At 57.2% G+C, this 280,349-nt stretch overlaps 3 protein-coding genes across 11 annotated transcripts; 2 read left to right on the plus strand and 1 right to left on the minus strand.

Moving 5' to 3' along the window:
• The first annotated feature begins 36,305 nt into the window (after window positions 1-36,305).
• On the plus strand, window positions 36,306-114,560 carry ZNF236 (zinc finger protein 236). 3 transcript variants are annotated; one of them, XM_040985140.1, is made up of 32 exons: window positions 36,306-36,360; window positions 45,357-45,499; window positions 46,388-46,552; window positions 54,166-54,344; window positions 58,522-58,646; window positions 60,860-61,032; window positions 63,277-63,420; window positions 64,621-64,824; window positions 65,729-65,957; window positions 73,223-73,495; window positions 74,343-74,546; window positions 77,202-77,343; window positions 77,815-78,075; window positions 79,380-79,618; window positions 80,467-80,568; window positions 80,920-81,071; window positions 83,535-83,638; window positions 86,989-87,140; window positions 88,831-89,048; window positions 89,656-89,670; window positions 92,223-92,485; window positions 94,778-94,881; window positions 96,433-96,798; window positions 97,605-97,750; window positions 97,836-98,076; window positions 98,304-98,483; window positions 102,921-103,108; window positions 105,218-105,349; window positions 106,594-106,791; window positions 107,191-107,320; window positions 109,779-109,955; window positions 110,474-114,560. In XM_040985140.1, exons 1-32 carry the CDS (start codon window positions 36,306-36,308, stop codon window positions 110,593-110,595), a joined length of 5,526 nt encoding a protein of 1,841 aa, XP_040841074.1. In that variant the 3' UTR covers window positions 110,596-114,560. The 3 variants fall into 3 exon arrangements, with proteins under 3 accessions (XP_040841074.1, XP_040841073.1, XP_040841075.1); XM_040985139.1 differs by lacking the exon at window positions 89,656-89,670 and having other exon boundaries at window positions 88,831-89,043; window positions 92,206-92,485; XM_040985141.1 differs by lacking the exon at window positions 63,277-63,420.
• Window positions 114,561-118,149: 3,589 nt separating this feature from the next.
• LOC121159739 (myelin basic protein) lies at window positions 118,150-172,134 on the minus strand. 7 transcript variants are annotated; one of them, XM_040985143.1, is made up of 10 exons: window positions 172,058-172,134; window positions 160,477-160,551; window positions 156,292-156,379; window positions 136,340-136,776; window positions 132,009-132,086; window positions 123,742-123,840; window positions 122,895-122,930; window positions 122,570-122,602; window positions 120,593-120,712; window positions 118,150-118,579 (listed from the first exon to the last, which is right to left on the minus strand). In XM_040985143.1, the coding sequence occupies exons 2-10, from the start codon at window positions 160,525-160,527 to the stop codon at window positions 118,535-118,537; spliced, it is 987 nt and encodes a 328-aa protein (XP_040841077.1). In that variant the 5' UTR covers window positions 160,528-160,551; window positions 172,058-172,134; the 3' UTR covers window positions 118,150-118,534. The 7 variants fall into 7 exon arrangements, 6 of the variants coding, with proteins under 6 accessions (XP_040841077.1, XP_040841081.1, XP_040841079.1 ...); XM_040985147.1 differs by lacking the exon at window positions 132,009-132,086; XM_040985145.1 differs by lacking the exon at window positions 122,570-122,602.
• A 27,383-nt stretch (window positions 172,135-199,517) lies between these two features.
• GALR1 (galanin receptor 1) lies at window positions 199,518-210,006 on the plus strand. The gene is made up of 3 exons (XM_040984773.1): window positions 199,518-200,188; window positions 203,001-203,066; window positions 209,666-210,006. The coding sequence occupies exons 1-3, from the start codon at window positions 199,523-199,525 to the stop codon at window positions 209,981-209,983; spliced, it is 1,050 nt and encodes a 349-aa protein (XP_040840707.1). The 5' UTR covers window positions 199,518-199,522; the 3' UTR covers window positions 209,984-210,006.
• The last annotated feature ends 70,343 nt before the right edge of the window (window positions 210,007-280,349 follow it).

Raw genomic sequence — 280,349 nt, forward strand, 5'->3', positions numbered from 1 at the left:
CAAAACAGCACATACCCAAAGGGATCAACCTCAGCACACGCCAGAGTCATCACTAGAAACCAAAAGCAAGGCAAGTCATCTTGAAAGTAGGAAGAGACAAATGACAGCTTACTCGGGGGAAGATAATCCAACAGCAGTGGACTTCTGATCAGAAACATGGGAATGGGCTGACCCTCTCACCGCCGTGGGATGGCACAGCTGGAGGGAGTATCTGGTAAGAGGGAGATGCAGAGCACCTCAGGACTTGGAAGAGGAACTATTCGTCCTCATGTGTGACCGCTGCGAGCCTCTCAACAGAGAGACCAGGGTGAGCCAAGGGCAGGGCACGAAGGAGTGACCACAGCGCTCTCCACTGCCTGGGCCTCCTGATGGTGGCAGATAGTGGACGCCATTGGACGCAGTGTCCAGCTAGACAGAAGGGCTGTTGCCATGGTTAAGAGAGCATCAACAGACCTGGAAGAGCTGGGATTCTGCATGCTGTTTCAGCTGGAGGACTTGCCATCATGGGGAGGCTGCAATGGGCAGGTGTCTGCAATGGCACAACAGAGCTGCGATGGGCAGGTGTCTGCCGATGGGACAACGGAGCTGAGACGGGCAGGTGCCTGAAATGGCACAACAGAGCTGAGACGGGCAGGTGCCTGCTATGGGACAACAGAGCTGAGACGGGCAGGTGCCTGCGATGGGACAACAGAGCTGAGACGGGCAGGTGCCTGCTATGGGACAACAGAGCTGAGACGGGCAGGTGCCTGCTATGGGACAACGGAGCTGCGATGGGCAGGTGCCTGCGATGGGACAACAGAGCTAATTCCTAGGCACCTGCACTTCGGAGGAAAAGGCTTTCATTTTTTCAGATTTTGTTCTATTCTATTCTATTCTATTCTATTCTATTCTATTCTATTCTATTCTATTCTATTCTATTCTATTCTATTCTATATTGCTTTGCTATTTTATTGAAAGATTTGCAGACAGGGGGAGAGACAGATCTTCCAGTTACTGGTTTGCTCCTCAAATGACCACAACAACCAGAGCTGAGCTGAGAACCAGGAGCTTCTTCCAGGTCTCCTACATGCATACAGGGTCCTGTGGCTTTGGGCCATCCTCCACTGCTTTCCCAGGCCACAGGCAGGGTCCTGGATCAGAGTGGAGCTGCCAGGACATGAACCAGTCTCTGTATGGGATGCCAGGACCTCCGGTAGAAGTTAGTCAGCTTTGTCTGTGCCAATACTCAAAGACTTTCTCAAAGGCACAAACCCCCGCAGGGGCAAACCCAGAACAGTCCGTTAAAACTCCTGGCTGCTCCACTTTGCGTCCAGCTCCCTGCTAGTGCGCCTGGGAAAGCAATGCAAGATGGTCCAGGAGCTTGGGCCCTGCCACCCACATGGGCGGCCTTGATGGATGTCCTGGCCTCTGACTTCAGCCTGGTCCAGCCCAGCTAGGGCAGCCATCGTGGAACGAGCTAGGAGTCAGAAGATCTCCTTGTCTTTGTCTCACCTTCTTTGACACTTCGCTTTTCAAACAATAAAAATAAATCTTTTTGCTTTGTTTTTTCCAAGAGCGCTATCAAGATTTCTGCCCTGCAAACACCTGCCATGTCCCAGCCAGGATCTGTTGAACACCTGGCAGACAGACCCGTGGCAGGTGTCCGCCTCCGCCATCTGCACTGTCATACTTGTGTTAGCATGCTGTGTACAGCTTCAATGCCTTGCCTCTAAAAATGCTCCTTGGTCAGTACAAGTTGGTGGTAGGAAATAATTAAGAAGGCAAGTAAGCAGGCTGAGTAAACTAAGGGACAACTCAGCAACCACCAGCTGATTGGGATGATGGACTGGTCTGGGCCCCGTACTCGCAAGTACACACAAGAATTTGGCCTCGGATCACCTCAAAGTTTCTTTTGGGATCTCCCCAATCGAACTGCCAGACTCAACCCCAACCATGAAGAGAAGTGCAGGTTCCATGGTCTGACCATCGAGTGCAAGTGCCAGAGCCGAGCCTCCTAAAAGGCTCAGACGGAGCAGTGGACAGCATACCCAGGTGCACGTGGAGGCTATGGCAGTCCATCGGAACCTGCAGAGCATACCTGGCACCACAGCAGAGGACAGAACAAATCAATCAACTACCCCAGCCACATGTTGGCAGTGAAAATCTGGGCAGAGACTCTAAGGTGGACTATGTCAATCAGTGGATTCTGTAGCGACCTCATTGTGCTTGGAATGGCAAGATTGGCAGCAATTCATAACTATTGAACTATCAAAACCACTTGAGCAAGACCCTCGGAGCATGCCCCACACTGGGGACCTGGGTTGGGTGGGAGGCTGGGTAGGGCTTCTCCCTCAATATCCCCTTTACTCCAGACACAGGAAAAAATGTGAAAATAATAGTCTTTCCCACTTTTCCGTATCCCCTGAATCTTTGTGCCCTATGTAAATTGTCAACATAAAGGAAAGAATGGCAAAGTAAGGAGTCATCGGCAGAGCAACGTGATTTGTGCGCTATGGGAGGGGATGAGAACGGGAGGGGATGAGAACGGGAGGGGATGAGAACGGGAGGGGATGAGAACGGGAGGGGATGAGAAGTTGGGGGAACAGCAAGCTCGTGAAGCAGGCTGTCGTCTGGATCAGGCCACGCGGGACTGCTTCTGAAAGCCCAAACCGCGCTCAGCTTGGAACAGAAGCTGCTCTCGGAAGGCGCCCAGGGACAGCATCCCAAGGACCACAAGCCCAGCCCCAACCACGGGGAGTATTCTCAGAGAGCGCAGAAATTACGGAGATATGACTGCACATGGAACTCTGCCCCAAAAGTTTACAATCCTAAGTTTATTTAAAATATTTTATTGGAAAGGAAGAGGTGCAGAGAAGGAGAGACACACACACACAGATTCTGTCGGCTCACTCCCCACATAATCACAACAATCAGAGCTGAACCAGTCCAAAGCCAGGAGACAGGAGCTTGCTCCCGATCTCCCACGTGGGTGCAGGGTCCCAAGGCCTCAGGTCGTCCTCCACTGCTTCCCAGGCCACAAGCAGGGAGCTGGATGGGAGATGGAGCAGCCAGGACACAAACTGGCACTATATGGGATGCCAGCACCATAGTCAGAGGCTTAGCTTACTATGCCACGGCACTTGCCCCTACAATTCCACGGTTAACAGAGAGAGGGAGAGGGAGAGAGACGTCTAGCTGCCGCTTCATGCCCTGAACGGCCACAGGCCAGCTGTGGACCACAGTGCCGCGAGGAGCCACACCCTCCATGAAGGGCTCCCATGTCACCTGCTGCCTTGTCAGCTGACCGGGTGGTCAGACAGATGTGAAATGCAGCAGCCAGCACTCCAACCGGAACCACCAATGACTGCAAGACCTGCTGTGCACGCCAGCGGCCACAGCCCCCCGTGCAGGCTCCCGCTGACAGTGGGCTGCCACTGTGGCCATGCAGGATGGGCAGGTCTTATGACATGAGTACTGGGCTTCCTCACCACTGCCCTCCCGCCATGTGAGCACACAGATGCTGTGGGACAGGGCGCTGCCCTCCTCACCCCTGCCCTCCCGCCACCAGAGGCCACCCTGCACCTCTGCAGGAGTGTCTGACGTCACAGGGTTTTCTGAGCCTTTAGAGAATCACTAGGCACGGGGTAAGACCAGAGCAGAGCGGGGCAGGAGAGGGGGTGGAGTGCAGACCTGGAAGACCTTGGAGGAACATGTGGTCATTCGCCTTGGCCCTGGGTGGAGCAGCAGGGCAGCTGTGCCTGACCGCCAGGGGAGCCGGCAGGAGGGCTGGCCGCAGTGGGATTGCAGGGAGTCTAGAACATCCTGGAAGAGGACTGGCTCCATCCAGCCGTCACTCGCTCCTTCCTCCCCCTCCATCCCGTCCCCAGGGAAGCCTGAGGCCGCTCTTCCCTCTGCCAGCCTCGTTTGTATGCTGGCTCCCATTTCTCAAAGGCCACAGGCAATGCATTTTGTACTGGCGAGCTGACACTCCCCCTAAGCATGTTTCACCAACAATGCTGTCGGCCACGGCAGCCAGGAACCCCCTCACTGCAGCAATGTGCCTGTGCCTGGAGAACACTGACCAGCACACACGTCTGGGCTCCCAGAGACTCCGGCACTGAAGTTCCCTCGCAGGGTTCACGCTGTACCCCACATTATGCGGGGTGCTGGTTCTGAGGTAGAGTGTTTGCAAAGGCCGTGTCAGGACCACTCTCCAATCTTCTCCAAGCACCAGCTGATGAGAAATTTCCGCTGATCATCACCCCATGTGAGGCCGTTATGGGGACCCCTTATGGGGACACCACCACCACCGGAGACAAACTCACTACAGCGCCACCTGCTGCGGCTGCGTGGCATGGCTCTGCTTTGCAGTTAGGGCAAAGGGGCTGAAGCCCACCAGGAGGAGAGCCTGCGGCCACCACAGCCCCACCTCCCCTAGGACGTCCCCCACTGTGCACAGCTCCCGCCATGCACTGGGATCCTGAGGCCATCTCCTTCGGCAGGAAGGCCCAGCGGGCCGAAGGGAAACCAGCCGGGGACGGCAGGAAAAATGCAGTGGCCCCGTCTTGCCCCTCCTTGCTGTCTTCAATCCATGGCTCCCCACACCCGAACATGGGCCCAGGCGATGGCTTCCCAGCTGGCCTGGCACCAGTCGCAGCCTCGCCCCTGCAGATTCCACCCCTCGCCAGTCACCTCCCAGCTGGAATCCGAGGGAGTGTCAGCGGATCCGCCCTCCACCAGCACCAGACACCAGGAGAGCGGGTCCATGCTGAGAACTGCCATGCTGACCCAGGGCCTCAAGTCTTCCTTGCCTCTGTGCCCTGGGAAGCGTCTGGGGGCAAGAGCCACGGCCACAGCCACTGCTGGACAAATGACAGAACCGCAGGGGAGGCCTCCTGGCCCCCTGACTGCTGGGCAGCCTTGCGGCGATGGCTTCTCAGCTGACCTTGGCCGACATGCCTGACACACAGGTGCGTCCCCTCCACCCCCTCGGCAGGTGCGTTGGGCAGCTGGCCCAGCCCTGGCAGGGGAATAAGGCCAGCAGTGATGGCCTCGCCACAATCCAGCACCTTCACAGGGCACCTTTCTTCGCAGCAGCACTCACCTCTCTTAATTTGATCACTTTTACACCAACTCTAGCACCAGCAGCTACAAGGAGATACCCCGGGGCTTGGCAGGACAGGGTGCCCCATCTGACAGCAGACGAGGCCCTGAGCGGCACAGTACCAGCTGCCCCCACGGCCCCGCGCTTTACACCCAGACACGCACACGCCTGCGTGTAGTGCCCGGGGTTCTGTGTAAGTCCAGCCAAAGCAGGAGGCCGAGCACCCAGCACAGGTGGCTTGCAGCCGGCAGTGCCTTCCTGAGGATGAGAACTGCCGTGCTGACCGCAGAGCCTCCCTCACCTGCCAGCGGCTGATGTGTTAACGGCAAAATCTTATTTAATCTCAAGACAAGAAATCACCAATTGTCTGTCGCATCTGCACAAGCACGAAATGGCCTGGAGTACAGGAGCAGACGGCCAGAGACCGACACGAGCCGAGCAATTTCATAAAAAAAGAAAAAGCTATCTTATTTTACCTCAGAAGCAGAACTAGAGGAGACGCAGGGCTCTCGGCAGCTGGTTCACTCCCCCAGGGTCTGCAGGAAGCGCCCGGGCCTCACCTCCTGCGCTGGGACACCGACCGGGTTTGGTTGGGTCTCTGTAATTTCCCATTTCTCTCGCTGAAGCGCCGCGGAGGGCGAGAGCTCACCCAGACCCAGGTGGAGGGTGTTAGCCTGGTGCGAGCTGGCGAAGCCGGGCCTTCCACGCTCTCACCGTCCCCGCAGGAGGCAGGAGGGCCCAGGTGCGCGGGGCCTGGGAGTCAGCTGTCAGCTGTTCCGGATGCGCGGAAGGGGGAGCGCGTGCAGTTTTTGCGCCTTCAATTCACTTGAATGGCGGGAGGGGACGCAGAGAGAGCCCAGCAGGCCCTGACCGCCGCGGCCACAAGCAAAGGCGAGTCTGGTGCCCACCCGCTGCGTGCCAGGGCCCCGGGGCAGGTCAGAGCTACCTCTGACAAGGACCTGGGACCAACCTGGGCGGCAGGGCGAGGAGGGGAGCACACGTGAGCGGTTACGTGAGTGCTATTTCCTGAACTGCGGAAAGTGCAGGCTCTCAGGACAGGTGGCCCCAGGCAGAGGAAGTGGAGGCCAGGAAGACCACGCAGGGTCTCCCACCCGTGGCCTGCAGGCCTGGGAGGGCGGGAACCCCAGCCAGGCAGTGGGTCTGCAGAGCAGCCAGCGGACAGGCAGGGGGAGCTGGGCTTCAGCTGGAGGGCATGGAGCCGCTCTGCGCTGGCCATCCCACAGGGGGCTGGGGACACCAGGCCGAGTGGAAAGCCTGTTGTTTAGTGGGAGACAGGAAGAGAAGTAGGCCGGTGGCTTGTTTCCATGGTGACAAGTGCTGGAGCAGGACAGACCGACACCCATCCTGCCTCCAGGCTTCTGGGTGCTCCTTACAAAGGGCTGCTTTCATCTGACTCCCTTCTTGGCTGAAGCAGGAAAAACCAGCTTTCCCAACAATTCTACTTTGCCATTCACAGATAAGATTTTTGTTAAGAAGTCAGAACATTCATTTATCATAAACTCACTCTGGATAGAATGTGTATTTTCCATATGGCAACTGTCCTGGGCGTTTGCCAGGAAAACGCAGCCACACTTGTTCCTGTTTTATCACAGACTGCAAGTAAGCTCGGACTGCCCCGGGAGTGGACGCTGAGCCTGCCCGGACACCTGGCTCTGCTCCCAGCCGCTAGCTGCTGATGGCGGCTTGCCGTCATGGACGCCCTCGGTCGGGGGCGGTCGGGGGATGTGCACAGGCGTCCTTGCATGGCAATGAGCAGGGAGCCACAAAGAAAAACACTAGTTCTGTGCTGAGAGGAAGAAAAGCCCAAGGAATGTTCTAGAAACCCCCAGGCACCTGCTGGAGTTCCCAGAAGAGTACAGCTGACCCCCACCCCATGACCTATTTCTTCTTGGACTGTCCACACAGTCGTCCCTTTGACTGGTCCAGTCATTCATTCCCCAAGCTCGCAGGAGTTCCCACAGGCTCTGGGGACGCCAAGGAAAGCGAGAGCGCGTGGCTCACACTCACCAGTGAGTCATCAACAGTGGGAAATCCTGGCTTCGGTGTGCAGGGTCCGGAGTTAGATGCAGATTGCAATTCTGGCCCCATCAGCAAGCTGGCCGCCCTCCTCGTCACAGCCCTGCCTTCCCGCTTGCCTGTAGCCTGCATGCTGCGCTCCGACCCCCGCTGGAGGCCTCAGCCAGCAGCCCACCTGAAGCAGACCAGCAGCCCGGCCGGGCCCCTCAGAGCACTGCAGTTCCAGCTCCGGACCCTACTCGGTGGGCTGCCCACACTGCCCAGGGCTGGCGGCTGCCGTGTTGGCTGTATGCAGGCGAGCAGACTCCAGGCTCTGCCCTCACCTGGCTCCCTGCACCTCTGCCTCGCCTGGGGTCACTGCTTGTTCGTAGACGCACAGTGCCAGTAACTGCAGGAGTCCCAGCCCGCAGATCCCCAGGACACGCTCCCCTCGGACGCTGAGACCCAGCGAACCCCCCTTCCCCCACCATTCCCTGCCTGGACCTGGCTGGGCTTGCTTCCCTCGGCACAGTGGCCTGCGCATGACCGGATGGGCAGCTGCAACGAGACCTCTGAGTACGGGTGTAGGGAGCGGTGTGCAGCCAAGGACGGCAAGTTCAGTCCTCTCGGCCACGGACACGAGTCGCTGTCCTGGCAGCACCTGCTGAGGGAATCAAGGTCAATTGTTAGGGAGTACGGAGGTCTGAGGCCACGTGTCCCCAAGACACCCAGGACTCCCCAGGCCCGTCTGTGTGAGTCCGTGCCTGGACTCAGCCCCTCCCTTTGGGGAACACAGCCCAAGAGGCCCTGGGTGCTGTGCGTGGGCCTGACTCGGGGCGAAGTGAATGAGAGGCTAGGCTGTGTGCCCAGTTGTGTGGGGGGGGGGCACGAGTGAGTGGCTCCTCAGCCAGGAGTGGATGCGTAGGAGTGTATGTGTGTGTGTGAGTGTGGCTGTGTGAGTGTGGCTGTGTGAGTGTGTCTGTGTGTGAGTGTGGCCGTGTGTGAGTGTGGCTGTGTGAGTGTGGCTGTGTGTGAGTGTGGCTGTGTGAGTGTGGCTGTGTGAGTGTGGCTGTGTGCGAGTGTGGCTGTGTGAGTGTGGCTGTGTGAGTGTGGCTGTGTGAGTGTGGCTGTGTGTGAGTGTGGCTGTGTGCGAGTGTGGCTGTGTGTGAGTGTGGCTGTGTGCGAGTGTGGCTGTGTGCGAGTGTGGCTGTGTGCGAGTGCGGCTGTGTGCGAGTGTGGCTGTGTGCGTGTGGCTGTGTGAGTGTGGCTGTGTGAGTGTGGCTGTGTGTGAGTGTGGCTGTGTGCGAGTGTGGCTGTGTGCGAGTGCGGCTGTGTGTGAGTGTGGCTGTGTGAGTGTGTCTGTGTGCGAGTGTGGCTGTGTGAGTGTGGCCGTGTGCTAGTGTGGCTGTGTGTGAGTGTGGCCGTGTGTGAGTGTGGCTGTGTGCGAGTGTGGCTGTGTGAGTGTGGCTGTGTTGAGTGTGGCTGTGTTGAGTGTGGCTGTGTGAGTGTGGCTGTGAGTGTGGCTGTGTTGAGTGTGGCCATGTGAGTGTGGCTGTGAGTGTGGCTGTGTATGGCTGAGTGTGGCCATGTGCGAGTGTGGCTGTGAGTGTGGCTGTGTGTGAGTGTGGCTGTGTGTGAGTGTGGCTGTGTGAGTGTGGCTGTGTTGAGTGTGGCTGTGTTGAGTGTGGCTGTGTGAGTGTGGCTGTGTGCGAGTGTGGCTGTGTGCGAGTGTGGCTGTGTGCGAGTGTGGCCGTGTTGAGTGTGGCCATGTGAGTGTGGCTGTGAGTGTGGCTGTGAGTGTGGCTGTGTGTGAGTGTGGCTGTGTTGAGTGTGGCCTCGAGCTGACCATGGGCGGCCAGCTGGACTCCCCACGGGCGGCCACGGGCGGCCAGCTGGACTCCCCACGGGCGGCCAGCTGGACTCCCCACGGGCGGTCAGCTGGACTCCCCACGGGCGGCCACGGCGGTCAGCTGGACTCCCCACGGGCGGTCAGCTGGACTCCCCACGGGCGGTCAGCTGGACTCCCCACGGCGGCCACGGCGGTCAGCTGGACTCCCCACGGGCGGCCAGCTGGACTCCCCACGGCGTCCACGGCGGTCAGCTGGACTCCCCACGGGCGGTCAGCTGGACTCCCCACGGCGGCCACGGCGGTCAGCTGGACTCCCCACGGGCGGCCAGCTGGACTCCTCACGGGCGGCCATGGACGGCCAGCTGGACTCCCCACGGGCTTCCCCGCCCGGGGCCGCAGCCGCTGGCTTAGGCACCACCGCCCCCTGGTGGCCGCCCGCGCCAACTGCGGCTCCGGCGCCGGAGTTGTGCGCTTTGCACTGGGCAGACGAAACGCCTCCTTACTAAAAGCTGGTGTTAGGAAGCGGCGGGATGCATGGCAGGGCGGGTGGAGGCTGGGAACTCATTCTGAAATGTTTTGAATCACGGGGAAGGCACCCCGATGTCTGCCACACAGAATTACACTTGTGTTGCTTGCCGGGTGGGGTGGTCTGCTCTGGTCCTCTGCCTGTTTGAGGTCAGCCACACCCTTGGTTCCTTGTGAACTGGAATACACGCAGGACCCCACTCCCACTCCTGAACTCCGCTCTGGCCTGGACCATTCCCAAGGCTGCCCGGTTCAGACCTGGACCCACCACGACGATGACACCCCCACCCCCTCTGGAAAATAACTCCCGATGCCAGCGTCAGACAGCCGGTGTGCCACCATCCCTGGTCGCTGCCCTGCAGCTGACTGGGCTCTGCAGGGTAGGTGCGAGCCCAGCGCCCTCCAGCCTGAGCACATGCTCATTGCTTACCGCGCAGGGTTACTCGAGAGCAGGGGTGCGGACCTGCAGGCGCCACCCCACAGGGCAGGGCTGCCTGAGGGACGTGCCCTCCGGCCAGTGCTCCATCCTGGTTGCCTCAGCCCAGCACTGGGCTTGTGTGGCCCATGGCCCTCTCACAGCCTCTCCCCATTGCCACCTGATCATTCCTGACACCACCCCAGGGACCTGACATGTGTGACCCTCGTGTCCCACGTTGACAGGTGGGCCCCGGGCAGTCCCAGGCAGCCCACGGAAACAGCTCTCCCAGGTCTGTGGAGGGATCCGGAGGGTATTGTCCGATTCGTCGCAGTGGTCACCAGGCTGCCCGGGCACCTGGCAGTCCCTGCTGCCAGTGCTCGTGAGTGGCTCAGTGCGTGCCCCTGTGCTGGAGTTGAGGCCCTGCCTTCCTGACTGCTGCCCGGGGTCTTCACGCAGAGGCCCTGGTTCTTTCAATGTGCCTGTTTTAACTACGTCGTGACTGTCCCAAGGTGTGGGGCGTTCCTCTGATGAGGCACCAGCTCGCCTGACGCTGGCATTGAGTTATTTTCCAGAGCGGGCGGGGGTATCATCGTCTTGGTGGGTCCAGGTCGAACCGGGCAGCCTTAGGAATTGTCCAGAGCCAGGGCCAGAGGTCAGGAGTGGGAGTGGGGTCCTGCCAGCGTCTTTGCATGCACTTTGCTTCCAATGGAACCAAAGGTGTGGCTGACATCAAATGGCAGAACAGAACACGTGTGAGGTGGCCGTGCGTGCTGGGTGCAGAGTGTGTGTGAGGTGGCCATGCGTGTGGGCGCAGAGCGCGCGTGAGGTGGCCATGCATGCTGGGCGTGGGACACGTTTGAGATGGTGGTGCAGGCAGAACCCACCTGTTGGGCTCATGGGGGTTTGGAGTGACCTGGACGAGGGCTTCCCTCTGCCACCATCTGCATGTGGTTCTGAATCTAGTAAGGCTTCCTCCTAACTGCCCTTTTGCCTGACTTCCCCTCTGCGGAGCAGAGATTAGGAGCTGGGATGCTGGGAACCTGGTCACAGCCTGGCTCCAGCATGGAGGAGCTGGGGGACCCTGGGGGACTGAATGACCCACCCTGCCTGGGCAGAATCCCCTTGTGTGAATGAGCAGTCAGCATCTCCAAGGGCCCGTGGTGGTACCACAAACAGGCGCCATGAGTCGGGTGCTGGGCGTGGGGCCAAAATGTGACCCAGGTGTGGCCCCTGGCTTGCCTCTCCCTTGTGGCCCCTGAGACAGCCTGCAGCTGCCCTGAGCCTAGGTTCTCTGGATCCTGTATGCCCCACGTTCTGTGCTAGCGCCTGGGAACATGTGGCACCATCCAGGGAGGGCAAGGGCTAGGGGAGAGAGGAGAATGGCAGCGAGCAGGCAGCTGGGAGGAGGTGAAGCCCCTGAAAACAGCCTGGGGGTCTCAGGAACCACTGTCCCGCACTAGAGGTGGGTCAGGCTTTTCAGGGGTGTGCAGGGAGGTGGGCACCCTGAAGGCCCGACCTGTGGCACATCAGGGACAGATAACCAGGCAATGAAGCTGGCCGCCACACTCGGATGGCACTGCGGCTCCTTCCGTCATTGCTTGATGACTTGCCTACCGATGAGGGCTGAGCAGCTGCGGGAATCTCCTATGGGGGCAGGGAGAGAGCAGGGAGCTGGGGGAGGGATGGCAGCGCTTCACTGCCCAGGATGCCGCCCACCGGCCTACGCCCACCTTCGTAATAGGCCGCTCGTACCATCTGAATTCTGTTCTGGTAGATTGAGCCCTGTGCCCATCCTAGCTGGGGAGGCTCAGACTGCTTACAACTGCAGCTGCCTTTCCTAAGGTCAGTTTCAGGAATCCACAAGCAGCTGTTACTCATCTACTCCAGTTTGTCACAGGTTGGTCGTTGGCTTTTATCCATTTAAAAAATTAAAAGGCAAGATGCTTTTGGTGCAGTTGTAAGACCACTCATTGGGGAAGTCTCTTCAACAGTGACCCTGTGCAGACTGGAGCTGCCCTGCGTGAAGGGACATCAATCCCCTGCTTTAAATATAAACGCTAACTGTGAAAGCTGGACTACCGGTTCTGAAAGGAAAACTAGAGATAAATCTGGGATTTTGCCAAAATCTCTGAGGAGGGTGAATGTCTGGGATATAAAAAGAACTCATAACCCAGCGTAACGTAAAAGAAGTCTCCTGTTGAAAAAGGAGGGCCTTGCACGATTGCTTCTCCAGAGTGGCAGCATGTGGCCAAGAAGCATACGGAAGAGCTCAGCATTGTCACCTGTTATGCAGGTCCCCAGGAGCTACTTGGCACCCGTGGGTGGCCGTGATGTTTTCAAAAGGAAAACCTGCCTGAGTTGGTGGGAATGTGGACAAAGTCACAGCTCGAAGTAGAAACGGGTCGAATGTTCAGATAGGAAAATGTGGTATGTACAGTGGAAGATACTCAGGGACAGCATGACGCCACGCATGAATCCTGTATGCACTGTGCTGAGAGAACAGTCCAGTCTCCACGAGACGCATGCTCGCTGGTTCTGTCGTGAGAACAGAGGCAGGCAGCAGGGGCGTGGAGAGAGCAGAACAGGAAGAATTGCTAAAGACTCATGGGAACAGGGCTCTTGAGATGGTTCGTAGGTTCTGGAGCTAGGAGGTGGTGGTGGCATGGCGACAGGGCTGTGCTCAATACAGCTGGGGCCAACTTGCTATTTTAACACAGTAAAATTGCAGCACAGGAAAAGGTTAACATAGGCTTATCACAGACACAACCATCCACTCCTGGGAATATGGCCAAAGTCATGAGAAACTCCAGCGTACGCGCACACATGTTTACAACAAGCAAAAGATAGAACCAAGTTCCGTCAGCTGCCGACTGGGTTAAGCAAACTGTGTTATTGTTACGGCTGCACAATGGGAAGGCCGAGGGCAAAGCAGGAATGAAGTAGACGTTCATGCTACCGCGTGGGGAGCCGTGGAAACGCTCTCTAAGTGCAACTAGTGGGACCATAAAGGGCATGTTTGAAATGCCCAGACAAAAAGCAGGTGAGGGGTCACAGGGCAAAGGTGAGAGGTCACTGAGGGCATCCCCTGGGGGTTGCCATGATGCAAACGTTTTGGAACAAGCCTTACCATTGAATTGTCCGATGTTAAGATTAACCTTGGGTCATGCTGCGTGTGCTTCAACAAATCAAGTGCATGTGAGTAGGTGCTTATCTGTCCAATGGCAAAAACTGCTTTTGTAAAAGTGTTTCAGGTGTCGCATAATGCCAGTCGTGTAGGTTCATCTGTCGAGCTGCCAGCAGCAGTGCTACAGTGTGGGTGATGGACCGAGGGGAAAGCCCCGGAGAGGACAGGGCCGAGCCAGGGCCCCTCTGCGCAGGCAGGCAGGACAGGGCTCTGAAACACCTTCCAGGGAGTGGGCACTCAGCCCTGCGGGGGAGGGGGCTGTGTCCCACCGAGAGGGCCGGCTGGCAACCCCAGCTTCCTGTCAGAGCAGATGCTACTGGCACCTCGCCTCATGCGACACGGTGACATCGCCGGGCACCCAGTCAGGGCCACGTTTATCCTTGCAGACAGCACAGGTGGACAGCAAGGCCTCGGGCGAGGCCTCACTTGGCCTCGCTGCCCGGCAGCCACCTTCTGTCCAGCTCGTCTTGGTGGTTCTGGCTGTCGGGACATGCACGTATCTGATATTTGCTCAATCTGAAAAAAAATTCCAGATGCTAGGATAATTCCTGAGCTAAGGACTTGGTTAGGAATGAGTGAGTGAAGAGACACAGATGAAGTGTGTCTCAGTGTGTCCCGGCGATGCCCACAGCAAGGGCAGGAGCAGCAGAGGCCCATGGCGACGTGGGAGGTCACTGCCGGGCTGCCGGACAGCAGCCTCACTGGCTCGTGTGGGCCTCAGGGCACGGTCAAGCAGGCGGGGATAGGCCACACCCACACTGCGGCACTGCTGCTCATTGTCCAGAAAAGAACTGGCACAAGCAGCAAGGCACTTCAGCTCTTGGCAAAAGGGAAAGTTCATATCCCCAAGTTGCACACGGAATACTTTTCCCTGCAACACATCGGCCTGCCTGCAATCTTCTGGGCGCTGTGCGCTCACAGCCTCCAGGCACAGCTGATCCACTTTCCGTGTGCACGGCGATCCACAGACAGAGCTGCAGTTCTGGCTGGCGGGGCTCCCAGGGATCTGAGTTGGAGTCACAGAGGGAGGCACATCGCTCCCTCCAGCGGAGTGGGGCATCCTTGCGTGGTGTTAGGACACGTGGCTAAGGCGGGTTTCTGCAGGGCAGGGAGGGAGACCAAGTCCCCCGTGCTAAGCAATGCCAGGAGCAGCTCGTTCTTACTGTAAAAATAAAAAAGACAGTTATCTGTGTTGTATTCAAATAAAATCGTTCTGTGATTGAACTCATATCACTTGTAAAATCCTGGGGAAATTGTGTGTGTGTGTGTGTGTGTGTGTGTGAGTGTATGTGTGAGTGTGTGTGTGTGTGAGTGTGTGTGAGTGAGAGTGTGAGTGTATGTGTGTGAGTGTGTGTGTGAGTGTGTGTATGAGTGTGAGTGTGTGTGTGAGTGTGTGAGTGTATGAGTGTGGGTGTGTGTGTGAGTGAGTGTGTGAGTGTGAGTGTGTGTGTTTGAGTGTGTGAGTGTGTGTGAGTGTGTGAGTGTGAGTGAGTGTGTGTGAGTGTGTGTGTGTGTGTGTGTGAGTGAGTGAGTGAGAAACACAGAGGGGGACTATCTTATGGGGAAACAATCCTAGATTTATGGGACGCTGAGCGGTTGCTGCTTCCCCAGCAGTTACGTGAGTATAGCACAATATGAAAACCAGTGAACCGATGTTGAGTGTGTGGGTGTGGGTGTGCGCGTGCGTAGTGCCAGCCTGTTTTATCACAGTGGGGTGTGTGGGGGGAGCTCATTTCAGCTCATTTTCTAACCATGGGACAATGTGTATGTAGTTTCTCTCTCTCTCTCTCTCTCTCTTTTACATTTATTTACATTCATTGCAAAGGCAGAGCTACAGAAAAGCAGAGACAGAGAGGAAGAACTTCTGTCCACTGATTCACTCTCCAAGTGGCTACAACAGCCAGAGCTGAGCCAAGCCGAAGCCAGGAGCCTGGAGTTTCCTCTGGGTCTCCCTGCAGTTTGCTGCTATTCCTTCACTGTTGTGGTTAGAATAGGGTCTAGGCATGACTCAGTTGTGCTCATTGCAACAAGACCCAGAAGAGAGGTGAAGCGATTTGTCACGCAGTGTTGACAAGAGCAAGCTTGATCTGAGCCCCATTGGAGTCCTGGGGCTCCTGTCGCTCGGCAGTGTCCCAGGCTTCTGGACAGGCGCATTGCACCCGGACGCACACGCCGGAGTGCTCAGTGTGGCAAGATCTCGGGCCCCTCAGCAGGTCAGGGTGGTGCAGGGAGAAAGGTCTTGCAAATTCCCACCCTAATCTACTGGTCGGGCAGTTCCCCACCTGGGACAAGTGCTTCCATCACGAGCCAAAGTCTCCAGAACAAGGATGGGAGACAAAGAAGGGCTGAGGACTCTCTGTGCAGACATTTCACGAGGCAGATGCCAGGGCCGATAGAACCCTGAGCCTCATCTGCCTTTGGGGGGGGGGGAGATAAAGTATGCTGGTCAGGGAACGGGCCGTGGGGCGTCACTGCCAGCAGATGGAGGACAGGTGACGAGTACCCGGCAGGCTGCGGGCGTGGGGTGCACCTGGGGTGCCCTGAAACTCAGCTTGTCTAGGATTGGACCCTGCTGTGCGTGTGCCTCACTGCTTCCCGGGGCCTCCAGAGCCTGCCTTCCCCAGGGAGCAGGGTCCAGCTGCACGGAGGGAGGGCTGTGACCTCCGACTCCTCCAGGAGCATGATGGGATTGCGCTGACCCGGGGGTCAGTGATGGCATCTCCAGCAGGACCTGGCGTCCCTTCCCGAGGGCCTGTGGCTGACGCCTTGGGACTGAGCCTCCGCAGGCAGCCCCACAGACCGGCAAAGGCCTGCATGTCTGATCCAGGGTCAGCTTTGATGTCTCCTCCCCCAGACCTTGTGTGGTTGGGGCAGATCCCAGAGCAGAGCTACGAGGAAGCAGTGAGCCTTGCTGCTGTGCTGGGACTTCCAGCCACTGGGTGAGCTCCTGCAAACCTGGGGACCCGTGAAGCACAGGCAAGTGTCCCTCGGCCTGTGGGAGCAGGCCCTGCGATGGGCACATCCGTCAGCTGGCGCTGGCTGTCTCACAGCTCTGGAAGCTAAAGTCCAAAGCCAACGGGCCTTCTGTGGGGACGGGGGAGGATGTGCCACCTGTGCCCATCTTCACAGGGTGCCAGTGTCCCTTGTTAGGGCCCCAGTGCCAGGAGTCAGTCACCCTGAGCGACTCCAGCCTCGTCTTGAGCAGACCATGTGCGCAGTCCCCATTTCCAGCTTATGCCCCCGTGGAGCCTACAGCTGGTTAAGAACAGCCCGGGCAGGACGCCGGCCTGGGAAACACCAGGACAGTGGACAGTGATGGACAAGGCTCCTGCTGTGAGCAGCGGAGGGGAGGAAGCTCACGCCGACAGCTCACAGTGCACAACTTGCTGCCTGGTTGGTCACTTCCTGGTCCTTCAGAGTCGTCTCTGTTCCGCGAAACCACCCAACTGTCTCCTGATAAAACCGGACGGAACTGGCTATTGCCAGAATTGCATGGGGCTATGGCATTGGCAGCTCAGACAGGAGAGTTCCCTCGGACGCACCTGCGATGGCCATCCTCTGGGAGCCTGAGCCATCGGGGCACACACACTGGGCATGTGTGTGTGCCCAGTGCCTCTGCCCAGGTGGCCAGAGCACAGGTCAGCTTCAGTGCCAGGCAGTGTGCCTGTCGTTGCTGGGGCCCTGAGGGAGGTGTGGCACGACCCTCGTTCTCTGGGCACACACCGTGTGCATGACCTGAAGCACCAAGTGCAGATGGCAGAGGGGCGCATCCTTCGCACTCACTGGCTTTCTGGTTAGAATTTCTAGAATTATCAACTCGTGATTGGCGATGTGAAATGGGAGGAAGGGGGAGCTGTGCATCTACCAGCTACTCAGCAGAGCCATTGCTGAGAACGGCCAGGATGCCCGTGACAGCCTCGGCTGCCAGCGACATGAATGCCCCAAGACCACCCGATGTAGGCAGGTGGCACCATACAAGTGCAGCGGGCACGTGCGTCTCCGCGGGGGAAGCCCAGCGCTGCGGACACTATTACAATCCAAGCATGGTAATGAGACACTTTGCTGAAATGAAGACAAGGAAAAATAAAGCTGTTGTAAATCATGAGTTTGTTAAACCACACGAAATCCCAGTCCCTGGGTAGAGGTGTTGGGGACAGGAAGGCCGATTCGGGGCCCGAGGACACGGCGGGGAGAGGGTCGGGACGGTGGCTGGTCTTGTCGCAGGAGCCAGGGCTGAGCAAGGAGCCGGTAGTGGCTGCGAAGCCAACAGTACGGTCTCTGTCTCTCCCTGCTTTTAAATTGAATTGTTTTCTGATTAAAACTAGACAGTGCTCATTTCAGAACACTTAGATACAGAAAAATTCTAAAACACATGACAATTGAGACAAGAGCGGAACGGTGGTTTTCCACTGAGCTGAACTACAGAGGCCGGAGCTCCTGGTGGCCCTGGGACCTTGAGCCCCTGCCCACAGCGTCTTCGATGCCCTTCTCTGGCCCTGGGCTGGGCACCTGCTGTTGCGTGCCTGGGGCACGGCAGGGTAAGGTTCTCCCTCCATCGCACGGAGGCTCATCCCTCCTGCCCTGCTGTGCGCAGCCCACTTCACGCACTCCTCCAAAGCCGTGATGGAAGTAGCCCAGACCTCACCCAACACCCGGGAGGTGTTCAGTGTGGAATGGGGATTTTGTGAGAGAGTGACGGGACAGAAGACTGACTGGGACTAATTGGCACACAAATACTGATAAGTGAATGTTCTAGAAAGACCACCCATGGAAGAGGCCATCATAAACAGTAGCAGCACCGCCCGCCACACGGCACGGCGTGCAGCTCCGGAGAGGCCTGCCACGTGTGGATGCGCCGGGCGTGCCCCCGGAGAGTTTGTGAGCAGGGGTCTCGGGGTTCGAGTGCGCCAGCAGGCCCTGAGGTCACCGAGGTTAAGGTGACGGTGCGCTTTGGTTAGGGAACCACCCGAGACAAGCTGGTGAGGAATGTCTGTTTATTCAGCACAAACTCCAGGCTTTTAAAGGTTAAGGAAAGGGAGGGCAAGAGGGCATTTTCAGGCACAGCCTTCACCCAGTAATGACACTGTGATTGGCCAAAAGGCACGCCCAATCCTCTTGATCTTCCAGGCATGTCAGAGGTCACAGTCCCTACACAGGGCTGCAAGTTGTGCCTTAGGCCAAGGCAGGTAAGCTCTAAGCCACGCCCACCAGGTGGCAGCCAGAGACGGGGTGACTGTCCACACAGGGGCCCAGACCCCCATGAAGACCCAACATGAGAACAAACCTTTCAGAAATCGGAGTGACGGACCTGGCACAGTGGCTAAAATCCTCACCTTGCATGCACCAGGATCCCATATGGGCACCAGTTCTAATACTTACAGCTCTGCTTCCCATCCAGCTCCCTGCTTGTGACCCTGGAAAAAGTCAAGAACAGCCCAAAGCCTTGGGACGCTGTACCTGCGTGGAAGACCTGGAAGAGGCTCCAGGCTCCTGGCTTTGGATCCGTGCAGCTCTGGTCGTTGTAGTCACATGGGGAATGAATCAGTAGGCCATCTGCAGGTGTGTGTTCCTCCAAGTGATGGGGCAGCCCCCACTGCAAGCTGTGTCTGTAGCCTGGTCTCTCTCCCAGGGGCAGGGCTGTGTGGCCTTGGCTGCCGCCGAAGCAGACCACCACCTCCAGGTCTTCCTGGTGGTGACCTTGCATCCTACTCCTGTGGATGGAAGCTCAGATTGCAATTCCTGCCATAGGTACCGCAGGCCATGAGCTTTAAGACGGCAGTCACTTAAACTTCCTGCAATGAAAGCAGGACTTCATGCTATCCCATGGAAGGGACCCAGGAACGGCAGAGCCGTCTCTGCCCTGGTGCCCGCCGCTCCCATTCCCCATGGCTGCTTTTTAGGTCAAGGTTCTGGTTGCACTCAGATGGCCCTCTCTGTCCCCAGTTCAAGAACTTGAAGAGCGACCTTGATGAGGCCCAGGCTGCAGCCTTCAAGGGCAGCTGGGTGCAGGAGCAGCCTGGCCCAGGCCTGGGTGTCACTGGGGTTTGGAGAATGAACCAGGGAGGGAAGAATCTCCTTCCTTCCCTTTCAAATGCAAATGAAAACTTAGTTCCTAAGCACTCTGAAGACGACGTGGACCCTGGGGCGTACCTGAAGTGTGCAAGGGCTGGCTGGCTGCTGTGGCTAGGGGCTCTGAAACTGCCCCCAGGGGGTCAGTGGCTGGTGGCCACTTCTCTGATGGGGTCACACAGACATCACTTGCTAGAGGTCATCTGGGTGGCGGGGGGACCCGGCCAGGCTTGACGCAACTAGAGGCGGTTGGTGTCAAGGCAGCTTTTGCTCCTGCAGTGCTGTGGGCCCGGGGACAGGACGCCAGAGGGCTGCAAACAGCGGGGTGGATGCCACTCCCGCTGGCTCCCCGACGCCGGGCTAAGCAGCTCCACAGCAGCCAGGCGCTTCTGGACTTTACTCATCCAAGATCTCACGCCCGTCGTCTCAGACAGATGCCCATAAAGCAGCACAGACTTGCTGGCACCGCCCGTCTGCCGCTCGGGTTGTGCGCGTTGCAGGAGGGCCATTTTATTCGCCTGCACAAGCTCATACACAAGAGGAGGGGGAGAAAGCAATGATGAAATGTGTTAAGTAAAGGCAGGAATAAGACGAGCGGGACCGGCTGAGAAGCCCGGTGCAAACCAGCACCCCTGTGGAACACAGCACCACAGCAGGCTACGCTTTTTTTTTTTTCAGATTTATTTTATTTATTCAGGCACACAACCACAGAATGAAGTCTTCTCTCTGTCAGGTCACCTTTCCAGATACCGCAGCTGTGACGCTGGGCCAAGCTGGTCAGGTGCCAGGAGCCCAGTACCAGTCTCCCATGTGAGAGGCACTGCCTGCCAGCAAGTGCTTTAGCCGGAAGCTGGGAGTGAGCGGACTGGGACTGGAACCCAGAGCCTCCGGTGTGAGACACAGGCACTTGAGGCCACGCTGCCCCTCAGACCCTTTTGTAACACTGTGCGGGGGGTGGGGGAGCTGGACCACGCTGTCCAGCCGCAGGGACCAGGCCGCTGCGCCGCGGGCTTCTGCTCTGTGCCACCCTGCACGCAGTGCCCCTCGGAGGCTCAGGTCTCATCCTGTGTGGGGAGCGCTGCGCCGTGCACGGGGCATGCCTGCAGGCGGAGCAGGGGTCACTGCCGGGCCTGCTGCACAGGCCGTTCTGTGCAGACGCGTGACTGAGGCATTGCCTGCAGGCTCTGAGGAAACCACTGGCAGCCCACAGACGGACATGAGAAGCAGGTTTGTCTCCAGGACCAGAGAGGCCCAGGATGGATTTGAATTTGTGCACAATAGAACCCTTTTACACTCCAGGGCAACTGAAATGTCAAATAATTCTTCAACTAGAATGCGTGGCTTGTTGATCCCTGCAGGAGCCTGACTGGCCTTGTGCCCGGAGGAGGGGCAGCTGGGGCAGAGGCAGGCGCCAGCAGGATTGGGGCACACAAGCACTCCCCCAGGGGACTTCAAGAAGCGAGGTGTGCAAAGCAGGCATGGACCCAAGGAGCTGAAGGGCAGAGAGCTTCCTGGCCAGTCCAGGACCAGAAGAGCTAGCCGCTGGACTGTGTTCCCGCGGAGTCCCTGCCACAGCGGTTCCAGTGGCTGAGGTGCCCCACTCCTCGCTGCTCCCGCCACCCGGTCCCTGCCTACAACACACACCCCGTGGTGGCCACAGCCGCAGCCAGGCATGCAGCGGCCAGCCTGCGAGCCGGCTCCTCCCTGTGCTGCAGTGCTCCCAAGAGGCTGCAGCCACAGTGGCCGACAAGGAGCCGGAGTCTGAGGCCCAAGGTCACCACATGCTAGCCTTGGCTCACGCACGTGCCCTCAGGGAGCCTCCTTGAGGACCAGCGGCCACGAGGCCCGTCCTGGCAGGGTAAGAACTCCCTACGGGAGTGCATGCTCTTACAGGTCCCGGCTTGCAGAGCAGGTGGGTGTTGGGGGGGCAGGTCCGAGGTGGCACTGTGTCCAGCTCAGACACAGTGAGAGGGCGCCACCGGCTGGCTGGCAGCAGATTGCCTGCCATTACTGGTGGGAGGCGAGAGAAGTCCAGGTGAGGATGGACCACCAGTGGCGTGCATCCTGGAGCCGGGGGCCGGCAGGGGCCCACGGCTAGCCTGGGTGCATGGAGCCTGGATCTCCCGCCATGGCAGCAATGGCAGCTGCCTGACTGCTGACGTGGGAGGACTGGCGGGCAGAGCTCCGTCTGTCCCACTGGAGTTCCGTTCGTGAGGGCCAGGGCTTTGCGGAATCGGCCCCCACGTCTGATGGCCCGCCTCAGATCTCGGTTGAGAGAAAGTGACAGCTCGAAGTCCCCTCCCCTCCGGCCAGATGCCGGGCGTATTTCTGCATTCTCTGTGGCAGCTTCCTGTCTCTCAGAGATCCTCAGGAACCCTGGAGTTGCCCAAGTGCCACCTCTAGCAGATCTGTGTCTCTCCAAGCAGGCCAAGGACGGGCGCGGCACACTGACCCACGGGCTGGCTGCCGCCCCACAGTCCCTCCTTCTGTGATGTCACCTGCCGTGTGGCTTCTGGGAAGATCTGGTGCGTGGCAGAGACGGACACTCCCCATGCTTCATCATCTGAAATGCAGCCTCGCTCCTCAGTGTGCCAGGGACGCACACACACACACGCTGTGGTTCCCGACGGTGCCGAGACCACAGTCCATCTCGCGTGAGGCAAGTCGGCCTGAGCGTTCCGGGGAGCAGAGAGCCGCACGGAAGGTATGCTGTGTGTCTCCAGCGCCGGCACCACGTGGCCTAACGGGCTGTGATGCTCCCCACTAACCCGGGACCAGGGCTGGGCCAGGCTGACGCCAGGAGCTGGGGTTGGATCCAAGCCGCCCCACTGGACCTGGCTCCCAGCCATGCTGAGGCCCCCATGGTGCCCAGCAGCAGGAAGCTGGGAACACGGCGCTTGAGCCGTCCTCCACTGCTTCCCCAGGCTCATCAGCAGGGAGCGGGATCAAACGCGGAGCAGCAGGCACTCTAGCCAGCACCCGCACAGGATGCCGGCAAAGCTGTCACCCTGCTTCCTTGGCCACTCTCGAGGATTCACTTACCTAATGCTCACCTGGCACCTAAGCCGTGCCCAGCTGCCCTGCTTGCGTCTCTCCCTGCCCACTCACCTGGTGCTGACCACACCCTTGCCGGGACTGACCAAGGTCACGATCAAGTCCACCTCACCCTGGGCAGCCCCTATGCCTGCCGTTCCCACGGTCATATTGTGTCCGCTCACATGTCAGAAGGCAACATGTCAGGCTGTGTCCACACACGGTTCCGTGTTCTCTCAGAGCACGCAGCTGAAGCATTTTTTTGAGGGAGTTGACAAGCTGACTTTAACATACTGAAAATGTCAAAACAACTTTGGGAAGGAGCAAAGTTGGAAAACGTAGTATGCTCATCTTCCTCATTACGCCACTCAGTGGTAGCGACTGGTACGGGGCACAAGCGTGTGGCACGGGGTGAGGGCTGGCTTGAGCCGCAGCATCCCACACTGGAGGGATGGTTTGGCTACCCTGTCCCCTGCTGCTGAGAGGGGGCAGCAACGCAAGCCGGCCACCCAGAGGGGAGACCCACATGGCCTCCTGGCTCGAGCTGGCCCAGACCTGCCCCTGTGGCCCCATGGGAACAGCGGGGAGAGGCTACCAGGGGATAGAAAAGCAATGTCTCCCTCCCTCCTGCTCTGTCCCCCTGTCTTCAGATGAATAAATCTCATTAAAAACAAGACCGTGGCACTGGTGAGAAGAGACGAGCACATTAGTAGGCTGGGCTGCGTCAGGACACTGACCCAGCCAGCAGCTAGGGGCCGGGCACCTGCCTGCCCTGTGCCCCACTGTCTGCGAACCTCCTCAGGGGCTTTGCTAGGGGCCTGGTGTGTGGGAGGCTGATGGGTACTCCATGTCCCAAGTTACGGGGCTGTGCAGGGCCGTCAGAGCAGAGGGCTCCGAGTCCAGGGCTGACCAAGTCTCAGGATAAGAGCCGCTGGAACAGGTGTCCAACCGCACTCACGGCCCCAAACCAGTGTGCACACCCTGACCCAACTGGAGCCCTGGGCACAGGCTGCGGGAGAGACCAGGGTGCGTGTGGTGAGACGTGGGGTGGGAGACCAGAGTGGGGTGACACAGGGTGCAGGAGCAGGGCCCTGGCCTTGGGAGCTGGCTTCAGGAGGCCCTGTTATTCGGGGCCCAGCCGGGCCTGAGGGAAGACTCGCGCTGTGGGCCATGTGTCCTGCGGGTCTGTGACATGTCGCTGTGTCCTCTTTGACCAGAGCCCAGCATCCACGAGGCATCGACCGTCAGTCTGTGCCAGCCAGGATTCCTGGGTCAGCCGCGAAAGGTCCTTCCTGAGGGGTGTCGGCTGGGCACCACCTCTGCCTGCTGAGCTGCAGCCCGAGGGTTGCTGGTTCAAGTCCCAGCTGGCTCCACTTTCAACTCAGCCCCCTGCTTGTGGCCTGGGAGAGTAACAAGCTAATCCAGGTGCTGGAGCGCTGCACCTGCGTGGGAAACCCACAGGAAGTTCCTTGCGGATGGACTATTCTTTCTCTCCCCCTCTCTCCTTCAGTACCTCTGCCTTTCAGATAGGAAATCAGAGACCTGGAGCCCGCTAATCATGAAACAGCCTCAGATTTCTTTGAAATGATCCCTTCTCTTGGACTGCCACAGGCCCCGGGAGGATTTGGGGGCGCCTTTCAATTGCTCACCTGGGCTTCACCTGGAAGTCCTCCCTCCAGCTCGCTGTATTTAAGCGCTCCCTAAGGCGTGTGGGCGTGGCCTAGGGCACGTGACCAGGCCCCGCTGTCGCGCGTGCGCAGTGCCTGTTCTGGCCGGTCCTCGGGAGAGGTGAGCATGCGCATTCTCTCCCGCGTGCTCTCCCGCTCCCAGTGTGAGAACCTCGGCGGGAACGTGAGGGGCTGAGGGAGGCTCATGGCGGGAGCGGAGGCCAGCGACAGGCCCCGCAGGGAAGTGGGGCTATGGGGAGGCCGAGGGGACGAGAAGAGGAGGAGGAGGAGGAAGAGGAGGAAGAGAAGAAGGATGGAGAGGAAGAGGAGGAGGAGGAAGAGGAGGAGGAGGAAGAGGAGGAAGAGGAGGAGGAAGAGGAGGAGGAGGGAGAGGAGGAAGAGGAGGAGGAGGAGGAGGAGGGAGAGGAGGAGGAGGAAGAGGAGGAGGAGGAGGACAAGGAGGAGTTGCTGGATGGGAAGTGGAGCTGCTGGGATTAGAACTGGCGCCCATATGGGATCTCAGCGTGCTCAAGGCGAGGACTTTAGCCACTAGGCCACCGCGCCAGGCCCGAAAACTTGTAAAGACGGAGGTGAGCATGTGGCATCTCCCCCGTGTCGGAGTGTGTGGGTTTGAGCTGTGGGCCCGTTCGGAGTCCCACACTCTGGGACGCAGCAGGTGCTGGCTCAGGACTTTGCTTCCTTTGCTTGTGGTTGCAGCCCTGCCCAGCCCTCGCCCCGGCACCGAGGAGTGAAGCAGGACATGGAACTTTCTCCCCTTGTACCTTCTCGAATGAAGAGTTTGTGAAAAGGGGGCAGGCGGGCTGAAAGGAAAGATGAGAAAGTACTGAACATATTGCGAGCTGCAGAAATCAGAAGTGAGCCAGCTGGTGAGTGGGCGCTTCGTGGCTGGGCAGGTGCGTCCTGGGCCGGAGCAGGGCTGCCCTGGGCGCGGGCTCCCGGTGCCGTGGCAGGCAGCTACTGAGCAGCAGGGCTCCCGGTGCCGCGGCGGGCAGCTACTGAGCAGCAAGCTGGTCGTTTGCGTTTCCAGCGACCCGGGAAGGGCCGTCCTGGATCCGTGGCTCGGGCCGCGTCGTGGTGAACCCCTTGTCCTGCTGGGCTCGCGTCCAGGGCCACAGCAGAGCCGAGAGTGCTGCAGGACGCTGTTGCAGAGCCAGACGCAGGGCTGGAGGGCTGCGGGTGACGCAGACTCAAGTGGCTGCCCACTGGAAAAGGAGGTGGCATTTGCAAGTGACGCAGTGTTAGGCAGGCCCTTGGTAACCCTGGCATTCCTATATTTTGAAAACCTAACCGCTTTCTTTGTAAAATAAGACTACATCCCATTACCTTGATGTCTTTGAAAGAAGTCATTGCAACAGAATTTCACGGAAGCAATTGCACAGGAAGCAGAAGCCAGTTTCTTGTGCCTTTCCAGGACAAGGGCTGGTTTCTGGGGCTGCAATGGGCGGCCTGGCCACTGGAGGGCGCTCCTCCTCCGTCCCCGCCTAACTCCGCCCAGGCTGTGGGCTCAGGGTGGGAACTCCCAGCTTCCTTCTGTCCTTCCCCCCTCTGGCTTTTAAAATAAAATGATTGATTTTATACATCTACTTATATCTGCTTTTCTGGACTTTTAAAAAAAGGTTTATTTTATTACTATTATTGTGAAGTCGTGTATACAGAGAGGAGTGACAGAGGAAGATACTCCGTCCGATGATTCACTGCCCAAGTAGAGTAGCTGCTTTGGCCCGAGTTGCAGCGATCAGGAGCCAGGAGCTTCTTCTGGGTCTCCCATGCAGGTGCAGGGTCCCAAGGCTTTGAGCTGTCCTCGCCTGCTTTCCCAGGCTGCAGCAGGGAGCTGGAGGGGAAGCAGGGAGCTGGCGGGGAAGCAGGGAGCTGGAGGGGAAGCAGGGAGCTGGCGGGGAAGCAGGGAGCTGGCGGGGAAGCAGGGAGCTGGAGGGGAAGCGGGGAGCTGGCGGGGAAGCGGGGAGCTGGAGGGGAAGCAGGGAGCTGGCGGGGAAGCAGGGAGCTGGAGGGGAAGCAGGGAGCTGGCGGGGAAGCAGGGAGCTGGAGGGGAAGCGGGGAGCTGGAGGGGAAGCGGGGCCACTAGAACAGTAACTGGCGCCTGTATGGGATCCCGGCACTTGTAGGGTGAGGATTTAGCCACTGAGCCATCGTGCCAGACCCAGCCTCTTTCAGACTGACTGACTTGAAAGGAAGAGTTAGGGGGAGGAAGGGAAGAGGTTGGCCTTCTCTCCACTGTTTCACTGCCCAGTGGCTGCAGTGGCTGCAGTGGCTGCAGTGGCTGCAGTGGCCAGGGCTTGGGTTAGGCCAAAACCAGGGCTCCTAAGTGGCTGTTGGGGTGCACGTGCACGCTAACAGCTGGATTGGAAGTGGAGCATGGGACTCCACCCGGTGCTCAGCTGGAATATTAGCCACAGGGAGCGGCTTAACCCACTGTGCCACCATGCCTGCAACACTGATTTGGTGTGTCACAGTATTTGTTGTCCACGGTTGCCACAAAGACTGAATCTCTTGTGTCCGGGCTGATGTCTCGCCCCCCTCTACCCCAGCTACATGGCACATATTTGTGGCTGCCAACTGGAATGTTACTCTAGGGCCCTGTTTGAGAGGGCAGCATTTAATGTTCAGGCAGGTTCTTTGGTAATGACTGAGCTAAGGAGGCAGGACGGCCCTCTGCCTCAGGTCCATCCCAAGGCTGCCTGGCAGCCAGAGCGGCACATAGAGCAGCCGTGTGACCCGCGGTGCCTCGGGCCAGACTCCACTCGGCTTCCTCTGTCGGCCAGCTCTGGACTTTTGGACTGAGTTGTTCACTTTTTGTTTTGTTTGAATCGCAGATAAACAGAGAAGAGGGGAGAGACAGAGGAAGATCCGTCCCATGGTTCACTCCCCCAGCGGCCACAACGGCCGGAGCTTAGCCATTCCGAAACTAGGAGTTCCTTCCGGGTCTCCCACGTGGGTGCAGGATCCCAAGGTTTTGGGCCATCCTCAACTGCTTTCCCAGGCCACAGGCAGGGAGCTGTATGGGAAGTGGGGCCGCTGGGATTAGAACCGGCGCCCATATGGGATCCTGGTGTGTTCAAGGCGAGGACTTTAGCTGCTACGCCATCATGCTGTGCCCAAGCCGTTGGCTTTTAGCCAGCATCCCGCTTGGGTTAGCCTGAGTCCCACCCTGATATCTGATCAGGCTCCTCCCGTCTGCGCACCCGTCGGCCTGTAGACCTGGTTCGCCAGGCTGCCCAGTCCTGAGGCTCCTGGAGTGGCACTCTGCCCCTAGGCTGTGGATTCCTAGTTCCCGTGGTCTGCTCGGAGTTGAGCCTCATCTCTGCCTCCTGAGAACTGCTGGCGTGATCCTGAGGCATTGAGGCCCAGGGCCAGCCGTTGAGCGGCCTTGCCGTCTTTAACAAGGACATCACTGCTCTGGGCATCGAACCCGGCCTGGCCAGGCTGCCCAGGGCAGTGCTCACTAGCGCAGCGTGGGAGGGAGCTACGGGGTCCAGAATGGGTGCCAGCTCGTATCCGGCTGCCTGTCCAGCTCCCTGCTTGTGGCCTGGGGAACGGTCAGGGACCGTCTCCCTGCACCCGCAAGGGAGACCCAGAATAAGCTCCCTGGCTTCAGATCCGCTCAGCTCCGGCCTTGTGGCTACTGGGGAGTGAACCAGCAGACGGAAGATCTGTCTCCTTCTCTCTATGTATCTGCCTTTCCAATGAAAATAAATAAATCTTAATGAAAAAAGCAGTGGGCAACAGCTGAGACTTGACCTGGTGCCCGGACGGGGCAGCGCGTTGCCCCTGTGGTTGCAGTGGCTTCCTGTCCTGTCGTACGCTGCCTCGGTGTCCTAGGGAGCCGACTTCATGAACTTTCAAGGTAGGTCCCTAAAAAAGTGAATCTCCTAAGTAAAGCTGGACATGCTTTCATCGAGGCCATCGCCCTGTCTCCGATTTCAGAAAGACTTGAAGTACTGGCAGCAGTCTTGAAGTTAGCCGGAAGAGTTCCTCGCTGCTGCGTGAGGCTGTTTCTTTAACTTGGTGGCTTGCTTGCTTTCACTGGTAAAAAGCCACTCTGAGTGGGCAGTCTCCAAGCTGCCCACAGGGCCATCAGCGGCAGCTGGCACGGCTTCCGCTCTGCGGGCTTTCCTGCTCGCAGAAAGGCCAAGGATGGGCTTTTTTAAAAAAAATATCTTCCAGGAAGATTTACTTATTTTTATTGGAAAGTCAGATCAAATTTATGGAGAGAAGGAGAGATAAAGATCGTCTCTGCTGGTTCACTCCAGAAATGGCCGCAACGGCCAGAGCTGAGCGGGTCAGGAGCCAGGAGCCTCTTCCAGGTCTCCAAGGACTTGAGCCATTCTCCACTGCTTTCCGAGGCCACAGGTGAGGAAGCGGGGCAGCGGGGACACAGAGCAGCATTCCTATGAATCCAGGCGCTTGCAAGGCGAGGGTTTAGCCACTGAGCCGTTGTAAGGGCCGGCTGCCGTTCCCTTGCTGTAGCAAGGAGCCAGGCTGTCAGGTGCAGTTGGCAGACTGATGCACAGGAAGAGGGGACCAGCCTCAGAGCAGCAAGAGGGATGTCTCCAGGGCGACCTGGCCACAGGACACACGCCACCATGGGAGGGGACAGAAACTGCCAGTAAATCATGAGGTCCTGGCCACTTGTTCCGATGGTTCCAGAAGCTGTGGGAGCTCCTGGGTGGCCATCAGAGAGGGCGCTGGCTTCCTGCCACCCGCCCGTCCCAGGTGTTCAGGACTGCCTTCCACGGGGAAGCGGCTCTCAGGACAGGTGGCTGCGGGCTGAGTCGGAGTTCTGAGAGCTGTTCCGGCTTGAATGTTGACAAAAATGAAGCATTTCCCTGAGGAAAACGCGTCAGAAGCTGAGTGACTAGAGGCCAATTATCCTGTTATTGACAAGAAGTTCATACTTTGCACTGTTGTTTTGATTGCGTCTGGTTTTAGACAAGCAGTTACCAGGAATTCAGCTTAAGTGTTGCTTGAGAGAAAGAAATGGATGGCAATGAACGGGGCGGGGGTGGGGGGTCAGGCGGAGAGAAAGCGCCTCCGCCCTCTGGCTTTCCTCCCCAGATGTGCGCAAAAGCTAGGACGAGGTCAGGCCCACGCGAGGACCCAGGCGGCAGTCCCCTGGGTAGTCGGGCCCCAGCAGAACCGTTGCTGCCGCCTCCCGGAGTGCCCGTTGGCAGGAAGCTGGGGTCAGCTCGAACTCAATTCCCTGTATGGAACAGAGATGCAGACACCCAGCCCAGGACACGGCTTTTTCATCCGCCAGATAAGACTTCTGCAGGAGGTCAAAGCTCCAGTCTTTTCTAACCCAATTCTTTCACTTTACTAATGAAGGAAAAAAGCACTTTGGATTTTTCTCCTCATTAGAAATTTTGGCATTTTATTTCTTGATATTTTTAAAAGGCTTAGTATTTATTTTCTTTTGAAAGGCAGGTTTTAGGGAGGAGACAATGGTCCTCCATCAGTCCCAAGTGGCCGGAGCTGCGCCGACCAGGAGCCAGGAACCAGAGCCTCCTCTGGCTCTCGCGCACACGCAGGTGCAGGGTTGCATGGCCTTGGGCCATCCTCTGCTGCTTCCCAGGAGACAAGCAGCTGGCTGGGAAGTGGAGCCGCCCTGACACGGACGGAGCCCGCAGGGGATCCTGGCGCGTGCAGGGGGGCATTAAACGACTGACACGTTGCACTGGGTTCTGTCACCTTTTGGTAAAGTTTTGTTTATGACAAAGGAAAGTTCCATCGACAGGTTGACCCTTCAAAAGGCCGCACCGCCCGGGCCCGGGCCAGGCCGAAGCCAGGAGCGAGGAGTTCCGTGTGGGTCTTTTAGCTGGGTGCAAGGCCCCAAACTCCTGGGCCATTGTCTGCTGACTTTCCAGGAGCAGGAGCGTTAGCAGAGCAGCTGTGACGTGAACTGGAACTCGGATCTGGTATGTCAGTTGTCACGTGCACAGCTGTGATAGTAATAGTTGCAGAAAGGAGGTTTGTCTAAGGAAATTCACAGGATGAAGAGGTGTGAGAATGGGCTGAGCTCTTCATCCTCTTCACGTCAACTCCAGGGACGGGCCCTGCGGTACACCGTCCTGATGTCCTCGTCTGGCAGAGCCTCCAAGACGTAGTTAATTTCAACATCTGCTTTGAATTGTCAGTCTCTTGGTAACTTCTCTGTTGGAAGAAAGTAAAATGCGGGCCTGGTTTGATAGCGTAGCAGCTAAAGTCCTTGCCCTGAACACGTCGGGATCCCATATGGGCGCTGGTTCTAATCCCGGCGACTCCACTTCCTATCCAGCTCCCTGCTTGTGGCCCGGGAAAGCAGTGGAGGACGGCCCAAAGCCTCGGGACCCTGCACCACCTGGAGGACCCAGAGGAGGCTCTTGGCTTCGGAATGGCTAAGCTCTAGCTGTTGCGGTTGCTGGTGGAGTGAACCATGGGACGGAAGACCTTCCTCTCTGTCTCTCCTCCTCTCTGTATATCTGCCTTTCCAATTAAAAAATGAATCTTAAAAAAAAAAATTAAGATGTGTGAAGTTTCTGGCCGTGCAGGCAATTGCTAGCCCGCATCCTTGAGGAGCACCGTGTCCCAGCTACTCACTTCCAACCTAGCTTCCTCCTCACGTGCCTGGGAGAAGCAACACCAGGTGCCCAAGTGTCTGAGCCTCTGCCAGCCACGTGGGAGACCTGGGTGAAGCTCCTGGCTTCTGGCTGTGGCCTGGCCCAGCCCTGGCCACTGTGGCCATTTGTGGAGTGAACCAGTGGAAGGAAGATTTCTGTGTCACCCTGATTTTCAGATAAACACATCCTAAAAAAGTGAAGAGGAATTTTATAAACCAGGCGTGAAGTTCTCGTCTGCTTTGTAGGAACAATGACCCCAAACGGTGTGTGTTTTTGAAGTGGCAAAATGTACACAACCTAAACTTGAACTCTTGGCAGCCAACTTTGGCCTTGCAGACGGCAGCCTGTGCCAGCGGGCTCCCGCGGCTCCGGCGTGGCTCCCCGTTGCCTGGGGATTGAACCAGTGAACACGAGTTGCTTTCTGCCTCTGAAGTTAATTTTAAAAGTCACCATCGCCGTCTCCCACGTGTGCAGCGCTGTGGCATCCTGCACTCTGACTGCAGACATCCTCAACATCCTTCTCCAGAACTCTGCACCTGCCCTGCCCACCCACTGCCCAGAAACCTTTCAGCTGAACCACTTGGTTTGTTCTTCTGCGACTGACTCCACTTAACTTGTCTTCATTTGTCAGTTAAGCTGACTTCAGAATGTTCTGTTCTCTAGGAGTGATAATGATGGGATTTTCTTTCCTGTTTGGGAAGGGCAGGGGTGTGCCCGTCACCTTCATGGGTGAAGCAGTTACCTAGGTACGCCACGTGGGGGCGGAATCCCCAATTGGCTCAGTGCTAGGGTGTCCTGGGAGGCAAGATCTAGCCTGTTGATGAAGATCAAGTGTTGGAATGCAGACTGGTGCAGGGCCAAAGGGTAGAACATGGCACTGCATCAGATGCCATTTGGTATACAAATCCATTCCCACTGAAGGCTTGAGAGGCCCCGATACGCCTTAAGGGCCTACAAGTGGTCTCTGAAAAGACCCCGACTGTCCTGCCTGCCTGAGAGGCAGCCCCGTCTTCCCACGTCCACTTGTGGTCATGGCTCCCCTGAAGTGCCCCCCAGATTCTCAGCATGCCTGGAGCCCCTCTCCTTCTGCCAGCCTCTGCTGAGCTCTCCTCGCTGTGAGCGGATGACGGAGGGTGCTCTCAACACTGGCAGTGTCCAGGTAGAGGCGATGGTGGCCCGAGGACTGCTGTTGGAGGCGTTTTGGAGATGTGGCCTGTGGCCCTTGCTGGCACATGGGAGAGCCGGTTGTAATGGAGAGGCGACTCCTAAATAACCACAAAGCTTTCAGCCTGAAAACTGGAAGGCCAAGTTACAGCCCTGCCTTATCTTTGTTTGTCTCATTGGTGTTGTGGAGGGAGACTAACCTTTTCTGTTTGGGACACTACGTCAGTCTCTTGGAAGCCTCGGGCAAGGTGTATGAAGCAGCTGTGACCTGAGCCGGGCTTGGTTCAGCCAGAGGCCCTTCAGGGAGTGGGTGATCCTCCCTGAGGATGACCAGAGAAGCCAGGGCCTGAATGGGCCCCTTCGTGGTGCTGAGGACGGCTGGGATGTTGGAGCAGGACCAGCCCAGTGTGCCCAGGAGGTCGGCTGGAGGACCAGGCTGGCTGCCTTGGGTAGCACGGAGGAGCCAGTGGCCTTGATGGCGTGCAGCATGCCTGACCCCGGTGAGAGGGAAAGATGTTTCTCGCGAGGAAGGCGGAGTCAGCCGGAGCCCAAGGGCTACCTGCCGGGAAAGGCGGTGTGGCCATTCCTGCACAGGGGGCAGCGTGGCTGTGGGCAGGCACCCTGCCCCCAGAGCTGCAGAGTGAAGCCACTTGACCCAGCCAGGCCTTCGTGCAGTTAGTGCAGTGCCCACCTGTGCAGGGAAGCAAGGTGCTCACAGGGCAAGGGACAGACGGGCACAGCAAACACGAACAAGAGGCTGCCTAACACACAGACCTTTGGGACATCAAGAGCCGCAGTGCTCCCAGAACAGACGGTCAGGGTCAGCGCACTACCCACGGGCAGCTGATCAGCAAGGAACATGGACAGTTTTAAAATGACTTTGCTGGTTTGAAAAAGAAACATTTTTTTAAAACATCCTCAAGAACTGAAAAATACAAAACAAATTAGAAACTAAAGGGCGTGTTTCTTGGCAATTTGAGAGTAGCGGATCAACGGACAGGGCGGATCGGCGAGCATGACGGGTCGTGAAGGAATAAACGATGGATTAAACAGGATGGATTAAGTGTCCAAGATGACAGCGTGCACAGTCGCAGCCAGCAGAGCAGCATTTAGACAGCTTCAGATTTTACAAAGCTGACACACCTGGAGATTGAATCCAAAAGTCCCAAACAAGATAAGCAGACTACAGAAGGAATGTAGGAAATTGAAGATATGGAGAACAACCTTAAAAAGCGGTCAGAGGCACACACACAGCACGCTGCTTGCACCCTCCCTGGGGTCCGAGTTGTAGCAGCTCAGCTTCACCTCCGACAGCTTGCACCTACAGGGCTAGTCCCACACTTGGTCCCTCCCAGCTTCACCCCGCGTGGGCCTGGATGAGGCTGTGGGCTCCCAGCTTCACCCCGTGTGGGCCTGTGTTTGGGGAATGAACCAGAAGATCTGTTTGCCTTCCCAAGATGCAGTTCAACCTTTTTTTTTTTGTTTTTTAATTAAGCCAGCATAATCTTGATGCCAAAACAAAGACATGAAAAAGGAAAAAAAAAAAAAGGCTTCATTGATGAGCAAATGTAAAACTAAACAAAACAGTGGCAAGGAAAACAGCAACACATAAGGACACTGTATTTTGAATAAGTTGGATTTATTCTAGGCACCCAAGGTTTATGTTTTGCTCATTCACCTTATTGACAGCATATGTGACAAGACATGCAAAAGCGTTCATTAAGGTTGGAAGACAGCTAGCTTCCTCCAGGCAGGCTGCAGGCAACGTGGCTGGGAGGGCAGCCAGGCACGGAGGGCAGGCTGGCTGAGGAGCGGCTGGATTCGGCTCAGACCTTGGCAGCAGACAGAACTGAGACAGGAACAACTGAGGGCTAAGCCAGGATGCCTGCTGTCACTAAAGGGAAGAAGTTCTAACCAGTACCCTCAAGGAAAGGGGCCCAGAACGCAAGGTCCAAAATAGTCCACAGGAGGTGTGCTGCAGGAGGGGGGAGCTGCCTGCAGGAGGGGGGAGGCGTGCTGCAGGAGGGGGGAGCTGCCTGCGGGGGGGGGGGGAGCTGCCTGCAGGAGGGGGGAGGCGTGCTGCGGCTCACACCAAGCAGGTGGAGCCAGGCTTACCACACACGGCCTGCTATGGAGCAGCGAGCAGCGCCATCCCCCTCACAATAGGATTTACTGAAGAGCTCGTGCGGCTGGGCGGCCAAGGTTCCTGCTTAGGTTGGTTAAATGTGAGGTAACTTCCTGCAGGATCTCAAGTAGGAGGCTTGAGAATGCCAAACAAACAAACAAACAAAGCTTAACGGGGCTGGCACACTGGCTCTACAAGGCAATCTTCCACTTACATGCCAGTGTCCCACACGGGGAGTGGTTAGTCCTGGCTGCTCCACTTCAGTCCAGCTCCCTGCTAAGGGCCTGGGAAAGCAGATGGACCAAGCCCTTGGGCCCTGCACCCACATGGGAGAGCCAAAGCAGCTCCTGCCACTGCAGCCATTGCGGAGTGAACCAGTGGACAAAGGTCTAACACCCTGTCTGTAAATTGGCTGTTCAAGTTAAAATAATAAAAAATGCTAGCTTAGGGAAGACATCTTGGGTAACAGCACAGAGAAACTTCCATTTAGGGTTCCTTGCTCGGACCAAGCAGGTGATTTCATCTGGAATTTAGGGCTCCGATGATGCAGGGACCAAGTCCAGGGCCTAGCACAGGGGACAGGAAGCAGCCCCAAGAAAATCTGGGCCCAGCGGCTAAATCCTCACCTTGCACGTGCTCAGGTCCCATATGGACTCTGGTTCGCATCCCAGCTGCTCCACTTCCCAGCTCCCTGCCTGTAGCCTGGGGAAAATAGTGGAGGACGGCCCAAAGCCCTGGGAAGCTGTACCCGCATGGGAGACCCAGAAGTTGCTAGCTGCTGGCTTTGGATTGGCTCAGCTCTGGCCATTGCGGCCATGTGCAGAGAGAACCAGCAGATGAAGATCTTTCTCTTGGTCTCTCCATAAATCTGACCAGGCCTTATGGTTAAAAAAATAAGTTAAATCTTAAAGACCACCTGGGGACATTCCCCACCCGGGAATGGAGGCGGGGGGGGGGGGGACGCCCTGCCAGGGTTTCTGGATACTGATCCGAGCGAGATTCCTGAGGTGTGGGGGACACTTACACAGCTTTAGTTTTGGGGCTGAAGTGCTCTCTGCATTACAGTAACTCCACTACAGACAGGCAGGGGTGAGGGCGAGTGCTCCCAGGCTGCAGCTCTGCCATCAGCAACCCGGGACGCTGGGCCGCCAGCCTGTGGCTCAGTGCGTTAGTTCTATTGGTCCTCCGTCCCGACTCGTCATCTACGTACCCCACTCATGTATTTTATAAGTGGCTTCAATCGCAGTGGGTACTCACAGGCCACGCTCCCTCAGATGCCTGGGTGCTCCGAGTCCAAGGGCCTCTAGGAACGGCACACGGAGGTGCCTTCAGGGAGGTGCTGCGGCCGGCAGGTGCAGGTGCTTCGTGGGTTCGTGGGTTTGCGGGTTCGCTCACCGTGGCAGTTCATCTTTCTTTTAAAGTAGAGGCATTTACCAGCCCACATCCCAGAAGTGGATGAGCGTGTGAGCACATGGCCCACCAAGGAACCGCTGCTTATTCTGTCCCCTGGTCACGACCTGGCCTCTGGTCCGGCTCAGCAGGCCCTAGCCCGCCGGGTTCCCCCTCACGTGCGTGCATCTCTGAACTCCTGCCCATCGGGGACTGGTCCGCCACGTGTCAAGGTTGTGGCAGGTGAAGCCCTTGAGCACCTGAGTCCCACTGCAGTTCCCTGGGCGCTGCTGCACACGCTGCTGCCCACGGGGCTCCTGGCCCGGGCCGTCGGGGGCACGATCGCAGAGGCCCCAGCACCCCCCCGGACCCCGACCCCCGAATCCCTGCCCCTCAACCCCGGGAATCACAGGTCCCTCGCCTGCCCGCCCCCAGGACCTCCCAGACCCCAGACCCCTCGGACCCCGGGTCCTCCAGGTCCCCCAGCCTCCCAGACCCCTGACCCCTTGGACATCCTGCCCTCCCGACCTCTCGGACCCTGGATCCCCTGACATCCCAGACCCCCGACCCCCCAGACCCCGGGTCCCCCCCAACCTCCCAGATCCCCGACTCCTCGGACTTCCGCCACCTCCCTGACCCCGGGTCCCCCCGACCTCCCAGACCCCCGACCCCTTGGACCTCCGCCCCCCCGACCTCCCAGACCCCCGACCCCTTGGACCCCCGACCCCTCGGACCTCCGCCCCCTAGGACCTCCTGCCCTCCCGACCCCTCGGACCCCGGGTCCCCCGGACCTCCCAGACCCCCGACCCCTCGGACCCCCGACCCCGGCCCGCCCGGCCAGGTGACGCCGCCGCCCGCTCGCCGGCCGGGCCCGCGCATGCGCCCCGCGCCGCCCCCGCCCCCACCGGCCCGCGCCCAACGCCCCGCCGCGGCCCGCGGGCCATGGAAGCCGCCGAGGCCGGCGCGGCTGGAGCGGCGACCCCCGCGCGTGCGGGCGCCTGTCCCCCGTGAGCCCGGCGCGCCCCGCCGCGGCCCCGCCGCTCCGCCCGCCTCCCCGCCCCGGCCGGCCGGGCGCGCCCCCGCCGCAGCACCCGCGCGTGCGCGCGCCCGCCGCAGAGCCGCGCCGAGTGAGGGGTGGTCGGCCGACGATGCCGCGGGGCCGCCCCCCGAAGCCCAGGGACGGCGCGGCGCGCGGCGACTCCGGTAAGCCCGCGGCCCGGGCCTCCGCGCCGCCCAGTGCCCGGATGGCGGCCGGATGGCGCCCGGATGGCGCGGGGGGCGCCGGGAGCGGCGGCCGGGCGGAATGATACGGGCGGCGCCGCGGCCCCTCCGCGCGCTGGGCCTACTTTCCTGGGCCGCGGCTCGCTCGCGCCCGCCCCTGCGCCCGCCCCGCGCGGGGGTGGGGGCCGGGGCCGGGGTCGGGGGTCGGGCGGGGGCCGGGGCCGGGGCCGGGGGCCTGGCCGGGCGGGACCGGGCGGGCGGCGGGGCGCCCCAGCCCCCGCAGGCCCCCAGGCCCCCAGGCCGCGCCGGCGCGCACAGTGAGGCGGCCCTGCCCCGCGCCGCGCCGCCAGAGGGCGCCGTGCGGTGCACACAGTAGGTGCCGCGTGGCCTCGGCGGGTCGGGCTCCGCGCACGCCCGCGGTGCGTGGCCCCGGTGCCCGCAGTGTGCCGCTCCGGTACCGGGAGGCAGCAGGGGAGCCCGGGGCCCCGTCCCCGGCTCACCACGGGCTCTGGGAGGAGGCTGGCTCTGCTGCGCCCTAAGACGCAGCTGCTTCTGCCCAGGTGAGCGGGCCTCGCCCGGGCGTCCCTCACCTGGCCACCGTCCACCTGCAGGGCCGTTTCGTATGGGAAGGAGGCGGCCACGCCCGGTTACAGCCCTCGGGAGCGCCCCGGCCCCTCTGTGACAGGGCCAAGGCCCTTCGGAGGCGGTGCGGTGCAGTTAGCGTCTGCAAGGCTGACTTCCTGTGCGTGTGTTGGATTTAAGTCCCACCTGTGGCCGTCTTGGCAGGGCCAAGGCCAAGTGCAGCCCACGGGCTCCGTGTCCCCGCTCTGCTCTGGGGGACCCTCGTCGCTCCTGGGGCCAGCTGGGTCTCCTTGCACAGAGCGGCGCCACCTGCTCTTGGCTCGGGGCCTCAGCCAGGTCGTCTACAAGGCCTCCTGCTAGTCCCGTAGGGCTCTGTGCCTCCCTGGGCTTCTTGGAAGGCCTTCTTCAAACCAGAGCCCGTCCGCTCCTCGGGGCCACTTCTCAGCAGGTGGGCGGTGGCTCTGGCAGCTACTGCAGGTGCCTGGGAGCCTCAGCGACGGCTGGGAGGGCCCCCTCCGCCTCTTCCTGTGCAGGAGGTCTTGGGGGCCCAGCCGGTCTCCCTGTCTGCCAGCTGTAACAGTAGCAAGGATCTGTATACAGAAGCCCCTGGCAGTGTTTTTGTGTTAACATGTAGTAGAGTTTGCAAAGAGCATTACTTATTGGAAGATGGGGAGCAGATAGAGCTTCTATCTGCCGATTCACTCCCCAAGTGGTTGCAGAACACGCGGCCCGGGCCAGGCTGAAGCAAGGAATTGTACGGGTCTCCCACGAGGGTGCAGGGGCCCAGGCCCGTGGCCCACGCTCTGCTGCCTTCTCAGGAGCCTTGCCAGGGAGCTGGCGTGGGAGGTGGGCTCGTGGCACGGGCCGGCCGGCTCTGCCCTGTACTGGCCCCCATGCCCTCAGCTCTTAATGATGTCTCTCCTGGGAATTGATTTCACCTGGTGGCCCCACTGTGGCCTGCCCTGAAAACCCTGTGAGGCCTGCAGGCGTCTGCAGAGGAGAGGGGCGTGTGAGGTGGCCCGCTGTGGGTTGGGCTGCGGGTCCCTGTGCCCAGATGCGCGTTGCATTTGCCCTGGCGAGCAGGAAGGCAGCTGTGCCAGGCGCTGGGAGAGCAGGCCTTCACAGGGCAGCGCCCGTCCCGCGTGCATCCTGAGGTGCTCCCCAGGGCAAGCTCTTTCCTCACTCTGCCTCAGTAGGTGCAGGGGCTTCCGCTTTCTCTTTGCCCTGCTGCCGGTTTGCTGTGTCTAAGAATCGCCCAAGTCATTGGTGTGTCTTTCAGAATTGCAGAAGTTGCCTTCGGGGCCTCAGGGCTCCTGGGGAGAACCTCCCCTCTCCCCAAGAGGGGCAGTCACCCCTTTTCTCATCTGAGGCTTGGCAGGGCTGCTCAGTTTGACCAATCTTGCAAAGGGAACAGAACAAAGTTTGGGGTCTCCTTCCTTAGGTACTCATCGGGTTTGCACTGTTGGTTTTCCCCGTTTTATTTTCTGTTGTTCCTCCTGGCTTCTTGATGTGGCCTGCTCATTTTCAGCCTTATCTCTCCGACACGTGTGTCTGAGGCTACATGCACAGCACGGCTGCCGTGTGCACTGCGTGGCAGGCATCCTGCCCCCGGGCCGGTGGGGTTGGGGTGCTGCTTCACTCTGCCCCCCATGCATCTGGACAGGATTCCCTTTTATCTTCATTAGGCTTGAGGAATGAGGTTTTTTTGTTTGTGTTGTTGTTTGTTTGGTTTTTTTTAACAACGTATTTATTTATTTATTTGAAAAGCAGTTACAGAGAGGAGAGACAGAGCTCTTCCGTCCTTTGCTTTACCCCTCAGAAGTTTCCTCTGGATCCCCCAAATGGGAGAGAGGCCCCAAACACTTGGCCATTCAGGCTGTTTCCCAGGACATTAGCAGGGAGCTGGGTCAGAGCGGAGCAGCCGGGACCCCCACCAGGACCCGCGTGGGGTGCTGGCACTGCGCCCGTGCGGCTCAGGGCAGTCCTGGTCGTCCTTGTAATTCCCCGTTCTCAGCTGGGGCTCTTCCGGGACAGTCGGGTCGTTGCTACGGTGATTGGCCGGGTGGGCGTGTGCCTGAGGGGACTGGCCATCTGGGGCTCACCGGGGCTTGGCTCCCATCTGCTGAGGCTCTCGGATGGTGCTCTCTGGTACCTTCTGCAGGAGGATGACTGTCCCCTCCTCGTGGCCCGTCCTCCTGTTGGACCTTTGTCGTGAACTGGCATGTTTACCTTAGGCGGGGCCTTCGCCCTGTGCTCCACGGCTCTGCCACGACCTGGCCTGTGCCCGGGCCTTCTGCCCCTGTTGGAAGCTGTTTCTCTTGGAAGTGGCACATAGTTGGCTTCTTTCTTCTTCTGTAAGGGTTGTCTGGTAGCCTTTTAGTTGACGTGTTGAGTTTTGTGTTTGATTCTTCTGTTGCTCAGGCGAGTTTTTAAAACGTGGCTTCTGTCCCTCTCCGTGTGCGTTCTGTGGTGACGTGGTCACATGTGAGGGGAGTGGGCCTTGGCCTGTCGGCCATCCCACTCCTTATGTATTGTGGAGTGTGTCGTCATTGTACTTAAGACTTGGGGTTTTTCATTGTGAGCCCCCCGAGAAGCGTGTCCTGGCACTAGCATGTGCAGTGTTCTGCACTGACCCTCCCAAGATGGCTCCTTCTGGAAGCCCTGTGCCCCGGGCAGGCGCTCCCAGGCCCAGCTCTAGTCCCTGGCCCCCAGAACCCCCTTTTTGTATGTGGCTTCGTCCGGCCTGGCTACCTCCTCTCTGGAGCGTGCGGGGGCTGTCTGCATGGTGCCTGTCCCTGCGGCCTGTCCCTGCGGCCTGTCTGCATGGTGCCTGTCTCTGCGGCTTTCTGCATGGTGCCTGTCCCTGTGGCTTTCTGCATGGTGACTCGGTCAGTGCTTGGTTCCTCTCTGTAGTGGAATGCGCAACCGCCGAGGTGCTGTCTGTCTCTCTGCTTGAATGTTTCTTTGGAATGGACACGTAGACGGTGCCACGTTGGGAACATGGACGCGTCTGCTGGACCTCTCTGCAGCCCTGAGTGACTGTTTGAGCGGAGTCGTGGGTCGGATGGAGACTGGCTCTTAGAGCTGCCAACGAGGCCCAGGGGGCCATGCTGTTTGCCGTGCCCACCTGCCATGTGCTGCCGTCCCGAGAAGTGTGCTGCCTCACAGTCCTCATTGCTCTGTGTGGCTGAGGGCCTCCCACAGAGCCCCCTTGCTTTTAGGGGACAATTTCCATTGCTGGGCGTCTTGGCTGCCCGTCGGCAGCTTGCGGACCCTGTGTGCTGCCCGCCGGGACAGAAGCCGAGAGCTTCCCATCTGTCATTGCGATTGGGCCTGAGGGCTTCCACCAGCTTAGCAAGAGCAGCTTGTCTGCCAAGTTCACCTGTGTGAAGGTGCTGCAGCTCTTGGGAACAGAAGCCTCAGGCTGACCTTCCATGTGCTGATGTGGCAGGGACAGACCCTGGGCAGTCCCCGCCAGCTGCGCCTTCTTCCTGTCCACCCGGTGCTCACCGTGCACGGGCCAGCCTCGGTGGGGACATCCCCTTGGTCCGTGGCCTCTGGTCTGGCTGAGCAGCTGTTTGGCCCAGGGTCGGCCGGGCTGGCTAGTGGCAGGGGTCAGCTCGCCAGAGCACGGATGGCCTTGGTACCACAGCTGGACAAGACGGGGAGTTTCCTGGTCGGTGCCCGCGGTCCTGGCCTTCCGTCCAGTAGCTTTGTACCCTCTGGGCCTCTTGCTGCCCTTTGGCCTCTGGGGGCATCCGGGCGGCTGGGGAAGCTGTCACTGGTTTTGGTGGATGTTCCCTGGTGGTGAACGGCAGAGAGCATCTTTCCCTGCGTCCGCCATCTGCGCCTGTGGAGGAGTGTCCCTTCCGTCTGCCCGTGGTGTGGCTCAGCTGTGTCTGGAGTTGGAAGACAGTTGCTGTGTCAGGTGGTGGCTGTGCAGAGATGTGTACTCCCAGCTTAGCGTTTTTCCTTGACATACACGAGGGTTTAGTTCTGGTGGAGCCCAATCTCCATGTTCCTGCTTGGTTCCCTGCAGCACTGAGCCCACAGCCATGGGGCTGTTCCCGCAGGAGGGCTTTTATGTTCGGCTTCCCGGAGCGAAGTCTGCCCTCCCACGTTGGTGTGCGGTGGGCCGTGTGTCCCGGGACCCCTTGCGGAGGAGCGTGCCCTCTGCACCATGTGGTCTTGGATTCACATGTCAGTTGACAGTCAGGCATTGTGCCTTATCCTGGTCCCCTCAGGCCGTGCCACACTGTTGCCCAGACCACTGTACTGCACGTCGGGACACGCCCCCTGTGCGACTTAAAACCACCTTACAGACTGGTGGTGGCACTTTGGAAGTGCTGCCCACACATCACTGGGCGAGGCTGGCTCGTGAGCGTGGGCTTCCCTGCAGGAGTGCCTGGTGGGGCCTGCACATCACTGGGTGAGGCTCGTGGGCGCGGGCTGCCCTGCAGGAGTGCCTGGTGGGGTCTTTAGATGCTGCTGAGTGCTCGGTGGACGTGAGAGCGCTGTGTGAGGTGGACAGAGCTCGAGGTCTTTTCCCGTGGACTTGGCAGTGATGGGGGAGGAGGCGGGAGGTTAGACTTAGATGGTGTTCGGATCCCAGCTGCAGTGGACCACTCCCAGGGACTCAGGCTGCTGCTAGGGCAGGAGGTGCCTGCTGCTTCTGAAAAGGGCAGGTTCAGGTGCTTTGGGCTTGTCCTGTGGTGTTCCTAGAAGGAGATGCTCCAAGCTGTGCTCAAGGCCCACTCCGAGCACTGGGTTTTCCGAGTGACGTCAGAGAAAAGAGTGCAGTCCCACTGGCGCTCCAGGAGCCCCCTGGACAGGAGTGGGCACACCCAAGGAGGCTGCCTGTCGCCTTGGGCAGTGTGAGCTGCAGGCTGTGGGGGAGCTGTGTGGATGGGCTGTGGGGCCCTCAGATGGCAGGGCAGGGCGGTGTGGACAGGCAGGACGGTATGGACAGGCAGGGCCGTGTGGATGGGCCGCGGGGCCCTCGGATGGCAGGGCGGTGTGGACAGGCAGGGCCGTGTGGATGGGCCGCGGGGCCCTCGGATGGCAGGGCGGTGTGGACAGGCAGGGCGGTGTGGATGGGCCGCGGGGGCCCTCGGACGCTGGCTGTATGGCCTTGTGTGCCAGCCCTGTGAAGGCTTGGGAGACCAGTGTGTTGGGGGAAGGGCTCTGGCCGCTGTGGGAGGGGCAGCAGCAAACAGGTCAGCCGGAAGCAGAAGGAATTAAAAAGTAACAGGGAAAGAGTGCAGGGGGCAGGAAGAGAGCCTGGCGTGCCGGCGTGGGGCTGGCGCCAGGAGGAGCGCGGCGGCAGGACACTCAGCTGCGTTACAGAACATAGAGCCCAGGAGGCGTTTGGGGGCGAGCACGGTCGCTTGGAAACAGGCTGACATAGTCTCCTTTGGGTGTTGAAGGTCCTAGGTGGGGACTTAGGAATGGCCAATATGTCAGGCGTGTGCAGCTGCCGCCTGCAGCACTGTGGGCGTGGCTGGACGCGGGGAGGTGCTTGCGGAGGAGAAGGCCTGCCCACGGTCTGCACACGCCCAGAAGCAGGCCTGGGCCGCGCAGACCCGGCTGCCTAGCCAGTTGAGCTGGGCCTGCTCTGGGGAAGGGAGGCGTAGGGGCGCCTGGAGTCCCAGCCCTGACACGGGGAGGTCGGTCACGGGCGGGCGTTGAGCAGCAGCTGTGAGCGCTGGAGCTGGCCGCGCCCCACCAGCGTTGGTGGGCTCCTGTCCCTGGGCTGTCAGGCAGCTTTCCGTGTGCTTCATGACTCAGATGGGGTTCACTGTCTTGGGGTGATAGATGGCTGCTTGCTGTTTCAAATCCATTCTTCCGGAGGGTTCCATTGGCCCCGAATCTGTCTCTGAGGCAGGCAGAGCTGCTCGGATCCTGCACCATCCCTGCGCCGTTCTTGTCTGGTTCTGCCCGTGGGCTGCAATGCTGGCCGGCACATAGTGTGGGTCTTGGCTGCAAGTGGTGGTCGTGTGTGTGTGTAAATGCCTGTTCTGACTGTATGTGAGAGAGAGGATGCCTGTTCTGAGTGTGTGCTTGTGTGTGAGAATGCCTATGCTGGCCTGTGTGTGTGTACGTGAACTCCTGTGCTGGGGTGTGTGTATGTGTGTGCATGCCTGTGCTGGCCTCTGTGTGTGTGTGTGAACATGAATGCCTGACCTGGCCTCTGTGTGTGTGTGTGTGTGTGTGTGTGTGTGTGTGTGTACGTGAACTCCTGTGCTGGGGTGTGTGTGTGTGTGTGCACGCCTGGCCTTGATACCTCCTGGTCCTGAAGAAGAGGCTTGGGGCGGAAGGCCTCCTAGCTGTGCAAGAGGGAAAGTCAGAGTTGCTTTGGTTTTTATTTTTTAAATAATCTCCTCCTTTGTAAGAAGAAGGATTTGTTCACCTGAAAGGCAGTGTGATAGAGCCAAGTGTTCCATCCACCTTGGGGTCCCCCCGAGGCCTCGTCGGCGCTGAGCCCGAGCTGCCTCATCTGCTGCCGCATCACAAGGGCTGCTGGGGTCGCAGGCGGTCAGCCACGCGCTGTGTGATGTCAGCGCCCGGGCTCTAACGTCCGGCTCAGTGCAAAACCGCAGCATCTGCTCTAGTCACACGTGGGTTAGGATAACTGCTCAGCTGGCTTTGGAGCCAGGTTAATATTGAATCATTGCTGCTTGGTTGAGGGAGTTTTTGAGAAAGTACTTTATTATACTTGGAGAAGAACTCTGCTTAAGATGAGAGGCTTCTGGAAATGTCTTAAGTTGTAAGTACAACAACGCCATTTTCCAATTTTAAATGTATAGTTCCTTGTCTCCTGGCTTTTATCTGCTGCTTGCAGCTCATTAAATCCCTCCTCAGTCAGTCAGCACAGAGGCTCAGAGCCTTGCTTCACTCTGTCCTCCAAGATCTGTTGCAGAAACACTTGAACTGCGGCCTTGAGGCGCAGGTGCTGCTCCTTCTGGGAGCTGCCAGCAGCTCGGCCGCCTGCAGGCGCTGTGGCTTTGTGGGGGGGCTCCGCTGCTGCACTCGGCACCAGGCTGGGGAGGGGTGGTCGCGGCTCTGCCTGCTCTGCTCCCAAGCCGCCCCCATCCGGGTGTCTGACCCAGCTACCCGTGGTTTGAATGTGACCCTGCGATTTGTTATGTAACCATACAACGGGTGTGTTTGACCTCGACCTTGGGCCTGGTTGCCGACTTAGCCAGTTGTGGTGGAGCAGGACGCTTGCCCTGGTGAGATCTGAGCGTGTTAAGGCACGCTGGTGTTCCGTGTAGCTGGCCTTCTCTGGAAACACTTGGGGGCCGGGGGCAGTTTCTGGCCATGAGGTCTGACCAGAGTGTTGCATCTCCCCATCTTGACAAGCTGTGGGAGGCACCTCAGGAGCTGGTCAGGTGTGAGATAGATTGGATTATTGTACTGTCTTTGAAAGGCTTTTATATTTCTCCTAGGGTTCAAGGTTGCTGAATGGTTTATGAATTTGTGTGTTATGAATGGCTTTTCCAAGTGACTAGATGAAGGTTCTGTTTTGTAATGAACCAAGCCTGAGAAAGATCTGCACAGGTTGAAAACTCACCATGGCTTGTGTGTGCAGGCAAGCTGATGTGCCTGTGTGTGTGGAGGTGTGCCTGTATGCAGGAGTGCCTGCGTGTGTGCAGGTGTGCCTGTGTGTGTGTGCCAGTGTGCCTGTGTGTGCAGGTGTTCCTGTGTGTGTGCAGGAGTGCCTGCGTGTGTGCAGGTGTGCCTGTGTGTGCCAGTGTGCCTGTGTGTGCAGGTGTGCCTGTGTGTGTGCGCCAGTGTGCCTGTGTGTGCCGGTGTGCCTGTGTGCCTGTGTGTGCAGGTGTGCCTGTGTGTGTGCCAGTGTGCCTGTGTGTGCCGGTGTGCCTGTGTGTGCCAGTGTGCCTGTGTGTGCAGGTGTTCCTGTGTGTGTGTGCAGGTGTTCCTGCGTGTGTGCACAGGTGTGGCTGTGTGTGCAGGTGTATGAGCTAATGGAGGTGTGTGTGTGCATGTATATGTGTGAACACGTGTATGAGTGTGTGCATGTGTGTGCATGTGGTGTGGGGCTGTGGGCCTACACAGGCGTGGGTTTGATGTGTACCTGAGCTGTGTGTCTGCATGCAGGGCAGTGTGCTTGCTTGCGCAGGCGTGGATGGCTTCAAGCCTTAGGAAACCTGCTTCTGCTTTTTGAGCATCCCACCAGCAAGGACTTCAGCTCTCTTCTCCCAAGTCCCCATCCTCTGACCATCTCTCAGTTCTAACCTGAGAATATGTCCGTTTTTAAAAACCGGTGTATTATTAACTTCCTGTAACATTTGGCTTCTAAGTGTTAAGCAGATGCTTTGGTTTAGGGCTCGGAATAACGACTGGTGTTTGTTGTCTATACCTGTGCGGTTTTGTAGATGCCGTTTTCACCTTGAATGCAGAGAGCGCTAACTATGACGACCCAGTCCCAAACTTGCACACGTGTGAGATCTGTCTACAGACTTTCCCCAGAGAGTCCCAGTTCCAGCGCCACATGCGGGGGCACGAGCCGCATGACAAGGTACGTACCGTCGCAGGGGAGCCCGGCTGTGCCCTCGCGTCCGAGTCCTGCTCCCAGGCGGCCGTGGTGTGTGTCACGCTGGAGAAGGCACGGGGCACTTTCTGCCTGCTTGTGAGTGCATGTGCTAAGGGAATCTGCTTCCTTGCCAGAGTGTGGCATGGGTGTGCTGTGAGGTGGCTTTCTCCAGCGGGGAGCTTTGCCCTGAAGTGGTCTGGCCTGTGCGGTGGTGGCTGTGTGCAGATGTGGCCAGCAGGGTGCAGCAGGACTGTAAACAGATGTTTGAGCCCTTGCAGGGTCCTTGGGACCTCACTCCAGTGTCTTACCGGGATGGTTCGCCTGATGGACAGGAGGTGGCAGTTGAAATGGATGGCTGGCATTTGCCTGACTTGCCTGCATGTTCTAGCTCTAAGTGCGCAGTGCCAGGACCCAGCCATGGGCGGCGACCTCCCATCCTGGGAATCCCCAGATTTCCACGTGCCCACTGGCTGCTGGCAGGCTCACTCTGGGAAGATCCCTGCCAGTCCAAGATAAGCACTCTGCTTAAATCTAGGAAAGTGTCTCATGAGTTTTGTTGCTAGAGGTGGTTTGGTCTATACACGTGAGTGGGTCAGAAGTCGGACCAGGAGTGTCCTGAGTGAGCTGCTGTTGACCGCTGAGTTGGCCACCACCACAACAGCTAAGGTGCCAGCCAGTCTGCGCCTGGCACTCGGCCGGCCCCCGCTGGGCTCTGCTGTGGCCGCGGCCAGCGTGGCCTTGTAGCCCAGGGGGCAGCAGGTGTTTGGGGAGAGGTTCTGTGTGTGCCGCCGGGCTGTGCTTCGCCAGCGATTGTTGGACACACGTGTGTGGGACGGTTTACCTCAGGGCTTCTTCACTTTTCTCTCCAAATAGCCACATCGCTGTGACCAGTGTCCCCAAACATTCAATGTTGAATTCAACCTGACACTGCACAAATGCACCCACAGTGGGGACGACCCCGCCTGCCCTGTGTGTAACAAGAAGTTCTCCAGAGTGGCTAGTCTCAAGGCGCACATGCTGCTGCACGAGAAGGACGAGGTACCGTGACCGTTCCCTGTGCTCTGTCGTGGCGTGCCGCCTGGGCTCCGCGGGCTGGGAGCCGTCCGCCAGCATGGGATGCCTGGGCTCCGCGGGCTGGGAGCCATCCGCCAGCGTCGGGTGCCTCGCATACACGTTGCAGGGACCCCGTTACCACGTAGCTCGGTTTGCCCCCACTGATCTCTAGTTTTCCAGTACGTTTTACTTTGTGGCTCTGTCAGTAGCTCAGCGTGGAGGCATTTTCAGGATAGTGTGCTGGAAGGTCCGTGTGTGTCCTCAGGTGGCAGGCCTCCCGTGTCCCAGCATAGCCTCTGCTCCCCTGCTGCTGTGCCTGCGAGCTGACTCGAGTGCTCGGGCCCCTGCGGCCGTGGGGTGACCCTGGGGAGGCCTGTGCAGCCCTGGCTCTTGTGGCCATCTGGGGGCAAATGGAAGACCTCCTTATCTCTCATCCTCCCTGTCAGTCTGCCTTTCAGATAAATAATAAATACATACTTTAAAATAAAAAACATCCAGGTAGCAGAGGCTGCTCCTGTTTCTACCTCTCCTTTAAAACGCCTCTTCAAAATTTATTTTCTGTATTAGAAGGAAGTAGACAGAGAAAGATCTCACATCTGGTGGTTGACTCCTCAAAGGTTCATGACAGCCAGGACAGCCAGGACAGCCAGGACAGCCAGGACAGCCAGGACAGCCAGGAGGGAGCCACGCGCTCGGCCCAGGGCTCCATGTGGGTAACAGTGCTGCAGCTGCTGGAGGTGTAACCCACTGTCTTCCAAGATGTGTGTTAGCAGGAAGCTAGGATTGAGAGCAGAACCAGGCGTGGGACTGGGATAATGCACCCTGCAGGCGGCCTGTGTGGCGTCTTGATTGTTACCCCAGAGGCCACCCCTCCACACCCCCTGTTCACCCAGAAGGGAGCCTTTGCAGGATTCCACAGTGGCTCCCCCCATGGTGATGGGGGAACCCTCCCTCGGTTTGTGGGAAGTGGGGGCAGAGAAGGCATGGGAGGCCATAGCATGGTGCTGGGCAGCGTGGGAATGCAGGCACTGCTGTGGGGTGGGAGTGGCTGTTGGCTGCACCATGCCCAGCCTTCCTGCTTCCCATACCAGATGCTTCTTATAAAGAAGACAGGAGAAGGGGGAGGAGGAGTGAAAGCCACCTCTGGTTCCAAGGTGATCGCTGATCATGTTTGGCATGTTTTCTTGTGCAACAGAAAAGCATATACAGTCTTCCCATTGCACAGATAACACTAAAGCCCAGGGTCGGGTCGTGTTTTCTGGGTAGGTTGCATCCTCTTTTTTGAGTGCCTTTATTTTTGTTGTTAAGTCATGTCGTTTGTGTGTGTATACACATGTGTACTTTGGAAGGAGGTAGAGTCAAGACTCAGCAGGAGGTGCCTGCACTGGAGGCAAAGTGTAAGGGCCGTCACTGCCCAGGCTGCAGTGAGGCTGGCCGGTGAGACGGGGCTCCAGGCCTGGGATTCGGGTCGGCGGGAGGAGGGCAGCGGGAGCCCATCCGTGTGTAGGGACTTGTCACCACTGGCTGTGAAGCGCCACCCCAGACCCATGAACAAGACCTGTCCATGTGTTAGTCACGGAACTTTTTCTTTGAATGTGTACATAGCCAACAGCCTCTGTAATCACCCCGTTTGGAGAAAGTGCATGGATTCTTTCTGACCTTTTGTCGATCCTTGCCTTCCGTGTTCACTTTACAAACTTCCCATGATTGTTACTAATCTGCTTTTCCTCTCTTATTAAGTCTGAGTGCCTTCCTCTACCCAGAAGTTGTTGCTTTATGAAAGTGCTTAGTACTTTTCTTTCTTGTTCAACCTTGAAATTGTTCCTATATTGTCCATCTTAGACATGATAATTCAAGCACATTTGTACTTCTTGAACATTTCGTTAGGGTAGATTCTTGCAGTTGTGTTAGCAGGTGAGGCTTCCTCACGTGTTTGCAGGGTGCCACCTTGGGTCCCAGGAGATGCGTGTCGCTGCGCACCGGAGCTCTGGAGCCACGTGGCTCTTCAGACGTGACTGCACTTTTCGGGATAGTGCGCTTGCGGGAAGTGGCAGAGCTCGCCTGGTTCGCTGTGACTGCTGGTGTGCGGGCACCCGGTCCCCAGGGCAGCCTCTGCCAGCATGCCGAGCTGCCCAGGCTGCCAGCAGGGTTTTCAGTGTCCTCCACGGTGACCCCTCAGTGAAGCCAACCCGTGGTGCCTGCTGCCTTCTCTCTTCAGAACACTAGGGGTCGCCAGGCCAGCTCCTCTGATGAACAGGTGCTGTGGTGCTTAAGGGGGTGCCCTCCTAGAGCTGTGAGGAGCACTTTGCACCCCAAAGCGAAGGGACTGGCCCGGAAGTCAGGAGTGTTGAGGCTGGGGACACCTGTGCTATCACTGGGTCGTTCATCTCTGGAGATGGAATTGTTGGGACAGAATGTACGAATTTACAACTTTAATGTTTGTTATTGAATTGTTCTCCAGAGTTCATGTGCTTGTCCTGCAGTCAGTGGGTGGTGGCAGGGAGTGCCCAGGCCTCATTTGCAGTATGCTCTGTTGTAAAACTCGTCTTCCAATTTGAGTAGTCAGTTGATATGTTTTTGCTGTTTTACATTTGTTTGACTGAAACTCACATCTTTCTCTGTTTTTTTTTTTACTTATTAATGTTTTTCTGTCTTATTTTCTTTGTTCTTTCCTAAGACAGATTTATTTGTTTGAAAGGTATGGTTATTCTGGATTCAGGGAGGGTGGAAACAGAGAATTTTCTGTCTGCTGATTCACTCCCCAGATGACCAGAGCAGGCAAGCTTAGGCAAGGCCGGAGCTGCGGGCTGGGCAGTCCTGGAGCTGTCTTCCGCTGCTCCCAGGGTGTTAGCATGAAGCCGAGTCTGGAGCCCCGGCACTGACATCTGGACAGGAGGCCACCGCTCCCCCTCCGTCTGTGCGTGTAGAGGGGCGGAGGGGCAGGGCTCCCACGTCTGCTCTGCACGCGCCTGCAGTGGTCAGGACTGGGCCAAGAGGCTTTCCTGTGAGACTAAGCCTCTCAAATGCACGCAGATGTTCAGTCTGCTCATTCGTAACTTATGATTCTTGTGACTTGGTTAGAATTACTTCCTGCTTCTAAAATTAGGTAAGAAGTCTCCCGTACCTAGTGCGGAGCCCGATATCCAGCTTTAGAATCATAAGGTACTGTAGTGTCTGTGTGTCTCTGGTCCCTCCTGGAAGGGCCCTTCCCTGCAGGACCCGGATGCCCCTGTTACACCCAGCTTCCCAGGGTCGCTCCTGATGCAGGGCCTGGCCTCCCCTGGAGCACCCAGCTTCCCAGGGTCGCTCCTGATGCAGGGCCTGGCCTCCCCTGGAGCACCCAGCTTCCCAGGGTCGCTCCTGATGCAGGGCCTAGCTTCCCTTGGAGCACCCAGCTTCCCAGGTACTGCCCCCTTGCATACCTCCTCAGTGCCTCCATGCTTGAGTTCTTGGCTGCTCACCTCCAGTCACACAGCATTCAGGACTGGCCTGAAGAAGGTGTTCCTGCTTACCTGTCTTTCTCTTTGTCCAGGTTGCCTCTGCTCAGCCTTGGACTCCCTTTCTAGGCTTGAAAGCCCCTGCCCCTGTGCTGATCAGGTTACTGGGGCCCCAGGGGGAGTCTGGGTGCAGTAGGTTTGCAGGCTGGGTGTTCAATGTTTGTCAAGGTTTGGGGATGAACTGCAGAAGGTCCCCACAGTCCATCTGTGCTTTGATGCGTTGTCTTGGTCACAATTTGCAAAAGTCCATTCCTCTTCTCTGGCATTTTACCCATGAACTTCAGAATTCCGTGTAGCTTTTTAGGAAGTGTTTTGTTTGTTTTGATTGTGTTACATTTGATTGTCTTGGAGAGGAGTCTGGTGTGCGAGTCTTTGGGAGCTTTGTGCTCAAGCCTCACCTGGTAATATTTGTTACTGCATGTTTGCACACCAATTCAGTGTGCTTTCAAGTGGGTTGAGGTTGGTCCTGGCGTCACCAGGGGTCTCCCAGTGGCTGTCCCTTGTTAGCAGGAAGGAATGCTTTTGTATCTGAACTTTCCTGATGCCCTTCCTACCAGATCCTCTTGGGTGTTCCGGGTGCACAGCTCAGCCACAGACGGTAACTGGGGATCCGTGTGGTGTCCCATGTTCAGGCGGCCCCTTGACGTCAGCCTTCATTGTCCGCATCCATAGTGAGGGCGCACTCCTCAATTCTATCAGGAAACATTTCTAACTTCAGAATTTCAAAAATATTTGTACAGCTTATTTTAAAATGATTTATTTTTAACTTTATTTATCTGTAACTCTGTCAGAGTTACAGAGCAAGAGGGAGAGACAGAGAGAGATTGTCTGTATATTGGTTCATTCCTCAAATGGCTACAATAGCGGGGGCTGGGCCAGTCAAGCCAGAAGCCAGGCGCTCTCCTCGGAGTGCAGGGAGGGCCTGGGTGGTACTGACCTTTCCCATGGAACCTGGCCTCGGGCGGGACTGAGGTCCTCCTGCCTTGGTTTCCTCTATGACAGGAGTGCGTTGCTCTGTCTTCAGACACATGGGGTGACCTGGGAGCCAGAGCCAGACATGTGTGGGGGGCTCTTCTATAACTGGGGAGCAGAGCCACTTGGGGCAGCAAGCGGGGATTGGCCAGGGCATAGTTTCCTTGTGCTGGCCGTGGAGTGAAAGCTGGGGTTTCCTGCCCTGCTGGTGGGTTTTCAGCTTGGATTGTGGGTGACGTAGGCTGGGGAGGGGCCCATGAGTTAGAAGGAAGGATGGAACAGCCCTGCTATCAGGCCGGGAGGAGCTGGAGGGCCCCGAGACGGCTTGGGTCGTCTTCCTGCTCTGAATGATTGGGGTGCTCCCGGTGCTGTGTGCGGCCCAGCCCTCTGCAGGGGTGTCCATGCTGGCCTGCTTTCTGCTCTCAGGTGGCTGTGGGGCACCTCAGCTCCCAGGCTGGCTTGCCCGGATGTGCCTGGTAGTCATTTCCAGAAGCCTGCAGCTTCCTCATGGCATTTTCAGGATTTTCTCTTCATTATGTTTTCTCCTTCCCAGATTTTGTGTGAGTTCCCTTCTGGATCATTCTCTGAATGGAGCTCACAGTGCTGTTCACGTCCCTGCTTGGGGCCCTCTTTTTGCTGCCGTGTGCGGGGGACAGTGTGCCATGCCAGGCCCTCAGTCTCAGTGTGTGTGGGCTGTGGTTGAGTGTGTGTGCTCACATCTGTGCCATCTGTGAGTGACAGAATAGCTGTCAGTGGCTGTTCTTGGCTGCTCTGCTGAGATGAACAGCCTGAAGCCCACAGTGGCCGCCAGTCCGCTGGAGCCACTCTGGAGCCAGAGCGGTAAGTGGTTTGTAAACATGCGCCTAGGACTGGGTACCTTCCAGGGCTGTCAGGCAGCCCGCTCGTACTCCCAGACCCCCCCTGCCTCCCTCTTGCTCATGACAGATGGCCAGTGGTGTCCCCAGGCCTGTGGCTGTGAGGGCAGGGTGGGCTCTCTGGCACAGTGCCAGGCTCTTCCTGAACCAAGTCTTGTCTGAGGTCCACAGAGGCCAGCAGCTTCCAGAATCTTTGGGTAGGTCCTGGCATGGTGAAAGACTGCAGAGAAGGGGGAAGTGGCCTGGGGGCACTTTGCCCTCACACTCTGTTGGCATTGGAGAGGTGAGCTCGTCTCGGACGGGGTGGAGATGGAGGTGGAAGAAAACGCTGGGCCTTTCCCACGGTGCTTTCTCCTGGTGGGGCTGGACCTGAGGATTGCTTCTGCTGCCCAGGAAGAGGCCCTTCCTGCAATGTAACTTGCTCAAGGCCCCAGGATTGCCACGGTGTGCGTGAGCCTGGGTGTGCCCGCAGCCCAGGCAGGTGCATCCTGGCTCCCCGTGGGCAGAAAGAGCTTTCCCAGGGGTGACATCTTGGCTTGGCCTGAGGGCTGGGGGCGGACTGCATTCTGTTTCCAGGTTGCAAGGTGTCTGTGCTTTGTTAACCCGTGGTCACATGGCAATGAAGTAAGGACTCGGCAGTCGGGAAGGGCCGGAGCAGCGGGCACAGGGGCTGTGAGGGTTGGTCCTGGCCTGTCGTTTTCCGAGGAGAGCTGTGTCGGGAGTGGTTGGTGATCTTCCAAATCCACATTCAAAACACGTTCTGGACGGCGGGGGTCATAGGCTCACCTCTGTTGGTTGTTTATTTTGAAGAAGTGCTGCACATTTTGGTACCTCCATTTTTTCCTTTTGTGAGTTTCCTAGAAGAAAGTTCCTGTGTCAGCGGGCTGTACACAATCAAGGGGTTCATGGTTTCCTCAGATGATGACAAGGCAACAGCTCCCGTTCCCCATGCCTGAAGTTGCATACGGACTGCATGCACCATGTGCTGTGGCTGGGAGGCTGGCACACACACTGTGGTCAGCAAGTGTCGCTGGGAGAACGTCCAAGGGGCCAGGACTCTGTGGTGTGCAGACAGCAGGCCATGTCCGCTGTGGGCACTGCAGGGGACCCTGCTGGGTGAGCTGACCGCAGCCTGTGGGGGTCACTCACTGCATCTGACGGACGTAGCTATGGAGCACTGGGTGTGTGTTGTTTGCTCTTGACTTGGGCCTCGGGATTCAGCTTTGTGGCATCGGGAAGACAGAGGCTGCTGGTCCCCGTGTTGCAGGGCAGGTGATGGGGCAGGACAGGTGTGTACCAGCGTCAGTTACTGCCATGGAATTTGAGTGACGTTAACCTTCCAGGAGCCATGTGAAGAACAGCAAAACACAGGAGGAGAACCAAACAAGGAGAGGCGTTTTAGCAATATAAGTTGATTATTAAAAAATATCCAAAGTGTTACGGCGGCATGTATGGAAGGTTCTCTGGGATTCTGTGTTGTCTCTTTTGGCCCTGTGCTCGTGGCTGCCAGTGGCCACCACACTCAGCCTGACTTGTCCTCACACCTGGGCAGAGGTGTAACCCACTCCATTGCAAAACTGAGATGAAAGAATTCCACCTACTTCAGAGTGGGAGCTGACTTTTTGTTTAAAAGGGGTCTGCTGGGCCTGGTGTGGGTCCATTGCTATGGGCGCCGGTTCTAATCCCATCTGACCCTCTTCCCATCCAGCTCCCTGCTTGTGGCCTGGGAAAGCAGTGGAGGACGGCCCAAAGCCTTGGGACGCTGCACCTACATGGGAGACCTGGAGGAGGCTCCAGGCTCCTGTCTTCGGACCGGCTCAGCTCCGGCTATTGCGGCCACTTGGGGAGTGAATCAATGGATTAAAGATCTTCCTGTCCATCTCTTCTCCTCTCTGTATGTCTGACTTTCCAACAAAAAATAAAATGAATCTTTAAAAATAAATGAAAGGGGCCTGTTAGACTGTAACCCTTTAAAAATAAATGAAAGGGGCCTGTTAGAGTGTAACCTGGCATCAGAGGCGGCATCCTTGTGGAGCAGGTGGACTGAGTGCCAGTTACCCAGCAGCCCGTCAGAACCTGCCTTGCTCACACCATGTTGCCCTCTTCCCGACGTTTCTGTCTGCTCTCCCAATGAGGAACTCCCACGTGCATGTGGTGACTGGTTGGGGTCTGGGCCGTGAGCAGTGCCAGGTCTCCTGAGAAGTGCTGCTTGGGAGATGCCCGCCCTGCTCACCTGTGGCGTTTTCCTTTGCAGAACCTGCTGTGTCCCGAGTGTGGGGACGAGTTCGCGCTGCAGAGCCAGCTGGCCGTGCACATGGAGGCGCACCGGCAGGAACTGGCCGGGGCCCGGCCGCACACGTGCAAGGCCTGCAAGAAGGAGTTCGGGGCCTTGTCAGAGCTCAAGGAGCACATGAAGACTCACTGTAAGATCAGGTACGCGTCGTCGTGGAGCTCGGGGGCTCCTGGATCGTGGAGGAGCCGGGGCCTGCCCGCAGCCAGCCATGTGAAGGGCTTCTCTGCTGTAGCAGCAGGGAGCCACACGGCCGATGCGAGCCAGCATGGCTCTGCCCGTGTGGTTCCTGGGTTCAGGAAGAAGAGATGGAGGTGCTGGGCCGAGTGGGCAGTGTGGGCCGCTGGCATGGCCACGGGAGCCGCACACACGGCGTTGGCTGTTCGTTCTGGGAGCTGGCCAGGTGTGTGAAGGGGCCTTTGATGACACTCGCTCGAGAACGTGTGTGTGCCAGGCACATGTATCCGCCTCCCTGAGCCCTCACACAGTCCTGTGAGGCTAGCGTGTTTTTGTGCCCATGTGCAGGAGAGAGAACCGAGCAGAGCCTGTGTTCATCCCTGACGCTGCACACCTGGTCATTCAGCAGGCTGAGCAGAGCGTGCCTTCTCAAGGCCGCACTGCCCGGGAGTCCCAGGGCGTGTGTGCTCCCAGGCAGAGTATGTGTCTCGCCTCCTCCTGGTCCCTCTGTGCAGGTCAGTGAATGGTGACCACCATTCATCACACCTTCGGAAGCATTTTGACCAGCACTCTCGGACTGCCTGTGTCAGCTGTCCTGTGGCTGTCCTGCATGGGCACTGAAGGCAAGGTCCCGCGCCAGGGAATAGGTGCAGCTGGGACGCGCTGGCAGGTGCAGTGGGCCAACCCCGCCCGACTGAGCAGCTGGCTCTTGGCTGCCTGTGGCTGACCCCTTGTCACTGTGGAACCTTTGGGTTGGTAGTACTCCGTGCACGCAGAGTTTTGCTACAGCCTTGCCTTTACGTCCAGTGAGACCCCGGGTACCCAAGTCAGCTGGCTTGGGCTTAGTTTACATAGGAATTTACTGGTCATCTGGTTTAAGATTGTAACAAACACAAATGTAATGCCTATATGGCTTTTTAAATTTTTCTTATTCTGTTTTTAAGAAATGTTTAATTAGCATGTAGCACTTGGATATGCCGAATGAGGCAGCCATGCTAGGCAGCCAGCCCTCCCCCTGTGTGGCGTTGCGGGGCCGGCAGCCTGCAGTCCGTCCAGCCCTCCCCCCGTGTGGCGTTGCAGGGCCGGCAGCCTGCAGTCCGTCCAGCCCTCCCCCTGTGTGGCGTTGCGGGGCCGGCAACCTGCAGTCCGTCCAGCCCTCCCCCTGTGTGGCGTTGCGGGGCCGGCAGCCTGCAGTCCGTCCAGCCCTCCCCCCGTGTGGCGTTGCGGGGCCGGCAGCCTGCAGTCCGTCCAGCCCTCCCCCCGTGTGGCGTTGCGGGGCCGGCAGCCTGCCGTCCGTCCAGCCCTCCCCCTGTGTGGCGTTGCGGGGCCGGCAGCCTGCAGTCCGTCCAGCCCTCCCCCTGTGTGGCGTTGCAGGGCCGGCAGCCTGCCGCTCCCTCTCCTGCAGCACGTGGGCTTAAGCCGAGTTGCCCATGTGCTGCTGAGGGCTGCAGTGTGTTACGGCTTCTTTTCCGCCTCTAAATATTTTTTTGTCTGCGGGGAAGGCACAGCGGCCCAGAGGGAAGGATATCCATTGGTTCATTTCCCACATGCCTGCAACAGCCCGGGCTGTCAGATGGGACCCCGTCCAGACCTTCCATATGGGTAGCGGGAACTCGGTACTTGGGCCATCTCTCAGTGGCTTCACCGCAGGGTCAGCACGGAGAAGCCCTCTGCCAGGGGATGTGGGTACCCCAGCAGTGGTGCCACAGTGCCTGCCCCTCAAAGTGACAGCAGTGGCCAGAGCTGAGCAGGGTTGAAGCTGGAACCCGGGAGCTTGCTGAGGAGTCCCACATGGATGCAGGCCCGGGTGCTGGGGCCGCTCCCTACTGCTCCCTCAGGTATATGAGCAGAGGCTGCACCCACAGCCAAGCAGCGGGGATACACAGCAGGATCTGGTGGGCTGCTGGCACTGCAGGTGGCAGCTTTCCCCACGGTGCCACACCACCCACCCTCCTTCCACCTTCCTAGGCTCTGGTCTTTGCTGTTCTAAGTTCACATAGATTGATGTTTTATTTTTTTGACTCCCACATGGGAAAGAGAACATACAGTGTTTTTGTGGTCTGTGTCCGGCTTGTTTCGCTCAACATGACAACTTGCAGTTCTGTGCGCTCTTGCTGATGGCAGGATTTCATTGTTGGTGAGGCTGAGTGATTCTCCCTTGCACTGTCGCCCCCCTGCACCTCCTAGCGATCCCTGGGCTGCCTGTGCGCCTGTGACACGCGTGGGTGCAGTCACACGCGTGCAAGGGCACAGGTCTCTGAGGCACTGTAACCAGCAGCCTGTGCCCCCCGACCCTCTCAGCACCACGGTCCGCATCCCCCAAGTTGCTGCGGGGTCCCCTCGTCGCCATGTCCTCGCCAGCCCTGACGGTTTCTCCTCGGTGAGGTGACTCCTCGCCTCTGGTTCTGCCTTGGTGATGGTCAGTGGTGTTGCGCGTGATTGCACGGGTGTGGAGGCTTGTGTTTCTGAGAGCTGTCCGTGTTCTTCAGCTGGACGGCTTTTGATGAGGTTCCTGACTTCCTTAGGGTCTGGGCAGAGGTTTCCTTCCATTCTGTCAGCTGTGTTCTCTGCATTGGCTCTGAGGTTCCAGCTGATCCCGTCTGTCTGCTTCCGCTTTTGCAGCCTGTGCCTGAGGCTCTGACCAGGAAAGCCTGCGGCCGCTGCTGCTGTCTCCAGGCAGTCCTCCTGTGGTGTTAGAGCTCGTACTTAGGCCTTGGATCCCTTGGAGTGGTTTTGTATAGGGTGAGAGGTGGGGAAAGGCCCCCTCTTTCCTTTTGAGTGTGGGGTCCAGTTTCTCCAGGGCTGTGTACTGAAGAGACCCTACTGGGTCCAGTGTTTGTCCTCGGCTCCTCTGCTGGCTGTGGGTGCATGGATTAATTTTTGAGGTCTGTGCTGGCCCGTTGGCTCCTGGGTCTGTTTTCAAGCCAGTGCCACAGTGGTTACTGTCTCTGTAGTGTGGGCAGTCTCAACGTATCTGGAAGACTTTTGAGAGGTGACTGAGGATGTTCAGTTGGTTAAGTTGGTGACCTTCCCAGATTGTCAGATCGACTAGCTGTTTAGTGGGGAGGACAGATGGGGACAGGGCACAGATCTGTGTGACCATGTCAGATCCATCGTGAAGGGGGGTATGCTGGCCATTCCTCGCACAGGGGCCCACTCTTCTGGCGAAAGCAGCATAGGATCAGAGCCTGGCACGGGGTGACATGCTGGCACTGCCTTTGGGAGGCAGGCCATGGCCTGGAGTCCTCAGCAGAGTCTGGGACACACAGGTCCTATGCTGTGTGAAGATCTGTCGGCTGTTGGCTGTTGCTGGGCGAGTTAGGCAGGGAGCCTGTTGGGAAATGATGGTGCAGTGCCAGGGCCAGGACCCACGAGGGCAGATGTGGAGGTGGCACCCAGGACAGGCGCTCACTGTGACAGTGTGAGGAAGAGGCTGGGAAGGAGGGCAGAGGCCAGTGCTGAAGGGCTTGGAGCCACCAGGCCCAGCAGACAGCAGCTGTTCCTTGGAGGCGGTTGTTGGAGGCTCACGGCCAGGTCCTCTCCTGGAGATCCAGCTCACATGAGAGCCGCCGTTGGAGTGACGCCCCTGTGGTCTCCCAGGGCCTGCCCCCGCTCTCCCCCACTGCTTTTCGGCCGGGGAGATCCAAGTTTCTCTTTTCATCAGAATAGAAGAAATGTTTTGTGAAATACAGAGATACAGAGAGAAGGAAAGACAGGCCCTCCATTTGCTGCTCACTCTCCAAATGGCCACTGAGGCCAGAGCTGAGCCAGGCCGCAGCCAGGAGCCAGGAACTTCTTCAGGTCTCCCACGCAGGTGCAGGAACACAAGGACTTGGGCCGTCCTCTGCTGCTTTCCCGGGTGGTATTAGTGGGGAGCTGGGTCAGAAGTGGAGCAGCTGGAACATAAACTGGCATAAACTGGCATCCTGTGGGATGCTGGCAGAGGATTAGCATAGTTCCGTGGTGCCGGGCTAGAATAAATGGGTTTTGTGTTGTGGAGTACACAGCGCTAACACGTGTGCGTACACACACTCCTAGTCGGCTTCGCATGCGCCCGTCCTGCCAGCCTCACGGCCGCGCTTCCTGCTGGATCTGAGCAATGACTGAACGAGCAATGACTTCCCTGTCCTTGCATTGTACCAGGCTGTCAAGTACGAGGTCCTACAATCGCAACATCGACAGAAGTGGCTTCACGTACTCCTGTCCACACTGCGGAAAGACGTTCCAGAAGCCCAGTCAGCTGACTCGGCACATCAGGATCCACACAGGTACGGAGCCTCCCTTCCTATGGGAGGCACTGGATCTCGCCCTGGCTTTGTTTGGGCTGGAAAAGGAGACGATTATGTCTGTCTCTGTCCGAATTGCAAGTGATGTGCATGGCTGGTGCTGTGAGGGAGAGCCTGCAGGCATGGATGTCGCTGTGGGGAGGTGAGGCTTCTGGGTGTTTGCTGTGTGATGCCAGCGCGGTGCGGTCCTCAGCCCATCAGGCCTTGCTGGACAAGACAGCCTGGGTCTTCATGTTGTCCAGTAATTGGTTTTACTACCTGGACTGGAAAGCATGCAGTAATAAAAAGTGTGTTTCTGGGCCTGGTGCAGTAGCCTAGCAGCTAAAGTCCTCGCCTTCCATGCGCCGGGATCCCATATGGGCAGCAGTTCTAATCCTGGTGACCCCACTTCCCATCCAGCTCCCTGCTTGTAGCCAGGGAAAGCAGTGGAGGACAGCCCAAAGCCTTGGGACCCTGTACCACCTGGGGGACCCAGAGGAGGCTCTGGGCTCCTGGTTTTGGATCAGTGCAGCTTCGGCCATTGCGGCCACTTGAGTGATTCAGTGGACAGAGAATCTTCTTCTCTGTCTCTCCTCCTCTCTGCATGTCTGACTTTGCAATGGGAATAAATAAATATTTAAAAAGAAAAAAAAAGTGTTTCTCTGCACTTTGCTCGATCCTTGGTTCTGCCTAGATCTTTCAAAGCTACTTGAGTAGGCACATTGGACTTGCCTGTGCCTTCTCGTAAGCGCTGTTCCCCGCGAGCCTTGTCCTCTGAGTGGGGACGGAGAGGCGCCCAAGGTGCTACCAGGCAAGAAGCTGGGCGGCCCTTGCTTCCCTGTCTCCTGCCGGACGCCTGCCCGGCTCTACCGATGGTGGCTTTGTGTTGGCCATCGCGCCTGTCGGCCCGTTCTCAGCACACCAGCTTCCCGGCATTCCCAGCTCTGGGGTCTTAGGGACCGTGTCAAGGCCGAGTGCTGTGGCGTACGTAGGTGATGGTCCAGGCAGCTCTGAAGAGCCTCGGCTTGCATTCACTCTGTAAGTGGAAAAGAACATTCCATCTGCGATAACGCGTGCTGTGTTTCACCTCACTTTACCCACGTGAGAAGTCAAGGTCTCGTCTCCTGCTAAACCACCACTGCACACACAACACACACGGCCTCAGTGCCTTGCACTCCTGCGCCACTACCTGCCTGGCATCTGGGGTCCACCGTGTGGACCCGTTGTTGCTGCTACCTTAGTCTGGGGTTCCCTGGAATGCTGGGAGGGCCACTCCCCAGCTCCTGGCGGTGCTGCCCAGCCTGCTTCTTCCTCTGCCTGCTGCTTTCAGAGCAGGTGGGCTGGTGGCACCTCCCACGTGTGTTGTGATGCAGCCAGAAGCCTGTGCAAACCGTCGACTGGACATGCTGTGCAGGAATCGCTCCCAGAGCGGCCTCCCTGACAGCTCCGAGTGCACTCCCTACTTCCTGCCCCATTCCTTGCCCCATTCCTGCCAGACACAGGGCCGTTGCCTGTTGGGACCATTTTCCCGAGGATCAGCTCGGCTAAGAACTGTTCAATCTCTTTCTGTTTCTCAGATATTGAAAGTTAGATGAGACAGACTAAAAGAGTGTTGCTGTGGGTTTTAGTCCGGCCTGGCTCTGTCCTGTGACTCTATGAATGCTGAGTCTATGCAACTGACCTGCCTCTGTGGGCACATGCTCTAGCGAGGGCAGAGGGTGCTGTGGTCCGTGGGCAGGAAGCTGGGCATCCTGAGGGAGAGTGCTGTGTTGAGTGGGATGGATTGAACAAGGGTGTGAGGCCCACGAGCCAGGTAACTCCTTCTGGGCAGAGGGCCCAGGAATGGAAACACGCCGCATGTGTCCAGGAGCAGCAAGATGGGTGGGTGGGCAGCTGGGCACAGACCGTGCTTTTCCTCACAGTGGCTGGGAAGGCACGGGAGCGGGCCTGAGACTGTCAGGCATGGGAGTCGATGTGTCAGCTGGCATGGGAACAGCGTGTCGGGGTCCATAGTGCAAGCCGAGGGCATGCTACACCTTGCACCAATGCCACCATAGCCCAGGGGCCCCTGGGTGCTCGAGGGAGGCAGAAAAATCAGAGGTCAGGGTGGCTGCAGGGGTCCCGAGCGGAACCTGGCTAGTGTGGGTTTCTCCTTTCTGATGCATCAGATGTCTGCGTGCTGTGGAAGTGACACTGGCTGCCCTCTCTTGCTGCAGGTGAAAGGCCGTTTAAATGCAGTGAATGTGGAAAAGCTTTCAACCAGAAGGGGGCGCTGCAGACACACATGATCAAGCACACTGGTGAAAAACCCCACGCGTGTGCCTTCTGCCCAGCTGCCTTTTCTCAGAAGGGGAATCTGCAGTCGCACGTGCAGCGAGTCCACTCAGAGGTAACACAGTGCCAGGCCACGCAGCGTGCAGAGTCAGCTGCAAATGCACAAGTGTGTCCTGGGCAGTCCTCAGTTTAGAGCGTGTGTGTGGGAGTCCCTTGGTTTATGATGTGGGCGCGAGGTGGGTACTGCTGCCTCTCAGCTAGGATGGCATTTGGGAAGTAACAGAGCTCTGCAGGCCGCAGCTCAACAGCCTGAGTAACGACTTGGCTTCCTTCAGCGCAGCTGAGGCACATGCACTGTCGAGCTGAGACACTGAGCATCCCGGAACGGACGTGAGGATCCAGCGCTGCTCTGGCGGCCACCTCTGGCGGTCGCTGCAGTGCCTGGCTGTGTCCGGCTTGTACCTCACACTGCTTCCGGCAGGGCTCCTGACTGCACAGCCTAGTCGTAGGGCAGAAGAAGATCTTTAAGCAACACAGAGAACGCCGATCTGATTGTGGGTTAATTCTATAAAATCATGGTGTGAACTGCAAACTCCCCTTTTCCTGGAGGCTCATATGTGTCTCCATTTGTCCCTGGAGTAACACTTTAAGAATGAACTGAGTATGAATAGTACACTTTTATCCAAACTTAATAAAAAAAAACAGGCATTATCTTTTATCTTAGATAAACAGAATAAAATTTGAAATGGAGACAACCCCGCACACTTCATGCAGTTTTAGAAACAGACAACGTGAGTTACTTTTAAAAAGACCCCATGTCCAGTGGCGGGGTGGTTGTGTTCAGGCCCCGCTTGACTCCTCATGCCAGCTTGCTGCCCTGGATGGCAGCCCAGCAGCTGGGTCCCTGCTGCGCACATGGAGGCTCGGCTCCCAGCGCTGGCTGGCGCAGACATGCAAGCCAGTAGACCGGAGCTCTGTCTTTGTAGTAAAGAATAAATAAATAAAAGTAGGCCTTTCTGTTGTTGAAGACCCAAAGATTTGAGCAAGGGCATAAACATCTTAGTGATGCTTTCGTAATGCGAGGTGAGCTGCTCTGGGCTGCATGGGAGTGCCTCGGTGAAGATGGCTGCTCAGGTAGGGGAGGGCATGCGTGTGTGTGATAGAGAGAGAGGCTGTGTGTGTGAGTGTGTGTGTGTGTGAGAGGGGCTCTGTGTGAGAGAGTGTGTGAGAGGGGCTGTGTGTGTGAGTGTGTGTGTCTGTGAGAGGGGCTGTGTGTGTGAGTGTGTGTGTGTGTGAGAGGGGCTCTGTGTGAGAGAGTGTGTGAGAGGGGCTGTGTGTGTGAGTGTGTGTGTCTGTGAGAGGGGCTGTGTGTGTGAGAGTGTGTGAGAGGGGCTGTGTGTGTGAGTGTGTGTGTCTGTGAGAGGGGCTCTGTGTGAGAGAGTGTGTGAGAGGGGCTGTGTGTGTGAGTGTGTGTAAGAATGTGAGAGAGGCTGTGTGTGAGGGGGGCTGTGTGTGAGGGGGGCTGTGTGTGTGAGAGAGGCTGTGTGTGTGAGAGTGTGTAAGAAAATTGTGTGTGAGGGGAGGCTGTGTGAGAGTGTGTGTGATAGAGGCTGTGAGTGTGTGAGAGTGTGAGAGAGTGTGTATATGTGTAAGAGGAAGACTTAATGTGTATGAGAGTGTATGAATTAGTGTGTCTGTGTCCGACTGTGTGAGAGACACTTTGTGTAAGAGAAAAAGACTGTGCATCTGAGAGTGTGTGAGAACTGTGACGGGGCCCAAGGACTTGGGTCATCGTCCGTTCTACCAGTTTTCCAGGTACATTAGCAGGGAGCCAGATCTAAAGTAGAGCAGCTGGGACTTGAACAGCCGCCCATATGGAATATCACCACTGCCCAGGGAGGCTTGATCTACTGTGCCACAGCACTGGCCCATAGAACTAGATCCAGATGGCTTCGGAGCAGCCCTGGTCATTACAGCAGTAACTGACACCGGTGTTGAGTGACCCCGAAAGGCCCTGGGTCGCTGTTCGCAGATGTCCGTGTGTTCTTGCCGTGTACGGGGCGTGTAAGAACTGGTGGTGAAATGCCCCCAGGTGGCGTGGCTGTCCTCCCAGGTGTCTCACTTGTGGCCCTCCCAGCTCACTCTGAACGGCGTGCTCAGAGTATCAGATGTTCGGTCTCTGTTAAAGTAATCGCAGCTGAGAGTTGTTTCTGTATGCCTTTGGCCAGTGTGAGCTCCCGGGACGGTGGCCCTGGGAGTGGCAGTTCCGTGTGAGCCGCCTGTTGATTCGGGGGCCCTTCCTGGGAAAGGGGCTGCAGGGCTGGGGGCTGGGGTGCGCACTCAGCTTTCTGTTTTCCAGGTCAAGAACGGGCCTACCTACAACTGTACGGAATGCAGCTGTGTGTTCAAGAGCCTTGGCAGCTTGAACACACACATGAGCAAGATGCACCTGGGTGGGCCCCACAGTGCCGCGCGCCCCACCGACACTGCGCATGTCTTGACGGTGCGTGAAGGGAGGGGGTGTTCTCTGGACTGTTGGCTGGCTCAAATCCACAAGGTGCTAGCAGAGTGCTTTGTGTGGACTAAGGCATTGCCTTTTTGGTTTTGTTAATCATGAGAGAAAGTCTGGGTTTTTGTTTTGTTTCGTTTTGTTTCTTTTTAAGATTTACTTATTTTTATTACAAAGTCAGATACACAGAGAGGAAGATCTTCCATCTGATAATCCACTCCCCAAGTGACCACAATGCCTGGTGCTGCACCGATCCGAAGCCAGGAACCAGGAATGTCTTCCGGGTCTACCACACGGGCGCAGGGTCCCAAAGCTTTGGGCCGTCCTCAACTGCTTTCCCAGGCCACAGGCAGGGAGCTGGATGGGAAGTGGAGCTGCCGGGGTTAGAACCGGCACCCATATGGGATCCCGGGTGCGTTCAAGGCGAAGACTTTAGCCGCTAGGCCACACTGCCGGGCCTGAGAAAGTCTGTTTTTAATTTTCTGACTCATAGACTGTTACTGACCTGTAAAAATAAGACAAAATGTTGTCACTCGTGCAGTCGGCATCATTGATGAGCTGTTGCATTCTCTTTCAGTTATAGTTTAGAAGTTGATTACCCTGTGTAACTGATACTTCTCTGTTGCTAAGGCTTCTTGGGATAATGAATTATATGTCCCAGTATATACACTTAAAAATTGCCTACACACACACACACACACACACACACACACATACACATACACATACATACATGCATAATACGTTGCCCGTGGCCGTGCTTGCTTTCCTCCTGGTAGGAGTCTGCAGCTTAGGCTCAGCCTGTCAGTGACTGTAGTAGCCTCCAGTGGATTGTAAAGTGGAGCCCCTTGCAGGGAGCTGCCAGAGAGCACGGCCGGAGGTGGGGCAGTGCGGGGGCTTGCAGGATGCTGCTCAACGCAGGACTTGGGGCCTTGGCACGTGTTACTAGCACCCCCGTGGATGCACATTTGCCACAGGGGAGGAAGCGCCCCCTTGGTCCCCAGCTAAGAGCACTTTGCCTGGCGATTTTTAAGCACCACTCTACTGGACACCAGGCCAACTCCACGCCTTGTGGGTACTACGTAGTCCAGGCACATTTCATGTGGTGCTCAGGGTTGCTTCTGGTGCCATCCTGCGGTGGGCAACGCCGGCCTCCAGAGCCGTATTTCTGACTGCTGTGTTGCTGTGTTCCAGGCCACACTCTTTCAGACTCTGCCTCTTCAGACGGCAGAGGCCCAGGTCGTGTCCACCACCGGTCAGCAGAGCGCCCAGGCAGTGACTGACGTCATTCAGCAGCTTCTAGAACTTTCAGAGCCAGGGCCTGTGGAATCCAACCCATCCCCGCAGCCTGGGCAGCAGCTGAGTATCACTGTGGGCCTCAACCAGGACATTCTGCAGGTAAAACCCGTCTGCCTGCTGGCCTGGGGCCTGGCCGAGAGCGGGGCGTGTCGGAGAAAGGGCAGGATAGGCAGTATAGCCTTCTCCATGACCTAGTCATCCATAAATTAAAAAAACAAAACAAAAAAACCTGAATCTTTTTACTGGAAAGTGAGTTTACTCAGAACAGGCTTCCCTAAGCTTCCCTTGGATCTGCCCACATTGGCTACAGACAGTGAAAGGCTTGGCCATACCACCAGGTGGTGGTCAGGGGCCTCCAATTCTGAGCGCCAGAGCAGGGCACAGGAGGGGCAGGGGCAATGCGCCCCTCTGGGCCTCAGAGACACTCTGAGGGCTGTTGTGTAACAGCTCTGTCCCGTACCGTCATGGCAGCAGGCAGGTCTGGGCTGGCCGGCTGTGGCCTATGTCTGCAAGGAATGTGCAGAGACCCCAAACCTGAAATAAGGACCCTCACCCCGTTGTGGAGGGCCAGCCTATATTATCCCCATTGGACCAGTTCTGCTTCCCTGTGGTTTAGAAATGTAAGGGAGACCCTAGGTCCTGGGCAGGGGCCAGGTGGTGGGTCTGGGCTTGGGGGCCAGGCTCGGCTGTGACGGCTCGGGCTGTGGCACTGTGGCCTTGGAGTTGCAGGCGGTGGGGAAGCTTGTGGTGGGTCTGGGCTTGGGGGCCAGGCTCGGCCGTGACGGCTCGGGCTGTGGCGCTGTGGCCTTGGAGTTGCAGGCAGTGGGGAAGCTTGTGGTGGGTCTGGGCTTGGGGGCCAGGCTCGGCCGTGACGGCTCGGGCTGTGGCGCTGTGGCCTTGGAGTTGCAGGTGGTGGGGAAGGTGTGTGACCTCTCATGATTGACTTTGACAGGCAGACGTGGGCCGCTGCATCCTCTAACCTTTTAGTTCTGTTCTGTCTCAGCAAGCCTTAGAAAACAGTGGGCTGTCTTCACTTCCAGTTACAGCACATGCCAGCGACCCCAGCCACAGCAAGGCCTCTGCCACGCAGACTCAGAGCCCAGAGGTCTCCGGCGAATGCCCTGAACCGGCGGACCCCACAGAAGCAGGGCAAGAGAAAGAGCAGGACAGCCCAGAGAAGCTGGATAAAAAAGAAAAGAAAATTATCAAGAAGAAGTCACCATTTCTACCTGGTAATTTTCTCCGGGCACCCGGGCACGCGGTGGCTTGGCGCTGACTGTCCTGCCCTGCCTGCTCTTGAGTGGTGACTGACGTGGAGGGGTGGGCAACGTGACATCTGCTGAGGCTGTCTGTTCTCAGGCTCTCTTGTTGGCCATGGCTGTTCTCTGCTGATGCGCCCCCAGCCCGAGCCTGCGAGTCAGACCGTTGGGCCTGTGTGCGCTGGAGACTGCCTGCTGCCTTCGCCTCTTGCCCTGGCCTCTTCCTCCCCGCTGGACCTACAGTGCCTGTCCCTTGGAATCGTCCGTTTCTCAGCTCTGGGCCCCTCATCACCTGTCCTGTCCTCCGATCTTCCCATAGCTCATGGTGCGGGGCAGGCATTTCCAGGTCTTTCCTGCGAGTGTCCTGTCTGTCGGCACACTGCTCTTCCGCAGACCCCGTCCAGGTGTCCGGGAGCAGCGGCCTTCCTGCAACGCCATGGTGTGTGCTGCGTCCCTCGGGGGCGGCTGTGTGTGCGCCCTCTGCTCCTTGGTACTTACCCTCTGCACTGAGTGACGCATGGGTGCTAGGAGCTGACAGTTTAGTCCCTGGGCCTTCCTTGTCTCACAAAGGACGAGGAAGGAGGGAACCGAAGCTGCCTCATCTGTTGATGAGCCCCGTGGCCGATGGTGTTCGGCACAGGTGCATGTGTGCTCAATGCATGCTGTGGGGCTGGCAGACGGGCTGGCAGACGGGGGCAGCAGCTCAGGCAGCCTTGGGGACTTGTACATGCTGTGGCAGCGAGCCTGCTGGAGCCCTGTCTCAGGCGCTTGGATCCCTCCACCCACAACAGAGGCCTTTGTGGGGATCTGGGCTCTTGGCTGTGCCCGCGCTCGGTGGGGGCAGCCGTTGGGGAGGTGAGCCAGTGAGTGAAGGGTCTCTTGGTGTCTGTTGTCTGTTGCTGTCCCTTTCAGGTAGATGGAAATAGCCCAACATGTAAACCAAGCCCTCAGACTTTCTGTTGAGTTTGTTAGCCGAGCTGGTATTTTGTGCAGCTCCAATGTTCAGTGGAGGCTGGTACAGCCTGTCACCCTGGTTGAGTTGTAGAAGGGACTTGGAAGGTCCGTCCCGGGGCCTTGGAGGCCTTTCCGTGCTTCCGGCTGTCTTTCTCTGATGATCTGTTGGAGGTCTGTGCGTGCTGGATCCTGAGTCCTCCTTGGTACACGTGTTTCGAGTCTCCAGCTAAGCTCTTGTTTTCACTCTGAGGTGTATTTTGATGAACTGTGACTGAAGCTGTGAGCTTCTGACGAAGTTAAGGCGATCTGGCTTTTCACAGTGCAGGCACCTTGTGTCTAGGTTAAGAATTCCACCCTCTCTGAATTCTCCCACATTAAAAGGCGGCCGCTCAAAGTGGTCAGCTTCCCTGGGCCTCGTTTTGGTGTGCCGTAAGTTAGGACGGAATCTTACGGTTTCTGTACTGATAATTACTGGTAACTAGTTTTCTAGCAACATTTGTTGAAAAATTGTTTTCTGCCCCCCTGCCTACAGATCCTTTCGACCTACTGTAAGAACACCCTTACAGCATTTTGTTTGTTGCTGCAAGCGGGGGTGGGGCTTAGCCCTGCCATGGCCACTGATCTGGGACTCAGCGCTTTCCCCAGAGCAGGCTGGTTGAAAACCAAAACAGAGATTGATTTCTTTCTTTTGAAAGAGTTGCAGAGAAAGAAGGAAGAGCTGACAGAGGGCTGCCATCCACTGGTTCACTCCTAAGGGCTGGGCCACGCCAACGCCAGCAGCTTCCTCTGCGTCTCCCACATGAGTGCTGGAGCCCAAACATCTGGGCCAGCCTGGTTCATAAAGGAACCTGGTGTGGTATCCTTGTGGCTAAAGTCCTCTCCTTGCATTGCCAGAATCCCATATGGATGCTGGTTCTAATCCCGGCAGCCTCACTTCCCATCCAGCTCCCTGCCTGTGGCCTGGGAAAGTAGTCAAGGACAGCCAAAGCCTTGGGACCCTGCACCCACGTGGGAGACCTGGAAGAGGCTCCTGGCTTCGGATCAGCACAGCCCTGGTGATTACAGCCGCTTGGGGAGTGAATCAGTGGCCGAAAGATCTTCTTCTCTGTCTCTTCTTCTCTCTGTGTATCTGACTTTCCAATAAAAACATAAATAAATCTTTTTTCAAAAGTGGAGGAACCAGCACACGAAGCTGTGCCTCGCTTCTAGGAGTGCTGTCTGAGGTCAGGCAGCCTGGGGTGGGAGGGGTGTGGTCTGCTGACTCCCTTTAGGGGGCGCCCCGTGTGGCAGGGTGGGGTTCGGCTCTGTGCTCTCCAGATTGCGTGGATTCCTTTCAGATGTGGGGAGTTTCTTTCACTGTCGGCTCACTGCTTTTCCTTTTCCTTGTGGCTCTTTTATCGAATGCCTCTTTCCTCTCTCTGTTCACTCTGCCATGGGCTGTGTGCTAGGCCTTGGTTTATTCATGTTGAGCAGGCTACACATCCCACTGGGCCCAGTCTTTTCTCATTTCCTTCCTTCATTTCCTCTGAGGGACACATTTCTGGATTTACTCTGCCAGTTTTGTTCACATTTGTGGATCTTACTGTAAAACTTACAGTAAGGGTTTTTTGGTAAAAGTTTTAAGTCACCGGCACGTATCTACATATTCATTGGCATTGAAATACTTCGTGAATAAAGTCCCTTGGGGTACCAGGAGTCCTCCGTGTCTGCTGTGGCATTTTACCCAGAGCAGCTTGGGTCTCCGTGCAGACACCTCCCAGCGTCACACTCATATCACTCCTGCTTGCATGTGGAGCAGTAACACCTGTTTCCCAGAAATTGCCTGCAAATACACCACAAGAAGCTCAAAACAGTATTAAAGTGCCAGCACTCCAAAGAAAGAAAAGGTGCCAGTGGGAATGGCACATGCTGCCAGCCCCCTCAGCAGTTCACTGGCGGTTGATCATGAGTGCGCTGGGGAGCTCGGTCTCTACAGTAGGCCCAGTCCCTGGAAGAACTCCACTCAGTAGTCTTTAAGAAGCTGCGGAACGGACGACCCGTGCCCAGGGTGCCCACACACCAGAGCCACCGTGCTGCTTGTGCCTGTCGCAGGCCGAAGATGGCTCTATGAGTGCTGCAGAGGACAGCAGAACAAGCCCCCCAGTGTGGCTGTGCCCCCTTCCCCCGTCCTGCTGTCCCTGCTGGGAGAGGGTGGAGCAGGTGCCCACAGGGCTGGTGCTTGTTCTGCACCTGTCGTCCCCTCTGTGGCACCCTGGTCCTCAGAACCCCAGGGCTGTCACTTGGCTTCGTGGTGACTGTCACAGAATGATCTCCTGGGTCCCATTTTCTCAGGTCACCAAGACGTATCTGAGCAGTGTGGGCAGAGACAGGGATTAGTGTGCCCAGCAGCCTCCTGAACTCTACTTCCCAGGGGCCCCGTGGCGAGGAACAGCCCTACAGGGTTCATGGCACCTTGTCACAAAGGCCCCGCAGATCCAGCCACATGGGCTGCGGGGGCCACCTGCCAGTCGCCATCTGCACCGGCGTTCGTGTTCAGCAGAATCCCGGACTCCTGCATGGGGGTGGGGGTGGCCCCGTCTGTCCTGCCGGGCAGGCGCTCTCAGCACTCTGAGCTCGGGGATTTGTGTTCTGTCACAATTGTCCTACTTCTGGCAACCCTGTGAGCCCTGTGCGTGCGGGCAGCTGGCGTTCCACTGTTCTCTGTCTCGCAGTGGTTTTAAGAACTCCAGTGTCACGTCTGTAATGCTGATGGCACTAAGCCTGCATGGCACATGTGTCCTGCCTGCTTCTGAGTGTGTCCTACAGAATGCTGGCTTCTGAACCGCCCCCAGGGAGGGAGTGCCTCCAGAGACAGGGAGCCTGTGCCGCGAGGCCGCACTCACCGTGCTCAGCGTCCAGGAGCCATGCTGCTGGCAGGGCCGCAGGGTGCAGATGGGGGGCCCGCCTCGGTCAGTGTGGGCAAGCTGTGCTGCCACTGGGCGGACACGGCCGCATCCTCACGTTCATGGTCGACGATCAGTTACAGTTCATTGGCTCCCCCTCCCTGACAGCTGGCGTGTGCGCCTCTCCGTCAGCTGTTTGCTGGCTGTGCACACTTCAGTCTCTCTTTCGAGAGAAGCCAGCGGGGAGAAAAGCAGTGTTGGTGCAGGCCCTGTCGCTCTCACTAGTCAGTTGGACAGTCTGCCCCCACAAAGTCCATGTCACACCCCTGATTAGTACCGACTCCAGCAGATGGGTGCCCGTGGCACCTGATGGTGGCCAGTGGCCAGGAATGCCCATGGCCCTTCCTCAGCCACAAGGCCTGGCCACGAACCTGCAGGCTACCCTAGGCCTGGGATGGGTCTGAGAAAAGCCCCAGCTGTGGGGTGACAAGGCTTGTCCCCCGTGAGTCTGTGCACAGGCAGTCCTGTAGGGTTTGGTGCTGTGATTGTAGTAGACTTGTGTGTCAACAGTGTGTCTGAGCCAGGGCCTTGGGGTACAGAGCTGCCCTGCCTAGGGGAGCGTCAAAACGCCAGACAGTAAAACTGACATGGGGCCTTCTCGGCATGAGCTTGGAGGCACCGAGGGAGCCAAGCCCCAGGAGGGGGGAAGCACAAGCTGGGGAGCTGTGGTCCTCTTCCTTGGGGAGAGATCTCTGGCCCAGCCCTGCCCAACCCAGCCCTGCCCTACCCAGCCCAACTCAGCCCAGCCCAGCCCTGCCCAGCCCAGGCCCAACCCAGCTCAGCCCTGCCCAGCCCTGCCCAGCCCTGCCCTGCCCTGCCCAGCCCTGCCCAGCCCAGCCCTGCCCTGCCCTGCCCTGCCCTGCCCAGCCCAGCCCTGCCCTGCCCGGCCCTGCCCGGCCCAGCCCAGCCTGGCCCAGCCCAGCTCAGCCCTACCCTACCCGGGCTCTGGATCATCTGTGGAGACTGCAGAAGCCATCTGCTGCCTGCACCCAGTGGCTCCATCTGGTCCTACACACACACCTTCCTGCAGGTGCAGTTCTGCGAGACCAGCCATGGGGCTCTGACCCCTCTCCTCTGTGTGTGCTACTGGGGTGGCCCGAGGGCCCTGCAGAACACTTCACAGCCCTCTGTGTTTGTCCCTCTGTTCTCTGCCTGGGTGTGGCCAGTACTAGGGAGTGAGCTGCTTGGTCAGACTCCCTGGACATGGTGTCTTCTTTCCTGTGGAGCCCAGGGGAGCAGGTCTTTGTCCTCACGTGGCACTTGCAGCTCTGACATGTCCCAGCAAACTGAACGCCGGGTTTCTGCAGCTTGCTTTCATGCTTGGCTTCTCCTTTGGTTTATGAGAGGTGCCCCAGACGAGGGCCTTCTCGACAACCGGACGCCTGTCTGCAAGCCTCTGGTGCCTGTGCTGCCGGGTAGTACATGTGGGCAGGCCTTCTGAGCAGGCGAGCTTGGCTCATGGCACACAGGAGCCCCAGGAAGAGGGAAGGGACATGCACCCCATGTTGTCCCACTCGGGCCTTTGGCCCACTACTCGGTAGCCTAGGTCACTCCATCCCACCTACTGCCTTACTTTTCAAAGCTGTTGCCTCGTGTTCCCTTGTGGACCGACGAGAATTGCTGTCGTCTGGCGAGTGCATGGACACTGGGTCCCTTGCAGACCTTGGCTCGTCAGAACTGCAGCGACTGTGTCGGGGGCATGTTCAGAAGTGGTGCAAGTTTCAAAGGGTAGACTATGAAAGACTTTGGTAAGGTTGTAATTTTGAGATAGTTTCAGTCTTAAACCCCATACACCTTGCCCACATGTCTCCAGCGGCTGCACTGTACAGCTGCCTCTCTGCTTATATACTTCTTGAGTTTCCTGTGAGAGACTTGTGGGTAGCATGGGGCCACAAAAGCTCTTGGAAGATATGGAAATAAAGATGGTGCGAAGTTTCCTGTGGCTCTGGCACCCTAGCAGTGCTGTGCATGGGAGGCCTCCGCTGTGGCCCTGAGCTCTGGGCTGCCTCCTGAAGGCCGCCTGCTGTCGGCCTCGTTTCCATGACTGTGCCACTGTTGCTGGCTGCCGCAGGCGGCTGCCCTGGCTTTGGGAGATGCCTTTCTCCACTACCGGGGTGCCCAGTGCTACTCTTCCCCAGGAACACAGGCCGGGGAGGCGGGGCCCGCGAGGCCGTGTAGGGGCGTCTCCTGCTTTGCCCTCTGCGTGCAGGGCTCCGTCCAGGGAGGCCAGCCTGCTGCCCCTGCAGGGGCAGGTGGGCGTGTGAGTCCTGGGGGCTGAGTTCTTCCTCACCACGCTGAGGCCAGGCTGGGGGCGTGCCTGTGCGGTGGGGACACGTGTGGTAAGTTATGCCATGACGGCGTCAGGGCCGCCAGCAATGGATTGTGTTGTACGCCGTGGTGAGAGAGATTTTCTTCTACAGTTGCAGAAAAGCCTGCCTTTTGGGATGGTCCATGTGTCACTTGATGGGTGGCTTCATGCTCGCCTCTCTTCCTATTCTGTTCCCGGTTTACGCGGTGCGTTCTTCAGTAATTCTTCGTTTCTGCATTGGGTTTTGTTATCAAAGCAGGCTTAGATGTTAGATTCACTTAAAATAAGCAGCGTCGCCGTCAAGAATCATCTCCTGTCATCTCAGCCGTTCTCCTGAGTCCCCATCCATTCTCTCATTGTCTGAAACCTTCCAGTGTTGGTTGTTGCAACGCGTCGTTCTTGGCAAGCGGGATGCGTCCTCTCGCTCTGTCGGCCATCACTCTGACTTGTAGTCTGTGAGAACAAGAAGGGAGGCAGGGTTTTGATTTTGGCTTTCATTTCATTAGCCTGACCGGGGTCATTTTAAAATTTTTTAGAATATGTCTAGAGATCATTTCACTTAGTACATTTGCACAAATCTTACTGATCATTCTTCCGTCGGAAATAGCTCTGGGCTGTATTCCGAGTTGGCTCATTGGTGGAGTTGTGAAGGGTGACCCTGCCTGCTCCCTCTCACTCCGCGGTGTGGACACGCTGCTTCTCTGCCCGACTCCAGGCTCTCTGCTGTCCCGGCCGGAGCCCCGATTCCTCACTGCCAGGCCAGAGGCCCGGGCTCCTTCTCCCACGTCCTGGGCTGCTGTCCCGGCCCCGCCCTGCTGGCTCCTGCCCGCAGCCTGTCACCAGCTGCTTGTGGCTGTGGCTTGTCTCCGGATAGGGGTCCTGGTCCCCATCCTCTGAGGGCTGTCCCTCATGTCCCTCGGAGGTCGTGTCTCTGGTGTGGCTCCACAGCCCTGCAGGGTGGCCGCAGTGCCCCCTGCTGCCACAGTGCCCCTTGCTTGGCCCAGCTGTGCCACTTGCTTTTCCTGTCACTGCAGGCTCCATCCGCGAGGAGAACGGGATACGGTGGCATGTGTGTCCCTATTGCACCAAGGAGTTCCGGAAGCCCAGCGACCTGGTGCGCCACATCCGCATCCACACGCATGAGAAGCCCTTCAAGTGTCCGCAGTGCTTCCGGGCGTTCGCCGTGAAGAGCACGCTGACGGCGCACGTCAAGACCCACACGGGCATCAAGGCCTTCAAGTGCCAGTACTGCCTGAAGAGCTTCTCCACCTCGGGCAGCCTCAAGGTGCACACCCGCCTGCACACAGGTGCGCCGCGGCCCGGGCGGCGGGGCTTCTCCTGGGGACCCAGGTTGAGACCGGGCCTCACACTGAACGAGTGTTTCTAAGGATGAGACCCCAGGAGCCTGCGGGGGCCCGGGGCCCAGGACACTGCCTGCACTGGGGCCCTGAGCAGGGAGGGAGGTGAGAACGCCACCCTGATGGCCAGGTGGCGTGAGAGCCTTCGGGAGGGGCCGCAGTGTTCTGAAGGAATGCCCTTTCCAGCATCTGATGCACGCACGGCATTCGCTCTGTTAACGGTGTCGCTGACAGTTTTGTAGCTCACTCTACGTCGGGGTCTTTCTGTCATTTCTGCAGGTACCCCATGTTCGTGAGCTGTGTGTGCTCCTTGAGCGTGCCCTGGTCGAGCTGAGCCTGGGTGTGCAGATTTGCAAAACTGAAGTGTGTGTTGTTGTCTGCTTCTCTGGGCTCTGTGTTTTTCTTTACCTGTGAGATTGTGCACAGGGCGTTCCTCAGACGGCCCGCGCTCAGTAGGACCACAGGCCGGGGGAGGCACTGAGCGCTTGCCCTAAGCTGCCAGATGGCGCTCCGCCTGCTTCTCTGGTGCTTCTGCCAGGTACCCGGGTGAGGGGCCAGTTACAGTGGAAGGCCTTGTCCTGAAGACTGTGTGTTTAATGCATACCTCCACGTCTGCTGTGTGCACTGAATCAAGAGGAGGAAAGAGAAAGAATGTGTGACAGCCTTAAAATTATAAGCATGGAATAACAGATTGAATATTCAAATCAGTTTGAAATCCCCACTTTTGTTGCCATTCTTTGTTATAGCACGAGTCCTTGAAATAATTGTAAAATGTAATTTTTTCTTCTTTTGTCAGGAGTTAGACCTTTTGCTTGTCCTCACTGTGACAAAAAATTCCGAACCTCTGGTCATAGGAAGACCCACATTGCTTCTCACTTCAAACACACGGAATTACGGAAAATGCGGCACCAGCGAAAGCCCACGAGGGCCCGCATTGGCAAGGCCAGCGTCCCAGTGCCCGACATTCCTTTGCAGGAGCCAATTCTCATAACGGACTTGGGTAAGGCATGTGCCAGGCCACCTCATGGCTCTCCCTGCGTGCTCCTTGCCCTAGCCCTCATGCCGAGCGTGGGCCTAGGTGGGCCGTGGCACACATGCCTGCTTCTCAGGCTCACCCATCCCACTGTAGTGTTCACGTCTCGTGTAAGCCATTACTCAGAGTCAAGTCGGTACTCACGAGGCAGGGCCCCGGCAGGAAGCTTGCAGGCTGCTGAGTGAGGAAGAGGAGGGTCGGCAGTGGCAGGTGCTAGCACCGAAGCCAGAGAGCCGTAGCTTGTTCGGGGAAGGAGAACAGCACAACACATGGAGGGTGAGTGGGGATGTGCAGGGGGAGGGACAGACAGGTGGACAGAGAGCTGGGCAGGCACGTGACAGGGGAGTGGGAGGGGAGTCACAGTGGTTGCGCTTTGACAGTGAGCCGTTGGAGCTGCCTGAGGGGATTGTTCTTGGCGATTTCCTCTTGCTGGTGACTGCAGAGGGAGTTCAGTCACAAGGAGAGGAGTGCTTGGGAGCCAGGGCCTGGGTGAGGCCTTGACACCCTGCAGGGTCAAAGCGAGCTTCCCGAGGGCCAGGCCTGGTCCTACCGCTTCCCTTCCAGCACAGGTGGTGTTTCCCCTGGGAGTGGAGAGGGAAGCTGCTGGGGGCAGAGCCGTGCCCACGGCTCGCAGGGGAGCTGCTGGGAGACAGAGCTGTGCCCGCAACTCGCAGGGGAGCTGCTGGGAGACAGAATGGTGCCCGCAGCTCGCAGGGGAGCTGCTGGGTCGCAGAGCCGTGCCTGTGGCTCACAGGGGAGCTGCTGGGGCACAGAGCCATGCCCGCGGCTCACAGGGAAGCTGCTGGGTCGCAGAGCCGTGCCTGTGGCTCACAGGGGAGCTGCTGGGGCACAGAGCCATGCCCACGGCTCACAGGGAAGCTGCTGGGTCGCAGAGCCGTGCCTGTGGCTCATAGGGGAGCAGCTGGGGGCAGAGCCGTGCCCGTGGCTCGCAGGGGAGCTGCTGGGGGCAGAGCCGTGCCCACGGCTCGCAGGGGAGCTGCTGGGGGTACTGATATGCCACCAGCATTACACGGTGCAGGCACAGTGAGATACCTGACCTGTTGGATTTCTGCCTTATTATTTGAGGTTGGTGAACATGCAAAAGGCGTGGGTTTTTTTTTTTTTTAAACAACTTACTTTATTTTTATTGGAAAGCCAGATTTATAGAGAAGAGACAGAGAGAAAGATCATCCATCCACTGGTTCACTCCCCAAGTGGCTGCAATGGCCGGAGTTGAGCTGATCTTAAGCTGGGAGCCAGGGGACTCCTCTGGGCTTTGGGCTGCACTTGACTGCTTTCCCAGGACACAAACAGGAAGCTGAATGAGAAGTGGAGCAGATAAGACACGAGCCAGTGGCCATGTGGGATTCCAATGCTTTCAGGGTGAGAATTAGCTAAGTAAGCCATCGCTTGGGTTCAGGGAGTTCTTTGCTAAGGTCTGGCTCTGAAATCTGAGATGTTTTAGGGTTCTTGCTGTTTGCAGATACTCTGTTGAAAGCGTTGAACTTTGCAGGTTGGATGTTGAGTCAGAAGCATCTGTTTCAGTTTGCTGAGTTCCTTAGTGTACAGTAATCACCCTGAATGTGCAGGGGATGCGTGCGGCTGTGTAACTCCCACGTCAGCCACTGCCTGAGTAAGAAGGAAATCCACTAAGAGTTGATCAAGACAAGTCATAGTGGGAGTGGGGTGATTCCCCTCATGGGAAGCCATGACAACTCACACACTCCTCATGTCCCCCCGTCCCTCCAGCTGTGCCAGCCCGGCCGAGGTGGCTCTGCAGTCCTGTCCCTCCAGCTGTGTCCTCCCCTGTCCCTCCAGCTGTGCCAGCCTGGCCGAGGTGGCTCTGCAGTCCTCTGTCCCTCCAGCTGTGCCAGCCCGGCCGAGGTGGCTCTGCAGTCCTCTGTGCCTCCAGCTGTGCCAGCCCGGCCGAGGTGGCTCTGCAGTCCTCTGTGCCTCCAGCTGTGCCAGCCCGGCCGAGGTGGCTCTGCAGTCCTGTCCCTCCAGCTGTGCCAGCCCGGCCGAGGTGGCTCTGCAGTCCTCTGTGCCTCCAGCTGTGCCAGCCCGGCCGAGGTGGCTCTGCAGTCCTCTGTGCCTCCAGCTGTGCCAGCCCGGCCGAGGTGGCTCTGCAGTCCTCTGTGCCTCCAGCTGTGCCAGCCCGGCCGAGGTGGCTCTGCAGTCCTCTGTGCCTCCAGCTGTGCCAGCCCGGCCGAGGTGGCTCTGCAGTCCTGTCCCTCCAGCTGTGCCAGCCCGGCCGAGGTGGCTCTGCAGTCCTCTGTGCCTCCAGCTGTGCCAGCCCGGCCGAGGTGGCTCTGCAGTCCTCTGTGCCTCCAGCTGTGCCAGCCCGGCCGAGGTGGCTCTGTAGTCCTGTCCCTCCAGCTGTGCCAGCCCGACCGAGGTGGCTCTGCAGTCCTCTGTGCCTCCAGCTGTGCCAGCCCGGCCAAGGTGGCTCTGCAGTCCTCTGTGCCTCCAGCTGTGCCAGCCCGGCCGAGGTGGCTCTGTAGTTCTGTCTCTCCAGCTGTGCCAGCCCGGCCGAGGTGGCTCTGCTGTCCTCTGTGGCTCCTGGGGACACTGACTCCTTGGGGAGAAGCCCTGACTCTAAGTTTGCCCTTTCTTTGACTGTAGGTCTTATCCAGCCCATCCCGAAAAACCAGTTTTTCCAGAGTTATTTTAACAATAATTTTGTCAGTGAAGCAGACAGACCGTACAAGTGTTTCTACTGCCACCGTGCGTATAAGAAGTCTTGCCACCTTAAGCAGCATATCAGGTAAGGCAGTGGGCCCAGACGCGCGGAGGCAGTGCCATGCCGTGCTGCCTGGGTGGTCTGGCACTTTCAGGAAGCACTTAGGGTGGTAGTGCTGGCTTTGGGTATTTGAAATGTCATCCACTGATAATTAATAGGTTTCATTTTTTAGTCTCTTGACTAAAATGTTTTATGCAGAAATGACCACTAAACTGTTTATATTCTTAATACAGTTCAGTATTTGCTGTTGAAAGGAACTATGAAAAAGCACTGTTTATTTTTTTAGCATTACGTTTACTCTTTAGAGTCTGTTCATCGGAGTGTAGGTTAATGCTTGGAGCTAGTTCCATGAAGACGGCAGCAGGGCGCTGTGCCCTACTGGGCCCCTCGGCCCCTGGGCGCTCGGCGTGGGGCAGAGCAAGCTGCGTGGCGTGGCTCGGGAGGGTGTCGGCCTCATTCGGTGTGACAGACTTGGTCGGGCTTTTCATCCTCTAGGTCCCACACAGGCGAAAAACCCTTCAAGTGCTCTCAGTGCGGGAGGGGTTTCGTGTCTGCAGGAGTGCTCAAGGCCCACGTACGCACACACACAGGGCTCAAGTCCTTCAAGTGCCCCATCTGCAGTGGGGCTTTCACCACGGGGGGCAGCCTGCGGCGCCACATGGGCACCCACAACGACCTCCGGCCCTACATGTGTCCCTACTGCCAGAAAACCTTTAAGACCTCGCTCAACTGCAAGAAGCACATGAAAACTCACAGGTCGGTATGGTTGTGGTAGGCACTTTTTCCTCGGGTGTCATCCCCAGGTGTACCTTTAGGAAGCCACTCTCTCGGATTCCTGTGCGAGTGCTTCTAGCTGCTCCACAGGCTGAGGAGTTGGCGGCATCAGTGTCAGAGCATCTCTGAGAGCGTAAACAGTCATGACCTGTTGGTGTGCCTGGGTCCGAGTGCTCTGCCAGCTGACGGTGGACATTCAGACATTCAGACAGCATGCTGGGAGTGCTGGGAACATCACCAGCATGCGGCTTGGCTCCTGTGCGTGGTGGACGTGAGGACCTGAGCGGGCCAGCTTGCCTCGTCCCTGAGCCCACCCTGCTGCCTTTGGCTTGGTCTGGGTGCTGGATACCGTCTCTCTGAAGGGTCTGCCCTGCTGCCCGGTGGGCACTTTGCCTGCCCTTTGTTTGAAGTGACGGGAATTGCCAGCGGTAGAACAGTTGGGAACGAAGGAGGCTGAGGTGGAAGGGCCAGAACATGCGCACCCTGGCCACTCCTCATGCAGATGCAGACCGGTGCCCCAGGCCTGGCTGTCCTGGGCGATGCTCGGGACCACCGTTCATAGCAGAAGCAGTTGAGATGCCAGAAAAGGAAGAGGAAGAGTTTGTTTGGGAGTCAGGATGATTCAGAAGATCGTGGGTTGGTCACGTGGGGGAATACCTGTGGGTCTGGAATGTGCAGGAGGCAGGGACTGCTACCTTGCGGACTGTGGCCATTTGATGCAGTCCGGGGTCAGGTCTGTGGTCCAGGGTGGGTGGGTTGGTTGGCTTGTTAAGTTTTTGGGTTCATCTGCCAATCTCCTTGTTCTTTCTCTGCAAGAGAGACTGTTGACCTTGAGGCATCAGTGCTAGGTACTTTCTTGCAGGAGTGCATGGTGCCAGAATCATTGTATGTGGGAAACCGAATGGATGATTTCACCACTGATCACCAGTCAGGAGGGCATGTGATTGCCCTGCCTTGGCATATTGCATGCTTGGTCATGCGCGCTGGGTGGGTCTGGATGCGTGCTGGCTCTCTGGACACCTGAGCTCACCCCAGGATCAGAGTTGGGAATTCCACTGTAAGCAGGCAACATCTTGCCTCGTTCTGAGACATGAACATGCAGGTGTATGCTGTGTCCTGCAGCCTGAGACGGCACCGAACACATGAGACCCTGTGGCTTCTCCTGATCGTTGCTCATGGTGGCTGATTCTTAGCTGACTTGTCATCATGATTTCAGAATGAAATCTGTGATGAGTGGGTGGTGGCATTGGTGCCAGTATCTAACAGCACCCACTGTCCTCTTGCAGGTACGAGCTCGCCCAGCAGCTGCAGCAGCGGCATCAGCAGGCCACTTCCGTGGGCGACAGCACCGTGGATCAGCAGGGCGTGCAGGTGGAGCTTGAGAGCTCTGGGCTGCAGCACACGGCTGACGCGGTGGCTGCAGACCCCGAGGCCATGCTGGACCTGGGCCCCCCACATGTCGCGGCTGCAGAGGACACGGCCCTTGGCCAGCCGCTGGCTGAGCAGCCTCTGGGAGCGGATGAAGGTTAGTGTTCAGGAAGGCCAGAGTAGGGCGACCCTCAGTGCCATGTGGCCCCCTCACGCTCCCCACAGTGCATTCCCACCTGTCTTCTCTGATGTTTTACAAAATTGTTCATGTGTTTGAGAGGCAGAGAAAGACCCTGACACTACTTTCTGCCACCTCCCTCCTCAGGTGATGCCGAAGCCGGGAGCTGGAGCGTGAGCCTGGCTCTCCCATGTGGGTGGTACCCCCTGCCCTCTGCGGTCTGGTTTAGTGGGCAGTAGACCCAGGAGCAGGGCTGAGCGTTGAGCCCAGGGGCTCTGCTGCTGGCGTGCTGGCGTGTCACTGCCTGCGCGATGCCTGCCCTCCAAGTCACAGGATGTGTTGGGGTGTGCCAGGGGCTGCTGCACGTTCTCCAGTGCCCCACTTGCTACTTAATCAGGTTTCCACTCAATTTTATTTTTTTTAAGGGCAAGTTGTTTGCTCTTTTTTTAGGGCTTATTTATTTTCATTATACTTCAAAGGCAGCACTACAGCCATTACTTGATTCTTAACACCTGCACCAGGCGAGGCTGGGCCAGGTGAAGCCAGGAGATCAGAAGTCCACGTGGCTTTCCTACATGCGTGGGCGGGATCCAAGTACCTACACTATCGCCTGCGACCCCCAGAATGCGCACCAACACGACCTGGGTTGGAAGCAGAGTAGGCAGGGCTTGAGGCTGACCCTCCAATAGGGCAGCCAAGGGTCACTGTGTCACTTTCCTGCCATGAGGCTGATCCTTACAACCTTCCCTGAGTGGCCTGGGGGAGGTTGGCAGGTGGGAAGTGGCTTCCAGTGTGTGGTCTCCTCTCATTTGCATGCTTGTCCTCAGATGGCTTTGCAGCCCGCCAGGACCCCCTCGGAGGGCACATGGAGCGGTTTGAGGAGCAGACCCCAGCGGCACAGTCCTTTGAGCCAGCAGGGCTGTCACAAGGTCAGTGGTGGTGAGCTCTCGTAGGCAGCGCCTGCATTAAAGCTAATTCTGAACCACCTTCAACATTCCTGGAGTCACAGACCAGATACGCCATGGCAGGCAGCGCATGGTTGACGCACGTTTGACTCAGACATGCTACTTTGTGGTCCACTTGGACCTTTGGGGAAATGGCCTTCCCACCTCTGCCTGCTGTGGCTTCCAGCCAAGGACCAGGGGCCTGCGGGTAGGGTACCCAGTGCCATGTGCTGGACATGGCTCTGCCTGTGGGCAGCACAGGTGCTGGTTACCTGATCTCGGTGCTGACCCAGAAGGCCAACCTGTCCCTTAGATATTTTTCCTGCCTCTTTTCAGGTTTTGCAGTGCCAGATAGCTACAGCCAGCAGTCGCAGTTCCCCCCTGTCCAACAGCTGCAGGATTCCAGCACACTGGAGTCTCAGGCGCTCTCCACGAGTTTCCACCAGCAGAACTTGCTGCAGGTCCCTGGCTCCGATGCAGTGAGCGTGGTGAGTGCTGGCAGGAAGCACCGATCTGGCTCTGGGTAGCCTTACTACAATTGCCCAGCGTTGATTTCCTAAAGAGAATGTGCTGCTGACTCCACACATTAAGGTTCTTGCATCACCCATGAAAATAAGGATAAATTGAACCCTCTGTTTTCCTTAAGATACTTAGATTTTATGTAAGGATTTCAATGCCCGGGCCGGATGCGTTGGCCTAATGGCTAAAGTCCTCACCTTGAACGCGCCAGGATCCCATATGGGCACCAGTTCTAATCCCGACAGCTCCACTTCCCATCCAGCTCTCTGCTTGTGGCTTGTGTAAGCAGTAGAGGACAGCCCAAAGCCTTGGGTCCCTGCACCCATGTGGGAGACCCGGAAGAAGTTCCTGGTTCCTGGCTTTGGATTGAGTCAGCTCCGGCCATTGCGGCCGCTTGGGGAGTGAATCATCGGATAAAAGATCTTCCCCTCTGTCTCTCCTCCTCTCTGTGTATCTGACTTTGCAATAAAAATAAATAAATATTAAAAAAAGAAAGATTTGAATACCCTGTTGTGCTTTTGCCTTTTTGGTTAAAAGCCAGGATGAGTAATACTCAGGAGAGTATTTTGTAGTAACAAACGCAGGGTTTTAACGTTGCCCTACACACCAACCTAAACCTTTTTGTTTGTACACTATTACATATGGCAGAAGGAAAATACTATGAAGGCTGATATGTTAAATTTTAATTGCATTATTTTATTCAAAAATGTTATCTCATTGGAAATACTAGATTTTGTATTTTGGAGTGTTTTTAATGCTGATGCATACAAATGATTGACCAATCAATTGTTCTCTCTCTCCTTTCTCTCCCTCCCTCTCTGATTGATTTACTTATTTTGAAAGAGTTGCAGAGAGAGAAGGGGACAGATTTCTTTCATCCACTGGTTCACACCCCTCCCCCCCAAATGACCCCAACTCTCAGTGCTGTGCCACACTGAAGCCTGGAGCTTCATCTGGGTCTCCCAATGGGTGCAGGGGCCCAAGCACTCTGACCACCCTCTGCTGCTTTCCCAGGCCATCAGCAGGGGCTGGGTGGGAGTGGACATGATGTGTGCATGTGCAGGCCATCAGCAGGGGCTGGGTGGGAGTGGACATGATGTGTGCATGTGCAGGCCATCAGCAGGGGCTGGGTGGGAAGTGGAGCAGCCGAGACATGAACTGGTATGCGTGTGGGATGCTACATTATAAGCTGCAGCCTAACCCATGACGATGCAATAGGCTGCAGTGTGATTTCTCTCTTTAAATACACTGTTGTGGCATCGCAGCTGTCACTGTGACACTAGCAGTCCAGCTCCTGGCTGTGGCACTTGGGAAAGCAGTGGAGGGTCCCTCAAGTGTTTGGACCCCTCACCCTGTTTGGGAGACCTGGGTACAGTTTATGGCTCCAGTTTCACCACCCCCCCCCCACAGCCATTTTGGGCAGTGAGCCAATGAATAGAAGATCTCTGTCTCAAACTCTCAAAATGAAAGAATCTAAAAAAATCAAATCCCGCTGTTGGAGTGCTGTCCGAGCGGCAGGGCTGGCTTCTGCAGAGAGCAGCCGAGACTGCTGGCAGTGGTGCCCCTGGCTCATGCTGGGCGCAGCTTCGCAGACCTGGTACAGATGCTATGCCCCCAGCTCCCTCACAGTGGAGGGTGAGCGGACCCTGACCCTTGCCAGCAGCTCCCTCTGTGCCCCACTTTGACCTGTGCTTGGCCCCTGTCCTGAACGTTGCATGATCGTCCGCCCTGTGTGTGAACAGCCTGTTGTGCTGTGACTGGAAGGGGCTGACCTGGTTGTCGGGAGGATGTGGCTCTGACGGGAGAGGAGGCAGGCTCCCCAGGAGGCAGGGTTTGCATTCTCATGTCGGAAAGGGTCAAGCTGACGACAGAGCATTTTTTTTTTAGATTTATTTTTATTATTTTTTTATTGGAAAGGCGGATATACAGAGAGGAGAGACAGAGAGGAAGATCTTCATCCGATGATTCACTCCCCAAGTGAGCGCAATGGTCGATGCTATGCCGATCCGAAGCCAGGAGCCTCTTCCGGGTCTCCCACATGGGTGCAGGGTCCCAAAGCCTTGGGCTGTCCTCGGCTGCTTTCCCAGGCCACAGGCAGGGAGCTGGAAGGGAAGCAGGGTGCCGGGATTAGAACCGGTGCCCATATGGGATCCCGGGCGTGCAAGGCGAGGACCTTAACCACTGTGCCACCGCCCGGGCCCAACGACAGAGCATTTTTAATCATTTCAGTATCTCATTGCCAATGAAAGTCTGTTCCAGTACGTTCAAAACAGGTCAGTAGGCATTGGTTTTAAGTTATGACCAATGGTGTTGCTTTCAGTGACTGCGGTGGACTGCTCGGCTTTTTCCTGTGAATGTGTGTTCGTGCGCGGCCTTGACCTTGATTTCTGGATACCCGTGGCAGTCCACTTGACACTTGTGTTCCGTTGCAGACAACACGGCTGATCCAGGAGCCACCCCGGGAGGAGCTGGATCTGCGGCCGCAGCGTCCTCTGTTTCTGGAAGACAGTGAAGATCAGAGCCGGCGCTCCTACAGGTATGCTGCGGCCAGGCTCCAGCTGCCACGAGCGAGGCCCTCCCCATCCCGAGCACTGTGCAGCGTGCCTCTCCTGGCACTCTGTGAAACAGTTCCCCTCACCATCCTCATTTCATTAATGAGCTGAGCTGGCTGGGCTGTGGCAGCCACATCCTGCCTGTAGCTGCTGCACCTCGTGCTCTGTGGGGCTTCCCTGCCCCCTTGGACCCCTGTGCCTGTTGGCACAAGTAGCCAAGACGTACCGTGCACCTTCTCCATCAGTGGATGGTCTTCAGACCGTTCATGGAGGTGACAATCATGAGAAACTCTGCACGGACCACAAATTTTGGGAAAGAAAGCATGTTACATGTCCTTGAATGTGTGGCAGCCTGTGTGCCAGGACAGGTGACCCCCAACCGCCGTGGCTGTGCAGCAGCTTGGGAACTGGCTGTGGGTCTCGGCTCTGACCCACACTGTGGTGTGGGGCACAGGGAATAGAGTGAGTGTCCGTGAAAAGGCCAAGTGTATGTTTCTGAAAATTAGCGTGAATAGGATCTTCTGCGGAGATAACTTTAGCCTCAATGTAGTTTTAATATTTTCCTCATTTCCTTTAAGCACTTCTGAACTTGAGTCATTTTCCCAGAGCCATTTAGCCAGGAACTGTATTCAGTGACTTTGCAGTCACTGTTGTGGGTGTCTAGCTGCTCCCATGGGGATTCTGGAAGTGGACGAACTTGCTGGTGTTACTGACCATGCACGTTTGAGAGGCCCTGGGACTCCTGGGTGTTTACAGATTTGCAGATCCACGGTGTAGGATGCTACTGGCTGCAGAGGGTGTGTGGGTTCTGGGGGTTTCCAGTGGGCTGCAGCCTTTTCTGCAGTGCTCCTGTCACTTGGTGCACACTTCTCATTTGCTCCACGTGACGTGTGTGCTCATGCCTGAGCATTGGAGCTGAAGTTGGTGATTCCTTCATGATGTTGCTCTGGCTTTACTGGATGGTAACTTTTCAGCCTACCCACCAGCAGCTTACCTGCTGACCATCCATCAGCAGTAGTGTTTACTACGGACCTGTGATGTGCCGGGCACAGCAGAGTTCAGAATGCAGGCGAAAGAGAATAAGCACAATAAGTCACCGAACTGCATGGGGATGAAACCTTCCCTTGGCAGCGGAGAAAAGGAAGACGGGAAGAGCCGTGCCCCGGAAGGGCTGTGTGTCCACTGCTCAGCTGTGCCCCGGAAGGGCTGTGTGTCCACTGATCAGCCGTGGGCCTAGAAGGGCCGTGTGTCCGCCCATCAGCCACAGGCCTAGAAGGGCTGTGTGTCCACTGATCAGCTGTGGGCCTAGGAAAGGCTGTGTGACTGTCTATCAAGGCTGTGGGTGACCGTAAGCAGAGGTTGTAAATTCTGGCTGTATTTAGAAGTAGAACCTAGAGGATTTACAGCAGGCAAAGAAGTGAGAGAAAGACAAGGGGCAGGGGACTGTTAGGAGCTTGAGCTGTGCATCTTGATGGAGAGATGGCTGTCTGGAAGGGGAGACCCTTGGCAGACAAGGCTCCTGTCGCCAGGCTGGCAGTTGACACGGATGGTTGAAGTTAAGGGGCAGGCCAAACTGGCAGTCCACATTTGGGAGTTGTCAGAGCAGAGACCAACCTTTTGAGCTGAGGGAGTGTGTGTTCCAAAAAGCATCGCATCCTGACCACACCCCTCAGAGACGAACGAGAAAAGGAAGGGCCAGCTGCAGGGACCAAGGTGCACCCACTGGGAATGAGCAGAGCCTGCAGAGACGCATGCCAGTGGGCACCTGTATCGTCTGAAGGAGAGAGTGTGCGGCTTTCCCTGGATCCCCAGGGCTGCAACGATGTCAAAACCATGGCAACTGTAGCTGTCATCACGCTATTGAGTTTGGCCAAAGTCGAGGCTTCCTATGCCTCCTGGCTGAGCTGCTTCTGGGCATTGTCTGCCTGACCTCATCTGAGGGGTGGCGGTGGGGGCAGTTAGGGAGAAGGGTCAGGATCCCATGCACAGATGCCCTCAAGGACAAGGCCAGGGCCTGGCCTCCAGGGTTCAAGCTGTACTGGACACCGGGGCAGAATGACTGCAGACAGAGGCCAGCTGTGACCTGAGGGAGGAAGGACCCTGGCACAAGCAGTGAGTGGTCCCTCATTGTTGTTTTAAAGAGAGAGGAAGATCTTCCATTCTCTGGTTTGTTCCCCAGATGACTGAAACTGCCAGGGCTGAACCTGGCAGGACGGGAGCCAGGAGCCTTATCCAGGTCTCCTTGATAGTGCAGGGCATAGCCACTTGGGCCATCCTCTGCTGCTTTCCCAGGCCACTAGCAGCAAGCTGCATTGGAAAGCTGCCAGGGCTTGAATCTGTGCCTGTGTAAGATGCTGACTTCGCAGGTGGGGCTGTGCGTGCTGTACCACACTGCTGGCCCCGGAAGGTTCCGTCTTGTGTGCATGGAGCTGGGGCTTTAAGGGGAGGGTGGAAGATGGGGCTGGAGCCAGCTGGGGAAGGTCCTGTTTGTCAGAGCTGCGCTCCCAGGATGGCCAGCCAGTGCCACCTTTTGGGGGTAGTTGGCTTGGTTAGTGTACATTACTGTTCCACAGACATCACTGTTTCACCATCAGCCTTCTTGGTGGATCCCAGCTGGCTCTGTGGCAGTCACTGTGCAGCTGATTGCTTTCCGCATGACGTGGAGACCACGAGCTGCCCGCCTCCACTGCGGGCTAATCCCTCCGTCGGTGCATGGGGCCTCTTGCTTGCTTGCTTTCTGCTTTTGGTCGGTGGCCTCGGCAGACTCCATTGCACAGCAGTGAGGCCTCAGCACACCTTGACACGTGCAACCTGTGGTCTAGTGCCAGTCTTCATCTGCCGCCTCCTGTAGGCTAACACTGAGGCGTGGGCAAACAGCACGCGCCGGTGGAATACGCTTTTGATACATAAATGGGAATTGTGAAGTCTATAATTATTTTAACCCTTGGTAGCAATTGAGAGTGCAATAATGTGCAGCTTTTTTGGTACATTATTTGCAATAGCCCCAGCGTGGTCTGTTCGGTGCAGCCTTTACCGAACGACTGCATCTGAGTGTGGGACGGGAGGCTTCTAGGTCGAGGCTCGCTGTGAAGGAAGTAGTGCAGGATGTATGCCCCTCCTGTTTGTTGGCATGTCCGTGTGCGGGAGACGAGATAGGGTTCAGCCTGCAGATGCTCTACAGATTACGGTTACTGACTCTGCGTCCTGGTTGTTGTGTTTAAACCTCTCATCGCTTGCTGGCTTTGGGTGTCGAATGGCTATTAGGGAAGATTGTTGGATATTGTTTGTGGCCATGTTCTGGTGAGTGTGAACAGAGCGCTGTGTTGGTTTCCAGGTGTGACTACTGCAACAAAGGCTTCAAGAAGTCCAGCCACTTGAAGCAGCACGTGCGGTCACACACCGGGGAGAAGCCCTACAAGTGCAAGCTCTGTGGACGTGGCTTCGTCTCCTCTGGAGTCCTCAAGTCCCACGAGAAGACACACACAGGTGATTGTCTACCTCTAGTGCTCTTTTCCATTTTTACAAAGATTTCTTTGTGTATGCTTTGGAATGGCGAAGAAAGGGAGGAAGGAGAAAGTGTTTCCCTCTGCACGTTGACTCAAGTCTCAGCAGCCGTGCTGAGCTAGGTGCTCCTGGGCCTCTGCTGTGTGGGAGGCCTTGGGCTGTCTTGCACTGTTTCCCAGACACAGTGACAGGAACCTGGGTTCATTCTGATGCTGATGGGGTGATGGGTGTTCCTGTGGTGTCATTGTATGCCAGTGGGATCACCCACTTTGCGTGGACACATGTTCAGAGTTTGACAGCCTCACTCCTGTCTCATTTTACAACGTTCTTGTCACCCCACTAGCTGTCACTACCTCCTCCCACATCTGAATCTCTTGCATGCTCAACCCCAGGGAGTCCTTGGTCTACACTAACCCCACCAACCCCAGGGAGTCCTTGGTCTACACTAACCCCACCAACCCCAGGAAGTCCTTGGTCTACACTAACCCCACCAACCCCAGGAAGTCCTTGGTCTACACTAACTCCTCCAACCCCGGGGAGTCCTTGGTCTACACTAACTCCTCCAACCCCGGGGAGTCCTTGGTCTACTCCATGGATTTGCCTCTTGTGCACATTCCCAGTAGACTCAAGCAGCAGGTGGTCTTGCCAGTCTCTCCCAGCACGCGGTGTGTGCTGGGCCACACGTGCACATTGTGGCGTGTGTGCATGCTTGCCTCCTGACTGCCACACTCCGCCTCACCGCACGTCCTCCTGTCACCTGATGGGCGTTTGGGTCATTTCCATTTATTGACTGTTACGAGTAATCCTACTTGAACGTTCGCATGTGAGGCTTTGTGACGAGTTTGTCTTCATTTCCCTACTTAGGGATGAAATTACTAGGCTATGTGATGGCAGTGTCTTTAGCGTCTCCTGCATCCCACAGCAGACACTACAGTTCTGCTCTCTGCACTCCCTTGCCAGGGCTTGTCTGAGCCATCTTTCTCATCATGCTCTGTTCTGGGGAGGGAAGCATCTCACTGGAGCTCTGACTTGGAGCCCTCTGATGGCTAGCGACATTGAGCATCTTTTCAAGTGCTTCTTCGGAAATATGTTTCAACTCTGTTCATTTGTTATCACTGACTTGTAAGAGTTCTTCTATAAAATATATTTTGACTGCTCCACCTTTATCAGCTATGTGGCTTGTGATTACAAATATCGTTAGAGCTACTCCCTCCACTTAATCAACCGTTGTATCTATTTGGCGTGTGGATGACATGTTTAGTGTCAGCGTGCATTCTGGTAGGGCTTCAGTGAAGTTACCCTGCTCAGAACATTCACTCAGACAGAGGGGGCAGGCCCACGAGCTGGACTCCACGTGGATGGAGAGGCTCGCCGAGAGCCCACGAGGGGGCAGACAAGCTGTCCTGAGCGGTGGGGTCCCTGAGATGGATTTGAAAAGCCCTTTCTCAAGGGGTGAAAGGTCCTGAGACACGTTGTGGGTGAGGGTGGAGAGGCCGCCTGAGCCCTGGCTGGTATGAGGGCACACTCTGGGGGGCCGCCATTCTCTCCTGCTCTGTTCTCATGACCTGTAAGCTGGCCAAACCCCTTTGCACAGAGCCCCTCTGCTGCCACAGCTGGAGACTGTCTCAGGCTGCCTCCTGCCAACCGTGTCTCTGCTGTTGTGCCGCCGCAGGGGTCAAGGCCTTCAGCTGCAGCGTCTGCAACACCTCCTTCACCACCAATGGCAGCCTCACGCGGCACATGGCGACACACGTGAGCATGAAGGCCTACAAGTGCCCCTTCTGCGAGGAGGGCTTCCGGACCACTGTTCACTGCAGGAAACACATGAAGAGGCACCAGGCAGTGGCCCCTGCTGCTCCCACAGCTGGCGAGACGGAAGGAGGAGGTACTGCCTGCACAGTCTCGCTGGTTAACTGGATGCTGGCTTAGGAGTACACTTGTGCCCAGGTCATCCGTGGCTGTTTCAGTCTGCCTGGGGAGGGCTTGGCATTAGTAGCACCTTACATCTTAGACTGTCTTGTTTTCTGATTATGAGAGCATGCTTGTTCCTTGCGCATGGCCCAGAGGCGCAGTGAGGGAGTCATCTGGCAGTGCTATGGGCCCTGCCCTCATATCCAGCTCGCCTGCCTCCATCCCTCCACATGGACCCGGGCGAGGCAGGGCTCAAAGGGTTGGCTTGGGTTTTTAAAGGAAGGCGATGATTTGCCGTCTTTTCTCTTCAGCCCTGATCCTCGCTGGGCGGGGGACCACCTGCAACCCTGTCCATAGTGCTGTGCCATGTCCTGGGGATGGATGTGCCGCTGGCATCTGCTCTCTCCCCAACATAGGGACAGCTGGCGTTGGTAGAGCGCCTCCTGCCATGCTGTGCCAGCAGCAATGCATGCACGGCCCTCCCTCACAGTTGGCATAGACCACTGGACAGCTGACAGAATTCCTCTCGTGTTGTGTGGGAACCAGCTAAACCTTGGGAAATTTGCCCGAGTCCACATGCCCGCAGTGTATACCAGATGATGTTGGTGTCAGGAATGTGTGTGCATGCCTGCGCACGTGCACACACACACACTGTGTGATAAAGCATTGCCTTTGAGTGCTGTGAATGGTGCTGGTCTCAGTGTACCGCCTCCTGATGCCTGGTGCCTGGTGCCTGGTGCTTGTGGAGTGAGACCTGTGAGTTCCTGAGGATGCCATGTGGAGGGGAGCTCTCAGCCCGCAGCCCTGCCGTGGCTCCTGCCCTCCGCCCCTCCAATGCTCAGCCTGCAGCTCTGTGTTCATTTGGACTCGGGTCCAGTGAGACTGTGCGCAGTACCCAGACTCATCTCAGAACAGAGTGGTCTAAGTTGCTCTTGTGTTTGGAGGCGTGTGTCTTTATAAGATGTGCCTGTGTCCCCAGCTTCAGGAGATATTGCTGTGAGCCCCGACTTTGCAGGAGGCAGCACCCTGAAAGCCTTCACTTCCACTTTGAAAATGCATCCTGAGATCCTTCCCCTCAGACGAATCAAAACGTGCCATAAGCTCGGGTGTCACACCTGGAGCCCGTGCCAGCCCAGACAGGAACATGCACCATCCCCATGTTAATCATGTGTCCCCATGGTCCAGGAAGCTGCTGGTGCTGTGGAATCCATGTCCCAAGCATTGCTCCAGGGCTGTCGTGGGCCTCCGCCACAGCTGTGTGTGCCTATGTGGAAGTCACTGCTTGGTGGTTGGTTGTGTTTTGCCCCAGCTCCTGTTGACTGCACCGTGAAGTGCCTTGGCCTCCTCTCTGCCAGCCCTGCCCTCATCTGCCGAGCTCACTTCCTGTCCTGTCTGGCTGTGTTTTTGGGCACCGTCTCCATGAGTCTTGCCAGTTACTAGAGACCACTGTAAATGCCCATAGGCTCTCCCAGGGTTTCCAGCTGGGAGCTGCAGCTTTCTGGCCAGTGATGACTGGGTCACTGGGCTGTCTAATTTACTAATTAGGTTTTAGCCATTGTTTGTTTTGCTATTTCATCTTGCATTTTCTTTTTTTTTTTTAAGGTTTAGTTTCTTTTTTATTTGAAAGGCAAAGTTACAGAAAGAATGGGAGACATTTTCCATCTGTTGGTTTGCTCCCCAAATGGCTGCAGTGGCTGGAGCTGGGCCAGTCCAAAATCAGGAGCTTCTTTTGGGTCCCCCATGTGGCTGCAGGGGTCCAAGGACTTGGGCTATCCTCCACTGCTTTCACTGCCATTAGCAGGAAACTGGATTAGCAGTGGAGCAGCCAGGACATGAAGGAGCGCCTGTATGTGGTCTGGCACTGCAGATGGGAGTCTAGCTTACTACACCCATGCATTTTACTTTTCAAAGTCTTTCATGCATTAATGGCATCCCCAGTCCCAATCAGATTTTATTTCCTTCTCTATTACATATATTTTCTTAATTTTAATTTTTTTTTTCATTTTATTGGAAAGGCAGAGAGACAGAGGTCATATCCGCTGCCTCGTTCTCTAGGTGCCAGTGGCAGCTTGGACCGTTGAAGTCAGGACCTGGAATTGAGGCTAGCTGTCATGTGGGTGGCACTGCTGCAGGGTCAGCAGGAGGCTGCACTCTGGATGGAGCTGGGGCTGCACCCTGGCCCCAAAGCACGGGATGCCCGCCACCACGTGTCCACGCGGAGTCCTGACCGTTGGACAGGAGCCTCAGCCTGTTTTAGGCTAGTAGCAGTTTATTCTTCCTAGAACCAATGGAAATGAACCCTTACGCCCCACTGAGAAAGCACGTGTGCACGCAGACATGCACACACACACGCACACAGACACACACACAGACATGCACACAGACACACACAGACACACATGCACACAGACATACACACATGCATGCAGACATGCACACACAGACACACATGCACTGCACACAGACATGCACACATGCACACAGACACACACGCACAGACACACATGCACACACAGGCATACACACATGCATGCAGACACACATGCACGCAGACACACAAGCACGTGCACACACATGCACACAAGCACACACTCATGCACACACACATGCACGCACACACACATATTGCTTTCACAGACTTTTCATTGGAGGCTCTTTGTTTAGAGATCAATTTGGTCTCACATTTTTTTGGCTTCTGGCTTTCTTTTCCTGGTGATAATTGATTCTATGTCCTCATTAGTAAATGAATGCTGGGAGCCTGTGTGAACCTGGGCCGTTCCTAACAACACAGTGCGTCTGTGTCCAGGCTGCGGGTAGAGCTTTCTCCACGATTCCCCCTGATACAGTCACCCCCACCGCCATGCAGCTCCTGGTGCTGCCTGTCACCCCCCTGCCCAGGTACCTCCTGGTGCTGCCCGTCACCCCCACCGCCATGCAGCTCCTGGTGCTGCCCATCGCCCCATCCTCACAGCTCCTGGTGCTGGCCGACTTCTGTTCATGGCCCGTTTGGTTTCTCAGGAAAGAGGTGATGGGGCAGGAGGCAGCTCTTCGCTCTGGGATGGGGCACCTGGATGAGGCTGAATCCACCTTACGTCCTTATAGTGTCGAGTGAGTTCCGGTGCTGTGTTTGGTTTAGGCGTGGGCATGGAGGAGGAGGACAGTTCAGACAGAAACGTGCCAAGAAAGCCCCGCCCTGAGGTCATCACGTTCACTGAGGAGGAGACGGCGCAGCTGGCCAGGATCCAGCCCCAGGAGAGCGCCACGGTGTCTGAGAAGGTGCTGGTGCAGTCGGCTGCCGAGAAGGACCGTATCAGCGAGCTGAGGGACGAGCAGGCGGAGCTGGAGGCCGAGCCCAAGCATGCCAACTGCTGCACCTACTGCCCCAAGAGCTTCAAGAAGCCCAGCGACCTGGTGAGGTGAGGCCTGGGCGTCCTGTGCTGGTGGTTGCGGCTCCCACGCCGTCTTTGTGGAGGCTTGCCCAGTGGCTGCTGCCAAGGAGCTCCTGCCCAGCATCCAGCAGGAAGTCTGGGTGCTGGGTCGATTGCTGGGCCCGTTTCCTGTAATTTGGGATTGTAGTGAATGAGGATTTAGAGTTCACTTATTTTTTGTTTCTTTGAAAGGCAAATTGACAGGGTGACTGAAACAGATAGCAAGATCTTCCATCAGCAGGTTCACTTGCCAAACACTGCAACGGGTGGGGCTAGACCAGGGCGAGGCCGGGCGCTCCAGGTCTTTGGAGCTCGAGCCCCAGGCACTGGAGGTGTCACCTGCTCCTCCCAGGTTATGCATCAGCAGGAAGCTGGGCTGGAAGCAGCCATGGAGCTCAGTGCCTGGCCCCTAATACAGAATGATCGTTGACTTAGCCTGCTGCCCCTCAACGTGCAGCCCGAAGCTGACTTCCACATCATGGGAAACTGTGCAGAAGAGCAGTGGGCACCTCCTGCTCCCAGAAACTGCCGGCCGGGGCTCAAGGGAGATGGCAGGAGGCCGCTAGCCATGCAGCAGCGGTGGGCACCTGAGGTCAGAGTCCACTGGAAAGCAGCCAGGTGCCGGCCCTGCAGGGGCCCCAGGACAGAAGGGGTGGGAGGCATGCGCAGACTGGAGAGGCGAGAAAGCCGAGTGCACGTGTTCTGAGTGCTAGGACCGTTTCTGTAGGCATCAGGGATGCTCCGCTTCAGCTCTAGGCGACAGAGCAGATGAGTCATGATGGGGACAGCGCAGTGGCTGCTGCAAGGCATCACATAGCATGCCTTCATGGTGCTCCTGTCCCAGGACGGTGGGCCCAGCCAGGGAACATGGCAGCTGATAGCTGGCTTCATGCTTCTACATGCAGGGCGTGCGTTCAGAGACCCAGCAAGGGCGAGAGGTTAGAGAGGTGGATGGTGGGGTCTGAGAGCCATATGCATCTGCGTGTGCGCCTCTGGGCTTGAGTAATGGCTGCTGCCATGTGGTCCCATGCTGGGGACTGCAACCCTAGGAGAAGAGGAAGGAGTGCTCGGGCTGGGACTGCGCTTGCTGTCTTGTGACTGGGAGTTGTGTGGAGCCAGGATGGCTACAGAGTGAGGTGATGGAGAGTGGGTTTCATGTGGAGTTAGGTGGGGCCACAGAGAAGAGTTCTGCCAGTTCGGAAATGCTGGGGCAGCACGTGTGTTAGACACCTGCTAGGCTGAGACCTGTGGGTGGGCCGCGGGACAAGCAGGCAGTCAGGCTGGGACAGCAAGCACCCTGGTGTCTGCAGACACAGGGACGCGGGACAGGGGCACGTCTGCCCGGGCTCCCCGGGAGCTGGGCACAGCCTCTCCTGGATCTGGACAAGGGCAGCATCAGGAATCCTTTATCTGTGTTATGGTCGGACAGCCTGAAGCAAGCAGGGTTCTGCTCCCACAAGGGGCAGCCACTCAGATTCTCGTGGCTGTTCCTCAGGAGTGTTGACGCAGGTGTTGGCGTTGGCTTTGCAGCCAGCTCTGCCTCTCTGTTCCTGACTCCTGCCTCATCCACCTGCTCCTGCAAGCCTGTTCGAGTCCCTGTGGTGGCAGTAGCACGTGGATGTTGTGCCCTGTCAGTCCCCCCATGGGTGATGAGCTCTGGGTGCGCCCCTGCTCCGAGTGCTGCGGTCGGGTCACGGGCGGACGAGGCGGAAGCACCTCGGCCCCAGCCACTGCCTGTTCGGTCTGCTTCTCCCGTGACCTGGGCCTCGGCCTTGTTTCTGTGTTTCTGCCAGGTGCCTCCTTGCTGATTTGTGGGTACTTTTTGGTTTTTATGGAAATGACCCCTTTTTTTGGTATTTTGTTTTTTGCCTTTAACATATTTTTAACATATTTTGTTTTAACATATTTTTAGTTTATTAGTTTTCTTTGGAGTTTGCTTTGTTTTTGTATAGAGTGAGGTTCAATTTTTTTATATTTACTTTTTTGAAAGAGTATATATACAGAGAGAGATCTTCCATCTGCTGGCTCATCCTTGAATGGTCACGATGGCAGGACTGGCCAGGCCCACAGCAGGCTGGCTTTCCCACTGGACTCCGAAGCCAGGGCATGGGGCCATCTAGCATTCCTTGCCCAGGCACATCAGCAGAGAGCTGGGTCACACAAGTGGAGCAGCTGGGACTGAAGGGATGCCTCTCGTGCTGCACTGTAGCTCCAGCTGCTGGAAGTTGTTTCTTAATGTGTCTATAAGTAAACACTGACTTAGCCATGTCTTTTGGCTAGGCACGTTCGGATCCATACAGGAGAAAAGCCATATAAATGTGATGAGTGTGGGAAGAGTTTCACTGTAAAGTCTACGCTTGATTGCCACGTGAAGACTCACACAGGTAGGAAGCAAAGCCCTGCACCCGGGCAGATACTCGGCGACGTTCGTGTCATGGATTTAGGCATCCCTGTGTGTGGCAGCTGTGGTTCTATGGTAGGAATCAGCAAATGGATGTGAAGATGACTTCCTGGCAGGGAAGGTGGGCGTGGTGACAGAGGCAAACTCCTGTCTGTCTAGTTCGGCTATGACTTGCTTTGGGAGCCTGCCTGCCTGCAGAGCCCTGAGCCTCGTTGGGGAAGATTCCATTTGCCGAGGCTGCGAGACACCTGCAGCTTCAGCACAGCTGGCGGCAGCTGCCGGCCCTGGCTTTGTGGGGGGGAAACATCCTGTACAAGGAAGAGGTGATGTCTGACCGGCTGCCGTTGCCATCCTTTGGCCTGACACGAGCTAATCAGTGAAGCTTGGCATCTCCATTGTGCACAGCGCATTGCCGTGGCTCCAAGCCGGCTGCCACCTCTGCCCAAGTGTGGCTGCCACGCTGACTCCCCAGCCTAATGACCCCGGATAGGACCCTTGGTGTGTGCTGGCAGGCCCTCTCTTGGGGGTTAGGTGCCATTGAGTGGCCTCAGAAGCTCCCTCTGATTGCTGGGCTCATTCCCTGTGGGTCACGCAGTAATGGTCACCAGGGACTTGTGCACATGTGTGAGCCCTGTGGGTCACGCAGTAACGGTCACCAGGGACTTGTAGATAAGTGTGAGCCCTGTGGGTCACGCAGTAATGGTCATCAGGAGCTTGTGCACAAATGTGAGCCCTGTGGTCTCTCCCAGTGGGTAGATGCTTGCCACTGCATAGCTGGCTGTGCCAGTTTGTTGACCTGGCTGTTCTGTGTTCAGCTTTCCTCCCATTGCCTTTGCTTCTTGGGGCGAGTCTTTGTGTGTGACGCTGGGAACCAGCCTGTGATGGAAGACAGTGAGCTGTTCTTTGCACCCAGTGGGGTGCTCCTTATGGGGCCCCTGAGACCTGTGGTGCTCTGCACACCAGCTTCCTTGATTTGGGCTGTGGTTGCGGGTGGGGAGCAGGGAGAAAAGGCCTCAGTGCAAACACCTTTCCCTACCTTCTCCCCTGGGAAGCAAGAATGGGATTTCCGTGGCCCCGGGGCAGGATTGGAGCACAGCATTGCTAGCCCTGGAACAGCTGTGTCCTCCACCAGTAGAGGGGAACCAAGTGAGAGGCCCCCCAGGACAGCAGGGGTGCTACCTGGCGCTGTGCGGCAGCAGGCAGCCTGGGCAAGCTCCAGGAGGACCCTGTGTGGGGTGCAGTGAAGCTGGCCTTTGCGGAAGAGAAAGCGAGAGGGGCTGCAGCTCTCACTTGTACTTCGTGCAACCAGAAGGAAGTAGCTGCAATGCTGAGCCTGCTGAGTGGCCGCCCTGGTTGGGGCCGTGCTGAGTCCCTGCGATCAGCACAGCCTGCCCAAGCAAGCAGCAGCTTCTCAGAGCCCGGCGTCGGTGACGTTGACGGGCCCAGGGCGTTCACCTCCTTCCCAACTGCGGGGCGGCGGGGGCGGGCGGGTCGCAGCCATCACATCTCTGCTGACGCGGTCGGCTGTCTGCAGGTCAGAAGCTCTTCAGCTGCCACGTGTGCAGCAATGCCTTCTCCACAAAGGGCAGTCTGAAGGTCCACATGCGCCTGCACACGGGGGCCAAGCCTTTCAAGTGCCCACACTGCGAGCTGCGCTTCCGCACGTCTGGCCGACGCAAGACACACATGCAGTTCCATTACAAACCCGACCCCAAGAAGGCCAGGAAGCCTGCGGCTCCAGCGTGCTCCGAGGGCCTGCAGCCCGTCAGCCTGCTTGGCACCGCCTCCTCTGACCCCAGCGTGTTCATCATGAACAACTCTGTCCTCACTGGGCAGCTCGACCAGAGTCTGCTGCAGCAAGGGCTGGTGGGACAAGCTGTTCTCCCTGCCTCCGTGTCAGGTGAGCCCCGGGAGGCACCTCGCACCCTGCTCCCGGTGTTGCGCCCCAGGGACTGGGAGCCATGTCCCAGCCAGCAGGGCATGTCCCTTCCTCGCTCAGAGCCCAGCTTTGGGTACTGGCCCCTGCATCTGTCTCACCTGGTGTCCTCATGAATTCCACAGTGCGCCATGCAGTCACAGCACTGCTTCCTGCTGCATCCACTCATGGAGTCCCTGGTGTCACTAGGTCACAGAGCAGGCTGCTTCTCCTTCAGGCACAAGCGGCAGCTTCTAGTTGTGAATGGATGCCCTGCTGAGGGCCTCATGGTGCCCTAGACGCCCAACCACACTCAGAAATGCTGGCCCAGCAGTGGGCTTTCTGAGAGCCTTCTCTGATGTGTAAAATCAGTAATGTTACTATCTGTCACAGAGTGTTCTGTGTGTGGCACACATCAGTTCTTCATCAGGTGGTGCGCACATGCTGTGTGCAGCTTCCTCCTCTGGAAGTCCTTAACGCGGACACGCGTCATGCAGGCAGTGTGCCAGACGGCTGCTGCAGGCCCTGGCAGAAGCCAAGGTGGCTCAGGTGACGGGCCCCTGCTGCCCATGGCGGAGATGTGGATTGAGGCCTGGCCCAGCTCCTGCTGTAGCCGGCACTGGGGAAAGCCTGCAGATGGAGCCCTCCTCTGCTGTCCATCTCTCTCCTCCTCCCTCCTGTGTCTCTGCCTTGCAAATAAGCTTGAAGAGCATTGAAACAGAAGCCTCCCTGTAGGGCTGCCTGTCGTAGGAAAGCTTTCTGATGCTCACCACCCCCTCTCTCCTGGCTAGCTGGAGGTGACCTAACGGTGTCCCTGACGGACGGCAGCTTGGCCGCCCTGGAAGGCATCCAGTTACAGCTGGCTGCTAACCTAGTCGGCCCGAACGTCCAGATCTCTGGGATTGATGCCGCCAGCATCAACAACATCACTTTGCAGGTACGGCACCTGCCATCCTTCCCTGGGATGCCTACGGCGCAGGAGAGCGGGGCTCGTCCTGACAAGCACCTGTGTTACCTTGCAGATTGACCCAAGTATTCTGCAGCAAACGCTACAGCAGGGTAACGTGTTGACGCAGCAGCTTGCGGGGGAGCCTGGCGTGGCCCCGCAGAACAGCTCTGTTCAGGCCCCAGACAGCTCTGTTCCTGCCAGTGTTGTCATCCAGCCTATCTCGGGCCTGTCCCTACAGCCCACAGTGACCTCCGCCAACCTGACCATAGGCCCGCTGTCTGAGCACGACTCCGTGCTGACCACCAGCAGCAGTGGTAAGTGGGCTGGTTTGCTTCACCCTGGTTGGAGTCCCACGGGAGTGACTCGGGACACAGTGACCGCCTGTGGCCTCACGTCTCAACCTTGGCCCTGTTATGAAGGAGTAAGAATTGACTGCTGCCTTATTTCCAGTCTGTTTAAAATAGCAGTAAAGCGTGTTTGGTACAAAATGGGAAAATGTGTACTTTTAAAGCTTGATTTTGTTTTGCTTTGTAATACCCAGGGACACAAGACCTCACGCAGGTGGTGACCTCTCCAGGGCTGGTGTCCACCTCCACTGGTCCCCACGAGATCACCCTGACCATTAACAACTCGAGTCTGAGCCAGGTCCTGGCGCAGGCCGCCGGGCCCGCCACCTCGTCGGCTTCGGGGTCCCCGCAGGAGATCACCCTAACAATCTCTGGTTAGTAGATCGTGCGTGCGAGTGCGCCGCAATGGCGTCTTTATTCATCGCACTCAGTGGCACACGGAGCAATGCTCAACTTGTACGTCATGAGGAATACTCAAGTTTGGTGAAAAAATAATCTGATACAGTTCACACCCAGTCCTAAAGGTAAAAATGGTAGTTGGTCCTGTCACTTAGGGTTTGAGTCGTAATTTAATTCAGTAGTGTAGAGATTTGCCGTTTTCCTTGGTGAGGAGGAGGTGTCCTGAGTGCATGATTCCCCCCCATGTTCCATTCCGCTGAGGGGCGTGATCTGCGTGCCCTGGGACTGAACAGCCCCACAGTGCTGCTGCTGTCTCAGTCCCCAGCAGGTGTGTACAGCAGCTGAACACAGGGCACCCTGTCTCCGGCTGGGGGCTGTGGTGCTCTGAAGCCCACCTCCCTGTCTCCGGCTGGGGGCCGTGGTGTACTTTCTTCGCTATCAATGGACACACTTTGCTTCACCCTGGCAGGCCTCAGCTGTAAGTGCTTCTCACCAGCCGCATGCCCTGTTACTGGTGTGGATCTAGAAGGTCATTGATGAACATAAGAAAACCGCTTGCTGATGATCAAGATGCCGGCTGTGCAGATTCAGTGTGAGAGAAGTGATCAGGTTTCTCCAATGATGGGCAGGATAACCAGCCAGCCCCTCATCCCCCAGGGGGCTCCCCCAGCAGCGTCACCCTTCCCAGAGCCTCTGCCGCAGTTTACAGTGCTGTGGGCGCCGTGACGAGGTGTTCCTTAGCAGGAGCCGGGCGCCGTGACAAGGTGTTCCTTAGCAGGAGCCGGGCGCCACGCTGGGGGATGATGTCTTCATGGTTTCTGATCCGGGAGGCCTGTGGAGAGTTCGCCCTGAGGGAGCACTTTACTTTGGGGTAGCATGCCATGCTTAGGCAGCAGAAGCTGGCACCTGGTCTCCAGGAGGATTTGGAAACTATCTCATGGAACTATCTCATCTCATTTGGAAACTAGATCTTTCTAGAATGTGCAGGTTGCTTACCAGGAGGCAATCAGCAGGTGGTTTTGTTCCCATGTTTCTAGTTCTCATACTGCAGCTGGGGCTTGGAAGTGCGGCCCCTGGGTGTCCTGGGTCGTCAGCCGGCTTCCACACTGCGCACGGAGTGTGTGCTGGGAACTCTGGGAGAGCAGGCTCCGTGATGTCACAGAGTGCCCTAAATACATCTGTATGTGTTTTGACCATACTTGGCCAACTACTGCTCATGGAAGTATTTTCAATTCTGTGAAAGTTTTATTCAGCAAAGTTTGAAATTTTGATACTTAAATATTGACAAACAGTTGAACTCCTAAGAAGTGCTTTAAAATACAGCTTAAAGAGTGTGTGTCCATCCGTCATTTGGGGGCTGTCATTCACCTGTGTCCTTCTCTGTACATGTATTCACGGCGGTTCCCTTTCTGGGTACTTGTGTGATGTAGTTTCCAGTCACCCAGTGGGCATCTCCACCTGGGTCAGGACTTACTCTGCATGACCCAAATGCAAGTAGTAGACTCGGTCAGGGCAGTAAGACTGTGGGTGAGTGCAAGCCTTAACAATACCCAGTGCAATAGTGGGCAGCTAAGGACCTGTCTGGGAGCTGTGCCTCGAGGACTGGGGGACTGGCCTGGTCTGCAGTCCCACAGGCGTCTGGGCTAGCCTGCGCTCTGTGGGGCCGATGGCCTAGTGGGCTAGCCTGTGCTCTGTGGGGCCGGCAGCCTGGTGGGCTAGCCTGCGCTCTGTGGAGCTACTAACTTTGGCTCTATACAGTGGGTTGTGTGGACGCAGGCTTGTTGACTGCTTTCAAATGAATTTATCTCAGACTAGCATTTTTATTCCCACTCTCGGCCACTCTAAACTTAAGGTACTTTTGGTGACTGGGTGGAGTCTCATGGGAAATAGAGTGGTTCTATGCATAAGACGCCTTTGAAAGGTTCCTTAGCTTTTCTTCTAGACTTAGTGTAGTCCCTGCTGTGCTGTTTTCCCGTCTGCCTGTGGGCAGGTGGCCAGGCTGGTGGTTGCCTCCATTGTGGCGTGTTTGAATTCCTCTGGCATGTCTGCACTACTCTGGAAGCAGTGGCCCTCGACCCAGCAGGCTGCAGGCTGTTGGTTCTGTGTGCTTCTGCGTGTTGAGTGAGAGGCTAGCCCTGCTTGAATTTGTCTGGGAGTACAGTGGTTACAGAAAAGCAAATGGGAAACAGAAATGAGAAGTTACAACCTACAGCCTTTACATAGATGCTTGGTGCTCACATTCCTGTTGGGAATAATTGGGGGGCGACATTGTGACGTAGGATGTAAAGCCACCAGCTGAAATGCTAGCTTTCCATATGGGCGCTGGTTTGAGTCCCAGCTGCTCCGTTCTCCATCCAGCTCCCTGCTAATGAGTCTGGGAAAGCAGTGGGAAGTGGCTCACATGTTTGGGCCCCCGGAACCCAGTTGGGAGATCAGGAAAAAGCTGCTGGCTTCTGCCTGGCCTAACCCTAGCTGGTGTTGGTCACTGAGGCAGTGAACATACACGTGGAAGAGCTTTCGCTTTCTTTCTAACTCTACCTCTCAAATAAATATTTATTCATTTTTATTGGAAACGCAGAGTCACAGAGAGGACAGACAGAAAGATCTTCCATCTGCTGGTTCACTCCCCAGGACACCACAACAGCCGGAGCTGAGCCAACCTAAGGCCAGGAACCAGGAGCCTCCTCCGGGTCTCCCATGTGGGTGCAGGGCTCCAAGACTTTGGGCCGTCCTCTGCTGCTCTCCCAGGCCACAGGCAGGGAGCAGAGCAATTGGGACATGAACTGGTGCTCATATGGGATCCTGAAGCTTGCAAGGTGAGAACTTAGTTAATGAGCCATCACACCACTCTGCATAAACAGATCTTTTTTAAAGACAAATATCTAATTGAGTGTTGGAGCTGTAGCTTCTAGGGACAGACCTGTGGTCTGGCAGTTCAGAGACCCACGTCCCCTGTGGGCATGCCTAGGTTCAGCTCCAGCCTCGGGTAGCCAGCAGCTGTGAGAGGCATTTGGGAGGGAACTAGTATCAAGAGTTCTCTCTCTGCGCCCTCAGTGAGCTGGTGTGGTTGGTTTTCCTTTATAGTATGGCTTGTAGAGCTTTCAGCAGATGTATGCTTAGGAGCTGCTTGTAGCTTGTGGAGTAGCTGGTGTGTGCTCAGGGATGTTCCCACGTCTCTTTCCTCTAGTCCCACATGCTGTCCAGCAGGTTGAGGTCTGTTTTCCTGCTCTGCCCCGTGATTCCCGGCAGGCTGGCCCTCTGTGAAGTTGTCTCGCTCCCTGTACTTGCTTCCCAGGGCCCTCGGCGGAGTATCCAGGACATCTCAGAGCCTGTCCTGTCAGCCCCGTCCTGTGAGGGGATGTGGGGGGATCCTGGGGTTCGTTTCCAAGGTAAGGCAGAGCAGGCAGGCACTGTCTCTGCTTGGCTTTGGTGGGTTTCTGTGCGACCCTGGTGAGGCTTTACAGGGGAGCGCCCTCCCTCTGCCCAGGTCTCCTGGGCATCTGTGCCCACCAGGCTCTGCTGAGGCGGCTGTGCAGGGTTAGTTAGTGGCTAATGTTCGTGTGACTGTGGAGTGATGCTACGTGCTCACAGGAGCTGGGAAGTGCGTGGGGAGCATGGTTCGCCACGAGGTGCACGCAGGCATCCTCCACACATCCACATTCCCCTCCTGCCATGCATGTCACAGAGTCGGCTCTGCCTGTGCGGGACACCATGGCAGGCGGGAGGGGGCTGGTATTTTGTTTGGAAGTTTTACTGGGGAACAGCCTTCAAGTGGATGATGGGGGTCATTCACGGCCAGGTGGCCGTGTGCCTTTTTGTGTGTGCGTGTGCTGTCACTGTTGGGCCTACCCCAGGGCGCGGACGGTCCCAGGCCCAGCTCAATGGCCGGGGCCACGCGTGGTGTCTCTTGTACAGAGGGAAGGCCTCTCCTTGCCCCCCGCTGCCCCCTGCTGCCCCAGCTGTCTTCCGCTCTTCCTAAGTGTCATGCAGGATTCGTGAGGCTTCTGATTGCCTGTGGTGCAGTAAGTGGACACTCAGGGCTTGGAGTGACGGATGAGTAGAGCTGGCCAGGCCTGTGCATTTGCTGAGGAGGGTATCACTGCTCGTAGGACCGGCTCGGCTGCCGCCTCGGGCTGCTGCCCGTGCTCTCTGGCGCTGCAGTTCAAGGCCCAGGGCTACAGCGGTGGCTATCCTAGGACCCGACAGAAATGCCACATCTCCCCTTTGCTCTCATGGCGTCTTCCTTGCGTGCCCACTCGTAAGAAGAGCTTCATCCTAGAATTGGGGTGAGAGCCCAGGACTCTGGGGCGCTGTGTTGGCAGCACTGGTCGATGCTCAGGCTGCGTTTGTGCCCTCAGGCAGGCTGCTGACGTGCGTGCCCACTGACGTACGTGTGTGTTGGCCTTTTGCAGAGCTGAATCCTGCAAGTGGGAGCCTGCCTTCATCCACACCCATGTCCCCGTCAGCCATTTCCACTCAGAACCTGGTCATGTCTTCATCGGGTGTTGGGGGAGATGCCAGCGTGACACTGACCCTGGCGGACACTCAGGGCATGCTGTCGGGAGGCCTGGACACGGTGACACTCAACATCACATCTCAGGTGAGCCCTGGCCTTCTCGGAGAGGGGCCTTCCTGCCCTTTGCTGAACGTAAATTCTGGACATTTCCTTCCAACTTCAGGTGTTGTTTTTTCTACTTAAAGAAAGCATAAGAAATACAGAAGAGCAGTGGGCTCAGTGAGCACCCAGTGAGCACCCAGTGTCCCACTGCTGTGGAGCCAGTGAGCACCCAGTGAGCACCCAGTGAGCATCCCGCTGCTGTGGGGCCAGTGAGCACCCAATGAGCATCCCGCTGCTGTGGGGCCAGTGAGCACCCAGTGTCCCCGCTGCTGTGGGGCCAGTGAACACCCAGTGAGCACCCAGTGTCCCCGCTGCTGTGGGGCCAGTGAGCACCCAGTGAGCACCCCCAGTGTCCCCGCTGCTGTGGGGCCAGTGAGCACCCAGTGAGCACCCAGCATCCCGCTGCTGTGGGGCCAGTGAGCACCCAGTGAGCACCCAGTGTCCCCGCTGCTGTGGGGCTAGTGAGCACCCAGTGAGCACCCAGTGTCCCCGCTGCTGTGGGGCCAGTGAGCACCCAGTGAGCACCCAGCGTCCCCGCTGCTGTGGAGCCAGTGAGCACCCAGCGTCCCCACTGCTGTGGAGCCTGCTCTTGCTCGGTCGTGTGGCAGCTTGGGGGCCTCAGCATGAGGGTGTGCTGCACTTGGCACATGTCCAGATCCAAGGTTTGAGCAGTGGGCGCTGGTTGCCCTCACCCCAGAGTGTGAGGGGAGCTAAGTGCTGCATGCCCAGTGCGCCAGGTCCCTTCTCCTGTGAAATGAATCCTTGTAGAGGCGGAGTCATTACCTTGTGCCTGGGAGCTCAGTGGTGGTGAGCGTTCAAGCTCAGACTGCTGGCGTGAGTGTGGCTGCAGACTGGTGAAGCTCCTGAGGGCGCAGCTCTGACAGAATCTAGCCCAGCATTTTCTGCAGCTCCAGTTCCCACTCGCATTCATGGACAAAAACATACAAAAGTAACATGCTTATTATTTATTATATATGTTAGGAAGATTGTGTCTTTGTGAAATCTAAGAAAGGAAATAGTTGTACAAGAGAATTGGCCTTATGGAATATTCTTAAGTTTAACTATGGGCAAAGTTGAGCCCGTAAAAGTAAAAAGTTTGGAACAAATATGTTTTTGTAAGGCTCTGATTAATCCTGAGTTAAATCTGAAGAGGGCCCAATTGCAGAGCATTCTGTTGGGTGAATGAGAATTCTAGACCAGGGGCAGGTAGTTCACTTTGAAATATGATTTGTTCAAGTTGAGGCTGAAGTGCAGGGATGAGACTTATATTGACCATACAAGTGATTTTGGAGGAAATGGTGCCAGCGTACCAGGCTGTGGAATTCTCTTGCTCAGTAGGCAAGCCAGGAGGCCTCATGTTCCCAAGCTTTGCGCAGCTGTGGGGTGGAGGGGCAGTGGAGGCCTGACTGCCCCAAGTTAGCCAGCAGGTGCCAACATGCACCTCGGCCAGCCTGGGCAGGACCTGGCTACAGCCTACGGCTCCTGCGATCTCTCACCTGATTCCAGCGCACTGATGTGGGTGAGATGTGGAACCGTATGATTTAGACTTGGAAATGTGACTTTCCTGGTCATAAGTGGGCCGCGAGTCTCCCCTCCAGGACACAGTGACTGCAGGGACCAGCTCTCACTGCTTAGGGCTGCCTCCTTGTGGAGCGCTTCTTGTTCCCCTCCTCCACAAGTCAATGCTGGTGACAGCAACGTGTCCTCTGTCTGCATCAGTGTCCTGGTGGGCTCTCTGAATAGTTAGGTGTGGCTGGCTCCCCATGCCGTGTGGCCATGTGGATGTCCTCTTTGTGCTATGCTGCGTGGCCCGTGGGGCTGGCCCTCCCCGTGCTGCGTGGCCCGTGTGGCTGGCCCTCCCTGTGCTTCTTGCATTGCCTGTTTATGATGAATTAGTCGCTTGCGCAGCACAGGGCTCTTTCCACCTTCTGGCCGCATGCTTCCTGCCGCCATGAGCATAGGCGCCGTTCTTCAGTGAATGCAGGCACATCTCTTGGTTTGCTGGGCTGTGTGATAACTCTACAAGTGGCTGCCCCTTAACATATCTGAAAATTTGTTTTGGCTTATAGCAATAAGCAGTGTCTTTCCCAGGGCCAGCAGTTCCCAGCATTGCTCACGGATCCTTCTCTGGCCAGCCAAGGAGGAGCAAGTTCCCCGCAGGTCATATTGGTGAGCCACACCCCGCAGGCGGCAGGTGGCTGCTGTGAGGAGCTGGCCTACCAGGTATAGTACACCCGCCACTCGTACACTGCAGATTTGGGAGGGCTGGTGACAGGGTCATGGGACAGTTGTGGCCTCAGCAGCTGGCTGGCCTTCAAGGATGTGTCCCGCAGCCAAGGCCAGCAGTGGGAGGTCCTGTGTACTACAGTGACCCGGCTGCAGGGTGGCATACTTGGCCTGTCTGCCTCCACTGAGCCTGCTCTGTGCTGGGTACCAGCTTCCTGCAGAGGGCACACTTGGCCTGTCTGCCTCTGTGCTGAGCACCAGCTTTCTGCAGGTGCAAAGCCTGGGAGGACAGCTGACGGCCTGCGTGCACGGTTGGGTCACTGCTGTGCACACGGCAGACCTGCACTGAGTTCTAGGTTTTTGGCGGCGGCCCAGCCCAGCCCAGCCGTGTGAGCATCACTGAATGAGCCCCTAGAGGCAGAGCTTGCTCTCGTGCGTGCTTGCTCTCACTCTCTCTCATCCATCACTGGCGTCAGGAAGTGTGGCCTAAGCCCCATGTTACAGTGCACTCCTGCCCGCAGGAGTCTGGCTATGAGGGCAGCCCGTGCTGACACTGCTGAGGGTGTTGGCTCGTATGTTCCAGGTGTTGTGCAGCCATCTCTGCAAGGGATGGCCCCCGTACCCTCTCACAGTGACACAGCTGCCTCCTGGCCCTGTCACAGCCCCCAGCACTCACGTGCTTTGGAGAGTGCCCCTCGCTGGGATGGAGCCTCATCCTCTTGTAGGAAGAAGGCTGCTGCTTGGGGACCAGGAGCCTAAGGCTGCCTTCTTTCCTCAGTACTTTGTTTTTTTTTTAAGATTTATTAATTTTTATTGAAAAGGCAGTTTTACAGAGAGAAGGAGACACAGAGAGGAAGATCTGTCTTCTGGCTCAGTCCCCACGCCAGTGCTGGCTGTTCCCATTGCCAGTCCATGTTGGGCAGGTGCTTGGCCAGCTGATGGTGTCACCCCCTGCTGCCAGCTGTAGGGGTCCAGTGCACAGCCCAGCAGCCAGGACAACAGCAATGCGGCTACACTCTACAGTGCGCATGGCTGGCTCTGGCTGTCCCTCATTTGTTCAGATCTTTCTCGGTCAGTCCATTCCCACTGTCCCTGGCCAGCCTTGCCCAGGGTGATGGAGGTGAGCTGTAGGCTAGCATGTTCTCTTGCAAGTGGCCCTGCTGTGATTGGTGATCTGTTGCTGTGCTCAGTGCACACCAGATGCCAAGAGTGGCGAGTCACAGCATCTCTGACTGTTGCAGGTGACCGATGTCTCGGCTACCTTGGCCCAGGGCAGCCCTCCCGAGAAAGAGGGCCGCATGCGCCAGTGCCTGGAGTGTGACCGCGCCTTCTCGTCAGCTGCCGTGCTCCTGCACCACAGCAGGGAGGTGCATGGCAAGGAGCGCATCCACGGCTGCCCCGTGTGCAGGAAGGCCTTCAAGCGTGCCACGCACCTCAAGGTAAGGCCCTGGCCTCCTTGCAGCGTGCAGCTCTCCGTGCGGGGCTCGGCCGTGGCAGGGCCCGGGCAGTGCATGGGAAGCGGTCATCTCCTCACCCGCAGGTCAGCACCAGTGTCAGGTGAGCTGGAGTGACTCTGGCAGCCTCACCTGTCTGACACTGTCCCTGGGGTCTGGGAGCAGATTTCTGGGTGGGACAAGCACAGCTGGGCACTCAGGGCACCAGCTCTGCACAAACTCTGCTTGGTGCTTCTGGCTGTGGCCCCTGGTGGCAGCTGCCCCTGGGAGTCACCGTGGGAGGCAGCGGAGGCAGAGCCCAAGCCTGTGCCCTGCAGTCTCCAAGGTTTTGTTCGCCGCCTCATGTGTGTGTGTGTTCCCCTGCACTGTCTTATGTCTTACCAGGAACACATGCAGACGCACCAGGCAGGCCCTTCCCTAAGCTCCCAGAAGCCCCGAGTGTTCAAGTGTGACACCTGTGAAAAGGCCTTCGCCAAGCCCAGCCAGCTGGAGCGACACAGCCGCATCCATACAGGTAAGGGTGTGGTGCTTCTCGCACATGTGCTGCCAGGCACGGGACCACACCTTCCTGCTCCCCTAAAGCTGGCTCCGGTGTCGCTGTTGTTGCCCCTTCACGGTGGATACACGCACCATAGACAGGACCTCTCCCTGGCCTCCAGGCCTCGGCACTGTGCCTGCCCCTGGCAACTGCTTCTGCCCTTAATTTTCTGCCCCATTCTTGCCTTCTTTCTGTGTCAGCATGTCACTGCACCAGAGGTCCCCCAGCCACACCCACAAGGGCTGGGCAGCTCCTGGTCTTTCTGCTGCCCCGTAGCCATGGCTCCTTCACTGGCACCTGGTATGGCCACTGCAGGCCCTCCTCCTGCAAGGACTTTGTCTCTCAGCACATCGTCATCCCCAGCCCTGTCTCCTGGCTGTGTCCTGATACACAGAGCAGTTCCCTAGGGCATCTCCTCTGGGTCCCCCGACCCCTCCCTTGGGTGCCTAACGTCTCCTCCAGGCTCTGAGTCAGCCCTGAGCTGAGGCCTGGGCACCTGGAGCCCATGTGTGTCCAGTCCAGGTCACTTGCTGCTGTCATTGTGCCTTATCCAGTGTGTACTTAACATCTGTACGTGGAGGGAGGTGCTGTTTGCCGGGAGAACGGCTTAGCTGTGTGCTTGGCAGGGTTCCTCTGTCGGGCCTGCTGTGTGTAGTGAGCACAGGCTAAGCTGTCGGTGTGGAAGTGCAGGTGCTTCAGTTGACTGGAGATCTGTGTGCTTTAGTAAAGATTTCAATTTCTAAAGTTCTTACAGTCACTGTCCCTACCTCACATGCCTGGGCAGCTATAGCCAGGCTGGGACCAGGACGTGGCCCTCAGTGGGTGTAGCGTCCCACATGCCTGGGTCGCCACTGCCACCCCCTCCGGGCTGCACACAAGCAGGCTGCTGCACGCAGAGGTGCTGGTGCTCAGCAGGCATCCTGTACGGAGTGCAGGCGTCCAGGCAGCGCCGGGTGCCTGGCCAAAGCCGCTCCTCATGCCATGCAGTGGTGGAGCTGTTCATGTTGGTGTCTGGTGTTGTTAGTGCTGCTGGGGATTTGTTGAGTTTCTATTTTAGTCCTTGTGACTCAAGATGATGGGTAGCTCTGCTGCGCTGTTACCTTGCAGCCAAGAGAGTCCTGGAGACTGACGTGGGCTCCAGGCTCTGCATGTCACTGTGTGTCACCGTGTGTCGCTGTGTGTGTGTCACTGTGTGTGTCACTGTGTGTCACTTTGTGTGTCACTGTGTGGCTGGTGGACCTCATCCCAAGTGTTACCTGTGAAAATTGCTTTCTTTTTTTCTCCCTATCTTTTGAAATGTAAAAGAATATTTTCCGTTGCTGGAAAAGGCAGTGGGACAAGAGTCAGTGTCCTCTAGTTCCTTCAAGGCCCGCGTCAGCAGGACCTGTGCTGAGCTGCGTGCCAGGAATCCACTCAGGCTTTCCACGTGGACACTAGCTGTCCAGCGCATGCCCTCAGAACATGTTGACATGCTGGGAATGCATGATTGCGTGGGCAGAGGAGATCCTAAGTTCCCCAGAGTCTCCTGGTCCACGGTGGCTTGGTTCCTTCTGAGCTTGCTGCTTGCAGCTCTGCTTGGGGACTGACGCCCATGTGTCCTGACCCAGCCTCTCTCAGTCCCTGCAGCCCCGCTGGTCTCATGGGACCCTGAGGACAGGCTAGCCAGATGGGCACGCTTAACTGCTGAGACAGGGCAGGGGAGGGGCGGAGCAGGTGGAGTTGGGCTGGTGGGTGTGCACAGCGGAGGCAGACAGCAGGCCTGGCGCCCCATGCTTCCCCTCTTCAGGATCCCTGCTCCCTGGAGAGCGCTCCGTGGCACTGACAGACGCCGCCGTCAGCCACTGAGTGGGTTTGCATTTCTTGTGTCCCCAGTCTCCCCATTTGTTTTAGCCTGTGCGTGCTTGCTCCTCATCCTGGAGGTGTGTGCTGCCACGAGGCCCCATGAGGCCCCACGAGGCTTCTCCCGTCTCGGCACCGAGTGGCTTCACCAGAACGCTTGAGTTGGGGTGGCAGTGACAGCAGCCATCAGAGCAGTGGCAGCCGGCAGCTCGTCACTGTGCTTTTCACAAAAGGCCTTCCTTGGGGCTGGAATTGGGGTGCCTCAGGTTAAACTAGTGCTTGCGACACTGGCATCTGTGTCAGAGTGATCCCCTTCTGATCCAGCTCCCTGCCAGTGTGCTTGTAAGAGCAGGGACTTGGGCCCCTGCCACTCACTGCGGAGACCCAGGTGGCATTGAGGGCTTCCGGCTTCCGTCTGACTCAGCCGCAGCCGCTGCCACTGGGGAGTGAAACAGTAGATGGAAAAATGCCCCCCCCCCCCCTCTCTCCTCTCTCCATCACTCTGCCTTCCTAAGAAAGTAAATTTTGTCAAGAAACAAACAGTGGCCTCTGCATCGGAGTCGGTCTGGGTGAGCTGACCAGCCTTTGCTTGCAGGGGAGCGGCCCTTCCACTGCACGCTGTGCGAGAAAGCCTTCAACCAGAAGAGCGCGCTGCAGGTGCACATGAAGAAACACACGGGCGAGCGGCCCTACCGTTGCGGCCACTGCGCCATGGGCTTCACGCAGAAGAGCAACATGAAACTGCACGTGAAGCGGGCACACAGCTACACAGGTGCGTGCCCTGTCACCCACACCCCTGGCATTGAGCGCCTCTCTGGCAGGATGTACGCTGCCCCCACACCACACCTGATGAGAATGCGGGTCTGCTTTGTTTTGGCAGACAAGCAGAGTGGCCCCCAGAGCCTGCATGTGCTCAGGACGCAAGAGGCTGGGGTGTGCTGCTGCCACCCGGGGGCCACGGTGTGCAGGCCAAGCGGGGAGTCAGGCTCTTGTGCCCTGGCCTCCTATCCTGACCCCATGCTGCCTGGCACCGATCCAGGAAGGGGCCGGGTAAGCATGCCAAGGAGGTCACATGTGCAGGAGTGTGTTGCACACAGGTGTGGTTGTCTGCGAGTCCTGAGTGGGTAGACCTGGGCTGGGGCGCAGGCACTGCATGCAGTGGCACTCTGCTCGCCGTCCTGGCGGGCGGCCGTGGGGAAGGGGTGAAGCAGGCGTTCCCCGTCTGGGCCCCGGGGACGCATCGTCTTCCCTCACAGTCTGAGCCCTGCCTGCCCTTTCTCTGCATCCCAGGAGCCTTGCCGGAGTCCACGGGGCCCCAGGAGCCAGACGGAGAGGTGCTGCGGACACTGCACTTGGAGGAGGTGGTTCAGGAGGCTGCGGGCGAGTGGCAGACGCTCACCAACGTGTTTTGAAGCCGCCAGCTGGGCGTGTGCAAGGACCCTGGCGCACGGCAGCGGCGTGGTGGAATGCCTGTCTCAGGGCTTCAAGCGTTCAACACGCGGGCGTTTTTTAGCTACATGGTTACCTACCAAATCATTGTCTATCTGAGACTGAGAGGAGGGGAGCTGGGAAAGGCATGGGTGTGGCACCATGCCCCATCTACAGATGGCTGAACTCAGGGTACACGGGAGGCTGTCCTGTCCGCCGCTCCGCAGCCAGCGTGCCTGCTTAGGGCAGAAGCTGATCGATTCGTCCTATCATTGTCACGTGATTCCTCGAATTGGCAAAGACAGAAGTGACCACGGACGGGGCGTGAGGTGCCCGTCGTGTTTTCTGCTAGGAGAAGTGTAGCTTACGAGACAAGCCTAAGCTAGGTGAAGCTCGAAGCAGTGTCCCACCGCACGGGGGATTGCCAGTTTTTTCTAAGAAGTTGACTGTGTAATCGCCGGAAGCGAGCGTTGAGCAGCAGTTTGAGAGCCGGCCGGCCCAGCGCTCTCCTTCGCACATCTCAGCCCCTCAGAGCAGTGGAGCTGCCCCGGCCAGCCGGGCCCGGGCCTGCCGCGGGCGGGAAGGGAAACACGCCACAAGCCATCTGCGACAGGTGCGCCCCGGCTTCTCTCCCTGGGGGTGTCTCTTATTCAGGGAATTCTTAGTATCATCAGTGGTGCCACAGGAAGCATGTCCCAGACTCAGCCCGACCCACGCTCGGCCACGCGGCCTGCCAGAGCTGGCAAGGGCCTCCCCTCCCCCGCTGCTTCTCCCCTCCCCCACGGTTATTTATATGTTGTGTACATAGCCAGCCTCGTCCGGGCGGGCCGGGCCTGGGCCGCACCGGGGCTGTGTAAATAGGTCCAGGGGCGCACTCCTGCCCGCCAGCACTTCAGCCAGTATTGCGTTCTTTGTCCTGCTAAATGGGTATCTTCCACTGTAATATAAAGCTGGATTTCATTTTATTTTTATTTCCTGGGAAATAATTGCCTTTATTTTCTGTCATTGCTTCCTGGATTTTGAAGCAAGTGGTTGTATTGTACATACGTGTGCACTCTGGAGTCGGAGAGAGCTCGTTGCGGACTGCACGGGCAAGAGGCGTTCCGTGGCTTCCGGGCGTCTGCTCGTGCTGGCCTTCGGCATGTGTACATACGTAATATTGATGGTGATATGAAAACTTTTGTTACGTGAAGATATTTAAGTCGGAAAACTGTTAAATAATATTACTTTTTTCCAAACTGCTTTGTGTATTGTATATTTTTTTAAGAAAACAGAAGCCTTATTTGACTTATTCGAAGCCCCGGCCTTTCCCCGAATGTCAGTGTGTGCAGCTGGCTCTCATCAGAATGTTCAGAAAAACTGTCGTTGCGCTAGAATTTTAAAGGTTCTGCTTTTAATGCACTTTCTTTCTTTATAATTTTGTATTAAGATTTTTTTAAAATGTCAATTTTGGTGAACAAATATTCCCTCAAAGTTGCAATTATTGGAATTTAAATTTTTCATTGTTGCTGGACTATTTATTTTGCTTTTAGCATTCAATGCCATCTCAGGACACCTCTTCACAAGGTGGTTTGACTTCCAAATTGTATAGAAAGCCTCGTCGGGTGAACTGTGTTAATTCATTGTGCCTGTGTCAGGCCTTAACAGGTGAAGCTAAAGCCTGTTTTTAGTTTGCCTAAAGAAAAAGAAATCTTTCAGTCAGCTGATGTATGTCTTCTCTCAGATTCTTGACAGCCCCACACGAGACAGTCCCTTCTTGGTCTGACCCACTGCCTCAGCACCTGCAGATGTGAGGGTTTGAAGAGATGGGATTCACTTGAGTCCTGTGGTTTCCGGTTCGTCTGTGTGCTGTCCTGACTGAGCGGTCCGCTAGCAGGGGCTTCCAGCTGTGTGCATGGTTCTGAAAGCTGTATTGCAGAACTATCTCTTCGTATCAGATCTTCCTTGGAATACCTGTGAATTTTAAAATGACATTAGGAAATGTGATTCATGTCTTTTCTCTAAAAATACTACAGGCAGAATAACAGTTCATTGTGTGAGTTAATCCCAAGGTCGGGCACGTTTCATAGAGAATTGGAGTGTTATTTTCCTTACCTCCATGAAGTCTGGGCAGGGCATGGTTGTCCTGCGGCCTGATGCCCAGGGCCCATGCACAGTCCCAGCTGTCTCCAGTCGCTGTGGCAGACTGTGCCTCGCTGTCACGGCCTTGACATTCGGAGCTGTCTGTTACCCCACCATCATGGTGAAATCATTGCTGAACACTCCGTAAGCTGGAAGGAAGGAGTCCCAAAGACACTCAACTCAGGTGCAGTGTGTGGCCGCGGCCACAGTGCCACCGTGCAGCCCAGCTCCTCCCTCCTGCTGCATGGCCTCCGGGAGTCAGCCAAGTGCCCTGCCTGCTGGCCACGGGTGGCACTGCAAGGCTGAGACATGTGCAGCGGGGGGGCCCAGCGCACCAGTGCTGCCCCAGCTGTCCCTAGGTGTCTGCAGCCTCCTGTGTTGGGCTTAAAGCCCAGCTCGTGTCCCTTTGGCCTCCCTTGACACGATGGCCCCAGGTGCCCTTGTTAGCGCAGGTGCGAACTTCCTGGAAGTAGGTGTCGATTCCTCCCGTTCATCCTGGAAGATTCGTCACTTCCTAAGCTAGACACTTTGACTGGAAAGGCCCTTTGTGGAGTGACGTTTTCTTGAAGGAAATATCAAAGATACAGAGAACTGCTTCCTATTGACTATCATTTAGGGATGTCTCATGCCTGCTTCTTACCCATTTCCCCTCAAAGCTTAATACTGTGTCCTCACCTCTCCAGAAGAGTTACCAAGTGATACTCATTGCTGATTTGCTGTTTTTAAAACCTGTTGCATAGAGAGTAAGGCAGTAGTTGAACTTTTACAGTTGACTCTCTTTTTTTTGAAAGCTGGAACAATAGAGGGGGGGACACACCTGGAGCTCATGCCTGCTCCTCCTAGCCAGGTGGTGGCAGCGGCCAGGGCCAGGCCAGGAACACAGCCAGCCAGCTTTCCAACCTAGCCCATCTTCTCCTGCCTCACAGCTGTGGCAGGAAGCTGGAGCAGAAGTGGAGCAGCCAGACCTGGAGCGAGGACCCCAGGATGGAATACGGGTGTTGCAAGGAGCAGCTCCACCCGCCAGGCTTGGGTGACATAAAGGCCTTTGCGTTTGCTCTTCTGTTTGTTTTTGTTTGCCTTGTTTTAATATAACATTTCAAAAGAACACACTTAAGGGGCAGTCTCTCGGCCCGCCAGGTCTGCACTTTGTTCTGATAGGTCCTGTCTGCAGTGCGAGGCAGCTCCACTTTGCTTGGCCGGTTCCCAGAGCAGGCGTCATGCTCCATCACCTCCTGTCCCCCCCGAGACGCACAGGTGCACGCACAGGCCACATACAACACAGAAATGTTGGGCTAGTGTTTGGGGTTTTTCCCTAAGAAAGACTAATGCATATTGAAGACACTAAGATATGAAGATTACAAGAAATGCCGGGAAATGGGTGGTAACATGAAAGATTTTGCTATTTAATCTTTTTTATGTGTAACCCATTACAGCATGAACACTTTTGTATTAAGCTGAGATTTGTATTCTCCTTGACAGATTCTAAAATGGCATAGTGATTTGTCCTTAATTCACCACGAAAGAACATTTTTAATTTTTTTTTATTTACCGAAAAGCTCTTTGTATCTTGAGAATTGTCTCATGGTCTATTTATACATTGGATGATATTTATTTAATCCAATTTTGTATTAGAAATGGATAGTTATACCAAAAGCCACTGTGGTGGCTTTAAGAATAATAAAAATAGTTTTTGTATTATTTTAAAACTCCTGTACATGTACTTCTTTGGGCGTGGGGTCAGCTGAGGCTGGCGTGCCGGTGGGACCTGGGCACCGGCATGGCTGTCCCCGGGCTTCCTGAGGACTCTCTGCCCTCTCGTGATGGGAGTGGCCTGAGAATCCCTCCCTGGCACCTGTGCTTCCTGCTGTGACGTCAGGACACCGGGCTTTCCCAGGTGCATCACTGTGAGTTGGTAGTGTCCACTTGCTCCAGGAGTGCGGTGCTGCAGACGCTCGTGACAGGCACCCCCCAAGACGAAGCGTGAGAGAACATGACTCCCAAGCATGGCCCAGGGACGGAGGCTTCATGCAGTCAAAGCTCCCCGTGGTGTTTCCCCATCTGTGACTTGGGGACCCGCAGGGGCACCAGCCGTCTCTACTCCCAGGAAGCTGCTGGAGTTGCTGACGAATGGTTCTCACTTGGCTCTCAGCACCTCCGGTCCAGACACAGGACACAGGTCATCTGCGTGATGGAAAATCAAAAAACCACCACTGTGTCACACGTGGGCACTGCCTGGGAGGACACACGCCACTGTGCCGCACGTGGGCACTGCCTGGGAGGCATGTGGGCACCCCCTGGGAGGCACGTGGGCAGCCCCTGGGCATGACACGGCAGAGTGAGTCTGCATTGTGGATGGTCGGTCACCCAAGGGGACACTTGGCGTGCAGAGGCTGTGCTTAGGGTTTGGGCAAGTCCTACATCATTTCCAGGGAGGGATGTGGGCAGCCGCAGTTCAGTGTTCTTGGAGAGGACATCCAGGAGGGACCGTGATGATGATGATGGTGTCATAGCCAGGTCCCCACCCCTTGTGTGGACATCTCAGAGCTGCTGGCCTGCACTCTGTCAGGTGGCTACAGATGCCACTCTGGTGGTACAAACGCTGGCTGCTGAGTTGAGGCAGAGCCAGCTGTCCCCACGGTCAGTGTCCCAGCCGAGACCAGGCAGTCCTATCTGTCCACCCACTTCCCTGTAGGCACACACAGATTCTCTTTCTCTCTCTCTCTCTCTCACACACACACACACGGTTCCCTACTGGGCTGCCTCCCCTTCCTCCATCTCTCACATACCCCGGCCTGGTCCACACAGGTGCCTGGCAGGTTCAGCCGCCTTGGACCCTTGGGGTCTCATGCTCACAGAGCCGCTCCTGGGAAGGCACAAGACTCCTTGCGGGTGAAGCACAGAATTCCTCGTGGCTCTCCCCCTCGGGAAGCCCACAGCAGAGCTGTCCAAGCACGAGCTGAGTCTCAAGGGAAAGTGCATGTGTGTGCGCGGGGGCCTGTCACTCCTAGGTCAGTGTCTACATGTGGAAGTGCAGGTGCTGCCAGTCCACCAAGACCCCCACCATCTGTGCACCTGCCTGCCCACCAAGCTTGGGGAGCTCAGCCCTGGCCTCTGCCATCTCTGTTCCTCTGCTGGTTTCCTGCCAGTCCCGCATGTTGGTGAGCTATGGCCATACCTGCTACCCCCTGGGGGGAAGGAGTTAACACGGCTGCCCGCGCCATCCGTGACTGCTGTTCGCTTACAGAGTTAGGGGTGAAGGTAGGCCATGAAGACCCTCCCCAGGCAACAGGGTTGGTATCAAACGGAGTCCACGCTGGCTTGCTCAGGACAAGTCAGCCACCTGCAGCTCAGCCTGGTTGTGGCTGCAAGGGGCTGGTTGAGCACAGCCTGATAGAATGGAACTGGTGGGGAGGCAAGCGCGGGAGCTGTCCGCAGAGAGGATGCTGGCTGAAGCCGCAGGAGGAACGAGGCGCACCCAGGGCCGCTGGTCCCAGCTCTGCAGAGTGTGGGGAGCACAGTTCTTTTTCTCGCACACAGCCCAGGCCACTCTGCCATGCAGTGCCAGGCGGCTGGCACGAGGACTTCCTACTGCCTTTGAAGGCATCTCCTCAGGCCCTGTCTTTCCTGCACACCCAGCCCACAACGCAGCCCATGCCCAGCCTGCGGGGCTGGGTCGCTTCACAGGCGTCCCCTCCCCACCAGGCCCCGTCCTGAGCTGGCACCCTACTTTCCCACCCAGCAGCTCTTGCTCAATGGCAGTGCCCAGTGCCATGGCTGCAGATTGACACGATCCAACGGAGGGCAGGCTACCGTGGTGCTGGGATGTCGGGCTCAGGGGACCCTCCGATGCCCACTGGCCCCAGAGCAGGGGGCGGGTCCCTGGGGTCCCTTCTCAGGGAGGTGGGGTGAAGGCGCAGTGGGAGGTGTCCCCTAGGACACAGCTCCCAGGGGTCGGCCTAGGCTGGACTTTGTTCTGTTTTCCTCTTGCTCAGTGTGGTGACATGAGGTTAGCAGTCTTGGCTTCCCGTCGCCTGCACCCCCGGGGGGTGGTATCGCCGTAGACCTGCCGTTCAAGGCAGGCAGTCTGTGTGAGAGGGGCTTGGGAGATGAGGCAGCAACACAGGGCTGGGTAGGGCCTTCCGCACCTGGGGGAGCCTGGGAGAGGGACCCCTGAATGGCCCCAGCGCATGGGGTCCAGCGCCTGTCTGGAGCGGGGCTTCTCAGCGTGGAGTTCGTCACAGCTGCTCCTGGGGCACGAAGGGCCAGGGGCTGTGTCCACAGCACTGCGACCCAGGAATGGGCCTCTCTGTCCTTCCGAAAGCACCCTGGTGACCAGACACAGCGGGGAGCCCATGTCCACGGCCCTGCCAAGGAGAGGCCCATGTGGTGCCAGGAGCCACTGGAGCAGAGGCGTCAGCACGGTGCAGGGTTCTGCGCGCGAGTGGGAGCACGCCATCCACATTGCTCACAGGACCTGCGGCCTGGGGCCTGGCCGCGCTGTCCCAAGGGCTTGCACTGCACAAACGGAACACAGCGGAAGACACCACACAGATGCCATTAACAGTTTATTACTTTATTTCAATATTCTAGAAGGTGTGTACTCTCCACGGCTCTCCGGGCAGGGCCGGCGACAGGGGCGGTTTGGCAGAGGGCAACGGTGCACCGAGCCGCGCTGAAGGCTGTGGGGGCTTTGCTTCCAGGGTTCCATTCTTCCCGTGGAACCCACACTGGGCAGTCAGGATTAGAAGGGGATTAGACTGAGGCCTCTCGGCCTTACGTCAGCTATGACCTTGACGCCACGGGCAATGGCGCCAGCGAGGGGCTCTGCAGAAGGCCGGTGAGAGACGGCAAGTCGGAGGGAGGGGTGAGTACGTTAGCCAGGGAGCGCCAGGAAGGGTCAGCCAGGTTAGAGAAGGCGCGGCCCAGAGGAGCCCTCCTTGGTCCTTCCGGGCAGGTGGGCAGCTCAGGGGGCACGCGCGGGCCCCTAAGGTCGGGTGGGGGTGTGGGTAGGCGAGGGACGTTGTCTCCGCCGAGGTTACGGTTAGGGTGAGCCGGTGAGCACTGCCGTGCGCCTGAGGTCACGGCCGCTTTAGGTGACCAGCGAGACACCGCCAGGCCGCCAGAGAACGCCTGCAGTCCTGCTCCGCCACAAGTCCCGCTGGACCCGTGGGCTCTGCTCAGGAAGCCGGGGTGCCTCCTGAGGGCCCCAGGGGTCCCCGTTGCCTGCCTGGGGGGCCATCGCCCAGCCCACGCCTGCCTCCCGCTCCTCCCTCTGCCACGCACCAATTCGGCCAATCGGGGTGTGGGGGGCAGCCGCGCCCCTCTCTGTGCTGCCCCGCCATGGACTCTCACAGCTGCCCGGCCTGCATCCACTTGCCAAAAGCTCCCGCAACGCAGTAAACCACTCTGGGACTGTCTAATCCTGTTAGGGAAAACTCAAATTGACTTTAGGAGGTGAGAGAAGTGGCAGGGGAAAAAAAAACAAAGGAAGCGTGGATCACACAGTCATGCCCTCGCACGCTCCTGGACGGTGGGGTGTCCTGCAGGCAGTGCTCGGCCCAAGCGGGGGAGGGGGAGGGACGGACACAAAGTCGAGGGCTGGGGTCGCTGCCGGCCGCCATGGGCACGCGTGAGCACGTGGCCGGGCAACGCGAGGCACCATCGCCCGGGTTCCTCCGAGTGTGGCCCACGGGAAGCTAGGGCGATGGGCTGCTCCAGCCGGCTAGCTGGCAGGGTGTGCTGTTAAGGCGTTAGGGCGGTGGTGTTAGGAAGCGGGCTGGGGGCTCTGCAGCTGGCTGGGCTTCAGCGTCTGGCCATGGGCGATCCGGACCGACTGTCTCTCCCCCCCTAGGAAGGCAGACACAGGTGTGGTGTTAGTGAGCATGGGCCACGCAGCCGCACAGCCGGCCCCTCCCGCCTCCAGTGCAGCTTCCTCAAGGGCTAGAGACCCCGGGGAGATAGAGTACCCAGCCTGCCCTCCAGGTGCTGGTCACACGGAGGGCTGGTTGGAGTACGCTCCCAGCCATGCTTCCTGGGCAAACGCAGCTGGAAGGGAGGCAGAGAGCTGCTGACAGATGGGGTGGCGGTGCCATGTGGGCACGAGGGGAGGGGATGCTATGCGCCAGGGAGGTATGCCCTCCGTCAGGTCAGGTGTCTCCCCTGGGGTTAGCCTCCCATGTCTCTTTGGCCTTGGATCACATATTTCCATGGGGGCTGCTCTGCGGCAACACACGTGTTATTCCTGTTCAAGAAGCAACATGTCTGTCGAGGTGGCAAGTGCTGGCTCTGGTCCTTGGCATCTGCAGGCAGGTTGCTGCGGCCACGTGGTGACCTGCTGCTCTGGGAGCAGTTCCACCTGGCTCACAGTGCCCCATATCCTTACCACCGGCCTCTGGCTGCCACTGCCTGGTGCTGAGCCTGATCTGGGAAGCTGGCGTGGAATCTCCCTGTCGTCACACGTGTCCGCTGGGAGCACGCTGCCCAGCAAAGAGCCGGCTGGCTGCTCTTGCGCTCTCCCCTAGGCAGGGCCGGGCACTCCCCGTGTACCAGGACCACCCATGCAACCCTCACAGCCAAACCTGGATGTTGGGCACAGGTCAGGCTGAGTGCATGCTCGGCCCTCTGCAGGTGAGGAAGCCCATGCCGCTGGCACCAGGGCGGCGACGGAGGGACCTGAGGTGACACAGCTGAGGCCCTCGCTCTTCCCCTGTTGAACCACCCCAGCTGCCTCCCACGAGTGCGCAGGGCTGTGTGGAGCAGGCCCAGTGAGGACCACGGGGCTCCGACACCCGAGACACACAGTCTGCAGTGAGCACGGGGTGCCAGCGCTGCCTGGCTCCTGCCTCCGCTCCCACAGTGCCCCGCTCACTTCTGCCCTGCACATAAGCTCCTCTCCCAGGTTGAGTGTCCCTGCAGGGGGCCCTCTGCCCCTGGCATGTGCCCAGAAAGGCTCTGTGCAGGGTGTCCCTCAGCTGGTCCCTGCCCTGGCTCAGGCCTGGGACCTCCAGGGACCTCCCAGTGCCCCAGGACAAATGTGCCAACGTGGGAGGGTCTGCATACATCAGAGGGTGTTCCGAACAAGCAGGGCTTGATCCAGAATTCAGGTGAGGCCTCGGACGGTGGGAGCAGAACGGGCTGGCTGGCACCACGGCTCGCCCAGGGCAGACAAGAAATGGACACTAAGCCTGCCTGGGCCTGTGCCCTGCAGCCCTGCTGTCCGCACCCCACAGGCCTGACCCCATCTGTCTTTCCAAAGCCACAAGGGCCCGGAGGACTCCCCTGGGGGCCTCCTACCGACCTGAAAGCTGGACCCTGGACATGAGCCTGGGCCTGCAAAGCATTCAAAAGTGATACCTCTAAGGCGTGTCTGAGGGGCACCAGGCAATGCCATGTGGCTTCCCCACCGTGCCCACCGGGCTCTGCCATGCACACAGGACTGGTGTCACGGCCTGCCAGGCCATGTCCACCTTCCTGGTTCTTGGTCCACAAAAGCACTTTTTTCTTTCTGTTTTCCTTTCACCTCACAAAGCCTGCAGCAGAAGCCATTCTAAGCCGAGGGGCAGTCTTGCTCGCACACAGTGCTTGGCTCACAGTGGGTGCAGCGGCCTCAGAGTGCAAAGGCCTGACCTGCATTTCTGTGAATCCCTACTCAGTATTCACGCAGCCCTGGATCTCCAGGGCCTGGCCCTCGGCTCTGCCCAGAACAACGGCATTCACCCAGAGCCCATGGCTGGTGCTCCGGAGTGCCTGCCTCCTCCGTGCCAACTACCAAGGTAGAGCCCAGGAGCCTGGCCGGCTTCCTTGCTGCCATGACTTGGGCCACGGCCTTACGAGCTGGGTCAGCCACCCTGGGGTCCTTACCAGCTTGAAGAGCCTGGAGAGCGTGCTTTGCGCGTCAGCGCCCTTGAGGCCCTTGTGGGCTGACTTGTAGTCGGACACTCTGCCCCCGTAGCCAAACCCGGGCTTCTGGCCCTCGGCGCCCTGCAAGACAAGACCCCAGCAACTCAGGCTTGTGCTGCTTGGAGCTGCCACTGGGGCTCCACACGGCCTCGGGAGCCTGGTCTACACCCAGCAGGGTCCCCAGCTTTGGGGCTGCGGCAGCCCAGTGTCCCTGTTGTCACCACCTGTGCCGCCCCCATGCCCACACCATGGAGCTCTCCAGAGAAACCATGCCTGCCTGCCTGGGAAGTGGCCCATCACAGGTCAAGGGTGTGCGTGGGGCTGTGCCCAAAGCCAGGGTCCTGGGTGACCAGTAGGATTGGCTCCAGGGGCTTCCTGGACACAGTGAGATGCTGTGAGGAACCAGAGGAACCTCCCCCATGGTTGACCAGACCGGGCCAGGACCAACGCTGGTGCTGGGATCCAGGGGCCTATAGTCCCTGAATTGGGAAGAGTTCGAAGGCCCAGGGAACTCATGTGAGAGCAGCCAGACTCAGGGTTAACGTCCAGGTACCTCCCTCTGTGGGAGCCACCTCTGCCATAGCCTTCTCAGGCCGCCTGCACTTGGCAGCAGCTGCGGCCACACAGAACCGCAATGGCCTTGTCCATGCAGACATCAGGAGGGGGAGGGATGAGGGCTACGTGGTGAAGGTTAAGGGAAGGCAGTGCCACCCTGGCATCCCAGGGCTGTGCCCGGCCACACCGGGTCCATGCTGATACACAAGTGAGTAGCTCCCGGGAACTCGGTCCAGTCCACGGTCACGTTTATCCCCGGGCCACCTAGAATTACCCAGGAAGCAGACAACACAGTTTAGAGACAGAAGTGGGGAGTCTGTAAACTCGCAGCAGGTGCAGGGTCCTGTGGCTGCTGGCAGCTGACAGGGAACGCGGCACAGCGGAGATTGCTTTGGAAGGAAGAGAGCTGTGTAACTGTTAGTGGCATCTGGCCGGGGTCAAGCAGGGAGGATCAGAGACGCGCGTCTGGGTCCAAAGCAGCTCCATCAGGGGCTCCTGCTGGCACAGAAAAGCCAGAATCCGGCGGTGGGATAGCTAGTCCATGTGCGGGCACTCTGGCAAACAAGCCCAGGAAAAGCAGCTGCATCACACATGGACATAGAAAGTTCTGGCAAATGTCCTCACCCCGATTCTGAGCAGTGAGGAGCAGGAGGCTCACAGGGTGCTGGACTGCATCTCTCTTGGGCCCCACCTGCTTCCCTGTCCCTTCCCTGTCTCCTGTCCCTCCATCTCTCCATTAAAGTCCTTTCACTCATGGCTGGGAAGCTCACGCTCTCACGGCCTCCGGACCAGCATGTGAGGGTGTCCCAGCATTCCAGTGGACTCAATGTCCAGTCCCTAGGCTGCGGGTCACTCTTTCACTCCAGAAACCCTGAGTTCTATTCAGTGAGCTTAGGTCAGCAAACTCAGCCAGCCTACACCTGCGGGCTCCTTGCACTGGCCAGGACGCACCTGCGGGCTCCTCCCACTGGCCAGGGCGCACCTGCGGGCTCCTCCCACTGGCCAGGGTCCACCAGCTGCACCTGGTCTCTGGCCTCTTACAAGCAGCTTCCTCGCCCCCCGCAGAATGTCCATGCTGGGGTGGCCATGGGGGCCAGGCAGCCCCAGTTCTGTCTCAGACACCAGTGCCCTCCCCGGGCAGGGGGCCATGAGCCCTGCTTGAGAGGAGGCGAGGTGGTGCCTGGTTCCAGCATCTGGAGCCGGGGGTTGGATGTCCCGAAAGGCAAGAGCCAGTTCCACTGGAAAACAACCTCTGGCCAGCACGGGTGGGCAGATGGCGTCCCCGGGAGAGAAAAGGCAAGTTAAGCAACTGAAAGAGCAAAACAAAAGTCAAGTGGCCGTGCGGGTGGCGGGGAGAGGCTGGGCGCAGTGTGTGGCACCTACCCAGCTAAACCGGCTGAGAGACAGTCCTCGTCCCTGTTGAGCAAGAGAGAGCATGGTGGTCACTGCAGAGTACGGAGAGGCAAACAGCTCCCTTGGGGCCCCGCCCAAAGCTGCCCCCGAGGGCGGCAGGGTCAGGGCTGGGGGCAAGGATGCTGGGGCCCACTGGCACAGCCAGGAAATACTGCCCAGCTGGGCTGGCCAGCACAGGCCGCGCGGCTGCAGGCAGGGGTGTGTCGTGTGGCGTGGGTGCACCCGGCCGTCTTTTTGGTACGTGTTGGGATTTGGGGAGTTTACCCATGAGGTGGTGATGAATCCAGACACTCACCTTGCCCTGTGACGGAGGGGGCGTGCGTGGCGTCACCTGGAAGATACACACGGGGCTGGGCTGCAGCAGCACAGCCTCGCCCTCCCACAGGGCCCTCCCACCCCCTGCTGCTCGGCCCTGCAGAGCTATGGAGGGGGACCGGAAGGCCTCAGAGTTTCTAGCAGCGGCCACAGGACCCCTCCCACCTCCTCCAACCCCACACCTCCTCCCCCACACTGCCCCTCACCTGCTGTGCCCCGGGTTTGCAGCCAGGAGCCTGCAACTTCCTGCTTGCCTCTAACAGACCTGCTTCCTGCAGGGACGAGGCCCCTACAGCCTTCACGGCACCCCGTCCCCAGCCAACACCACTGGCTCCGTTTCTCACATAGGACAGCTCATGAGCAGATGCCGACTCAGCACGGTTATCATTAACTGCAGGGCCGATGCTGTGTGCACTGCGGTCCACAGGACGTGGACCCACCAGGAAAAGGCCACATCCACTGCAACATAGCTCACTGTGGCCCGTGTCCACCACTGTAGGGTCATACCCACTATGGGTACGGATGACTACATGGCCTGTATCCAGTGTGGGAGGAATCCTTGGTTGTCCGTGCTCCCCGAGTCCTCCCTTCCAGTCCTCAGCAGCCACGGTTCTTTTACTGTCCCCAGGATTGGGCCAAGTTCCCATGCTGAAGCTGGCCCAGCCCAGCAGGAAATTCCTTGCAGCGACAGGTATGCCTCGGGAGCCACGGTTGAAACCGGACCGGGCACAAGGGGTAAGTGGCCGAGGAAGGCTTTGGGTCATTTCTGTGTGACGAGCGCCCACCCTCCTCCTGTCATCAGTTCCACTCCCTGCCTTGCCACTTACAATGTTCTTGAAGAAGTGGACTACAGGGTTTTCATCTTGAGGCCGGCCATGTGTTGACTTCTGGGGTAGAGAGCCGTAGTGGGCAGTTCTTGCATGGTCCTGAAAGAGACGTGTGGCCTCAGGGCCCGTCCATGGCCCCTGCTGCCCACCCTCAAGGAAGCTCTCTTTGTGCCTGGGGGCTGCCTCTGTCTTGGGACCGGGAATTTATGCCATGCTGCCAGCCATGCACCACCAGACAAGGTGCAGTCCTTGGTGTCAGGATGTGGCCAGCACAGGCTCACCGTGTGGCTGTGACCGACAGATGGCCTTCAAGGTCGTGGATAGGTCCCAGCCAAGCAGAGGCAGCAAAGGCCCAGCCCTGAGAAAAGCATGTTCTTTCTCTCGGTAGTCACACCCAAGGCAGCCCCGGCAGCTGGTTCTGGGTCTGGGTCTGGGACATTGTCAGCCCCTGCTTGAAGTCCCAAGCAGATATGTTCCCCTCACCTGGAGACTCGGCCCTGGCTCTGCTGCCCAGATCCCAGGCGTCTTAGCCATACCCAACTGCACCAGGGCCAGGTGGGGCCCCCCTGCGTGGGCATGTTTCCTGCTAGAATGCCTAGTGGACTGACAGGTGGGAGAGAGTCCAGTTTTATGCCCTGGCTCTGACCACTCGTTGGCAGAGACCAGCTCCCCACATGTTGTGCTGTGCGCTTCCAATCACAGCAGTGCCCCCACCCTAGTCCCCAGGCTGTGATGAAACTAGACAAACAGGATTGGCAAGAACACACCCGCTATCACAACCCAGTGTCCCTAATCACAGCGCCAGCAAGGTAAGCGGTGCCATGGAGGGTCTGCACCGGGCAGTTGGTGTGGATTGCACAGTGCTGCTCTGAAAGTGGCAGGAGAGGCGCACGCTGCTCTGAGACCCTGCCAGCACAAAGGCAGAAACTCCTCAGGGAACTCACAGCATGCACGAGTGTGGTCAGTTGTAAGTCAGCTCCGAGAGGCAAGAGTTAGGGATCGGACCCATTCAAGAACAAGAAACCTGGCGTCCCGTGGCTCCCACAGGAGCCCACACGGGCAGTCAGCAGCAACTGTTGGCTGAGCTGACATGCAGGCCACTCAGGCTCACCGCAGAGTCAAGCCCCTGGACAGGACAACTGTCCCAGAATAATGGACAGTTTGCTTATGGGCACAGCGCGGAGCAGCTGGACTGGACTCGGGTTAGTCTGTATAACCGTCCATGCTCAGACAATCGCAGGGAACCGTGCGGTGTGAACATGTGCGTTCTGGTGCAGCTAGTGACCTCCGGCCACAAGGACACTTTGACCTTGATATTTCTGTAATCTAGCAGTTAGATAAAACCCAAGATGAAAAGGTCTGTGCAATATCATGAAAACACCCAGGATATTAGATATAATTCTAACAGGGCATGATGACATGTGTATGCTAAGAGTTAGAAGTCAACGGAGACTTGGAGACCCAGACTACATGAGTGGGAAGGTTTGACACAGTGAAGCCAGTTCTTCATACAACCCACAGGTAGAAGAGCCAGAAGGATTTTTCACAATGTTTCTAGAACTCTCTGGAAATATAAAGGAACAAAAATAGCCAAATAACTGAAAAAGAGCAAGAGGTGGACTCGCTCTGTGGCCAAAGCGATCGAGGGAGAGGGGAGGACAGGGAGGGTGCGGAGCATGGAGGGACAGAGCCGAGCCCAGGGATGCCAAGGGAGAAAGGCCGGCTTTGAAGAAATGATGCTGGGAAAGTTGGACACACACAGGCAAAACTTAGAAACCTCAGTTCCGACTCATACCTCCTGGAAGCCGTCAGGTCACCGTGGGCTCCATCGCCACAGTCTGCACACCTGTGCAAGGTCAGACTGTAACACCCAGCAGAAAGTGGTCATGACCCAGCTCCAGAGAAATGCTCGGGCCTGCCCTAACACCTGGCCAGGAAAAGGAAAGAAACGGACAAGGGGGCTTGGTCCAAGGGCAAACTCACAGGCTGTCAAACACCCCTGAACGGGGGGAAGGATTTGTATAGCAGAATTTCAAAACTCGGGGGGAAGCAAGTAAGGTCCCAGTTAACTAAAACAAGGATCCCAGTGCCCGAGAATGCCAATGGCCACTGGAAAAACGCAGGTTGCACCAGGAGGTAACTGGGCACGGCTGCTGGTGGCAGGAGTGAAGACACAGGGTCGCTGGGGTGCTCCTGCCCACTGTGGGAGCCACTGTACTTCCTGAACCCACTGCCCCGTGCCATCTCATTTACATGCTTCATTCAGGAAGGTTCTGCAAGAGGAAGCAAAAGATGTTTACTCTGGCATGAGTGTGTTCAAAGCCACACATAGGTGTTGCAGCACTTGCTGTCCAGGGCTGTGAGGCTGGACCATGGCAAGGGAGCCAGGTGAGCACGTGGGGCAGGGGCAACATGTGCCGCTGGCGCTGGCAGCTTCAGCCACCTGTGCAAGTGTTGCAACCTGGGCCTGCGCACCGGGAGCAAGTCGCTTTTGCTGAACAAGCCGGCCCTCCAGCGCGGCCTGTCCGCACGCAGGCGACGTGGGACCCAGGGCCCCTGGTTTCACTTCGACATCTTCCCAACAGAATCCCGCCCAGGCAGTCTGGTCTGCATCATGGCTCCTGGCACACTGGCCACTTGGTCAAATGCCCGTGCCTGCTCAGCTTCCTGCCTGCGAATCTGATCCCTCTGGGGCTCAGTGAGCGGCTTCGCCATGCTTTCTGGCACTTGGCCTGTCCCAGTGGGCACAGTGTCTCTCGGACCACCCCCCGGGCATGCACCTGAACTTCCCTCCTTTCAGAGGATCAAGACACGACACTTTCCATTTCTACCTTGCTTTGTTTAGCTGTCGCTCCCGCGTTTGAAGGAACACAGACCCCACCCCCCACCCACCCGGCGTGCTGGCTGACCTGGCCATGACATTGCTGCCCCAGGTGCCTCCGGCAGAAGGGAAGCCCGAGTCCTGGGGAAGCCGGGGCTCTGCACGCAGCCCCAGCGTGCCATGTGAGCGCAGCCCTGGCGACCAGGGCGGTAGGTCAGAGCAGCAGAAGCGAGAGACCCAAGCCCACCTGGGGGCCGTGGATGGCAAGAGGCCTTCCGGTAGCAATGTGTCAGCCTGTGCCTTTGGCGCTGCAAGTCTAGGATGCGGGAAGGCCAGAAACAGGGTCAGTTGTGCTAGAAGAGGAGAAATGTACGCGGTTGGGGAAGGCACGGCGAACGAGTGGTGGGCAGGACAGAAAGGAAAGACGCACACCTCTTGACAGAATGCAATCTGCGAGTACACACTTAGGAGCCAGGGAACCTGACCACTCACCTCTGCAACAGGCGCCTGCTCGCGGCCCTGTCCCTGCACTGCCTGCTCTCGCCAGCAGGGGCTCCCGCACACCAGGTCTGGCTGCCAGCCCCGGCTCTAGGTTGGATTCTGCGCTCTTCCACCTTCCGTGTTCACTCCGGATGCACCCTTGCACTTGGCTTTGTGCACAGGGATAAGCTGCAGGGGCTGTGTCAGCCGAATGAGTGTTGCACCTGCAACACTCGTGTCTCTGGTTATCTATGCCACTGCCAGGATGGCCATTCAGGAGCTCACGCTGAGACTGGCCCCGCCCCACGTCACTATCACCCACTTCTGTGAGCACCAGGGGAGAGGGTGCAGGGACCGGGAGAGGCTGGTGAGCTCAGGGTCTCTCCGCCTTGCCCAGGATTTAGCGGCAACTCTCCTCTCCTAGGGGAAGGGTAAGTCACGAGACACAAGCAAGCCCAGCGGCTGGACAGTCGTCCTTGGTAGCCAGGCGCCCAGCCCAGCAGCTCCCCAGCAGCCGTGGCCATGAGCAGCAGACGAATAGCCAGCACAGGACCGGCTGTGGCTCATGCAGCCTAACCTCAATAGTGGCTCATTTGTATCCCTTCCCTGGTAAGGCAGTGTTCGCTGGATCATCCCAGCTTCCCCCGGAAGGCCAAGTACCCCTCTAGTCTGCTGTCTGTAGGCCCTGTCCTTCTGTGAGCCGGAGCTGGGCCCTTCTAGCTGGGGCCACTCACCTGGCTCTCCCTGCTCGGAGCCTTGCCACCTCACAGTGGGGGTTGCTGCAGGGCTCGGCGCTGGGCACATCTGGGCTAGGTCCCTGTGTATGGCAAGTGGCACCATGTCCACAAGCAGGGACAGCTTTCCCCCTGGCGTTCTCAGGGCTGTCACCCCACGTCCAGGAATGCACATTTCTCTCCCTGAACATGGGGAGGAGGAAAGAGGGGACCTTGCCGGGTTTCATCACAGCATGAGTACCACCTTGCTCGCCCTTGGTGTCCAGGAACACCAAGGTGGTCAGCGCTGCCTTCAGGCCAGTGCTCAACTCACACACATGGACTCTGAGGCCCGCAGCTGGCCACATGCTCAACTTCCTGTTCCATGGCTACGGCCTTCAGACTGTGCTGCCGAGCAAGGCTGAGATGGCCTGGATGGAGTGAGGGCCTCTGACTCCGTCAGGCGGCAGCGGAAGGATGCCCAGCTGCTCACGTGACCACGAGTTGGGGATGGGGGAAGGAAAATTCTAAAATCCTGTGCCTGGTTAACGCAGCTGCCCATTACAGACTCCCCTTACACTCAGATATAAAGCTAGGCATTTGGAAAATCAAATGCCCAATTGAGAAAAAGAAATTACCATTATTGGAGTTAGCCAGGAGGTGGGCCGAGACCCAGGGAGTCGGCTTCCATTGTTATTCCTGGAAAACGAGCTCCAAGCTGACTCAGTGGAAGCTCCCTTAGCTCGTCCACCATGGGAGGCCACGGCTCCCCACCCTGAGATGGGCCGGCCGGCGCTCCTCACTGTCCACACCATCAGAGCCAACCACAATGCATCCGTGACAGACCCAGTGCGGAGATTACAGGCACCACGACAGGTTCCCTGGTGGTGCTGGAGCGGCCGAGCAATGCCTAGCACCATGTACCCTGCACGGCATGGCCTCCTGTGCCCCCCTCACCATGGTCCTGGCCACCTGCTGGTTCCCTCTCACCATAGTAGGAAAGAGCCTGGGGTGGGAATCTGGGACAGGCGGGCATCCCAGCATGCACCAGGGCTTCCCATGGGACCTGAGAGCTTCCAGTCCACCCAACACCTCTTGTCCCTGGATGGTGGGTATCTGGTGGTTAGGCTGCCCCAGTTCTGCCCCCAGGGCCACCAGCCCGGCTGAGCAGGCAACAGTGCATCAGGGGGTTGCAGGAATCGCCCTCCTCCCTCGCCCCCGTGGCCCTGAGCAGCTCCTACTGGTCCCACTAATCTTACTAGATGGCCGGGCTCAGCCAGGCATCCCGCGGGCAGCTTGTTCCATGAAGCATGTGTCACTCTAGAGGCTCCAGGCTGCGGCATGCCGGGAGGACCTCATCCTTGGAGCACGGTGTGGTGCGGCTCACGGGGCAGGTGAAGCAGGGCCCTCGGGCCTCCTGTGGGGTGGGCGTCTCCCGACGCAGGCTCCTGCAGGCAGGAGAACCTGGAGCTGGGTGGGGTGGGCGTCTCCTGACGCAGGATCCTGCAGGCAGGCTTCCTGGGTCTGGGGGACGTGGTGCTGGCGGCGAACACACAGGGCTGTGCCAGTCCCATTGGAAGGCAGTGTCCGAGGCTCAGATGGAACCACTCAGCTCCCCCTCAGCCCCCAAGCCCCTGCTGTGCAGCGAGCTGTCGGAGCAACAGCTCCCACTGCCTTCTCCACGGCGACACGAGGCCCACAGTGACCACCCGAAGGTCTCTTTGCAGCCTTGCCAGTTGAGGACCCACTTGCATAGCGGGGCTGGGACGTGGCTGGGAGCTTGGCGGCTAGTGCTGGGGTGGCCATGCACAGGCCATGTGGCATGCCAGGATGGGTCCTGGCAATTGGCTGCTATATCCGGGTGCTGGCCTGGCCTTGCTGACACAGCCTTTAGAGCCACTGGAATCAGAGTTGCCTTGGGCAGGCAGGGAGTCCTCATCCTTGGAGAGGTCCAAGGGTGGCCTGGAGGACAGGCAGGTGGCACATGGAAGGCCAGGGATGCCACAAGCTGAGGTCCAGCAAGCCACCTCCAGCTGCCTGGTGCCAGGGTTGTAGATGGCTATGCCACAGCAGCCCTCCCCTGGTGCCCTGCGGAGGCATCTGCAACAGTGGACACTTAAATGAACACTGACCCCACAGTGGGGCTCTACAGGGTGTCTGCATCCAGGGGCAAGGCCACACTGGGGGCCTGCGATTCCCTTCCCACTTGACGGTGCCATGGCTGCTTTGAGTGCAAGGGAAGGATGTTCCTGGGAACCGCCAGCTGGCCGCGCTCCTGTCCCTGCAGCAGGGGAGGGTCTGGCCTTGACTGCATCCTGGACTCTTGCTCCCACGTGTGGCCTGAGCCCTCTGGGGCCTTCCGACGTAGGATGGGGCTGAAGGGTGCAGGTCTCTGGGTGCCGGCGGCCAGAACGGGCAGTGTGGGCAGCACTGCGAGGAGGCTTCCCATGGCAGAGCCACTCCGTCCCCACGGCAGACTGCTCTTCTGCTGCGGGTTCTGCACCGTCTCCCTGTTGGATCCTCACTTCCCAGCTTGCTTGCTTCTGAGCTCTTTGAAGCGGCTTCATTGTCCCCTCGTGCCCGTCCTGGCGTGGATTCCGAGCCAGGTACGTGCCTGTTTGTCCTGATGTGGTTTCCAAGTGGCGTTCGAACTTGTGGCGTGAACTTGAGCTCAGTCCTCCTGTGGCAGTGGGTTGGTCCTTCTCCCTCTTACTGGTGTTCTTGCTGGGGGAGGGGTCCTACGTCAAGCCAGCCACCCCCCCCCAAGTTCCTGAGCTGCACCGGAGGTTCTGGTTCTGACACTCTGGCCTGGAGTCTTGTGAGCCTGCAGCCCAGCGCCCGTCCTGTGGTTCATTCTTCCCGCCCAGGCCCTGGACAAGCACCCTTCTTCTCCAGTCCAGAATGGTCCCACCCCACAACCCAGGTGGCTAAATCCGCCAGCGGGAGGCACTACTTCGGGGACCGGAGCCCGTGCCACGGCTGAGGGCAGGAGCTCTTGCTTTCTCAGTGGGGAGGGGCGCCCCAGACTGGCTCTGCTCTCAGCTCTCAGAGTGGCCCACCTGTGGCTCCTGACTCCTGCTCCCTGCAGGGCATTGTGGCCTGGCAGAGGTGGTGCCTGGTCACTGGGGATGGTGCCCAGAGCCTACACCCTCCGTGCCTTAACTCACGCCTGGCTCCTCTTCTGTCACAGACCCTTGCACACACATGTGCAGATTTGCACGCACACCTATTTGAGTTTGCTCCTGGTTGGCGCTCAGCCACCCAGCACCGGCTGCACGTCCATCAAGGCAGGGTTCTGGTGTCCAGCACCACCTTGCCAGGTGTCCCACACAGGGAGGGGGTGGGGAGGGCAGTGTGCCCGCACACCACTATGGCCTGGCACAGGCTCCCTCCACACTGCAGCCCCCAGGCATTAGTGCCAGTGACCAAGCAGTCCCCAGTGGCTGCCTGCAGCCCTGTTGTCAGGGATGTCCACCCTGTGCCCAGCAGCAGACGCCCAGGCGGGCAGCAAGCCCCTGTGTGCCCCAGGCAAAGCCCCACCTGGGCTGCAGAGCCTGGGCTGCAGAGCCTGGGCGGCTGCCGATCCCTCCCCTCCCCCTGCACCCACCTGTACCGGGGCAAGAGTTCCTTCTCCGCCCCCTCCAGCACACAGGGAGGTCACAGGAGGCCCCTCCCACGGAGGTGCTGCATGCCTGTTCCTTACCTTGTCCACTCTCCCAGCTGGCGACAGCCTCTGCCTGCCTGTGAGCGTGCAGAGTTCACAGGCAGGCCTCCTGCCGTGCCCACCGAACTGCAGCGTGCAGGCCGCATGGACTTCAGCCTGCACCAGTGGAGTCCAGCGAGCACCAGTGAATGCTAAGTACCTGTGAGACACTGGGTTCCATGCAGACTTACACACAGGCCCTGAGCAGGCTGGCTTTCAGCTGGCCATCTGTGGGTCACCACTGACCCTGGCCAAGGGAGCCCCACGGCATGACTGTCCTTGCCTGTGGCTGTTCAGACTGCTGCCTGACAGCCACGCCGTGTGTCCCAAGCGGCCGGCCTCCAGGTCCCAGGCCAAGGACCTGGAAGCAGGCGCTGACTGCCCCTCTTGGCCTTCCCTGTTCTCCGACTCTGCTCTTGCTGTGTCTGCCCCGGGCCCGCCTCCGCGGCTCTGCCAGAGTTCACAGATGTCACGGGGTGACCTGCTGGAGCTGAGACCCGGTGAGCATAGCGCTCCCGGTACCGCAGCAGGGGCCGCGGCTGGGCCTTACCTTGTACATGCTGCACAGCCCAGGCTGGCTGCGGGTGCTGCAGGGCAGAGGGCTCCTGCTCTGCCTGAGCCACGGCACCTGCTGGGGACACAGAGTGTGCGTGAGTCCGGCATGGTCCCTGGGCAGAAAGCAATGGCTGTGTGGAGACGGTGTGGGCTGAGGGTGGTGAGGGCCTGGGGAAAGAGGAGAGGAAGGGAGAGGAAGGGTGGGGAGAAGGAGGAGAGGAGGGGTGAGGAGAGGAGGGGTGAGGAGAGGAGGGGTGAGGAGAGAAAGGGAGGGGAGGAGGGAAGGGAGAGGAAGGGAGAGGAAAGGAGAGAGGAGGGGAAGGGAGGGGAGGAGACAAGGACGGGGGAGGTTGGTGAGGGCCTTCAGGGAAGCCGGTCAGTCACACCCAGGACCAAGGCACAAGAGAGGGTGTTGGGATGGCACAGTCCCTACCGGTATGCCCTGGCCCCGCCCAGACCGCGTGGCTCAGGGACACGTGGCTGCTCCAGCAGACGACGAAGGCGTGACCGCGTGCAGGGCAGAGGAAACCTACCTTCCGTGCGGCTGACCTCGTGTCTTCAGCGAGTCCCCGACAAGTGTGTGAGAGCCTGCACTGTGGGCACAGACCCTGCTGCCCGGTGGGGCTGGTGGGGGGCGCCAGCGTGGGCCAGGGCCCTGCTGCCAAGTCTCTTGCTGGGACTGGTTCAGGGAGGTCAGTAGGAGTAAGAGCTTTAGCCTATTCGCCTGCTGCAAGCCCCCGAAGGATCCTGGATCCCGGCATGCCCCTCATGTCACTGCTCTATCCTGCACCTGCCACATGAGCCCCCTCTGAAGACATGGGGGGTAGTCGGCTGTAGGCACGCCTGCAATCTGCCCAATCCACAGCAAAATGAGAGAGAGCGCGCAAGAAGCCAAGTTAAGCATGGCTGGGTGGTGCCTCCTGTGCGCGCCAGGTGAATGGCACATTTTCAGTAAGTTATAGCTGGGCGTGCACGTGGCACTGGGCCTTCGGGTTCTCTGGGGGCACTGCAGGCTGGGCACAGCCATCTGTCTCCTGACCCAGCTGCACGCACCAGATCCTATACCACACAGGCTGGCATGGCTGGTGACCACCCTGTGTGACACGTCCCTATGGGTCTGGTGAAAGTACCTGTGCCCACTGTGCCATGGCATGGGGGTTGCCAGCCAAGTGGGGAGCCCTGGCAAGAGGCCCCAAGTGTTTCCTCCACACAGCCTCCCCTGGGGACGCAGGAGCGTCTTGCCATGGCAGCCAGAGCGCCTGGGAGGTGCGTGGCCTGTCTCATGTCTCCTACTCCCCAGCATGCACAGGACGTCACAAATGGGAGCCTCAAACGGAGAAGGAACAGCTAGGCAAACAGGAAGGTGAGGTCTCCAGAGGACACAGCTGCCTCGGTGGGCAGAGGCGGCGGTGGGCAGCAGGGGTGCCTGCCCAGCTCACAAACACAGTGACACAGGGACCCCCAAAAGCCAACTCATAAGGTCACGGGCAACGACTAGACTGCACCACTACTACACCACGCATGGTCTGGTACATTGTTTTAATAAGTGCATACAAAGGCAGAAATACACAGGAAGCAAAATGTGTCACAAACCAAGTTGTGATCCAGTCCCCAGAAGGCACTCCCCCCTTAAATACACAAACTTAACTTCCCCAGCCACGCCACGGCCCACGGGAGACAGTCCACGGGAGATGGCCCACGGGAGACAACCCACGGGAGACAACCCACGGGAGACAGCAGGACAGAGCAGGTGGACAGTCGCCCATCAGGGCAACACTGCTTCAGCAAGATCCTGCAGGAGCTCTGCGCCAGCGTCTGCCAGGGCAGAGCCGAGCATGCCCACTCCTGCAGCATCTCTGGCCACGCCTGCCATCCTCCTGAGCGCCTGGTCTTGGCCCTCAGAGACAGGGATGGGCTGTGCCTTCTTCCTGCTGCTCTCTGGGCACACACCATTGCCTCCCACAAGCTGCCAGGCACATGCCACACGGGGGAGACCATGTCAGCCCTACAGAAGCGGGTCACTTGGCAAACTGAAATGCCACCAAAGCCAGGCACCAGCTGGCTGAACTCTGTGCAGCCTGGCTGAGTGCTCGCCGCTGCCCAGCCTGAGGGAGAGGCCGGGCACGCTGAGTCACACAGCACCAGCAGGCTGACACCCAGGGCTTTCACCATCAATCACGCAGCAGTGTGAGCAGCTTCAGTGCGGGCGGCCTGGGCGGGCAGGGGTGCTGCCTCCTCTGGGAGCCCCTCCTTCCACCACAGAGCCACAGGATCAGCCACCAGGTCCCCATGGGCCCCATCCTTAGCTTGGTGACAGCAGTGAAGTGGTGGTGGGGTGTAGCTCCATCTTTCCCCAGAGCCACCCTGAGGGCCTGGGCAGCAGACAGGCTGCCCTGACTTCCCACAGCCCAGGAGGGCACGCTGAGGAATGCACCCGCACCCTCAACAGCCCCAGAGGTCGAGGAGGGTTATACAGCCCAGGGATGGCCGGACCCATCAGGCCTGGGGCTGCGGGGGAGGGCAGGGGTGCTGTGGGGTGGGCGATGCACAGCCCCACTGGGGTGCTGAGAGTGGAAGGGGGTGCATGGCTGTCCCGGGAGGCCTTGCAGGAATCCACCTGCAGTCGGTGTGGAGCAGTGGAGCTTGGCTGCCCCACACCGACTGGAGGGGGGCGGGGATAGGCTGAGTCCTCAGGCTGCCTTCTTCCCAGGTCCGGGCCCCCACAGGACCCTCCTCTGCCTTGCTCAGGTCAGCAGTAAAGTCCGTGGGCGCCTCAGTGTTTCAAAGCCAGCTATTTACAACCTCTACTTTCACAAAAGACTGCAGAACCTTTTTTCCTTTTTTAAATCCTGGATAATCTATCGCCAAGGAGATTCACTCACTCTGAATCTTTGGGAAAACGCTCATGATTTTAAAGGACACATGTGTATGTGTTCATATGCACACCTATGTGCTCTGCCAAATGTCATGCTGGTGACATGCCGCTTCCCCGAGACCAGCACTGCTGCCTGAGGTTGGCTTGGTGCTCGCTGGCTCACACCGCATTGTCTAAGCAGGTGGTCCCTGTCCCTGAGTGACACTCCATGGCTGAGGTCTCCGACTGCCACCCCTTGGCACGGGGTTCGGCCTAAGAGCCCAACACCCTAGGAAGGTCACAGTCCTGGCATGGCCATGGCTTGCCAGTCCTGCCAGGTAAGCCAACTCCTGGGGAAGTGGGCACGAGGCAGGGCGCTGCGTGGCAGTCACCTTCGTGAATGACACTGCAGGGGCCAGTGGGACAGGGGAATCTTGCAACACTGAGGCTTCACCAAGCGCTGTTCCCACACCGGGCATGGCCATGTCACACCCTGTACCCCAGGCCCGGAGCACACGGTGGGGCCATGCTGGACACTCGGTTACACCATGTGCTGTTCCCACACCGGGCATGGCCATGTCACACCCTATGCCCTGGACCCGGAGCCCATGGTGGGGCTGGGTGGGTATCCAGAAGCCAGAGTGCTTTGATGCCATAGGGCAGTAAGTCCTGGCATCTGGGTTTGTCTTCAAGGGTTTTGCCGTCACCAATCATGTCAACGACTATGGTTAGGGAGAGAAGAGTGCTAGGGGCCTGGTGGTTTTATAAGGTGTGGTATGGCACGGAGGGCCTGGGCCTGCCACTTTACTCAAAAGCCATGTAAAGCCAGGGGACATGGACCAGCTGACCACAGGCAAGTCTACATTGTGGTTGGAATGCCAGCTGGGTCTCAGTTCCTGGGCAAGGTGTCAGTCATGCCACCTGGTCCCTAGGGGATACCAGCCGACCCCATGAGGAGAGATTTCCACCTACAGCACATATGTCAAGGTGATTCGCAAGAGTGCCACCCCCAGTGACCAGGGCTGGACTTGCAGACCCCCAAGCACTCCCCACCTCGCCCCAGGACACAGCTCAGACCAAAGAGAAAGCACACAACTTGAGGCAGACTCACGGCAGGGCGTTTGCTCCAAGTCCTGAGCTACCTTATGCATGTCACCAAGCAGTGAGTGACCAGTGGCTCAGGACACAGCCCAGAAGTGGGGGAAGCAGAGGCACAGTCAGGCGCAAGTCCCCACGTGCATGAGAACACGGCACTGGCCTCACAGCCCACACGCCAGGCCACCTCGGCGGTCATAGGTCCTTGTGTTCCTGGGCCACGCCCAATTACCATCCCTTATGGAGAGGAGGGTGCCTGGGCACCCCGCCCTGCCCCGCTGGGAGGCCACTGGCCAAGTCCTTCTGCCAACAGGCCCCCCAGCGGCCTTCTGTCCCGTGCCCACCAACATCGAGGCGCCCTACTCCTCGGAGCTCACCTTGCCAGAGCCCCGCTTGGGCGCACCCCTGTCGCCACTGAAGAAGCGGCCGATGGAGTCGAGGAAGCCCGTGTCCCTGTGCCGGGGCAGGAAGCCATGGCGGGCATGGTCCACAGTGCTCGCTGTGGCCAGGTACTTGGAGCCGTGCCGCTGGGAGGGCCTCTTCTGGGACGCCATCGCGTCAGTGTCCTGCGGAGCTGCTGTGCTGTCTTCTGGGATGGTCTGGAGCTCGTCGGACTCGGAGGGCCTGTCTTTGAAGGTGTTGTCCTCCCTGCCCGGGGCATCTCGGGAAAAGAGGCGGATCAAGTGGGGGCGGCCCCTGGGGTCAGCTGGGCGGGCGTCCTGCCAGGCATTCTTTGGGTCGGTTGTGCTCCTGGAGTCTGTCACCACCGTGTCCCTAGCCGAGACCCCATTGTTGTGGCTCGCATCTGGCTCTCCTGCAACAACAAGGAACTGTGAATACAGGCCTGTGCCGCTCGGGCCGGACAGAGCTGCTTTTCTTCCAGGGGGCTTGGACTGGCTGTCTCCTATAAAATCCACAGAAAAGTGTGGGGCCCACACAGCCTGGGAGCACCGCAGGCCAAGCGAGCCGGCCCAGAGCCCCGCTCCAAAGGCGGCCCCAGCGCTGCGGTGGGGGGCTTCCTGCGGGAACAGCACTCATCTCCAGGGGGGAGGCTGGCCCGAACACGGACCCACCACTGGCTCGACAAAAAAGCTGTTTCTGGCATTCTCAGCAAAGCTGACCTTCCCATTTCCTTGTGTAAGTCACGCCGTAAAGCAGTGGGACACAGAGTCCTTTCACTCCCAGATCCCACAGGAGGCCTCTTGCACCAGAGAAGAGCTTACTCTGCAGTTTTAGCCTGGCTGTTTTCTCTGGAAAGCAGCGGCAGCCAGAAGGGTTGAAGTGGGAATGCAGTGCTCGGTTGCACGCCTCCACTGAGAGCAGCGCTCTCATCAACAGCCACCAATCAGTTTGGCTCTAATTCTACTACTCAATGACAGAAAAACATAGATTACTGCAATGCATCATTCTGCCCATTCATCCAGTGATGTGCCCAGCAGCATTCACGGTTCACCCACCCGTGTACACATCACCCATCCATGGCTGCATCCACCTGCTGCCCACCTAGACGGCGGTGCACTCACTGTGGATGGGTCCATGCATTCTGCGTCTACCCACGAGGGTACACACACACGCGCACACACCTGTCTACCCACCCAGTCATCTGTCCATCCATCCACTCATTCATGTGCATACACATGTATCTATTCACCCCATCCACCCACTTAGCCACGTGTGTACACATGTGCATATTTATATGTGCCTGTGTCCCTTTGTCTACCCATCCACTCACCTCTCACCCACCCATCGCTCCATCAGATCACCCATGTCAACATCTACCTAGATCTATGTGGATATGTCCATCAACAACTGTCAAAAACGCAGCCTTCCATGCGTCTGTCCAGTCCTCCATGTGTATACATGTTTATATGTAATCCCTGTATACCCATCTTGTCTTCCACCTATGTGCCCATCCACCCACCTGTACATACACAGATGTGCACCCAAGGCTTCCATGTGCCCACTCAGTCCCCTCAGCCACACATCCACACATCTCTGTTTAGCGAGCATCTGTGATGCATTTTTCTACATGTCTGAGTTATAGCAATGAATAAGCAATTGTTCCTGTCCCTTTATGAAGCTCAGGTTCAGGTGGGGAAAGAAGACGAAAATGCATGTTAGGGTGTGAGGCATCCTCCAAAAATGGCCTGCCCAAGACCTGTTCCTCACACCCAGGACCGTGACGTTCCTGGGAAATGGGGTCTGCAGGGTCCCTACACCCAGGACCGTGACCTTCCTGCAGATGTGGTGATAATGAGGCCTCCTGTTTAGGGTTGGCTGTGGTCAGGCCCAGTTGGGCGATTTGTATCTTTCCGAGAAGCTAGGAACATGACACGGGAGAGGCCTGGGGCGGGGGGTGCTCCCTCCCTGGAGACCCCCTGACTTAGGACTTCCGGGGTCTCTGACACAGTGAGTGACTTGAGGGCCCCAATGAGTTGTCTCTCACCAGGCTGCAGGTGAAATGGGAGCTGGCTGAGGGTGTCAAGTCACCAGCCCGTGTGTGGGCGGGTGAGGGCTGGTGGGGTAGGGGGCTCGTGGTCTACAGGTGGCAGACCTGGACCTTCTGGGCAGGAGAATGGTGCCAAGGGGGAGGTCACACAGGGACACTGGGCCCCTGAGGGCCAGGAGCAGGCTGGCAAAAGAGCATGGTGGAATGCATAGCTGGTTGGCTTCAGAAAGGAGGGACCACAGGCTGGGTGTGGAGAGGCCGATTCCCAGGCCAGGAGAGGCAGAAGGACTGTGCACGGGGAGAGAGGCCGGGTGTGAGGACAAAGGCTGCTGGCAGGCCCCTCCAAGAGTGCACTCCCAGAGGGAGCTGGGGCAGCAGGGACAAGCAGCAAACACCTACTAAACCAGGCAGTGGGGGAAGGCTGAGCAGGCTGTGAGGGGCTGTGTCAGGGCCCCCTCACCCCACTTCTGGCTTTAGAGCACAGCTCTCCGTTTGTGTAAGGCTTCCCTGCACCACAGTGCAGTCTGCCAAGGGCCAGGCGCCCATGGCGAGCCTGGGAGCCTCTGCTGGCAGTCGCTTGGACCTACAGGCTGTCCCAGCACGTGGGTGGTTTCCCCTGAGGAATGCCGTCCCAAAGGTCCTGCACCTGGCGAGAGCCGTAACACGGGGCCCCAAGGGGAGGGCGCCAGCCAGCACAGCCCAGAGTCGGAGTCCCACAGGCCGCGTGAGCCTCGCCTCAGCTCGGGGTGGCTGTGCGCACGCTGAGATGTAGGTCCAGGCCATGGTCAAGGGCAGCCGTGCAAACAGATTCCTGAGCACAGGAGCCCTAGGCCTTCGTGTTGGCTCCTTCCTGCACACTTCCCACAGCGGGCAGCAGCCTGGACACCCTGTGAGGCACACGACTGTCCTTGGCTGGCTTCAGAGAAATACTTGGGTTGAAAAGACAAGTTGCTTGAGAGAATTTTATCCCCTGAGAAATATTGACCAACACCACACTCCCCCAAACCTCACAGCTGGCCACCTGAGAGGTCAGCCTGGCACCTCGGCCTTGGGCTCCCTCACCCACCCTTGCAAGAACCTGAATATGCTACAATGGCCTCCTGTGGGATGAGCGCTCTGAAGGGCACGGAATGGCAGCTTGGAAGCTTCTGGCCATGAGGTCCTCCAGGAACACACCCCACGTGTTCCTCTCTGAATGCGTCCACGGTCGGCTGAACGGGCCCACTGCCTCGTGCTGTCTGCCTGGAGAGTCACAGAGCCTCCTTCTATGGGTCAGGTAAGGGGCTGAGGCCAGACGTTCATGGGGCCCGCAGGGTTCTTTTCTTGCGTTGGATGTCCATGGGTGGAGAGGTGGACAGGCACAACCCTCTCCCACCAACACACAGCACAAAGGACATCGCACACCTCACCTCACCAGGCATGTCTGGTGGGCCCAGGACCGCCATGGCCCAAGTACAGGACCCATCTCCTAGGCCGTTGGTCATGCACGTTTGCCAACAGCAGAGCATGGGAACCAGCACAGCTGTGGTCGTGTTTATGCTGCTACTCCACACAAAGCACCTGGCTGCCCAGGGTGTCTACACCGACCAGGCTGTATGCCTCAGGAAAAGGTCACCCAATCCAGCACTCACACGGGATACACAGGGTAAGATGGGGCAGGACTCCTGGATGGCACCATCGTTCTTTGAACCCCTGGTGGATCCAGCCATACAGCGCTGGTGTTTGCGAGATTGGTTCAATGCATGGCTGCGTGAGGTATCTGAAAAGCCGCTTGAAGAGTGGTGTGATCAGCCTACAGCCACGGCCAAAGTCAAGTATGGGAAACACGGAGCCTTGGGGCTGCAGCGACCTGTGTAAGGCCTGGGTGGCTACAGAGTGGCCTGTTATCTACAGGGCAACGAAAGGGTCTTTACCAAAGGACTTTGGAGCTGTGCTTTTCCTTTGCTGGCTGAGATCAGTTATGCAAATGTGGAAGACAATGGCTCTATTGTGCTAATTAGCAGCATTAACAAAACACAGGACCAACTGAATGCTAATGCGGGCGCCACAGGGGGCCTTTGTGAAGCACACAGCAGGCATCTGTGACCTACCGTCGCTTCCCCCAGCACCCACGTGGGGCGATCAGGAGTGGGTGTGCCGTGCTGCAGGGCAGCGCCCCGGCCTCCCGGGCAAGGCCGGCACTGGTTCTGCCGTGTGCTCATCCACTGCGCGGGTCTGGTGCGCTTGTGCCCAAAGGCCAGGGTGCAGGAAAGCCTCCCACACTCGTACAGCCCCGTCTCAGTGTGCAATGGCTCAGCACTGAGGTGGGACAAGTGCTGGGCCTGCGAGGCAGTGTTGCCACACCTCCGAAAGGGCACTTCACCGACCCCTGCACGGCTCAGTGACACCAGCAGGGCGGGCCTGTGACACACAGGGGCAGAAGGGCGGCGTACTTCTTCCCTCCTGTGCTGGGTCTCCACACCCACCAGACCTTCACATTGTGCCCTAGATGCCGGTGCCCACCCTTCATGCCTCCACTCGGCCCCTGGAGGGTGGGAGCTGCCTCCGCCTCTCCGGGAAGCCCTGCCCCAGGTTCATGCGGCAGGCTCCCTGCAGACACGTCGGCTGCATGGCACGCAGAAGGAGCAACAAGGTCCCCACGTCACACAGCTCTACCGACTTCGCTTTCTCCAGTGCCTGCGGGACAAGCTCTTCCACCCGCCTGCCTGCCCTGGCTTCTCCAAGAGAACACAGCCAGGTGTGAGCCACGCTTCCTTTTTCAGTGGTCCTTGGTGTCTGTCTTGGTCAAGCCCCGGTGGCTGTCCCCACCCTTCCCCATCCCCTGGGAAATCTTGGTCAGCAGGCCTGGTCCTGGGGGTGGTCACTGCACAGCCCCCATTTGCTTCTCCAGCCCTTCCTGCAGCGAGCTTTGCCCTGAGTGGGCCAGACTTGGTCAATCCCTGGCTCAGCTGGGGCACTGCGAAGGCCTTGCTAGATGCTGCTCAGGCCCACCAGTGGCTGTTGACTGGATTCTTCTTCAGAAGGGAAGGACCCAAGCCCCTGTGTGCCCCATGAGAGAGCCTGGGTATGGGTAGGTGCCATGTGCAGGCTGGGCACCCATTCTTAGGTGCCACCTGACGCTGCATTCTGGCAAACGTGTATGGAGCAGGGTCCCTCCTGGGTGTACAGGGGATTCTGTACAACTCCAGAGAGCCACTGGCTGCAAGGTACGGGCTGGTGCTGTGGTACAGCGGGTGAGGTCGCTTGTCTGTGATGCTGGCTTCCCACACGGGTGCTGGTTCTAGTCCTGGCTGTTCTACTTCCCATCCAGCGCCTTGCTAGTGGTCTTGAAAAGTAGCAGAGAATGGCCCGAGTTCTTGAGCCCCTGCACCCAACTGGGAGACCAGGGAGAAGCTCCTTGTTCCCAGATTTGGACTGACCCAGCTCACGCCATTTGAGGCGTGAACCAGCAGATGAAGATCTCTCATTGTATTCGTCTCTCCCTGCAACTATGACTTTCAAATACAAACACCTCTAAAGGAAAAAGGCAGTGCGAGACAGGATTTAGGTCTGTAGCTACAAGGTCCTCCAGCCTCAACGCTAAATATGCATGCTGGGCCGTGCTGCTCCTGCTGGAAACGGAGCACCCAGCAGGGCTGACTCAGCACTGCTGGGAGTGAAGCCAGGCCAAGCAGAGGGGGCTGGTGGCCAGGGTGGAAAGGGCCGCCCACACCTGTGCTGGACTGAGTGCGGGGCCCAGCTGTGCCTGTGCAGGGAGTGTGACCCGGGAAGGTGGAGGCGTGCTCCTCACAGTGCGACAGGCGGGGGACAGGCAGGGGACGCGGAAAGGGGAGAAGCTAGCGGCCAGTGCTGCCTCCTCATGCGCCCTGCCCCCTTGGGGCTCAGGACGCTCAGCAGCCGTTTCACTCCGATGCAGAAACTGAGACCTAAAAAAAGCTGAACAGCAGCTGAGGAGGCGCGCAGCCTGGCGAGGGCAGGGCAGGGATGTCCCTGTCGGGGCCGAGAGCCAGGTAGGCACAGGGCACGCCTGCACCCAGCGCCACCCAGCCCCAGCCGATGCCCCTGGGGGTTCTCCCAGCAGCTATCACACACATGACGTACACGTGGTCACCCACAGTCTCAGGTGTGCACTGCACAGGCACAGTGAGAGCTGAGCTCCCACGGCAGCAACCTCTGGCTCCACGAGGGACTGCCAGTGTCCTGCCCACAGCCCCCTCTGGGGGTTCTGCCACATGTGCATTCAGGGAGCAGCTGGGCTGCCCTTGGGCACCACCCTGATGTACCTTCCCGGGCTCTGGGTTCCAGGTGGCTGTTGTGGTAGCAGCGTGGCACCGCAGAGCACTCCTGAATGATCTGGTTTGTGACTTGGCACTTTGAAGTGGTCCCCAGGGACATCTTGGTCAGTGAGGTCCTGCATGCTGTTTGGCAGGGGTGCCCAGGCCCCGAAGGCCTGGCCCACGCTGTGCCCATGGCACAGTGAACCTGGGAGCAGGCGGGTGCAGGGTCCTGCTCTAAGACCGCCAGCTCCTTCCTGTACTCCACCATCACAGACAAGCGGGCACTGGCTGTGCCGTGGCCTGCAGGGGCTGGACACAGGCCACGCACGCTCAGCAAGCCGAGCTCCTGGCCAGGCTCAGATGCTGCCCACAGAGTATGCCAGGCAGGACCCTGCGCCCAAAGGGCTCCGACTGTGGGCACTCAGCCCCTCCACGTGAGATCTGAGGCTCCAACAGCCATGACTTGTAGGGCGACCTGGGGTGGACAGCTGGGGTGCTGGGCCTCACTGCAGAGGAGCTGTGGAATTTGGGAGTGTGGGCCAGGGCTGAAGAGGCACCTCCTTGTTTGTGGGGTACACCCATCATTGGCACGCAGTGCTTGGGGTCACCAGGGCGGGTGGATGGAACAAAAAGCCCCATGGTTGTGGCCTGGGGATTTGCTACGGCAGAAATTCCGCATCTTGGGGAGGCACGTGGCTGGCAGCCAGACTGCCACGGCGATCTCACTAAAGCTCGCATCTCACCAACCCACCCGGCTCGCACAGATGACTCCTTTGTGTGCCTACGACATGCTTTTTCTTGCTCTAAATAGCTCGCCCCTGGGGCCCTCCCACAATGGCAAAGGGGTCAGAGGAGGCTGAGATCTCCTGAGCCTGCAGCTCCTGGGGCTGGCGACCAGCCCAGCTCCAGCTAGGTCCTGCTCCATGCCTTGCCTCTGAGGACTGTCCCAGGAATACTGCTCTGACACTGAGTGGAGCTGAGCCATAGCAGATGCCCCCGAGAGCAGTGGCCGTGGCACCCTGGCAGGGGCAGAAACATGCAAGAGGATCCTTCCAGCCCTTGGCCAACTGCACAGGGGGACTCCAGCCAGATGACATGGGCTCCGAACTCCTAGACTGAGATACAGCTCATGGCAGCTCTGAACCTTCTGCCACCTCCCATGGGGCCCTAGCATGCAACTGCCTCTGTGCCAGGCCTGGCCATGCCACCTGCTGAACCCAGCATGTGGCTAGTGTTTTGCAGAGCACAGCTGTGGCGACAACTGCCTCTGTGCCAGGCCTGGCCATACCACCTGCTGAACCCAGCATGTGGCTAGTGTTTTGTAGAGCACAGCTGTGGCGACAACTGCCTCTGTGCCAGGCCTGGCCATGCCACCTGCTGAACCCAGCATGTGGCTAGCATTTTGCAGAGCACAGCTGTGGCGACAACTGCCTCTGTGCCAGGCCTGGCCATGCCACCTGCTGAACCCAGCATGTGGCTAGCGTTTTGCAGAGCACAGCTGTTACAAATACTTACACGCATGTCATGAAATATTCTACTCCAATGTACACACACTGTTCGGCAAGGGCTTTGCTAGAGATTCAGTTTGGAAAACCTTGCACTCGGAAGTCTGGTGCCATGTGCGTGTTTCAAGCAAGTGTCTACCATCTACCTACTCACGCATCCACCCAGTCCACTGTGTCGGGGGTAACTGGATGTGGTTCCCAGTGAGCTTGCCCTGGTCCCAGTCCTCTCCCTCCTGCGGGGAACCTGTCCCTGAGGAGTCCTGGTGGGACTGCCTCACAGGAGGCAGCAGCAGCTGCAGCAGCGTGGAGCAGGCCAGACCCGCCACTGTCCCAAGGGGCAGGAGACAGAGCAGGTGAGAATGGCCTGTCACAGGAGGGCCAGGGTCTGACCAGGGTGACAGACCAGCGGGGTGGCCTCCCCGTCCTGAAGCACTTGCTGTCTCTGTCATCCTGATTAACTGCCTGTCCCAAATGAGTGAATGTCCCTGTAACCAGGGACCTCAAAAGGCACCAGGCACCTCAAGGCCACCCTGGTCCCACCCTGGTCCCCTGGTGACAGGGACTCAGCCAGGGCCCTCCGTCGTCATGCCTGCCTCAACATTACATCAACACCGAGTGAGTGCACACATGGCTTGAAGTAGCACTAACCACGACCACTGTCTGCTCGAGCTCCCTTCTTTTCCACAGAGCACAGTGACTCCCAAGTAAGCACCCCACATGCGGGCACCGCGGCAGAGCGGGCATGGCCGATCACACACTCACTCCACATGCGGGCACCGTGGCAGAGCGGGCACGGCCGATCACACACCCCCACACACATGGGCACCGTGGCAGAGCGGGCACGGCCGATCACACACCCCACACACATGGGCACCATGGCAAAGCAGGTGCGGCCGATCACACACTCCACATGCGGGCACCGTGGCAGAGCGGGCACGGCCGATCACACACCCCCACACACATGGGCACTGTGGCAGAGCGGGCACGACCGATCACACACCCCACATGCGGGCACCGTGGCAGAGCGGGCACGGCCGATCACACACTCCACATGTGGACACTGTGGCAGAGCGGGCTCTGATCCCTCACTGCAGACAGGGCACTGGAAGCAGCTATGTGGAGCTTCCTGCGTGCTGCCCACACTCCCCATGGTTTTCCTGCAGTCCTGGCTGCCTCCCAGCTCTCCCAGGCCCCGTGTCCCTGTGGTCCCTCTGAATGTCACTGACACCCATCCACGTTCATGGGCACACCTTGCCAGCACCCCTCTCAGCCAGCATCTGGTATGTGTCCAGAATATTCCATACTCAAGTTCCGCTGCAAGTGTGCGTGCCTTGTATGTGCAGGTTCACAGCATTCACGTGTGTGTGAATGTGTGTTCAGGAGGCTGTGCACATCCGTAGGTACAGCTGTGCGTACATGGTACACAGTGCTGGGGAGGCTGCCTTGGGCAAGGGGCTCGCACACTTCCCATGCCCTAAGAGGGGCTGCCTGCCCCTTGCCCCCTTTCCCACATCCTCCTCACCCCAGCTCGCACAGACACGGCTCCAGGCCACACCCAGCCACCCTTTGCAGCTCACGCCCTGAGCGCCCTGCCCCGTGTGTCCTCAGCATCTCCTCCTGGCGAGGTGGGCAGCTGTCTGTTCCCTGCGGTTCACTGGGCCCTGGAGGAAGCAGCAATGTTGCTAGCTCAACACCACCTCCCTTCCCATAACCCCCGTGCAGGTCCAGGAAGGTCACCAAGCAGGACCTGACCCATCCCCTGGCAGACAGAAACCAAGCGGGCAGCCTCACAGGGCACCCAGTGTGCAACTGAGCCAACAAGCCAACCGTGCTAGAAGGGATGGCTCCTCTCCCCCATCCCCACGCACTGGGCAAGAGGAAAGCACACTTTCACCAAGCCGCCGGCCACAGGTGGGGTGGGGGCAGACACACAGACAGACCGTGACCGCCTCAAGCAGTCCCCAATGCCTGCAGTGTGTCAGCCAATGTCGCCCAGACATGAGCACAGGTTCTACCCAGGCCTGCTGCACCTGCAGGCTGTCACAGTAGGGAGAGACAGTCAGGAGACAGCTGGCAGATTCAGTTGCTGCCAACGCAGGCCTTACTTGGTACTGTGCTCAGCCACAAGACTGCTCAGGCGATCTGCACGGGGTCATGACACTGAGGTGAGTCCCGTCGGCAGGTGCTGGCTCGAAGCCCAAGAGGGAGCTGTGTCAGGGAACACTGGGTCACAGCAACAAAGGTCCATGCCCTGTCTCCCCAGCGGCAGCCAGATGCTGTCCAGGGCTGGGCAGGGGCTCTGAGAGAAAGCCCCGCTCCAGGCGGGAGCATGCACGCCCTCAAGAATTCAGCTTTGTGACTCCCTTCCCTTTCAGGGTGAAAGTGCAATGGGGACTTGGAGCAAGGCCAGGCCTTCGAATGAGAGTGATGCTACAGAGAGCATGGGCAGTGTCTGTCCTAGCAGGAAGAGAGGCCATGCAGCATGGCACTCCCTCCACGAGGAGCAGCTCCAGGCTAGCCCTAACCCTGACCCCCACCACAAGGAGCAGCTCCAGGCTAGCCCTAACCCTGACCCCCACCACAAGGAGCAGCTCCAGGCTAGCCCTAACCCTGCCACAACCCCCACCGCGAGGAGCAGCTCCAGGCTAGCCCTAACCCCGCCACAACCCCCACCGCGAGGAGCAGCTCCAGTCTAGCCCTAACCCCGCCACAACCCCCACCGCGAGGAGCAGCTCCAGGCTAGCCCTAACCCCGCCACAACCTCCACCGCGAGGAGCAGCTCCAGGCTAGCCCCAACCTCCCCCCGACCCCCCGCTCCGCGAGGAGCAGCTCCAGGTTAGCCCTAACCCCGCACCGACACCTACCACAAGGAGCAGCTCCAGGTTAGCCCTAACCCCGCCCCAACTCCCACCATAAGGAGCAGCTCCAGGCTAGCCCTAACCCCGCCCTGACCCCCATCACAAGGAGCAGCTCCAGGCTAGCCCTAACCCTGCCCCAACTCCCACCACAAGGAGCAGCTCCAGGCTAGCCCTAACCCTGCCCCAACTCCCACCACAAGGAGCAGCTCCAGGCTAGCCCTAACCCTGCCCCAACTCCCACCACAAGGAGCAGCTCCAGGCTAGCCCTAACCCTGCCCCAACTCTCACCATAAGGAGCAGCTCCAGGCTAGCCCTAACCCTGCCCCAACTCCCACCACAAGGAGCAGCTCCAGGCTAGCCCTAACCCTGCCCCAACTCCCACCACAAGGAGCAGCTCCAGGCTAGCCCTAATCCTGACCCTAAGCCCACAGCACAGGCTGAGAGGACCCGAGCGTCCAGCACCAGGGGGTAGCCAGCGCTGCTGTGCCTCTCCAGGCTCTGGGCTGGCTGAGGCAGACGGATCTGCTCTGGGCCTGCTGCCACTCCCAGTCAGACCAGAGCAGGAGGCAGCAGGCTGAGGTGAGGTGCCCTTCACCCCAACAGCCAGGGGTGCACGTCCGTTCTGCAAACCAGCAGAGGGTCAGCATGAGGCACTTGGCTCCACAGGACAGTGGAGCAGGACCCCGCTTTCAGCTTACTTTGCTGGGCCCCCTTTTTCTGGGCGGAGAGGTAGCCTCAAGTTTAACACACACATCCAACAGGAGCCTCACTGCCTCAGACTTGTATTAGAAAGGGTTTTTGTCACGTGCTGGCCCGAGAAGAAGCTGCAGCTTTGCAGCTGGGTCTGCAGGAGTTCACGGCACCAAAGGTAGACACACACACAGTGAGCGGGCTGGGCCAGGCTTTTCTTGGGAACAGCTGAGAATCTGTGCTCAGCACTTACTGCCCCTGCATGGGGCCCCCGCACACAATGTGGGCTTTTCAGGAAGAGCTGCTGCCTGGCAGCCTGGTACCAGCTCGTGGCAGCCACCGCCACGCTCCAACGCAGAGAACAGCTCAAGATCGGCCAGTGAAGCAGCACCGCAGAGCTGCTCAGTCAGGCTTCAGCCAGAAGACCCAACATCACAGGTTAGCAGCAGGTGCAACGCAGGTGGAGGCCTCTTGGATCACCCGCCACCCTCACCGCTACTGCCCCTCTCCTGTCTTCACTCTGAATCCACACCCTGGCTTTGCCCAGGTGGTCAGATCACTCAGGACACCACTCATACTAAGGGTGCCAGAGTGAAGAAACGGGACGTGTCTTCTCCCCCAGCAGGTGTAGACTTTTTAAAGTGTGTGTGAACAGTCCTTACAGGGGTGCCTTGACGAGCATGTGAGCGGGCTGCCGGGGTGCCAGGCAAGGCGCACTTCTCCACGCCGAGCCTAAAGGCAGAACTGGCCAACAGCAAGGCCAGACCCGACTTCCTGACTCCTCCTGTAGCACTTCTGTTTTCTGCCCACACAGACAACTGGGCACAAAGCCTGCATTCGGAGCTTGTGTTCCAAGGGGCCCTGGGTACTATGGAATCTGGAAGAGGGAGGAGGGGGCGCTTGCTCAGGCTGCTCTGGGCAGCCCTGGCCCCGGGCGGTGCCCCGTCCAGCTCCAGCTGTGAGGACCCAAGGGCGGCACTGCTCTCACTGCTGGCCGGAACAGGCTACAGGGCCCCTGTGGCCCGAGGGTCCACAGACGCCCACATGCCGTGGCACAGGAGCTCTCACAGGAACTGGTGCACCCTGAGACAGGCTGTAGCACTGCTGGGAGAGACACCTTGCGAATACTGCTCTATGTCAGCCAAGTATTCAAGTTGGTTCAAGTGCCTCCAGTGCCCAGCCCACCTTCCCTGCTGTGTGCAGTCCTGCTCCCCAATGCACAAACACCCCAGGAGAGTCGGCGGCTGCAGGAACAGTGGGACGGGTGCAGGGCGGCATTCCTGGGCTGGTCACCTCATCTGACCACCGCCTCTGCCATGTAGGTGATCCAGCCCAGGGGTCTCTGGCCTGGGCACTGAAGGCGAGGGTCAGGGCAGTGAACCCTTGGAGACCACTGCCCTTTGGGTGGCTGAGGCCCATGTTGTCTTCTATTGTCCTGTCTCCACATCTCACCCCGCCCTGTGTCAGGAGGCTGGGGGGAGGCTTGTTGCAGTTAGAAGAGTTCCCTAAAGCTGCGTTCATGGGCCCGCAGCTCCCACCCTCAGTGCAGCAACTGCACCAACAAAAGGCAGGTGATGAATTCTGACCTCCCAGCCTCAGGGGGCCCCAATCCTCAAGACCCTACCCTCACATCTTCCTGTACTGGGTCAATCCCTCACTGACATGAGCACTTACCTCTGGGGAAACCAGAATGCAAAGATTAAAGAGAGAGGCCCATCCTGTGGAGGTGTATAGCATCACGGCTCTGGCCACCGTGTCCACTGGAAGTCCTGGACCCTAGCACTCGGCCCAGCAGCACTCACAGCCACCAGGGTGGAACCGTGGCCAGCATCCACTGACAGACCAAGCATGCCAGAGCTATGACATCCACATGTAGACATACCAAGCATGTCATAGCCGTGACATTCACATGTGGAACAGTCACAGACCAAATGAACCACAGCCATGATGTCTACACGTGGAGCAGTCACAGGCCAGGTGTGTCACAGCCATATCTACACGTGGAGCAGTCACAGGCCAGGTGTGTCACAGCCATGTCTACAATGTGGAGCAGTACATGGACCAGGTATGTCACAGCCATGTCTACATGTGGAACAGTCACAGGCCAGGTGTGTCACAGCCATGTCTACACGTGGAGCAGTCACAGGCCAGGTGTGTCACAGCCATGTCTACACGTGAAGCAGTCACAGGCCAGGTGTGTCACAGCCATGTCTACACGTGGAACAGTCACAGGCCAGGTGTGTCACAGCCATGTCTACATGTAGAGCAGTGCATGGACCAGGTATGTCACAGCCATGATGTCTACACGTGGAGCAGTGCATGGACCAGGTGTGTCACAGCCATGTCTACATGTGGAGCAGTCACAGGCCAGGTGTGTCACAGCCATGTCTACATGTAGAGCAGTGCATGGACCAGGTATGTCACAGCCATGATGTCTACACGTGGAGCAGTGCATGGACCAGGTGTGTCACAGCCATGTCTACATGTGGAGCAGTCACAGGCCAGGTGTGTCACAGCCATGTCTACACGTGGAGCAGTCACAGGCCAGGTGTGTCACAGCCATGTCTACACGTGGAACAGTCACAGGCCAGGTGTGTCACAGCCATGTCTACATACGGAGCAGTGCATGGACCAGGTGTCACAGCCATGTCTACACGTGGAGCAATCACAGGCCAGGAGTGTCACAGCCATGTCTACATACGGAGCAGTGCATGGATCAGGTATGTCACAGCCATGATGTCTACACGTGGAGCAATCACAGGCCAGGTGTGTCACAGCCATGTCTACACGTGGAGCAGTCACAGGCCAGGTGTGTCACAGCCATGTCTACACGTGGAGCAGTCACAGGCCAGGTGTGTCACAGCCATGTCTACACATGGAGCAATCACAGGCCAGGTGTGTCACAGCCATGTCTACACGTGGAGCAGTCACAGGCCAGGTGTGTCACAGCCATGTCTACACGTGGAGCAGTCACAGGCCAGGTGTGTCACAGCCATGTCTACACATGGAGCAATCACAGGCCAGGTGTGTCACAGCCATGTCTACACGTGGAGCAATCACAGGCCAGGTGTGTCACAGCCATGTCTACACGTGGAGCAGTCACAGGCCAGGTGTGTCACAGCCATGTCTACACGTGGAGCAATCACAGGCCAGGTGTGTCACAGCCATGTCTACACATGGAGCAGTGCATGGACCAGGTATGTCACAGCCATGTCTACACGTGGAGCAATCACAGGCCAGGTGTGTCACAGCCATGTCTGCACACGGAGCAGTCACAGGCCAGGTATGTCACAGCCATGTCTACATGTGGAGCAGTACATGGACCAGGTGTGTCACAGCCATGTCTACACGTGCAGCAGTACATGGACCAGGTGTGTCACAGCCATGTCTACATGTGGAGCAGTCACAGGCCAGGTGTGTCACAGCCATGTCTGCACACGGAGTAGTGCAGGGACCAGGTGTCACAGCCATGTCTACATGTGGAGCAGTCACAGGCCAGGTGTGTCACAGCCATGGCCTGGCTGTCTCCCGGCGTGGTGAGGCGGGTCAGTGCATTCCCTGAGCCTGGATTTAACACTTCTGAGGGTGGAGCTAACTGCAGTGAAGCAGGTGGGGCTCAGAGAGGAGGGGCTCTGGAAGGGGCAGGAAGGGAGCGTGCATTTGGTTCTGGGCACTGACCTTGCTAGAAGCGAGGTGACTGACTTTCTGGCACGGTAGTGCTGTGGCCAGTAGTGAGGCCCTGCCCCTTCGCAGGAGGCTGCCCTCTCCCAGGGCCCAGGAGGATCCTGGTGGCAAGCTTCTTCCTCTGAACACCCGTGGGAGCCTGCCATTCCCTCGTTGGACTAGGTAGGCTAGAAAAGATCACTCAGAGCTAGCCGTGGCTGGCTCCTGGGCTGCGCTGCTTCTTGAAACACAATTGGCTGCCCAGGGAGAGTGACAGCCGGTTCCTGAAATGCAACTGGCTCCCAAGAGAGAGGACAGGCAGCTCTTGAAACATGGCTGGCTGCCCAGGGAGAGTGCAGGGGGCTCCTACGGGCCCAGCCTGCCTGGCACAAGTTGTCCCACCACAGGTGAGACCACCATGTGGGCCAGACCCAGTGTAGCTCTTGAGAGGCTCAGGAGAGCAGGACAACAGGGCTGTGAATGAGGCAGCTGGGGAGCGACCCACACGTGACATAAGATGGAGGTGCCGCAGGTGGAGACCTGCCATCCCGAGGTGAGGCCCACAGAGGTGCCCACGAGGAGGGAGACTTCAGCGTGTCTCTGGGTGTTGACCCTGCTGCCCACCTGCCTCCTGAGACTGTCGGGCCCCAGTCGGGCCGCCAGGCCTTGGCTGGAGCCTGTCACATCTGCTCTGTGGGCCATTGTAGGGCTTGTCCTGGCTCTTTGTTCTGGGAGTCTTCAGCTGTCCCATTGTGGGTCTGCTGACCCCGAGTGACCCCGGGCAGGACCCGCCCCAGGGCCAAGTCCCAGTAACGCAGGTCCCACCCTGCAGATCCAGGGCTCGGACCCCATGGCCCAGCCTACCCCAAGAGGCTGCACGGGGGCTGTGCCCACCACAAGCCCACTAGAGCAGCCAGCATCCTCATCTGAGAACTGGCAGCTGCGATGGGGAGCGAGCCCAACAGAGATAGGGAACCTGGGCTTGAGTCACCGTGTCCCCTCTGTGACTGGCCCTCTGTACACCATGTCCCCTCTGTGACCGGCCCTCTGCACACTGTCCCCCCTCAACCTGCCATCAGCTGCACAGGAGCTGAGTGTTGGGGTAACACAGCTGTTCCCTGGGAGATGATGGGGAATGTCTGATTTCCTGCAAATGCAGTTCCTGAAAGAGGCTGGGTGGCAGAGCAAGGCGGGGCAGCCCGGTGGCTCACGGGTGCAGGGAGCCAGCCCTAGGCAGCCTGTGCTCGGATGGCCAGCCAGCTGTGCTCACGTGTCCCTCAGCTCACTGTGTGGGTGTGAGGGTCTCCAGTCCTCAGCGACCCGTGGTCCCCAGCAGCTCCGAGAATCACTGCATTCTAAAGCTCAGGTGAACACGGTCTTTGGCTCCCTCTGGCCCCTGACCTCCCAGTGTTGGGGTGCTTGCTTCACAATCCTGCCCCCTTGGAGAGGTCGGCCTCCCCCGGTTCATCGGCCTGGGGCAAGCAGGGACAGCAAGCCCAAGCACGGGTGCAGGGCCTGTCCGTCTCCTGACACGCCACCCTGTGTGGTGATGCTGAGGTCCAGTGGCTGTCCAGCAGCTCACAGTGGAGGTCGCCAAGCAGAAGCGTGCTGGTCGCCAAGCAGGGCTGTGCTGGTGAGACGCCACTGGTCTCTGGCCTGCCCGCTGGAGGGCTGACTGGGTGCTGCAGCCAGCACGCACGAGCCAAAGGTGTTATTTACAGTCACGCAGCTCAAGCCAGCAGGCCTGTCTGCCACTGAGAGAGGAGTCAGCTCTGTCACCAGGCGCCCCTGCCCAGGTGAATCGAGATGAGCACAGGAGCTCTTGCTCAAAATGGCTGATTGGTCAACAGAGAAAAACACGACAGGGCCAACTGTGTGAGGGTGGAGTTGTAACCCAGTGGTGGCCACTGGGGTCACCCGTCATTCCCACCAAGCAAGTGACACGGGCATAAACTGTATCCAGTGACGGCGCGACCCTAAGTCCTGGTGCAACCCTGCCCAGGCAGCGGGGCTAACTCACCCGCCCTCACTGCCTTCTTCCGTCACCCCTGCAACCTGAAGATGCCTCGCTCACCTCCACTCGGGGCTGTTGCAGCCTCCAGGCAAAGCGAGAGGCTGTCTTCTGCTTGGGCACCAGGCCCAGGCTGCCAGGCTCGGCCACTGGTGCAGCTGTGCTAAGACTCGATGCAGACTTGGCACTTTTGATATGCTGGATTGTTTCTTCGTGGGCATTCCCGGTGTAGCGAAACTCAAGCTTTATGACAGAGGGATACACACACGGTGTGTGTGCACACACAGGCGCACACACACACACACACACACACACACACACACACACACACACACACACGGTGTGCACACACAGGCGCGCGCGCGCACACACACACACACCTCTCTTCAGTCTCTTGGATGAATGCTACACTCAGGGAATTGTCTCCACTGTCTAGGTAAGGAGCAAGTGTGCGTTGTTCCCATGGCTTCTGCCGGGATCCCACCCACATATGCAACATGCCCAGCATGCAGCCATCACAGTGCCACGCATGGCAGTGGCAAGGTGGCATCTCCTGTGCTACGAGACAGGCACTCCCTCAGCCCCACGCTCAGGGGGTGCAGCCAGGACACCCTGCGGCCCACGGGGCAGAGCTGCCCTCTGTTGGTGGTTCCTTTGTTTGCAGCTTTCAGAGGGAGCCGGACTCCACTCCCTGCCCTGTGCTACCTCAGGAGACACTGCGGGGAGAGGGGAGCCTGTCGGGGTCCCAGGGGTCCCAGTCACGAGGACATGTGTGCATGTGGCTGCATGACTCAAATGCAGCTCGGTAACAGCTGACCACAACGCAGCCCAGTTCTGCGAAGCTTGCTAAGCACATGGCCCTCTGGCCTGTGCATCCAGCGGAGATGGAGATCCACCTGCAAGGGCAGCCCAGCCAGTCGGGAGCAGGCATGGCCTACATGGAAAAGCTGCTCCGTGAGGCCCTGTCTGCTTGCTGAGGACGGGCTGGCTGTGGCCCGTGGACTGCAGAGCCTCTGAGTCTGCACCTGGTGGTCGTGGCAGCTCTGGGCATTCGCTGTGGGAGCCACAGCTTGCTAACCCTCCAGCGCTGGCCTCAATCCTCCCATCAGGATTGTTGCCACTCCCTCATCCAGGCCTCACCGGGCAGACCTACGCTGCCTGCCCAGCCTTCAAGGAGGTCCCTGCGCATGCGCGCATGGTTGGCTAGGCAGCTGCGGGCCCATGGCTTCCCTGTGCTCCTCTGTCCCGCCCTGCATGCACAGGACTGCGCTGCCCTCATCCCTCAGTCGGGAGGCTCTGTTTCCTGCCATCCTCAGGGCATGAGGTGCACACCCCATAATGCTTGCTGGTTCTACACTGCCCCTGTCTGCCACACGGGGCCTGTTCCTGGGCGGTCCTGTGGCTGTCAGATGGCGATGGGGATGGGGCAGGACTCAGTGTCACTCCCTCACGGGCCTCCTGCTGGGCTGGGGAACGGTGGCGGCCCGCAGGTCCGACAGCAAGGAACACACGTGACTCCCCGCACACTGCATTCCCTGGTGAAGCAGGTTGTGGCACACGGCACTGCGGGGGTCTCAGTGGCACACAGCACTGGGGGGCTCTCAGCGGCACATGCCAAGCACAGCCCGCAGCATTGGGCTGGCTGGATGCTCTGCTCACTAAACACCAAGGGCGGAAAGGCACGGTGTCCCCACGGACACCTGCATCCCAGACGGGTCCGTGGACTGGGGTTCCTCTGTACCCACTCTGGCTGGCTCTGAGAACGTTTCTGGAGAGCTGTCCTGGAAGCGTGCCATCTCCCTGACTCTAGGCCAAGATGGCAACAGGTCTTCTAAGGTTGTGTGGTGTATACATTTTACACAAACGCACGGAACAGCCGGAACAGCCACGGTAGTCATTGCCTGGAAACAGACACTAGGGTGGTAATGACACAGAGGACACTGGAATACAACATAAGTAAGCTCTTCCAACACTAACACGGACTGACCGCCATGTAAAGCCTACACCCGGCCACTGGGCTGGCTTCTGCCCCGTCCACATCACACCCGTGTCTATCTGTGCCTGCAAGCATCATCACTCTGTAACAGGGAAGGGACACGCGGAATGAACCAGTTCATCAGGAACAAGAACTGAGGTGGCCACGCTGGGCCAGGGCAGAGTCACGGAGCAGGCAGACACCAGGTGGGCACCGGCCAGGTGCCAGGCTGGCCTTCCATGTCAGGCCGGCCTGTGCCTGGGAGAGGGGTGCTCATTTCAGCAGTTTCTCTTCCCTCTGCTACAGCAGGGTGCTCCCTGCGGGCACTGCCTGCTCCCTTCCTTCAGGAATCCCTGGAGGCAAACAAGGCACCCCAGGGTGGCTCTGCTTCCCGCCCCGAGGGCGTGGCTGCCAGAGCTTCAGAGTCCTGATGGGAAATGTGGCGTAAGTGAGACTAGGAGGCACACGTCTGCTCCTGGGGAAGTGGCAAGATGCATGGCACCGCGCGGGGCAGCAGACAGGCAGGAGGCAAAGGGCAGGATCCAGGCCCGTGTAGACAGAAGTGACTTCCCAAAACCTCTGAGTCACCCTTTGCAGCTGGCATGTGGCCTGCGGTCCCCCAGCCTTGGCGCAGTTTCACTTCCCGGGCCGTTGTTTTTCACAGGCACCTCCAGGCGCCTTGGGGCCTCTCTTGTGGACCAGCGTGTGACCGGGGAGCCCCGGGGTGTGCGTCCAGGAAGGCCTGGGATGGGTCACATGGGCGGGCCCGGGAGGGCAGGAAGGGATTGCCCTGTCCTCTACCCTGCCCCACTTCTGACGCATCCACAGGTTAAAACCCACCCTGTGTGTGTGTGCACACATCACATGTGTGTCCGGCCGCGCCCACCCCCAGCCCACATACCAAACACCTCGTTGTCTTCAGAGGAGCTCTGCGCCAGCTCTCGGAGGTTCCTCTTCCTCTCGAGTTCTCCTCTGTGCGTGTCGGCCTCCTGCAAAAACAAAAGCCACAAAAGAGGACCTTGGGACACGGTGCCACGTCGCAGCACACCAGGGGCACACCCTTCTGCATGTGCAGCTCGCCTGGACCCCAGCACAGTGTCCCACTGCTCCCCGAGGCCCTGGAGCCGCGCTGCCTCCCTGTCCCTCCTGCCACACCCCAGGCAGCATGCTCGTGCAGCCAAGCTGGCCAGTGCACAAAGGGAGGGACAGACTGACACGGCCTGCGCAGTCCCGCCTCGCCCATTTCTGGCTGAAGGTGACACTGCAGGTGCAGCCGACTCCACCACCCTTCCGGAGTGGCAGTGCTGGCCTCTGCCAGCCACCGGCTGGCCTGTGGGAGCCAGGCTGGGCAGGGGTCATGGCCCACAGCTGTGGAGGGGCTCTGCCTTCTCAGGCACAGCTGAGGTCGCAGTGGGGTTCTTTTTCTTCGCAGCCACCTGCTGCGCTGTCACATGCAAGACACAGCTGCAGGGACAACTACCACAAGCTGCCCCCTCGCACCCGGCGCCTACCCCACCTCCGGGGCGCAACCAGCGCTTCTAGGCCGTGCTGTGTGCAGTGGTAGGACGCTTCCTTCCCCCGACTCCTGCTCTCTAGTGAGACAAGAGTGACAGCGAGGCACTGACAGAGGGGTCTTTATCCGCTGGTCCACCCCTCAAATGCCCACAGTGGCCAGCGCTGGGCCAGCAGCTGCCACCTGGCTCTGCCACGTGGGCACAGGGGCCCAGGGACCTCTCTCAGGCACACGGGCAGGGAGCTGGATGGGAAGTGGGGCACACCATGTACAACGCCACCCAGTCTAGCTTCTATGACACTGCAGCTGTGCCCATCCACATCACACACACCTCGGACACACACCTACACCACGCTCAGGTGCACACACCACAGACACACACGTACACCACACACAGGTACACCACACAGGTGCACACACCTTGGACACACACCTACACCACACTCAGATGCACACACCTCACACATACACCACACAGGTGCAGACACCTCAGACACACACGTACACCACACACAGGTGCACACACCTCAGACACACACGTACACCTCACACAGGTGCAGACACCTCAGAAACACACGTACACCTCACACAGGTGCACACACCTCACAGGCACACCTACACCTCACACAGGTGCACACACCTCACAGGCACACCACACACCTCAGACACACAACATACATGCACGCACATCACACACCACACACCTGCCTGCCGTCCAGGGGCCACAGGGCCTCGCCTGCCCTGGGGTCTCTATTGGACTCCAGCACTGACTCAGAGCCAGTTCTGCCACACAGCCCTGCCTGGTTGGTAAGGTACCTCCAGAGAGACAAATTCAGAATCCCTAGCAGGGGCCCCCTTTTGAGGAGGAGGGCACGGGCACCCCAACATTGCCAGCAGAGTGGCCGGGTGCACCAGGCTCACGGCTCGGCCACTGCCTTGTCAGGCACATGTATCCCCACAGGAGGGTGAGACGTGTTCAGGCCGCGTGCATCTGCCCCAAGAATTAACTCAGTGGCTCATCTCTAGACCTGAGAGACCCTAGCCCAGGGTGCAGACTCAGAGTGTGTGAGGGGGCACAGGGCGTAGTCCCCTGGGTCCAGGACACAGGCGGTGCCTGGAGCCCCACACCCGGCTTGGTGGAGGAAGCCAGGAGCCCGGCACGTGCCTGGGCTGTGTGCTCACCGCGTGGCTGGATTTGTGCTGCCCGAGGCAGAGCTTCCAACTGCCCCCACAATGCTTCTAATGAAGGCTGCCAAGGCCGGCTGGGTGTGCTAATTACCCTGCAGCCCTTGGGCTTCACGTTCCCCATCGCAAATTCGGTGCCACCCACCTGTTCCTGGCCAACGCTCACACGCTGTGCCAAGGCCAAGCGTGCCGCCTGCCAACCTTCCCCTGGGAGAGAGCTTCTCTGAGTCCACTGCAAGGCCAGGGACATCTCTGACTCTGGTCATCCTGACGCTGTTGCCAGCCCAGGTGCCCAGAAGTCCTCCGCCCCAGCCAATGCCGCTACTGCCCTTCCGCTGAACGGTCACCCATCCGGCAGGTGGACAGCAGGCTCCTCCTCCGGGACCAGGCTTGTTCCCATGCCCACTCAACACACCAAATGCGTCTTAACAAAAACTCCCACTCCGTGTCTGGCGCTGCTGGGTTCTGTGAATGACAGGGCCCTGTGTGGCTGCCCCACCTTCATCAACCCCGGCTCGCTCCACGCAAGGGCAGGCTGTGACATGCTGCCCCCAACCCCTCACCCTGGCCTGGGCGCCAGGGTGGCCTCCTCAAGGACCCTGCAGGGACACAGTGCTCAGGTTAACGGATATGCATGAGCATCAACTCCACCCTCTGGGGCTGCTAGGAGTATTGCATTTCTCTGTGCAGCACAGTTACATTCACGCACAGAGCAGCCTGGAGGCGCCGGCTGCCTCTCCCCATGCTGCCCACTCACACGGTCACTCGACTCACACACTGGGAAAGCAAAGGAAATTTCAAGGCAAGATACGGAGCCAGGATGGATCAACACCCCTGGTCTCTAGACAGAGTGCACCAAGCACCCTGGGTGTGGAACGGAGTGGACCTTCCCAAAGAGATGGGCAGCCCCAAAGCTGGAAGGGTGGGGCTTCCTGGGGGGCCTTCGCGTGGGCGTGGTGTTGTGGCTGCACACAAAGCTTTCCTGAGATGCCTGCCAGCAAGAGACGGAGCCTTACACGGCAGGGCAGGGGCTCCTGTCCTGTTCCTTGCAGTTCACTCATGCCAGGGGCAGCACAGGCCAACACCCAGAGACAGCAGACACTTTCCACAGAGCGTGCACGAGAGCTGCCCGCTGCAGGTCCGCTGTGGCAGCCAATGTTCTCACACTCCGACTCTTTAAAACTAGAGGTCAGGAGGTGAGAGCCTGAGAACGGCATCTGGTCAACCCGGACCTGCCTCGCGTGACCACAGCAGGCAGGGGCTGCACGCCGGGCAGGTCCTGGCCACTGCGCAGCCCTGGCCTGCAGCTTCCGGCCACCTCACTCTGAGTCGTCTCAGACTCAGAGCCTTCTTGTACAGTGCCGGCACACATTTGCACTTTATGGTGACTGCTAATGCAGGCAACTGAGCAGCAGTCAGAGCGAAATGTACAATTAATGGACTGGCCCTGGTGCACCACGAGGCAAGAGGCCAGCTAGTTCTACTGTTGGGGCTGACGGAGACAAAAAATGTGGCTGACGCAGGCACAGGGTCCGGGCACAGCCCAGCAGAGATTCATCCCTACAAGGCTCATTTTCACGGACCAGAGCCCGACTGCAGACCACAGGTCAAGCTTGCTGGACACTGCTCCGCGCCTCCTCTGGGAGGACTCAAGGTTTAGTACCACGTCAGGCTCGTGTCCTCATAACCCCAAACAGCCCTTGGGCAGCAGCCATGGGACAGAGCGCAACAGGGAGGCAGCCTGGTCACCCAGGGCCTGGCCAGCAGGGACCTGGCATCACTGTACCAATGCCAGCTTGCAGACAGAGGGAGCCACTCCTGAGTGCAGGCTGCAAAAGGATGAAGCCACTAGAAGCACAGGAGACCCCACGTGTCGAGGATCCCCAGGCTGCATCTGCACGAATGACAGCGCCAACTACACCTGCCGGCTCTGGCAACGTCTCACCAGGACTGGGCTCCTCCATGTGCCAAGGGCCACCCTGGATGTTTCTAAGGGAAGGAGGGCAATGGTGTCCTGCTGGTATAGAGACTTAGGCAGGTGAGAGCCTGGAGCGTCGGGCCCTGAACTAGCCAGGCTTGCAAGGTGTTGGGTGGTCAGAGCTGAGCATCCCCCAGAGAGGAAGAAGTGGAGGTGGCAGGGTCTGGAGGAGCAGGGCCCGGGGGCTTCACCGAGCACCCAGTACCTGCCCATGCAAGTTCCCTGTTTGGTAGGGATTAGAGACACAGCTCCACCAAGCCGACACCTGGATCCCAGGCAGGTTCAGTCCCGGGGCCAGTGGGAGGGTGGGGCTGGGAGCTCAAACATGGGATCCATTTAGCCCACCAGTGTGCCCCACCATGTGGCACAGACACGGCACAAGGGACTGCACATCTGCCTGGTTCTCGTACCTTAGCGGACTTCTCCACGTTCAACTCGCGCTTGCCCACGTGGTTCCCCATCCTCAGCGGGAGGCTCCTCAGAAGCTGAAAGGAAAAGAGAGGTGTCAGCGTGCAAGCCGGCACTTCCACAAGCCAACACAGACCTTGTGACCAGTGGGGGCCCTGTGTGGAGGCTGCACTTCATCCAGAGCCGGGTGTCCGACCTCTGGGGGAGAGGAAGCGACAGCCAGGGCACTCAGCGGATCACCATGTTCAAGAGAACCGGTGACCCCCGCGAGCCAGCGGTCCTCCCGCTCTGTGTCCCATGTTCTTGCCACACAGAGAAGGGGGCAACTCATGGGGGCAACTCGCTTTCTGTTCTGCTCTGCCCTCCGGAGTTCACGTGGGAGAGCAGAGGACAGCCACAGCCATTCCTGGCTCTACTGTCCCTCGGAGCCGCTGCCGGAGGAGGGAGCGATGACAGAGCACACAAGGGGCTGGGGGAGCAGAGCACAGCCCTCTCGGGGCACACAGAGGAGTCAGGTGGCTCCATTGTGCCTGAAGGTGCAGCAGCAACACGTGGCCCTGCTGGCCCGTGGGGTCCTGAGCACCAGGCCTTGACCAAGCCTCCTGGTAAATCAGCTGACATGTGGACGCCTTGCTGAGATGTGACTGTACCCTACACCACGGGAAGGATGGACCGAGGCAACGGGAGGGCAGGTCAGGCTTTCCAACAAGCCTCAACTGGACTCATGAGCCAGGCGGAGCTAGAGCTGAGGACCCCATGGTTGAAAGCAAAGTGTTTATGTATATGACTTGCCACTGGCACATTCTGGCAAACTTACACACTGGCAAGACAAGGAAACAAAATGACACTGGTGGCTGCTGGCGTCCCTGGGTCAGGATGGTGTGTTGGGGACCCCGGCGCTTGCAGGGTTGCACGACCGTGGTGGGCATGGGGAGAAGAAACAGGCCTGTGACTGCAAGAGCCCTGTGGCCCACTGGGCTGGGCGCTAATGCCTGCCTGCATGTCCCAGGAGGGAGCTGAGCCAGAGGGTGCAGTAGGGCCTGGCACCGTGGGCAGGGGCCAGCTGCAGAGGCGGGGGTCGGATGCTGCGAGGAGGGCTCCATCCTATTTGGCTCCTTCATACCGGGTAAGTGCGTGATGCTGCCGGAGATCTGGTTGGCTCCAAACACCTAAGCCCACTTGGCAAAGCCTGATGGGAAGGGGAGAGCAGGGGCCGAGCCTTGGGCTGCCACAGGCATATCTACCCGCTTCTACATAGCAGGTGGAGTCTGGCTCGTAGCTGAATGATCCTATTGCCACCTTGTGCTGGCTTACACACAGGAGCCAGGAATGAGGAAATCCCAGGAAGCAACTCCGAGTTCCTTAGGCAGCACGGGCTGCTCAGGGCTGCTTGGACGGGCCGTGGAAGGCACAGCAGGGGCAGGCGTGAGGGAAGCCCACAGTCCCTCTGAGCAGGGAGCATGGGTGCCCTGGCCCCACAACCCGTGGGGGCTCCTGCAGTCTACTCGCTCCTGGTGACCTGTGGCAGGGCCTGCTGCCTTCGCCAGGCTCCAGCGCAGCCTTGCACTCGCCCTAGGGCTGGGTGTCAGAAGAGGGACCCCATGCTTCCTGGCACTGACGTGCCCAGGCCTGCACCTGCTTGTTCCCGCCCTGCCTGTCACTATGCCCGTGACAGAAGTCGCACTTGTCGAAGGCACAGTGGAAGCTGCCAGCTGACCCAGGGATCCAAGGACTCAGGCCCTCACACCCATGTGACCAGCCCACGTGTCCCCTCCTCAGCTGGCAGCCCGGGTCCCTGGAGGAACCACGGATGCTTTGGGCACAGCTCATGGCAGGGCAGGGAAGTTGGGCTCGGCGTTTTCTAAATCCCCTAGGGACGACTCATACATTCCTGGGCCATCAGGTGTGCTGGCTCCACACAGCCCACGTGGAGGGGAACCGTGCGCTGGGCCCTACGCTGCCAGTGTCTCCAAGACGTCACTGTGCTGGGCCCACAAAAGCAGCTGTCTGTGCGAAGCGTCAGGTTCTAGCCAGGAAGAAGATTCCACTGAGCCCCTCCACTCTGGTCTTGCAAGAAACTGGCTCAGAGCCTAATTCCTAAGTGATGCCACGCCTTCACATGGGTATGCAGCATTTTAAAGTATGACTTCCTCTCAGAACCTCCTGGAACTTTCCCCTGGCGATTCTAATCAGGAGAAAGAATGCAGCCTGACCGTGGCCCTGTGAACTCCACCCAGACAGACGGTAGACAGAGCAGAGGGCACTGGACAGGGACACGCAGTGCCAGAGCACTGGACATGGTGGAGGGCTGTGGCAGAGCCAGCCCCAGGAGGGCCTCCATCAGCAGGTGTGGCCAACAGTGTCTCGTCTCCCAGTTTCTCAGCTGCCAACTCACACACTCAGAAGGACCGAGAGGCTCAGCGCACATGGCGGGGACAGGCAGGGTGGGCTGCCAGCACTGTGGCTCAAGTGTGGCCGTGAATTGACCAGATCTCTGCTCTGTGTGCACTGTGGGCAGACCTGCCAGGCCGGGAGCTCTCTCAGGCCAACTGTTCCATGCCAGGCACCAACGGCGCTAAACACACTGACAGGATGAACAGGTGGCCCCTCTCCTCGTGTGCTTTGATGTGGACACTACGGCAGAGACACGACACACGGAGTGTGGGCTACACTGTTCAACCCCGGAGCTCTCAGAGCCCTGCTACAGGGCAGCAGGTGAGTGAGTGAAGAATAGAACGGCAGACAGCCAGAGCACACAGCGCCCCCAAGTCTGCCCCAGATGCCCAGGTCTGCCATCATCTGAGACGGCTTTCAACAGCAGCAACTAATCCCACGAGGTCGGCCCACCCGCTGCTGCTTCATCAAAATGAAGTGCGCCCTGGGTGCATTTCACAGGAAATGGAGAATTAGTTTGGAAGGAAGCAAACATCTGGCTGTCAAGTTCACAGCTTTGTGGCTGGTCCCACCCACGGAGATGACACAGAGCTGTTCATTAGGTGTCTCATTACGTTTGCTTCCAGCATGCTAACCATCAACACCCAAGATTCACACCACACGCCAACCATCAACACCCCAGATTCACACCACATGCTAACCACCACCAACATCCCCACAATCACACTACACACTAACCACCATCAACACCCCCACAATCACACCACACACTAACCACCATCAACACCCCCACAATCACACCACACACTAACCACCATCAACACCCCCACAATCACACCACATCAACACCGCCACAATCATACCACATGCTAACCACCACCAACACCCCAGATTCACACCACATGCTAACCATCAACACCCCAGATTCACACCACACGCTAACCATCAACACCCCCACAATCACACCACACGCTAACCATCAACACCCCCACAATCACACCACACACTAACCACCATCAACACCCCACAATCACACCACACACTAACCACCACCAACATCCCCACAATCACACTACACACTAACCACCATCAACACCCCCACAATCACACCACACACTAACTACCATCAACACCCCCACAATCACACCACACACTAACCACCATCAACACCCCCCCAATCACACTACACGCTAACCACCATCAACACCCCCACAATCACACATCAACACCCCCACAATCACATCACACGCTAACCATCAACACCCCCACAATCACACCACATGCTAACCACCATCAACACCCCCACAATCACACCACACGCTAACCACCATCAACACCCCCACAATCACACCACACGCTAACCATCAACACCCCCACAATCACACCACACGCTAACCATCAACACCCCCACAATCACACCACACGCTAACCATCAACACCCCCACAATCACACCACATGCTAACCGCCATCAACACCCCCACAATCACACCACATCAACACCGCCACAATCACATCACATGCTAACCACCACCAACACCTCCAGATTCACACCATTTGAGGGACTGTGACTTCCTTGCCTCCAAGCACAGATTTAAGCCTGAGGGTGACACTGCACTCTGTACAGCCGAGTCGGTGCAGCAGCAGAGCTGGGCTGACCCTGGGGTGGAGGCCAGGCCTGGGTCTCTGTGAGCACCTCCTCATGCTCCAGCATCTGTGCCAGCAGCCTGGTCTCCTGGGGATGCTCAGAGCCGCTGAGTGTCCACAGGGACCAAGTGTCACTCGACAGCACGTCTACAAGGCCACTGGCACTGGGCAGCTGCTGGCACTGGGCAGCTGCTGGCAGACCCTGCAGGAGGAGGCTAAGTCCACAGAGGAGGCAGGAGAACGCAGCCTGTCAGGGTCTCCTGGGGGCATGTACTCGAGAAGCACACGTGCACACACACACTCCTATGTGCAGATTCTCCACACATCCGTGCATGCTCACGTGTGCTCACAACGCATAGCTGTACTACTGATGCAGTCACTGTACACACACGTGTGCACACACTGCACACTACTACACATCCATGCATTCCCTGTGCACACACGCTCATATGTACTCACTATTGATACAGCCACCACACACACACACACACACACACACACACAGGCAGCTCGGGAAGCTGGGAGCAGGGGCTCGGGGTAGAGGACACCTAACGAGCCTGTTCTTGATTCAAACCAGCTTTGGCTCCTCCGTCCTCATCGGTGCCAGCTCCTGCTGAGGGACTTTTTGAGGACCTACTGGCAGGCAGAGCTGCAGGACAGGGACAGTGATCTGCCCACTGGTTTGCTGCCCAAATGGCAGCACAGCCAGCTCAGGGTAAAGCCACGAGTCAGGATTCCTTCCAGGTCTTCCACACGGCTGGCAGGGCCCAAGCACCTGGGCCAGCCTCCACTGCTTCCCAGGTGCACTTATAGAAAACTGCACTGGAAGTGGAGCAGTGTGGACTCGAACCCACAGTCATCTGGGCTGCTGCTGTGCAGACACTAGCTTAACACACTGCGCCACAGAGACTTACCATGCAGAGCTGGGGCACTGGGCAAACCTCTGACACGGGACTCTTACCTGTGGGCTCCAGACCCCTGATCAAACTGTGAGCACACCGAGGACAAGGCAACCATGCCCGAGGGTGCTGTCCCTGCCAGGCACACAGCGCCTCTCACCCCGGACACAGCTGCCCAGTCCGTGCAAGTCACTGCGTGGCAGGGCACGCTCCATGTACACCTGGCTGCTGAGCCGCACGGTGTCAGGTTTCAGCGCACAGGCAGCTGGACACAGGACAGGAATGTCCTTGAGCATTCGCCGGCTACAGACGCACCAGCAGCAGGAAATACACGCTACTCTCTCAGAGGCAGAAAGCAACGGAAACACATGATCCACACAGAAGCATTCTGCCCGCATAAAGCTGCATCACCAATGAGTCATTCTTCCTGCTAGCGGTTCAGTTTGCCAGGGAAAACTCGAGAATTTGTCAGCTTCCGGAAACCATCTGTGCACATGTTTGCAAGTATTGCACACATGTGTGACACGGTCTGGCTGGGTGCAGATCCATGCACTTCACCAGAACATGTGTGCAGGTGCTCAGGACACACTCTCACATGTATGTACAGACACGTGTGATAGTGTCACGAGCACCTGCACATGCGTGTGAGAGCGTGTCACACATATCCTCAGGGAAGTGCATAAGGCTGCAGGGTGGGGACACAGGAGCGGGTCTGCCCCTTCCCAGGACAGAGGACAAGGGCCAGCCAGAGTCACTTGGGATCCAGGACTCAGACACGGCCGATCCTGTGTTCTGCTGCTGTCAGACACCCGACATTTGCTTTTGTGGGTGAAGAGCCCTTGAGCTCCAGCAAGCTCCTGTGCAACCGCATGAGGGCTGAGTGGGCTGGGGTGCTCCAATGACACTCCTGACACTCGGGTTCCATCCAGCTCGGCCTGAAGGGCAGGGAGCCCACATCAGCTGACACCACAAGGACATGGCCACGGTACCCGCAGGGCTGCTATCCAGCAGTGAACAAGGCCACTCGGATGGCTTGACTTGCTGAGCCACAAGGAAGTGCCAACATTCAGTATCCAACACACGGCCCTAGCACGCCTCCATTCTAGCCTGTCTCCAGGGAACCAGGGCGCACTCAGCGCATCCTGAGGGGCACTGCGGTGGAGGGGCCTGAGCACGTCCTCACCACACACACCTGCAGCCTATCTCCATCCAGTCCTGGGGCCACACGCCCAGGTCCTCGAGCAAGCCCAGGGGCCAGCAGGGTGGCCCTCTGGTCCCCACCTCATTGCCAGAGCCTGCACACTGCCCAGGAATGAGGACCAGCCTGTTGCAGGACTGACACAGGAATTCTGGTGCAATCAGGACTATGGGTTGGTCAGAGGGGTCACATGGACAGAGCACACATGTTGACCGCACACAGTGGGCAGTGTGCACGTGACTACAGGACAGCGAGTCCCTGGCTTCAGGAAGCTGCCAGCCTCCACCAGGCCAGCAGAGGACTTGCTGGAAGGCTCCCTGTTATTTTATTTCTTAGAAGTAATGTGAACTTGGGCCTGGCACAATGGCTTAGTGGCTAAATCCTCACTTTCCATGCACAGGGTCCCATATGGGCACCGGTTCGTGTCTTGGTGGCCCCATTTCCCACCCAGCTCCCCGCTTGTGGCCTGGGAAAGCAGTGAGGATGGCCCAAAGCCTTGGGACCCTGCACCCACGAGCCCATGCAGGAGGTTTCTGGCTCCTGGCTTGCGATCAGCTCAGCTCAGGCCATTGTGCCCCTTGGGGAGTGGAGCAGCGGATGCAAGATCTTTCTCTCTGGAAATCTGCCTTTCCAATAAAAATAAATCTTAAAATTTTGTTTGAGCTTTTAGAGGAATAAGAGAATCCATTGTTTTGTTTTTCTGAAAGGGTAACTAGTTAGCTCAGTCAGTATTATTTCCTGTGCTTTAAAAAATGCTTGACCTGAATTATAACTTATGTTAATAACAAACATGGTTCCACATGAAGTGGTGGAAGATTAACCGCCTGGGAGCGGACTGTGACACGCAGTGCAGAGCTGTAACGACTGAGGCCCGGGAAGAGTGAGGGGATGCCAGGCAGGGTGCCCACCGCCTGCTGTCACTCTGTAAATGGTAGGAAAAGGAGAGGCCTCCAGAGGCCGCCCCGGGGGACATGCTGAGTCAGGCAGGACTGGGACCTAGGCATGGGCCCGCCTCCCTTGCTAGCCTGGGGAGCTAACAGCAGGCTGCCTGGACTCTGGGTGTTCCCATGTGCAGGCCACATGCTGCCCAACGGGCTAGTCCAGGCCTCTTGTGCTCTGCCCTGGGCTCCGAGGACCCCAAGCCCGTGTTGCGGGGACCCCTCCAGGCCTGGGAGACACCTGAGTTTCCACCTCCGCCCCCTGCGGCTCCACTCCTTCTGGGACGCGCAGTGCAGGCTCCTGTGCACACAGCTGTCCACGTGTCTCCTCTGGGGCCGCTGGGTCAGGGCAGCGGGGACTCTGGTACTGAGCCCCTGCCAAGGGGGCCAGGTGACCAGAATAACCATGTCAGTGACTTCTTTGAAAATCGATTCACTTGCAGGAGGGGCAGGAGACGAAGCAGCAGCAGCTGTGTTCCCAGTCAGCGGGCGCCTGGAGCACGTACTGGACTTTTTGTTAGTGACCACCACGAGGACAATGCAAAACAGCAGGAGTCAGAGGTAGTGGCAGACAGCCTAGGCCAAAGCCCTGACGCCCCAACCCTCTGCACCCCTCTCTGCTCACACTGGAAGCCACAGCTGCACCAGGCAAAGGTCCTAGCTACTGCGAGAGGAGCTGGCACGGTGGCATAGCAGGCTGAGCCTCCATCTGCAGTGCCGGCACCTCCTGTCCCAGCTGCTGACGGCCTGGGAGAGCAGTGGCAGGTGAGCCCGGTGCTTGGAAGATCTGGAAGAGGCTCCTGGCTTCGGACACTGCAGCCACATGGAGAGTGAGCCAGCAGATGGAAGATCTTTCTCTACTCCTGTCCCTCTGTCTCTCCTTCTAACTCTGCCTTTCAAATAAAAATAAAACAAATCTTTAAAAGAAAGTGGAGACAGATGGGGAACCCAAACTGCAGAGGACATGGTGGCTCACACAGAGACGTCTACCAGGGTACGGAGTGAGCTCAGCAAGTTCATGGCCCCGCGTCCTCCCCAGCACGCGTGCACACTCCAAGTGAAGACACGATGCAACCGACAGAGGCCGCAGAGAAAGCATTTAAGTCGCCTACGAAAACATTTGCATGCTTAGGATGTATACGCTGAGAACAATGCCACTCGGCTGAGGAGACGGACAGAACCAACAAATCAGCAATGTTAACAGCCCGACTAGTCGCTCCTTCTCCACCAACCGACCCGGGCAAGGAAGTCCAGCAAGGGTTTTAAACGCACGACGAATGGGTTACTCTACAACTCACACGAGGAGGTACGGCACCCCGACAGCAAACACAGGCTGGTCAGGAGGACTGGGCGGTGTGACATGAGGACCAAAGTCAGTGGCAAGTCCTAGGACCCCTGGACAGGACCAACCCGGAATCTTCCAGCTCACCTCACACCTGACACAAGATCAACCACACACCTACAGCAGGCTTCAGGGGAAAAGGACAAAACCCACAGAATAAAGTGTCTGGGGCTCTGAGCTGGACCAAGAGCGCTCAGACCAGAGCCTGAGACCATGACAAGGTCCCCTCTGCCACAGGCCCACAGGGCGGAGACTCAACTGAACTGGCAGGAAGTGTTGGAGCCAAGACAGGTGGCCACCTACACTCCATGGTGGAAGACGGAAGCCTCCTGTGAAGTGGGCAAAGGCAGGGGCAGGTTGCTCCGAGGGTCTACAGGTGGCAGGTGGCCACACGGGAGGTGGCCTTGTCTGCCATGAGCACCTGCAGGCTACATCGTGCTGAGCTGGCACCACACACCCACCAGAACAGCTGGCCACAGAACCAAGCACCGTGCAGGCAGTGGGCTCTGGGCGACCCAGACCTGTGGCATAGCCACTCCTGGGCATGAGCCGACACGTGCTTCCCACGTGACTCACAGGCTGGTTCGCAGGTATTCATCCCACAGAATTGAAAACCTGTCCAAGCCACGACCTGTTCCTGAGTACACGGAGGCTCCATGGTGAGAACTCTGGGGTGGGTGCAGCCCGGAGGTCTTCCAGGAAGAGGCCCATGCAGCACAGACGCCTGCTCGGCAGCTGAACACGAGGCCTTCAGCTTCACCCAGCTTGGCATCCACCTCAGAGCATCCGGGAAGAGGCACCCTGGCTGGGGAGCGGAGGAAGGCCATCTGCGAAGGTTACGCAGGCTGTCCACCTGCACCTGCAGTGCTCACAAAGCCAGCCGCTCTGTGCCACCCCGAGGAGGGCTCGGATGCTTGGCATGCCCACGTGTGACCACACAGCTCCCGTGCCCAGGTCAGACCAAATGCTTGCCCTGCAGGGTGACCGGGATCGGGTGATCACCTAGGCTTCCAGATCCTGGCCATGGCAGGCGGGTCCTGCCAGCTCGCCTGGCCATACCTTCCATGCCACACAGCTTGTCCGGGCCTGGGTGGCACTGCAGGCCGGCCTGCTCACTTTGGCATTTACGGAGCACTCACGTCACAGAAATCTGTTTATTCTCAGCTTTCAGAGAGCCTCCTGCTTTTCCAACAGTGCCTCACACCTACTCAGCTAGTCCAGAATAAATTAACGCTCAGAACTGCATCTACGCACTGATTTATGAGCAAGGCAAGGACACACACACACACACACACACACACACACACACACACACACACACACCACAGAAGGGGCCCAGCGAGTGCCTCTCACACCCACACCACAGTGGGGGCTGGCGGGGGCCCAGGGAGGGTACACCTTGCCCACTGGCTCACTCCCCAAATGCCCGGCACTCAGTGGGCTTGGGGCTTCCAGGAACTGGCAGGGACCAAGTCCCCTGACCCTCATAGCTGCTTCCTGGGACATGTGCTGGCAGAAAACAGATCAGAGCTGTAGCTGGGAGTCCCCAGGAACCCCAGGTGGATGCCTGCTCCTGTAACTCATTTGGTTGACTGTCCAGACCTAGCAGCTCCACAATGGGCAGGTACAGCTACCACTGGGGCACTGGACGGAAGCCCTGTGCGTTGCCCTGGCTGTCCTGCCCACTTTTGGCTTGCTGGGGTACCAGGGGGCTGGGGGAAGGCTTGCGGGAGGTCTCCTTGCATTGCTTCACTGGCACACACTCTGGATGAGGCCCTCTTGCTGCCCCATTCCTAGTCGGCTCTGAGCCCACAGTCCGCTCCCCTGCCAGCCACGGCTCTTGGGGCCGATGGGGCTCCAGGGGCACCCACCGCGCCAGAGTCACCACGACACTCTTCTTCCTCCTTGACAACTCAGGAAGCTGAGGACGGCGCCTTCTGACCACAGGAGAGGGAGAAGGAAGTGGCTTACAGGGTGGGGCCATCTCCCAGGGGTGGGTTTACAAGAGGGACAAGGACAGCAGGGGCCCTTCTCAGGTGCCACACCCGGCAGATGCCCTGGTGGTGGTCCTCCTGGCTCTGGGGTCACAACAGCAGCCACAGGTGGTTTTCCATGCAGGGAACTGGCAGCGCCAACTGGTGAGGCCACCCACCTGTCGGGACCCAGCAGACAGATCACAAGGGCAGGGGCTGACCTCAAGTGTGTGCCCTGGGGAAAGAATCCAAAGCAAAACTCACAGACTCTGAAATGGCTCCCAGCTAACCTCCCGTGCTCAGACGGGAACAGGGGCTCAGGCACCACAGCGTGACACTCGGGGCAGGTGCACAACCAGCGGCGCCGCCTGCGCTCTCAAGGTGGTGGCAGCCAGCAGCTGCCGAGTGACCCTCGGAACTGGCCCCTGCACCAGTCAAGCAGTCTCTCCCGGACTTTGTGCTGGGCCAGGCAAGAAGACAGGAATGCAGGGAGCACTGCCTCCCTGGGCCTTCAAAACTCACGGTGGGGCGGCGGGGATGCCCTGGAGTGAGTGGGAACCCTGACACACTCTGCTCCCGCCCGGGGGGCCTTCCGGGTTAGCACTGCCCGGTTCCCACCGCGACACCCCCCCAAGCCTCCACCCGCGGCTGAGGCCGCAGTCACGGCCAATGGTCGCGGAGCCGGCGGGGGGACACAGCGGCCACTCGGCGTGGCGCTTCGGCCCACACTTGCGGCGGGCGTGGGGATCGGCCCCGCCAAGGCGGAAGCCGAGGCGCAGCCTCCCCGGGCCGCCCTCCGAGCTCAAAGGGAAACTGCGCCTCTGCCGGGGGAGGGGCGGGCGCGGGCCCCGGGCCGCGAGGGAGCCCCGCTGGCGGCCTGGACCCCCGGCGCGCCCTCCAGCTGTCCCTCGCACGCGTCCGCGCGGGCCCAAGAGCCGACCCCTCTCCGCCTCCCACTTGCACCCCCAGCCCGCGCGCGGTTTGGCCGCTCGAGACCACCCCCATCACCCCGTCGAGTTGCAGCCCCCGGCACCCCGGCGCGTACAGCCGCGCGCGCGCCCCACCCCGCTGCGGGGCCCGGAGGCCGCCCGGCTGCCACCTGCTCGGCCACCTGCGCGCTCCCGCGCCACGGGGACAGCGCCCGGCGCCCCCTTCCCCAGCCCGGGCCGTCCGCGCCCCGCCAGGGCCACCCACCGGCCGTGCTCGCTGCCCGGGCTGCCGGGGCCCCGGGGCCGCAGGCTCGTCCTCGGCGCGCGCGGCGGCGACTGGCGGCGGCTCCGAGGGCCGGGCGCGCACCCCGCTTCCCCGCCCCGGCCGCCGCGGCTTCCTGCGCGCCAGGTAAACACCGGGCCCGCCCCGCTCTCCCCGGAACTCCGGCCCGCGGGGCGGCCGGGCGCCAGGGGCCGCTCGCTCGGCCTGCGCGGGGCCTCCGAGATGCGGCCCGAGGTCCCGGGGCACCTCACCTGGCCGGCCCCGAGACGGGCGGCTGTTGTCCGGCTCAGTTTGCTACCCTGGCGTAGGGGCGGCGGCGGAGACCCCGACGCCGAATCCGGTAACCCCGGGCCCGCGGCAGCTCCTCAGGTGCGCGTGTCCTGTGTGAGAGGGGCAGGTGGGGCGCGTCTCGTGCGGCCTCGCCCTCGTGACCCGCAGGAAGGCGCAGCGTGGACCTTACTCACCTGGCCTCCGGGGCGTGGTCCAGTGCGTGGAGTTTTCCCGCGCCTGAGCCCTGGGCCGTGACAGTGTGGAAAACAGACAGGAGCGAGGCCTGAGCCTTCCTCCTGATCCAGTGCCCCGGGGAACTGGGAGCCCACGCAGAGTTTAGGACAGCAGACAGCAGGATTGACTCCATTGTCTGGGCCAACAGCCAACAGAAGGACGAGGGACTCAGCCCAGCCACAGGTCCCAATGCTGTTCCAGCACAGTGCAGGCTGTTCTCTGACCCCACCCAGCACCTAGACCTAGCCCTGGTCCCTTCCCTAGAAAGCAGGAGGGTCCTGGCACCCAACGGGGACAGGTGCTGGTCCTGCCCCCTTGGCCTGTGGCCAGGTTCCCAGCAGTGACTTCAGGATGAGTTCTGGTAAAGGACCCCAGGAGGGAGTGATGGAACCAGGAGTCACCCAGGCAGGATTGCAGCCTTGTAGGGTGTGGGCTGGCTTCTGGGGCCCCATGGATGCCTGCGGTATCACCCTGGCCACCTTGACCCAGCACTGCTGTCAGGCGGTGTCTGCTGAAGCAGTTCCATGCGCGGGACACATGCTGTGCTGTCCCCCATACGTGGGACCTGGCTTCTGCAGGGACGCTTGCTACAGTATCTCTGCCGTGGCACTGTGCTGGTGTCAGCCCCGCATGGGGGTGCTGTCCACACTTCCGGTAACCAGACAATTCTGAAGCCTGCAGGTACTTACAGAAAACTGCACCTGGCACACTGAGCAACCCCCCAGCTGAGCTACTGAGGGTTCGGGCTGGCCGGAGGGGGACCCTTAGCAGAGCTACCGAGGGTCCGGGCTGGCCGGAGGGGGACCCCTAGCAGAGCTACCGAGGGTCCAGGCTGGCCGGACGGGGACCCCTAGCAGAGCTACCGAGGGTGCGGGCTGGCCGGACGGGGACCCCTAGCAGAGCTACCGAGGGTGCGGGCTGGCCGGACGGGGACCCCTAGCAGAGCTACCGAGGGTCCGGGCTGGCCGGAGGGGGACCCTTAAGCAGGCCAGTGAGTAGAGAGGCAGAACCACACCTCGCTGTGCAGGTTCACCCTTCCACATCAACTTAAGCCAGCACTCATGGCAACTGGAAGCATCTTTGACAAGTCATTGATGGAAACCTGGATGGCTGTGTGAGTTTTAAATGTTCATGTTTTGAGTGGGCGAGTGGCGTGGGTGATGGAGGGCAGGAGGCCCCACCGGCCTTGCATGATGTGTGTGGGGATTCAGGTTAAGTCCCTGGGACTGAGTATACCAGTCTCAGTACATGCTGTTAAGTTTCCTTCCTCCTTCTCATGGACACATTTGTAACTACTGCTGGCCTCATCTTCACACCTAGGCGGTGGTGCAGTGTGGGTGACACTGCAGGAGGCAGGTGACAGGGTGGGTGAGAAATGTCACATAGTCACACTCAGCGGGGAAAGCGCACTGGACCGCAGGCGCCCCACACCAGCAGTGGAGGAGAGGCGTCCAGGATGACCCCCGAGTAGCTCCGTGTGAGCAGGGAGACAGCTGGCAGCATGCATAGTCACACCGCCAGGAAAGGCCGTCGCCAGGCGCTCCTGCAGAAACCAGGCAGAGCAAGCAGTCACTGAGGGAGCTGGGTCGTGCTCAGGGTGCAGGAGGGGGCTGGGGTGCCAGGGCGCTCTGGGATGAGCGAGCAGGTGGCAGAGAGCGGTGTTGATTGGCTTCCTGGGAGCAGGCCCTGCTCACTGTGGGGGCCGTGGCAGCTTCCAGTAGCTCCGTGGTCCTGCTGCGCTAAGGTCGGAGGAAAGCAGGCCCCTGTGTGGTCACTCCTGCTTGGTCTGAGCTCTGAGTCCCTTGGGACCCTGGCTCTCCGCCACCGCAGGTGATTATTTGAGGGGTGCCACTAGGGTCAGAGTGTGCTGACCTTGGCAGTCATGAGAGATCACATCCATGTCACTTGCAGCCTGTAACTGCGGTGGAACTGGGGGCTGCTATGTTTTTTAGAAATAGACTTTATTTATGGATTTGAAAGGCAGAACTCCAGAGAGACGGAGAGACGTCTTGATCCACTGTTTCACTTCTGAAATGGCCCCAGCGGCCGGAGCTGGGCTGTCTGAAATGGGCGCTCTTTCAGGTCTCCCACACGGCTGCGGGAACCCAAGCACACGGGCCCTTCTCTGCTGCTTTCCCAGGGAATGGTGCCCACAGGGATGCCACCTGCTGCCTCGCAGCGCCGGGCTGGTCACGGAAGTCACTGTGTGTTGGCTTTACTGCCCCGCAGGTGTTACGCCTCCGTCTGCTCGCTGGTGTTACCATCTGCAGGACTGAAACTTAGCAAAACTGTCGTGATGTGACAGCCAGAGCCAGAGCCACCGCTCCGTCTGCAGCTGCTCACAGGCCACAGGTTAGTGGAGTCAGTGACCACCAAGGGTCAGGGATTCTGGAAGCTTCTCAGAAGGCTGGGCTCACACTGGACAGAGTGAGCTTGGTCGCTGTCACTCGGGGCAGATGCACACCACATGGGCGTGAGCTGGGCATGGCCTGGGCAGCCTGGGCTGTCGCTGCCTGCCGCTCCCTTGACCTGTGGCCCCGGCAGCTGCTTGGCCCTGTCCACCTGCCACCCTCCCCCAGTGGCCATGAGGATCGTGTGAAGCCCCTAGTGTGAGGGTCTCAGACGGGCCTGGCACAGGGTGTGTTTGTGAATCTACGTTTTCAGCAGAAACTAGATATTAAGTTCAAAACCCATGGACATGCCCCCCGGGCCGTCTCAAGGTGATCCCAGGGGTTGCTGGCAGAGTCGTCTTGCCAACCAGAGAGGACAGGGGGCGTGTGGAATGCCACCCACGGTGGGCACAGCTGTGTGCACTTAGTCCCAGCCAGGCAGGAGCCAGGGCTGTGCAGAAAAACACTGGACCACTTCTGCCGCCAGCCTCTCGGCTGCCTTGTCACATCCTCTCGGCTGAGTCACGGCCCTCTGCCAGCACCACTTCCTTGTGTGTAAAATTAAAGCCTGCAGTGTTGTGAGCAGGAAAGAACACGTGTGGCAGCACAGTGAGTAGCGGCAGGGTCCCGGGAGGCACGTGGCCTCATTGTGACGGAATGGGCCTGGGTGGACAAACGTGCTGGGCCTCCCACCCTCTCCAAGAGTATACACACATGGCGGTGTGCAGTCGGCTGCAGGTGGGCACCAGTGGGCAGATGGAGCACGTTGAAGTTCATGTTCTGTCGGAACACAGGTGTTTCCTGTCTGGAGCAAAGCATGATTGCGTGTCATCGCCATGACACACGCCATCACTGGTCACACGCTATTCTGTGGACAGCCTAGTCAGGTGCCCTGCCTGCTCACTGTGTGGACAACTGGTCACAGGTCACTGGGCAGTCAGTGGTCATTGCATGGAGGGAGGCAGGCCTGCTGCGCGGGCAGGGGGCGAGGGCGTATGCCTCCTTCTCAGTTCACCTTCATGTCAGAACACCTCTGTCTCCTGGGGCCCGGAGCGCTTGCCCCCGATGGAGAGCCTGCGTCTCCATGCTCTGTTTTGAGTGGTTTTGGCTCAGCTGGAGAGAAAGTGCTTGGAGCTTTTTAGCAGAGCTGTCTTGAGAACAGAACAAGTTCTTGTGTTGGTGTATCTGATGTTGACCTTGATGGTAAACTGCGCTGTGGGGCAAGTGCAGCCGTCACTCAGGGTCCACTAGTGAGGGCCTGATTCCAAGACGCCTCGCATACCAAGGTCTGTGGGTGCTTCCACCCTCATGGGGAATGATGCAGCGTCTGTGTCCTGCCGGTCAGCTCCACGTCATCTTCAAAAGCTGGTACAATGTCAACACTATTGAGCTAGTTGTCCTACTGGTTGTGTAGGGGATAGTGACAAGAAAAGTGCGCATGCTGCCGCCGATGTGGCCACCACAGGCCTGAAGACGCAGGCCCTCTGCACCCCCAGCCCAGGCGGAATAGCTCCCTCTGCCATTGCTGGCTGTGTGAATGAGACAGTCATGAGAGTGGAGGCATGGAGGGCGCTGGGGGGAGACATCGGGGTGGAGATGAGGAACTGCCCCTCAAGAAGACGGCGTTGGTTTGGCCAGAGAAGTCTTCAAAGGATAGACGTAAGGCCCTTCCCTACATCTATAAAAACCATCTTCCGTGGGGTGTGAAAATAATCTGCTGAAAGCGGGAGTGTAGGCCGGCATTTGATAGCAGGGTGAAGCCACTCTACCCCACTTTGGGTACTCGGCTTCACTTCCCAGCTCTGTGTCACGGCAGTGTTTACCACCCATGGGGGCGGGCAGCCTGGACCGAGTGCCTGCCTCACCCATCATAGTCTGCAGGAGTGAGCCAAGAAGTGGGGCACCCCTCTCGTTGACTCTCCAATGCATAAACAGGGGCTTTTAGAAGATGTCTATTTTGATATAAAATTGAAATACGTGCATGTTTTTCATAATATATATTCTTGTGAAGTTTATGAAGGTCCAGAATCTACATGAGTTTTGAAATGTTTTTACACCAAATTAATCTTATCTTTGAATTCCACTTTCTGTGTGGACATGGAGTTGGCAGAAGCACAGCAGGCACAGCTTGTGTAGCCTGTGGAATTTGTGCATCACAGGGCACCGAGGGGCAGCCCGGGCACCGAGGGGCAGCCCGGGCACCTCCTGTCCTGCTCTGCTCTGTGTTTGTTACTGCTGCTTGGCGGTTTCTCAGCCAAGCAAATAGCAGCCATATAGCAATGATCAGATTTCCAACATCAATACTTATTTGATAGGCAGAGTTTCAGAGACAGCGCGAGCGATCTTCCATCCACTGGTTTGCTGTCTAAGTGGATGCATCAGCCAGTTCTGGGCAGGCTGAGGGCAGAACCTGGCACTCCATCAGGTCTCCCAGGGGAGTGGCAGGGCACCAAGCCCTTGGCCATCTGCTGATTTCCCATGGGCACCATCAGACATGGACCTGCCGGGGCCTACACGACTCTCAGTTGGGACGCTGGGATCAGTCGGCTCTCGTGGGTGCAGGGCCATCACGCGTGGAACCCACGGGCACTGGCAGGTGCTGGCACTTCAGTCTCTGCTCTTCAGGCCTTGGCTGTCGGATGGTCCCAGCCACGTTCTTCAGGCCCGTCTCCTTTGTTGAGAGCCGCTTGCTGGCAGCTGCCAACCATGCCTGCCGAACATGTCCTCAGCAACCCTGGCCTGGCTGTGACTGAGCCTGTGGGTGCTGCCGCCTTGCCACGTCGGCCCGGAAACTGGCACTGAAAGGTGTCAGAAGAAGCCTGGGGATTTGTGCAGGCTTTCGTCACTGACTCGAAGTCCCTGACATCATTGATTCGGCATACACACGCCCCGTTTCCTTAGTAGCTCTTAGAAGAAGCATTGTGCAAGGTGCGATTTAAATGTAACTTCTGTTGCGTAGGGACGGCCACAGCAATGCTAAAACGCATTATTCAACTGACTTCCACTCTTCACAAATTTTAAAGAAATGTCTGCCTTGGGGATAGAAATCTGGATTTTTAAAAAGCAGCTGGTAGAGCTGACTGGTGACGGTCTTGGGAGACGAGCCCTGCTTGTGTGCCTGGCTTGCTGCCCTGCGCAGGTTCTGGTGGCAGTGTGGGCTTCTGGGCAGCCTGCTCTGTAAGGCCGGCTTGCTCCCGGCTCGGGGAGAGGCAGCCAGCTCTGTAAGGCCGGCTTGCTCCCGGCTCGGGGAGAGGCAGCCAGCTCTGTAAGGCCGGTTTGTTCCCGGCTCGGGGAGAGGCAGCCGGCTCTGTAAGGCCGGCTTGCTCCCGGCTCGGGGAGAGGCAGCCAGCTCCCTGTGGGTTGTTCTGAATGCTACAGATAGCAACACATCCCTGATGCTGTCCCATGCTGTTGCATGACCCTGGCCACGGTGGACGTTCCTGGGAGATTCTGTGTTGATGTGTGGCTGTGTCTGCATAACAGCCCTGCGGCCAAGTTCATGAAAAATTCAGTGACGAATCCCTGCCGTAGCCTCTCGTGACCTCCAAAGTGCAGCCAAGCTCAGCCTGCCAGGAAGGCAGGATGGTGTTTGAACTTGGAGATGTTGGAAGATCCCTCTTCCTCCTGCTTGCCCAATCACACCCTGCCCACAGCCACACCCCAGTAACCATCTCCCAGGTGTCCACTGAACTGGCCATGCCCACAGCTACACCCCAGCACCCACCTCACAGGCATCCACTGGGCTAGCCCCACACCCACAGCTACACCCCAGCACCCACCTCCCAGGTGTCCACTGAGCTGGCCACGCCCACAGCTACACCCCAGGGCTCACCTGCCAGGCATCCACCTCCCAGGCATCCCGCCCACAGCTACACCCCAGCACCCACCTCCCAGGTGTCCACTGAGCTGGCCACACCCACAGCTACACCCCAGCACCTACCTCCCAGGTGTCCACTGGGCTGGCCACACCCACAGCTACACCCCAGCACCTACCTCCCAGGTGTCCACTGGGCTGGCCATGCCCACAGCTACACCCCAGCACCCACCTGCCAGGCATCCACCTCCCAGGCATCCACTGGGCTAGCCCCACACCCACAGCTACACCCCAGCACCCACCTCCCAGGTGTCCACTGGGCTGGCCACGTCCACAGCCACACCCCAGCACCCACCTCCCAGGTGTCCACTGGGCTGGCCATGCCTGCATTGAACTGCAGTCTTCTTCACCTTGGCCATGACGACATTGACCTGATAAAATTCCCTCTCACATCTTAACACCCTGGAAAATGGCCGAGGGCATGTTCGGCATGGGCTGGACACCCACAGATCCCGCTCAGCCCCTGCCCTGCGCTCCTGGGGCATGGGGAAAAGTGCGGGAGCTTGGCCCAACGCTGGCTGGACGCTGCAGGCTGGTGATCTCCAGGTGACAGGTGGCACTGTGTGCAATGGACAGGTGCTGTGTGGAGGTCCTGGTGATGGAAGATGGCTCGCTGTTCTCTCTGCTTTTGTGCTCAGCTTGGTTAAGGAAGTCCTGCCCCCTGGTGGTGGTTCTGTGGTCCTGTGCTGTGTGCTAGACCCACTGGGCGGGCAGCGTGGTCACCAGGGAGGCTGGAGCAAGGGCGGAGGCCGCTGGCTGTGGGCTTAGATTCACCACAGCGCTTAAAAACCCAAGCTGCCATAACACACCAGGGGGACTGGGTTGATGTTCTCTTGGCTGTACATTTGCGAAATGGCTGGTAGCAGTAGACCCCACAAAGATTCTGTCCCGATATTTTATGATTCCCCCCCGCCCCCAGCAATAAAATTAGCAACACTAGAATTCACGTGGCTTTTAAGTCCCACTGTCCACATTCAGAGGCAGAGGGCTTGTGGCGGGTGTTCCTCCCCAGGCCGCTCAGGGTCGGCCTTCCCGCAGTGGGTCCCCACCCACCAGCTCACGCCTAAAATGCCTGCAATGCCCAGGACTGGACAAGGCCATCGCCAGGGGCCCGGACTCAATCCCGGTGTTCCGTGTGGGTGGCAGGGAGCCAGTCCCAGGAGCCATGGACCTGCTCCCTCCCAGGGGCCCTGGGGAGCCGAGGGCAGGATCTGTGTCCTAACCTAGACCCTCTGGAATGTGTCGCAGCAGCTGCTAGGCCAGTGTCTGCTCCCACATGTGTCTCAGCTTCAAAGCCTGCGTAGGCCTCTGCGAGCTCGCGTGGGCTCTCTTCCTGCTCTCACGTCCTGCCGTCACCCTTGGCTTTGGGGAATCACTCCTCCTCCAGCCTGGCGACTGGAAGTGGGGGTGCCAGCCACGGGCCATGCACACAATGCAGAAGTGATTTGTCCAGGGCCAGGCTGCAAGAAGCAGTGTGGTCAGGGCCGGGATTTCCATTACAGAAGTGACCTCAGCTTCTCCTCCTTGTCCAGTCTGATCCCTGTTGCTCCCCTCTGTGACCTTGAGAGAGATGACTTGAGACCCAGTGGGGACATTTGGACCCATAGGAGGCAGAGCCTGCTTGACTGTCCAGTCAACATCAGGAAGTGGACTGCTGGGGCTGTGCTGACCGCTGGGGCTGCCGATGTTCAGACTGGCTTCTGGCCGCAGCCCGTGTGGGCTGAGAAGTCGCAAGTTGTGCTGTAGCTGGGTCAGGAGGGAGGCCGTGGCCCTTCCTTGATAGACATGATGCCACATCAGGATTTGGGGTTGCCCTGCCTGGGGTTTCACAAGCATGCGCTGGCCCTTGTGGGGTCTCCTCCTGGGCTCAGGCACTCTGCAGCCTCGCTCCAGCACCAGGAGTGCCTCGGGGTCCCCAGCACACTCCCCAGGTCAGCGAGGCGAGGGTCCTGGGAAGTGCCTGGCACTCAGGCTGTGTCTGAGACCAGGGAGGCGAGTGGGAGTAGGGAGCTGTGTGTTCTCGTGGCCAAGGTCCTTGGCAGTGCTTCCGAAGGTGACCCATTAGGCTGTTGTGTGGTCTTTTTGAAGAACGCTGACTTACAGAGGTGATTAAACTCCAGAGCAACTCCCATTTCTGTTGTAGCGCTGTTCCTGATCTTAAATACAGCATCTTTGTGGCACTGATGGGCAGGAGTCCATCCTAGCCGTGGCATTGGACACAGGTGGCTGTGTGTTGCATGGTCTGGACAGGGCACTGCGTTGGTGTTGGGGAACTTGGGCCTAATGTGGGGATGTGTGATCTGGAAGCCAGCGCACACCTCTCGCTCTGGCAGCGGCAGCAGTGGGTGTGGCTGCTTGCAGGGTGTCTTGGGGGAGCAGGGTGAGCCTTAATGGGATGCTGAGCTTGGAGAATGGGGTCCCCTGGGCAGGGCTGCCCCCAGGCTGCAGGATGCTGGTGACACCTCCGACCTCCACCACTAGCAGGCAGCAGTGCCCATATCCAGCCTGGTCCTCTGTGGCCAGGCGGACTGTCCCAGGGACGCAGGCGTGGTCTCCAGGCTGATAACTTTGAGGATGGCTGAGAGACACCTGGGCTGAGAAGTCCCAGGGTCCAGTGTCCGCTTGTCCCTTTGCCATTACTAGAGCGCACGAAGCTCCCGCCTGCAGATGAAGCTGAGAGGCCACAGGTGGCATCCCCAGGGCTGAGGCTGTGCTGTTGCCACAGCAACCATGCCAAGGGGCTGGGACCCAGAGGATCACTCCTGCTGCCTGGGGCACATGCCAGCCCCAGGGATGGGGGTGCTCTGGGGGGGCAGTTCCTCAGGCGATGAGGAAGGCACTTAGCAGGCCACCCCAGCTTCGGAGCAGCTGTAAGCTAATGCATCGCCCAGGGCCCGCAGTGTCCTTTAGCCTGCAGACTGAGCAGCGGCTGGCTGGTGGGACTGTGGAGGGGCTGGATGAGAAGCCACACAGGGTGAGCTCTAAATTTGTCCACGCTAGTGCAGGTGCAGCTGACACCTAGAACAATGGGACAGTAAGAGCTCGTCAGCTGCTACGTTTGTCATAGGGAACGTGTGGCTGCAGAACTGGCTTGTCTGGTTGCATGTGGTGATGACCCAGGGCTGGCCACGTCTTCCGACTCAGCTCCTGGGTCTTCCTGCACTCGGGAGCAGGGAAAGCAGAGCGCCCTCCCGGAGAACCCAGCTGCTCGTCCAGGCTGGGCCGGGCAGCCTCTGCATGCGGCCCAAGGAGGGTGGATGCTGGGGCCGGGGCTGTCCAGGAGTGCAGCCCTGGGCAGGGCCAGCCCACACTACTGCTGCTGCTGGCCACTTCTCTCTCCTGTCCTATGTGGACAGCTGCTGGCGAGCCTGTCCCCACATGACGTCACACTCGCATCTGCTTCCTGCAGAGATGTTCCCTGTGCGAGTGGGTGGTGGCTGCAGTACAGGGCCACCTGTGCCAGCTGGTACAGGCTGGGGCCACTCGTGGCCAGCACTGGCTTGTACTGCTGGTGGACCTTCGGTGAAGGGGACGAGAACTAGGTCTGATTGAACACAGCTTTGCTCTGTGGATCTTCTGGGGTGGGTGTCCTCAGGGAGCCCTGTGCGTCTGTTCCCACGTCAGCCCAGAGTGACGGCCATGGGGACATGGAAGCGAATCTGGGTGTACTCAGGGGTCCACAGGGTGTGCTGGGGTGTGGGGGTCACCCCATGTTGATGTCTACTTTCCCATGTGTTGTAATAGTTCGTGCTTTGATTCTGAGTGATGCTGGCTGGTGTTGGCACAGGAGGCCCGAGGCCTGAGGTCTGGGCACCTCCAGCTACTGAGGGCACGGCTGCGTGCCTGCTTTGCTGAAGCCTGCTTGTTGGAAGATAATGAAATTTTGTCATCTTCCCTCGGAGTGGCCTTGGAGTTGACTGTGGTCCCTGGAGCGTGTGTGGTGTCCCCATAGCCCTGCGTCTTCTCACGACAGCTGACTCTGATGGGCCATGCCCACTGCCCAGGCCCCGGTGCTTGGCACCGGTATGTGCTGAGTGCCCCCTTGACTGTGGGCGCTTCAGCTCGCTGGGCACAATCCACGCTGTGACGTCAGCCACGGAGTGCACTGTCCTGTAAGTCTGGGTCATCTTTCATTTATTGGCCTCAGTATGTTAATTATGGTGTTTTATTTTTTAAACCCTGTTGTCAACCTGAAAGCAAAGGGCATGTGAAGGAAACCGCAGCGCCAACGGCCAAGCCAAGGAACTGAACTAAGCACCTGCCGAGTGTGAGTCATGCAGAGACGGACTCCCGGACTCCTGCTTGGTCCAGGAGGCGACACACTCAGTACTCATTCCTGAGGCACCAGCAGCCGAGGTAGGTCCTTGTCTGGTCTGAGCGACACGGGTGCCCAGAGGGACACTTCACACGTGGCAAGGTGACACGTCTCCTGGGGTTTGAATGTGTGGACACGCTCAGGCCGACTGGGCCTGGTGCTGTGCTGAGTACCTGCACGTGGGGCCTGGTGCTGTGCTGAGTACCTGCACACGGGGCCATTTTCCTGTTCCTCTAGGGACAGGCTGGCACACACTTCCCTGGGTGTGCCTACGTTAGAGCAGCACAGGGTTCTAGTTGGCACACCATAATTAGGCTAGACAGAGGTAGCCCGCAGGAAAGGCCCAGAGAGAAGTAGAATTCAGGCATCTATGGTGGTGCTCAGAGTTCAGGAACCATCTGGGAGGCAGGTGCAGTGGCATGTCATAACTGGCTGCCTGCAGTGCCAGGATCCCATATGGACACCTGTCGGAGGTGTGGCTGCTCCGTTTCTGCTCCAGCTCCGTATTAACGTGCCTGGCAAAGCAGTGGAGGATGGCCTGGGCACCTGGGCCCGTACGTGCATGCAGGAGACTCGGAAGAAGCTCTGGCCTCTGGCTTTGGCCTGGTAGCCATTTGGGAGGTGAGGCAGTGACAGAAGATCTCTCAGTCTGTGTAGTTGGCATCCGTTCTGTCTGGAAGCTGTGAGCTCTTTTCTGCATGGCCATGGCTTGCCGAGGCTGACCGCGGTTGGGGCAGACATGCATCCTGGTGCTCTGACTCTCATTGTGGCCCGCTCCAGGCGTCCCTCGGCCTGTCCAGTCGTACATGGGCTTGCTTTGTTCACGCCACGCTGTACAGTAGCCCGGCAAGTCACATGTGGTGGGTTGTAGATCACATTCAGTGTTGAGCACGCGCTAAGGCATAGCTCACCAGTAAATATTAAGCCCCAGATTGGCAGTTCTCAGTCGCTTTCACCGCGAGGCACTGAACCCCGAGTACCCTTGGACGTTAAGATGAAAGGGAAGTCTTGCAAGTGAAGAACCTGGGCCCGTAAAGGCCAGGTGTCCCTGGGCATGAAGGTGTGGCTGGGACGGAGGGATGAGCCTCTTGTGCAAACACACAAGCCACCGTGGGCGGTGTGCCTGGGGGACTCCTGAGGAGGTTCTAACAGAGCAGGCAGTCTCCAGGGGTGCCCAACCCCCCCGTTTGTGAGTTAACCCTGGATTCCTCCGGGCTCAGAGTCTCAGGTTAGTGGGTGGCTGAAGGCCCAGAGCATGGCAAGCTAGGGCCCTCTCTTCCTTGGCCCCCCAAGCCTCCCCTGCTTGGAGCATGGGGCTTCAGGAGGAGCAGGTGGGAGGGGCTGGGGATGCCCATGCCCGACACCTGCTGAGAGCAGGGCGCTCCTCTTCCCACAGACGTCCAGGGTGCAGCTGCCTAGGCAGGATGTTAGCAGGGATTGGGGAGAGAGCAGATGGATAATCCCACAGGGCTGGGCCTGAAGCCCCGGGGCCTCTGCCGTGTAACTGGGAGGCATGGCCAGGCACAGGGCTGGGCCTGAAGCCCTGGGACCTCGGCCGTGTAACTGGGAGGCATGGGCAGCCACAGTGCTGGGCCTGAAGCCCCGGGACCTCTGCCGTGTAACTGGGAGGCACGGGCAGGCACTGCACTTCTGGGTTAGTGGTGACCACCTGCCCTCCACATGTTGCTGCAGCTACTGGGGCTTTCTGCGTGTGTCTCCACTGACCAGCTGTAGTCTCCTGGAAACAGATGCATACATCCAGAGATTCAAGAATGTAGACTTGTGTAACTGCCACAGAGTTTGAGCTTGCTGACGTTTGAAAAGGCTGTTTACTTAGACGAGAGGCAGACACAAGGAGAGTGCTCTGTCTGCTGGTCCACTCCCAGAGGGGACTGGTCAAGGCTGGGAGTGGGAACATCACCCAGGCGTCTCTCGTGGGTGACTGAGTCACTGGGATCTGTCGCCCCCTGCCTCCCACGCCTTGCACTAGCAGGACGTTGGAATTGAACCTGTGCACTCAGGTGTGGATGTGGGCATCTTAACAGCAAGCCTGAGGCCCTCCCATCATCCTACTCAGCTTGGGTTGTTAAAGGAAAAGGGTTATTGACAGACCTTGGGCCAGGCCGTGGATCCTCTCCTGCCTGGCCCTGAACCAATCACAGGGTGGGGGCTCGCAGAAACACGGGGGGCATGCAGAGACATTATGTCTTGCAACGTGCCCATACGCAGTGGCATACAAGCGACACAGTTCAAATCTCCACAGCCCGTGCAGAGTTGTGGGGTCAGAATCCCTCTTTCTCTGGAAAGGCTGTGGAGACCACGGCGAGCAGGCAGGCGGGTGAGCCGGGGGGAACCTTCATCATGGTCCTGCCGGCGAAGGTTCCGGCAGCAAGAACCTCTTCCTGCTCACTCTGTGGAAGCCTGTACTCCGGGCTCTGGACCAACCCTGTCCAGCTGCTTCCTACATAGGGCGTTCTTGATGGGCTGGTGACACGGGGACAGACCAAGGCTTGTGACTGATGCCAAGTTCCAGGAGGTTCCATGCACACCTGGCTGTGTGTGGGGAGAGCTGGGTGTGCGTGTGTGAGGACTGACTGTGTGTGGGGAGAGCTGTGTGTGTGTGAGGACTGACTGTGTGTGGGGAGAGGTGGGTGTGTGTGAGGACTGACTGTGTGTGGGGAGAGCTGTGTGTGTGAGGACTGACTGTGTGTGGGGAGAGCTGTGTGTGTGAGGACTGACTGTGGGGAGAGCTGTGTGTGTGAGGACTGACTGTGTGTGGGGAGAGCTGGGTGTGTGTGAGGACTGACTGTGTGTGGGGAGAGCTGGGTGTGTGTGTGTGAGGACTGACTGTGTGGGGAGAGCTGGGTGTGTGTGAGGACTGACTGTGTGTGGGGAGAGCTGTGTGTGTGTGAGGACTGACTGTGTGTGGGGAGAGCTGGGTGTGTGAGGACTGACTGTGTGGGGAGAGCTGTGTGTGTGTGAGGACTGACTGTGTGTGGGGAGAGCTGTGTGTGTGAGGACTGACTGTGTGGGGAGAGCCTGGTGTGTGTGAGGACTGACTGTGTGTGGGGAGAGCTGGGTGTGTGTGAGGCGTGACTGTGGGGAGAGCTGGGTGTGTGTGAGGACTGACTGTGTGTGGGGAGAGCTGTGTGTGTGTGAGGACTGACTGTGTGTGGGGAGAGCTGGGTGTGTGTGTGTGAGGACTGACTGTGTGTGGGGAGAGCTGGGTGTGTGTGAGGACTGACTGTGTGTGGGGAGAGCTGTGTGTGTGAGGACTGACTGTGTGTGGGGAGAGCTGGGTGTGTGTGTGTGAGGACTGACTGTGTGTGGGGAGAGCTGGGTGTGTGTGTGTGAGGACTGACTGTGTGTGGGGAGAGCTGGGTGTGTGTGAGGACTGACTGTGTGTGGGGAGAGCTGGGTGTGTGTGAGGACTGACTGTGTGTGGGGAGAGCTGGGTGTGTGTGTGTGAGGACTGACTGTGTGTGGGGAGAGCTGTGTGTGTGTGTGTGAGGACTGACTGTGTGTGGGGAGAGCTGGGTGTGTGTGAGGACTGACTGTGTGTGGGGAGAGCTGGGTGTGTGTGTGTGAGGCGTGACTGTGGGGAGAGCTGGGTGTGTGTGAGGCGTGACTGTGGGGAGAGCTGGGTGTGTGCGAGGGGTGACTGTGTGTGGGGAGAGCTGTGTGTGTGTGAGGACTGACTGTGTGTGGGGAGAGCTGGGTGTGTGTGTGTGAGGACTGACTGTGTGTGGGGAGAGCTGGGTGTGTGTGAGGACTGACTGTGTGTGGGGAGAGCTGGGTGTGTGTGAGGACTGACTGTGTGTGGGGAGAGCTGTGTGTGTGAGGACTGACTGTGTGTGGGGAGAGCTGGGTGTGTGTGTGTGAGGACTGACTGTGTGTGGGGAGAGCTGGGTGTGTGTGTGTGAGGACTGACTGTGTGTGGGGAGAGCTGGGTGTGTGTGAGGACTGACTGTGTGTGGGGAGAGCTGGGTGTGTGTGAGGACTGACTGTGTGTGGGGAGAGCTGGGTGTGTGTGTGTGAGGACTGACTGTGTGTGGGGAGAGCTGTGTGTGTGTGTGTGAGGACTGACTGTGTGTGGGGAGAGCTGGGTGTGTGTGAGGACTGACTGTGTGTGGGGAGAGCTGGGTGTGTGTGTGTGAGGCGTGACTGTGGGGAGAGCTGGGTGTGTGTGAGGCGTGACTGTGGGGAGAGCTGGGTGTGTGCGAGGGGTGACTGTGTGTGGGGAGAGCTGGGTGTGTGTGAGGTGTGACTGTGGGGAGAGCTGGGTGTGTGCACAGGAGAGGTGGCTGTGATAGGAGCAAGCTGGGTGCGTGTGCGAGGGGTGGCTGTGTGTGGGGAGAGCGGGGTGTGTGCTAAGAGTCCTGCTGGGCAGTGCTTCCTTCACGTGCAAAGGCAGGAGATGCTGTGAGTATTGTCACAGGATCCTTCTGTTCACCGTGGGGTTTTAAGAAGTCCACTGCCATTTGCATGCCTGTCATTTGTGTCTGTCATGACACACCTGCTGATACACAGCAATTTGGATTTTCTGAGCAGGAGTTGAAGTGGCACCCATGCTGAGTGTGCCGTCACGCCCCCACACCCTGACGACCTGTCCCGTTCCTCATGTCTGTGTCCAGCACGTTGCTGGGCGTCTCCGATCACCTGTTCACCTTTCTGCATTCCGTAGTCACAGCTCTGACGGGCTGTCTCCGTCAGTGACACCGGGACCTGTGTGCACGCAAGGCTTCCTCACTGGGAACAGTTTCTCCTTTGCTCACTGGACACGTTAGCTTCAGATGGCCGCGGTTCTGAGCCTGGCCAGCAGCTCACCCCTTGTAAAGCTGTGCGGCATCAGGAAGGCATGGCAGCCCGGTGTGCCCACGGCTCTGCCTCTTGCTGGCGCAGCAGCTGTTTTCCACGCAGCCTGCTTTATGCTGCGACTGGCCCAGCTGGACTGAGCAGGGGTGTGTTGTGATGACTTGATCTACCCTTGAATGGTGGAAACAGCGTGGCTCACCTTGCCCATGGTGATCTGGGCACAGACTTCCCATCTCCTGGCTCCTGCGAACCTGGCACCCAGTCACACAGGCAGACCAAGAGCTTGCCTGTCATCAGCATGTCAGGACCCAGGCATCCAGCACGGGCGAAGGGCACTGCAGGGTCTGTTTCCATGCTGGCTGAGAAAGGACCAAGTCCCTGGCAGCAGGAATGACAGCGGGACAGCTTCCTGGAGAGTGAAGGGCGTGTAGAGAATGCGCCCATGGGCCTTTGCTGCAATGACCAGCTGCTGGGCCCAGTGCTCTGTCCTGGGCTGCTCCCCATCCCACCACCAGCCCATCACCTGCTTCCCGCCTGTCTGTGCTCTCCTGCGGTGACCCTGGCTTTGCACCCCAAGTTTACAGCTGTGCTTGGCAGGAAAGAGTGTGTGTGTATGAGGGGCAGGTCTATGTCATTTTTTCTGGACTAGGAGTTTAAGCATGGTAGTAAAGGATTGGGCCAGTGCTGCTGGGTACCAAGCTAACCCTGAGCTGCGTGCTGGCGTTCCACAGGGACACCTGTTTGTGTCCCAGCACTTCACTTCTCATCTGCTTCCTCGTTAACGTGCCTGGGAAGGCAGCGGATGCCGGCTCAAGTGTTAGGACCCCTGTGCCCACATGGGAGACCTAGGGAGGCTCCTGGCTCCCAGCTTCAGGATGGCCCAGCTCTGCCCTTTGGACCCATTTGGGGAGTGAACCAGGAGGCACAGGGTCTCTTGCTCTTCCTGCCTTTTTCTCTCTCTGTAACTCTATCTCTCCCATAAAATAAATCTTTTTATTAAAGGTTTTACTTATTTTTATGCTCGTGAAAGAAAAACACACAGAAATCTATTCACTGGTTCATTGCTGAGATTCCCGCGGTCAGGAGCTGGGCTCGCCTTCCAGCTTCCCATTGGCAGCAGCGACCGTGGGCTGTCGCCTGCCACCTCCCACCATGCGTTTACAGAAAGCTGGATTGGATGCCAAGGAGCCAGAACTCCAGCTGGCTCTCCATTGTGCAAAGTCAGGGCCCCAAGTGGCAGCTCACGGGTGAGCCGCTCACGTTTATACATCGTTGGGTGGAATCTTTCTTTTTTGTTTGGCTCCCACATCTAGAGTCCCCCAAGGCTGCGCAGGTCACAACCACATGTCGTTGTGTGCTATGACGTATGTGCACAAACTCACACGTTACGGCTGTGCACACACATGAGCCACGCGTGTCCGGCTGTCCCTTTCAGTTTTACGGGATCACAGCAATAAAACATTTCAGCAGCTTTCTTGTTTCACTTGCTGACATGGACCTTGTGACTGACTGTGTGGTGGTTCCTGGTGCAGCGCAGGCCGGCCTGGCCAGTTGGTAGCTGTGTGTTATCTGACTGCGTGGTTCCTGGTGCAGTGTAGACCGGCCTGGCCAGTTGGTAGCTGTGTGTTATCTGACTGCGTGGTTCCTGGTGCAGTGTAGACCGGCCTGGCCAGTTGGTAGCTGTGTGTTATCTGACTGTGTGGTTCCTGCTGCAGTGTAGACCGGCCTGGCCAGTTGGTAGCTATGTGTTATCTGACTGCGTGGTTCCTGATGCAGTGTAGACCGGCCTGGCCAGTTGGTAGCTGTGTGTTATCTGACTGTGTGGTTCCTGCTGCAGTGTAGACTGGCCTGCCCACTTGTTATTGTTCTGGTGGATGTTTTTTCCAGGTCCTTGTTGACATAAACAGTGTAACACCAACCCATGGCAGAACATGCCGGATCGGATTGGATCACACCAGACTGGACTGTGTGTTCCACTTTGGACTGTGGACCTCACATAGTGTGCAGAAAAGAGAAAAGCCCATTTCTGTTTTAACCCTCGGAACAGGCCATGGCGTTTCCCCACTTGTATGCATTCCTCTGTCGCGGCTGGCTTCTCAGTCTGAGCATGGCACCAGGTCCTGGGTTTGGAGGCCTCTATCACTCAGGGCCTGCGCTTGGGATGCCCCTCCGGGCTGGGCAAAGCCTGCAGAGGGAGGTTGGGCACTGTGGGAACACGGCAGCACCCCAGCCCCTGCCCCACAGCCTGCTGTGGCTTGACAATCGGACAGGCCGAAGTATCTCCAAATGTCCACCAGGAGGAGCTCTTGCAGCCTACACCATCTTCCCAGCTGCCGCCAAATGCTCAGCTCTGGCCAGGGATTCCCAGCTGAGGCCGGTGGGGCTTGCGTGATGGGAGTCGGTGGGGCTTGCGTGATGGGAGCCTGTAGGGCTGTCACCGAGTGGCGCCCCTCCTGCTAGCAGCCCCTTCTGCCTTCCAGGCCCTAGAGGGCAGTTGACGTTGAGTGTGCCCTGCCTGTCCCAGCCCTGCATCCTGTGCACCTTTCGGTGCTCCCGCAGCCTGGGCCTGCCTCCACTTACTCCTCTGCACACTTCTGGGGCTCCTCTTAGAGCACCTGCCGTTTCTGCACAGTTTGTGACTCAAAGCACTCCCGTCTCCTGGGTGAGCTATAGGTGGAGTTTGTGCTGATTCTCTTGCGGTAACTTACACGGGTCGTTTCTTGCAGAAGGTGGCAGAGACGTGAAGTTCCGCCAACCGAAAAGCAGGAGGCCTGGTCTGTGTCGGCCCTGGGAGTCCCCCGGCCTACACCCAGAGCCCCCGGCTGGCGCGGGACAGCTTGGGAGCTGCCAGAGTCACATGCTATGGTTTTCAAATGGGAATATCTAGTAGTGTTTGAAACTGTTTTACCTCCCACTAGCGTGTGCTTGTATGTATCTTGGGGTGCAGATGGTGTTTCCATACTCATGTACGTGGCACAGTGTTCAAACCAGGGTCATCCTGAGCTTCTCGGACATTTGTCATTTCTTATGGAGAAAACCTTCAGGGTGCTCCCTGCCCACTTGTTCTTGTCTTACAAGGCTGCGTGGCACGTGCTGGTCACCTGTAGCTGTGCCAGGGACAGCAGGTCCCGTCCTCCGATCTGCCTGGACCCCGGTGCCCTCTGGTCATCTTTCCCTGTCCCTACCCTGCGAGGCCCTGCACAGCAGTGCAGGCATGCTCAGCTTCCGTGCGACCGAGTGAGCTCACGCGGCAGTGGGTCCTCTGTGTTCGGTCACCGCTGTGACCTCCCCTCCATGCACGTCTCTGCGAACAAGTTCCCTCTTTTCACGGCAGAGTTCCCTGTGTGCCGCCCGTGCCTCACCCGGTGTCTCTAGTCCACGTCTCGGTTACCTCCGCGTCTTGCCACAGTCAGCAGAGTAAGGGTCCTCACACAGAGGATTCCGTCTGCGGGGACGTAGTCCTGCGGGGACGTAGTGCTGTCTCCCTGGTGACCAGGGATGTTGGGCTGTTTTTAATGTGCCTCTTCTTTTGCAAAACGTTTGTCCAGGTCTACTGTCCATGTTGACAATGGACTCTGATCTTGCTATTACGTCGTCAGGGTTCCTGACATGTTGTTGGCATCCACCCTGTGCCAGATGCGTGGTCTGCAGCTAACTCCTGCCCGCCCTACCGCCAGCTTCCTTGGGGCCAGCAGTGTTTCTTTGGATGAGGTAGCATGGATCTGTGTGTGACTTTTCTAAACCTGCAAGTGAAGTTTGCATGTATTGAACTTCAATTTGCCAGATACACCTTCCGCAGAGAGGAACCATCGGTTGAAACTCTGGCCTGCAAGTGTGGCTTCTCACCCAGTCTGAGCTGGGGCATTTCCAAGTCTGACTTCCTTGTGTGCACAAGAAATGGGGATCTGGGTGTGTCCTTTGCTTCACAAGCTGAGCCTGAGGAATGATGGGAACAAACTAGCGCCAAGCTGAGCCCTGGGCTGAGGACCTGGAGGGTGAGGACCCCTGGGCTGAGGACCTGGAGGGTGAGGACCCCTGGGCTGAGGACCTGGAGGGTGAGGACCCCTGGGCTGAGGACCTGGAGGGTGAGGACCCTTGGGTGAGGACCTGGAGGGTGAGGACCCCTGGGCTGAGGATTTGGTAGGGTGAGGACCCCTGGGCTGAGGACTTGGTAGGGTGAGGACCCCTGGGCTGAGGACCTGGAGGGTGAGGACCCCTGGGCTGAGGACCTGGAGGGTGAGGACCCCTGGGCTGAGGACTTGGTAGGGTGAGGACCCCTGGGCTGAGGACCTGGAGGGTGAGGACCCCTGGGCTGAAGACCTGGAGGGTGAGGACCCCTGGGGCTGAGGACCTGGAGGGTGAGGACCTGGCAGGGTGAGGACCCCTGGGGGTAAAGACCCCTGGGACTGAGGACCCCTGCGAGGTGGGCAGGTTGAGCACAGTTTACTTAGCCAGCGACCTCAGCCTGCATGGTCATTCATGGCATCTTAAGTCCATGTTTAGGTAGAGAACCTAAGGGGAGCTAAAATTCCAGATGGAAAGGGAATTCAGAACACATAAATCCAAACCTACTTGACCTTCAGCCCAGAGAACATTGCATAACACAAACAAATTTTGCAAATGACATTTCAAAGAGGTGTCTCCACCCAAATGTAAGCGCGTCCATTGTGAGCCTTGACGTATTGCTGGTGAATGAAATCCCATTACTGTAATTGAAAAATTAATGCTTTTCTTCTCTGCCTCCTAGAAAGCCAAGGACTGTTGGCCGATCCTGTGAGAGAGGAGGCTGACAGCACAGCTCTGCCCGAGGCCTGCGAAGTGCTCCTGTTGGGATGAGCTCCCGCCCAGCGCTGGGATAGCTGGAGGCGTGGATGCCTGCCTGGAGGCAGCGGCCTCTGAATCTTAGCCGTCCAGTGGTGATGAACTCTGGTTTACTACGAGGTTAGACATTTCCAATATCTTTATTAAAAGTTTGGGTAGCAAATCGATCTCTCCCTGGCTTTTTTTAAGGGGGTGAGGGTAGGGAGTCCAGTGCCCTAGGGAAGTCATCTTGTCCCCAGGGTTGATTCTGCTTGCAGACAGCGGACAGTGGTCAGACCTGCATTGGAAAGACAGCCAGGCCGGCCTCCCTGCTCCTGTGCCCTGGAGAGACTCCTCAGCTGCCCCTGGCCTTCTCCTGCCCCTGAAGCTAACTGCAAGGTTAGCTCTGTGGCAGAGATAAGCCATGAGCCTGAGTTGGAGACTACTTCAAGGCTGTGAAGGCAGTTCCAAGTCGAAGTCCCTGTGGCGAGGCTCGGCCTGCCGTGGGCCCCACGTGCGGGGCCAGCGCTGCCAAGGACCTGGCTAGCCCTGGATCAGATGCACCTTCAGAGCCCGGCGGTGCCATGCTGCATCCCCCCCCGCCTGTCCGCCAGCCGGTGCCTCCACCTGTTTGCTTTGTGAGCTGTTGGGGGGGTGCAGGATTCTGTTTTCCTTGTGCTGTGAAATAACAAACATGTGCCTGCAAAGCAGCGTGACAGTGCAGGAGAGCAGACAGACGGTGCCAGACCCTCAGGAGCCCGTGAGCTGGGGTGGGCAGGGGCCGCTGCTGTGGTCCCTCTGATCGGCTGGGAGGATCTGACAACGAGCCACTCCCAGGCTGCGGGTGTGGCTCCCATCAGTCCCCAGGATGAACCAGGCTGGTTCCAATAACTGACTGCCCTGAGTGTTTTCATTAATCTTGCAACTGTGACATATACTACGTTATGTTGCCACCATCTTTACAGCCTTGCTAACTGAAGTAAAAGTGGACCCCAAGAAGTTCTCCCTGTTGGCAATTACAGCTCGGCAGGTTTGAGTGGCTTACAGAGGCAGGTGGCCAGCACCCTGCCTGCTCAGAACCTCCTGGAACCTGCTCTGAGCTCTCCCACATCAACAGCCCCTGAAGCCTGAGTGTGGCCTTCACCACCCAGAGTGGAAGGAGAGGAGTTGGCAGCATACTGGATAGAGGGCTCATTTCATGGTCATGCCAGTAACACAGAGGGCAATGGTCACTACTGCTCCTCTGGTCCCCACCCCGGCAGGTGGAGCCACTCTGAGCCCCCTGCATGCAGCTCTCTGGTCCTCAGAATGCATGTAGCTGTCCCTGCAGACACAGTGCATGTGTGGGCTGCAGCGCTTCTGCTTGGGGCCACGTGCTGTGCTGTGGCCCAACTTGCCATGAACTCACTGGTATCATAGCAGGGGGCCCGTGGGGCAGCCATGCCAGGCAGATGTTGGAAACAGGGCTCATGATAATGTACATTCAAGGAACAGTGGTGCCTGAGGCTGGGGTAGGGCAGGAGAGGAGGAGGTGCAGCTGCTAGGGCCCCAGAAAAGGGAGGCATTCTGGCCCCCACACCCTGCGGGGTGACCGTCACAGACGAGGAGTGGCTACGGCAGTCACCCAGAGTCACCTGGGAGAGCAGCGGCACTGTCCCCAGAGCAGGGCACGGAGAGGCCGAAGCCCAGAAGTGCATCGGGGGGTGCTGACACTGGGGCCCTGGCCAGTGAGCGCCCGTGTATCTCTCAGAGGCACGGGATGTCGGCAGAGCTCAGCCTGAGGTCCTCCTGGCCCTGAGGGTTCTGTTCTGAGTATGATGCCTTTGTGAATGAATGAATGGGATGGAGGCCGCAGGTGAGGACCAGTGTGGGCGGCCCCATAGGGGTCTCTGAGCGTCCACAGTGATTGCCTTCAGTGGGAGTGGAGAGACAACAGCACAATGGAGGCCTCCAACCTGGAAAGAGAAGTTTCCGGTTTGAGATGTCCTGTGTGATCGGGTGCCCTCTGACTGCTCTGTCCTCTCTGACCTCTGTCATTTCTCAGACAGCCGTGCGTTACAGAAACGCCCATCGTGGAGCAGTGCTGTGCGAGGCCTTTCTCAGCTGGGAGGTGGGCTTAGAATTCACCGGGAGGAACAGACATGCACCATCTCGGCGACAGGGCGCAGTGAGGCACGGCTGAACCCGGCAGCCGTGGTGCCGTGCTCTCGGCCCTGTGTCTTCTGTGTCCTGTTGTGCCCCTGGTAACCACAGGAGCCCTGGCAGGTGTCATCTGGCACGTGTTGACCTCAAGAATGCCAGGAGAACATCCTAGGAAGGGCATTCGTTGACGAGGCAGGAGAGGTCCGTGCAAGGCTAGGCATTTGGGTTCCTTCCACACAAGCCTGACTTCTTCCACTCAGCGCAGGCAGAGTTCCCACAGGCAGAGGTGCTGGGCTTGTAAATGGGCCCTGAGCCAGGTGGTGGCCATGTGCAGGGACAGGGAGAGAGGCTGTTTCAGAGGACGCCCCTTCCCCAGCACCTGAGAGGGAAGAGGCCTGTCCTGTGTCCCGGGCTGGGGTCCAGATGCCAACTGTGCACGAGTCGAAGCAAGCGGCTGCTGTCTGCAGCGTTATCTACTGGCCTGTCCGATGCTGGAGACATGGCCAGCCCGGCAGGGTTGTGCTGGGGCCGGGGGGTAGCACATTGCCCACAACGTGGCTGGAAGATCACCCACCACTCCTGCGTTGTGGCCAACAGTGAGGAGTTGTGCCGCTGGGTAGTCACTACAAGCTCAGGATGCAAAGCCAGGACATCTGCCTGCCATTTTTCAGGCCGTGCTGTTGGACAGGATCCTTCGGCAGCTCCAGAGGACATGTTGGCTGTCACACAGCAGCAAGGGCTCGCCTCCCACTGGCTGCTGCCTCACCAGGATGCTGGCAGCAATGCCTTTGGGAATCTTGGGCTCTGCCAGCGGAGGCTGCGGCAGCTCACCCAGGCTCAGTGAGGATGCCAGGCAGAGTTCTCTATGTCGGATGGCACAGCTGGGGCCCTTGCTGAGCACAGGGTGCCATGCAGCCAGGTGACACCACATTCCAGGAGGAGGGGCCCCGGCTGGAGCTGTGGTGAGCCAGTATGGAGAGGGCGGCTGGAAGCCATGCCTACTGCAGGGGACAGAGGCGGGCAAGGCCCACCGTGGCATCAGAGTCAGGAGCTCCTGCTTCAGGCAGAAACCCACAACAGGGAGCAGGGTGGCACCCCTCCCCCTCTTGCACGTCATCCTATCTCACCCTCACTTTCCCCTCTTTGCCTCTACTTTACCCTGCCCCATCCATACCTTATCTGCTTCCTGCCTGCCTCACCTCTGCTTGCTCTCTGCTTTGCTGCTGTCTGGGATAAGCAAGTGGTTCCAACACTGACAAGGCTTGACACAATGGCTTGTTGCTTAGGCCCACGCGTGAGCTGTCCCAGGTGACCCTCTCCATGCGGTGGCTCAGCCCTGCCTGTCTGCACCTGGTGCTGTTCTTCTAGGTGCAGGCCTCAGGGCACAGGCTGGCACACAGCTTGGCATGGGAGAGGGGCAGGCTTCTGCTGTGTGCCTGGGTGGGGACAATTGCATTTAGCTTTGCTGATCCGATCCCTGTGGACTTGCCCAGCAGCACGTGTCTGAGCAGCCCAGCTGAAGGGAGCCTGGCAGGGGATGGGACCGTGGGTAGGGACTCTGTAGGCCTATACTTACTAGCTGATTTCAGAAGGAAAGGCAGCCTTGGGGCTTCACCAAGAGACCTGCAACAGAAACTCTGGCAGCTGTCCAGGACCCGAGAGGCTCTGCATCGCGGAATGAGTCGGCTGGAACAGCCCCAGCCGAGCCAAGGCACCAGGCAGCTTCTGTAGGCAGTAGCGGCCGAGGCTTCTGGCTTCCTCACGGGACACTTGGAGAAGGGCTAGCTGATGGCAAGTCTTGACCCTAGACTGCAGAAATAGCCCCTCCCTGGGGTGGGCAGTCCTGAGCACAAGGGCATCTGTGGCTTAACCTTCAGCTCAGGACCACACAGCAAGTGTGCCCACTTCTTGGCCCAGGCGTGAATGTTTCTCACTGCAGAATACCCCAGGGCAACTTCAGAGATGGGTGGCAGCGGGGGAAGGCAGCACTGAGAGTTTGTGCCAATGTTGCCTGTATCGGGGTATGGAGATAGAACACCTGCTCGTGCCTGTGAGATGCAGAGATAGGGTGTGTGTTTGGAGTCAGGGTTCGCTTCTGGGTTCTCAGGCGTGTCCGATGGCGAGATTAAGATGCCCCGAGTCAACAGCGCTGAGGCAGGAAGGCTGACGCACATGGAAACATCTTTGTAAGAATGTCCCCTTGACTCGATTCTCACAGATACCCTTGGCCAGTTAGAAATCTGAAGGGCAAATTTATTTATTTATTTACTTATTTAATTTGAAAGGCAGTTTTACAAAGAGAGAGAGAGACAGAGAGACAGAGGATCTTTGATTGGCCCACTCCCCTAATGGACACAACAGCTGGAACTGAGCTGATCTGAAGTCAGGAGCCGGGAGCTTCTTCCAGGTCTCCTTACTAAGTGCAGGGCCCTGAGGACTTAGGCCATGTGCTGCTGCTTTTCTAGCCCAAAGCAGGCAGCTGGATCAGAAATGGAACCACTGTATGGTGCCCATACAGGATGTCAGTGTCACAAGGTGGAGGGCCAGCCTGTTGAGCCACCATGCCAGCCCCAGGACAAAATTCTGACAAAACTGGAAAAGAATCATGAGGTAAAGTCAGCTGGAATAACTGAAGTGTGGCTCCAAAGAGGTCATGATGAAGTCTTGTTTATTTCCATTTTATGTGGAAGGCAGAGACACAGAAGCAGACAGGCTTCCATTCACCTGCCCAACACCTTCCAGCACCTGGGTGGCCAGCCCGAGCCCAGGCAGGCTGCAATTCTTGTCTCCCAGAACTCAGGCCAAATCATGGGAGCACTCTGTATTCCTTCTTTCTCTGAAGTGGCTGTAGGGAGGAGAAGGGAAAGAGAAGAGGAGAAGGAGGAAGGCAGGGAGGAAGAGAGAGAGAGAGAGAGAGAGAGAGAGAGAGAGAGAGAGAGAGAGAGAGATCTCCTGGCTCACTCCCCAAGTGGTGCAAAGACTTGCCTGAAGCCAGGAGCTAGGAGCTTCCTCTGGTCTCCCATGGCTCTGAGCCATCCTTCACTGCTTTCCCAGGCCACAGGCAGGGAGCTGGGAGGGAAGTGGAGCCGCCGGGACCCATACTGGGGCTCAGCTGGGAGGATGGCATTGCAAGTGGCGGCTTTATGTGTTATGGCACTGTTCTCAGCTATGTGCTGGGCCTGGGTATTTGATGTAGTTCCAATGTAACGTGTTATGCACCCCCCTAGCCCACCCACAGCTCCTAATAACAAAACCCTCTCCTGGTATCAGGGCGCTCTCCGGGGACAACAGAGAAAACTGTCCCCCTGGGTGGGGAGTGCACTCCTGGCTCGGCTCTGTGGGATACTCAGCGAAGTGCCCTCCCTCAGGGAACCCCCGTGCTTTCCCTCGGGGGCAGTCAGCCCCGTGAACCCTGCTTCCCCTCTCCGCGAGTCCAGCCGCCCCCCTAGCTTGGCGCCCGCGGTATACCAAAGGTAGCATCCCAAGAGCGCTGGTTTTGAAAAGCGACACACACCAAGGGTATCCACACCACACATTAGTCAATTTCCGCTCTCCGGTGGGGCACTGAGAGGTGACAAGCTGGTCTACCAAGGCGACTCTTCCTGCCCCACGTCCGCTCGCACTTTCGATCCGCGCCATTTAAGCCTCTTAGAGGAGGGACCTTGGGCAAGAGCCACAGAAGCCGCCTGGCGTGGAAGCGTCCAACCTTACCCCTGCCATTGGCTGGGGAGGGTGGGGATCCCAGAGCTTTGTTCCGCTGCTGACAGCAACCCGGCAGATGCGGAGGGGGCGCCTACGAGGGCTGCGCTCCCTTGTGCCTCCCAGTCCTGCGCGCCCTGGAGTGCACTCAGCGGCCCCGACCAGGAACACCCCGCCCCGACAGCTGCCGCTCCGGCCGACCCGCACCCTGCAGAGGAGCGCAGGGAGGTGGGCGGCCACCCATCCCATGAGGATTCGCCTTGGCTCGAGTGCCGACTTCCGGGGGACCCGCGAGGCCCCCAGGGGGCGCCGGATTCAGCTAGGCTGAGTCTCCGCTGCAGCCGGTACCCAAGCTCTGCCCACCACCACGCGCGGAGCACCGAAAATCTCGGTCGCCCAGGGGGCGACTTGGATTCCCAATAGGACGTGCGAGGGAGCCGGAGGTGCCCAGCGTTGGAGTGGTGGCGCAGAGCGCAGCGGCAGCTCCAGGAACCCTCTCGGGTGAGCCGCGCCCTTCTCGGGGCGCTACTGCGCGCGGGGTCCCCTTCCCTGGGGGAGCGCCAGCCAACAGGTGCAGCCGAGGCCTCTGGCAAGAGCGAGGGAAGACGGCCGGTAAGGCGCGGGGAGGACACTTACCAGGAAGGCTTGAGCCGGCGGGTCTCCGTCTCCGCGGCGGCGCGGGGCGCGGGAAGACCCCGGTGCTTTTTTGCGCTCCGGCGCCCGCCATCCCCTCTGAGAAGCCTCTCGGAGACGGCGTCCCCGGGCACGGCCGCCCAGCCCCGGGACCCGCTTTTGCGCGCACCCTTGGACCATTAAAGGGGGACTCAGGTCGCTTTGAGCACGACTCCGGGGCGCCCGCTTCCTGCGCTGCAAGCAAACAGCCTGCTTGGAGCGCATCCCGGCGGGTCATGGAGCTACTGGCCCGCAACCTGAACGAGGGCAACGCGAGCTGGGCCGAGCCTGCCGCCCGTGAGCCCCGGCCGCTGCTGGGTGTCGGCGTGGAGAACTTGGTCACGCTGGTGGTGTTCGGCCTCATCTTCACGCTGGGGGTGCTGGGCAACGGCCTAGTGATCACGGTGCTGGCACGCAGCCCACCGGGCAAGCCGCGCAGCACCACCAACCTGTTCATCCTCAACCTGAGCGTGGCCGACCTGGCCTACCTGCTCTTCTGCATCCCCTTCCAGGCCACGGTGTACGCGCTGCCCACCTGGGTGCTGGGCGCCTTCATCTGCAAGTTCGTCCACTACTTCTTCACCGTGTCCATGCTGGTCAGCATCTTCACGCTGGCCGCCATGTCGGTGGACCGTTACGTGGCCATCGTGCACTCGCGCCGCTCCTCCTCCCTCAGGGTGTCTCGCAACGCGCTGCTGGGCGTGGGCCTCATCTGGTCGCTGTCCATCGCGATGGCCTCGCCCGTGGCCTACTATCAGCGCCTCTTCCATCACGGTGAGGGCAACCTCACCTTCTGCTGGGATCAGTGGCCGGACCCGCGCCACAAGAAGGCCTACGTGGTGTGCACCTTCGTTTTTGGCTACCTGTTGCCGCTGCTGCTCATCTGTTTCTGCTATGCCAAGGTGGGGACAGAGCCTCCTGGTGTCCGCAGCACACCGGCGCTCACGCGGGGCTCAGCGGGGCCGCGCTGCCTGGCACTGTCCTGGCCCACAGCGCTGCTCTGGGCTTGCTCTGTCCCAGTGCTCCTCTGGTCCTGAGCTGCCGGTGAGGGGAGCCACTGCGGGCGGCTGCTTGGGGTCCTTCCAAGCAGCCCACCGGTTGTCTGCGGCTGGAGAAGGGCTGGAGAAGGGCTGGAGAAGGGCTGGAGAAGGGCTGCCCGGCTTCCCCCCTCTGGTGCTCCTGAGGCTGGAAAGAGGCTTCTGGTCCTCCGAGTGTGGGATGTGATTTTGTGCCCACCAGGAGGCACCAGCCTGGCTCTGGGAAGCTGCAACTTAGTTTCATTGTTTGCTGCAGTCTGCCCAGGTGGGATTGCCCAGTGGGGAGGAGGGCGGGGGTCCCTAGCTCCACAGCTATGAGAGAGTGACCCCATAGGCTGTTCCTGGCGCCCAGGCCTTGGCTTGCACAGTGAGCAGGACCTGAAGGTGCTTCCCTCGTCCATGTGTGAGCAAGGGGCGTGTGGTGGCATTTGTGGGGTGCACACCTGCGTCCCCACACAGCCCTTCAGACACCCTCACCACCGGACTCCTGGGCAGCTGGATTCTGGTGTTTCCGCCTGAACTCGTCCCCTCTTCCTGGTCCTGGTGGTTTGGGATGGCTGAGGTGATGAGTCACAGAGGGCCGGGACAGGTGGCAGGCTATGGCTTTCTCAGGCTCAGGCCGGGGGCACCTCATCTGGCCTGGGTCCTGCCCTCTGTGTCCCTGAGGGAGGTGGTGTCTGCTGAGAGGGCTCGTGGCTTTGGATGTTGCCTGGAAGAATGACAGCTGGCACCAAAGGGCTGTGCCCATGTGAGCAAGAGGCAGGCACTGGGTCATGGCCTTCGGGGTGGCTGCTCGGAAAACAGCTGATCTATTCCGAGTCTGGCAATGCAAACCCGAAGGCTGGTCCGAAGTGGTGGGCTTTTGGGAGGGAGCGTCTGCAGGGGGTGGGCTTGTGCACTGAAGCCTCCCCTCCCTGATGTCCTCAGGCTGCAGGAGATGGAATACCACTCTTCTTTAGAGCAACAGCCACAGTTTTGCTGTTGGAGAGCTTACTGTTTTTAAGTCCACAGTTGTTTGGATGTTCTCTATGGAGAGTGTGTGCCAGCCTGCACCCAGAGCAGTAGTTGCTGCTTTCAGGGGTCTGAACTGTGATGTGTCGCCCTCAAGCATTTGTCACCATGCATTTCTAGACAAGGGACAGGCCCAGCTGCTTCTCCAAGATGCTCTCAAGATGCTCCCTGATGGCCAAAGCAGGAGGTAGCAGGTGGCCATGAAGGCACCCGGGGGCAGAGTTTCTCTTATGCCAGAGCTGCTCGCTGCTGCCCAGGCTTGCAAGTTTCTAGTGGAATGGCTTTGGTGTGGGCTGGCCAGGCCCTTCCCAATGTCTGTGGCCGAGACATCGGCGCTGTCTAAGGGAGTACTGGGGTCCCCATGGGAGATCTGCGTCCCTTCTCCTTCGCCACGCTCACCTTACCTGGGCTGCGTCACACCGCAGCGTTGTGTGCACAGAGTGTGAACACCTAGTGAAGAGAGACCGAGCTAAGAGAAACACGCTTGAGCATTTTCCTTGTTGCTTATTTGGTACCATTTCATGTTCTCAGTGTCTGTGGCTACTAAGCTGTGATCCCAGCTAGCGTGTTGGAGGAATACACTCTCCCCTTTCTCTTTGAAAGGCTTTTTGGTTTGCTCCTGCAAACACAGGTCTCATTCGGTCTAGCCTTCCAAGCGGCATTGCTGCCCTGGCTTGTGGCAGAAGTGTGAACTCAGTGGCACGCACTGAGAGTTTCTGCCTGCTCCCGGGGCCAGCGGAGGATGGGGTTCTTGCAGCCCAGTTCAGCTGTGTCAGGAAGTGGGAACGAGACTCTGAGAGCAGCTGAGGTGCTGGCTGCCTGCCTTGAGCAGGTCTCGGAGCCGGGAAGCCGTGCACTCTCTATGGGGCGTGACGGATTGACCGTGAGCACTGCGTCGTGCTGCATGGAGCAGGCTTCTTCCGTAAGTTCCAGCAATTCAATTACGGCCAAGCCGCAGCGCTGGACAGAGCCCGAGCATGGCAGGAGCGCGGGTCCAGCTGCTCGAGGGACTTGCTCTGCCATCTGGGCACCAATCTCCTTTGTCATCTGGAGGACAGGTTTTTTCCCCTCTATAAATTCCCCCTTGGATGGGATTTAAAAATCAGCGGAAGCTTAAGTTCTGCAAGTTAGCATTGTTGCATCGTAAACTCAGGCAGATTTTTTGGTAGAAATCCTCTGCCAAAAGCCAAAAATGGGCTTTTTGTTAGCAAAGCTGGGTTCCTGGAGTCCCTGGGACACGTGCTGTAAATTGTAAAAAAACAAAAACAAAAACAAAAACAAAAACAAAAACAAATGCTGGCTGAACCCGCTGACATTGAGTTCCTGAAATGCAGAACTGGGTTTGTAGGAGGCCCGGGGAGTTTGCGTGAGGAGCGATTTGCGGGGGAGACACGATGACGGGGGAACAGGGGTGGCTTGTACAACGCACTCTTTGGCGTGATTTGGGCGGCTGCCCGAGTGTGCCATCTTACTCGTTCGCCTTGGACTTTCAGTGTGTCTGAGATTTGAAGTTGTGCCCCACAGCTGGTAGGGACCTGCCAGAGCTGAAACAGGGACCCCACGTTCAGGGGGCCCCCGGGACAGAGGCAGGATGACGGCATCCTTGAGTGAGCCCCGAGTGTTCCCTGGTCAGACGCGGGCTGACTCACTTGTCTGTGTTCCCCAGGTCCTTAACCATTTGCACAAGAAGCTGAAGAATATGTCCAAGAAGTCAGAGGCGTCCAAGAAGAAGGTTGGTGCCTGCGCGTCCCTTCACACAGCGGCCCAGAGCTGGGCTTCCGGGGGCACCTCCAGCCCGCCCACCAGGCTCCCTGGTGCCGATATTTGAAGCTGTCTTTTGCTGTTGGGGTGAAGGACAGGACGGAGGTCCAGCCTCGGGGAGGGATGCACAGTTGGACAGGCAGGGGAAAGCTGGGCGTTGAGATGTGCTTTGGGCCGGCGTGCATTGCTGTAGGAGAGGGTAGTGCACTGGCTCTCTGCTGCCTGGTCTGTCTCCCTAGGGAGCTCATTGTGGTCACCTGCTCTGAGGCCCCCAGAGCACAGAGCCACTGTCCTTGCTGTCCCACTCGAGCTGGCGCTGTCCGTGTGCGCAGAGCCCTGCAGGTGCTTGGAGGGTCATTCCACAGCTCACACGTTCCCTGGCTGACAGGAAAGCATCCACCTGACCACTGTTCAGACTCTTCTTGGCGAGTGGGCCTTGGCTTGCCTCTCATGGGCGCAGTGTCTGTGTAATCTGTGATTCCAGGAAGTTGGCAGCTGTGCTGGGATGGATTGGAGACCCAGACACCAGAGCCACTGCTGCCAGCTGTACCACCCTGGAATGCACATTTTGGTTGATGATAGTCATAATTTTAATCCATTGTTACTAAGACCATCGTATTTACTTGTAGAAGATGGCTAAGACCACACCTGCTCCTGGAGCTTTTATTAGACACGCACTGCCGGTCTTTGGACAGATACCAAGGACATGACGTAAAGCCCCACACTGGCGACCTTCGCGTCGGCCCCTCCACGTGGGCCACTTGTTAAGTGGTTTCAGTTGGAGCCTCTTGGCTCTTCTTCATAGCAGCTGACAAAGTGTCAAGCTCCGCATGTAGAATCAATGCAAAAACGCATTTTCCTCGTTGCCAGTGATGTGCCAGTATTGCTGGAATCTCTCCCTTTTTCTTCTGATCTGTCAGTTTCTCCACAAAGGTGATTCATCGTCCTCCTTGGATGGTTCTTCAGGGCACATCTGCCCTGCCCAGGGTCGAGCTGACTCCCGGTTGAGCGGGGGTGGAATGGGCTGCAGCCCTGCAGCTGTGGGGACAGCTCCCCGAGTCCGGAGGGGCCACCAGTGCGGTTCCTGCCTGGAGAACTGGGGAGGGCAGGCTGGGCGTCCTCCAGGGTGCAGCCTCGCTGACCGGCAGGCCCCGCTCGGGATGACACACGCCTGTGGTTGATGAGTGATAGGAAGGCAGCAAATGGTCCTTTAGCCTTAGCCGGATCTTCCTGGTGTCTGTGGCTCGTTTCCATCTCAGTATCTGAGAGAAGAAGGCAGTGCTGAAAGGAAGGGGATGGGTGTCACGGAGGACGACTGGAAGGGCTTCTGTCTGACTTGACGGTGAGCTCAGCAGTCAGCTGCACACATGGGCACGTGCGAGCGGTGCAGATGCGTATGCGCACACATCACTAGGCTGCCTTGAAACGCAGTCCAAAGAACTCACTTTAGTGCTAACGTTGGAATTCGTGCACTTTTTCATAAACTGCATTCTCTGTGGACTTCTAAACCTCTTCTGTGCATCAGTTTAAGTGTTTTTCTTTTAACACCAAAATCAGCTTATTCAATTTCACTTTTTCTTTATTGGAAAGGCAGATACAGAAATAAAGATGCATCTGCTGCTTCGCTCTTCAAGCAGCTGGAGCTGAGCAGATCCAAAGCCAGGAGCAAGGAGCCTCCTCCAGGTCTCGCACATGGGTGGGGGACCCCAAGGCTGCTTTCCCAGGCTACAGGCAGGGAGCCGGATGGGAAGTGGAGCAGCTGGGATTAGAACTGGCACCCATATGGGATCCCAGTGTGTGCAAGGCAAGGACTTTAGCCACTAGGCTAAAGCGCTGGGTCTTTAGTTTCACTTTTGAACCCTTTGCAAGTACCCTCATGCATAGAATCCTTGTTTGTGCTTGTATGAAACGAACTCTCCGTTCATTCTTGCTCCGTAGGAAAAGCTTTAAGCATCTATAGTAGGGAAGCTTTTCTCTTGCACCTGTGTAACCCCCAATCCTGAGCCGTCCCATCGCTCTGAGCCCGTTTCCCAGCCCCCTCTCTGCTAGAGCAGCAGGTGGTGGTGATGTGTCTGAGAAAGACAGGAGACAGGTGGGGGGAGGGGAGGAGAGAAGATGCACAGCAGGGAGCCAGACCTTGAGACCAGCTGGACAGTCAGCCTGGATGTGTGGCCTCTGTGCCACAGGACTGGCAGCGAGCGTTGGGACGGCGCTGAGTGTAGGTGGGCAGCGGAACGACGTGGTGTGGGCTTTGGTGGATCAGAAGGACGCAGATCTCAGTGGACAGTGGGGGATGGACGCAGATCTCAGTGGACAGTGGGGGATGGACGCAGATCTCATGGACAGTGGGGGATGGACAGTGGGGGATGGACAGTGGGGGATGGACAGTGGGGGATGGGCACAGATCTCATGGACAGTGGGGGATGGACAGTGGGGGATGGACACAGATCTCAGTGGACAGTGGGGGATGGACAGTGGGGGGTGGACACAGATCTCATGGACAGTGGGGGATGGACAGTGGGGGATGGACGTAGATCTCAGTGGACAGTGTGGGATGGACGCAGATCTCATGGACAGTGGGGGATGGACTCAGATCTCATGGACAGTGGGGGATGGACGCAGATCTCAGTGGACAGTGGGGGATGGACAGTGGGGGATGGACGTAGATCTCATGGACAGTGGGGGATGGACGCAGATCTCAGTGGACAGTGACGGGACAGGATGCAGGTTTTAGTAATTTGCTCTTTTAGACTCCTTGTAGCTGCCTGCTTGGTCTGTTCTGGCTGGTGCACAAAGCTGTGGGACAAGTTGTTTTCCACATGGCAGAGATCTATTGCTTTTGACTCTGGAGGTGGCAGCAAGGACCAAGCACCTGCAGGTTCAGTGTCTGCAAGGTGCTCTTTCCTGGGGCTGCCATGGCACCTGCTTACTGAGCTGTCTCAGGTTTAGGGGGCTTTCTCTGGGAGGAGCACCAATGCTTCTGGAGAGTGCTCCAGTCTCGGGCTCATCCCCTCACCTCTCCCACAACCCTCCTTTCCTGTGGGGGCACCTCGCCTCCTCTGGTCTCATCATCTCCCAAGGCCCAGCTCCCAACCCCACCACCTAGGTGCCTGGGAACTAACCCAGGACTCAGGGAGAGTTGAGCATTCCGACGGTGTCGCCATCCACTTGGACCTTTTCCATTTGGACTCACAGTTACATGAGTCCGGCTGGAAAGCTTGGCCGCTCCTGATAAACCAGTTATTCCCGCTGCTTAGAGGAAATGCGTTTTCTCTTGCAGACCTGAGACTGCAGAATAATTGCCTTATAATTGATTAAATGGTTTGCCCAGGCTCTGCTAGATGTAAAGAAACATTGTCTGGACACTATAGCCGGATCCTTCCAGTCTCCTTGGAGGACACCTGCACGGCATGCTTGCTTCCAGGAGAAAAACGGAATTCCAGGGCTCCCTTGACGTCCTGTCAGCTTCTGGGGCGATGCGTCTGTGTGTGTGCATGTGAGCCCATGTTTATGCATGTGAGCATGTGTGCACATGTGCATGGCCATATATGAACATGTTTATGCATGTGAGCATGTGTGTGCGTGTGTGCACTTCTCACTGTTTTTGTGTTAGCATGCTTGGAGTAACAGAGCAAGCCTTGGCTACCATTTATGCAGTTTACAAAATGTTTTCGTCATTTTCATCAGATTCCATAGATATATTGTGAATAACATCCTTTGGAGAAGGGCCACATGTCCCAGATGACTTGGAAGAGAGCATTCTAGACACCTTTAGTGGGAGGGACAAAGGAGCGATTGAGAGTTAGTGCAGATTTGGAATGTGAGGCGGCACGGCGGCTTCTCTGTGGAAAGTCGATGTTGCGTTCTGTGCCTCCAGAAGACAGAGCCAGCAGTGCACATGGGAATGGCCCTGCTCTGCCCAGGCCAAGGTCCTGGAGACAAGAGAAAGCTCGCCCTGCTTCTCCTCCTTCTCCGGGAAGGCCTCCAGGTTGCATGCTGGAGAGATGGGGTGGGGCAGCATTCGAGCACTTCCTGAGGAACAGGGGCTCGGCTAGCTTGTGTCTGTCTTGACTCTGATGTGCGCGTGGGACTCTGGCCCTGGGTAGGCTTGGGGTGGTTCTCCGACTCCCCGATGAGCATGTCTTGAGGCGATCGCCCAGGGAGCTGCTGGTGCCCGCTCTGCATGAGTGGCAAGCATGCTCCGTTATGTCCGGCTCCTCGCTCCGGTGAGCACGCCTGTGACATGCCAAGGCCGGTGCTGAGTTGGCGATGGCTTGCGTCCAGCACGGGAGCTGTTGGCTCTTCTCCAGAGGACGATGTGGGGAGAGAGAAGACCCCAGTCGCTTACTGTCTCCACTCACCCACAGCACTGTGCTTTGATGCCACTGTGTCTGCAGGGCCAGCTGCCCTGAGTCTGTGGAGTGTGTCAGTTCCTTAATGAGACGTGGGGTGACCCAGGCCATGGCTCAGGGTTCTGTTGGACTCCTTGGGGGAACTTTCATAGATAACTGGGAGTGTTTATGTAAATACCCACAGGGCTTCTTTCCCAGTCTTTTCACTCTGAGTTGTAATCCACTCACACTCCAGGGCTACCACTGGACCGAGACGAAGAAGCGACTCAGTTTAGTGGGATTGCTACAAAGGGAAAAGTGAAGTTTGAATGTCCCCTAGCGCACGGCTCACGTTGGCTTCCTGGGAAAACATCCCGTGCTGTGGGCCTGTTTCCATCTGCCCCGCGGGGCTGCGGAAGACAAGCAGGTGATGCGCGGCTGCTGGGTTTATTTCTGCCCTCGGCTTTACATCAGTAGATATTTCCTGAAGGCAGCAATGAAATGGAATATCAGAGGGGGAACGTCAAGCGCAGAGATGGTCTGAGCAACTTAGAAAGAAAAGAGGATGTTTTCTGTTCTATTTGTAGGTATAATTGTATCTCAATTGTTTGATTAAATCATCCGAGTGGCATTTCTCCTGCACTAATGGATATATGGAGAGCAGACACTCCGTTCGTATATGTCAGTGAGTCATGCACTTGCTCCCCGAGCCGTGTGCTCACGGTATGTGAGCCGGCACCATGCGCTTGCTCCCCGTGCCGTGTGCTAGCGGCCGCCGTATGTGAGCTGGCACCCCATCCCCATGGTCCTAAGGGTTTTACCGAAGTGGGTTTTCCATTTGGTGCAGCGGGCGCAGTTGGGCTCATCTTTACAGTCAGTTTCCACAGGTCACACAGCTCACTTGTGACCTGCTGGTCAACCACGGTGCCAGTGGGTGGTGAGCTGAGCCTTACCTCATGGTCCACTGTCCCCCAGCACTGGCCAGCCCCTCTGTGCCCAGGTCCCCTCCGGCTTCCTGCTGCCTGACTTCCGGGATCAGAGCATCGCTGCTGCTTAACTCTGCCCGCATCTGCCTGGGGACCGGAGTGTCTCGGTGTTAGATGCTGGGGGTGCTGCCCGTGGGGTCTCTGCTGCCCCAGGGTGCTGTGGCACCGAGGTGGCTGTGCAGGTGGGAGTGTTTGTGTGGGCAGTGATTTCCCAGGCACAACAGTCTCTTCTGAGTCAGCCCCGTTGGAGGCCGTCGGAACTGTCAGTCCCACAGGCTTTCACCCTCTGCCTTTGCGGCCGACCTTCCTTCAGCCACACACACAATGTCTGTACAGCAAGGGGCAGCATGTCAGCCCTGGGGTGAGCCCACCCCCATCTCTGACGGTGTCCCAGGGCCGGGAGGCCTGGGTGGGTCAGAGGATGGTGGCCCATGGCCCGGGGCACTCCAAGCTGCCACAGCCCGGGCTGTGTCTGAACAGAGGGGTTCTTGGCCCTTCGATGCTGAGGCTGAGATAACAGGTGTCTCTTTCCTGTCCTGGCAGCCAGCATGACCATGGCAGCCGTGAATGCCTGGGAACCTCCTGCTGGGCTCAGATGGAGGACTGAGATGAATGCTTTATCGGGGAGCCCTTGTGGCCCGCCTCCCTACTAAGCTGCTTTGGCTGGATGTGGTCCTGGGTGGCAGGGGAGTGAGAAGGGTGCTTAGTGGTCACACGAGCTACTGTGCACCTGCCACAGTGCTGGGCAGGGGGTAACAGGTGGTGAGGTCCCATGCCCCTGGGGGAGGTTGTGTCCACCCGCAGGGGTGTCAGTCACAGCCGGGTTCGTCCTTCATCACGCCCCTCTCCAGTCTGGTGGAAAACCTGAGGGAGACTTGTGGGTGCTGCTGCTGGCCTGCCAGTATTGCTGATGGACCGCAGCGAGGGCAGGGGAGGCCAGGAGAGGCCAGGCGGAAGGCAGTGACGGTGCCGGGTAGGACATGACTCCGGGATACTGTGCGCTTGGGCAAGCATGGCTTCCTTGCGCATGGATGAGAGCACACGGCTCTTACAACTTTGCCGGGTTGTTGGGGGAAGGTGCGGCAAGTGGCGGGTCTTGGAGACACTGTGAGGACAAGCATCCCATGCCAGGCAGCAGGGTTCCACTGCGGCCAGCCCGGGTGCCCCGAGCTGGTGCCCCGAGCTGGTGCCCCGAGCTGGTGCCCTGAGCTGGCTTCCCACGGTGACGCGCCCGTCCCTCTGTTCCCCTGCAGACGGCGCAGACAGTGCTGGTGGTGGTGGTGGTGTTTGGCATCTCGTGGCTGCCTCACCATGTCGTCCACCTCTGGGCCGAGTTTGGTGCGTTCCCGCTGACCCCGGCCTCCTTCCTGTTCCGGATCACTGCTCACTGCCTGGCATACAGCAACTCGTCGGTGAACCCCATCATCTACGCGTTCCTCTCGGAGAACTTCCGGAAGGCCTACAAGCAGGTGTTCAAGTGCCGCCTGCGCGGCGAGCCTGCGCTCAGCGAGGCCAGGGAGCACAAATGCCGAGTGGACACGCCGCCCTCCACCAACTGCACGCACGTGTGAGGACCTGGTTCCGGCGCCGGGCGGGCTCCGGGCTGTGCCCGACACGCTCCGCGCTGTGCCCGACACGCTCCGCGCTGTGCCCTCGCCCCGGGAGTGCTGCCTGCCAATCCTCCTGCTCTCTCTTGCCTCTTCCGAATCCCACCAAACGGCCTCCTCATGCAGGAGACCCCGTCCCCGAGGGGGGTCAGGTCTTCGTCCTGTTCTGCCCTGAGACTCTGGCACGTTTTACGGCTCTTTGGCCTGATCAGAGTCGGCGTGAGGGCGCCTAGCGGGATTCTCTTCAGCTCTTCCCAAAGTAAGGAGCAGGGATGCTGGTTTTAGTTTTTAGTTTTGTTGTTGTTGTTTTGCAACATGTATATTTTAACGCTAGCTTCTTTAGAAAAAAAAAGCAATTTTTCAGTTTGAAGAGAGTAGGCGGGTTTAGAAGCCATGTTTTAAGACGAAGTCAAGGACTCACTGCAGTGACCTTGAGTCACACTGACTCAGCCCACGGGCACCTGCGCGAGAGGAGCCCACTGGGAGAGGCCTGCGGGTTCCAGGCGCCTTTGCTCCCCGCTTAGCCCTCGGTGGGGCTTCTGTGGAAAGAAGCGCTCTGGGGTTGCCATGGGCTGCTGCTCTGTGGGGACCCAGCACACCCCAGCTCTGCTCCCAGGACAGGCTCTCCCCGACTTCCAAGTGAGAGGGAGTGTTGGCATCTTAGACAGACAGAGCTCTCTTTGCACTGATGTCTGAATGCCAAGTGCTCCCAAACCACATGCCAGGAAGCTTGCTTTCTCACACTTAGCTGTGGGAGTGTTGAGTGGAGTGACCCTCAGGCTGTGTGTGTTCAGGGAGGTGCGAGTTCCTCACCTGGCCTCAGCACACAGGGGCTGCATCCCCAAGACCTCAGCATGCGGGGGCCGCAGCCCCAAGACCTCAGCATGCGGGGGCCGCAGCCCCAAGACCTCAGCAGGAGAGGGCTGCATCCCCAAGACCTCAGCACGCGGGGGCCGCAGCTCCAAGACCTCAGCAGGAGAGGGCTGCATCCCCAAGACCTCAGCATGAGGGGGCCGCAGCCCCAAGACCTCAGCACGCGGAGGCCGCAGCCCCAAGACCTCAGCATGAGGGGGCCACAGCCCCAAGACCTCAGCAGGAGAGGGCTGCAGCCCCAAGACCTCAGCACGCGGGGGCCGCAGCCCCAAGAGCTCTCATGTGTTTTCAAGAATTCCCAAGGCAAAAAAAGAACACTTGTGATCCCAAGAATTTTGGATAAGGAGTACCCAGCTGTGTGTGTGTCCTTGGCCAGAGCCTGAGCTGTGCCTTGCTGGAAGCGGCAGGACAGTTAGGAACAGCCAGTGGGGTCGGAGCCTGCTGGCAGGTAGCTCGTGCTGGCCGTGGAGGGCCTCTCGTGCCAGTGTGTGGCTTCTGCCTTGCGCTGTGGAAAGCACTGATGCCCATGTGCCCAAGTCTTCCTTGCCCTGCTCGTGCTAACAAAGCAACAAACCCCGTGTGAACCTTTGGTCTGCTGGCCCCTGCCGCTCATCCGTCTGCTACTACTAACGATATGCCCGTGAGCAGTGCCTACGTCCGCAGCGCTACACATGGCTACCTGGACTTGAAGGAAACTGCAGGCACCGCGGGACCGCTGGGCAGTGGCAGGCTTGGGCGCTGGTGGCCGGGAAGGCAGGTGTGGCAGGGGAGCCAGTTCAGTCTTCACCCTGAAAAGTTCTGCACTCAGACAGACCTGGGCAGGGCCCTGATCCTGACATGTCATGTGCTTTATGCAGCTGGACTGCCAGTGTGCAGGGCACAGCAGCACCGCTGTGGGCACGGGGCCCTGGCAGGGTAGCCTGGCGGGGAGCTTGCTCTCTCACTAGCAGGTGCTGAGATGGGCATGCCGAGAAGCCACAGCCACTGCCCAGGGCTGCAGAAACTGCCTCTGCACACGGCGCTGACTCCGGCGGTCCTCCTGGGAGCTGCAGGCGCTCATGTGGCAGCTGGGACTTCCATTCCCCAAGTGGCTTAATCACGCGCCAATCTTTACTCAACTATTAGGCCTGTTCTTCCTCCCCGTAGTCCTTCTAATTGGCTTGTATGCAAGGTTCAACTTGTGTCAACTTCCAAGGCAATTGTGATTGCTGCCGAAGACTCGATCGCTCAGAGGTCTGACCCTGGACTCTTTGGGGTTGGAGTTTCTGGAAGACCTTGGGCAGACATCAGTTAGCTCCTGGGGGAAGGCCAGGACTCCTCCAGAAGCACCTGCTCTTCCGTGACGTAGGACCACTCCCAGCGGCTGTGTGGATCTTCCCAGGTCTGATGGCCTTGGGGTTGAGGCGGCAGCGGGCTCTTAGCTTCTCTCTCTCCTGGCATGCTGCATGTGGACACGGTGGCCGGCCATCCCACACGCAGACCGCGGGTCAGTGCCACTGTGCTTCGCCCTGGCTGGGTGCCTAGGGCAACTTCCTTATTGCATGCTAATCCTTTCTTTAGTAGGTGGTCTGGTCATACGAAAAGGAGTAAGTGACCTAAAATTTGGAAGTTGCTTGTTTGCTTAAAAGGGAAATTAGATAAAGGAAAATTAGGCCAGGTTTTAATTACACTGCATTCACTGCACTCAGGTATTTTCTCTGACAAGCAGAGCGATTGAGCAAGCTTCCATGTGCCGCCACCTTGACCGAGGGTTAGTATGGGGCACAGGGTGCCATGTGCACTGGGTGCCGGGGGAGTGCTGGGTGGTCTGTTTTCCCCCGTGGTCACGCTCCTGGGATCCTGAGGCCAGTGTGCCCTGAGCTTGAGGGGTCTCCAGGAGCTGCTTGTTGGCTGCCCTTGGTGCTGCTCCCCTGCTGAGCTGGGCAGGGGCCCTCACACCTCCTGCCACTGTGCTCACCCTGGGCTTCCTGCCCGGTGCCACAGCAGGGGGCTTGGGGAAGGAGACAGGCAAGTGTCTGTCAACTTCGCTTTTGTTTTTTTTAAAGATTTATTTTAAAGATTTATTATTTTAAAGATTTATTTATTTTAAAGATTTATTTTATTTTTATTGGAAAGGCGGATATACAGAGAGGAGAGACAGAGAGGAAGATCTTCCGTCCGATGATTCACTCCCCAAGTGAGCGCAACGGCCGATGCTATGCCAATCCGAAGCCAGGAGCCTCTTCCGGGTCTCCCATGTGGGTGCAGGGTCCCAAAGCTTTGGGCCGTCCTCGACTGCTTTCCCGGGCCACAAGCAGGGAGCTGGAAGGGAAGCGGGGCCTCTGGGATTAGAACTGGCGCCCATATGGGATCCCGGGCGTGCAAGGCGAGGATCTTAACCACTGCGCCATCGCGCTGGGCCCTAAGTCTCGCTTTTAAAAAACAGATTTATTCATTTATCTAAGTGGCAGAGCTAGAGAGACAGAGAGAAAAGAAGAAAGGAACCTTGCATTGGCTGTTTACTCCTCCGGTGGGTGCAGCGGGCAGAGCCGAGCCAAGCTGAAGCCAGGAGCCAGGAGCTTCCCATCGTCTCCCAACTGGGCCATCTCTGCTGCATTCCATTGCAGCGTCAGGGAGCTGGGTTGACAGGGGAGCAGCACCCATAGGAGGCAGTGCAGAGGGTGACTTCATCGGCTGTGCTGTATCGCCTGCCTAAGCTTCTTGCTTTTGCATCTCAGCCGGAGTTTCCAGGTCTGCACTTAGCCATGACCTTGCTTGCCCAGTCATGTGCAGTGTATGCAGAGCCGGTCAGTTGGGGGGGGTGGACTGTAAACCCTTGCTTGGGAGCAGACCTGTGGGTGTCTTGGGCACCCGCGTGGCTCCATGTCTTCAGGGGCTGGACAGCCAAAGTGTAAGGGAGGCCAGTAGCAAGTGGCCGGACTGGACCAGGCTCCCCTGTGCAGGCTGCTCAGCCTCCGGTTGCAGGGCTGCCTGTGGGACGCCGGTGTCCACTGCACTGGGCCTTAGGGTGCCGCGTCGCTTCCTCAGGTGGAGCTGTTCACACATTGCTGTGTGGCTGTGTGGGCTCCTCCCGTGTGGTGAGCCTGCAGCAGCTGCTCCAGCTGCCCTGCCTGGTGGCCCAGGGCCCTGTCCCTGGAGCTGGTGGGAAGTGCCTGACACAGGGCGATGCCGCTGCTGCAGGACGGCAGGCACAGAGGGTGTGCAGGGTGTTAAGGGTTTGGTTAGCACTCTAACAAGGGCAGGTCTCCTGGCACTGGCACAGAGGTGCTGGCTGGACAAGCAGGCATGACTCGGGGTGTGTGTGGTCTGATGGGTGTGACTGTGTGTGGTCTGACAGGTGTGACTGTGTGTGTGTATCTGATGGGTGTGACTGTGTGTGTGTAACGGGGGTCTGTGTGACCTGTGTGCCCAGGACACAGGAGATCTTGTGAGTCACTGCCTGGGAACCCTCAGGACATCTACATGAACTGTCAGCCTCAGGGGCAGGGCATTGTGGGCCGGGGCAGCACATGGTGGGCTGGAGGGGACTGTGAGCTGCCGGTGGAGCCCCCAGCACCTCCCTCTGGACCTGGCACTTGCCCTGTGAGCCCCCTGGCTTTCCCAGACCCCTGGGAAGGGGGTAGTGAGGACAGGGCTGCCAGTGATGCGCCCAGGGCCTCCTCTCGGGTTCAGTTCATGACTTTGGCTTCAGGTGGCACATCTACTAAAACCGGAGTGCAGCTAGCCCGGGATGATGAGGTGTCCACACTGCTCCCCACACTGCTGGTGTCTACACTGCTGGTGTCTACACTGTTCCCCACACTGCTGGTGTCCACACTGCTCCCCACACTGCTGGTGTCTACACTGCTCCCCACACTGCTGGTATCTACACTGTTCCCCACACTGCTCCCCACACTGCTGGTGTCCACACTGCTCCCCACACTGCTGGTGTCTATACTGCTCCCCACACTGCTTGTGTCTACACTGCTGGTGTCTACACTGCTCCCCACACTGCTGGTGTCCACATTGCTCCCCATACTGCTCCCCACACTGCTGGTGTCTACACTGCTCCCCACACTGCTGGTGTCTACACTGCTGGTGTCTACACTGTTCCCCACACTGCTGGTGTCCACACTGCTCCCCACACTGCTCCCCACACTGCTGGTGTCCACACTGCTCCCCACACTGCTGGTGTCTATACTGCTCCCCACACTGCTTGTGTCTACACTGCTGGTGTCTACACTGCTCCCCACACTGCTGGTGTCCACATTGCTCCCCATACTGCTCCCCACACTGCTGGTGTCTACACTGCTCCCCACACTGCTGGTGTCTACACTGCTGGTATCTACACTGCTCCCCACACTGCTGGTGTCCACACTGCTCCCCATACTGCTCCCCACACTGCTGGTGTCTACACTGCTCCCCACACTGCTGGTGTCTACACTGCTGGTATCTACACTGCTCCCCACACTGCTCCCCACACTGCTGGTGTCTACACTGCTCCCCACACTGCTGGTGTCTACACTGCTGGTGTCTACACTGCTCCCCACACTGCTGGTGTCTACACTGCTGGTATCTACACTGCTCCCCACACTGCTCCCCACACTGCTGGTGTCTACACTGTTCCCCACACTGCAGGTGTCCACACTGCAGGCGTCCACACTGCTCCCCACACTGCTGGTGTCTACACTGCTCCCCACACTGCAGGTATCCACACTGCAGTCGTCTGCACTGTTCCCCATACTGCTGGTGTCTACACTGCTCCCCACACTGCAGGTATCCACACTGCAGGCGTCCACACTGCAGGCGTCCGCACTGCTCCCCACACTGCAGGTGTCCACACTGCAGGCGTCCGCACTGCTCCCCATACTGCTGGTGTCTACACTGCTCCCCACACTGCTCCCCACACTGCTGCTGGTGCGCCTCCTTGCCTGCGTTCAGGCTCTGGCCAAGGGCAGCAGCGTGGAGGGCTGTCCTGCTGCGGTCTCTGTGTGTGTCTAGTCTCTGCATGCCCCTCCCTTTCACAGTGCCGAATCTCCGATGCTTTGTGAACCACTTGTTTTCATCCCAGCTCGTGAGTGACTCTTGGCATTACGAACTGCAGGAGGGTGGGATCGGCGGGCGGCCGTGCACCTGAGAACTCACGAGGAAGCAGTGGACAAGTTGCTGGGCTGGGGTGGGCTTGGTGGCTGAGGCCGGTGTGGCAGGGCTGCCTGGCCACACTCTGCTCTCTGAAATCGTGCCTCCCAGGGAGGTGCTCTAGCTGGGCCTGCCTTCACGTCTTCAAGGAGCTGTGGGCAGGAGAGTGGTTTTTCCAACCCTGGCCTGCTGTCCGTGATGGATGAGGCACAGAAGCTGTGACGAGCGCAGGAGGACTCCGGACCACCAAGCTCCCTGTGCTGTGCTGTTCCTGTTACCATCGTATGTCCTGGGTGAATGGCCTCTGTGAGAAGCGGCCACCGGGGCACGCCCACAGTCGGTGGGAACGCTCCCTCCCATTGGGAGAAGCTGTGTCATCCAGCAGCACATGGCATTGTTTGCAGCCACCGGCTTGTCTTTGGGAAACGTATCTAAGACTGAATATGCACCATTTCTCTCCCGAATGAGGCGGGCCTGGGACATAGATGTGGCTTCAAGAATATGATTGCACGCGCGAGCTTGGAGCCTGGGAAGCTGAGCTGCTGTCCTGCGGTTCTCACAACTGGAGTCCCACGGGGACCGTCCCCAGGGGACGCCGGTGAGGAACTCATTCCCAGAGCTGAGCTATTTCCAACACGATCGGCTGAGCTCATTAATTCTGAGATGAAGTCGGGTTCTAACCTAGAAGTGCTCACCAGGCAACCAGGACTTTGGAATATGACGCTCTAGGCGTTTTGCAGAGGTGCCATTGGCAGGGAGGGAGGGGGCAGAGTGGCTCCTGACTTCTCGGGAGGAGGAGGGGGCCTGGCCTCAGAGGCTTGCAGCTTGCTCCGAGCCCTGCTGGCCACAGTGGGCAGGGAGAGGATGGCAGGAGGAATGCAGAGGAGGCAGCTGCAGCCCCCTGGCCTGGCCGTGAGCCAGGGGCTTCCGCTGTCTGCTGCAGCGTCCCATCCCTGGAGATCCGAGCTGGGGGAACAGGTGGCAGGACCGCGCCTGTGGCCTGCAGCAGGACCTGGGGTCCCGGGGCTGCATTTCTGCTCAGCTGTGCTCTGCAGGCCAGGGCTGTCGGCCGAGCCTCAGCTGCTGTGATGCGTGGGAAGCTGCCGGCTGTCCATCCCCGGAGGGCAACAGCTGCCTGCACCCCTTCACAGTCAGGATCCTCTCACGTCAAGTCGACGAGCTGTAGTTGTGAGAAAACAATCGCAAAAACAAAGCTTCAGTGTGATCTAAGCTGTTAAGGCATGTTATGGTTTACACTTTCCAAAATCAAAATTTCTGTTCAATGGTGGCGTCCCAGTGACAGAAATTTATGTTTTCAAGCTTATGGAGAAGTTTGATAGCTTCACTCATGAAGATTTCAGGAATTGCAGCAATTTTCCTTTCGAAAGAATAAAAGTTTGATGGAAAAGCGACCTTATGTGTTTACTTTGTTCCCCAAACACACAGTGTTGAAGCGGTGCGTGGATTCCTGTGTCTGAGTTTCTGAATGTCCTGTCTCACCTCCAGCCTGTCCCCGCTGCCTGTGGACTGCCTCTCACGTCCCACGAGGTCGGCGTGGCCTCCCTGCAGTTAACGTTTTCAGTGACACCTCTCCTGACAACCTAAGCGGGGCGAGCAAGGAACCACAGCTCTGTGGGCTGCTCTTACGTGGCTGCTGTGACTGTGGCCGGAGGCCTGGTCGCCACTTGCAGGAGCCGCACGCCGGCCGGGTAGTGCACACAGCCCCGAGCACACACTCCACAGCTCGGCGTAGTGCACGGGGGGCCACATGCTCTCCCTCTGAGTGCTGCATGAAATCCGGCCGGACTTTGCGAGGTCCAACCCCTCTCCTTCCACTGACGATAAAGTCCTCAAGCCCCTCTGCTTCGAGAGCGTGTTTCTTGCGCAAGCGGGTGGGCTGGCTCCTGTTGAGGGAGGCTCCCGGGCTCGGGAGCGCGTGCGCACTGAGCTCGCTCCAGTATCACCACCTGCGTTGGGGAGACACGGGTAAGTCACTGTGGAAGGTCAGCCTCTGTTTGTAAGTAGGTGTGTTTTCTTCTCTTTTCTCCTTTCTATTTTCAAAAATAATGCCTCTCGTCTTTGTAGAAATGGTACAAAATTGGCATAAGAAATCAGAAGCAGAAGCTAACAGCCACTGGAATGTCATTACCGAGAAGTGGCCGTCATGACTGCCTCCTGACCAAGGGCCGAAGGAAGGCGTTTCATCAAGGCAAATCACATTGTGCAGGTTATTGATGAAGAAAATGATTGGCTTTGATTTTTCTTCAATTGGGAAAGCACATGCAGTGAAATAAGAGGGTCTGCCGGGCCTTAAATAACTGATAAATATGCAGTTAGAAAGTTATGAATATTGAAGGAAATTGAAGCGATTATGCTTTAATATTAGGGACTGTAGCTTTGGACAGCATGTATTAGCAGCTTTAACCAGTTAGAAACCTTCAGCCATTTCTTTCTGCCTCATTTTACTAATCATTTTTCCATTTCACATACAACGCATATGTCTGATTTCTATATTAAAATGATCAGTTATCAAAAGCGAGTTTTCCACCTTTCAAGGCCGCATGCTGCGGGTACACCTTACCAAGTAAACTTTGCAGCAGTTCTTGCAGGTTCGGTGTTCCTGCCTTATTGTCTGTCAACTTGTCGCCCTTATACCTAGAACATTGTCACCTGTGGCATTCTTCCGGCACCTCATTTGCCTTTGACGTTGTAGGCCCAGCTCAGAGTTGCAGAAGTTACTGGAAAGAAGTCTGAGGAGAGCCTGATTTCCTTGCTTTTCAGCCATTAGCCCTTCCCCCTTGGCCACCTTCTTCATTTGTAAATTCACTGACGTCTGCAGGCGCCCCAAGACCTCCGTGGCGCCTGCGTCTCCTCGAGGTGATTTATAATCGGGCAGCATGTTAGAGATCATTTAGCCTGCAGAGTCCCGAGCTTTCTAAACTCTGCTTGAAAGCACAAGAAGAAGAGGGAGAGAGAGGGGAGAAAGAGAGAGGAGTGTTTCCATTCTCTGTTTCACTCCTCAAAATCTCTGTGCCAGCCAGGAACCTGGTGGAGTTCCACTGGGGCCCCACATGGGTGGCAGGGATCTGAACCCCCGGGACATCCCAGTGGGTGCCAGGGATCTGAACCCCCGGGACATCCCCAGTGGGTGGCAGGGATCTGAACCCCCGGGACATCCCCAGTGGGTGGCAGGGATCTGAACCCCCGGGACATCCCCAGTGGGTGGCAGGGATCTGAACCCCCGGGACATCCCCAGTGGGTGGCAGGGATCTGAGCACTGGCACATCCCCAGTGGGTGGCAGGGATCTGAACCCCCGGGACATCCCCAGTGGGTGCCAGGGATCTGAACCCCCGGGACATCCCCAGTGGGTGGCAGGGATCTGAACCCCCGGGACATCCCCAGTGGGTGGCAGGGATCTGAGCACTGGCACATCCCCAGTGGGTGGCAGGGATCTGAACCCCCGGGACATCCCCAGTGGGTGGCAGGGATCTGAACCCCCGGGACATCCCCAGTGGGTGCCAGGGATCTGAACCCCCGGGACATCTCCAGTGGGTGGCAGGGATCTGAGCACTGGCACATCCCCAGTGGGTGGCAGGGATCTGAACCCCCGGGACATCCCCAGTGGGTGGCAGGGATCTGAACCCCCGGGACATCCCAGTGGGTGCCAGGGATCTGAACCCCCGGGACATCTCCAGTGGGTGGCAGGGATCTGAACCCCCGGGACATCCCCAGTGGGTGGCAGGGATCTGAACCCCCGGGACATCCCCAGTGGGTGGCAGGGATCTGAACCCCCGGGACATCCCCAGTGGGTGGCAGGGATCTGAACCCCCGGGACATCCCCAGTGGGTGGCAGGGATCTGAACCCCCGGGACATCCCCAGTGGGTGGCAGGGATCTGAACCCCCGGGACATCCCCAGTGGGTGGCAGGGATCTGAGCACTGGCACATCCCCAGTGGGTGGCAGGGATCTGAGCACTGGCACATCATCCTCTACCTCCCGGGATGCATCAGGGTGACCTCAACAAGAGGAGCCAAGACTAGAAATGACTCTGACACAGAGTGCCAGGGTTCTATGTGTTGGGTTAACCTGGTGCTACACGTCCCTGACCCAGAAGCCTTTTGGATACAAGGATTAAAAAAAAGGTGATTTTCAGTTTTGTGTGAGAATAATTGTACTTCTGGTATGTATTCATAGAGAAACTGCAGATCAGGTACAGAACTGTATCTGTCATGAATGAAGGCTTGAAGGTGTTCCAGAAAATGCTGGCCGACTGCACGCAGTGGAGTTTGGCAGAATTCTACCAGGAGGGCAGTGCTGGTGCGAAAGGAGAAGCAGGGCACGACGGATGTGTCACTGTGCACCTGCAGGAGGCACCTCTCTGCAGGCGAGTGCCAAGCAACGTGTTCTGTACCTTGCACACGTACAGTGAAGAAGGAATGCCACACGAGAGGCCAGTGAGTCCATCCCAGGACAGCGAGGCTGATCCGCAGCCAGGACAGTGTGACACACCCAGCTGCTCACGACAGCAGCGGCCCGTGATCTCATCCAGGGCAGTTGTTGGACAAAATCCAGCGTCTACTCGTGAGCACAAACAGCCAGCCAGGGTGCGAGGCAAGCCTCCTGAATCCAGTCAACCTCAGCTGTTCTGAGAAGTGGAGATCTGGGTTTAGATCAGGAGACAGGCAAGGCTCCCACACAGTCCAGGCTAGGTGGAGCCACTGCAGTGAGGCCAAAGTTCCCTCCCTCCAAAAACCCAAGCGGAAGGAAGGGGCACATAGATCAGAGGGGAAGGATTAAACTGTCCCAGCGTGCACCTGCTTGGGCTGTCTATACACAGAGACGCCCTCCTCGAGTACTAAATGATTTCTGCATGGTCACAGGATACCACATCAGCACATGGACAGCAACAGAAGAAGATGCTACCATGATCACTTGCGCATTTAAGTGCTTTATCCCTGTGCAGTTTGCACTAATGATACTGACTCGTGCTCCAGTGAGCATGGGCCCACACCACTCCAGCTGGCCTAGGGCTCACTCCGCTCCAGCTGGCCTAGGGGCAACACCACTCCAGTCAGCATGGGGCCACGCTGCTCCAGCTGGCCTAGGGCTCACTCCGCTCCAGCTGGCCTAGGGGCAACACCACTCCAGTCAGCATGGGCACCACGCTGCTCCAACTGGCCTAGCAGTAACACCACTCCAGTCAGCACGAGGGCCACACCGCTCCAACTGGCCTAGGGTTCATGCTGCTCCAACTGGCTTGGGGGTAACACCACTCCGGTCAGCATGGGGACACGCTGCTCCAGCTGACCCAGGGGCCACACCGCTCCAGCTGGCCTAGGGTTGTCCCAGTCCAGCCTGCCTACAGGCTGAGACATTTCAAGTTTTTGATCCCAAGACAACTCTTTTAAAATTAAAAGCATTTTTATTTTAATTTTTAACAGATTTTATGTGATGCAAAAATACAATTGTATCCAAGGACTTAACAATATTCTTTCCTCCCCCTCTTTCTTTTCACTTGCTTGATTTTTAAAAAAGTTTTTGAGATTGTGTATTTTAAATTTACAGGAAAGAGGCTTAATAATAACATGTGCAAAACAAAAAGATGGGAGGTGAGTGAGACTACATTCTGTACAATCTGATCCTGGCATGCATGAGAACACTCCCCACGGCGACCAAAGGAACTCCTGCGCATGGCAGGCCTGAGCTGGGAGCTGCCAGCGCGCCCTGGGCTGCCCTTCTCAGCCATGCGTTCTCTGCAGTGTCTCAGCACTGCACCCCAGCCGTGCAGGACACCGGGTTGAAACTTGCACCAAGTGGTGCCGATGGCAGCACAGGCATTCCACGAAGTGCCAAGCTCCTGCTCCAACAAGCGCCACTTCCAAAGTGCATGCTCTAATGCCATCTTCTGAGGGTGTAGCTTTTGCTGGTGACATGGTGAAATTTCATCTGGGATTGGAGAAGTGCTTGTGCTGACAGCATCTGTAAGTATGTAGATGCAGGAGGAGCTGGGGATTGAAGCATGGCATCAGGAAGGCCTGTGTCGCAGCAGGTGCCGCTCCACCTCCTCCTTTGGTCTCCTGCCTCGTCCTCTCACTGTCTCTCATCAGCTGGCCTCCCAGCCCCACACAACACCCCTGCACCTGTGACTCCAAGGACTTCACGGAGGTCCTGTGGTCACCCTAGAGATCATGTACCTGCTCCTTTTTAATCCTGTGTCAGCTGAATTCAGCCACTGCTCACCAATAAGCTGAGGAATAAGGACGGCCCTCTGTGACTCTCTGTCCGATGCTGGGTACAGGGCAGTGCTGCTGGCCGCTCTGTGATTCCACATCCTGTGGCTGCGCCCGAGATGCTGTGATCATGAGATTGGCGCGAGCAGCTTCTCATGTCTTTCTTCTATCCATAGATCTTTCCCAAGGAGTACATTCTTATGTTTAATCATGTTATTTTATTGTTAAAGATTTATTTATTTATTCGAAAGTCAGAGTTGGAGAGGGAAGGGGGAAAGAGAGATCTGTCTGCTGCACCTCTTCTCTGATGGCCACATGGTTAGCTCTGGGCCAGCTTCATCTGGGTCTCCCACACGAGGGACCCAAATACTCGGGCCCTCTTCCACTGTTTTCCCCAGAGCACTAGCAGGGAGTTGGGTCGGAAGTGGAGCTGCTGGGTCACAAACTGGAGCCCATATGGGATGCTGGCACCACAGGTGGCGACATTACCAGCTATGCCAGAGTGCCAGCGTCTCAGCTTGTCACTTGGCACAGTTACAGCTCTCCATTATGTAAAATGTGAGTGGAGAATGTGTGACTCAATGAGACTGGAGGAAAAAAGCCTGCAGCGACTTGGGACTAAGGTATTAACGCATCTGCAGGTCTGTACTCTGACCCACACCCAGTTATGGCTCTGAGTCCCAGCCTCTCACCTAGACACGGCTCCCAGGAAGACGAAGGGGTAGATGGCAAATGAAATTCCAGAAATCCACTTCCTCAAGGCGATTACGAATAATGATGGATTAAGCATGCATACATTTTTAAGATATGTTTTATTGTCAAACTGAAGAATGCACTGTCAGGACTCATGCTACTTATGTATTTTCCTATATTTCCTCTTGAGAATTAAGGAAGATTCAAATCTCCTAGTGAATAATATTTTGTGTTCGAAACGAATGTTTTTTGAATCGTTTAGTCTACCAATAAACATTTCCTGAACATTTCTGAGCAATTCATGGTGCTTGGTGCTGTCAGAGTGCAGGTGAGGATGGTGTGTGGTCCTCGTCTCTGTGGCTTAATGGAAGAAGGTAAATTGTTGATAAAACCAATTCCCATAACTGTTGAGTGATGGATGGGTGATCGGGCCAATGGACAACAAAGATCAAGAGGGTTAACACCCACTGAGCAGTGAAGTCACTGGACGGTCTCCAGGCAAGCTACTGTTTTCCACCTGAGAAAACAGAAGCCCCTGAATGCACGTACAGGCTCTCCACACGCAATCCTGGGAGCTCCTCTCCTCTCACTTGTGGCTGACCCTGTGGGTCTGTGCAGGCAGCCGTGGAGGCTAGGGCAGACTGCCTGGCTCACGGTGGACAACGTCTGTAACAGGTACAGACACTGCAAGTGTCACCTGCCGACCTTGGCTGGGCCATGAGAATGGTAACCCTGCGAGAAAGGCAAAGGATCCATGATTATTATGAAATAGCTTCTCTCCTCTGCAAGGGGACTTTCTGAAGAGGAGATTGGGGCCAATTCTGGGGCACAGGCCTACATTTTACACATGCCCCTCAGACATGCCAAACAGGACCACATGGGTGGTAGGTGGGAAATTAAAGCTCAGGAATGTGAGGGAAGAAAGGGGGAGAATAGCTCTCCGTAGAATACTGAGAAGAGATGCAGTTACAGGCAAGGTGTGACTAAACAGCTTCTATGCTCCAAGAACCGGGCACTTTAATTATGGTTGTGAAGTGAGAGAGCATTTTGTTTCCCAAGGGAGAACAGTGTGGATGGTCCAAAAGTCGAGCAAAGCTGCTAAGCCCCCTTGGTGTGCTGTGGGAAAGGATCCTGGAAGAGCCTGCTAATCCCTGGTGGGAGCCGCCCTGAGGCTGGAGCTGTCCACCAGCTGTGGTGCTGATCTGATCTTCACAGCACTGCTCCTCTTCCTGCCAGCTCGGGTGGAAGGTGGGGCAGCTTGACCAGACTGGACGGTCTACATTAGAACTTGCATGTGGGCACAGTGGAGATGCAGAAGAGGGAGAGCAAGTGGGCAGAGCCGACCGAGGACTCTCATCTGAACAGACAGCGAAAAGTGACAGGAAGACCAATGGCTTAGAACAGAGAACACGGGGAGTCGGGGGTGATTATGAGGTCATGCCAACAGGAGTGTGGGTAAGGCAGGGAGCAGTCTGGAAGAGGGCCGAGGAGGGACTCTTGGGTTGGCACAGCTTCAGGGTTGTTTGCAGACTGTCCATCTAAGCCCTCTACTCAGAAGTGTCTCCCCCATGGGCACTTCAAGGAGTAAAAACTCCACAACTGGGAGTCACTCCTTTGTGCTCCATGCACCCAACATTTATTGAAGATGCATCCATCAGATTTCTCTGGGAAACAGGGACCATGGGCAGCAGGATGCATATCCACACATTCACACAGACTTGGGACAGTGTCAAATGCTGCAAATCCTCACCCGCAGGGACTTCCACCTGAATTCCAGGCCAGGAGAAGATGACGTCCCAGCATGCAGCCAGCCCGGCTGAGTCCCCCGCCTTTGCCTGTCTGTTTGGTTCTCTCAGCCATGCAATGGATGATGAGACTCCCCACCTGGGGAGCAACCACCTCTTTACGAGTCCCTCTAATTCAAAGGCTAACCTTCCCTGGAAACACAAACACATCCTTGATTAAAGCTTGATCAGACACTCGGGCACCTCATGGCTCAGTCAGGCTGACACAAAAGGGAGCTATCCCATGTATCCAAGATGGTTACTATTCAGGATTCTTTTAAAACTTTTATTTATGTCCAAGGCCAGTGTGTGTGTGTGTGTGTGTGTGTGTGTGTGTGTGTGATAGAGAGAGAATTAGAGAAATACAGAAAGATGTCTTTTCATTCCCTGATTTACTGTGCAAATGGTGACAATTGGTGTTGAACACGGAAGTTTGATTTGCTCAGCACTTGCCTACTGCCAAATTCCTTGCAGCGTGCTTTATGACAACATGAACACAAGGATGTGTTCCACTCACATTTAGTCAGCAAAGCACCAGAGACCAGGCTGGCATGGAGCGCCGTGGGACGCTGCTGTGTTGGCAGCAATGTGAGGCTAGCAGATTGTCTGTTTCTGGGCTACATGAGGCCATCAGGCAGGGAGCGGCACTGAGAAGTGCATTGTCGCTTGGGTGTCGGTTTCTGTCACTGTCACTACAGCTGACACAGCTGTGCTTTGCACCCAGGTGGTAGCCACAGCGCTTGGTGAGCCTCTGTGGAAGCAGGCCTCCCTGTGAAGCTGGGTGTGAGTCCCTCCTCAGCCCCAGGGAGTCCTGGCTTCTCCAAGCTCTGGGATGGCTTGAGGGTCACCAGCACTGAGTCTGGACTCCTGGGAGCCTGGCCTTGTCCTACGTCCTCACTGGTCTTGTTTTTATATTTTCACCCATATTTCCCTTTCTGTCCACAGATCGGCAGGTACTGGCTTCTGTAATTGCCTCCAACAGAGTGTGTGTGGACTCTAGTCCAGGGGCCCTCCATGGGATTGTCCCCTCACCACTGCGTGTGCTGCCCAAACAGAGCGTGTGTGGGCTCCAGCACAGGGGCCCTCCATGGGACTGTCCCCTCACCACTGTGTGTGCTGCCCATGGTCCTGCCCAGACACAGTGTGTGTGGGCTCTAGCCCAGGGGCCCTCCACAGGACTGACCCCTCACCACTGTGTGAGCTGCCCACAGACGCCAGGTCAGGCTCTGGGCATGGTGGTCCTTGCATATACTTTGCCACATGCCATCTTGTGGATGCTAATCAGCACTTGTTGCAGATTTAAGTAAGTTCACGTAAGAAGTCCCTGAGGATGTGTGGGTGCATGGTCGTATTCACAAAGGCAGGCAGTGATACAGTCAACAGTGTGTCTTCATGCAGGAAGGCTACTGTGCAGTGACAAGATCTTATGTGTGCTCCGTGACGCCCGCGTGCTTCAGTTGTGAAACGGGACAGCAGCAGCCTAGCAATACGGTCAGCTGCTGCAACACTGCCATGACAGTCAATGCTGGTGGTGGGTATTGTCTCATTTTATGCAGAGGAGGTATATAACATCTTTGTTCTAATTATATTTAGACATTCTGAATACGTAGGTTTATGCGTGTGCCACACACATGCTTGTCAAGTCTCTGGAGTCATTTTTGCTGCTTGGTTATTTTCCTCTCGGAAGCAGTCTTTGATTTTTTGGAAGGGGCGCAGGAGAAGTGCGTCCTGGAGGAGTCACAGAGCCTGGCTTGTTTTCAGCAAGGGGAACCGAGTGGCAATCCCAGAGCTAAGCAGGGCTCAGTGTGGCTCCGGGGGCATACATTCACTTGACAATGTGTGTTCTGGAAAGGCTGTGTGGCTTTTGTTTTGAGGACACTTTGCAGTGCCACGTGCTTGCTTTTTCTAGTGCGAAAATCCATAGATTTTAATGGTCTTGCAGCAGCCCCCATGGAGTACCCCTCTGAGCGCCAGGAGCTGGCAGATCAATGCCTTCATCGCCGACTCCATTACCGCCTCCGTCACGAGCCTGCTGTCACGTGTGCGCCATGGCTAGCAGCCCAAGCCTGGCAAGAACTGCATTGATGCTGGAAGGGCTTAAAGACCATCGATCGGCACCTGCCCTAGCTTCTCTTCCCCATGCCTGCCATCTCAGTGTGAAAGCTGGCAATGAACCCCTGGGCTGCTCTTTCTGGCTGTTGTCGGAGAGCTTGGTCCATCCCCAGTTGTGTCTTCCTTGGCACTGCAGGGAGTATGGGTGAGTGGTGGCCGGTGCACTTCAGGGTGGAGAGCATCGTCTGCCCCCAGCAGCTCTGTGGGGTCAGAGCCAGACCCAGCCAGCTTTGGAGCTATGAGTCCTGTGAGGAGTAGCTCCTGGGAACTCAGCCTCTCCCCGTACCCTGTGCCTGGTGGGGTGACATTGGTGAGCTTCCATTCTCTTGCACATTACATGGCGGGGATGCGGGCCCCAGTCCCCATTTCACAGGGCTTCATGGGGAGAGCATGGACACCAGTTTGGGCAGAGGCAGTCCTTGCTGGGACAGAGGGAGCCTGCAGGAAGGCATTGATTTCCATGCGCTTCCAGGAGCAGCACAGGCAACAAGAGCCAATCTTGAACACTTGCCCTTCCAATGAGCCTTGTTCTGGAAGCCAATAAAGTAGATTTGGAAGCTCGACACCACCCTCTCTACCCTTTCCTGACTGTGGGTGGGTGCTTGGGGTGGCACTGATGGGGAGTGGGCCTGTCAGAGGGCCTGCAGTGCCTCTGACTCATGCTTCAATGTGGCATCCATGGTCTGGGCTGAGCTGTTGGGTGTTGATTGTAGAGCTTGCACTTCCACGTGACTTAGTGCAGGACACAGCCAGAGGTGTGTCGGCCCTCGACGTGCCTGTGCCCCTGCCCACGGCACCAGTGCATCATCAACGGGCTGTGCTGATGTACTGCTTGTACCTTAAGAGACAGAGGAGCAAGGGGAGGGATTTCCAGAAAGTGACCCCAGCATGGCCAGACATGTAACCTCCCATCACACAGGATTCTCTTGGTTCTAAGAGGGAGCTCAGCCTCCTCCAGATGACAAAGTGGAGGGTAAGACTACCTTCAGGCATTTCCACTGTCCACGTGCAGGGACACCAACGGCTGTTTACATCATCTGGTTCACCGCCTCCCCTCTCTCTGTGCCAGGCTTCCTTCCAGAGACAGGCTGCTGGTCTGTGTGGTGAGCTAGAAGTTGCCACGCATCCTGACACCCACGGGATCAATAGCAACCTCATTTGCCCCACGGGTTCACCATGTGGACACCTCAGCGTTTATGTGTCCCAGGGCACTACTCCAGGGTGGGCATCATTTGTCATCCCGACTTACTGCTGGCATTAAACCTCCACATGTTGTGCTGATGTGTGGTGAGCTGCTCTGACCCAACTCTGGGGTCTGGGAAGCAGTCCCAGAGGGGCTCTTGGGCGCACAGTGGGCTTGCCATGGACGGCACACAGTGGGCTTGCCATGGACACAGCTTCTGAGGCTAGGCGAGTCCAGCCCAGCTGCTCTTTCTCTCTGCTTCCTGGCCCCACATGGATTCGCCTTTTGTATGTGATCTGCCATATGAGTCCTCCTCAGCCACCAGACTCACAGCCAAAACAGCCTCCTTCCTCCATCAGTAAATGCACACTTGTTCAGAAGCCCAGCAGACACACACAGCATGGTCCGTTTCCTGTGGGAACCAAGAGGAAGTAGGCAGAGCGCGTCCCTAACACACAGTGGGGCACTAGTGTAAGAGAGATGTGGAGAAGGCGCTTGGGATCCCACTGGTTTGCGGTGGTCGCCCTGCCTTGTACTGGTTCCACAGCCAACAGCATCTGTTGCTAAGGTGAGAGCTTCAAGCCAGGAAAGCATGTCCAGGACCCGAAGTGATCCCACTCAGAGGCCGCCAGCACTACCCCTTCCTCATTAGGCTACAGTACGAAATCTGAGGACATCTTGTTCTGGCACCTTCTGTCACATAGATCACTTCAGACAGGGAAACCTATGTCTGTAAATTGCCACCAAAGAGAGCCGTTAACCAAGGGTAAAACCGAGGCTGAGAGGTGAGGCCCATGGCCTGGGTGAGGTCAGTGAGTGAGCCAAGTGTCCTGCTCAAAGCTTTGAGCAGTCATTCAGCTGATTCCCCTTGGGCTGATGGTAAAAGCCGTGGATCCGCCCGTGGCTATGGTTACAGCACTGCGAGCCCACCGACGCCTGCTGTGGGCAGCTGTCGGCCCAGCAGGAACGCTGTGCGGTGAACAAACAGCTGCAGCAGGAGCTGCAAGGAAGGCGAATCCCTGAGAAGTGTGGGGGCCACAGGGATGTGGCCACGATGGAGCCTGGTGTGCACAGGCAAGGATGTCCCATCCACAGCGCTGGAACCGGGTGTGGGTGGGAGACTCACGGCTCAGCACCGTGCCACACTGAAGGACTCACAGAGCGGGCAGCGAGGCCGGACGCCTGGGGATGGGGACAGAGGGTCTCGGGACCTTGACCTGGCACCTCTTCTTGGGATTAATCTTTCAGAGACTCACAGTTAAATTTGCCTGTCCTCAGGTGGAGGTCTCTTTCTCCATGACAAGGAGCTGGCTGCCAAAACAGTTGAATCCAAAAGAAAAAACTATCTCACTTCAGAGGAAGACATTCCATACCTTGGAGCAAAGAACACAAGAATGCATGTAAACCCTCCACATGCACACACACAGCACCCATGCACACACACACACACAACACCCATGCACACACAGAGACCACCCATGCACACACACAACACTCATGCACACACAGATACCACCCATGCACACACACTGCACCCATGCACACTCACTGCACACATGCACACACAGATACCACCCGTGCACACTCACAACACACATGGATGCACATACATTCACATGTACACAATATCCATGGACACACAACACACATGAATGTCTCTGCAACACACTCACACAGAAGGCACCACAGGCATGGGTGTGCGCACATGTACACTACATACACACACACAAACGCAAGCACACATCCTCTCCCGGACACTGCTCAGAGCACAGCCAAGGAGGAGGGAACAGTCAGCTCATGTGAGCGGTCTGCCTGCTTGTCAACACGGTGTTTTCCTCAGCCATCCGCGTCCTGCTCTGAAATACAGAACTTTGAAATGGCGTTGTCATTTTCTTCTCGCTGAAATCCTTCAAAGGCCTCGGAAAGCACTATTTCGTTTCATTTTTCCAGGGCAAGGGAGGGAGAATGTCCACATTACACTGAGATAAAAACCACAGGGTTCTAGCAACAGAAAGCAGCTGTGCCACATCGGGAACCACCATCTGGAGTGTCCCAGTGCATCCCCCAGGCCTCGTGAGGGTCACCTCTCAGCTTGGCACAGCCAACTGCAGCGGAGCAGGATGGCTGTGGGGACTCGGAGCTGCTGGCAGTGCACTGAGGCCGGATGTGGGGCTGCTTCCTCCTGCCGGGGCTGGTCCAGAAACCAAGCCCAGCAGAGATGCAGACACGTGGCCTGACTCCACTTGGCACGCATCACTGTCCTGAGGGCCCATTGCGCTTGTCTCAAAGGAACTTACCTGAAATGAGAGGCCGTGGAAGGTTTCCACTGTGGTGACGGGGCTGGCTCTTGGGCTGTTGCTGTGGTGGCATGTTTAGTTACTCACATGTGGCCCAGCATTGCTGCGAGCTGCGGCCAGGGAGGGAGACTGCTGTGGTTTGTGGGAGCTGAAAGTGTGAAGCGAGATGTGAGAGCTGCACTGCGTGCCAGCGTTATCATCACCGAGCCACCCATGGGTGGGGTGAAGGGGTTGGGGCAGAACGGCCCCTGGCTGGCTCCTGGACCCTGGCAATGCTGATGGGTGTGGCCTCGCCTGGACCTGTTTGCTGGACAAGCTGATGAGCACCTGAGTGCAGGGGCTGACCCTGTCCAGGAGCTTGGGACTCCAGGGCCAGAGTCCTCTGACTCAATGTCTGTGCAGGAAGGGACCTGCCTTCTGAAGCAGCACCAGTACAGGGGGCACCTGCCCCTGACTCAGCACCTGTACATGGGGGACCTGCCCCCTGACTCAGCACCTGTTTAGGAAGGGACCGGCCCCCTGACTCAGCACCTGTACAGGGGGGACCTGCCCCCTGACTCAGCACCTGTACAGGGGGACCTGCCCCCTGACTCAGCACCTGTATGGGGGGACCTGCCCCCGACTCAGCACCTGTATAGGAAGGGACTGGTCCCCTGACTCAGCACCTGTTCTGCTGTGAGCCAGCTTGGTGGTGTAAGGAGTTATTTGAATATCCCATCCTGGACCTGGTGCCATTTCATCTTTCTCACAGCTCACGAAATTTGCAACAGTCCAGCCCTCCACCAATCAGCCACTTCAGCTGAGAATCCCACCCTCAATCGCCCAGCCCCTTCCCCAGCTCTGCCTGCTTAGCAATCATCCTGAGGCAATCACCTGTGACAGTCTCAGGCAGCAATCCCCTGGGGCCTGCCCTCAGTCCCTCCCAATCCCCGCCCCCACACCTTGCGGGCTCACCTGAGTGACAAAAAGGCCCCCAGGTGTGCCTTGCTCTCTCTCTCTCTCTCTCTCTCTCTCTCATCTCCTTCCAGCTTCCTCCTACGTCCTCCCCTCTTCCCCCTCGCCTGTACTACTCCCACCGGTAAGCACAGGAACTGAGGCTGGTGGTGGACTGTGCTGGACAAGGTGACAACCCCAGGCAGCATGCGTGTGGGCTGGCTCTGTGGGCAGGTTGGACTGAGCTGGACAAGGTGACAACCCCAGGCAGCATGCGTGTGGGCTGGCTCTGTGGGCAGGTTGGACTGAGCTAAGCTGTAACACCCATGGTTATGTGCAAGAGCACATGCAGGATGGACCAGGCTCTGCTGCAGCACATGCAAAAACCGGGGCAGGGGTAGGCCTTCCTTGTTGGGGTTTTGGGGCAACGAATGGTGTGACTAAAGACTGAGCCTGTGGCGGGCTGGGCTGCACTAGGCTACAGCACCAGTTCACACACCAGAGGCAGCTAGGGGTGAAATTGACCAGATAAATCCCCACCTCCACACCTTGCAGGCTTGCCTGAGTGACAAAAAGGCCCCCAGGTGAGGTTCTCTCTCTCTCTCCCTCTCCATCTTCCTCTCTCTCTCCCTCTCTCTCTCCCCTGTCTCCCCTGTCTCCCCTCTCCTCTCTCTCTCATCTCTCTCCTTCCGGCCTCCCCATACCTCCTCCTCCCCCTTACCCCTTGCCTTCCCACCACCCGGTCCTGTTCCTGCTCCGCTGGGATAAACTCCTAAGATACCTCCTTGCACCTAGCGTTTCAGCTCACGGTGAAGAACCAGGTTGCTGGAATTAGCTGTGCGTAATACTATCATAATCACGTAAAACTAGAACTGTTTGAAGCCACTAACAGGTGGGGAGAGACAGACTGCTCCCAGGAGCGTCTCTTGGTCTCCCAGCAGGAATTGTTCTGGAGACCGACTCCCATGGCCTCGAATTGTGTGGTGCAGGAAATACCTTGCCCTCTCGGGACACTTGTGTCTGTTTTGAAGTTTTCGCAAAGAGGTAGTAAGGAAATCAGCAGGTGTGGGCTCTCCCTACCTTCTCTTCTTGGGGATCTTTCTAGAAGCTGAAGTCCCAGACAGCACTGTCAAGGCTTGGATGAGCAGATTAGGCACTGTCAGCAGAGGGATGCTTGGCCAGCGTGATCCCCCAGACTCCTTAGCAATGTGAACACAACCGTGTTCTGTGGCACTGGAAGAGCTCGTTGTCTCAGCAGGAGCCTGCGGTCCCTGGCCTGGCCGGCCCGCACTGGCACCCACAGAGCGTCTCAGCTTTGTCATTGAACCATAAGGTGAGCCTGGCATGGTGCACATGTCTCTGATCGTGAATGGTATTGGAAGGACTTTCTGCTTCTTATCAATCTTTTGCATATCTCTTTGGCGAGGTCTGTTTGCTGCCCCCCATTTTAGTATGAAAGAGCTTGTATTTGTAATGAGTTTTGAAAGGATCCCAGTCCTCCAATGTGTCTGATGACTAGGGGACACAGTGTAGTGACATGGGGCATGGATGTATTGGTCGGGAGTTGCACTGCTAGCCGAGCAGGCTTCTGCTCAGACTTCCTGGCCGATCTGGCTCCCATCGCGCACACCTAACACAGCAGTACTGACAGAGCCTTGGGGGCCAGCATGAGCAATGCGCAGAAACGCTGCACGTGCTGTCCACGTGGCTGGCATGTGTTGTACACTCTGGAAACCACCCCTCGACCATATGTCCAGGCATGCTGAGAACACTGGGTGCAGCTGTGCAGTCAGCAAGGGAGACAACAGGACCGTCTACCCACCCCCCGCCCCACCGTGCACCTGCAGTCGCTGGAGGAGTCACCAGCATACACACTTCTTCGCACATGTGGCATAGTGCCAAGGTGGATTTTCTTTCGATTGTGTGATGTGGGAGGCATTGCTGAGAGGTCAAGTTCAGGCTTAGGACAAATAAGCCAGGCATGCGTAGAGCAGATGAGCTGGTCAGAGCTGGTTATGTCTACTCTGAGCACCTAGAGTAGGATGAACTGGACAGAGCACCTTGGAATGAGGGCAAAGAGGGATGCAGAGGCCAGGCTGTTAGTGGTCGTGCAGGTCCGCTTGAGAATTTCACCCCTTCTCCAAGGGAGACAAGAGCACGGGAAGTGCCTGTGACGGGAGCAGTCCGAAGGTGTTGATAGGCACTGCAGAAGCACCTGCCCCCAGCGTGGGGGGCATGACTGCTGTGGCCAAGAGACTGGACAGCGGATGGTCCAAGGCTTGATCACGAGGGGAATGTGGTCTTCTCAGATCTGCAGTCAGTCAGTGTGCCTGTGTGATTGGTTGTTGGGTTTTAACTGAAGGTTGTCACGTTATGCAATTGAATTCACTGGGATTTCCCATGAAATTCTGTAGTCTCTGGTACGGTGCTGCAGAAGGCCCTTCCTTCCTAAGTTGAATCTCACCTCGCCTGAGTTCTGGCCTGGGGCTGCCAGTCCTGCTTCCCAGGGACAACGCCACTGTCCTTGATTTTATTTTGCACCACAGTAAGATCTGGGAATGTCACTTCATTGCTTCAGCAACGATTCCCCAAGCATCATTATATAATCTGCCACTAATGCTAACGAAGTGAGGATTTGCTAGTCTTCTGTGAGGCCGGTAAGGCACTTCCTGAAATGCATGGCTCACTGTGCCCTTGGTCATGAGGTCCTGGCTCTCTGTGCCCTTGGCCGTGAGGTCCTGGCTCTCTGTGCCCTTGGCCGTGAGGTCTTGGCTCTCTGTGCCCTTGGCCATGAGGTTCTGCTCCTTGGGTGGGGAGGTCTGCATGACAGCTGTGACTGAAAAGAAATGTGTTGCTTGGCTCGCACCAGTTAAGCACATGGCAAATCCCACAGGACTCAGTCCCTCGGGAATTTCTCTTGCCATTTCATGCCCTGCACACTCTCTCGGAACTCCGTTTGCTGTCTGGGTCACATGTTTGGCCTTGATAAATCCTTTTGAATTGCTAGTTAGGTTTTCATAGGCCTTTGTTCCATTTCCCCAGCTCTCCAAATATTTAACCACAGTATCATTTCCTCTCGCCCTGGAGCTGAGAAGAGACTCATCAAGAACAGGCAGAAATGAGGAGGAACGGTGCCACAATCATGCTGGCTTTGTCTGTTCAGGGTAACCTTGACAAAATTCCAGTCCAACGTGAGCCAATTAAATTGGCTAGTACCTTTTGCACAGGGATCCTCTGGTGTAATTGTGCTCTCAAGAAAATATCACCGACGTGACCATATTCTTTTGCAAACAGGAAGAGGGGTCCTGGCGTCAGTTCCACGTCAGTCTCCATTTAGCCTTTTTCAATAGCTTCTATTCGTTGACCCGTGCGACAATTGTTTGGACATCTGCTATGTGCCAGAATTGGTGATAGACACTGGAGTCTGTGACTCCATGAGAGAGATAAACCACGCAGCCCACCAGCCAATCTGCCAGTCAAGCAGCCGGGAAAGGCAATTGGCATGGGAAGACGCAATGCAACCTGCATGGCACTGGAGGACGGGTCCTGTGGAGGCACCTGCCCCTGGCATGCTGTACTCAGATTCCCAAGTCTGAGTGGGGCACCAGGAGAATGCTTTCACACAAGCAGAGTGTTGCTGTTTCTCACATGATGTCCTGTTCTTTTACAGTTAGCCGGAGGGAGTTTGGGCCACTTCCGGGGTTTGCTTGGCACATTGGGTGCTCCGGACAGCACTGCTATACTTGTGCTTTCCCTGCTGCAGGCGAGCACGTCGAGCATTACACATGTTCCCATAGGAGGGAAAACGTGATTTTCTTAAAGATTTATTTACTTCTTTGGAAGTCTGAGTTACAGGGAGGCAGCGGGAAAGACAGAGACACAGGGTCTTCTACCTGCTGACTCTCTGGTGAGCTCAGCGAGGACCAAGCCAGAAGCCAGGGACTTCTGAGGTGAGCCACCCTTGCTGCTTTCCAGGCCATCAGCAGGGAACTGGGTCAGAAACGGAGCAGCCGGGACTCAAAGAAGTGAGCCATCCTTGCTGCTTTCCAGGCCATCAGCAGGGAACTGGGCCAGACATAGAGCAGCCGGGACTCAAAGAAGCATCCATATGGGGGGCTGGCTTTATCTGCTGCCGATTCCAAGTAGAAATTGTGTTCTGGTCTACCTTGGGTGGTAAGAATGGTTGGGGTGCAACGCTTAGCACAGGAGCAGCCCTGAACCCTGAGCATGTAGCCTCCAAGCCCCACCCTGGGAAGGTGGCATGCCCAGGCTGCCACCAGGAACTGATTTCCTCTGAAGTTGCTCCTGTGTCTGCACACAGCAGTGCTGTCCACAAAGACCCGGTTTGCTCTCCAAACGTGCCGAGCCAAGGCTGGCCTCCAGAAAGATTCAAACATTCTCCTGTGAGGCTCTACGGTGCCAGAGCAGAAATGGCGTGTCCCTGCTTTCCCAGGGCTCACTGCTCATTATAGACGATTGATTTGGCTCGAAGGGATAGAATAATGACAGGTGTGCAAGGTCGGTATGCAAACCCAAAGGCCGCTTTCAGATTTGAGCTTTCCAATGAGACACACAGGGCTCCCGGGCATCGGGGGACTTGTCCGAAGCCATGCAAGCTGCAGGCCACCTGCTTGGGGAGCGTTGCTTGGGGCCTAGTGGCTCCACACAACGGTGCTAGTATGAAAGTCAGCTTAGCACCGCCTCCCTGCAGGAGGAAGGCTGCTGCCTCGATGGAGGCCTTCTCCCCCCATTGCTGTGTTTGCTGTTCCAAATTCTCAGGTAAACCCTAATTTCCTAGGAGCACAGCCTTGTTTCCGCCTTCTTAAGCTGGTTCCTCTCAGCTTTCATACGAATGATTCAGGTGCTTTCCAGTGTCTGCAGAACAGGGCCTGCCATATCCGATAGGCTGAACGGGACAGTCAGTGGGGCTGCTGTTTTGGTAAAAAGTGATCGTAGTTTTGTTTAGTTTTCCTGTACAATATGTGTGTCCTTACAGAAAAATCTGGAGACTTGAAATGTGGCTAGTGCTGGTCCTGACCAGAAGGGTCTTGGGTATCAACAACACCCACACTTCGGGAAGGTGTCCTGGCCCTTCAGCCGGGGAGACGTGTCCAGCTCCACTGGCCACGTGCCAAGCCGCAGGCTGAGCAAGTCCTGCATCCCGTAGTGACTCCATGGCTTTGCTGCTTCGAGACTTTTCTGGCTTTATCCTGGATGGTTGGAGGGCTTCTCCGGAGGTGGGCCTGGAGCCTGGCTCTGCTTCCCCTGGGCAGCAGTCTAGGGCCACCCATGTATGAGTGGACAGTGGGAGCATGCACGTGTGGGAGCCAGGTGCGACTCCAGGGCCATCCTGCAACACCAGCTCTCAGGCCAGCAGGGGCTGAAGGGGCGCCCCCGCAGAGCCCACTGGTCAGCAGGGGCTGAAGGGGCGCCTCCACAGAGCCCACTGGTCAGCAGGGGCTGAAGGGGCGCCTCCACAGAGCCCACTGGTCAGCAGGGGCTGAAGGGGCGCCCCCGCAGAGCCCACTGGTCAGCAGGGGCTGAAGGGGCGCCTCCGCAGAGCCCACTGGTCAGCAGGGGCTGAAGGGGCGCCCCCGCAGAGCCCACTGATCAGCAGGGGCTGAAGGGGCGCCTCCGCAGAGCCCACTGGTCAGCAGGGGCTGAAGGGGCGCCTCCGCGAGCCCACTGGTCAGCAGGGGATGGTGGGCCTATTGGTCTCCACCGTCAGGTCTGAATGCCACAGAAGTACACAGGGCTTTTAGGCCTGATGGAGTTGAAGTCTTGTGACCACAGGAGCAGAACCGCCCCAGGATGAGGGTCTTAGGGTGTGTGTGGGGGGGTCTGTGCCAGCCCCTTCCTCTCTCCATGCAGGAATCCAAAATGAAACCTGTGAGCATTCATGAGGAAGGTGAGGGAGGAAAGCAGCTGGGGTGGCACCCTGCTCTATGTGCCATCACCAGCGGCTGGCCCCGTGGCACGTTGGAGCCCAGGCTACCTGGGGAGGCTGGCCCTCAGACCCTCAACAGCGCCACACCGAAGGTCTTCACGGTGTATTTGTTGGAATAAAATACAAGGCTTGGAGTGACAGGGGTACCCTGGGCATTGCTTTATTACATTTTCTCATTTTTGACAGATGCACTGAGGTGTTTCATTTTTTCTAAGAGTATGCAGTCATTACTTGATGGTCTGAGACACGGCGGACGGCTGCCCCCCAGGGCCGTGAGCCAGCACCAGGCTTTCTCAGCCCATCTGCAGTATTCACTTTTATTTTTAATTTACTAGCAGTCCCTGTTGAGAATCTGTATTTTCTTACTATATTCTTATTCATTCAAAAACATCTTTCTTGTGCTCATAAGCCATGTGGCCAGCTGATGATTTTATGTGAACATAAACCGGGCCTTCCGGTGAGTAGTTTGGGTTGCATGAACTTTTCATATATTTCCCCAGTTCTATTGAACACTGAGTTTCCCCAGATGCTTTCCTGGGTCCCATGCACATTACTTGAGCTGTGGCAGCTCACAGGATTCCCTACCTCTCGCTGTCTCCTGTCTCAGGTATGTGTTGTCCATCATTAGATGCAGAGGTCCTCCGACCAGATGCCCACGGCTGGATCAGAGGGACAAAGACGCAGCTGGGCACCAGTACTGAGGCCTGGAGAGGACATGGAGGTCACGGTGTGGCCTAGGATGGGCCTGGGGAAACAGGGACGCCTGAGGCCTCAGCCAATACATCTGGGGAAGACTCAGTGGTCTCCGGCTAATGTGGGGAGGACGACTGAGGAGGGACCAAGCCCCCTACCTGCCCAGCCTCTGCAGGAGCGAGTCGAAGCTTTGAGCATCCTGTCGGCGTTTTACGCTTGACATGGCTGTATAAACAGTTGTTGAGTAAATCTTAGCAGAATTTAAGCTTCCTGAGGATGGCAGGATGCCTTGTTAGCCAACACCTGCCAGAGAAGCAGACTGTATGTTGTCACCCTCCTGCAAGACTGAAGGAAGTGTGACAACAAGAAGGCCGCAGGGAGCTGGCTCAGCCCAGGATAGCAGCCGGTGAGGGGTTCTGCGCAGAGCTGGATGGGGGTTGGCCGCAGTGGGCAGAGCAGCTGAGCCACAGTCCCGGGCACGGGTTCTCCTGGCAGGGTTCATGTTCTCCAGTGCTGAGTGCTGTGCCACTGTCACAGGCAGACGCAGCCCGAGTGTGGCCGCTGTGTCCAGCACTCGGGGCATCTGGACAGCGGGAGCTCAGTGTGGGCGTCCTGACTCGGTCTTCATCGGCTGGGAAGGGAGCTCTGGCAAAGGCAGGCTTGTCAACCGGGGGCAAGGCCAAGAGCCAGGAGACCTCCCCGATGCCCACTGGCCCTGCCTTGGTACGGCGCACTCCTGTACCAGCAGCCCGTGTGTGGGCTGTCCTGGTGAGCAGGGCATGAATGCTGGGGCGGGAGAAATTTAATTAACAGACAGTTCACGTCTAACAAGAGGCGAGGTTTGCAGGAAGGGTGCTCTGTGTCTGCGGTTCCATTCATTATGCCAAGCAGGCAGTGAGCTCGCATTCCGTGCCCAGGTACGATCAGTCAGCGCGCCCAACAAGGACCTCTGAGGAGTCATCCTTTATCTTAATCCCCTGATGAACTCAGCCACTAAATCACAAAACCAGGAACAAACACAAGATGCTTCAGTACCTCACGCCCCTGGAGTGCAGAGCTGGCAGCTGAGAGCCAAGGAGGGCAGTGGACGCTGGCTGGCAGCTGAGAGCCCAAGGAGGGCAGTGGACGCTGGCTGGCAGCTGAGAGCCCAAGGAGGGCAGTGGACGCTCGCTGGCAGCTGAGAGCCCAAGGAGGGCAGTGGACGCTCGCTGGCAGCTGAGAGCCCAAGGAGGGCAGTGGACGCTGGCTGGCAGCTGACACCCTAAGGAAGGCAGTGGACGCTCGCTGGCAATGTGACCCAGTGTCCGATTGGTCCTGGAGAACACCTGCTTCAGGGAGGAGAGTTGTCGTGGGAAACCAGAATGGGATGAAAATGAGGGACAATGCTTGGAAAAAGTAGAAAGAATGCGTCTTAACACAGGTAAGTCATGTGACAGTAACGTGCCAGCGCCCCCACGTGAGGGGTTGTGGCACACGGCCGGCCCCGGGGCTGTGGTGCTCACTGTTCTCCATGTGGAGTAAAGGGCTGGAGCCTTCTTTAAAGGGGAGTCTTGCCATGGTGGGCACAGGCCTGGCTGTTCCTGGGTGCTGTGGTGGGCAGCCACCCTGGGACACAAGGCCTACATGTGGGGGCCTCCCTTTGGGGCTGTGCACACGCCAAGCTTATCAGTGTAATGACTGTGGACTGGGGGCCACCAGTTTTGTAGCTGCCAGGATGGCACTTTAAGTACGGCACCACCGTGCATGGTGCAGGCTTGCTGGGCAGGCACCTGCTGAGGGGCAACAGCCGAAGCCAGTGGACGTGTCCATCCTTCCCACAGCAAGCTGCTACAGCACCCCATCTACTCTCGTGGCAGTTTTCCAGGCTGCCACATGCCGGTCTTCACGTGGCCCTCACCCGCGCTGTTCCTTGGACAGATCCAGTCATCCTGTCGCTTGGTACCTTCAGCCCACAGAAGCCCCCGACCTCCGCCTGGCACCCACCACTCCGCTGCTTCCATGCCTTTCACTCTGAGATTCCACATCTGTGCTCACTGAGCTCAGTCAGTGTTTTCTGCATTTTTTTAAAAAAAAATTATTTTATTTTTATTGCAAAGTCAGACATACAGAGAGGAGGAAAGACAGAAAGGAAGAACTTCTGTCCAATGAAGATCCACTCCCCAGGCGGCTGCATTGGCTGGAGCTGAGCCAATCTGAAGCCAGGAGCCAGGAACAACTTCTGGGTCTCCCATGCTGGTGCAGGATTCCAAGACTTTGGGCCATCCCCAACTGCTTTCTCAGGCCACAATCAGAGCTGGATGGGAAGCGAGACCACCAGGGCTAGAACCTGTGTCCATATGGGATCCCAGCAGGGCATGCAAGGCAAGGACTTTAGCTGCTAGGCTACTGCACAAGACCTGTTTTCTGCTCCCCCCACCCCCGACGCTGGCTGTTGCTCTTTATGAGGAGTTATCTGGGGTGATCCATGTGGACTCTCTCATTTGCTGAGACTGGACAATTTCCTGTCACATACTCATCCATCACCTGGACACTTGGGCCGACAGTCCCGAGAGGGGTTGACGATCCCTGAGGGGGTTGGTGGTCCCCAGGGGTCCCGAGAGGGGATGCTATTGTTCTCATGGGCAGCACTCAACCCTGTGATTGCTGAGTCTGGTGGGAGTTTTGCCCCTTTTTTGAAGGACATCCATACTGTTTTCTGTGACGGCTGCACTGATGGTCATTCCCAGCGGCAGTGCCCAAGGATGTTGGCCAACATGGACCACCCCACAGCTTCCATCCTAACAGATGTGGGTGAACACCCTCTCTGTGACTTGGGTTTGTATCACCTGATGGTTAGCAAGGTTGACCACCTTTTTGTTGTACATTATTGTGTCTTGGATTGAATGAATTAATACTATTAAAATATCCTTATATATTAATGTCTTGGATTGAACAAATTGATACTACTATTCCTTATAAGCAACCCTGAGTAGAGTTTCAGTGCAATCTGCCTTAAAATTGCAGTGGCAGTTTTCACAGAAGTAGAAAACACAGCTCTACAATTCACATGGGACCACACAAGACTCACAAATAGCCAAAAGAATCTTGAGGAAGAACAAATTTCCAAACACGACAACTTCTTGATTTGCAATGATCTTACAAAGCTGTAGTAAAAGCAAAGCAAAGCAAAACAAAACAAAAATGCAGTATGACGCCAGTATTAAAACAGGCGTTATGACTAAAGGAACAGGATCGGAACCCAGAGCGTATTTGGCTTACTATGTTTTAGCAATTTTTAACCTATTTATTTTAAGGTCAGCGATACAGAGAGAACTTCCTCAGCCACTGGTTCACTCCGCAAATGCCTGCAATGGCCAGGGAGGGATGGGTCCCTTGGATTCTAACAGTCAGGCCTCCGGGTCTCCCTGTGAATGGCGTCTGCCAGACACACCCTGCAGGAAGCTGGAAGTGGGAATAGAGCGGTGACTACAGCCTTCCACTCAGGTACGGGATGCAGGCTGCCCAAGGGAACCCTAGCCACGCCGTAGGGGCCTGCTGCCTCTGACAAGGTCTCTAGGAGGACACGGGGGGGGGGGGGGGAGAGGACAGTGTTGGACAGTGCTGGAAAAGCCGTAGTTCCATGTGTGGAAGAATAAAACTGAAAGACTGTGTTAGGCCATACACAAGAATCACTTCAAAGACCCAAATACAAGACTGGAACCTCCCAACTCCTCGCAGGAAGCATGCTCCTGGGACGCCACAGCCGAGTCCCAAGCAACACAGCAGAAGGAAGCCAGAAGTTGACTTGGCACGGTGTCTGCATTGTTTATCCTTTGATACAAGTTTACCAAAACCTGTTTGGCAACCTGTTGTGGCAGACACTTCATTAAAATACAAAGCAGTCCTAGGATTAAAAACCAAGCAAGTCCAGAATTTGCGCAAACTCTCAAAGCCCTATCTGCACCTGACTCCTTGGATTCTGAGATACTGCCCTGAGGAGGCTGAGTCAAGTTCAATATCTCAGATCCCCGGACACAGGACTTGTCTGGTATAGTCTCACCCCAGCATGGACAGCCCCACCCCTTTGGGCACCAAAGACAGGAGGGAGCTGCCTGACTCTGAAGTGACTAAGTGCACTCTTGAAAGTCAGTACTTTCTCAGTCCCTAAAGAAAAGTCTCCAGCTCGTGCTTGTTGCTTGCCTGGTGGCATAAACACACTCTTTGGAAAGGCATGTCATGTTGAAGAAGAGCATTGCATTTGAATAGCATCCACCTTCCTACGTTTCAATAATAAAAGTCTGAATGGACGTCGGCTCCGCAGGATCCACGCTGCTTTTCTCCTGCACTTGTTTCTGGAGACTTAAGGTAAGGATGTTGGTAAAGTGCATGGACAGCTTTCATAGAATTATAAAAGCAAGACAATACAGGCAGGATCACTTAAGTAGGAAATTTTTACATAACCATAATCACATTGTCATTGTTCTGTAGTCTGCCTTCCTAGTTAATAGACATTTTGATCATATTTCCCAGTCATTAATGAACGCGTGGTACCATGCTCCTCTGTTTGCATTAATCATAATTAATGTAATCTATCATTTCATAGCTAGCTTTTGCTTGTAAGCAAAACTACAGCAAAATACACTATAGCTAAATGTTTGATCAGTTTTCATCTTTGCATAAATTTATAATTAATAGATTCCCATTTGTGCATACTTAAAAATCTTGCCTTTCTCATTTCCTGGATCTTACATTTTCTGTATATACATTTACTTCAAAATCAGGACATCCACCTGCCTGCATGTTTGGACTGATGTTCTTACAAACATTTCCAGGTTTCGGATTGTGCAGACTTCTGCTAGAAACAGCCCACACCGTCTGCTTTTCCTCCCTGGAAGGAGTTGGCATTTTCTGAGTGGCCCAGGAGGTGTCTGGGAGGGAAATCAAACCTGTGTGTGTAGAGAGAAGCTTACACTTGCCGGTCCGGGTCAGAGTTGGAACATGACGCTCAGATCCACTGACAGCTCAGTGCAGCTGCAGCCTGCCCTGCCGCTCCCGTTCGCACTTGCCCTCTGCGTGGAGAATTGCTGGGATTCTGCAGTGCTGTGGACGCTCCCCACTTCCCAGAAGAGTCAGAGACCGAGGGAAACCGTGACCCGTAGTCTGAGCTGGAGCTTTAACTGCACTCACTGTATCTTGTCAGTGATTATTAGCACGTTGAATCGTGAATTCCGTTTTTATTCTGTTTTAACTTGCCTGCCTTTTAAATTTTAAACTGAATCTTTGGCTTGAGCTTTGTGAGCATTGTGTAGATGAGATTAGTCAAATTTCTGTATCTGCTTTTTTTGTGGAACATTTTTCTCCCAAGGCTTAAAAGACATAAAATTGTCTTGTAGATTTTGGGTTCAGTTGGCGAGACTTTGTAAAGACTTTTCTCTGTAGTCTGGCTCAGGTCTTCTGTGGCTGCAAGCATGGGCTCTGTCCCTGGTGCTGGTGTGCAAGTTAGCCGAGGGGAGGGAAGGGGAGGCAGGTCAGTCAGCTGGCAGCGGTCGGTGAGCAGCAGAGCAGCAAGGGAGACTGGATCGTCGAGGGGATCTGAGGCCAGTCATCAGTAGGGAAGAGCAGGTTTTTGTATGTTCCAGTGTGTCCGACCAGGATGGAGCCCACTGGCCTGCAGGCCCAGCTCACTGGGCACTTACCTTCTGCTGGAGCCCTGCTGGCCAGGGAGGGCCTGGTGCCTCTGTGACAGCTGGCTTTCTCAAGGCCGTTTCTGCTCCTGGGATGGTGAGCACGCCTGATCACCTGTGCGAACACTCTTAATCAGCCACGGGTAGTTGCTTGCTGTTGTTCATCAGAGTGTGAACGAAGTAGACATTGGGTCACATTTTTCATTTTCATTAAATTTCTTTAGGAAAGCAACACATTTTAGTTCTAAGCTCCAAAGGTTAATTTTCCTTTGTCGATTGTGCTTTTTAGTATTGTGTTTAGAAAATCGTAACATAAGAAGATTCAGATACATTTTCTTTTTAAAAGCTCTTATAATTCTGCTTTACATGTTTATCATCACACACAAATCAAGATTTCTTTCTTGCATAAATATGTAATCTTTTCAGCATCACCTATGAATTATCTCTCATCATTATAGCAAGATACTTGAGGCAGCCCATTTTAAAAAGAAAAGCAATTTCTCTTGATTCATGGTTCTGGAGATTGGCAGCCCGAGTTCCGACGACTTGACTGCTCGTGATGTGTGCATTCTTGGGGTTGTGCATTCCTTGTGCTGATTTTCGTAGTGGCCTCTTGTGACAGGTTTTCCTAGACAGGAAGACATGTGGCCTGGCAGTGTGTTTCCTGGGATTTGGCCTCTGCACGTCAGTAGGCCAGGTGCCTCTCTCGGGACTCTGGAGGTGTGTTGGCAGAGCGTGGTGGTGTTCGCTGCTGCGCTTTGCTTCCTCAGCTGCTCGCACGCGCACCTGTTGTGTGGTTGGTGCGTGTGATTGCGCTTGGCTGTGCGGGGGTCATGTTCCTGAAAAGCAGGTGCTCTCTCATTTCAGCGAGCGGTTCTTCTGGCCTTATGGATTCTCTGATTAAGGAACAGCAATCATGCATATGCTGAAACTCGGCTCCTAGCTAATACTTTTTTCTTATTATTTTAAATACCTTTCTTCTTTTATTGTGTTCTTTTATCAAAGAATATTCTTTTATCAAATTTGTTCTCTGTATCTTCAAAGTCACTGATTGAACTTTAAATTGCCATTTGTAATATTTCATAAGTGGAATGATTTTGCTTTGATTTTTTTTAATCTTTTCTTGTCTGAGTACACCCCCCACCCACCTCCAGACAGCATGGTCCCGCTGATTTCCTGGAAAAGTCTCTAGTTTCCTGAGTCAGTCTTGCGGTTGGAATTTTTTCCTCTTTATGGCCTCTGTGCGTGGGTGTGGTGGCTACTTCTGCTAATATTTAACCTGCACTTCAAAGACTTCATCTGAAAACTGGATTTGGAGTGTGAGTTTATTTTGCAGTAAACTTTTACCCCGTAACATGTGGAAAATGTGAATGGTGAGGGAAATTTATTTATAAGAATGAAAATGCTGTAACTTTCCAAATCATGAGATTTACAAATGATGTTACATCGTAATTACATTATCTCAACGCATACACCCCTGCTACATCTGTGACCTGCGTGGGTCACTTCTGCCGGTCCCCACCCACTGGATTGGTTGTGTCTCGTTACAGTGGCATTTTTCAGGTTCCCTGGGCTTCCCAAGGAGAAACAGGGAAAGACATTTGCATCCTGTATCACTGCGGCTCCCAGGGTGGGCGTCTTTGTCTTGCTTGCTCACAGGGAGGAGAAACTGCAGGTTGTATCTGCTGCTTCTTAGAGGCCGGGCGCCGATTCGCTGGTCCCTGACACAGGCAGACCTCGCCCAGCACGGTCCTTGCATTCCCTCGGTTCCGATGATAGGTAAGTCAGCCATCATCCTCGTGCCTTTGGGAGGTCAAGTACTGTGAGGGAGTCTGCCGTGCCATGAGGACACCCGGAGAGCCTTCACCGGTCCACCTGCCCACCTGCGAGTAGACACCCCTTGTCTACTTGCTTGTCTTGCCACGTGCTGGTGTCTGGAAGGCAGGCTGCATTCCAGAGGACGTAGGACATGGTCCTGAGGTGTATTCATACTGTGCCTGGTGGGCAGGCATCAAGTCGCGGCCACTCCACCGCTGGCTTGGACTGTGTTGAGCCCCAGTGGCCACTCCACTGCTGGCTTGGACTGTGTTGGGCCCCAGTGGCCACTCCACCGCCGGCTTGGACCGTGTTGGGCCCCAGCATGGCCAGCCGTCATGCTCATCAAGACCCGGGCTTACACAGGTACACAGGAAGCCTTCTGACGTAAGGTCCCTTCCTTCTGCCACTGCTGGTTTAAAGGAGAAAGGCGTGAGCAGTCACACAGCTTCTTAAGGGAAGCACACCAAACACCCATGAGAGCGTCTGATGTGTTTGTCAACACCAACTTGCTCTTTGCCTTATACAAATACACCTTTTAAAGCTTTATTTATTTTTATTGGGAAGGCCGATTTACAGAAAAAAGTAGAGACAGAGAGAAATGTTGTCCAGCTGCTGGTTCACTCCCAAAAGGGCTGCAATGGCCAGAGCTGAGCCGATCTGAAGCCAGGAGCTTCTTCTGAGGGTCCCAAGGCTTGGCTGCTTTCCCAGGCCATGGGCAGGGAGCTGGATGGGAAATGGAGCAGTGGGGACATGAACCAGTGCCCATATGAGATGCCAGTACTTGGAGGTGGAGGCTTAGCCAGTTGAACCATTGTGCTGGTTCCTCACCATTTGTGACACTGAACATGCCAAGTTGTGGTCTTGTCTGTGTCCCACTCTGAAATATTTCAGTCCTTTCAGCTGTCTTTCACTCTACTATACAATACCAGTACATGTGGGTTAAGCAGCAAAAGATACAAAAAAAAAAAGTCTCAACTTTGTAGATTAAATTATTTTGAAAAGAATCTCTCTTGCAGAAATCTTGTGTCTTTGGGTTTTACATTCTTGGTAGGGGATGTTTATTATTATTAGACTTTAAAGTATTTTATTTTATTTATTTTTATTTTTTTTTATTTATTTTTTTTAATTTTTTTTTTTTATAAAATTTTATTTTGACATTCTTTACATAGTTAATTAGGGTAAGAAGGTTCAAGGGCTACATGAAAGTGGATAATACTAGTATGTTTTCCATATTGTTACCTTCATGTTTAAAGGGGGTTATTTAAGGGAGAAGGCCCACCCATTTTCCCACCCTCCCCAGATCCCGGATGTAGGGCATGCGCTGAGGTTCTTGCTCAAGTGGTTTTGATATTGCAACAGTTATGAATCGCTGTCAATCTTGCCACTCCAAGCACTATGAGGGCTTTGAAAAATCCACTGATTGACATAGTCCATCATAGCTGAGATGGTTGGTTGACCTGTTCTGTCTTCTCTCTTTTCTTGGTTAGGGTTCTGAGTCCAGCATTTAGATTAGGAAGATCTCCAAAGAAACTTCTTGTATGTGCTAACAAGTACAGGGCCCGGCACCGTCCATCGCTCCAATCAGCTGGTGGTTGCAGTTGCTGGGTTGGTTCTGTTTTCACTCCCGACTTCCACTGGAACCGATGGGTGTTGCAGTCCAGCCTAGTTCTGACCAGCACATACTTGGCCCTCACATAAACCAGCGGGAGCTGCAGCCTAGGTTGGAGCGACCCACAATAACCCCCACCAGGCCCACTCCCTACCCTGGTTTGCCAGTAAGTGTAGCAGTAATCCAGTCTGTCCCACACCCCATTCCACCCCAGCCGCTATCTTAGTTATCTTAGTTTTATGTCCTGTGGAAGTGGTAACCCAAGAGGGATGAGCCCACTATTTCCCTCCCAGGCCTCTCCCACTCCCAGATTCCCGTTGATGCTGCATCTAAGCCCAAACAACCCTCGCCCACTTTAATTTTGTTTGCACCAGTAGGAATAATCCGCCCAGCCCGGCTTTTCCCTGATCTGGTCCGCTCGAAGCCCACAGGTGTGGTAGCTCTGCCTAGTCTGGTCTGCCCCCATCCCAGCCCATGCTCTCCTGCGGAAGTAGCTGTCCAGCAAAGGAACCCTCCCTTATTCCCCTGCTGGCTCTGCCCACTTCCTTTCTTGTTCTCAGGCTGGTAGGGTGCTGCGGTCCCTTCCGGTACAGGCCACCTCACCTCGGCATTCCATAATGTGCACTAGTCTTTGTTGCGACCAACCCTAGGTCGACCCACACTGGTGCCTGGATTTGCCAGTGGATGATGTGGACAGATTCAGCCTGGTCTTGCCCCCACGTCAGCCAATTGTATGCCAGTGGGTAGCTTTCCATGGCCTTTTCTGGGCTGTTTCCTATCATGTTTCTTGCGTTTACCTGCCGGGTCTGTGTCCTGCCAGAGGAGTTGCCCAGGCTCCTCCATCAGAACCTCTCCCAATGCCAGGTTTCACGCTTACCAGTGGGTCCATGAGCCAACCCTACTCAGTCCACCTCCTGTAATACCAGGAACTGTGGCTTTTCCTGACTGGCCTTCCACCCAATCTGGTTCTTTCTGTTGGGTGTTCCAGCCCAGCCATGGTTTGTCTATACCCACATATGGCTCACACATGGCTCAGTAGGGGTTTGAGACCCTGCCTAGTCCATCCCACATCTGCCCTGGTCCTCCAGAACACCAGGGGGAGTCGGGGTCCGGCCCGGTTCAGTGCATCCAATCCCAGTCCACACTTGTGCCAAGGGAGACTACAACTGTTTCCAGATCAGAACGCAGCTCCCCTTCCAGGCCATGTGCCTCTTGGTGGGAACCTCAGCCCAGCTAGGGTTGTCCCCTTTGCTCCCCAACTGGGTCTGTTCCCAGCCATAGATCACTTGCCTGCCAATGGATGCTCTGACTCAGTTTGACACAGCTCCTCACCTGTCCTGACCTCTGCCTTAGACACTGTGGCTTAGCGTCCCTGGCTCCCACAGACCAGCAGGTACAAGAACCTAGCTTGGCAAGACCTCTGCTCCCTCCTGGTTTCTAGTTTACTTGTGGGCTAAGGTTTGTTCAGTCGTGCCTAATCTACTCTGTTCCATTACCAGTTGACACATTGGCCAACTGTTGGAGCTACTTTTGCAGGACAGGCCCCAAGCCCTAGCTTCTGCATGACTGGTATTTGGTGCTCAGAATTATTAGTGATTAAAAGTTTTGCTAAGGAAGAGTTACTGCCTGTTTCAGGTCCAAGAAGCACAATGGGTTCAACCTGGAGCGAATTAAGCAGCAACTCAAAGAACCAAATCCCCAGAGCTCCCCAGCCGGGCGGCCAGCAGGCAGAGCCTGGCACCAAATGGCGCACTGGCCGCCCGGAGACAGCTCAGCACATGGCGGCTGTGCCCATGGCGGCTGTCCGGGATCCAGGCATGAGACGCCCCGTCCTGAGACCCACCAGCTGCCAGGAGGCTGCTGGAGGTTTAAATAACCCAGGCCCAAGGTCGCGCCCCTCCCAAATCCCATTCACCGCCCCATGAGGGCGGCGGGTGGGTCCCGGGCCTGCCCAGTCCCGGAGGCCTCCCCCTCGGTCTACTCACCCCGAAGGAAGCGGCCCCCGGAACCAGCAGGCCCGGGGACAGCTCAGCACATGGCGGCTGTGCCCATGGCGGCTGTCCGGGATCCAGGCATGAGACGCCCCGTCCTGAGACCCACCACGACTTTAAAGTATTTTAACAAGAAACAAAATCACCCAGATGATTTTTTAACAACAGGTAGGAATTCTTCTGAAAGCACTGAACAGTCTTTCCAGTCACGTGCTCCTTGGTTATGTGGAAAACATGCTCTACGAAGAGGCAAAGCACCATCAATATTTTTGCTATTGAAAGTTTGGAATGGAAAAAATCAGATGAACTTGCACCATGCATGTTCCTTTTCTGTATATTTCAAAACCAAACATAATTTGCACCCCAAGGAGCTGTAAAGATTGGCTGGCATCTCAGCCCTCCCTTTAGGATGGAACTTATGTTGCGATTCCTCCTATGATCACACATCAATAAGGAGGACTTTTCCCCTACTGACTGAGTGTGGAACAGGCCCAAGTGGATGTGTTGTGAGATGAGCCACTTTTTCATTTCATGCCCCACAGGTTTTATTTGTACTTCCAAATCTGATTTCTCTTGGATTTAGGTATCTATTGGATTGCCTGTCAAAGGCGTGGCCAGCTCCCTCAGAGAAAAATGCCCTGTGCCCAGCGCAGGCTGGCTCGGAGTCAGCTGCAGGATTCGAATCAGAGCTTCTCCCAACATGGGCAGCAGCAGTGGCGGTGGCGGCCTGACCCCTCCCTGCCCCATGCCCACAGTTGGCCTCTGCAGGTGGGCAGGACTGGCAGGCTCCGAGCAGGCCCTGGTGCTGCGCATGGCGAGGAGTCACAGCCAGTGCCCATGGCCCGTGGGCCAAGCGTGCCACAGTGCCCGGTCTTCTGCTGTCTGTTTCCACCCTGCTGCCTTTCGGTTTTTGCACCTACTACGTGGCATTTTCTGCTTTATGAGAAAGTGCTCAGCCTCTCTAGAAAGAAGGCAGGTTTGAAAACAGGGAGATATTTTTTTGTCATGTTGGCAGGGACGTGCGAAAACACATGCTTGCAAATGGTAGGATGGGAACTGGCACAACCAACTTCTCTGAAACAACAACCAACTTCTCTGAAACAACAACCAACTTCTCTGAAACAACTCCGAGTCCTTTCTTCCACTTCCTGCGCTTTTGTGGAGCTCCTCCCACCTCCCCGATTCGGCGACTACCCTTGAGTGGGGCTTGCCCCTGGACGACACTGCAGCATTGTGAGTGATAGCAAACGACCAGGAAGTGTTGGAGTGGAAAAGGCTGAATGCCGAGTTTCTGTGTGTAAATTTGTGCACACGTGACCATGAGGACATCTTTGGATGTTTGTGCTGGAGTACAGTCAGTTGTTAAATGTTTGAAGAAGACATGAGAAGCCAAAGCCCCAGAGGGTTGTTTTCGGGGAATAGTCACGGTGATGGAAGCGACGTGAGCTGACAAGGCAGGCGGCTGGCTCCGTCTGCCACGACTCGGAAGCATCTTCAAGCTATACCTGCGATGTAATCCAGTCCTACACTCACAGTGACGCTCCTCCCTGATGTACCTGCTTCATCTGGGTCCTAAAGGCACTACTATGAAAATCCGGGCGCTTACTGAGGTGCCGCAGAATTCACAGGGGGGCTTGCACCCCTGTGGGTACCACTTTGCCAGTAGGAGGCTTAGCATGGAGGAGGCTCCTCCTCATCTTGGCCTGGTGTCATGGCTGAAGCTGCCACACAGGTGTCCTCTCTGGCCCTCTTCCCCTGACCCTCCTCCCGTCAGGCCATCCTCCAGCCCCTTGCCCACTCGTGTGTGTGTGTGTGTGTGTGGAACAGGGCATGCTTATTGCCTGTCTGTGTTCCCCTTTTCACCTTTTGGGTAAGTTTTGCTGCCACTTGGTGTACCTTATGTCTGCCTGCTGTTTACACACGTGTAGAACTCATCTTCATGTCAGACAGGAGCCTGGGGTAGAAATGAACACCCCTAGGTCCACAGCCGAAGGGTGAGGACCAGGATGCTCACTCGGGCTGTAACGTTTCTGTACTGTTTTCAAAGCACAAGAACACTTAAGTTTTATAAACATCAGTTTTTTTAAAGTTCGTAATAATAAGGGGATGGAAACGCTGACTAGAGTGATTCCGTTAACACGTGCTGTGTAAATTGACAATCTCAGTTACACAGTTGTTCCGTGGAAGCTAGACTGTCTGAAACCTTGTGGGATATAAAACAAAGAAAATGAGAGCATGAGGGCAGCTCAGGACCCTGTCACACCGTGTGGGTGACCTGGCTCCAAATCAGAGGCGGAGACTGGCACAAGCCCACGGCAGCTGAACTCCCACGCTGAGGGGCCACTGCTCCCTTCCAGCATCTGCCTCTCCCCGCCGCCCCCGCCAAGGCCTTTCCACCTAGTACTGACTCAACACCGAGACTTGGGAAGGGCCACTTCCACCTGCCCCTGCCTTTCCTGGGTCACCTCCTTCTAGCTCTGCCCTGCATGGGCAGAGCTGCCTGGCAGGAAGCTGTGAGCCCTCCCAACCTCCAGCTCTGCATGCCACTGTTGTGAGGCACTCTTCACCTGCCCAGGCCTCAGGAGTGGAGCTGATCTAGCTGGTAGTGGTCAAGGTCATCGTGCATGGCTGGAAGGCTCAGGTTGGGGGCTCACCTGGGGTAGGCACCCTGAAGTGGAGGTGTGGCTTATTCATTTCCCCCCAGGCTTTTAGAGAAACTTTCTTTCTTTCTTCTTTGCTTTTTAAAATTTAGTTTTGATGATGTTTACACAATTGGTTAGGGTGGGAAGGGTTGAAGTTTAGGGGAAAGTGGGTGGGAGCCATATTTCCACAATTTCCTCATCTTCTTCCTCTCTCTGGGAGAGGGAGGAGAGAAGGGGAGAAGCCACACCCAGCCTGCCTACCACCTCAGTACCAGAGGCTGGGGAATGGCCAGCCAACGTCATCCCAGGGATGTTCTGAGGGTTCTGTTCAAGTGGTTTCGGCAGTCAGTTCTGAAATGCTGTCAGTCTTGCAAGGATGAAGAAATCCTTTCAAGGTCCTTTGGCTAACACAGTTCACCCCAGAGTGAGAATCTCCGTTTGCCCAGACATTTGCCGTCAAGTTTCCCTGGGATAGTTGATGAATTTATTCTGCTCTCTTTCCTCTGCTCTGGTACCAGATGTCCTCCGCAGGCTCCAAGTCCTGTTGAGCTAGACTACAGAATCACCTGGAGAGTGCAAGACCAAGTGGTAAGGAGTGGGTCCGGTAGGGAAACTGGGCACTTCTCCGATGGGCCGCAGCTCCCACTGGAGACCATGAGGACTAGGACTGGGGACAAGCCTGGCTAGACAGGCAGTGACGCCTGCTGGTATGAGTGAGGGCTGGAGGGTGGAGTTGGTTGGGTTGAGTTAAGCTTCAATGCCCACATTCCTGGGTGGGATGTGGGACAGACTGGACCAGTCCACTGCACTTGTTGGCAGGCGCAGGACGCAGTGTGGGTTTCTGGGGTTGCTCTGACTGGATTGCAGCTCCTGATGGTGTACTTGGGGGCCGGGTGTGTGGTGGGCAGGGTTGGGCATAAGGGATGGGGCTAGAGACTGATCTGACCTGACCCAGTAATTGCAGTTGCCAGTATGTGTACAGGCTGATGTGGGTGACAGAATGAGCGGACCTGGTACAGGCGCACACGGTTGTCAGGTCTGGGATCACCTCTGATGAGAGTTCTTCGAAGTCCCCCCAACCGAAACACTGGACTCAGAACTCCAACCACGGGGAGAGTGGCAGGGCCTGCAATCTGACAGTGGAGTGCAAGTACCTGAACGGGGCCACCTCGGTTACTGCAGATGGTGCAGTGGTCAGCATATCCAGACGCACATGGAAGATTAGAGAAACAGTCTAAGTCGCCCTCTTTAGTCAGTGCAATGAGCAGGGTAAGAGAGTCTTCGAAGGCACCCAGAGTGTGTGCGTGCGCTGCCCGAGTCTCGAGGTGTGACCTCGTGGGTGACAGCAGCTGTGATAGAAAACCTGAATTGTTCATTGCTGAAATATGCTGGGGAGAGACAAGCCAGACACAGGCTGTGGTGGGAATTTCACGTTTGCAAAACAGGAAGAACAAGAGAAGAAAGGTACACCACATACGTTCATGCCGTGTAGGACGGAGAGGAGCCATTGCTTGTCAAGGCATGCAGAATGAAATATCATCACACTTGACAAGGTCCCCCTGTCAATTCCAGCCCACATCAGGGGTCATCTTATATAAATGAAGTTAAGTCATGGAAAGCCTTCATTTTTGGTTTGTCCAGGAACATAGCAGGTGGCACAGTGGGGGTCAGGAGAGCATGGGGTGGGAGGAGGGAAGGGGTAGTGGGGCCTGGGCTGGTGAGGGAGAAGGAATATGTTGCAGGCACTCCCTGAGGACGCAGACCCAAGAATGGGCATTGAAGATAGCACAGGGAGAGGGAGAGCGCAGCGGTGCTGGGGCCTGCCCTCAGGCATCCCCTCCGGGCTGATTCCAGTGTTCTTGTCCCAAGAGCCGACATGCAGTTGAGATGACCAGTGGCCCAAGGGGCACCGAGTGGATCACACACCATAGGGAGGTTGCAAAGTACCAGGCTGTGTCCCATGAACATGCTTACCTGTCAGAGGACAAAGCTCCCAACTGGGTCCTCAGCCTGTGCTTGAGACACCTGTGTCCCACACCGGAGGACCTCACTGCCCCGGGCTGCAGTTCCTGACGCCCGCTCCTGCCCCTGCAGAGCCCGCGGGCAGTGCTGATGGCTCAAGGCATGGAGCTTACCACCTGTGCAGGAAACTTGCACTGAATCCCTGGCTCCAGTTGCAGCATGCCCCAGGGTTGCTGTGTGGCATTTGAGGAGAGAGACAGCGTACCGGCTGTGCCGGCTGTAGACCCCTATGCTCTTCACGTGCTACGTTGTACTGGAGACCTCGCTCTGCGTGGGTCATTGGTGACTGCCAGCTACGTGATCACCAACTGCTGGGTTTTCCCCTTGAATGTTGTCTTTCATGCATCTTGGACTCCTGCTCTGAGAAACCATCTTCTCCCGCTCATACCACCGGTTCCTGCTTTGAGCTCCCGCCAGGTAGAGAGCTCCCAGGAGGTTCCCAATCATTTGTCCAGAGGCCCCTGTGCTCTGCCTGCAGAGCAAAGCCCCCCGGGGATCTGTGAGACTGAGCCCCCTCCTCTCCCAGCAAGGTCCTAAGCAGAGGGGAGGAGCTTCCCTTTGCATGGGTTCAGGCAGTGGCCAGAAGGCTGTGGGTCTCTCCAGCCCAAGGACACCCTCACCTGAGTAGCAGTTGCTGAGCTGGAGACACAATCCAGAGCTGGGGTCTCTCCTGGTGTGTGCCCCCTTCCAGCGTGTCCAGCATGGGCAGGCTGTTTATCCTGAATGCTGAGGAGTTATCAAGGTGCTTCCGCAGCCCAGGGAGCACGCGGCTAACGAGCTTTAGCGAATGAGAAAGGCCAAGGGAAGGGACATCGGGCAAGACAGGGCCTCTCTGGCTTTGCACCTGTCACCCTGTGCTCCGTCTCTCAGTGGCTACTTGGACTAGTTCTATGGAACAACTTGACTGGGCCAAGGGACACGTGGGAGGCTGCCAAGACCTGTTCCTGGGTGTGTGGAGGTTGCTGGCTTGGAGCCGCAAGGTGGAGGAGGTAGAACGAGTCTACTCTCTGAGCTGGGGTGTGTCTCCCGACCCCCTGCAGTGGCCCGGGGTTCACATCATCCTCTGTCCTTGGCACAGGCACACAGCGGATGGGGCTCGTCTCTGCAGTCCCTCCTGTCTGTCTTCTCTTTGCTGCCACGCGTGCAGTTGCAAATGTGCAGAGACACGATTTCTCACTTGTCTGGGAGACATTGTCACATCATGACACGTTGTAATTGATCTTGTTTTGTTCTTTTTGCTGTGAAAAGCTTGATCTTCAACCGTGACACTTTGGAGAGCTCGTAAGCGAAGGAGGTGAGAGTGGCCATGTCCGGACGTTCTGGTCCGAGGAAACAGGGAAGTTGATTTAGCAGTCCATGTCTGGGGCTGAAATGTTATCCAGCTGTGAGCCACTGGACTTCCACAGCTGACAGGTGGAAGATGAATGCGTGATGAGAACCCTCTGGGTTGCAGGAAATGTTCTTGCCCTGGCTCCTGACTCAGACAAAACCCAAGAGGCAGCAGCCGGCTCCAGGGGCTCTGGGGACTCCAGGGGCTCCAGGGGCTCAGGCGCTCCGGGGCTCTGCCGGCTCAGCTGGAGGCTCCTCTGCTGAAGCATTTCTCTCATCTTGGTTTCCACACCATTCTCTTCTCTGGGTAGACTGGGCCTTCTCCACTGCTCCTTCTGTGGTCCTGTAGTTTCCTCTCATGTGGGCTTCAAATACTGGAGGCCCCAGGCCTTTGGCCTCGTGGTGAGCAGGACCGGGGCGCCGCTGGGAAGCCTGGGCTCAGCGCCTGACTCTTCTTTCCCCTGTACGCTGCCGTCCCTCTGCTTTTAACATCGGTCGTGCTCACAGGGGCTCAAATGACCTGAACTTTACAGGCATCCACCTGCCTGTTTGTTCCTGTCACAGTGCAGAGCATCTCAGCTCTGTTCACTTGTGCTTCTCCCTCTTGCTCTGTTTTTGTCGGAAGCAGCGGTAGTTTCTCGTGATTGGCAATAGATGGGGGTTCCGGGCCTCCTCTCTGCTGCTCCTTTCTGTACATGCAGGGGAGGCAGAGGCCACCTGGGTCATCAAGGCTGTACCCGTGGACAGGAGCACCTGCCCGCTGTCCCTCCAGCCAGCAGAGCCCGGACAGCTGGAAGCCACGCTTCCCTTGGGAGCACAGACACAGGGGAAGGCCGTTCCCTTCTCTGCTGCGCAGAGAACAGCTACCTCTTGCGACCCAGGCAGAGGGTGTGCCCTTCCCCGGCGGGCAGGCAGGTTACCCCGGCAGAGGCTGTGCCCTCCCCCGGTGGGTAGGCAGATGCCACCACAGCGGCCATCTCACTCTCACCCGCCTGGGGGAGCAGGGCAGCCAGCTCTGCCGTCTTGTGGGTTGAGGTGCAGTCATGTGCGTGAGAGCATGTCCAGGCCGCAGTGGCCTCTCCTCCTGTGGCCCTGCAGTGCCTGTAGAAGTCCATGAGCTGGTGGGCGGGGTCGAGGCCATGCTTGTCCCTCTGCCAGCTCATGAACAGGGAGCAGTTTCCATTTCTGTTTGAGAATGTGCAAGTCGGCACGAGCTGGGGTGACTTCTCTCTGCAAATCCTAAGGCATAGCACGCCTGAGTCATCTGGCAGGTGTGTGTTGGGTTTCTTCAAGTGTTTAAATTTCCTTGCAGTCCCATTTTCAGAAGTGTCAGAATACGCCGGCTGCTTTATGTCCTTGACAGCACCTTCTATACCGCGTATTGGTTTTTAACTTACTTTTAAAAGCACTATTCTAATAGCTCTGGGTGAATTCTTTGGTGTTGATTTTTTTATATTTAAAAAAATTACATTTTATTATTATTATTGTTATCATTTTATGATACAGTTCCATAGGCCCTGGGATTTCCCTTCCCCCTTCCCCAAGGCACTCCCCACTCAGTGAGGTCACCTATAGTTTTACTATAGTATAGTTTTTCTTACGCAGTCATATGTTCATCATTGCGGCATGGACAATGGCAAAGAGTCCAGCATCCTGTTGTCAAGATATAGTTAACAGTTTCATTGGGAGTCCATCTTTGTCTGGAAGTAGAGATGCATACTGCATTGTATCTTCACATCTGGATATGACAGTCTCCATTACACAGTTACTGTACATCGCCTTAAATGAAAAGACACAATACAAACTCAACAACAGGAAGAAAAATAGAAGTTTACAGCACTATGAAGTTAAATAAGATGCTATTAGATATCATAGTCCCCATTACACAGTTACTATACGTCCCCTTAAATGAAAAGCCCCCAAACAAAGTCAACAACAGGAAGAAAAAAGAAATTAACAACATCATGAAGTTAAATAACATGCTACTGAATGACTAATGTGTTGGTGAAGAAATGAAAAAGAAAGTCAAGAACCTTCTTGAAGAAAATGATGCTACTGTATGACCTATGAGTCAGTGAAGAATTTAATGAGAAAGAGTGTTTTGAAGAGATGAAACAAACAAAAAGTTCAAAATCCATGTGATACAGCTTCTGCTGATCTTTGTGGGTGAGATATGTCTCCTGTAGGCGACAAATAGATGTTTTTGGTTTTTTTTAATCCAGTCTGCTAATATATTACATGTGATTGATGCATTTAAACCATTTACAGTCAGGGTGAATACAAATAAGTGGTAATTCGGTCCTGTCATTTTAGCAATGGGTTGTTCATTGAGTTAGTCTTCTCTTGTTATCTGGGATGTTCTTCCCATTTGCCTTTGGTTTTGGTAGGCGCTATTCCTTTTCTCTGAGAAGAGAACATTTTAAAGTATCACTTGTAAGTCAGGTTTGGAGGAGGCAAATTCAACTGTTCTTTACTGTGGAAGAATTTTGTTTCATTTTCAAAGACAAAGGAAAGCTTTGCTGGGTATGTTATCCTGGGCTGACATTTTTTTTTCTTATAGAATCTGGAATGTGTCACTCCATTCTCTTCTGGCTTGTAGAGTTTCCTGTGAGTTTAATTGGCATTCCTTTATATGTCAGTTGATTTTTCCACGTGCAGATTTAAGGATCTTTTCCTTAAGTTCGATTGAAGAGAGCTGGATGATCATGTGTCTTGGTGACGATCGCTTTGGATTAAGCCTGTTGGGAGTTCTGGGTCCTTTCTGGGTGTTGTTTCTCAATTCTTTCTCTAGATGAGGGAAACTTTTCTTTATTATTTCATTAAATACATTTGCAAACTCAGCTTCTCTTTCTGCACCTTCTGGGACTCCCATAATTCTTATATTTGGTCTCTTAATAGTGTCTTTCAATTCATGAATACTTTTTTGAGCTTGATCAGCTTTGCTTCCAGCTTTTTTGTTTGTTTGTTTCCCCCTGGGGACAGAAAATATCTTCTATTTTGAGACTCTTTCTTCTGACTCCTTCGTTCTATTTTGGAGATTCTCCACTGCACTTTTAATTTGCTCTACTGTGTTCATCATTTCTGATATATCAGTTTCCATTTGACTCATTTCCTGTGTGACATATTCCTTAAGTTCCTTCAATGCTTGGTTTATGTGTTTCTCATTGTGGATAAGAAGCTTTATAAAAAGCGTTTTGGATTCTGTATCCCCCGTTTTCTCAATGTCTTCCTAGCTGGCTCTGAGGTTGTCAAAGGATTTTGCTCCTTTGTAGGGGAGTTTTCAGTAATGTTCATTGTGCCTTTGTCTCTTCTTTTACTCTTGGTCATTGCACTTCTGGTTAGCAGAGTCTTCTCTTGGGGCAGGTTTCTAAGCTGTGTCACCCACAGGTCTGCGGTTTGATTTTACTTATTGCAGTTGGTACACAGCTCTTTGTTTGGAGTCAGTTGTGCCACTGCCTCCAGCAAGTTCCAGGTGGGTTCTTATGCTAGATTTCCTGCATGGTCTCTGTAGCCCCAGCTCCTGCTCACCACTCTCCCCCTCCTGTGATCTGGTTCTGAGGCTGCACCGTTGTCTACACAACCTTTCTCCCACTTCTGGTTGGAGCAGGTCCCAGGATTAGGGAGACACCAGCTGTGCTATATAGCTAGGTTGTTGGTGGTACTGATCTTGCCAGACCTGTTGGCCATTAGGTCTGAGGGCCACTCGGGCCTATTTGGACCCGTATGATGCCAAAGTCAGTGTTATTTTCTGTGTGGGACTAGTGCAATAGACTGAGCTCAGTGAGTTCACTCCCGGCTCAGCACATGTGCAGCTCACTGTTGTCCCTGCAGTATCAAAGCCTTTGGCACACCATACAAAATGTCTCCTGATATGCCACTACTGGAGTTCTTGATGTACTGGCCATCAGGTCTGAGGGCTACCTGGACCTATCCTGAGTGGCACCTGCAAGATCCCACGTTGTTGCAGTTCACTGAGCCAGAAATGAGTTTAGTCTCAGCTCAGTGCTCGCTCAGTCCTGTCCCATAGCCTTTTTCTCTCTAGACAAGATGGTGCCCAATCTGGCTTTAGAGTGGGGACTGGGCTGTGAAGTCACCCCTGTTCCCGCACTGCCCATCTGGGACCTGCTGCTCTGTCTGTGTTCCTGGTCAAATCAAGCAGACCAGCATGACAGGCAGTTCTCTTTCTGGGTTCTCCTCCTGAGCTCCCGTGCGTGTCCCAGTCACTGGCCATCCTGTCCCATGAACCCTGCACTGTCCCGTCAGCCACACACTTTCCGTGTTGTCTTCATGACTGCCTTTCCCGGACATGCAGGGCTGTGAATGGACGTAGGTGTCCTGCAGGAAGAGTGGCCCATTCTCCAGCACCTCCAGCAGCTCACGCGGTACCAGAGCTCTCCGTCTTTGAGTAGACTTGCAGGTGGCATGTGGCGGAGCCTCTCAGGGACCCCCAGCTGTCCTGCCTCCAGGCAGTGATGGTGAAGTCTGTCTCCCAAAGAAGCATCGCAGTGACAGTCATGGCCAAACTCAGCACAGGTCGTGGTTCACCGTGTCTCCCGGGTTGGCTGCTGCCAAATCTGTTTCCAGCCCAGAGGGGTCCCTTGGCCTCCGGCCACTGGTCCCCGTCTCTCTCCGCTGACTGTGTTTTTGGCTGATGGGGTGTGAGAGGCTGGGCTATGCATGGCTGCCATCTTGACATTAAGTGTGGATTATATTTTCAAGTGAAAATGTCAAAGTGTGTTTGCATTTTCATTGTTTAGGGGCTCGTTTATTTCTGGATCCAGAAAGCTGTTCAGGCTCTGGCACTTACCAGAGGCGCTGACAGTCCTTGCACATAGAGCAGCTGGCCGCTGACATTCGCAGTTCTCTCTCGCCTGGGGAATCTTTACTTCACCTTTGCTTGAAAGGTATTTTTTCCCTGAGAGGCAGTTGTTTCCTCTCTCGTTACTTCAGTGCTGGTGTTCTGTGGTCCTCTGGCGTGGGTCACCGTGGCGGTCCGTGCTGTTCTGGTTTTGGTGAGCTTTGACTGTGGCGGTGCGTGGCATTCTGGTTTTGGTAAGCTTTGACATATATCTAGATCTGCTTACGTTTGAATTTCCCTTGTGTTTCCACAGCAGCCCGGGGCTCTGGCTCATCACACCTGGCACATGCTGACTTCCTGGCCCTGTTCTCTTTTTCCTCCATTTCAGCAGAGATGTCCACCATCTTGACCGTTTCCACCACTTGTTCTAGAAGGATGCTCATGACCGCTGTGCTGGACCACACCTGGTTCCCGATTAGCGACTACTGCTCTTTTCTCAGTCTCGCATTTGCCTTTGCTTTCAGCTCTGTCGACCGCCTAGCTCTGACTTGCTCAGTCTACACACTGCTGTCTGCAGGCGGGGAAGCAGCAGCACAGCCTCTTCCTTCTGTGTCCACTGGAAATGCCACGCAGCGTCCCTTCCCTAGATACAAATGACAGAGGGTTGAGAAGGCCTGAGCCCTCCCTGCCTGGGCGGGGTGGGTGGGAAGGTGGGAAGGACAGCAGGGCCTCAGCTAGGGCACCAACCCCAAGGAGAACCCCGTGTCAGGCTGCAGCAGCCCTGGCTGTCCGCATCCAATAGACAAGCACTGCATCCCCTTAAATAAGTCTCCAGCCTCGGGCATGTGTGCCTGCAGGGGTTTGGGACTGCTCAAGCCTTGTGTATCCCTGCTCGTTAGCTCCTGGTTTCTCAGCAAAAGTCCTATAGTGTCAAGCTCTCAGGGTTGACCTGGTACAATGGCTCACTTGGCTAATCTTCCCCTTACAAGCACCAGGGATCCCACATGGGAGCCAATGCACAACCTGGCTGCTCCACATCTGATCCAGCTGCCTGCTTATAGCCTGGAAAAGGAGTGGAAGATGGCCCAAAGCCTTGGCACCCTGCATCCATAGGGGAGACCTGGAGGAAGCTCCTGACTCCTGGCTGCAGATGGATTCAGCTCTGGCCATTCTGGTCATTTAGGGAGCGAAGCAGTGGTGGGGAGATACCTCTCTCTCTATCTCTCTTTCTCTGTAAAATCTGCTTTTCCAATAAAAATAAGTAAATCTTTAAAAAAAAGTTCTCACTGTCTTCCTCTCCCTGTGATTCCCAAATGCGTGATGTATGTGTGTGTCCATACGTATGCATATGCATGCCTATAGCTTGAAAATGCCATGGGCTCCCACAAATGAAAGGTCAGTGAGATACAGTTATTAGATGATGCAATCATTTGCTCTTGTTCCTTTAATGAAAATGTCAACTCACTTTGTGGCTATCCAGTCAGGAAATGATAGAGTTGCTCTTACAAGATGGTGGAACAGAGCGGCTGCAAGGAAAGGCAGCCCAAGAGTTGCGCAGACTTACCTTGACGGATAAGCTGCCCTGCCGCGCTGCCCTGCTGCTCTGAGCTCTCTCACAGGCAGTCCCACCGGGGGCAGTCTGTGTGGGCGTAGGGGTCGTGCCACCGTACGAGCAGCTGGTGGACTCTGTGCCCTGCCCAGTGACATGGAGCCTGCCCCCTCCAGCAACAATGATGCTGACCTTCCTCCCCACCTCTGCCACTCAGCACCAAGCCAACCCTATCACTCTTTCGCAGGCAGGTTTCCTAAGCTGCAGCTCCTTTCTAATTACAACAATTATCTTCACATAATTCAGACCAAATTGAAGCGCCTTTTAGCTTCGATAATTGCCGGCAGTGGCTGACCTACCAATGCGTAGGGCTCAGACGTTTTCTGGGTGAGCTGTATGCTTCTGACTGTCCCCTCCTGCAAACAGCACCTCAGTGAGGCTTTGTCTTTCTGTCCTGCACTGTCAGCGTCACCCCAGGAGCTGCTGAGGCTACCACGTGTTCACAGAGGCCCCTGCAGAAGTGGCCATCTCAACAGGACTGGCCAGGGTACAAGGACCCAGTTTCCTAGCAGGTCTGGGGCGGGGAAGTGCTGATTCTGTGGCCACACTCAGAGAACCACCTGACACCTGGTGCTGAGACAGACTGGCTGCTCAAGGGAAGGGAAGGTGGGGGGCTCAAGGACTCTGCCCGCACCTGCATGGGAAGATCGGCCAGAAGGGTCAAGACCCAGCGTCCTGAGGACAGTGTTTTGGTGTCAGAGCGCTAAGTGCCCAGCGGTGGCTGGTATTCCATGTTGCTGCTGGGGTCTCCTTCTCTGTACCCTGTCTTCCTGGGAGCAGCCTGCTCCTGCCATGGGGCAGGGTAGCATGATGCTCACTGGGCCTCTCTGGAAAGTTGGACTGTGTTTCTCCAGGGCTTGGGGAGAGCCCAGACCAGACTGCCGGGCTCAGCCAGAGAGCTGGTGTGGGGGACTAGGCGGGTGGAGCTAGAGTGCTGGTGGGACATATAGAGTGGATCCATCTCACAGCACGCACCCCACCTTGGGGTTTTTCTTCCTCAGTCAGGACTTGTTATTGCGAGAGGAAAGTCTGCAGACTCAAGGTTAGTGGAAGGTCAGGACCTTCGCCTGCCTTCGTTGCATAAGCAGGCTTATTCCATTATCTGTCAGGAAACTGCAGCTCACTGGTCCTGGGGTCAGTGTATCCATGCTGGTCTCACACTCTCACCATGGAATGTGCACGTCACTGGGCCCCAGATGTCACGTGGGGTGAGTTCCCCATGGGGTCTCAGTGTCCCTCTTTGCCCTTGCACTGTCTGTGGTCCCTAGTCTGGAGGCCTTGGGGCATCCATCACCCTATCCGTGGTCCCAGCCTGGTAGCCGTGGGGCATCCATCACCCTGTGGTCCCAGCCTGGTAGCCGTGGGGCATCCATCACCCTATCCGTGGTCCCTAGCCTGGAGGCCTTGGGGCATCCATCACCCTATCCGTGGTCCCTAGCCTGGAGGCCTTGGGGCATCCATCACCCTGTGGTCCCAGCCTGGTAGCCGTGGGGCATCCATCACCCTGTGGTCTCTAGTCTCATGACTGTGGGACACCTGTCACACCATGAGCCCCAGTCCCGTGGCTGTGGGCCATCCATCACAGGGTCTCCCTTACTCCCCACCCCCCTCTTCTCAACCTCAGGTCACATCCTTTGGCACCAATGCTGTGGGTGGGGAGCTGAGGTCCCTGTCTCCCGGTGTAAGCACCAACACCAGAAGTACTCTGTTGACGAAGCGACATTCATCGCTCTTGTCCTCCCCTTAAAACAGAAAAGGAGGGACTATCATCATGGGTGGTTTCTGGGTGGTGATCTGGGGCACCTTGTCATGAGTCTTGGCAGCTCCTGGCAGCTGCAGGTAGCGCATGAGCCAAGCATGTGAAGCCCTGGTTCCTCTACACAGAGCTGACCCCAAGGCGCAGGGGAGGGCAGCTGCCTGCATGGCTGCAAGGCGACGGTGAGCCTGGCCGTTCCCACAGAAGCCCATGGGAGAAGGGGTGGTCAAGGTCTGAGGACAGACAGCTCCCAGAAGCCACACCGACACGATGGTTGGGCATCTGCTCCCGGTGCGAAAGGCTCTCCTCTGATACATGCCAGCTAGAGGGAGGCAGGAGTGTGGGCCAGACAACCTTGGGCAGCATCCTGCTCTAGCCACCACTGCAGCGTGCGGGGAAAGGACATGGCGTGCGCCTCTCTGTGGTGGAATCCTTGTTCCTCTTGCTTGGGAGGGGAGGGGAGAGTCTGCCACTAGGTTCTCTTGCTTGCCATCATGAGGGTGACACAGAGCAAAGGCTCAGTGTTGGCGATGGTGACAGGCAGCAGCGGGGGCTGGGAGGGCAGTGACACATCTGGGGGTTTGCTCGAGTACAATGGGGCTAGGCTGATGCTCAGGCAGCAGGCTCTGAGAGGGTCCAGCGTGGCTCCATGCCTCCCATGGTGCCCCCTTTTCTTTTCGGAGCAAATCTGCTCCCAGTGGGGAGATCTCTGGTCTCCTCCAGATAGTTGCTGTGACCGAGGTGAGTCCTGGAGCTTTGGTGGGAGCAGATGAGTGGACAGCCTGGGCGAGCAGGGACTCCAGTGAGACTGAGGAGGGATGCAGACAGCACTTTTGAGCTGGTGCAGGCAGGGCAGGTGTGGCCTGAGGTGCTGCAGAGGTGCTGCAGAGGTGGGGAACTGGAAGCACCTCCCTGGAGGCTGAGGAGTGACCTCGGAGGGGCAAGGCGGAGGCTTGGTGTTCTGAGTGGGCTCGTTGACTGCAGACTTGACCTCCCACGCAACGCCCGCCCTACTGCAACCCTGGGGGGTGACATCATGCCCAGGGCTTGGCAGGGAACAGAGTGCATGGAAGGCGTGACCTTCAGACCTGAACCGTGGGCTGCAGAGGCGTAGAAACCCCACGCAGTGTTCCCTCAGAGAGGCTGTGTGAAACAGCCCTTCATTGCTCCAAGTTCTGGTTGAGCAGGACCTGATTTATTTTTAATTTAATTTTTTATAATGTTTACATAGTCGATTAGTGTGGGTGGGACTATTGTTTCCACATTTTCTTTTTTCTTCTTCCTATATCTGGGAGAAGCCGGGATACGAGGGGAGAAGCTGCACCCAGTCTCCTGACTGCCTCAGTACCACCCGATGCTGTCCCAGGATCCAAGAATGAGGAAATCTTTCAAGGGCCATGGCTGACACAGTCCCCCTTAGGGTCTCTGTATGCCCAGATATTCACTGCCAATGCTTAGCTGGGGTAGTTGGCCAATTCGCTCTGCCCTCTTTTCTCTGTTATGAGACTAGATGTCCTCTGCCACATCCTCCACGTGCACCTGCTGTCCACTGCTCCATCTAAGCCTCTGAGGAGGACCAATTCTGACATTTGCAATCCCTGGTCAGACCACAGATCCTGCAATTTCCCCATGGTTGGAGATCTGAGTCCAGCTGTTCAGCTGGGAGATCCCCAAAGAATCCTCATCTGAGGTTACCCCAGACCTGACTCTTGTGTGTGCTTGCCAGTATGGGGTCTGGCTCTGTAACTGTAACTGTAGCTGTAACTGTTGGGTTGGTTCCATCTCCAGCCCCACCAATGGATGCTACAGCCCAGCCCAACTGCCCACCACACACTTGAGTTACTGGGTGGTCAAAGTGATCCCCAATAACCTCCACCAGGCCTGCCCCCCAGCCCTGACTCCTGCGGCTCCTGGTTTCTTACCAGAAGCCAGAAAAGCCAGAGTCAATGGGTAATGCGCTCTGAGTGCTGCAAAGAGCCGAGAACCCACCGAGTGCTGGTGATGCAAGGCTGCCTCCACAAGCCAGGGCTAATTCTCAAGATTCAAACAAGACAAAACAAAACAAAACAAAACAAAACAAAGCAAAGCAAAGCAAAACAAAACAAAACAAAACAAAGCAAAGCAAAGCAAAGCAAAGCAAACAAAGCAAAACACCCAACAACAGCAAAAAAAAAAAAAAAAAAAAAAAGGAGGGGCCAGTGCGGTGGCTCAATAGGCTAATACCCCATGATGTGGCAGTGGCCTCCCACATGGGTGCCAATTCATGTCCTCACTGCTCCACTTCCAATGCAGCTTTGGTTACAGCCTGGGAAAGAGGCAGAGGAGTGCAACGTGTTGGGCCCCAGCACCCATGTGGGATACCTGGAAGGTGCTCCTGGCTCCTGGCATCAGGTAGGCCTAGCTCCAGCCAGGTGGGGATTGGGGGAGTGAACTAGTGGATGGAAGACCTTCCACCTCTGTTTCTCCTTGTAAAATATGCTTGTAAAGTGAAAATAATGAATCTTTAAAAAAAAGTCCCATGAACTGGTAACTTGGGGTCCCACCAGACCCGCAGAAGGGAGCTCCTCAGGGCACATGAGCAGACAGCGCATGGCGGCTCAAATCCACGCACAGGGAGAAGACACATCCCCGAGGGGAGAACGTGTTCATGCTGAGAGATTGCACGGAGCAAGCAGGAGTGACACATCACCCGCATGGCTCCTTTGGCAATGGATGCCCCAGATGATGCTGGGGGTTGACACTGGTTCAATCATTTCTCTCCTCTTGAATCAGTGTTAACATTTATGGGTTTATTAAACAGAAATACTGCCAATCTTTAGATTTGCATATATTTAAGACTCGTTTAATGTTTTAAAGAGTGGAGAGAGGGACAATCCTCCATCCTCCAAAATGGCTGCTATGATCAGAGCTGGGTCAGTCCCAAGCCAGAGCTTGGAGCTTCCTCCAGGTCTCCCATGTGGCACAGGGGCCCAAACACCTGGGCCCTTTTCGCTGCTTTCCAGGGTCACCAGCAGGGTGTTGGACAAGAACCAGTGCCCATGAGGGCTGCCCGCGTCACAGGCACCACAATGCTGGCCCCAGACTGATATTTCAGGTGTTCCTTGATTAATTATTGGTTCTGTAGTGACTCAAGATTGTACATTGGATTGGTGCATGATGTTATGCTCAGACACAGGTTCCTGTCCAGTCCAGCGCGGCCCGGAGCTGTCTGCCTTCCACCTGCCAGCACCACTGAGCTGAGCAAGGAGGGGACGCGTGCTGCTGTTCCTCTCCTAGGCGATCAGGCTCTGCGGGACCAAGCCTCATTTCATAAAGCATTCTCATTGATTCAATTTAGCTGCTCACTGAAAAAAAAATCATTAATCTGCAAATTGCTCCACAGACCAACTGGCATGGGATACTGCCAATGGAAATGCATGCCGATGGCAATGAGCCCTGGGCCACGGCAGAGCCGGGCTCATCCTGGAGCATGCCTGGTGTCTTGGTGGAGCTCTGTGCAGCTCTGGAAGCTGGTGACTCACCCAGGCAGCATGCCCAGCCATCGCTGAGCCCCACTGCACCCACGGCAGCTGGGTGGTGCACTGCCACTCAGGCTAGCCAGCGAGTCAGGAGCTCTGGCTTTTGTTTTTCAAAAGTTGCGTTTCACAGAGGCCTGTCATTAACAGGGAGCAGGAAACCCTTAGATCTGATGATCCGATTCTTGTAGCGATTCAGTGAGCATCCTGACCTTGGCAAGGATGAAGGCATCCATCCCTCCATTGGTCCACAGTGTCACACCTTGCCGAGCCTTGCATGATGAGCCTGTGACTCCCCGGGGCTGGGCTGGCCAGGCTGGTCTGTAGAATACCCAGGGACTTGGGTGAGTGATCTAATGCAGTTACAGATGCTGCTGTGAAATCTGGTTCTTATATAATTTCTGTGATAAATGGATTAACTCTGCTTAGTGCTCACTGGCTCTTTCGATATAATAAAATATTCTGGATTCTAGCGCCATTCATCCTTGTGCTGAGTCACCCAGCTGCCTTGGTCAGAGCAGAGTTAGGGATGATGGCAGAGAAGCCATTGTTGCTGCGGCTGTGGTGTGGCCTGGTAGAACCCAGCCTCCTGTGCCTCTCTTTCCTCCCTCTGCCCAGGCTGCCTCCTGCACCGGGGCCTGCAGGAGCAAAGCCGCTTCGACGTGGGAGGAACTGAAGTGCACTTGCAAACAGGAGTTTTAACCATGGCATGAGAAAGTCTTTCCTGGGAAGAAGTCCCTGGATCAGTCCCACTTGCCCCCTTCTTGGTATGTTCGGTGTCAGTGCGGAGCATATGTGAAAGGGGTGAACATGTGTCACATGTTACTGCCAGCCAAGGGCCTGGCGCACGGGCTGCGTATGCCGGGCTGCACGGCTTGCCGGCTTTCACAAGGCATGTGTCCTAGGAACCCTGCTGCCATGGGGTCTTCCCTGTCTGTGTTGTCATTGGCCCGTGTGGCCTCCAGACCGGCTCACTGACACAGCTGGAACCCCACGCCTGCTCAGCAGCTGCCCATCTTCTGGCTGCCAAGGATCCTTGATCTGCAGGACCCACAGCAGGTGGGATGAGCTCGGAGATGTTATGCCCTTGGGAGAGGAATTAGGCCAGACCCAGTCGGAGGCCCGTATTGGCTGCGCTTCTATCTGTGCAGGAGAGCTTGGCAGGGCCAGAGGCCCGTGTGGTGTTCAGGCTGATCTGCCTGCAGCGCTGACATTGCCCAGGGACATTGGTTCTAATCCCAGCTGCTCCATTCTGATCCAGCTCTCTGCTAATGGCCTTGGAAAGCAGTGGAGGAGGGCCCAGAGCCTTGGAACCCTGCACCATGTGGGAGACCTGGAAGAGGCTCTTGGCTTCAGACTGACCAAGCTCTAGCTATTGTGACATTTTGGGAGTGAACCAGCACATGAAGGCCTCTCTCTCTCTCTCTCTCTCTCCTCTTTCTCTGTAACTGACTGTCAAGTAAAAATAAGTCTTTTTTAAAACAGGTATGAAGAGATCTAATAGGAGTTGAAGGAATATAGCATGCAAACCATGAGACAGAGAATTCCAGGCCGTTCCTGCGGTGGCTGGCCTGAGGTGAGAGCCACCACTCACTGACAGAGAGCGAGGGGCACCGTGCACGTGGCACACATGGGGTGACGGGCAGGGGTCTGTGTGTGTGGGGGTGTTGCCAGCCCGCAGGTGCCCTCAGAGCCAGGGCGTGGCCGCCCACAGGGAGTGACCGTGCGGAGATCTTAGCATCAGTGTGTGCTGGAGAAGGGCCAGCAGCAGTTCCAGAGGGTCACTCAGCTGTGAGGTGAGACCTGCTGTGCTGTGCAGCCGAAGCCAAGGATGCACAGGACGGCTAGGTCGCTGGCTGGCACCACACACACACACACACACACACACACACACACACACACACCATGCAGAGCCCAGCACCACACACACACACACACACACACACACACACACCACACACCACACACACACACACACACACACACACACACACACACACACACACACACACACACAGCACGCAGAGCCCAGCACCACACACACACACACACACACACACACACACACACACCATGCAGAGCCCAGCACCACACACACACACACACACACAGCACGCAGAGCCCAGCACCACACACACACAGCATGCAAGAAGAGACACGTGTTGGGAGAGAAGGGATTTCATCTCCAAGGCCGACTCAGGGAGGTGCTTGACCGCTGGGACTCTGCGTCCATGTCTGAGCCCTGGCTCCAGCTGCCCGCTCCCCGCTCGCATGGCCCAGGGGCAGCAGGGCTCCTCGGGGAGTTGGGTCCCTGCCATCCACGCGGGAAGCCCCGGTAGTTTGCGGCCTCCATGCATCTGGAGAGCGAATCAGGATACAGGAGGCATCCTCTGTCTCTATTTCTGCTGTCCAAATAAGTTGGTTTATTGACTTATAAATGGTAAAATGACAAACTCTCCCAAGTCTTGGCCAGCTCAGGTCAGTTCACACCTTCTGGCAGACCACCTGATGAGATCACATTCCACCTTCATCACCCTTTTCTTGGCAAAAAAAATGAAACATTACAAATGTGAAAGCCGTGCCCAGTGCAGTGGCCTAGCAGTTAAAAGTCCTCTCATTGAAAGTGCCAGGATCCCATATGGGTGCTGGTTCTAATCCTGGCCACCCTACTTCCCATCCAACTCCCTGCTTGTGGCCTGGGAAAGCCGTTGAGAACGACCCAAAGCCTTGGGAGCCTGCACCTGCATTGGAGATCCGGACGAAGCTCCTGGCTCCTGGCTTTGGATCTGCGCAGCTCATGCCATTGTGGTCACTTGGGGAGTAAGATCTTCCTCTCTTGGGACAGAAGCTCTTCCTCACTGTCTCTCCTCCTCTCTGTATATCTGACTTGGTAATAAAAATAAGTAAATTTTAAAAAGAAAACGTGAAAGCCAGTGGAGCGACGCCGCCTGCAGCCTGCTCCGGGCCTCCTTGCTCACTGGAGGGCGCTCGGCCCGGAGTCCAGCTTGTCTTGTGTCCTGATGGAGAAGGCTGGGTGTGGAGTGTGCGTGAGTCCCCCGCATGCTAAATGGCTGTAATCCAATAATGGTGTTATGCCTCTCATCGTGTGGTTCCCTTGCTGGACACTTACTGGACATGTCTAGCTATGACCTGTCCACTGTGTGCGGCCAGAGTGTGTTGTGGGCTAAGGAGTTGATTAGCGCTCATTAGCCCGGGCAGGAACTGGGCTTGCAGCTAAAAACACCTAGACTAATTGGACTCATCTGTATCCAATATCGTGCTAAATGAGGACGTGGGGGAAGAGTATATAAGGAGAGCTGAAGGAGCAATAGAGACTTCGCAGAGACTTCCACCATCACTGGTCTCCTGTCAGTGCTTCATCCCCAGACCCTCTCCCTGTCCACGTTACTGGCTCTGCTGGCCGGAGCAAGTGTGGGAGCAGCTCGGTCCCTGAACTCAGGCTCTGCCTTACCCCGTGGTGGGGTCAGAGTGAGCGCCGAGGTAGAGTGAGTGGGAATTGCAGGCTGCAAGCCCTGGTGACCACAGTGTCCTGGGATCCGCTGTTCCTCAGCTCTGCCGCAGCCCTCCTGCTGTCCCTTCCTCCTGTCTGCCTTCCCAGGCCCCAAGGCGCCCGAGGCGGCGTCTGCAGCTGCAGTGTTGCTGTTGGAGCTGACCCTGCAGCCCGTCAGGTGGCCCCGTGCACCTGGGTGTGGGTGAGAGGGAAGCCCTTGACCGACAGCCATCGGAAGCTGGTAAGTATCTATTCCCTTGCTGGTGCGCAGGGACCCGGGAACACTTGCTGATGGCTCCACGGGCATGGAGATCATGGAATTCCTGTTCCTGGGAGGGTGGGACTTGGCGATCACCATTACTGCTTCCTTCCTGTCTCTCATCCTTCAGTTTCTGGTGCTGGCTACATGCCTGGGCTATACCTGTTCCCTATGCCATGGGGGACTCTGCATCCCAGGGACGGGGCTGCTCAGCCTGCAGGCCTCAGTTGAGTATGGTCTCTAAGGGTGGTGCCCTGTGGTGTCTGGACTGGCCACAGTCTGGGGCAGCAGGCCGTGGGGGTGGGTAGACCCCACTCCTCCTGTCCGTCGGCTCTGAGAGTCACCTGTGCCGTGAGCAGAATCCCAGATGCCTTTCTGGCCATGGTGCCTGCAGTGGCCTCTCCGTCTCTAATGTGGCCAGAGAAACACACTCCTGGCTCCTGTCTGTGCATGTGGCCCCTTGCCCGAGCCCCTGTGGGGTCTCCCTGTGGCCGGGGACATGGGGACCCCCTCCCGTGACTCTCATGCAAACCCCCCTGTGCAGCCTGGTGTTTCTAGCTGGCCCAGTTCTAGTCCCGGCTCCTTCCATGAGCTTTGAGCAGGTGGTCAGCTCCTGCTGCTGAACTGTGGGTTCCTCACACCTCTGTACAATTCTCCTCTATGCATTCAGAAGTCTCTGGAAGCTGTTGGGTGATGTGCAGCGTGTGCTGGCGTCCGCTGTTGGGAAGTCAGTGTAACCACTGCTTACACCCACGCACTGGCGACTCTGCCATGGTTAGGACCATGTGCGTGTGAGTGTGTCAGTGTCCACTCTGGGAGTGAGACAACGTGACCAGGGCTCACACCCACTACTCATGCCTCGGGACCACGTGTTGTTTTTTTTTTTTAAGATTTATTTGTTTTATTTGAAATTCAGATTTACGTAAAGAGGAAGGAGAGCATGCGTGTATGACAGAGGTATTAGGAGAGAGAGAGATCTTCCATCCACTGGTTTACTCCCCAGATGACTGCAAGGCCCAGACGTGGTCTGTCTGAAGCCAGGAGCCTGAGCCTCTGCTGGGTCTCCCGTGTGTGTGCAGGGGTCCTCCCTGCTGCTCTCAGGGGCTTCATTAGGAAGCTGGATCAGATGTGGGGCACCTGGAACTTGAACTGGTGTCCATACAGGACACCTTGTGTTTTCCTTGTCTGATTTCTCCCTGGGCCTCTCCAGGGACAGGGAAGGCCTCTAGTGACCCTCGTTCTCAGCAGGGTTCTTGGGTTCCTGGCGGAGCACTGAACACTATGCCTGTGTTTCGGGTCCAGACTTTGTACTTCCACCTCAGCAAGCCTCCCCTGGGTCGGGGATTGTCTGGCTTGGACTGGACCAAAGTGCCACCCCAGACTTGGAGACCCATGCACGGGGGCAGTGGGGAGCTTAAACCCATGCCCCTCCATTCTGCAGCCTCCCAGGGTCCATGTCTGCCCTGCAGGCTGAGCAGTCCCGTCCCTGGGTGAGCCCAGCTGAGCCGCACACGTAACTGCTCCTGGCTGAGGCTGTGCAGGCAGGTGCAAGCTGAGGACTCAGCTTGCCTTCCTGGGGCCGCAGGCACCTGTGCCAGTACTGGGCCCTGGGCCTCATCTCCCGGCCACCAACACACCCTTGTCTGCACTGCATTGCCTTCAGGAGGAGGCCTTTGTTTTCTAAGTGAGCTGTTACAGCCCCATTTCCCTTGACTGGGTCGAGTTTGACTCCTGCTTGTTGAAAAAAAGAGCCACGTTCTGAATTTGAGTGAGAGGTTGGAACAAAATGGGTTAGGGCACAGCGGGCTGGGATCTGAGCGAATGGCGGCGTGTGCCGACTTGGCCTGCACTTGGGGTTTGCTCATCACTTGGCAGCTTCATGTGTCAGGATGGAGCTGCTACAGCAGCATCTGCCCTGATAATGACGCTCATTCTTCAGACTGCTCCGCTGCGGGAAGGCATGCCAAGTAAGGGGCACTTCTGTGCTGACGGAGAGCTCAAGTTGCACAAAATGCCCCAAACCACGAGCCGAAAGTTTCAAGGCAACACCTCTGTGAGTTTGGGCCTTTGCAGGTCAGAGAGCAGATCTGAGCGCTTAGGAAGAACAGGTGCCCTCGGCGACGCAGGCGTGAAAAGTGTCCGTCCAGCCGGTTCCTCTCCAGGCCGTGGGAGGCCACGCGAGCCTGGGAACAGCCTGCAGCGCCCTTTTCCCGCAGTGTGCTTGCTCCTCTCTGGACAGTGGTGCTGCCCCATCTGCTGACCCTGCGGGGCTCCCTGTCTCTCTTCTGCTCTTCCACCACCTGGCCACACTCTAGGGACTGCACCTGCTTGAGCTCCAGGTCAACATCTTGAGAGACAGAGCCATGGCCGTGCAGTCCTGGTGCTCTGCCCGGTGTGGGTTTGCTCTGCCCAGAAAGTGACACTAAGTTCACAGCCTGTTGGCAGAGGCACCTGTTGGGACCAGGTGTGGGGTAACGCTTGGGCCTCAGTGCCCTTGTGGTGACCCTTGGAGGTGTGTGCTGTTGGCCTGTGACAGCACAGCTGCTCCAGCACAGAGACCGGCAGCAGCTCCTTGCCCGCCTCCCCTGAGCTCTGGGCGCGGGTGCCTGCCTTGGCCTCATGAATCCTGTACCTGTTCCCTACAGATGCAGTAGGCAGTAATTCCCACAGTGAGACGAGCATTTTGGAGTTCCCAGCAAACACCACCCCTCTGGCCTTTATGAAGTTTGCAGGACGCTGAGTACTTGAAAGGGATCCATGTCAGGGAGCCAATGGATTCTCGAGTTTTAAGTATTTATGTGTTTATCTGAAAGATAAAGTAATGAGAGAGAATGAGAGAGAGAAGCCTTCCCCAAATGGCAGCAGTAGCCAGATCCGGACCAGACAGAAGCCAGGAGCCTTGAACTCCAGCCTGCCTTTGTACGTGGGTGGCAGGGGCCCAAGGTCGTGGACCATCTTCTGTGCCTTCCCGGGAGCATTAGCAGGAAGCTGGATTGGAAGTGGAGCTGTCGGGACTTGAACTGGAGCTTCAGAACAGTATCCTGGGTTTACAAGCTGTGGCTTTATCTGCCATGCCACAACACATGTGCCTGAAATTACTGGTTTTTCAGAGGCAGGAAACTCGGTATATCAGGAGAAGGAAGAATGAGAACTCATTTATTTTGACCATGAATGTGTTAGAAATGTGTTGCTTTAGCATGTTTCTTTGTATGCTTTAGTATATGTGCACACTTGCGTAGATGTCTACGTGTGTATGTGCAGATGTGGTAAATAGTAAGATCTGAAAACCAAATGACTTTTATTCTAACAGGATTCTTGCTGGGCAGGTTGACCGTTCAATGGGGAATCTGAAGAGCGTGAGATGTAGCCAGCCATGTAGATTCCCTGGGAACACAGCGTTGCAACGAGTTTTTAGCATGAGGACTGACAAGGACCCTCCCAGCGCACGAAGCTGTGGCTGTGCCGGGTGAGCGCTTGGGCTTTGCACAGCACCCGTGGGCTGAGGGAGGCAGCAGCTGATGGGGCAGAGTGGGGGCCTGCTGTCCTACCCTGGAAGGGACACCCCGTGCACCCTCAGCTTTGGGTACAAAGTGCTGGTGAAGACAGGCTGTTGTGAAGGTTAGGTGCAGCAGGTGCCAAGGCCTTGGGTGTGAGTGCAGTTGGCCAACCACCCTGGTGGGTTCGCCAATCCCGGAGCCACAGCCTGGGCCGGGGAGTTGGTCAGGCAGAGGTGGCCCTGAGCTCGAGTGTGTGAGGAGAGTGGCTTTTCTTGTGACTGCCGTCTGGGCACTGAAGACAGGCTGTATTCCCAGACAGCGACTCAGATATCTGGATGCAGAAGCTTCCGACCCAGTGATCTCGGGCACCAGGAGAGGCTGATGAGCCTTGAGATGCCATGGACCATACCAGCCAGAGAGTGTGATGATGGATCTTCTAGTTAGGCCGAGCATAAGCAAGCAGCCCTCCGGTGTGTTGGAATGCAGGGTGCATGGCCACGGTGGTGCCGGGCAGCACCCCGCCAGACAGGGCCCTTCAACTTGGCCCGGTGTGACCGCAGGCCTGGCGATACCTCCTTGTGATGTGTGTGAGTCTGTGGGAGCTTGTGATGGCATGTGTGGCCACAGCAGGCAGTGCCGAGTTGGCAAAGCAACGTGGGGACCACAGAGACCGCAGACACCTTCCCAGTGAGAGGCAGGCCTGAGCCCACAGCTGCCCCTGTAGGGAGGGAAGGCAGAAGGACTGGGATGAAGGAAGAAGCCTGTGGGAGGGCGTGTGAACCCATGGCAAAGGAAGCTTGAACAGATGTCATTGTATTTTGAGGTAAAGTAAATTTGAAAATTAGTCCCTAAGATGAGAACCAAAATGAACTAGTTGCCTCTCACGTATCTTGGTGGAATATTCCAGGAGGAAATGACTTCAAGCTGTGGAGTTGGGCTCAAGCACACAGGAGGGTCCTGGACGGCAGGCAGCTTCCGCTTTGCTGAGGTTGGACTGCTTTTCCGAGGCTTCTGCGTGATGGGAAGGAGGGAGTCAGTGCATGCCTCGTGATGAACAGTGCCCCTTGTTGCCAGACGCACTCCTGCTGGTTTCTGCTGCATTGTGTTCATTTACTTATGGCAAGTGTATACATAATTAATTCTAATTGGGGAAGTATTTTCCTAAGAAATTCCTCTTGTGGAAGTTTTCAGCCTTGCTTACACGATTTAAATATATGCCTTCTCCATAGACTACTAATTGAAATAGCACTTATGGACCATTTTAAAAGTGAAAACAAAAATAAGGTTATTTCTCTACCAAAGCATTCCCAGTGGGCAATTTTAAAATGGAAAAATCCGCGTTTCCGCTGGAAGTATTGCAGTGTGAGGCAGGCTGCTCTCCCCCACTTGAAGCACTGTTTGATTGGACGAGACGCTTCCTCTGAGAGTCGCTGTGAAAGCCTTTCTGAGGAACACCACGTGCAAACGTCAAGGCCATCCTTGACTCAGTTGGATGTGACGCTGAAGGTCGGCCTGCAGGCGTGGCGACGGCTGCCCAGCAGGTGACTGAAGCTTCCTTCCTTGGCGCTCAGTACTTGGGGCTCAGGGCAGGTCACAGTGTTGAAAGGAGGTGCTGTGTGCAGAATTGAGGGCCCATGCAATGGGGGGACCAGCTGTTGCAGAGAGAGCAGAGACGTTCCCAGCATTTGTGCCTGCAGTTCCTGCTCCTCCTGCAGCAGCTCTAGCTGGACCCAGGTTGCAGGCTGGGCTGTCTCCATCCCTGCGGATCCCCGTGGATGACTGGGTGAGGTGCACCAGGCACTCGGAAAAGCGTGGAAAAACTAGAGTCACTCTAAGTTTTTCCAGTCTTAGATGAGTTCTTTAGTCCTACATGCCTCAGCTTCCCCACCTGTGAAATGGGAATCCATGACGTTACCTCTGCCATGGGGATGTTCAGCTGATATGTCAGTCCTTGGAATGGTGGCTGGCACTAGGCAGGCCAGTGACCCCTCCTGTGTGAACACACGTGAACCTCCTCCACAACGGGATGAGTCTGCAGCGGCAATGGTCACAGCTGCGCTTCTGTCTTCTGAGGACGGCTTTGTCCCCTCTGTGTGGGGACATCTTGTGTCCTGCTCGCTTGGGGATACACAGCTCGTCTTCCTGGTCGCCCTCGCCTCACCATCACCCTGTATTGCTTGCTTGTAGAAATGTCAGATCCCTCTGTCTGGGTCTCCATGGCAGGTGCCTGCCAAGTGGGGAGAAGGGTGGAACCCTGGAGGCGGCCCAGGCAGCTGTACCGGCACGGGCAGCAGAGGGTGTGTGCAGGCAGTGGTGCCCAGCTCCTGGTCCCTCCCCCAGGGCACTGGCTCTGGTGTGGCTCTGAGCCCAGCCACCAGTTCGGTGTCGTGTGCGTCTTTTCCCAGGGGGCTCTGCTGAGGGGACTGTTCTTGGGAAGGCCCGCGTTCCCGGTGTGCTCAGAATAATTTGATCAATTGATGTCTATTATGTGGATTATTTCATCTTCTGTATTGCAAAGCAGGATATGAAGAGTAGTGCATCGGCAGAAGCAGTGAGCGGCAGCAGCTTCGGCGCTCCCACGGCAGCCTGCCCTTGGTCACAGGCTGGAAGTCCCGTGCAGAATGTCACTCCTGCCCATTGCCTAAGGCCCGCACTCCTAACTGGCTTTCTCTCCAGGCACTTCTCCTCTTGGATTGGTTGTTATAGAACTTTTCTAAAGGGGAAAAATTCTAATCAACATTTTCCTGGGAGTAAATGATCCATTCAAAACTAGTCGATGGAGTCTGGCACTGTGACGTGGCGAGTTGAGCCAGCAGCCTCACTGTCAAGTAACAACCTGACTGCTCTACTCCTGCTCGGCTCAGCCTGTGTGCCAGAAAAAGCAGCACAAGCTGGTCCAAGTGCTTGGCTCATGCACTCACATGCAGACCCCAGTGGAACTGCAGGCACCTAGTTTCAATCTGGCCCAGCTTTCAAGGTAAACCGACCCTTCTCACCAAAAGCTGTTCTCAAATTTGTCTTGGAGCTAGCTTCTTTGGCCAACAGGAGCAGCTGGGGAGGACCTGGGCACTGAGAGCAGAGACGTTCCCAGCATTTGTGCCTGCCGGTTCCTGATCCTCCTGCAGCAGCTCTAGCTGGACCCAGGTTGCAGGCTGGGCTGTCTCCATCCCCGCGGAACCCCGTGGATGACTGGGTGAGGTGCACCAGGCACTCGGAAAAGTGTGGAAAGTGTGAAATACTATCCGTCATAAATGTGCGGGAATGTAGCGGTTGTGAGAGCCTCGGGGAGCCACCCCAAGAGCCGAGTGCAAAGCCGACAGGCATTTCCCGCAGACGCGCTTGGAGGGTGAGGGCCCTGCCAACAACAGGAGCTGTTTTGGATGTATTGAAAAGTGTAGTTCTCCCATGGAAGGGCCAGGGATCCCCCTGCTTGAGCCTTCTTCCCCTCCACAGCAGGAAGTGGGAGCCAGGGGCCGAGCCACGGCTCAGACCGGGTGCTCTGCTGAGCGAGTGGGCACCAGGGCCTGGCTGCTAAGCTGGGTGCCTGCCCTCCCTTTGCCCACATCTTCTCCTTGGCAGACTCACCTGTTTCCTTGCCAGACATCCAAGGGCAGTGTGTCCGTGGGGACCCGCCAGCTGTGCTTCTGCCCAGCCTGGACGCATGAGGGTCACCTCTGGCTCTCTGTGCTAGCTAACCTCCGAGTCTCTGGGTCAGCCTTACTTGGATTTCCAGGGCACCAGCCTGGTCCATTTCTCATTGCCTCTCATCCCATATTGCTTCACCTGCTGAGACGCCTGCCTCCCTCTCACCACTCACTCTGCAGCAAGGATTGTCTGCTTAAACAATGGCATCTTACTGCACCATCACATTGTGCAAATGCTGGTTTGTATGGCAGAGACCCTCAACCTCAGACTTGGTCTTCTAGGCTTCTTGCTCTCTTGCAGGCTTACCTTGGTCGTGCAGATGTGTGTGTGTGTGTGTGTGTGTGTGTAGAAGTGTACCCAGCTAGACACACTGCACCTATAGCTGTGCAGTGGCATGCCAAGCCCAGCCCAGATCCGAGTCACATCTTGGTCCTCTCCAGGAACGAGAATTGCTGCTTTGTGAAAGTATCAATATGTAAATGGAAATTTGAGGATCTCTAGGCCATTAGACAGCGTGACTAGTCATCTTAGCTCAGAATAATTTATTAAGCAGATTTGCATTCTTAAATTCAGTGTCTTTGCTTTCCCGGCCCAGAGCTCATTTACACATTTGTGTGTAAAAGGTCTCCAGATTGTCTTGCAGGGTTGAAGTTCTGCAGGTGTGACTCAAGTCAGACCTGCCTGGGGGAGATAAGAGCACCTTATCTTTGAGTAACCAGGTGTGCTCACAAGGCAGGTGTATGGTGTGCGGGTGGGCACACAGCCACCCTTGCCCAAATGGCAGGCCCGGTCACCAGGGCCAGGAGCTGGAGCTGGTGCGTGCAAGCCTGTGCCACTGACTGAATCAGGAGCCCTGCGTGTAGACCTACCCATCCAGTCATGTTGCAGAAGCACAGAAGCCCAGCTGGTGCCTGAATCAGGCTTATTGTGGGCTGCTTCTTGCCACAGTACGAAATTAAAGCAAACGCAGCAGCTGCCAGGGTCAGAAGTCCCACTCCCCAGGTTGGCGAGTGGGAAGTCTGGCTGTGTCCTTCAGGGACCCGGGGAAGGCCCCCTCCACCTAAGGTTGCCATCCTTGCTCCCTGCAGAACCAGAGGGGCTGCTTCCTTGTCAGTTTCACTGCTTTCCCAGCTGCTTGCCTTGGCTGTGGCCTCTAACACGGAGCTTGGTTCTTGAGGCTGTGCTGGTATTCCACTGGAGGGGAAGTAGGCACACAGGGACGCAGGGCCCCAGCTTCCTGGGCCTCATCCACCTGAGTCAGCCCCTTGGATGCTTGGACGTCCTGGCCTGGTCTCTGGCATGGATAGTTGGCTCCATTTGCTGGGCAGGGTATGGGCTGCAGGCAGGTGTCTCCGGGTCACACACTGATCCACCTAAGCTTGCATTTGCTCTTTGCCATCTTCAGTGTGCAAGGCTGGACCATTCTGACCAGACGCCTTCAGAAGCTGGTGCTGCTGTCCGCTGTGGGCAGAGGGCAGGGACTGCCATGACCAGCCCTTGCTGGACAGTTTCCTCAATCCCTTGACCATCGCTCTTGGCTGACAGGCCCCTCCTCACCCGCACCCCTTTGATTGCTAATTCCCTCTTCCATTAGCTTTCTCACTTTCTAAGTTGTCAGGTACTTTTGGGACAGCAGCCACTTCTGCAGACAGAGCTGCCAGTGTTCAGAGAGACGAGGGCACTCAGGCTGCTCGGTCCCCAGCTCCCAGGCGGGAGGACGCTCAGTGCTGGCCTTGATTCTCTGGTTGCAGATGTAGGTGACCCCCACACAGCACGGAGGCTCCCCACTGAGGGCGGAGGCCCCAGCGGGAGGATGCCATTGCCGTGGGCACAGTCAGGCGAAGCTTGTCTCCTGCAGGCTGAGTCACGTGGGCTTTTCCATCGCACAGGTGCAGGACTCGGGAAGAAGCCCCGTGGGGCTGGAGTAGCTATATGCCTTGGGGAAGTTGCTCTGACAGAGTTTACTTATTTGAGCGACACAGAGAAAACTTCCCTCTGCTGGTTCACTCCCCAGATGGCCACAACAGCCAGAACTGGGCAAGTCTGAGGGCAGGAGCCAGGAGCTGCATCCAGGTCTCCCTCGTGAAAGGCAGAGACTCAGGTTCTTGGGCTGTCTCCTGTCTAGTGCCCCAGGCCTGGCACCTGGGGACCCCGAGCTGCCTGTGGTGCCATGTGTTTGCTAGGATGGGTGTTCTAAGGGCAGCCCCAGCTTTGTCTAAAAACCCCCAGGGCTGTGTGCTCAGAGGGTCGCTGGCACTCATGACAGCGCTAATCCCAGAGTGGTGAACAGGTCGGCTGGACGCGGAACCCTGTGGGTTCCTCTGTCTCCGCCCTGGTGCCAGCACAGTCCCAGAGCTTGGTGAGTTGGTAAGGGAATGCCCTGTTCCCTCTCCCCGGGGCTGCTGGGGCAGGGGAGGTGCAGACCGCCTGCCGGTGACAGTGCCTCATGCACTTATTGATGACCTTGGCAGCAGACAGTGCGGGGCAGCTGATCACTAGCAGCGAGAACTTGTCCCTGTGGTAGGAATGTGTCTCCTAGCACAAAATGACAGCTTTTCTAATCTATCGATTCATTTATTTCAATGCGAAAGTGACAGGAGAGGGGAGAGAGAGGCACACACACGGGATGAGGGGAGAGAGATCTTCCGGTTTCCCCAGATGCCCCCAACGGGCAGGGCCAGGCGCTCCACACACGTCTCCCTGGCAGGTGCTAAGCGCCCAAGCACATGGGCCGTCTTCTGCTGCCTCCCAGGAGTGTTAACCTAGTGCTGACTCAGAAGTGTGACCTTGGACGTGAGGGTC

The sequence above is a fragment of the Ochotona curzoniae genome, unplaced genomic scaffold (assembly GCF_017591425.1).
Source record: "Ochotona curzoniae isolate NIBS_2020 unplaced genomic scaffold, NIBS_Ocur_1.0 contig_43, whole genome shotgun sequence".
Taxonomy (NCBI): Eukaryota; Metazoa; Chordata; class Mammalia; order Lagomorpha; family Ochotonidae; genus Ochotona; species Ochotona curzoniae.

Coding starts and splice junctions, on each gene's coding strand:
- ZNF236 (XM_040985140.1), top strand. CDS start 36,306: ATGCCGCGGGGCCGCCCCCCGAAGCCCAGGGACGGCGCGGCGCGCGGC. Junction 46,553..54,165: donor TGCTGCACGAGAAGGACGAG/GTACCGTGACCG, acceptor TTTCCTTTGCAG/AACCTGCTGTGTCCCGAGTG. Junction 105,350..106,593: donor GTGAGGAGCTGGCCTACCAG/GTATAGTACACC, acceptor TGACTGTTGCAG/GTGACCGATGTCTCGGCTAC.
- LOC121159739 (XM_040985142.1), bottom strand. CDS start 160,527: ATGGGGAACCACGTGGGCAAGCGCGAGTTGAACGTGGAGAAGTCCGCT. Junction 156,380..160,476: donor ACGTGGAGAAGTCCGCTAAG/GTACGAGAACCA, acceptor TTGTTTTTGCAG/GAGGCCGACACGCACAGAGG. Junction 122,931..123,741: donor TCCACTTCTTCAAGAACATT/GTAAGTGGCAAG, acceptor TGTATCTTCCAG/GTGACGCCACGCACGCCCCC.
- GALR1 (XM_040984773.1), top strand. CDS start 199,523: ATGGAGCTACTGGCCCGCAACCTGAACGAGGGCAACGCGAGCTGGGCC. Junction 200,189..203,000: donor TCTGTTTCTGCTATGCCAAG/GTGGGGACAGAG, acceptor TGTGTTCCCCAG/GTCCTTAACCATTTGCACAA. Junction 203,067..209,665: donor CAGAGGCGTCCAAGAAGAAG/GTTGGTGCCTGC, acceptor GTTCCCCTGCAG/ACGGCGCAGACAGTGCTGGT.